General features: G+C 32.9%; 6 protein-coding genes and 2 long non-coding RNA genes across 18 annotated transcripts; 3 read left to right on the forward strand and 5 right to left on the reverse strand.

The window, feature by feature from the left end:
* Positions 1-19931: 19931 nt before the first annotated feature.
* Positions 19932-24539, reverse strand: LOC123692643. The gene is made up of 3 exons (XM_045637411.1): positions 23564-24539; positions 23222-23269; positions 19932-22627 (listed from the first exon to the last, which is right to left on the reverse strand). The coding sequence occupies exons 1-3, from the start codon at positions 23652-23654 to the stop codon at positions 19932-19934; spliced, it is 2835 nt and encodes a 944-aa protein (XP_045493367.1). The 5' UTR covers positions 23655-24539.
* A 1286-nt stretch (positions 24540-25825) lies between these two features.
* LOC123692847 lies at positions 25826-30665 on the reverse strand. The gene is made up of 5 exons (XM_045637644.1): positions 30168-30665; positions 29255-29393; positions 28083-28222; positions 27260-27379; positions 25826-26288 (listed from the first exon to the last, which is right to left on the reverse strand). Exons 1-5 carry the CDS (start codon positions 30304-30306, stop codon positions 25843-25845), a joined length of 984 nt encoding a protein of 327 aa, XP_045493600.1. The 5' UTR covers positions 30307-30665; the 3' UTR covers positions 25826-25842.
* Positions 30666-31393: 728 nt separating this feature from the next.
* LOC123692849 lies at positions 31394-36730 on the forward strand. 2 transcript variants are annotated; one of them, XR_006751607.1, is made up of 2 exons: positions 31394-35760; positions 36366-36730. It is a non-coding gene; the product is annotated as an uncharacterized LOC123692849 (long non-coding RNA). The 2 variants fall into 2 exon arrangements; XR_006751608.1 differs by having other exon boundaries at positions 36369-36730.
* Positions 36731-36752: 22 nt separating this feature from the next.
* LOC123692850 lies at positions 36753-63716 on the forward strand. The gene is made up of 3 exons (XR_006751609.1): positions 36753-37051; positions 37129-37229; positions 62517-63716. It is a non-coding gene; the product is annotated as an uncharacterized LOC123692850 (long non-coding RNA).
* Positions 63717-75600: 11884 nt separating this feature from the next.
* On the reverse strand, positions 75601-216746 carry LOC123692876. Of its 10 annotated transcripts, XM_045637696.1 has the most exons (23): positions 216454-216746; positions 181108-182032; positions 180711-180899; positions 155424-155532; positions 134140-134362; positions 128334-128498; positions 126861-126941; positions 125643-125828; positions 119503-119631; positions 118901-118978; positions 116066-116134; positions 97693-97841; positions 93870-93914; positions 93053-93165; positions 91780-91947; positions 90609-90785; positions 90057-90182; positions 88117-88245; positions 87190-87267; positions 85973-86115; positions 84840-85070; positions 76484-76660; positions 75601-76169 (listed from the first exon to the last, which is right to left on the reverse strand). In XM_045637696.1, exons 2-22 carry the CDS (start codon positions 181742-181744, stop codon positions 76517-76519), a joined length of 3369 nt encoding a protein of 1122 aa, XP_045493652.1. In that variant the 5' UTR covers positions 181745-182032; positions 216454-216746; the 3' UTR covers positions 75601-76169; positions 76484-76516. The 10 variants fall into 10 exon arrangements, with proteins under 10 accessions (XP_045493652.1, XP_045493653.1, XP_045493657.1 ...); XM_045637697.1 differs by lacking the exon at positions 93870-93914; XM_045637701.1 differs by lacking the exons at positions 90057-90182; positions 90609-90785 and adding an exon at positions 88937-89002.
* On the reverse strand, positions 110587-113678 carry LOC123692879. Its single transcript, XM_045637708.1, has 2 exons — positions 113570-113678; positions 110587-113113 (listed from the first exon to the last, which is right to left on the reverse strand). Exon 2 carries the CDS (start codon positions 113094-113096, stop codon positions 112299-112301), a length of 798 nt encoding a protein of 265 aa, XP_045493664.1. The 5' UTR covers positions 113097-113113; positions 113570-113678; the 3' UTR covers positions 110587-112298.
* On the reverse strand, positions 185447-187187 carry LOC123692878. The gene has a single exon (XM_045637707.1). It carries the CDS (start codon positions 187134-187136, stop codon positions 185583-185585), a length of 1554 nt encoding a protein of 517 aa, XP_045493663.1. The 5' UTR covers positions 187137-187187; the 3' UTR covers positions 185447-185582.
* A 6144-nt stretch (positions 216747-222890) lies between the features above and the next one.
* On the forward strand, positions 222891-230359 carry LOC123692528 (ras-related protein Rab-3). Its single transcript, XM_045637287.1, has 6 exons — positions 222891-223439; positions 227266-227372; positions 227650-227767; positions 228160-228278; positions 228795-228966; positions 229405-230359. The coding sequence occupies exons 2-6, from the start codon at positions 227266-227268 to the stop codon at positions 229549-229551; spliced, it is 663 nt and encodes a 220-aa protein (XP_045493243.1). The 5' UTR covers positions 222891-223439; the 3' UTR covers positions 229552-230359.
* Positions 230360-237588: the final 7229 nt, after the last annotated feature.

Consider the following 237588-nt stretch of genomic DNA (forward strand, 5'->3'; position numbering starts at 1 on the left):
TTCGTAATTAGATCAATCTACGCTCTAGCCAATAATATTATCGTAAAATCTTTCCGCTGTGACGTAAAAGCTAACAAACAAACAAACTTTTGAATTTATAACATTTAAGTAAGAATTAATCAATTATCATCCCCTCATATAAAACGTACCTAATTGCATAGAACCAAACATCACATACAATTTAACACAACAAAATGGTATCGAATACATTATTATCACACAAAATTATCCAGGGGATAAATGTATAAAGAGAGAGTTCATATTAATTATATATTATTGGCTTGTTTGTTTTATTAATAACGAAACTCATCCATTAATGAAGTACCTGTTATATTGTAATTGTGTACGTTTATTTTACGTTATTTCGTCGTTGTTGAGCAATTAGTAGATACCTAATTACGTCTTACCCATATTCATACTTTAAGTATACATGATCATTAATTTTCCTATATTTGCTTACACGACGAAATTACTTATTCTGGTATAAATGTTCAATGTATAAAGAACGTATGGATACATTTTCGATACGATTTCTTACACATTGTATTGACAACTGTTTAGTCTTTATCTAGTAAAGTATCTAATCTGGTATTTAGGGACAAGGTCCAAGAAAATAGACTAATACGATACAATTGTTTTTCCGTTTCAAGTATGATGATTAATTTTGTTGTGTTACACATACAACAAAATCAATGTGAAATTAAGAAAAATAAACTCGATTCGACGATTATAATTATAAGCTATTCTTGGAATATAATATATACCCCATAACAGCTCCATTGGCATTTGAAGTAAATTAGTAAGTGTACCATTCAGTAAATGTCGAAGGGTACGGATGTAACAATCGTAAAGGATATTTACCGAGCGAGCCATTGTTACCGCTTTTGTCCCGATCTGTTTGCCCATCGATGTTCTGAGCACGTCATGAGATATTCCGAGTGGAATTTTAGGGCATTTTTGCTTTATCGAGTGAATCTAAGTACCTAATATTGTTGACTATAGCAACCTTTGCAGTAGGACTTTATACAGATCTGTTATCATAAAATATGCCAACATTAGGTTATAAAATGTCATGCGTGTTCGGCTTTGATGTGTAAGGAAACAATCTCTTTGTATAAAAACTTTTGAAAATTGTTAAGTGAGGATGTCGCTGCCGCGGGAAAAAGGGTAAATTTTGAAAGAAACGACGAAAGTTTTTATGGATTTCCACTTCCTCTAAGACAACTTTTCATGACATAAAGTTTACCTGTAACACATTATTGTTATGAAACGGTTTAATATTTAGCGAATTATTTTGTCCTTCGCATATATTTCAATACTTCTTTTCATTTTTTTGTGTAAGTAGGTATTACCTACGTCTTACACCTTCTGCTACTAACGTATGTATTATTATTGTCTAACGTGAGCGCAATTGCGGTAAGATGCTTATGTATAAGGCTTTTCCTAATGCCACTTTAAACGTAAACTTCGATTATTGGTACCACACTTGCTATTTTCAACTAGCCTAGAGAAAACAGACGACGAACATGTAAGTATACATATTGCGAAACCTCCTATTTAATAAAACAACAACGTAAATAGAACAATGAGTTCTCCAGCATCAACGTGTTCCTTATTAAATAGCTATTCCGGTCCTTGGAGAGGTTTTGTCGACCTATTTACGGAGGGATTCAAAGAGAGGAATGTCACTTTTATTAGTTTTCCTCCTGTAGACCATTTGCGAATAAGCTTCTTGTCGTTTTGTTTACGACTGTTTTTCTTAATAGTTAATAGTTTGTGTTCCTTGGAAGTTAAAGACTTGGTAGATAGATACTTACTATCTATAATATATTATGTATGTACATTGAAATCAAAAAGAAACTGTAAATATTATTCGGACACTATTATAGAACTCTATTTCAAGAATAGCAGTTGTGAAACATTTTTGTTGAAAAATGGCACGTGTATTTACATAAGCCGTTGGGAAGTGAATTTTTAAGTCTTTCTCAATGGGAGGGTTCTTGAGTCAAATAGCTTTCTATATTCAAGACGCATTCAAATGGAATGATAAATTTATGAAGAAATTTAATCGTGACCTGATTTAATTGTCGTTTTTTATATGAAAAGGTGACAGCTATTAACAATTTTCCAATTCCTCAGGCTACCCTCAAATTTACAATTGCCCAATCTTGCCAAAAATCAATGTTTAATCTTTTAAGTCTTTAAAATATTTAATTATAGCACACAATATATCGAGTCTGTTAAAATTAAATTGAAGTCTATTGAAAATATTGGAAACAGACTTACTTATTTACAGAGTTTCTCACAAAAAGTATCGGAAATTGGATGAGATGGACATAAAAGAGGCAAATGATATTCCATTTTCGTATAATATGTCGAATTTAAATGTCAATTATACGAATTAATTGGCGAATGAAAAAAGCGTTTTAATTATGTATCACATCAAAGGAATATTTAAAAGGACACAACGGCTCTTTGCTCGCTAATCTCCTTTGACAGTACAATATTAGCTGTATCAACAAGTGATATTAACTTCTATCCGACTACACAGTATCGCGCTTTATATGGATTGTAAAATGAATAGAAACTCAACGCTGTGCAATTTCTATTCAGCTGAAGCTTTGATGTAACAAGATATGTTGGACGAGCATCAGGTGACGTTAGACTGCTTTCAAATGCGTGATAATATTATGATTTTAACTTCATATTCATTAAGAAATTAATTCAATTTGAAATTAAAAAACTTCCGATTCCATTTTCTATTAGTGGCCATCTTAGATTTCAATTTTTTTATGTTGTATGTACCTTGCCCTTTTTTGATATCCCTATTGTAATAGTTGTGAAAAAATGTTTAATTCGCCATTTTTTGGCGACGGCTTCATCTTATCTTTTTAAACAAAAAGAAAAAATAAATAATGCCGCAGACAGAGCCAGATGCCAGAGTCGCTAAGAGTAAAAAAAAACTGCAGTAAATAAACTATTAATTTAATGTTAGATGCTAGTACACTTCGCACCATTTACTGATGTAGAAATATGAAGATTTATCAAGTCATATTTCATGTAGAAATGCATTTACACTGCGAAGTACAACGCGCAAAATTTTAATTACCCTACAGCATTTAGGATTCTCAAGATCTTGCATAATTGGTATGTTTGAAGTACCCTAGGTGTACGCGAGCAGTTACTGTACGTAAGCATTTTCGGGCTTTCAGAACTAAAGTTTACATACCTAGGTAGGTACTCTTGAAATTTAACGCGTTCGCTTACAGTTTTACTAAATCCATGAGGAATATAGTAATACTATAGCTATGATGCTATCTTCTATAATATAAAAATGAATCCCAAAATGTGTTGGTAAGCGCATAACTTGAGAACGGCTTAACCGATTTCGTTAATTCTTTTTTTATAATATTCCTTGAAGTTCGAGGATGGTTCTTATGTAGAGAAAACGTGAATATGTACCACGGGCAAAGCTGGGGCGGACCGCTAGTAGTATTATAATTTTTAGAATTCAAATACATTTTGCCTTAAACATATTGGAAGCAAGAAGACAGTATAAAAAGGGAGTAATAAAAAGGGCAATGCTCGTAGCGGTTTCAACCCGAACTAATGTCACATTATTAATTAGAACCGCCATAAGAGTCAAAATCGCATCTATAATTAAATAGCTACTGCAATGCTCGCATCGTTATAGTTGTATAGCAGCAACAACTGGAAGATCATATTATAATGATCTTTGAGGATTGTTGATCGTCAGAAGTCAGCGGTAAAAAAGACGGCTAAAATCGCAAAATATACGAAATAAGGTGCTGAGATACTAGTCTTACGTAATGTACCGGGAAAGCAATATCGCTCTGTATGCGTCTTGAATAAAATGTTGCTAAAGGAAGTATCCCCTTACAGGTTTTGTGTCTGGTGCGGTAGCTAGTGACAGGATGCATCCAGCTAATTGTTTCAACTCTCTAGCGCGGAACATTTGTCTGCTTTAAATAACAAACCCTGGAGGTCCAGAATCAGTCTCCGTTTAACTCCAAACTGTGTGTTGTCGTGTTCAGTTATTTACTGTGTTGTGCTTTTACCATTAGCATATTTTATCTCGTCAAAGTGCTAAAAAATCGCGTGCTCGGAATAAATTACTGCATATTTTCCGTCCGAGAATATAAAAAGCTTTTCGTGACTAGCCGTTGCTAAAGGCAATTATGACAGTTGAGCTGATTTAAAAACTATACTCCCTGTTAACTTTTAATTGCCAGTTAAGCTTTTACTTGTACTGCAGAATCAAATGAAGCACGCGTATATTTTCCATAGATTTAAATACATGATATAATATAGTATTCTATTAATATAGTTGTAGCATAATGTGCTAATCGGTTGTAAAGTTAGTTTCCGTTGGATTTTAGGTGAACCACTATAAAATGAATATCGGTCTGAAAGCAAAGTTAGAAGGGCACCTATAAATTATAAATTATTTTATAGACTTTTGGTTGGTTTTCAACTAGTGAATAATATCAATTAGGTATCACTGTTTGGTATTACCTATGTAGGAATTACGTTTTAATACCAGTCAATACTTTCATAATGAACTAAAAGTCCTTTTTACCAGTCAAAGCGTCTACTACTAAATGAATAACATAAATGGATTGTGAAATATTGCTTCTGATTTCCAACTAATCCACTTCCTTTGTTAACGTAATTATAGAAGATTTGTTTGTTCAAGATTTCTCTTAAGAACTGCAGTCATGGTGTTTTTAACTAGGTACTTTATTTTGCGCTGTAATGTGAACGGTAAAGTAAATAGAGACGATAGTTATATAACGTATAAATACTGAAATTTTAATTATTCGGTTTATCCGAGTGAATTTATAGTTATAGCACAGGTTATAGTTTCACTCGGTGATATTACATGCAATGCGATGCATTATGCTTGATATTATCTTGTTGATTCATTGGTATACGTTCATAATAAAACGAGCTAATCTAATTACCTGCTATTCGCTTTATTTACATTTATTACTAAACGAAATAGAAATAATACTTAAAAAGAATAAGATGGTAACGATTATAGGAATAAAAACCTTGTTCTGAATTGTTAAACTGTTCGTTGTAATAGGTACTTCTGTCGGTTTATTGTAATTTATTACGAATAAAAACGAGAACAAAAAGCTATCCGCTTTTGATGTCGGATGGTTCTCAGTTGTTATCAGTTATGAAAAGTTTTTTAGAAGCGCCGAGTCTGTAATTTTTAAAGGGATAGCTTGAAGCTCCTGGGAAACGTTTAAGTGGATTTAGGGACTCGGTAAAAGTCTTCATTATCTTAACTATTAAGTATATCTTTTTGGTTGTCTTGAGCGCCGAGTTTCGTTATTATCACTTTCTACAATCTTGTACGTTCTCTTTCTATTTGGGACTCCGTCAGCGAAAAGAAGAAGCCCTTTAAAGGCACGATCACTTTGTTGTTCCTCCATCCGTATATCCGACAAGATCCTTTTGGAATCTCATCTCTTTCATCTACAATCTACATGATCCAAAATATCAAATTACACTAATTTTGGTATTCGTCAAAACGGAGTAACTTTACAAAAGAGCAACATTTAAAAACCTATTTCGTATAACGTTTTTGCAATTGCAATATTCCTGCTCTATCTAGTTCGTATAAAATAATTCAACTGTTCGGTTTTGCTTCAAATTTGAAACCTATTAATTTACCGTACTTTGATTGTGTTGTTAGTTGTTACGTGACTGGAAAACAGTAATGTATTCGTACTAATTTATTGCCGACATATTTAATTTATCTGACCCGTTTCGCGCTCTTCTTTATTGACATTGTATTGACAGTTGACACAATTCGAAGTACATTAATATACTCTTGAAAAAGTACGAAGCAAACGTATTCTCAATATATATGTATAATATAGTATGTATACGGTATAATCACAAATAATATAATACTAAGGTATTAGTTTAACGTCAATACATTACTAATTAGATGTAGTAAATGGGTTTTTTTTTTTTTTTTTTTTCTTTATTTAATACGAGAGTTTGATCATACTTGATCATGTCACTCTCAAAAATAAAATCAAAACAAAACAAAACACATTATTCTAACAGTAAAGCAAAATAAAATTATCTACCGTTTACTTAAACCTAAGGATACAATTTTAATTAATTTTCTCGCTTCATTTGAAGTCGGACGAGCTAAGATACTATTACAGAGGCCTAAATTGAACTGACAATCAAATAATTCCTTCCTCTCTTCTTCATTCCGGACACATTCCATCAAAATGTGATACGTATCTTCAATTATACCACAAAGGCTGCAATTAGGGGAATCCGACAATTTCATGAGATGTGCAAATCTATTTAATGGAATGTGTCCAGATCGTAACCTCAAGGCTAAAACAACTTCTTTCCTTCCCAAATTGGCATTGTCAATCCAAGCACACTTCGCTAATGTGTTCTGTATGGTCTTATACCAAACTCCCTTTGAGAGTGATCTTTCGTCAAAGTATTCTTTCCACAAGTTAACACAATCCTTTTTAACTTCACTAAGCAATTCAGTATAAAATGGTATAAATTGAGTTTGTTCTCCGTATTCAAAAGCCTCTTGGGCAAGTTGATCCGCTTTTTCGTTACCGTCAATACCAATATGGGAAGGAATCCACTGCAAAACTACCCTTCTTTTATCTGTGTTCAATTTACAAACCAAACTAAGTATCATGTAAGCTACTGGAAGGCCCCGGCGACCCGAGGTGCAAAGAGTCACATGCTGGAGCGCACTTCTTGAGTCTGTCAATATAACATATCTTCCATCTCCTAACGAATCGACATACGATAAAGCCTCAGCTATAGCTAATAATTCTGCGTGCATAATGGACATATTTTTATTATTTATAGACAGCCTAATACACTCTTTATTACTCGAATTAAAAAATGCTACTCCAATTCCACTCTCAGTCTTTGATGCATCTGTATATATTTTACCATAGGACCCATACATTTGGTTTATAAACCGAACACTTACAAATTTAAGACTTAAAGGATGATAATAAGTTTTTGGTTTGTCAATTTCCTTTATATGTGGTATAACTAAATTACTTATGTCAAGATTGCTTACCCAAGTTTCAAGTTGGAACTGTTCTAACTTAACACTCTTTATTACAGAAACCGACTGTAATTTTTCATGAATAGATAATAACAACGGCTTTCTTTTGTTTCTCCAATACCGATTACTTCCAACTTCGGCCAATTTATTAATTAACTCAATAGTCTTATTATTTGTAAATGAATTACACTTCAACCAAAACTTACTTCCCAAATATCGACGTCGAATATGCAATGGACTCAGATGGAGTTCGTTTTCCATAACGTGAATTGCCGTACTTTTTATGAAGCCTCCTATAATCCTCAAAAATACATTCTGTACCTTATCCAGTTTAGACAACTGTAACGTACTTCCACTATCATAGAGAAAGCTAGCATAGTCACATCTACTCCTAACTAAAGATAAATACAATCGCCTTAGATGTCTTGGATGGACTCCCCACCCTGCACCCTGAAGAGCTCTAAATATATTAGTAAACTTGAGCATTTTTTCTTTTACATAATCGATATGCTTCGACCATCTCAAAGATCTATCAAAACATACCCCTAAATATTTCACGTTATCAACTACTTCAAGTGCAGTCCCCTCCACAGTTAACTTAACAACATCCCTCCTATAACCAGACTTAAACAGACACACTTTACTTTTAGCTACTGATACTGTTAATCCCAAAAACTGAATAAGAACTGAAAACTTATTTAAAGCTGTCTGTAATTCACAAACTGCCGTACCTATACTACTATTAGTTACAAACAAAACAAAATCATCCGCATATTGAGATATTCCTAAAGTTCTAGATTGTAATTCTTTACACACGTTTATTGTTGCTACATTAAATAATAAAGGCGAAAGCGGGTCCCCCTGTGCGAGCCCTATGTTTGTGTATCTATAAACATCATTGTTAAAATTAATAACACGAAGTCTCCTATTCTGCAAAAAGTTCCATAAGTAATTACATATTTTAGTTCCAGCTTTTACGTTTTCATCAAGAATTCTTAAGAGAGATGTAATATCCACGTTATTGTATGCATTTTCAATATCAATGAAACAGGCAATGGTTACGGAACCCTTCGACAAACCTATCTGAATTTGGGTGGTTAAATTAGAAAGACTATCTAAACAAGATTTCGTCCTCCTAAAACCAACTACACTATCATTAAACATGGAATGGTATTCAAGATACCACTCGAGCCTATTCTTCAAGATACAGTGAAAAAGTTTGCACAGGCAGGATATAAGAGAAATCGGTCTTACTGTAGCTTCGGAGTTGGAGTTCTTTTGGACTTTCGGTATAGGAAAGATATTAATATTATGCCATTGTGACGGAACAAAACCTTCACAAAAAAAGCGATTAAAGAGTTCAAGCAATATAACTTTCCCGTTATCAGGGAGATTTTTGACCATGGAATAGGATATTCCATCGTTACCCGGACAACTATCTTTAGATTTAATCGCATTTTCAAGTTCCTGTATCGTTAAGGGAGTTTCAATATGTGAATTCGATGAGTAAAAATCTGGTTTCAAGTTACTGACATAATCAGGACATAGATTGTTTAATAAGGTATCAGCTGTTTTCCGGTCCACATATGTTGTTGGTCTACGAAAGCCTTTAAGCCATCTCATTCTTTGCCACATTTCAGTTGAACTTATATTACTACTTAAATCAGAACAAAATTTTTGCCACGACTCACATTTTGCTTGGCGTATAAGCTTTTGACTTACTGCAACAGCATTTTTGTATTTATCAAAATTAAGGGGAGTAGGATTTCTACGAAAACATCCCAATGCTAAACGGCGTCCTGCCACTGCCTTAGATAATGTGGTATTCCAGTAAGGTTTGGGTTTAAAATTGCGGCTTGGATCTAAATTAATTTTATAATTTGGAATATGAAGATCAGCTGATATATCAATAAAATTTACAAAATTGTTGTAATCATTTTGTAAGCTATTTGTAAATTTGAACTCACCAAATAAGTCCTTTAGACAATTTTTATACATAGGCCAGTCAGCTTTTTTATAATTTCTGCGATAAATATTATTGAATGCATAATTTACGAAGCCAGAGGAGAGTTTAATTATAAAATGATCACTACCTAAAGATTCATTGAGAACGTTCCATGTGAAATGCATTGCAATATCCGACGTCGACAAGGTCAAATCTGGAGATGATTGCTGCAAATAGCCATCGACCATTCTGAAACGAGTCGGTCTACCATCATTTAACGTTACAAGATTTTTTTCACAACATGCGTCAAAAATGTTATTACCTCTACGATCAGTTTTATAAGACCAAGTACTATGATGTCCATTCATGTCACCCAAAATGAGTGCATTACTTTCTTCCCGTGAAAACAATTCCATCCAATCATGTAAATCGGTATTTACAGATGAAGGACAGTACACCGACACGATATTTTTCAAAAATGAACAGTTAAAAAGACTTACTTGTAAAATTTGAATACCTTCATTAGAAATAGAAGTAGGCCTTACGCTTGCCTTAATCGACTTATGAGTCAGAATGGCTACCCCCCCATAACCATCACTTCGATCACGACGAAATATACTGTAATCTTTAATATGAATCACTTCATCTGGCTCCAACCACGTTTCATTTATTACTGCAATATGTATGTTTTCTTGTGTAAGCAAACTTTCTAATAGAACAATCTTAGGTTTTAAGCTTTGACAATTCCATTGAATAACGTTTAATTTTAAATTACAGTTTTTATCCATTGCTAAACTTAAATACACTATCTACAATGTTCTTAACTAACGGCCAATCTGATACATTCTCTACCATCAAAAGTATAATCCATTCAATGCATGTTTTTATCAATTTACTTACTTTAGCTTGCCAATTAAGTTTACTCAAAAATACTATATCTTTCAGTTTCAATAACAACTCGCTAAAGCTAATTCCATTACTAGATGCCGCCTGATCGTCTGGTTTTTCGTCCTTAATCTCTTGTTCCGATGCCGATGATGAAAAATCCCAATCCAATACCGAATTCTTTTGAAAATTATTTCTGGTTTTTGTTCTTCTCTTTTTAGGTATAACTTTCTCTTGTTTTTGTTCGTGAATTTCAACTTTTGTTTTAACAATATCGGCATAAGAAGGAGTATTGTCGGAGACTTTAATCGGCGTTGAAAATATATTAGAATTTAAATCAGGTGGAGGATCTTCAGATTCTTTTGGGGGTTCAATCACTGTTTCGGGCGCAACGTAAAGCGTGAGAGCTTTTCTGTAGGTGCAACTAAAATCTGCCATTATGTCACGTATCTTATGTTCTTTAATATACATCGGACAAGTTTTAGAAAGCGCCATATGCTTACCACCGCAATTAATGCATTTGAACTCCGTTGTATCGCAATTGGCGTGATACCCACCGCATTTAGGGCACACTAATTTCGAAGACGGGCATCTTTTAATCGTGTGACCTAGTCTCCAACACTTTCGGCACTGTGAAACCGAGTGTACATATTTTTCTACATCTACCCTCAAACCGTCTACATAAACGCAGGGAGGTCTATACGATCCTTTAAAACACAAACGAATGGTCTCGCTGAGTTCCCAATTGTCTCCTTCTCTCCGCTTACATCTCTGAACAGACACTAGCTGGGCTGGATAATCACATTGTACTCGACTCTTTATTTCTTCGTCATTTAGCTTCAATTCAACATTTCGTATCACTCCATATGTATAGCTTACTTCCATGGCCTGTTGTACTTTAAAGCCCTTTTCTTGTAGATACGTTGATGATAATATTTTATCAGCATGGGAATGTTCGGTAAATTCAATGCGAATGCGATACGGATTCAGATATTTGATTCTTGATACATTAGATATATTCAGCTCTTTAAACAACTTAGCCAGTTCGAATTGCTTCGGCATTTTATCAGGGTGGGATACATAGACTTCAATTTTCTCATTATTGGTATTTCTCTGCTTTTTTTCCTTCCCTTTTACAACTTGCCACTCATTCTCATCCTTTTCTCTCTCCCTTTTCCTCTCTCGTCGAACTCCCATAACACCATCATCTTCGATATCATCAGATTTCTTATAAAATTCTATAGCAGTCTCCATACTTTCTTCCGGCAAAATATCACTATCATTACCATCAATAAAGTCTTTCCTCGAAACCGTCTCTTCACTTACACACACACTCTCCGCCTGCGACATGCTGGCGCCGTGCGCTGTGCACCGTCACGCTCGAGCGCGTCCGAGTTTATAAACAAAAGAATATCCCGCAAAGAAAACACGACCACTCGCACGAACGCCGCGACGAGACTGAGTAAATGGGTTATGAGAAATATTAAATGTTACTAATAAGCCCTACATGATTTCATAATTTTTTATTACACGTGATCTATTCTATAGTTAATTTCTACCTTCGACGTTGAGGTTGTAGATTACATTACGCTACAATAAATTTTAATAAAAGTAACCTATTATCTATACTTAATATTATAAAGCAGAAGAGTTTGTTTGAACGCGCTTATCTCAGGAATCACAGGTCCGATTTGAAAAATTATTTCTCAGTTAGATAGTCCATTTATCGAGGAATATAACATCATCACGCTAAGACCAATGAATGGAGCAATGCGGAAAAGCAGTGGGACACAGCTAGTCATACATAAAACATAAAGAGGTGTTGTACAAAAACATGCTAAATCCTATTGATAAGGTACATTGATCTCAAATGTAATAAGTAATAGAAGCACCTTTTCGGTCCGACAGTTATAAATATAAATGAAACTTCACGCGGGAGGGAAAAATATTTCACGTTTTTCGTTGAATACTTTTTGCCGGAAATTGTCTCTTAATATATTTACTTTATAGATAACTATCTCTTATATTAAGTTTTTCATTATTATGTTGCCTAGAACATACATGTCAGTTCTTAGTACCGTTATAAAGTTACTGTAAAAATGTATGATATTTTTATAGTCTTTTTAATAAAAAAATAAAAATAATAGAAAAGCAAACTCATTGAAACATTTCGTAACCCACGCGTTAAAAATGAATTTGCCGTGTATATTAAATTGTGTATAGTGTTGACTATTTATTAACTCGCTCAACTTGTTGACAGAAAATCGATCCCACACTACGTACTTGCGAAGGCTTTATAATTATTCTAAAGAACTTAACGATATATTTTCCCAGTAATTACTTCACCCGCCGTAAAAATAAAACAGGGAGACCGCTTGCTCGTTTAATAACGATGTTGATTTTTGCATTTTTAACGAAACTAAGCAATTTTCTGCTATAAATTAATAAAGAGAATTGCTTCGATTATTTTTAAATGAAGACATTCTGAGCGTGTAACGATTAAAGGTTGGGGCGTATCGCTCCGAATCGTGTGTCGTCAAATATGCAATCTATTTTTGATTACTCTCGAGTTCTTAACGCCGAAGGAATCGGAGCCGAAGTAATAGGTTCCATAATAATTTGGTGTGTATTATTTAGCGAGCGGCGTGGAGGCAGAGGCGTGGGGACGAGCGAGCGATCAATAGCTGGCCAGGTTAGACTGTACGTAAATAATGAAAGCGTTCGTGCTCCCGGATAGACCCGTGACGTAAATCAATTGGAGTCACGTGTCCTCGCGAGCTGAGCCGATCATTTTCAGTCCTCAATAGGTCACTATGACATGTGCCCTTTTCGAATTTGTATGGGATTGTATTCAACGCTGCATCGATTTGTCGTAGGTGGCAGTGGGATGTGGCTTTCACGTGATATAAGTCTATTGTTGCATCTAATCCATATTTTCAATTAACCGTATTACGTAGATAGCTTTAACCTTTTGGTATAAAATTGTCTATCATTAAATAATTTATTATTTTACTCGATGGAATTGAAAATGATGAAGACAATTTAAAATAATAAATTGATTGATAATATTAGATACAACGATGACAGCACCGTTAAGTTATTTCTCTTTTGATGAACTCATACCAAAGTATATCGTATAAAAAATTGTTATTATAATAATCATAGCTAATCAGATTATTTGCCTTGTCCGCCTACGAATAAAAATTAGCATTATCCAATATCCATACCTATCATAACATCTATTAGGTACTAATTATAATTTTTGTCATTGGCATTATAAAGTAAGGTATCTATCCTATCGGTCATATTCTTGTCATATTATACTAATTAATAATTATTGATTGGCGGGTTACAATTTAAAGGTGAGGTTACATTAGTTAATTTGAAATTTCTTACAATTGTCTTTTATTCACCAAAGTACTTTTAAATTATTTTTACGAGCGGTAAATGACAGCATCGTACTTTCATATCATAGCTAATTAATTATTGCCGACCAGAATGGTTTCAAAAGGAACGTTGAACGTATTGATGAAACGTTCCAGAATCGATACAAAGTTTTAATTTCAAATAAAATTTTATCACGCTTAGGCAATACAGCAGAATATTATTATGTCAATATCAGTTACCTCCCAGTAAATTGGCTTTGACGATCAATTGGTATATAAAAGCTTTTAGTAGATAGCTCGGGTATTCAGGATAATACCTATTTAAATTTGTTATCTTATCAGAGTTTTTACATCTACGACACGATTGTTCAATCGAGATTAGACCATATTACTTCATGGTATTAGGTACATACTCTAGAAGCTAGAATAGTTTTGCGCAGTATTGTTATTGTACTTTCCTTTTCTATAATAATGTAATTGAATTTCAGGTTGATCCAATATGCATGAGGCACATTCCGACTTATATTTTACTGATCAAATTATTTGCCGCAACTACCCAATTTGTAATCGGAAGAAAAATTACCTATGTCTTGAATATTATAGACACTAACCTTCTTACATATTAAATTCATATAATATAGAAACAATTTGTTATCACGAATGTACTAGAATTCAATATTTTGACAACGTATTAATAACATAGTTGTGCAGTACCTACAAGGTACTTAATTAACGTGTCTTCAAACAGTTATGTATAATAATGCTCCAGGCTATCCGACTTAAGATTAGGTTCATGTTAATACATATGATATTAGTATCTAGTTATATTAAATATAACCTTTAATCACATTATTTCATACCTGTCCCGTTTAGACAACACAATGCAGGTTAGAATAGAGAATAATGCTTTAGGGATTGGTATTTTGCGCCTACTATGAAGGAATCTATTGTTCGGAATACTTTGTCTATCTAAATTCTAAAGGGACGTATATAGTTCTTATAGCATTGAGAATTACGCATAGTTCTTAGGTTAAGGCTGGAGAAACATTAGTTGTAATGGAAACTTGAGGTCGGACGCAGAGGTTAACGAATGTTACAAGTTTTCAGGTGACCCATTTGTACGTTTGACCTCTGCATGTACCATATAGAATTACTAACTGTTATATGTTTCGTAGTTTGTATTTATTTTACAGTTTAACTTGTTAAATTTACGAACATTTGCGGAGTAATTATGCGAAATTGTTGGCCGGTGTAAATTTTTATTTTCAACATTCTGTACCAAATATAATAAAACCCAAAAACGAATAAGGTTCTCAATTTTAAGCATATTGTTTTAGTATGCTAAGTACGATAATTGGATCACAGTATTAAAACAGCCTACCTAATACACCTACTTTATTTACCTATAATAACATATCTCGTTAATGAAGAAGATTTCCAGTTTTCAGCCGAAGTGGAGTGAAGAGCTATAAAATGAAGATGATCCATAATTTGACAACTGTATTCGAGTGTGTGGATAGAGTGCTTCATTCTCTAGCACCATTCGAATTCAGTGCTCGAATGTGGCTGTCCAGCGATTGGGAACAAGACAAATCTCTATCACGACGAAGACTACGTCAATGGATGCTTAAACGAACCTATTTATAGATGTCAATCAATGGGTTATGTTATGTGATACCTACCATCGGATGTTATGGAAATAATTGATTTTGATTGTTTGTAAATTGGTATGTTCGTGTTCTTTTTTTCAGAATTGGAGGTCACACGATAGATTACACAGGATAGTTTGTAATCTATCGTGGATAAAACTATAAATATTTGATTTTAATTGTAAAAGTTATGTTCGTGGTGTGTTTTGTATTAATTTTTTATAAACGTTTTACAGTTTAAAAGGATAGTTTGTAATAATATAAATAAATCTAAATACATGCTTCTTAATTGCGTTCTTTCTTGTACATCTATAAAAAAAAAATCAGCAAACCTTTGAATAAACTCTTTGTAAAAGCGTTTATGTTTAATAATTATTACGTAATAAATTATTCTTATCACAACCGCAGAGGTGGTTGAAATAATACGGCGAATATCCCCTGCATCTTCCACACGCCCTTATGCTGCAAAATCCAATTAAGCCCCCTTTTGAGCGAGCCGTAATTGCCAAATAAGCACTTTTGGCTATTTCATCTTGCTTTTATGTATTTATATATTCAGGAAACAATAGGAAGCAATGTTATCTTATATATTTGTGTTCGTAGTTTCTGTTGTAGTGTACTGATGTGATTTAGTAATGACCTATTAATGAAAAATTAAACTTAAAAGAAGTTTGTATCGCCTGTATATCTTTGCCCCGTACTAAACCGAAAAAAAAAATACTAGTATAAGTACCTACCCATGAACTATTTTTTATAATAGGTACCTAAGTAAATATTTATAGGTACAGGTAAATTAGCTTGGAGAAATTTTTGCATATGTAGTGGTGTGTATATTACTCAGATCTTAGAGCGCGTTTCCACTATATCGTTCTGGCCTATACAAAAATGTTTCGATATCCTAACATTACTATTTAATTTCATACTTATTCCTAGCAACACTTTTGTTTTCAATAAAAACAACTTTTAATTTGAAAGAAAATGGTTTTGACTTTATAAAAAAAAATATATCATTCAATTTCACGTCCTTGAGCAAACGACAAGGCGACTACCGTGAAACAATAAAATACCGTGTCCATTATAATTTGTTTCATAATTAATATTTGACCATAATAATTACGAAACAAAACAAATAAATAAATCGTCACTTGATAGTGGAAAGTGGAAACACGCACAAAACCAGAATAAACCAGTTTACGCTGTCCGCAGGTGCCAAATGCAGTTGTTTGGTACCGTTAGAACATAAAGCACACATTTCATTCAAAAATTATAATTATTATGTACGTAGTTTAATTGATAAAGGAGGATGACCACGGGTGGTATCGGTAAAATTTGAGTTGTGCCACGTATTCGTGATATTGTTAATTCCTATTTGTATTTATAATGATCATATTTATCACTATTAAGTCGTAATTATATCACATAAATAGAAATAAAAGTAAAAGTTTTTGTTTTGACACATATATATTCTATCTCTCTTGCAAGCGTCCTGCGTCTTATGTCATAGTTTCTATTTGAAATAAATCTTGAATGAATGTGTTCGACGCAATGTTCGACGTAATTTATTTTGAAATAGGTAATGTTTATTACGATTTACTTTTCACATTTGTCTTGTAAATTAAAATATTACCTATGTAATAAATGTAAAACTTAACGTTCATCGTTAGTTTAAACTCGATAAAGTATTTTTTTGAAGTGTTGAATAAAACTATTGTTTTATTTTTATTGTCGCGAACTGCGGCTTATTTATATAAAAACTTTAATCGTTTCTAAAAGTACTAACATCAAGCGTTAAATTGAGCTATATTTCATCTTGACACAATAAGTTTGATTGCGATACCAAGTGCCATAGTCACTTGGGCAATCTCCTTTTGTATTTGTTGATTGTTGTTATTATTTGTTATTATTGTTATAATATTTGTTGAAGAGTTTAATTTGTGTGTAAGTGTTGTAACTTTATATTGTTAATTCAAAATGGCTCCAGTGTTAAAACATGGTCGAGGCAAGCCTTTGACTTCTCAAACTAAAGAGTTAAACTTTAAATGTCGTTTCTTTTTCAGGTTCGTAAATTTTTCATTTAAGTAACATTGTCATTTTGTAAAATCATGTTCATTTTGTAAAAGTTATACGTATGTTAAATGTGCAAATATTAAATTAAAGTCTCATCTTTTTCAGAGGAGAAACACATATAGTTTAATTTAAAATCCCATATATATATAAAATAAAAACTAAAAATAGAATGTTGTTTTATTTTATTTGCTGACCATACACTACTACAAACGCAAAAATTTCTCCAAGCTAATTTACCTGTATGTGTTACACACACATACCTATAAATATATTGTAATATATTATATGTAATTGGATAAAAATTCGTTTTCAAATGTAGATACGTACGCATCCAAAAAAATTCATCTTTATAGTAATATGAGTAGTTAGGTGTATGTATTTATGAACATAAAACCACTTAACCACAGAACATTATATCGAATCTCGTTCAAATCACTTCAATCATACGAGTTGCAATTAGAACGAGCATGATATTACCTACCTACAAGGTTAGGGAAACCCCAAATATTAATATCGAATATAGAAGACGCCCAAAGTGCGCTCAAGTTGATAATATTAGCTATGAGATCATTTACATGCAAAACATGAATCATGATAAAGTATTTGATTTAGTTTGATAGACTAGCTTATTCAACTTCGCTGAATCATTTTCATACTAAAACGAATGTACGAGTACATAATATATCGACAACGATAATCAACGATTTATATTAGAAACTGGAAAATTATATTTTGTTAATTTGAAAGTGATAAAGACAAACGATTTTTTTTATTCTTATATGGCTACAAAGTAATTTATATTTTCAAGAACAGTAACAGAGAATATTATTTTCTGATCTATCCTGGATCAATGTGGGCAAAGAGTAATAAATACGTGGGTGGCAATTGCAAAAAATATTTTTTTTTATTTACATACCTACTAGTTAAGTACTAACTATTGTAATATTATTGAGTAGATAAGGCATTCTTTAACATAATTCCTACAGACGGGGATAATTTACAGCATCTTATTTAATTTCCATTAAGTACTACTACTCATTAACTACAAACTGTAAATTCTGTACATTTTAACAATTTCTAAATGTCAGACCACACGGGTTTTCTGGTAAAAATCTGATACATGCGACAAACATAGTTACATACCTACTCGTATTATTATTTATAATGAATTCGTACTCGTTAATTCTTGAGCATAATAGGTAATTCGGTACTTAGCTTAAGCTTATAATCTCTCCTCTGCTACCTAAGGTTAAGGTGATCCAAATACGATCAGTTCAGCAGTTTCAGAGTGAAGGAATACGACATAAGTATTATTATATAGAAATTACATACTCTCGTCGATTTAATAAAATTAAATCTTGTTTATCAAAAATATTAGCTTCCTTTGAATGTCTCCCTAAAAAACGTCTTCATTTCGTCCTCAGGCTATTGTGAAACATTACTTCTTATGTACTATAGCTTACTTAGGTATCATAGTCGTTTTCGGGTAAACAATGTAATATGTATGAAGAAGTGAGAATAGTTTAGTATCGTAAGTGGATTATCGAGAAGAAAGTGTAATAATATAGCTCACACTTGTATGTTTAAATGTGCGTAAGTAGTTCAGCTCATTATATAAATAAATGGTATTGTTCCATTCCTTTCCATCGTTGTGTTAAGTGAACAATAATGTAATGAATAACTTTATGAAGGCATCTACGCATAATGTTAATGTAAGGGAGTAAATTTTTGTATAAACAAGTCCACAAACTCGTTTTGTAACAAAGCGAAAAATGTAAACCACAACGGTGTTATTTTAGTACTTCGTCGTTGAATGAGTGAATAGGTATTTACAAGGTTTGTTAATTAGGACCGTCATGTTTGGTATTTCAATGAATAGATTGTAAGGTAACAAAGGGACAGTTTGTTGCTAATGTAATTAATTTTTGAAAAGGATGCGTTAGGTGTTTATCATGTGCTTTACAACTCAAATAACATTTATTTCTTTGTTAATGACCTAAAATGGACGTATTTATGCGAAAAGGGACCAACCCACACCGAATCAATTTCGAGAAAATGAGGTTTTTGTGAAAATCGCTTGCAAAAACTATATGTTGTAAAATTTGGGGGAAAAAAGTTGTTAGGCGTGTGTATCATATCGAATCCTTTCTAGGGATACCAGTTGCATGGATTTTTATTAAATTGTTACAAAATAATCGTTAAAAAACCTCTCGGTTCCATCTTGCAAAAATACATATTTGTGGGTTGGTTCTTTATTGCATAATTAATTTTGGTTTTTAATATCGTCATAATAAAGGAAAATCTTAAGGTATCGGACTAACGCAGGATAGATAAAACTGCGACAGGTCACTGGGCCATCTTGCGACACACGAATACCTATGAAGTTAACGAAAAAAATATAAAAGATGGTGATTAGACCTGTTGTTCGTGTAGATCGGTATGCTGGGCTGTACAGAAGATGGAAGAAAAGCTATTTATTGCATTTAGTGGAGATGAGAATGTTGATATGGATGTGTGGGGTGACAAGAATAGACAAAGCAAGGAATGTATACATAAAAGGAAGTTTGAACGTGGCGCTTATTAAAGAAGGATTGAAAGGAAGTCGTCTGTCTTGGTATGGACATAGGATGATAATAGATAACATGGATGAGGATAGATGATGGTGATGGGTAAGAATATTGATGGTTGAAGAGGATGGTAAGAGGTAGGCCAAAGAAAAGATGTGTTTGAGTGTGAAGTTATATGAAAAAACAAGGAGATAATAGGAGATAAGGGCAGAAAGATGATAAAGGTATTGTAATAATTGACTATTTGACTTTTAGCACGCTTTTATTATCAAAAGTTTAAATAATGTAATCTGACACGAAAATATTATAAAGAAATTCACATACATAAAACTAAACATCAGCACCATCATCGTCCACTGCAAAATCAAGAGCCCCGGAAAATCCATCAATATCGTCTTCAAAAATTTCGTCGCTTTTTAATTTTTTATAAAAATCTTGGGCATCGCTCGGTATTAGATGCATTATGCTTTTTATATCTTTTAATTTTGCCTCCGATATTGGTTTCCCTGTGGGCCAAAGTAAATCCATATCTCTTAAAGACAAAGGTTGAGATACACTACGTACGTTTTTTTTTAAATTAACTTCAATATACGGTTCGTCTAGGTTTCGCCTCATAAAAATTGAGTGCAATTGTTCCTTTTTAATAACTATTTCTTTGGTATCTAACCAAGATACCTTGGATCCGTCTTCTGCTTTTTTCCTATTTGTAGTATTTTTCTCTAAATTTTGTGACGACAAAAAGTCTTTTTTGTCAAGTCTTTGTACAATCATCGGTTTATTTTTTTTACATGATTTCATGGTGCGTATGTAGTCTTCCGGGGTATACAGCCTTTGTTGGTGTTTTAGGGCACACTCAATTCTACCAAAATCTGTGTCATTTGGTAAAAAACTGTGACCGGACTCTAAAAATCTATGGCTGATTTGTTTTAGGGTCGGGTGGTCATTTAATAATGCTTTAAGCATCAGCGTCAATTTAATATTTCTATTTTGGCCGCCGCAGGAGTCACTCCAAAGTATTAAATGTTCAACACCATCTCTTAATTTTTCCGTGATGTGTTTTATCAAACAAGAACCGACTTCCTGTGAACCGCGGCCGGCCTCCCCTTCCACCCAAACATTACAATACGCCTGGCCATCACTGCCTGTGTGAATGCCTAGATTGTACACCCAGACTTGTCTTTTATAATAAATAATATTAGTGGATATTCTTGGAAGTGGTAACGTCTTTTGCAAATCAAAAGTGATAGTTTCGATGGTTGGATCTTCTTTTGCCAATTTCATGTTATTCTTTAGTTCTTGCTGCAATAATTGCGCTTTTTTAATATGATTTTGGTGATCTTCTTCGAGTTTATTCTTCTCTTCCTCCGAAGCATGCTTATGTTTGCTTTTATAGAAGTCGCATTTATTACAAGTGTCTTTTTTAAGGGGTTTGGTGCGTAGATTAAATTTTGTTACAAAAATGTGTCTAAATTTAGCGAAAGAAAGTAACGTCTTGCCTGCTGTCTTAGCTTCTTCACTATAAATTTCATAAATTTTGGCGGTAGTCATGTCTGATGTTAGAAACTTTGCGTCGTTACTATCAGCTCGTCTATAATGAGATACGTAAGTTGGTAGTTTATTAATTATTTTTATCAGAAACAATTCACTTTCTTTAGAAACAGAATTATAACCTCCTTTTCGACCACGCCTATCTTTGAGGCAATTATTCCGCATTTTGCTAAGAGCTGTATTTATTCGTTTGGACGATGTTTGAAGAGTTTTCAAGAACATTTGTTTACAAACAAGGATGTCTTTTAAATAGTACTCCCGACTGAATGTTTTGTTGTTTTTCATTCCAATCGTGTTTTGCATAGTCGTAACATATGCGCGTTTCTTTGGTTTTTCTTTAATGCATGATACTAGATACATATTTTGGGCTTGATAAGAGTCAGTCGAATAGAATTTATTGAATTCTTCTAGTTTAGTCTCCGTTGTTATTTTATCCTGACATTTTTTTGCACAATTGCAGATGTAATCCATAAAAACCTTAGGTTCGATAGTTTGCTTCTTATAATTCACATAGCTAAGATTACTATATTTTCTTTTCTTCCTTTCTTCTCTCAGTGTTCCACCAAATATTCTTTTTCTACCCCTGATTGGCCTTCCTTGCGAGGATGCGTTAGGTTCAGTATCTCTTACTTGCAAGATTTGTCTGGCACTGGTGCTTTCAATTTCTATTTCATTCCGTGTTTCAGTTGGTATTTCATGAACTTCTATCAAATTCCTTATTAGTGATACTGAATTCGTTGAGCTTTTGTCACTAGTATCACTACTATTTTTACTAATATGACAATCATAATCTGGATCCTGTACTGAGTCATCGCTATTGATGTATGTTATGTCCGAAGAAACCGGTGAATTTGGTGCAGACTTTTCGGTAGCATGTAGGTCCAAGTTTTCATTATCAAGGGATTCTGCCAGAATATTGAATAATTCAGCTGTCTTTGGTGTCATGGGTGGCAATGGAGAAAAGTCACAGTGCGGGTCAGGAGTGAATGGAGGGTCTAGACTCTTTTCCAAGATGCCTTCACCACTTTTTGAATTTAGAACATTGCATTCAAATCCCGTTACATGTGAAATAGTTGGTCTAGGCGTTAGGGGCGAATATGGGGGAGCTTCCACGCTCTTTTCACCATATTCCGCATCATGCGGGTTGACCTTACGTGAGGGGTCATCGATATTAGATGAAGAAATCGGTTGTCTATGTGATTTGTTGTCAAACGATTGCGCCTTTGGTGTAAGTGGAGTGAATGCAGTTGAATCCAAACTCTTTTCCCCAACATACTTCGTAGTTTGTTCATTTAAAGCTTTGAATTCAAATCCTAATGCTTGTGAAGTAGATTGTCTTGTCGTTAAGAGGGAATATGGGAGAGCTTCGACGCTTTTTCCACCATACTCTTCTTTATTGTTAGTTTGGTTGTTAGTTAAAGCTTGAAATAAGCATGCTTTCTCAGTTAGAAGCGGTTTGTCATCAGCAACGGGCAAAGCTGTAGAAGATACAAAAATTTTATCTTCTGACTTTTTTAAACAAAGCTGTTGTAAGGGGCCATCCAATTACATCACATAAAGTTCAAAACTTTTAAATTGTCCAATCTTGGTTCTTATTTTTATTAATTAATAATATTTAATAAAATCAACATTAAATCAAATAAAAGAGTATAACGAGGTACTAATATATATATATATATATATATATATATATATATATATATATTAAAGGCACCTCCCACCTCACCCCATTAACATGTGACGTAAATATGGATGGACCCTAACGGTATCAACGTAACGAAACAAACACACCAGACATAATATAAAGCAAAATTATTGCACACAAAACATCAAAAAACATTATCCTATGCAATGATAGGAAATTCATGCGTTTATTTACGAATAACATATTTTCGTCATTATTAATAAAAATCAGGAAAAATTTATCATCATTTGAAAAAAGTCCTTATCTTTCTGATATTAGAATTTCCGATCACTGACAATAATAATAATTATTCGGTAACAGTATAATAAGAGTTTGGATCACAACATTCGAAGTGCTTTAGACATAAAATTAATAAGTAAGTAGGTACCTTTTTTCACCTTCGAAGGGCTGCTTACTGGAGTACCTTCTATAACTTCTGCAACATAAAAAAAATAAAATATAAAAGTAATAAATAATTATTACGTGGTAACTACAATAAATAGATCGAGCAAAATCTAAATAAAGTTTTACTCTCCTAAGTGGTCTTTTTTCTATTATTATACGAAACCTCCTTAAAATCGCGGAAAGACTTTAATTAAAAACCACGATCGTCACTTGATTTATCATAAAAATCATAATAAGATTTCATGATAAAACATAAAATAGACAGATTTTAGGTTAAGTATAGTTAACATTAATTTCAGTTGTTTTTTTTTTTCGAATTACTTACCATTACTGTAGTCTTCATTTTCATCTTCTGAAATTTGTATCAAACAGGCACTTAACATAGCCTTGGTTCTAGCACTCACGTTTCTACGCATTTTTTATTATTAATTCAAACGAACGTTCCACTAAGAAAGTCGCAAACGCAATGCAAGTGTTGCCAAGACTACTAGGAATGACAGATGTTATAAAAAAATCCGTTAAGTGCGAATCGGACTCGCGACACTAAGGATTCCGTACAAATAATTTTATTTTCTTCAAATATTATTCCTTATTTTATTATGTATATTAATTAAGACATTAATAAATCTATTATAAAATATTTCTTGTGATATCTGCTCCCTCTCTCGCATTTGTATAGGAACTGACATAAAATTGAATATAAATTACCATTACTTGGATTAATTACCAAAAGATGTCGCTATTCTGAATAACGAACAAAGTCTTGCATAGAATCACGTTTTAATATGGGCAATCATAGAATATAAATGTTAACATTGGTATAGATCTTTTCATTTTTCACTTAATACTATTGAAATTAAAAACTAAATAGAACTATGCCATTTGGTAACTTTCAAATCGTGAAATTTCACTATACAAACAAGAACCAAAGTTAGTTGGTTCCTTATAACTTGAAAAATTATAATACTTTTTGTGATAAATAGAACCACATAACTTTGGTTCTAGTTTGCATTATGGAAATGGTAAGGATTACATAGGGGACTTAAAGGAACCAAGTAGCATGGGTACTTTTAACGTTTAAAAATAGACGAACTAGAAGAACCACTCCACATGGTTCTTTTCTGTTATTTGAAAGTTGACAAAATTGGGTTGGTTCCGTAATTGACAGTTAAAAAAACTAATTTCTAGTTGTCGGACAGCTACCAAATTTTTTGGGACGGTAGAATACCTTTTTAAAACCCTAGCTGTGCACTTAACTCAATTTCACAAAGATTGTGGGTTGGTCCCTTTTCGCATAAATACGTCCAAATTGGCAAGTTACCTAAATGAAAACTAACCTCTTCTAACTAGTTAACTATATCTTTATTAATTTATATTCCAATGGTTTAAATCTATTTGAACAATCATTAAACTCAGTTACGACTTATCAACTACCAGTTAATTAAGTTGTGTGTTGTATTTAAATTTTTCATTTTGAGATGAATGCATATCTATAAATGTTTCTTTTACCCTGAAATAAAGTCTCCACTAGTGTAAGCCAGTAAGTAGTAACTTATGTAATATGTTAAATAAAACTACCAGTTAAGTTGTGTGTTTTATTCTTTGACATCTTAACCATTAAATAAAGTGCATAAATAGGAAAACATTATTTACAAATAAACCTTATTTCGAATATCATACATACAATCAAAAAACTTATTAAGAAAAATAAAATGGTTGCCAGCTTTCTTAGCTACTCTGTAATCAGACCCAGCCTAAATCATACACAATTTTAATAACAAAGACAACATATTATTTAAAATCTTACATTAAATACATTTTGAAAGGAACATTTTACATACAATAAAATTATACAACATTAGAATCGTCTTACTTACTTATACATATTATAGTATTTAATTTTTATTATTATATTATGTACAATACTTAAAACTACAGTTAACTTACGTGAATTGTGCAAAGCGCATATACTGAGGTAATAATTTACAACGTGTAAAATGGTGACTAAAAATTGACTACAACATAGCGACCCCTAACCGACGAGTTTTTATAATTATCAAATCGTTTCAAGCGATCTAAATCGTGTTTTATTACAATGACTTATAATAAACGCCAAAAAATTAAAAGCAAATATAGATTAATCATTGAAGATACTGGCTTGTAGCAAGATTTTCATAAAAATGCATCTAACATGTTTTTAAAGAATACAATTTAAGCATTAAGTTTAATTATCGAAATGAAAGAAGACATTAATGAAACAACATTTTGTATTCATGACTCTACTACTAGCTTAATAGTATCATAGATTATATTCGTCCATGATAGTATCTAGTATATCGAATAGATCATGACTTCTTATTAATTTCCCAAAAATGTAGTACCATCAAATACCGTACATTTAAATTGTAATTTAAATCAGTCAAAACAATTTAATCACAAAATACAAACTAAAAAGAAATAGGTAACAGAAGTGTCATGGATAGATGTCCGCCATTTAAACAAGATGGCGCCACAGTCGAACGCTAATAATTTACCGCGCGTTCTCGTGAAAACCTCGTAAATTTTACAAGGCAATAAAATAAACCACTTGATGATCAATTACATTTATATTACAACACCGCTCCTTGTGATAATTTTCGCCGTTTGATCTTTTGGCTTCTCTTGTTCGAGATCATGTTTTGTTGAAATTTTCTTCCAAGTGTCTCCGAGCGCTTTGGTGAAGTGATCGTCGACGCCTTTGTTAGAGGTTTGTGCTTTGTCGTTGTCTTTTAATCTTGAGGTTTGAATTTTCTTCCAGGTGTCGCCGAGGGCTTTGGCGAAATGGTCGTCTACTGAGAGACTGGGGTCGTCCACTTCCATGGCGATGATTTTCGTTGGTTTTGGAGGTTCTTCCGTTTTGAATAGAATGGGACTGCTGGCTCTGTCTTTTGTGTTCGGTTTGGGGCCCGGTTGGACGGCTTCTGTGTTCTTCTTGAAGAGATTCATGTAGTTGTCGCCGAGGGAACGTCTGAAGTGCTCCTCGATGACTGTGTCGCACATTGATAGGGAATCTGTTGGCAGAGAAACGTGTTAGTTTTGGTTGTTTGAACTGAGATGTTTAAGGCTCTTAAAGTATAAGGGTAAGCATAAATATTACAATAAATTAATAGCAGAATTAATCCTTTACTGAAACTAGCAGAACATAAAATAATTTAGTATCATTGTTATCACAATAAAGTGATGATAATCAAAAACTTTCGTTATGTAAATAAAAAGGATAGATACAATATGATTTGGTTTAATCCATTCCATTGTACATAATAAGTCTCATAGGAAACACGAACAATAAATTAGTTTTCTATTATGCATAAATTATTTCACCCTCTTTAGGTGTCGTTTTCCATTTCCTTCTCATGTCTATAAATTAATAATACATAATGTCTATTTACATATAAAAAAATCTTAATTGATTCAACAGTAGGTTATAATTATAATACAATTACCTATGTATGTATGGTTTTACCGAATGAGATTTAATGTTAAATTACTGAAGACAGACGATTCTACACCCTATAACTTTTACAAAATCTAATCGATTTTCCATAATAAAAACAGCCTAACTCCTACCATCAAATAAAACTTTTAACGAAGTTTTTTTTTAATATCTCTATCGAATTATCTTGACATTTTGAAAAATTAAAAATTTCTTAAATTTTATTATATCTTTTTTAACCGACTTCAAAAAAAGGAGGAGGTTATCAATTCGGCCGGTATGTTTTTTTTTATGTATGATACACCGATTACTCCGAGGTTTCTGAACCGAGGTTTTTGTTCGATGCGGAATGGTGTCGAATTGGTCCCATAAAAATTTGATTCGGATAGGCCCAGTAGTTTTTATTTTATGAGCATTTTTGTCTGTAGGTATTTGTAAATTTTGCAAGTGCAAGTTTGAAGTCGGTTGTTTTTAACGCAGTTGTTATCACTTGTTAGAGAGTAACCTTAATTAATTTTTATTTTATTTAAAAAAAAAGTCCATATTTACCAGGGGGCGGGTCACTAGTCTTAATAACACTAGGGCGTGTGTAGGGCGGCGGCGGCGCGGGCCGAGTTCGGAGCCGCATGTCGATGGGTGCTTCGCCCCGTACTGGGTATTCTGGCGGTGCTGGAATAAAAAGAAAGAAAGGTTTTATAGTATGTTATTAGAAGGCTGTAGAGATATATATATATATTTTTTTTCCCTCTTTGTAGTTTACATTTTAATAAAAGAAGTATTGTAATTTACATAGAGTACAGTTGTGGTTTGTGTTAGTACAAAGTTTAGAAGGAACATAAGGTTGTAGTGCTATTGTAATGTAGTTAGTTTTTTTGCTATATCATTTTTTTTGTGTATTTCGACTTAAATGTCCTTGAAGTTGGCAGCTTATAAGTGGACTTGGAACTGAATATTCATAATCAGAGTAATTTACGTAACAATTATCAAGTGACAAAAACACCATGTTTTGTACATATTTACTTAACCTTGCCTTATCCATTGAGGCATTGAATGGTAGAATAGGTAACTGTTACAAATAGTGATAAACTATAACAAAATCATAAAGACACAATTCCACACTCCTCACATTACTGTTGTTGTTGTACATTATGTCAAGTTACATAATAGTGTAAACAGGCGTAGAGCATTTTTTCGTTGTTCCTAACTAGTGCGCTCAAAAATAATCTACGCAATGTTCTAATACTAAACAACTCTGAATAAGAGTTTTCGTTTAGGTACTCTAAAAATCACAAAATAATGCTCTTGCTCTAGATCTATCTCTTGCGCTATGTTCGTTTGATGTAAATGCACCGTTACACAATTCAAAACCCACCTTTTCCATTAACAGCTACATTAGTATCCTCTGCTTCATCAGAAAACTCTCCATCGCTGTGCGTGTGCGCGCGCGCGATCGCAGGCGCTGTTCGCTTCTCGTTGAAGGATTGCGAGCGTAGCGCCATCTTGCAATTGTCTCTGGAAGTTTATGGAAGTATATGTTTAATTTCTGTTGACAGAAGAAGTCGAACAGCTGTTTACTTAACTTGGTACAAGTAGTTTTCAGTCCAATTGATTGTGTTGTTACTTGAACATGTTTCTATCTTTATTTCTAAAAGAGCCATAATTATATTATAGAGTATTACCAACCTAACTATTAATTATTATATACGATGATGGATGGCAATAAAAGGCATAATTTTTTAATAAAAAATGAATCGAGCAAAATATGTTACAATTACCTAACTGTCGTGTACATGGAAAGAAAAAGACCCAATAAATCATATACTAAAGTTCCATTTTGAATGTATGGGTGACTGTTTAGTATATTAATGCAAATTCACATAACATTTAGCGAGCCTCCTCTTAAGAAGAGTCAAGGAAATAGTATTAAATTGTATGTAAGCATATGAATTTTTAAAATCTTTCTTCTAGGAAATAATAAATGCTATAAGAAGACGCTCCTGTAGCATGACAGTGCGTTACTTCAACCGGCTATTCGAGAGTATAATTAATTATTATCAGCTATTCGATTATGTATTTTATAGATGATGCATCGTATCAAAATTTTAAATCAATATACCTAATGGAAGAATTGTAATTACTAATATAACCGTGATAGATTATAAAAAAGTGACATATTATACTGTAACCTAATTAATCTATTTGGTTTTATTGAAATTAAAAAAGACAAGAGCATTTTCATCGTATGAATTATTAAATTGATTTTACATTTACTTATTTCTCTAAATAGAAGTTATTCAAGTTTCAGGTAACTGGAGTGAAACTACCGACATAACACCAGTAGAACATAACTCGTAATCTAAATATTTTAATAAAATACAATTATACATATTATAATCAACAAGCTGTTCGCACCGGTTGTAATTTTTCAATATACCTAATATTCCCTTTCATGAGTTCATGGCCTGACTCCTGCGCTTCTCAGACGATAAGATCCTATTCCGTATCGTCTGTGCTACACAAATTACAACTCTAACTACAAAGTACCTAGGTCTATATTCCGGCAGGCGCGTACGCCGCTCCCTGCGCCACTTGCCCGTGAGCTCTTTAGCCTGACTCCTGGGCGTCTCTGGCGAAAGGGTCCTGTCCCCTTCCGATTCACCACTAGACGCTGTGCTTGGTGTCTCTGTAACAATATAATTTATTTACTAATCTAGATAGATATCCAACTAAGTAGGAATCGTAAAATACGCTTTGACTAAGTAACTAAGTCCTAATAATTAAAACGAAGATAAAGAAATAAGAGTTTTTATTCAATTTCAATAAATTATTATTAATACCATACTAAAATGTGATTAAATTATATGTAGGTACTGCAACTTTAATTTTATGCATAATTTGTGAATAATAAAAAATAACAAACGTTAAATATTTCGTAGGTAAGTATATGTATAAGGTAGAGCTATTGTTAATTATTATATTCAAATATATAAACACTGTTCACACATATAATATGGCTGATAACCTCAATAGCGTAAATATTTAGCACGAATATAAAACATCAAGTAAACATGCGTGTAAGTAGATTAATAATTATTGTATGTACCTATTCGCAATATGGTATGAAAGAATTCTTGAAAAAACAAAGTGATATTATCAAACATTTGTAAGTAAACAAAACACTTGGTGAACATTAAATTCAATGTTAGGTAAACTGTACGAAATATTAATTATTAAAAAATACAACATAATATTTAAGAAAATAACATAAGTATTAAAAATGAAAATATTAAAACTTTCATTCCGAATAAGAGAATAAGCAAAAACATATATGTATTTAAACGCAAATTATCAATCCTAAAATCAATAATTAAATTTTTTCTGAACCAACTCATACAATATTTTGTCAACAACAAAAAAATCAATTTATTCCATAACGCAAAAACATTATGAAAAGTACCTTTTTGTGAAGGAGCAGTCCAAGGCTGCCATAGAGGAACATTAAATTTCGGGGAGTGAGGAGGTTCCATTGATAGATACGAAAGATCACTTAACGAAGTCCGAGACAGAAGCAACAAATATTGCTGAATTTCCATCATCAACGCACTGAACCACAAGCACTCACATCAAGGCGCGATAAAGAAACCAGAACGATACTTAAAAATTGTAATCGCGCCAATAATCCTATAGAAAACGGAACGTTCCCGCTCTGGCGTCTCCGCACAGGTAACACTGAAGGTCGACTGAATAAAAAACGAGCTGGAAGAGATTACATTGGAATAAATAAATGAGATAAACAAAAAATGAACCGAAAAGGAAAAAGAGCATCACGCTACATCCACGCGGCCGGACGTTGAGGCGCTTCCTTCGAAACATAACTACAGGGCGTTTTGAATTCGAATCTGCCATCCCAAATCATCGGCCCGCACTTCCACTGACACTCCGATAGCCAAGCCGAAGGAAAGTCATGTACGAATTGAATATGCATTGTTAGTTACTCGGAAACAGGCCGATAAGTGACAACGAGGGCACGATCTTAGCGACCTCATCGTATATGCACAAAAGAATTGATGAACCGAGATAATATGAATTTCTATGTCAGCGCAAATATTTTGTTACCGACAACCTCGTTTCAAATGTATGAAATATTTATGTGCACGTCAGTAGTTATGCAGTCGCCCGTTATGTGACTGCAAAAAGAATATTATTATCATAAACAGTACAATGGAACTGTATTGTTTCAATTTATTAATGTTTTGTCGTATTAGGATCACCCCTTATATGGGATACATCAACCTGTTCGCTCCATTCATGAAAGTGCGTGAGCGCAGGGCGCGGCGATTAATGAACCCTCTCTTCACTTCGCCCTTCCTTTGCTAATACAGCCTTAAAGCTTTGTTAAACGCCATTTGAGGTTCTATTGCCGAGGCAAACGCATGACAATCGCTTGGTAAGAATCGGCGTGAAGTATGAACGCAACAATTAGAAACCAACTTTATGAATGTGAGTTTAAAGATGAGAATCATGTGCACTGTTCTTACTAATGATAGAGTTTGAAATTACGGTGGTTGTATCCTTACAAGGTTATGTTTTATTTTGATGCGGTTGTAGAGCGGGCTGCGGGGAGAGGTGCTGTGAGAAGTTGCCGCGTTCTGTAGCATCGTATAAGCATTAGCTTTTTATTATGTGTCTTTCTAAAACACACAGCGTTGGATGAAGAAAGCAGTCTATGAATCCTATATATCTCTATGCAAATTGGGTCACCTTACCAAATATCGATGGATCTTTCACCTCACTAGCAAGAGCGCGTCCCTAGTATGGCATCTGTCATCATCGCCTTTGACGCGCTGTCATCTTCCAAGCTCCATAGCGTTTATGAATTCGTGCGCAATAACATCGCGCAGAATATAATTCTCGAATTCGAATATATATAATTATAATTCTCGAATATTAAGTGTGATAAAACACACACGCGTTAAATTTTAGTGTTTTTCTAGTGAAAAACGGAATTAGTTCCAATACGAAACACAAAAGACCACGTTGTCGGAAGGAAATTCGAAAACCGGTGCTTTGGTATGTATAATAGTGGCGGGAACTCTTTTTCGTCCTCGGAGGACGAGAGAAGTAATGGTTCGTCACTGCCCAAGAGACCGGGAGACGAGAAATTCCGTAAGTACAATCAAACTTGTCAGAACATGTCCGGACTCGTGCATAGATTTTCATCCAGCACGTGGCATACATTTCACAGTATTTGACACAAATACATCAATATTTAGATGTAGGTAATTAATAAAACACAATGCATGCCTATAATGAGATCACTACATTATCATCGGGTTTCTTTATCATACACAGGCACATTGGTTACTGTGTCAAGTATTGCTTTTAACCAGACTTGTGAAATAGCGTTAGGCTACCTAGGTAGAAGGTACTTAGGTATAAGGAATCCACCGTGATCCCCTCTGGCTAACGAGCCCCAGCACTCAGCAGGTAGTGAGGCATCTCAATCACTTAGACCATTCAATTGTAACTACCTCAACAAAAGTGAGTACCTACTACTTAGTGCCCACTGACTACATAAATAATTCAAGACAATTAAGATGTACTTAGATTTTAGATAGTTAGTTACAAAACCTGTCTATCACAATATTCTAAAGAGAAGAAATTGTTAATTAACTATTTTAATATTATTTCAATATTGATACATGTCACATATAGATTTTACATTACTTATTATAGGATATGATATAGAGTGTATAATATGAGCAACAGTCTCACACAATATTCAGTAAGAGCTACTTATTACTGCAAGTTGAGATTACCTAATTTATCTTATGGTAAATAATTCTTAACATAAGGAGCTTATTTTCATAGCCAATTGATACCAGAATAAGCTTTGATTCTATGGGTACTTATTTGAATAGTAGTGAAAAATCATAAGAAATAGACATTGCAGATTATAAGAGGTAGATATGTTTATATACATTATCATCATCAAGGACCCATATTTACTGTATCCCCGAACAGTTGAATGAGATCATTCTTGGTTATAATGTTACTGATGATAATGTTGTTTATCTAGTTCCTTTCTTACTTAAGTGAAAGAGCTTGCCTTAAAATTAACACTCAGGTGTGATAACAATTCTATAATATCAACAGTAAAGTAACCAAAATCTTTGTATTTTTTATTTGTATCTTCTACAAAAATATGTACTGAAAATATGTACAAGGCGTCCTTAGCCATGATTAGCTTAGTATGGTTATGCTGAAAGAACTGTGTCCAGAAAGACCCAGAAAAATATATGCCATACTTACATTCAGATATGCTTCTGGCAATAAGAGCTGATGGCTCCGCCAGGTTGATATTCAACCTGAGACACCTAAACACCTAGGTATTAACCAGGTAATTTTGATACAGATCACAGATTATAACGGTAATTAAACATTTTATCATTTTACAAAGCCAGGATTGTCTTGTAAAATTAGACATCATTGGTAACAGTAATGAGATTCTCACAAGGTCAGGATTGGCTTGTACAATCAGGCATCATTGGCCTATTTTCTGCCTGCATATGGCAGCCATTTCAAATGGTCGCGGAGACCCTACAGGCTGGAGGTGCCCTCCTTCTGTTTTATTTAAGCTATTAAGTTTTGGTCTATTGAGACCGTTGCAAAATTAACTTCACAGGTCTTGTAGACTGTGAGGATTTTGGAAAAGCTTAATTGGCACTACAGCCACATAAAGTGCCTTCTGATTTAGTTGGACAATTATCTTTTGGGTCTACCATGACTAATCCAATTTAACTTCACAGGTCGCGGAGACCATGGAGGTTTTGGTAAAGCCTGATTGGCAGGACTATTCCAATTCAACTTCACAGGTCGCGGAGACCATGGGGGTTTTGGTAAAGCCTGATTGACAAGACTATTCCAATTCAACTTCACAGGTCGCGGAGACCATGGAGATATTGGTAGAGCTTGATTGGCACTCCAATCACAAAAAGGGCCACAGCCCTCTGATTTAGTTAAACTATCAGGATTATTCTAATAATTTAACTTCACAGGTCTCGGAGACCATGGAGATTTTAGTAAAGCCACAGAATGAGCTACAGCCTTCTAGTTAGACAATTATCTTTTCGTCTACAAGGATTGTTCCAATTAACTCTACAGGTCCCGGAGACCATAGAGATTTTGGGAAGGCAGGTTTGGCACATCAATTACAAAGTGTACATTGTAAGCCTGGATACTTGTGCCTCATGTGTAATACTATAGAAATGTCTGTGTTATTGCCAGTCCCAAAAGCCTCAAAGATAGAGCATACTGTGGTAGTCATTAAAAGGACCATGTCTTGCACTAAATAAGAGTTGCAGACAGTTCTAGACATCTAACACTGAGAGGACTGTACAGTTGTCGCCTCCAGGTATTTCTCTAGAGTTTCGCGCACAGCAGACCAAGAGAGAAAGGCTTTCCCTCTACATGCTATACAAAACTTAAGAGTTGTGGAAAAGAAACATAGACAGAAATGTAATAGTCTTTGTAAAAGAACAAGTTTCTCACTTCCTAACTACAGATACCGCGGATGCGGGCTGAGTAGGACATCTGAACAGTACTTACCTGTCAGAGAAATGAAGAGGGAAGCAGGGGACTTGGCATTAGAACTTCTGACTTAGATGTCGTGTACCGGATATGCAATAAAAGTGCTTCTGAGTAAATTGCAAGGGGTGCACATCCTGTAGCCCAAGCTATCAATCAGACTTTGGTCGCCCACATACAAAGGTTGCTGACTCTCTTAGCTCTTACAACTGAGTAACTGTACCTAGCTGAAAAGTTGAGAATAACTCTTGGCACGCTTCCAGGACGCCTAAGTGGCCTTTGATTTAGATTGCCTCTCAAGAAATCAACCTGTACCGGAGTGGCTTCTCCTACCTTGTACAACAGGAAATATAATATTTCGGAAGCTCCTGATATGGACCATTTCGCTACCCAAAGGAATGCTTTAGTGCCAAGGCATATTTGCCAAAGCCTGCTCCGAATTTTGCGACATCTGCAGTCGTTGATGGAGCTGACGCCTAGACTGAATATTCCCTTTCAAGGGTAATCCTCCAAGTGCACTAGCGCACCTCGCACCCCGGGACCGGGGCAGATACATAGCACCCAAGGGTGGCTTATGGTTGATATAATAAATAATAATAATATATGGGCATTTCTCCGCAACTCAATGTCAAGCGCCTAAAGATGGCTTATGGTTATTGACTATTATGGTTATATATGGTTATTGACCCGGAAGTCATGAGCACTCAGACCATTGGTGAATGGCCTTACGGCCTTATGGCCCCCCAACTGCTCAGTCAGAAAAAGGGGGGGGGAGGGGAGAAAACAGCCCATTGTAAAGCAAAGGAGAAAGAGCAGTTAAGTAGTGGTGCCCCTCCACAGTGCCAACATATGACCCTCCAAGCAGGAGGTGACTTTCATAATGCAATGCTAAAAAAAAAAAAAAAAAAAAAAAAGAATGCATGTAATCTAGTACACAGGGATTCTATTTAATTGGCTTAAGTCTATCATAAGCAAGCTCAACCTGTTCATGACATGAACATGACTTCTGAAAACCTCAAAATACAGTTTTTTATCACAGCAAGATAAGATTATAACCTGACCAGAATTTGGATACTAAATGGATACAACAACACATTATCCATCAGGTGGTCGGTTGTGAGGAAACTCAGACACATAGATATGCCCAGTGACCCATGTGGAAAGGTTGGTTCAAGTAACAAAGGACTGATTTTCAATCTTAAAAGTAGATAATTGATTCTTATCTAAATTATATAAAGGGGCGGACCCTTTAACCTTGCAACACAAACCTTTATCTCTGGCTAGTTAAGGTCCCTCCAGATCTTAAAGACAGTAAACATAGCAGCCCTGTCCAGCAGTGGCTTCAAGAATGTGGTAAGGGCACCAACCCGTGGAGGCAGTGGAAGGACCATACAGTCAATTATAAAAGTTTTACTGTCAATCAGTCAATTTAGCCAGTGCCAGTGAGTCTGGTTTACTTTAAGGTAACCTGAAACTGTTTAATTTATTATTTAATTCAGTGTAATTAATTTAAGATCATAGTAATGATCAATGTGTAACAAACATGCTTAATGCTTAAGGTACAGTTGTGTTAACATTGCTTATTATAGTTATTTTATATACAGATGTTATTTACTGTAGTATTTAGCCTTAGAGGCTCCATTGTTTATCCTTGGTGACATTGATCTTCCTTTGAGTTATAATTTTTAAAATTTTATTTTTATGTTATTATTTGAACTTTGATTTGTATCAAAGATATAGAGAAATAATTAAGCAGTTCTTAGGTTCTAAGACTTAGTTCATTAGTATTGGCTTATTGAGAAGATTATCTGAGGAGAATAATTTAAAATTTAGAGGATACCTATATGGTTAGTTCTTACAATATGAAAGAAAAACAATTTTTGTTGTTATTACTAACCCCCTTGTATTGTTTTTAGAATTTAAAATATAACTTTATTTTACAATACAACAGGTTCATTTAACATTCTGTAAGGAATGAAATTTAAGTTGTTAATACAGCACTTAGGTATTACAATATTAACAAGATAATTTATTTTCAACATAGCGTTTGTATGTCTTTCTTCACCAGCAGATATCAAACACATCTTCATCCAACGCTGTGTGTTTTAGAAAGACACATAATATTGATGTTTTGCATTAAAACAAAACATGTATTATGTGTCGAATAAAACACACAGCGTTGCAGTTTACTGCTTGCTGATGAAGATGCTATGGAGCTTGGAAGATGACAGCGCGTCAAAGGCGATGATGACAGATGCCATACTAGGGACGCGCTCTTGCTAGTGAGGTGAAAGATCCATCGATATTTGGTAAGGTGACCCAATTTGCATAGAGATATATAGGATTCATAGACTGCTTTCTTCATCCAACGCTGTGTGTTTTATTCGACACATAATACATGTTTTGTTTTAATGCAAAACATCAATATTATTGTCTAATAGAGCTAGCCCCGAATCGACTTAAACAGGTAAGCCGACTGTTGGCGCCGCATCGAGCTAGTTTAATTAATTCTCGGATGGGATACACCTATTGTTAATAAAAAAGGTTAATCTTTCTGGGAATTTTGTTGTATTGATTGCTAGAGATAGTATTATTTCTGTAAGTAATGAACGACTATTATACGAAGATATTGGAACCATCCCAGGTTTATTGAGTTCGAAACTATAAGTAATAGTGTTCATCGATCTACGTTAGACGAACTATCCTTTTATGTTGGAGAAAATACACCGGAGAGTAATTTAAAGCAGATCGCAAGTAAGTACCGCCCGTCGAGTGCAATTAACGGGCAAGGTGTTTTATTCCTTTTGATCCTTCCCTTTTATTTGTTCCAGCGCTCATTCAAGCGGAGCGCCACGGGCGTCGCTACCTGCTGTCGTAATCGACTATCAAGTGTCAAATAAAATTACTTTGGGCAATTGAACTGGTAAAAAATGTACGTAGCGGCTATCTGTACCATAATATCTTTAAAAAGCAGTTGTATAAATATGACATTGTAATAAAACCAAGATTCAATTAAGGATATCAATATGAAATACTTCTGCAAAAGATTCTATGAAAATCTAAACTGCTCATTCATTTTCAAGAATTCATATTGTTCATAGTTAATTATTCGTTGCCTAGCTTCAAATAAACTACACATAACTAAATGGTAAATATTTCAAGTAGGTATGCATTAAAATTACGTGAAGTATATACCTATGTAAGATACAGAAATCAGAATTGTAATAATATTTGCAAGAACATATTGAAAATATGTACATGACGACTATATCTATTGATAAAATGATAGTCAGAATGCAGACATATTTTATTCTATGATTTATAATTATATTCTTCGTATTACTTCAGATCGTCACAATTCATTAATCCACAATTGTAACGCGTTATGATTTCCATTTATAAAACACTACTGTACAATATTTAAATTTCAAATCAAATCCTTCAAATAAGAAGATCCTTTTATTGGTTTGAAATACAATACGGATGTGTGTAATTCAGTAGGACGGGGCAGTAGGCATGCGCAGTATGGCCAGGAGCACCGCATCCGCTCCCTTGAGGTTGAGTTCGTAACTTAGCCCTGGGCCCTCTTTACTTGCACGCATATCGATTTCTACGTAATTTCAACGGATACCAATTTTATAGAAGCCCGCTTTTTGTTCTTATATAAACTAATATTATAAGGCGTAACATTTGTGTTTTTGTTTGTTTCAAGGAATCTTTTCACAAAAATTCTAAAACGGTTTCACCAAAACAAAGATTAAGTTATAAGTATTATATTGTTTTTATCCCGGGTCTGCCCGGACGGAGCCAGGACGAGCGACTAGTATCTAAGGGCTTCGTAAGGGAATTAGAATAAATATAGATTAATAAATAGACAATCTAACAGGCATCTTTCTGTCACGGTATCGCGATTATAAATGACAATTGAATTTAAACTAACATAAAGAACCTTTAAGGCGGATTTAATGTTAATGAACCAACGCTTTAAAATAAGGTCTATTTAATTTATACTCTGCGTTTTTAATTAACACAGTGGTAAGAATTATTTTCTTACCTTAAAAAGGGAATGCGGTTGTAAAGACCTTATAAGGACCATTTCACTGTTTTTACTCTCTCTAACGAAGCTATACAAAACATATGCATGTATAAAGCATGTATAGTATACATTAGTAGCAGTTAAATAACATTGAAGGATAAATGAGTAGGTATATTTTTGTTGTGCAACAGGCAGTTTGAATACAAATGTATTCAAATACCAGGTTGCGTGAAGCCAGTAGCAGCGTCCGCAGCCGCGGGCGCACGCGCTTCTAAATTATTTCAACCTTCAATATCTTTAAGTTTAGTTGGTGAGAAATGATACATATTTATGAATGAAGGACAAGAGCTGTATAATACAGTGAATATCTATATCTCATAGGACATTTCTTTAGTGTTTTAAATATATTTTGCTTGTCTATGGTTCCATACATCTTATTATCCTTTCAAAGCACTTATAATAAAATAACTCCTATGTACATATTATAATAGTTACAATGCTTTAATATTATGTAGTTTCTAGTTGTTACTTCTTTTCTGACTAAAATTTGCGGACTATACTCTCCAAATCCACGTCAGGAACAGGAACCTTATCGTGTTTCTATAATTAAAAATATTACTCACGCGCGTTAAAAATATTTCGATCGCGCGTTTATAAATAATTTAAACTTAATTTACAACATAATGATCGTTTCACATCAAATAGACACGAAACGAATAGGATACTCTTTATTTTTCCTTTATTCTAATAATTGATAGCGTGGTTATGTCTCATTTTGAAGTTAACGATGCCTTAGTTATGTCTGAAGGTACCTGCATCTAGACATTTCAAAGGTGAAATGAATTATCAGCACGACTAGTTCTTACACATCAAACGGCTTCGCAAAGGATTGAATGTCGTTTGAATCATGCCTCTCTTTGTGAATTTAAAATCTATTAATTTGAGAGATTTTTTTACTAAACAATTTTTATACAAAAATAGAAATTACATGAAACAAATTTACGATGTCATTCGGTGTGGGGTAAATGAATTTCCATTCTACAGAAGATCGCTATAGCATTCGATATCCGATAAGGTTTTTAGCTGGGTTACACTGGTACTAAGTAGTATTACAGTAGAACTACGACAGTAGAAGAACCTGAAACCTATTTATAAGAAAAGTAATCTCCGCTTCCTGAAGGTTCTTTTGATTTCCTAATCATACAATTATGGTATAGTAATTCGTTTGTTGTACATATGCATTTCAAAATCAGTAACTTTTAAGTAAGTTATATTATTTATGCATACTCCATAATATAAATGTAATGTAATGTATAATATAAATATATCTTCAAAATGGGCGAGTAGAGCAATCACGCTAGTGTGTAGAGGGCCTATAAAAATAATGTCGATCGGCCATCATTGTAGATGTTTATTCATAATCGCCGTAATGGCGACAAACATTGTCGATGTTGGGGCCTTACATGTACCAATTATTATCAAACAAGATACCGGGGTGTTTACATAACACGCACTGGTGGCGGAAGGCGGATGCTTCTAGCGAAAGTACGGGAAGCGACTTCATTCACAGCAGACAGCACACATTCCGCATTCTTTGCTTCGATTGATGTATATTTTACAATTAATATTTTCTTGTCACTTTTATGATTAAGGAAAGTCTTATATTGCAAATATCACTTCTTCAAAATTATTTCTTCAAGCAATAAAAATACAACATACATGAGACGTCACGCATGTGGTGGGCTTCATTGACGTCATAAATCAAGGGATCATGTTATAAAAATATTTTAATCTGTTATTAATTATTATGCTAATTAAAAGTAATTTTTTAACACCGTAAAATACATTAAATTAATTTTTAATCGGTTTATTATTTTTTATACTTAATCGAAACTTGAGATTTGTAGTTGTAAATGTATTGAAAAATTAAGCTTACCCTGTTTGTTATACATAGACAATGAAAACAATCCATATTATTTTGATTGAAGTTCTTAACAAAAACAACTGATATTAATTTGTTTATTTCATGTAGGTATTAATACTATTTTTTTATTACTTCGATTGTTATTGGCGGTTATTGATGTATAATAAAACCCGCATAAAACTTTTTACACACCATTAAAATAATTGTTATCCAAATAGATAGTAGAGAGTCCTCTATTGGAAGAACATTGGAATTAGGGACCTCACGACCATGGCGTTAGCTGAAAAACTAGTAATACGTTTGTTCGTCCACAGATGTCGCTTTAAGAAATTGTTTTATAAAATGATAATGAGAAAAGTGTAATTCAAATTACTTTTAAGTAAATATAAGTTATTATTTATAGGAGATAAATGTAGTAATAATGAAATTAAGTTGTATAAATGGACGGTATCAAACACAATTATGCTGTAGTAAGTAAAGCTATCTATGCACACCTATTCCAGATAAAATGCAGGAGCTTATTTATCCATACTAATATAATAAATGCGAAAGTAACTCTGTCTGTCTGTCTGTTACTCAATCACGCCTAAACTACTGAACCAATTTTCATGAAATTTGGTATGGAGATATTTTGATACCCGAGAAAGGATATAGGCTACTTTTTATGCCGGGAAAATGACGCAATCCCGGAAATCCCACGGGAACGGGAACTATGCGGGTTTTTCTTTGACAGCGCGAGCGAAGCCGCGGGCGGAAACCTAGTAATGAATAATCATTACCTTTATTATATTGACAAAATATAGGAGGAGGGCTTTGCCTAGCATTTGGGACACATCAAGCTAATACAACAATACACTATGCGGTCTCTATCTCAAGAATTACTATAGAAAATTGGCAAAAAATTGAATAAGGTAGACTACAAAAGGTACCTTACAAAAAAAAAAATCGTAAATTCTTGTTCCAAAAGTGAAAAAAAATAACTCTTCTGTACGCATTCATTTGTTGCTTTACTCCCTTGTTCCTACGTAGCCTAGAATTAAATTTCCTCAAAAGATATGTGTAATTATTCTTGTCTCCACACCGTGACGGATGCATACCGTTGCACTCTGTTGCGCATGGTTTCCACCCGTGACCTTCATGTTGCTAGCCTAAAACATCTACTTCAAGAGAAATACGAATATTTTACCTATTTCGTTCGAGTCTACGTCACTAACAAAAAGTACTTAGGTTGAATTGTTGTCCAGATACCTATCTATATTTTGTCATAGTCATTCGAAAGAACAACTTAAAAAAGATACTAACTCATATTAAGATCGCATGTGACGGTAAAGAATTGAATGTAAATTTTACACTTTTTCCTGAGAAACTAATCGTTAATATGCATTCTTTTGGATGACATTAATGTCAACATTACATATCAACTATATCAATAAATTTTAATTAACGTCGTGAAATAAACTTACATTTTATAAGAATAATGTATACGGTGACATTGGTATATTTATTGTTATCTGATATAAATTCTGTATCATTAATTAGGATAGATGCAAGAATACGAGAATTTTTTACTTCTTTTAATCTATATCTTTTTGAGGATACATTACTGTAAGATCTTAAAATCACCAAAATAAAAAGTAAATGAAAAAACTTCGTGAAATTTTTGACGATATTATGCATGATTATAAATTAGTATTTTTTGATCAGATCAAAAGATATAGGGTTAAGTATGACTCCTAAAAACATTTGTAACAAATAAACAGTATTACCGTCAAAAATAATTTTAAAAGACTGCGTATACAGAGATCCAACGCAACACGAATTTCGCACTGTATACATATAAAACATTTATTTTTATTGTTCCTAATCATCAATTTTAAATCTTAATATATATAAATCTCGTGTCACAATGTTTGTCCTCAATGGACTCCTAAACCACTTAACCGATTATAATAAAATTCGCACACCATGTGCAGTTCGATCCAACTTGAGAGATAGGATAGTTTAAACATGTAGGTACCACGGGCGAAGCCGGGGCGGACCACTAGTAAAATTATATAACAAGACAAACTTGTAGGTACATATAAACATCATACTTACTGTATTCAAAGTTAAGGCTTTTTTAATCAGAGCATCTAAAATATTTCACGAAGTTTAATAGCGCACTAAGCATCTATCATAATATTTTATGAAGTACCTTACAAAACATACAACCTTCCTAAGGCCATATTAATAATGGGTACATACATAAACTTGATGGCCCCTCTACACAATGGGCAGCGTTGGCCCAACAAATGACCGTCGATCGTTGTTGCCATTGCAGCGATTATAAATAAACATCTACAATGACGGCAGATCATAGACATTTAGGCACAATTGTGGCGCAATTTAGACCGTCACACTATCTGAAAGCCTCTACTCGGCCACCACTGCCCATTATGTAGAAGGCCCATAAAAACGTGTGCTAACAGCTGATGTTTAAATATTTCCAAGGCAGCTATATTATGTACATGTCAGAGAATTTAAATAACTCTCCATAATTAATTATAGTTAGGTAGATATGTGAAATAATATTGAATAATGACTCAGTGCGCACACCTTGCGCGGTCGATGGTAGTACCGAGACTATATCATCGAGCTACTGACTCAAGGAATATAAACCATCGCATGGCCCGTAACTCCATGCATTTCATATCAATTCAATATCGCCATTATGTTGTACACCATAGAGTACTTTATAATAGGAAGGTATAGCCACATAACAACTACTCTGTTATAATTCTCTCACACGGCCATTCTGACAACGAGCGCGTTCTCGCGCGAACATTCGACTAGTAATTTTGCGCAGATTACTTACTGCGTTGCTATTTCATTTGCTGTATTCAAACTCTTTTCCCTTCACGGTTTGTAACTTTTCACACCGACTCACAAATTATTACTCATCATCGTCATCATCGGTGATATCAACAACGGCTACTGTCGCCTAAAGACGAAGCTTTGAATGTATTGTGTGTGTGTGTATTCTATTGTAAGTGTAGAGCTCTGAACAAATACTGGAACTACATGCAGCGCGGAGCCTGACATGTACTGTAGTCACATGAAGCGCAATGCTTCGCACAAAATCTGGAACTACATACAGCGCGGAGCCTGTCATGTACTGTGACTACAAGGAGCTTAAAGCTACCCACAACAACTGGAACTACACGAAGCGCGAAGCTTCCAATGTACTGTGATCACAAGGAGCGCAATGCTACCCACAACATCTGGAACTACATGCAGCGCGGAGCCTGCCATATACTGTGATCACAAGGAGCGCAATGCTACCCATAACATCTGGAACTACATGCAGCGCGGAGCTTGCCATGTACTGGTGTGTGTGTGTGTATTATATATTGTAAATGTAGAGCTCTGAACAAATACTGGAACTAGATGCAGCGCGGAGCTTGCTTTGTACTGGTGTGTGTGTGTTATATTGTAAATGTAGAGCTCTGAACAAATACTTTAACTACATGCAGCGCGGAGCCTGCCATGTACTGTAGTCACATGAAGCGCAATGCTTCGCACAAAATCTGGAACTACATACAGCGCGGAGCCTCATATGTACTGTGACTACAAGGAGCTTAAAAGTTAAAGCTACCCACAACAACTGGAACTACACGAAGCGCAAAGCTTCCAATGTACTGTGATCACAAGGAGCGCAATGCTACCCACAACATCTGGAACTACATGCAGCGCGGAGCCTGCCATGTACTGTGATCACAAGGAGCGCAAGCGCTACCCACTACACGAAGCGCGGAGCTTCCAATGTACAATATGACATACACGCCTTACTATGTCAAACACAGAGCTATTATTGAGCTTTTAAAGTGTGGTGTGCATGTGTGTTATGAAACTTTTGTGTAATACTTAGATTAACTTATACGGAACTATGTAACAACCGAGGAAATAAATAGGTCAAAATAATAAAATAAAACAAAAATAAACTTATACGGAGTATTTATTTTTTCACAATACTTTATTGTACAAAACAATGTAAGAAAATCTAGTACAAACTTATAAAGTAAAAATATTTTACACAATGTGCGGCCTTATTGCTACATACAACTTGCAAATTACTGGAAGTAAGGAGTAACATTTGTGGAATACATTTTTATTCATTGGCTCACTTTCCAACTGCTTAGATGAATTTGGAAGTTCTTCACAGAAATATGTACTGAGCATGGCCTCCAGTTTGAGGCTCGATTCGATACCTCTCGTTATCGCTAAGTTGAGATTATTTTGTATGGACTGGAGAACTTTTCTCCTAACTTAGTAATTTACATCGTATGACACGCCATCAAATCGTCGTCCAGTGACATATCTAGTGTATTTATAGGAATACACAAAACCACCTTGCACTTATACCTTGATGTATACTAGGTATAATAACAACACTTTACGGGGCAGATTAACAGCTAATAATTAATTTGCGAGGACTGAACCAGGTTCTAAAGTCACACCGACTTCCATATCATTTACCACTATCGACGACATCACATTTTCATAGTCTACCTTGAGACAATTCAATAATCATAAATGACCGCCAAAACAAGTAAAATAATATCATATTAATGTTACAATCGGCTTTTCTTTCTTACTAACACAATATAAACATTAAACAGAATGTTTTTTTTTCCAATACGAGCCTTATAGACGTTCAAATGCTCGTCCATCCTGACTTTTGCGTTATTTCTAATTTCAAACAGGTTAACTTTTAAAGTGTTGACACTCGTACTAAATCATAATAACGTAGTGGTCTTGCAGCCAATAGACAATTGCATTGGGCTGTCGCCTGTGTTAAGCTTTTTGATAAAATACAATTCAAAGTAAGTTGAATTTCGCCAATTGTAGAATACCAATATCTACGTTCATGACTACACGGTGGACTTGCAGCCTATAGACAATTGCAATGGGCTGTCGCCTGTGCTGTGCGTTTCTTTCATACAATACAATTCAAAGTAAGTTGAATATCGCCAATAACTGTAGAATACCATTATCTACGTTCATATTTTTCAGCGATAGTGAAACAATGAACTTAAGAACAGACATAAACCTTTTAAAATAACCCGTTAGCGCAACTCATCCCGCTTGTAATTTTATGAAACTCAAAAGAACACTGCCAACTCAAGTCTATGAGTTCGCTACCTGCGAATGACGTAGCTTGATCGGCTACTATTCCTTTCAGCGCACAACAAAAACAAAGCGCTTAACATGCTCTTTTTTTTTTTGAAGACACATTTTTAACCAGTAAATGCGTCAACAATTACCAATACGCATTCTATACTGCTACTCGTAAGTGCCATTCGTATCGATGGTTATGTATGAAGTGGTTCTGATACATTTTCTATCGGATGTCAAGTCAACTGTCTAGCTCTAGAGGGCCTTTAATTAACTTTGCAATCTAAAAATGTTCAATGTACGTTCTAACAAACTATGTACACTAAGTTTTTGCAGGTTTATCCGAACTAAAATATTTCAAATAAGTAATCATGAAATGATTGTATCAATAAATGATTGATAACACTTCGTTTGCACCAAACAAAAGAAAATGTTTATACAGCAAGCATTTTTTTTATCGTATGTGACACCTTAAATTTAAATCAATAATTTCATTCTATCGGCTTCAATTACTTTATTTATATTCGGATCTAAGTTGTTCGGCTTGTAGTCGTCGCGAATCTTTACTATTTTTGCCCAAATTGAACATTATGTGAAGACAACTAGTTTCTACTAATAAAATCTACACGCGGTATTCTTGCACCCTTGCGTAGGTACCGACTTCGAAATCAAAAGCTTGTATGTAAGCCCATCATCTATGAACACGAGGAGAAAATATTTTTCTTATGACATGATGCTTTGAGACTATTTCAGTCTGTTAATATTCTAAAATGTTAACGCTTAATTGATTATGCTTGCGGCCTTCTTAAATCTTTTAACTCTATTTAATAACTATGATATCAACTTTCTGTGTCAGTGATTCTTTGATTATAATATTCGATTTTTAAGTTGATCATTACTTTCTTGTAGGAAAACTGAACCACTATTAATCTATTGAACAGGAATCTGTGTGTACTTCGACAACGAGATTTGTCTGAAAATAAAGGAGCAGAAATCTTTTTTTTTTTTTTATCATTCTAAAATATTTCGTAAACTTTAACGTTCTTTTGACAATAATGCTTCAGCAAGAGCCTTATTTTTTTTTTTATATCTGACAAGTCTACCGTTCGATGTTATGAAACCTTGTGGTGAATACCTATTCAATGTTGCAACAGCAACTTGCATTTATTCCAATTAAATGAAAACTCTGCGCAAGCGAGACTTTCAATACTCTTTTTAAACAAAAGAATGTAACCTCTTATGATTTTGAAAACTCGAGAACATCGTTGAATATAAAAAGTAGCTATGAAGTCACGTAATTTATCTAGTCCTTGGTTTTACAACAAGGGCATTACAAAACCTTATCAATGTTGAAAGAACTGTAGATTGTGCTAGGCTTGTATTCTTAAGTCTTATTCCCATTTCACAAAATTTTTTACTTTCAATAATGGATCTCACACGATGAACACCATTAAAATCATTTAAATCCGTGTCTATAGATTCAAAATTATTGTCCGCAATAACAAATATTGTTTATTTTAAATTCACGAATAATTTGAGTCCCATTGTTATCCATAATCAAACTACGTCCGGCTCTAGTACAAACATCTCGACCTGTTACTCCATCCCAGGAAGTACTTGAGAGTCTACAATAACCAAAGCTCATATTTACATCATTAACAGTTATGGGTAATGTTGTACGGGCGAATGAATAGGTTGATACAGTGCCAGTTTTTGTTACGCGAGTGTATACAAATTCTAGAGGCCCGGTCATGCTATCGGCTATCCTTTTACAAAGGAAAAAAAAAACAATCGGACCTGCTGTCAATAAGGCACTTGAACTTTACGCCGGCAACGTCTGTGACTGTAAGCGGGGTATCGTGCTGTAAACACACATTAATAAGGGTATTGTTTCTTTAAGAGCGTGCCGCCCGTTGCTTAGAAAAACAAACCTCTTCTATGTGACCAAATTTATGACAATAATAATAGTTGTTGTACTATTTCTTAAATATTGAGCGGACTTTTGTTATTCTTATCGATTAAACTAACTGATTTTGTTTCATGGGCGAGATTTACAGTCACGTTTGTAATGACATGTGAATACACAGTTATAGCAAACAATTTGCAACATGCGACGCTTTAAATGATTTATGCCAAAATGTCTATCAAGACCCACAAAATCAATCGGCGTGTATCACAATAAATCAGATCATACCTGGTCATCTGCAATACCTTCTACCACGAATTTACTATATTCGCATAGTTCCAGCCCGTTCTCAGCCGGTCGATTAGCGCCAACTTTGTAGTGGAGCACTCGATGTATGTTGAAACTCGATCACTTTTTTACCATACCATATCTCGAAAAGGTATTTCCTCTCGCTTCTTAGCTTCTTTTCACGTTAAAAATAATGTCCACACAGGTAGATGAAGGCTGGCCTCGTAGTGGGTCTTCCTTACTTATGCGTTAGACCCGGAAACAAAATGTTTCGTTTTAGGAAAGTGTATCTGCCATTTCTTTTAACAGAGATGCGCACGACATGGTGCTTTACAACCCACACACAACCATGATGTTGTTTTTGATGTGTTAACATTCTCACGATTTATTGGTGGAAACTCTGGTTCTTCTCGAACCTCATTAACACTATCTATTTCTTCTTGAACTTCACTAACACTATCACTCGTTTCACTCACTTGCAGATTTGCATCGTTTAACGTAGTCTTATTCTTATTGAAATCGGGGGTAATAAGTGCCGATCCCACCGCTGCTGTCAGAGAATTTAAATAACTCTCCATAATTAATTATAGTTAGGTAGATATGTGAAATAATATTGAATAATGACTCAGTGCGCACACCTTGCGCGGTCGATGGTAGTACCGAGACTATATCATCGAGCTACTGACTCAAGGAATATAAACCATCGCATGGCCCGTAACTCCATGCATTTCATATCAATTCAATATCGCCATTATGTTGTACACCATAGAGTACTTTATAATAGGAAGGTATAGCCACATAACAACTACTCTGTTATAATTCTCTCACATACATATAAAAATATTGTGAAGTTATTTACATAACTATACGCATCTTAAGATGTACTCCAAATAATATTATGATGAATTTGATTATTCTAGTAACTTAGTAAGCAACAATACATAGTATCTACATTCACATAATAAATAAAGTACAACCTACTTTACAATGTCTATAAAACGTTATCGATTTCAGCGTCACTGTAAACTATTTTATTTTAATAATGAAACAGTGCATAGCTTTCCAATACATACGCCTTTCTCAGTCAATTAATGGAGGTAGGGAAAACATTTTCTCAATATCGACACACACCCAGTTATGCTCCGACCTTGTTGCATAACACACTGAGCCATGTACGTTTGTACGTGGTAGCCGTGACATGCTTTGATGTATCGCGATTTAGTATAACAACCCTGTAGAGAAGAGGGACCGCAATACCTTGATCCATAACATATTTTATTGCTAAAGATAATTGATTTTAAATGTCACGAAAATGGTATTGGGAAGGAGAAATTTCATAGTTGTTCTATGATAACGTTCAAGTTGGTAATACACCGATACAAAACTATTTATTATTTATCTAGCTCAATTACGTGTATTTTCCTAATTCCTGGCAGACCGAATTTGAAGCTAAGTAGGTATCTATTTAGTTTAGTTTTATTATTATTAGGTGGCATATAATAGTCAATTACTATGCAAACCATGACATGTTTCTTATATTATTTAAAGTACTAAATGTAGAGCAAGTAGCCTCTACTCGGCCTATACTAAGTATTAAATTAATTTGAATACCATTTCTACTCTAATATGAACTGTGAAACAAATGAATTAAGAAATTAGTCGTCACATAACGTAGTGTATAATAAAGCCAAAGAAAACCGTAAAACCGTAGTAACAATGGGATGACATAATAAACTGTTAATGAAGGTTTTTTTAACAATTGAAAAACCTTCTCAGTAAACGACAGTAACTGCTCTCAATGGTATTTTCTTATTGTTATCTGTCTGCGCAATTAAAGAGACGAATCGCAAAAAAAACAGTACGTAGGTCTAGGTACCTATCTACAAAAATAATATTACATCTCTGCGCAAATTGCTTAGGTAGTTATGATTGGAAACAAACAATATAATAATGTTATTTTTAGTATGTACCGTTATTTAATTTATCAAAGTAGTACCATGCGTCTAGTAGGTACCATGTTGATATCGTATGTGTATTTAATAGTAAAAAATATAATGTTTATCGATAAAATATTTCGCTAGCTGAAATTCTCACTCGATTTGCGATCAATTTTACGATGTAAACATCCGTCAAGTATGGACGTAGGTACTGAACTCCCAACTGATAACATACCATAGATTGTGGCTCTATTTACTTAGGTATGTATGTTTGTTGAGATTTTAAAATGAAGTATTTAAGTATAAAATTATTTTGTGTACTCATTTTTATTTTATTTTTTTTATTTTGCGTGCAGAATGTTACAGTTTTGCATTAAAAAACTGGTTGATGGTTGATGGTATTTCAGTAGCTATATGTTAAAGAATAAATATTAAATACTATCTACTATTGTTATACATACATAAACAGTTATGTAAAAAATAGTAGGTGCATTTATGTGAAGACTAACCATTTACTACCTAGCCTTGAGTCTGTCAATACAATTGAACTACAGCCGATTGACGATCCGGAAGTTCAATTAAGTGGAGTTTAGAATTGTTTCAATCACAACATATGTTCGAATATGCTGCATACATTTAACGCAATTCACATAACGATATATTATGTTAGATCATTGAGACAATACGCGACGTTCCGAATAGCTGGCATAGCTGCTCTCGCTTGGCTGCCAACGAAATAGAATCCGAAAACAATTTCTACTCCAGATGACTTCATTGGATGGCATTCGCGCGTGCGTGCTGCATGTCATTGCTGCACGCACTGTCATTCTGGCCGATCAGCCGATATCGGAATTCATTAATGTACTTTCGATTCGATTAGGTTTTTAAACACCAGTCACCTCTATAAGGTACTGATGAAAGTGCGTCTTTGCAGGATCACTCGTGCGGAATGGACATTTTTAGATTTGCTGTCAGTTTTCGAATATCATTCAAACGCTCACTGTTTCATAAAAACATAGAAAATTGATAGAGCCAAAAGCATCATTACATTATTATGTATTGCTCAAATTGATGGTTTCTAGCTAGTACGTTAGCTAGTTCTAGTAGCTAGGTATAACAATACTCATAAGAAGCTAGATTTGTACGAATTGTAGGTACCTATTAGTAAACATTCACTCAATACGAATTAGGTTTTTATAACAATTTAAAATGTTGTTTTCAATTCAAACAATGGTTACTTCAATTAGTCATTGAACTATTGCGGAAGTGTTTTTGTTGTACAAAACGAAGTCAATGAAAAACTTAATTGTAAATTGCTTAAGCTGTATCTAAATAGTAATGCTCTTAATTGAAATAAAAAGGGAATCTTATAAATATGTTGTGTGTTACAAACAACGTTTAAAATACTTTTAATATATTATAACATAAATATTAATAAACTTATGTATTCATCATTCGTCGTTCGTCATCTACGTCGATCTTATCTAAAATCGACTTCAAAGTAAACAGATTATTCATATTGAAAAAAATGCAGTTTTTACTGTAGTTTCTACGAGCGCTAAAACAGCAATATGCACAGCAGCACAGAGTTAGGTTTCTTAGATCAAACATTAGCATGATATACACATTTTCCTGAACGATATTAATTAATATTATTAATCATTACCGGTTTATTTTCTATCAATATCTGCTTCATCAAGGGTTTACAAAATTATGTCATCTTTATCTTAAAGAACTAACACTATACAAACAAAAGCAGCAAGACATTTTCAAGACACATGCGAAAGACTTTTCAGCTATACATAGGTACGTGAATGTACAAACAGTAAATATATAAATAAATAGTTAAGCAATCAACAAACTGGTAATTGCGGTACCAATTAAACACGCTCGCATCATTTTGGGACACGTTCAAGTTCCGTGCAAAAAACCAAGTCCCGAATGTTGTACTGAAACGAATGCTTGTTATTATAACAATAGTGATCAGTTGCATTCCACAGTATGTTCGTAACTGTAGTCGGCAACCTACATTCTTTTCGAAACCGTAACAAGCCGCCTCAGCGTTCCGGATACCGGCACACACGCAACAATCACCGCTGTAACGTTGTCGATAAAACCTTTTTCATCGTAACGGCATTGCAATGTTAGATTCTGCATTTGTAGAGAGCTGTAAAATGCTTACATACATAGCAGATGATTGGATGAGATTTAGAATGCCAACCTGATTATCTCATACCACTGAAAGCGCTGATCTTCTAACACTACATAAATGTTGCACCGTTCATATGCAATCAAATTGGTTCTATACGAGACCATTTGTTAAAAAATTATAATAGCCTGATGAAAATATGGTATGGCATTGGCTGGTCAAATATTAACATAGATTTTTGATAGAAAATAGTTCTATTTGAACTTATTTTTACTATTTACGTATCACAAAACTAACATTAAAATGTTATCAACACAATTGGCTATAATATTTGTATTCCAGATTTGACACAAAATTCGTGTTAGAATTCACATGAAGTCCGCTACTTTAGGTTCAAACATCATTGACAATATGTACCTTTAACTGAAGAATATTTAAGCACATGAGTGTTTGTGTCAATTTCCTACTTAACAGCTAGAAAACCACACCCGTCACTTGAATGCCTGTGTTAATGAACAAATAAATAACAGATCACGAGCATACTTATTAGAGAAGTGCCAAAAGTGACACTACATTTATTTATATTTTCTATAATAACTTGAATAGTGCCTTTACGTTTTATTTCTACGGTTGCTTTTAGGAATGATTATATACTGTGTCATCGGGATAGATATAACTCTACACAAGGATATGAGTGAACTAAATAAGAATTCTTACTAATCTATCACCCAATTTAAGATTTGATATAATTTATTGCGTTCGCAGTTTAGTCCCAAGCAATAAAAAGCACATAAAGTAGACATACTTACATTTAGTTGTTTTATTTCAAACCAATTCTCATAAGATTGAATCAATTGCAAAGCAGAGTTTACGAATGTAAAACCTATTTTATTTTTCTTGTACAATATTAATAAATAAGCAGTATATCGTGAGCATGTGATAGAAACATTACAAGGTGGGAGGTACCCAGTGGGCTGATTCTACCCATCTATATAGACACCGCTGACGCTCAGCCAAATTCCTCAGCGCTTTCCCTCATGGCTTGCGACCAGCGCGCTCACGCAAACCAACGAAAGTAAGTGTGCATGCGCCGATGTCGCGTTGCATAATTATATGTGATCAACACTGTTTGTAAACAAGGAATTGTCTTTGGTGTTCCGCTGATTGACGTTTTATCAAATGGGACGGTTTATTAAATTACGCGGGGTTGAAGAAATTATTGGATATATTTTCATGTATAATTTTCATGATTATAGTAATTAATTATAAACAGTACTAGATGCTGAAATTAATGATGTTGAAAATAATCTCTTAACATTTGTTGCGAATTAGTTGTCTACCTAGTGTTGACGTTGAGTGAAAATTTAAGCATAAACAAGTGATAACTGCGTTAAAAACAACCGACTTCAAACTTGCACTTGCAAAATTTACAAATACCTACAGACAAAAATGCTCATAAAATAAAAACTACTGGGCCTATCCGAATAAAATTTTTATGGGACCAATTCGACACCATCCCGCATCGAACAAAAAAAGAATCACGTAAATCGGTTCAGAAACCTCGGAGTAATCGGTGTACATACATAAAAAAAAAAAAAAATATACCGGCCGAATTGATAACCTCCTCCTTTTTTTTGAAGTTGGTTAATTACTCTTGTTCAATTATTTTTAATTTTAATTAGTTTTTGAGGACGCGTGCATTGTAATTTGTAATTAGTGAAAATTAAAGTTATTATGAAAACAAAATTCCTGTTCAAGAAAATGAATATAACAACAGATAAAGATGTCCAAAATAATAATTGGCACGTGCTCCCACAAAATTATCGATTCCGTTTGTAAACACAATAATGCTATTTATATTTAGCGGTTCAAATAACTAGTTGTTTCGTAAGTATGCGGAAAATGTCTGCCTATACATTACGAGGATGTGACTAATCCACAAGGATTGCAGTGCAATAATTATAATTATTGATGTGTAGAGCATTGGTGAAATTGTTCAACGTTTCCTTTGAACTTTATACGTTCACATAAAATTCTCGACAAATACTACTAAAATGCATAATTATTTTGCGATTGGTTATTTTACTGTAATACAGCATTACAGCTAAAATTATTAACCATAATTTTACCTACTAATAATGTTGTGTGTTTTATTTCTTTCCAGGCAATAACTTTACTGATTTATAGAAAATTTAGGCAGATAGAACAATAATTTTAACGAAGTAACATTTAGATTACTGTATTAAAATTCAATACATAGAATTTAACAAAATATAGAGAAGTTTCAACATTAATTATAAACTACCTATTTAATTTTCTCCTGTTCATTGAAATACCAAGACGGGTTGAACAAGTTACCTTCATTTGAATTGTATAGGACGCCTCCTTTATACGTTCTAATATAACAAAATAAGAAGAAAAACTTAAATTTTCTTTCTCCTATTCAATATAACTTTCCAATTATTAGCACCTTATAATGCATTTTGCTAACTTTATTCGGAAGCTATTGTAAGCCAAAAAAAGTACGAGAATGTAAATTAGAGTTGTAACAATAAAGAGGAAAATCCGGTAGGTATGGAGATACAATTAAATTTGGGCTTATTATTAAAACACTTAATTCTCATGAGAAACTTTGCAACACTTTATTTTACTAGGTAGTTACTAAACAGTTATATAAATACATACCTACTATATCTACATGTAACAATGTTCAATTATGATATATTTATGAAGATAGGTATATTATTATTCATTATTCATTCAAAAATCGAAACAATTAAAGTAAAATGACCTAGGTATGTACTAAAAAATTTAATGATTAACTACCTGTCTGCTCTAATTATGAAAAAAAAAATGGAATCGAATGTGCGTTTAAAATACATGTTTGTTATTTTGATGATATGATCTGAATAAAACTCCAGTACCGACATTATAAACAAAAGGAGAATGGGCATTTTACTATGGAAGTCGGGCCTGAACACTTGAGTTGGACCAATACACATGAGATTTTGTTTTTATAATAGATCATAACACAATATACATAACGGGGAAAATATATATAAAAAAATAATCAACCGGGTTTTTGTACAGTCACATCAAGTTTTATTTCTTTGTGTATATAATATTTTTTGCAATTAATAACTGTTATAAGAAAATGAGAATATCTTTATGTTACTCCAATTCACTTACAAAGACGTACTTAAGCCTTCTAATAACCGAAATACACTAATATTATGTTTTGTAACAGATACTTATACCGTGTTTATTATAATTCAACATAGTTAGACGTTCTTTATTGTGGTTAAACTCAGTCACTCCAGTGACAATTAGGTTTATATTTACTTCACTGGAATTAAAAACACTGTTTTTGTGCGCAAAATAATAGCCAAATAAATAAAACTTTTTGCCTTGACTGTACAACCCGGTTGATTCATTTTTTTATTTTATTTTTTTCGTTAGGTATGTGTAATGATCTATCACAAAAACAATATTTCGTGTGTATTGGTCTTAACCCAAGTTTCAGGCCCAATTTGACGCGTCCTCCTTTGTTCCGACATTTAAAGTATGTATTCGCACAGTTCGCTCGCAATCATGAAAAAAGTAAATAAAATTATGTTACACTTGGCTGTAGGTACGTTTCCGTCGGCGAACGACTAAACAATGTCAGCGGGAATCAGGAATGTGACCCGCCTACAAGGCCAGATGCCGACAACCATATGGATATGCGCTAGCTAACTATATCTGAATTCCGAGACGTTTCTAAACATTGACTAATTGATGCAAATAAGTAACGAATCTATACTAATATTATAAAGTTGAAGAGTTTTTTTGTTTGAGTGCGCTAATTTCAGGAACTACTGTTCCGATTTTAAAAATTTTTTCGGTGTTAGATAGCCCATTTATCGAGGAACGCTATAAAGTATCTAGGCGCTATCATTACGTAAGACCAACAGGAGCGGAGCAACGCGGGTGAAACCGCGGGGCGCAGCTAGTAATGTATATAATAGGGTCATAAATCAAGGCGCTGTTGCCAAATTCCATGTATCTGTTAGTAGTTTAGTTCATCGCTGAATTATAATATTGAGATTGCTTTTTCATCACTCGAGTTTATACTTTATGATACGGTCTACGTCTTGCAGGGGTTATTAGTTCTTAGAAATTATAAATGTTACGCAATCTTATACTAATATTATAAATGCGAAAGTTTGTGAGGATGTGTACGTGTTACTCTTTCACGCAATTACTACTGAACCGATCAAAATGAAATTTAGCACACATATTATAGAGGGTAACTGGGATTAACACATTTAATAGGTTTTATCCCGGAAATCCCACGGGAATGGGAACTACCGACTACGCGGGTTTTTCTTTGAAAACGCGGGCGAAGGCACGGGCAGAAAGCTAGTTTGTTATAACTGTTCAATGGTTATCATATCAATCATAATAAAAACTGATAGAGCGGGCGTATATGAGTTCAAATTTTAATTATTTTACAACAATGACAAAGATCACTGAAAGCGGGTAAGTTTCCTAAAAGTACATGACGTACGTATAACTTACCTATATTTTATTTAAAATTATATGATGGTTAATCTTTAGACTTAGCAGATTTTTTGCATAAGCCTAATTGATAGTTTATTGAATACATAATGCTGCAGTTATTATCTCGACTGCTAAACGTGCTGTTTAATATAATTTTCATCATTTTTCTTCATCTAAGCAATTTATCAAGCCAATTACCGAATAAGTACAAAATCGCTTTAAAACAAGATGCATTCCAGTCTAAATTTACTAAGCCTAACCTTGAAAGATCCTTCACGAAAACTGCTAAATCGTTAGCATTTTACGTAATACACATATTTTATAAATTTAATTATTATGGTATTAAATTTGTTTAAAGGAAAAAAATGTATCCTTTTATTTATTGAAAAATAGTGCATCAATAATTAAAATATTAATAATTGATAAGGCTGCTTAATAAGCGATGACCATTTCTTTAGTTTAAAATTGTTGTAATGAGGTTTTTACATATATATGTCAGAGAATTTAAATAACTCTCCATAATTAATTATAGTTAGGTAGATATGTGAAATAATATTAAATAATGACTCAGTGCGCACACCTTGCGCGGTCGATGGTAGTACCGAGACTATATCATCGAGCTACTGACTCAAGGAATATAAAGCATAGCATGGCCCGACACCCCATGCATTTCATATCAATTGAATATCAACACTATGTTGTACGCCATAGAGTACAGTATAATAGGAAGGTATAGCCACATAACAACTACTCTGTTATAATTCTCTCACACGGCCATTCTGACAACGAGCGCGTTCTCGCGCGAACATTCAACTAGTAATTTTGCGCAGATTACTTACTGCGTTGCTATTTCATTTGCTGTATTCAAACTCTTTTCCCTTCACGGTTTGTAACTTTTCACACCGACTCACAAATTATTACTCATCATCGTCATCATCTGTGATATCAACAACGGCTACTGTCGCCTAAAGCCGAAGCTTTGAATGTATTGTGTGTGTGTGTGTATTATATTGTAAGTGTAGAGCTCTGAATAAATACTGGAACTACATGCAGCGCGGAGCCTGACATGTACTGTAGTCACATGAAGCGCAATGCTTCGCACAAAATCTGGAACTACATACAGCGCGGAGCCTGTCATGTACTGTGACTACAAGGAGCTTAAAGCTACCCACAACAACAGGAACTACACGAAGCGCGAAGCTTCCAATGTACTGTGATCACAAGGAGCGCAATGCTACCCATAACATCTGGAACTACATGCAGCGCGGAGCCTGCCATGTACTGTGATCACAAGGAGCGCAATGCTACCCACAACATCTGGAACTACATGCAGCGCGGAGCCTGCCATGTACTGTGATCACAAGGAGCGCAATGCTACCCATAACATCTGGAACTACATGCAGCGCGGAGCTTGCCATGTACTGGTGTGTGTGTATTATAATGTAAATGTAGAGCTCTGAACAAATACTGGAACTACATGCAGCGCGGAGCCTGACATGTACTGTAGTCACATGAAGCGCAATGCTTCGCACAAAATCTGGAACTACATACAGCGCGGAGCCTCATATGTACTGTGACTACAAGGAGCTTAAAGCTACCCACAACAACTGGAACTACACGAAGCGCGAAGCTTCCAATGTACTGTGATCACAAGGAGCGCAATGCTACCCACAACATCTGGAACTACATGCAGCGCGGAGCCTGCCATGTACTGTGATCACAAGGAGCGCAATGCTACCCACAACATCTGGAACTACATGCAGCGCGGAGCCTGCCATGTACTGTGATCACAAGGAGCGCAATGCTACCCATAACATCTGGAACTACATGCAGCGCGGAGCCTGCCATGTACTGTGATCACAAGGAGCGCAAGCGCTACCCACAACTACACGAAGCGCGTAGCTTCCAATGTACAATATGACATACACGCCTTGCTATGTCAAACACAGAACTATTATTGAGCTATTAAAGTGTGGTGTGCATGTGTGTTATGAAACTTTTGTGTAATACTTAGATTAACTATACGGAATTATGTAACAACCGAGGAAATAAATAGGTAAAAATAATAAAATAAAACAAAAATAAAAATATACGGAGTATTTATTTTTTTTACAATACTTACTACAAAACAATGTAAGAAAATCTAGTACAAACTTATTTTGCACAATATGCGGCCTTATTGCTACACAGCAATCTCTGCCAGGCAACTTGCAAATTACTGGAAGTAAAGAGTAACATTTGTGGAATACATTTTTATTCATTGGCTCACTTTCCAACTGCTTAGATGAATTTGGAAGTTCTTGACACAATTATGTACTGAGCATGGCCTCCAGTTTGAGGCTCGATTCGATACCTCTCGTTATCGCAAAGTCTATAATCTCATAATTTTGTATGGACTGGAGAACTTTTCTCCTAACTTAGTAATTAACATCGTATGACACGCCATCAATTTGTCGTCCAGTGACATATTTAGTGTATTTACAGGAATACACAAAACCACCTTGCACTTATAACTTGATGTATACTAACAACGTATAATAAATACTTTACGGGGCAGAGTAACAGCTAATAATTAATTTACGAGGACTGAACCCGATTCTAAAGTCGCACCAACTTCCATATCATTTACCACTACCGACAATATCACATTCTCATAGTCTACCTTCAGACAATTCAATAATCATAAAATGACCGTCAAAACAAGTAAAATAGTATTGATGTTACAATCGGCTTTTCTTTCTTACTAACACAAAATCATCAACATTTAACAGACGTGCAATTGCTCGTCCATCCTGACTTTTGCGTTATTTCTAATTTCAAACAGGTTAACTACTAAAGTGTTGACACTCGTACTAAATCATTATAACGCAGTGGTCTTGCAGCCTATAGACAATTGCAATGGGCTGTCGCCTGTGCTGTGCGTTTCTTTTATACAATACAATTCAAAGTAAGTTGAATTTCGCCAATAACTGAAGAATACCATCATCTAGGTTCATGATTTTCAGCGATACTGAAACAATGAACTTAAGAACAGACATAAACCTTTTAAAATAACCCGTTAGCGCAACTCAACTCGCTTGTAATTTTGTAAAACTCAAAAGAACACTGCCAACTCAAGTCTATGAGTTCGCTACCTGCGAATGACGTAGCTTGACCGGCTACTATTCCTTTCAGCGCACAACAAAAACAAAGCGCTTAACATGCTCTTTTTTTTTTGAAGACACATTTTTAACAGGAGCTAGGTGAAAATATTAACCAATAAATGCGTCAACAATTACCAATGCGCATTCTATACTGCTACTCGTAAGTGCCATTCGTATCGATGGTTATGTATGAAGTGATTCTGATACATTTTCTATCGGATGTCAAGTCAACTGTCTAGCTCTAGAGGGCCTTTTATTAACTTTGCAATCTAAAAACGTTCAATGTACGTTCTAACGAACTAAGTACACAAAGTTTGCAGGTTTTTCCAAACTAAAATGTTTCAAATAAGTAATCATGAAATGATTGTATCAATAAATGAACACTTCGTTTGCACCAAACAAAAGAAAATGTCTATACAGCAAGCATTTTTTTAATCGTATGTGACACCTTAAATTTAAATCAATAATATCATTTTATCGGCTTCAATTACTTTACTTATGTTCGGATCTAAGTTGTTCGGCTTGTAGTCGTCGCGAATCTTTACTATTTTTGCCCAAATGGAACATTATGTGAAGACAACTAGTTTCTACTAATAAAATCTACACGCGGTATTCTTGGACCCTTGCGTAGGTACCGACTTCGAAATCAAAAGCTTGTATGTAAGCCCATCATCTATGAACACGAGGAGAAAATATTTTTCTTATGACATGATGCTTTGAGTTTGAGACTATTTCAGTCTGTTAATATTCTAAAATGTTAACGCTTAATAGATTATGCTTGAGGTCTTCTTAAATCTTATAACTCTATTTAATAACTATGATAACAACTTTCTGTGTCAGTGATTCTTTGATAATATTCGATTTTTAAGTTGATCATTACTTTCTTGTAGGAAAACTGAACCACTATTAATCTATTGAACAGGAATCTGTTTGTACTTCAACAACGAGCTTTGTCCGAAAATCGTTAATAAAGAAGCAGAAATCTTTTTTTTATCATTCTAAAATATTTCGCGAACTTAAACGTTCTTTTGACAATAATGCTTCAACAAGAGCCTTATTTTTTTTTATCTGAAAAGTCTACCATTCGATGTTATGAAACCTTGTGGTGAATACCTATTCAATGTTGCAACAGCAACTTGCATTTATTCCAATTAAATGAAAACTCTGCGCAAGCGAGACTTTCAATATTCTTTTTAAACAAAAGAATGTAACCTCTTATGATTTTGAAACTCGAGAACATCGTTGATAATAAAAAAGTAGCTATGAAGTCACGTAATTTATCCTCCTTGGTTAACAACAAGGGCATTACAAAACCTTATCAATGTTGAAAGAACTGTAGATTGTGCTAGGGTTGTATTCACAAGTCTTATTCCCATTTCACAAAATTTGTGCTTTACTTTCAATAATGGATCTCACACGATGAACATCATTAAAATCATTTAAATCCGTGTCTATAGATTCAAAATTATTGTCCGCAATAACAAATATTGTTTATTTTAAATTCACGAATAATTTGAGCCCATTGTTATCCATAATCAAACTACGTCCGGCTCTAGTAAAAACATCTCGACCTGTTACTCCATCCCAGGAAGTACTCGAGAGTCTACAATAACCAAAGCTCATATTTACATCATTAACAGTTATGGGTAATGTTGTACGGGCGAATGAATAGGTTGATACAGTGCCAGTTCTTGTTACACGAGTGTATAAAAATTCTAGAGGCCCGGTCATGCTATCGGCTATCCTTTTACAGAGGAAAAAAAAAACAATCGGACCTGCTGTCAATATGGCACTTGAACTTTACGCCGGCAACGTCTGTGACTGTAAGCGGGGTATCGTGCTGTAAACACACATTAATAAGGGTATTGTTTCTTTAAGAGCGTGCCGCCCGTTGCTTAGAAAAACAAACCTCTTCTATGTGACCAAATTTATGACAATAAAACTATTTCTTAAATATTGAGCGGACCTTTGTTATTCTTATCGATTAAACTAACTGATTTTGTTTCATGGGCGAGATTTACAGTCACGTTTGTAATGACATGTGAACACACAGTTATAGCAAACAATTTGCAACATGCGACGCTTTAAATGATTTATGCCAAAATGTCTATCAAGACCCACAAAATCAATCGGCGTGTATCATAATAAATCAGATCATACCTGGTCATCTGCAATACCTTCTACCACGAATTTACTATATTCGCATAGTTCCAGCCCGTCCTCAGCCGGTCGATTAGCGCCAACTTTGTAGTGGAGCACTCGATGTATGTTGAAACTCGATCACTTTTTTACCATACCATATCTCGAAAAGGTATTTCCTTTCGCTTCTTAGCTTCTTTTCACGTTAAAAATAATGTCCACACAGGTAGATGAAGGCTGGCCTCGTAGTGGGTCTTCCTTACTTATGCGTTAGACCCGGAAACAAAATGTTTCGTTTTAGGAAAATGTATCTGCCATTTCTTTTAACAGAGATGCGCACGACATGGTGCTTTACAACCCACACACAACACATGATGTTGTTGTTGTTGTGTTAACATTCTCACGATTTATTGGTGGAAACTCTGGTTCTTCTCGAACCTCATTAACACTATCTATTTCTTCTTGAAGTTCACTAACACTATCACTCGTTTCACTCACTTGCAGATTTGCATCGTTTAACGTAGTCTTATTCTTATTGAAATCGGGGGTAATAAGTGCCGATCCCACCGCTGCTGTCAGAGAATTTAAATAACTCTCCATAATTAATTATAGTTAGGTAGATATGTGAAATAATATTAAATAATGACTCAGTGCGCACACCTTGCGCGGTCGATGGTAGTACCGAGACTATATCATCGAGCTACTGACTCAAGGAATATAAAGCATAGCATGGCCCGACACCCCATGCATTTCATATCAATTGAATATCAACACTATGTTGTACGCCATAGAGTACAGTATAATAGGAAGGTATAGCCACATAACAACTACTCTGTTATAATTCTCTCACATATATATATAATTATATAAAATATTTGAACATCAAATCCTACATACATTAAACGTTTTTCGTATTTAAATAAATTAAGAGAAAATGTGTCGCTGCCTACTAATAAACATTATAAACCATGTTTCTAACGATTTCTGTCTTCTCTTTGCAGACACTTGTTTACGAGAACCGTCTTCATATCCTCTCAGATCTATCATGTACGTTATTAAATAAAATATTACGGATAACTTACCGAAGCCCTCTGAATCACTGGCAGGGTATGCGGGGCACGGTTGCACCATAGTTGCCGCACGTGATAACACGTCAAGAGCCGATTCCACCTTCTCCATTTTTAACTGAAACGTAAAGAACTTAGTAAGTTTTTACTATACTTTATATTGAACTGTTTGACTTTGTGAATACTTTGTGAATAATTTAATAACTTAACTTTAATACATATTTGAAATTCATTATGAGGATATTGGGTCTAATTGGAATAGTAATAGGTGAAGTACCTACAGAAAGTTGTCGAAAAGGAAATAATGAAGTTGATGCCGCGGGCAACAACTAGTTATGGAATAAAGACTAAATTTACTTTCTATATGAATAAATTAAGGCTTACGATTGTCATGAGCGTTATGTGCAATGTGGAAAGCCTGCATACCATATGAAAGAAACGATTGACGATAACATAAGTGTTGCTAATAGTATCTATTGTAGTTACGCTCAACAAGAATGTTCATATACGCATAAAATTTACTTAAAGTGTCTACCTATACACTTCCCCTCATTACAATGCGACGAGTTTTTGCGCCAATTCCGCAAAGAGCATTCGCGGACAGAGCAAGGAATTCATGTCTGCGCACGTAAAAATATTTGGCGCGCAGAATGAATGTCGCCGTGAAATCATAAGACGATATGCAAATACCAAAGCGGAAATTCTTCGAGCCATGTAAACGGCTAGACATTGGACAGACGTAGTTGTAAAGCGCAAATGATTGTACCAAGATTCCAATAGTTACCATAGGCTTGGGAATCAAGCCAATGTTTGAGTGGTGCTGCTCTGATGAAATGTAACTAACTACGTGACGATGACATAAAATGCTTTATAGAGGGACACATGTTCGATTGCTAAATCATGTTTTATAAATACTAGCTGCGCGACCGAGTTTCTCTCGTGAGATTAGGCCCGAATCTGACGAGATGTCAACAGATTTGTTGAGAACTCTTCAGTGTGTCTTGTAACATGTTTTAAATTTTTAAGGCTAATATAATAGTTGATCAATCAAATCGATAATCTTAATGCGATGCATCATTAACAGAGGAACATCGGAATTTGTATTGGATGCCACGTTCAGTGGCAGAATAAAGACTCTATGTCCTCCTGCGATATTGTCACATATACTTACAATGTACATAGTTATCTGCAAGTAAAAAATTGCCTTTAATTTGAAAAATAGCAAATTAACCAAAATCACCCAATATACCTAATTTTGTGTTATTTATCGACACTGTCGATAAAATTATGACATAGTTTTGAGAATATCGAGCGTAATGAAATTAATTGCCGATTATATCATACAAATCGTATGTTACTCGAAATGGTCATTGGTCATGCGCAGCGTCTCGGTATTGTTAAAATCGCAATATTTCAAAACGCACCAATCGTTTCAGCTTCGAAGCGATCTCAATGCGAATAACCAGGTCAAATATCAATTCCTCACAATGCTTTGTTAAATTCGCATACCGACCAAAATATATCTGTGGCCGTATGTATCGCGGACCGCGGTTAACCAGTTGATAGTTGATTCCATTAATATTAGTCCATTGTATTTAAACAAAATGATATTCTGATAGCTCTTTATTTATTTGCACATTCTTATCAAGCGTCGCTTAATAGGTATAATAATGCGATTAAGGACATTCCACACATAGCTGACATATTTTTATAAATAAATCCAACGTGAATGTTAATGAGCGTAATGGCTTGAATTCATGGAATGTGAGGATACTTTTATGTTGACGTCGAGATGTTTATCCAATAAGAGGTAAAGGGATTACAAAACGTTATGACGAGTAAAGTGCTACGGACACGTTAATGTAAAGGAATTTGGTACAATAACCACAATAGAATTTTTCTCGCCTGACTATTCGAGCGTGAGTTATGTCGGACAATCTAACTTTTATATGTTATTGTGTCCGAACAAATTTGTTGGTAGTGAATAGTAAAAGGTATGCGAGGAATGTTATATCGATAAGAGGTTTAATATCTGGTGAAACGTCATTTAAATAAAACGATTGATATTGTGTGTCCCATTTCACAATATGATTTTAAAATGTATTTTTTATATCCGTATTAAAATCAGCCAAGTAGGTGAAGTCTCGTGCCTTTTTGTGGCACGGAGCAGATGCATTTCACATCTGTTTCATTGATAGATTTTCTTTACGGTAAGTACCTGCGTGATTATGGTGATTAGTTGAATGCTGGCAATTAGCAAGCACCTAGCATATTTAACCTACACAAGACTGAATTAATGTTCCCAGTAAGTTCCAAAAAAGAAAGTCACATGGTGGTCGAACCTTGACATTCCGTATAAAAATAATATTCTATTTTAGTGTGTTTATATTATATGTATCGTTGTCCTAAACGCCGTGTGGTAAGGTTCAAAATCCCTCGTTTATGGTAAAGTATGCCCGCATTTGGGGTTCGGTGTTTCTTTACGATGTAACGATGGCTACCCCTGCTGTGCGCACGTGGCTCAAGGGGACAGGCAGTAGGGAGGATGGCAGATGTTTCGAATTTTATAGGGTTTGCTTACATCTCTTTCACTATTGCAGCTGCTCCTATTTTAAGAAATCAAAGCGAATGTTTGGGATTTTTGTTTGTACTTGTTAGAATATAAGGCGAGATTATAAGTTGTATGAGCATTAAGCTTACACCTCAATGACTTTAACAATGGGCTGTTAGTTCATTACGTTTTAACACATGCTTATACCTAAGTACAAGGTAGGTCGGTATATAACATAAGAAGTTGTTTTACTCAGGAATTACCTAGGTACCTACCTACCTATGTTCTTAAAAATTTATTGAAAATACATTTGATTTTCGTGAGGAACGAGTACCTAGTCAGTAGAGTAATGCTTCATGCGTTTGGCTTATACCTATGAGACGTACTACAACTATAGGAATGAAAAATAAGGCAGAATGGGTTAGATAAAACATAAACAGGAACATGTTCTGAATTCTGATTTTGTTTTGAACTTATACCTACTTAGTTATATATCTGTGTTTTGTTATGAACTTATAGTTATAGCTGATGATAATTATGTGAAAGCACAGCATAACTACCATTAAACGTAAAGAGTAGGCTGTGTCAATGATTGCTAAATTATGGACTGAATAATGTTTTATTACAGAAACATGTTTGTTATTACTTATTACTTAGTAAACTTCTCTTCAGTACATATTTACATAAGTAATCAATAAACTCGCCTAATTATGTAATTCTGAAATATTTTTTGGTTAGAACAAGAGTGGCAATGGTGAGCGAAATTCCTCCTACGTTATCCGTGTACCTACCTAGTTATTGGTCTAGCGAAAGTCTACAAAGGAGTATCAAACCGGGGTCACATTGGGCAATCGGGCGGAGTATTATCGACTTCTTATCAACGGGGCCATGCGCATGTGGATGCCAGCGCTTGTACACCCGTATCGTTCGCATTCCACGTTATTAAGTAACTTATTACGCGAGATTCTTCGCCACACCGAATGGATGCCCTCGCTACGTCCGCGTCGCGGCGAAATTTTTTGCCTGCCGTGATCGTGCTACAAACCGGTAACAACGTACTTACTATGTACTCACTGTAGTTATTTGCTGCTCATGACTTATGTATGTACAGGAGTTCGGTGATCGGTCGAATTAAATGTTTATGTTTATTGGTGCAGTAATTTTTTTTTCCTAACTCGCTTTGGATAAAATATATTTTACATTTCTTGATAACCCTCATGCTATTTAACTTTACATTATTATACAATAATTAAGAAAAAAAATGTTACAAAAACGAACTTACAATTAAACTTTCCCACGATGTACACAGCACACGATCAAAGTTTTGTTTGTTTATCACTAGATACGAAAGTATTTATAAACTTGTTATATTCACAAATTCGGATAGAAATAGTCTTAAAATATTTATTCTCATAATATGTTATCAAGTTAAACTTAATAATACTTCAACAAAACACCGGCAAAGAACGAAAATCAATAAGAAACGATTCGCAAAATAATCCCGTAAGCCTAAGCAATGCAACTACAATACGACTCGCTCTTTGTCATTATTTAATGCGTTTCACTTTGATCTATAGTTTTCAATCCATAATCTTTTAAACACACTGTTGTTATTTGTTTATTATTTTATAAAATCCAACTATCGCGCCACGATTCTGTTGACGAAATAGTCGCGTATGACATTTGAGCCGAGCCCACGACGGTTGGAATTCATGGAATGTCAAATATTTTAAGTGCTGCCATCTATGTGATGGAATGCGAAAATATCGAACGGCGGCACTGGATACTTAAATAAATTATGGTTTTCGAATTTATTCTGATAGTAAATTTTCATTTGAACAAAGAAAAATTTATATATAATTACCATAATTTATATAATGAGAAATAGATTAAGAATTATCTACTTATTAAATAAGAAAGTTTTGCGACACGTTTGCGGACTATTGGAATGCGGCCAGATTAATGCCGCCGTTGAGAGACCACTCGCGCTGCAGCGCAGGCGTGATGGCAGGCCGAGCGCTTACTGTAGGGTTATCGACACTCGCCATGGAGGTGAAAAGTAGGGTCGCTATTCGCGGTGTGCCAAACACCATAATTGTACAATTTTATAATTTACCTATATAATATATATTATTACCAAGGAATTATTTTTGTAAGTTTACGTGAAATGACTCGAATAAATCATTCTACGCCTACCTATGTGTAGTAGGTAATCACAATATATTACAATGAAATTAAATTTGTAATTTTATCATAAGAACATGAAATTGTATGAATAATAAAAATAAGTTTTGAAACCAAGCATTACAAAAGTCAAATTTAAACAAATAATTTAAAAACTTATGGTAAGTCCCGCCATCTAGTAGTATATTCATGGACTATTAAAAATAACAGTGTGCAGTACTTAGTACATACAAAATTGAACAGATGGCGCTGGGTGGGAAATATTTTGAATGTTATTATTGTACTCGTCGGGGAACACTGTGATTACAGATGTGATGCTGATTTACTGATATTTAAGCTTATGCTATATAACAGTTTGATTTATTTACTTGGAATTACTTAATAGTTAATTATAATAATTATTACGTTAATAATTAAATTGTAACAGGTATTTTAAATTATACCTTGTTCTACCATGGGTAATCCATTACTCTTTTATAGTATTTCCGATGGTGCCTATAATACTTATGTGGGAACCTGGTTTGTTTTTTATAAGTAGGTAGGTAGTAGGTACGGTCTATATTCTACAATATTGTAGGTTTGTAGGTATAGATATTATACCTAGGCATTTTTATTTTGCCTACTGCAGCTGTTATATAATAATGTATTTACCTACTCTTATTTGTGCTTCAACTATTTTGTAAGTCTAATCTATATCCAGTGACGGATTAAGACTACTAGATGCCCTAAGCATTAAGCAATCCATGCCTGTGGGCCCCCCTATCCGTATGTCAACTAGAATCGGTCTTTAAACGTTTACCGCCTAAAAACATTAGTTTTAAGGTTTTTTGTAAAATAAGATGATGAGATGTAACGTACTTTAGAAGTGGAGTAGGTGCGACAATAATAAAAACCAAAGCATAATTGATTTATTTATTGAAATGCGCCTTGCGGCTTTTCCGAGCATTGAATTCACGCAAGATAGTATTAACGTTTAACGTTTTTAACATATCGGACTCTATGTACAATATCGATAAATTATCGAGCCTTTCTTTTATCATCTTTGTCCTTTTTCATTTTTTAATATTTTTAATTTTGAAAAAGAACGTTCCGCTGAGCAATTTGTAATCTTAAGCGATAAAAATATACGCATAGCCCGGTCAATTTAAACCAAAAAATGAGGGTGAAGTTACATAACGTCCCAACTAGCTGAATTTCTGTGAAGTTGTTCAAAACATAATTATAAACAATGTCTAAAAGTTCCCCATCATTCCCCTGTAAGGAAAAAAAATTATTCAAGGTCATAAAAATGAGTTTTTCGCGATTTTCAGCAAAACGGTAATGTTGTGAACGGTACCGGTAATAGGTAGTTGTTATCGTCATAATATGTACACGTTTCCACGCCACCTATGAGGTAGTGTACTTAACGCATTTTTTAACGATGTTTTTTTAACAACTTTTATAACTTTTTGAATCGTTATATCTCAGAAACGGTGGCTCGTAAGAAAAAAAGTATTAATACATTTTTATAGATAATTTTATGATCTATAATTTTTGTCTGAGGTACTTTTATGATAAAAGTTACCGTTTTGCTGAAAATCGCGAAAAACTCATTTTTTTGACCTTTGACCTTGAATAATTTTTTTTTCCTTACAGGGGAATTAGAAGTTGGGACATTATACATAATATAACTTCGAATGTTTAAATTGCCCGGACTACGCAGGGCTGTTTCCACATTAGGGAAAGCTGATTCAATCTTATCATCATGTATTATTTTATATACAATGTGCGTGAGTTTGATGTAAACTTTGCGAGCCGAATCACTGGGTCTGAAACTTATTTTACTTATGACATATGAATGAAACTGTTGAATTTCTGTTATTAGTTCGGTGTTAAGGTCTTCTGGATATGTGTTTACTAGATTTGTACTGTGCTGACTGTATTCTGCAGTTTGATTGGGACACATAATTTTATCGGCATCGGGTATTTTATTCAAGAATGAGAAGTTGTCTGCTGTTTCTTTGTATATTTTTACTCAAAAAACACAATTACTCAAAAAACAAAACATTTGATTGAAACAGATTTGCGGAGGCGCCAGGCTTGGGGCCCGCGGGGAGGGAGTGGTTTGTGATTGGCTGATCGCAATTCCGGGGCATTCGAATTGTCGAATGCACTAGCGGGCAGCGAGTGGGCAAGCGGGAGTGGGGTTATGACTCTAGGTCGGACTCTATGTCAACTTAAAATGCGCGAATTTTCAAATTAGTCCTAGCAACTTTTTTTTGGTGTGTTTTTTGGTGACGTGAGAGTGAGACGGGATGCCCTAAGGACGGATTTTTTTTGTGCTTCTTCTGGTGCCCCCTCAGACGTGACGCCCTAAGCAATTGCTTAATTTGATTAAGGGTTAATCCGCCACTGTCTATATCACGAGAGAAATAGTTGGAAAAACTAATAAAACAAAAAGTAATAATTTAATTTTGGATTTTGGCACCTATGCACTAACGTACATTAATGCTTCGCTGTATACATATACGCACAGATTAGGTAATTGTACTAAATAGTTGGTACCCGCGTTAGTGGTTGTTTATGGGTATCATTTAAGCTATCACCAATTTAATTAGTTTTGTGTTTCTTAAATAATAGGATTTGTCCTCAAAATAGTAGATCTGTCACCAAAATGTAGTCACCAAACAATGCAAAATCAGTTCCACAATAAATCACCTAAAATCCTGAGATATAAGGTCTAGTACCAAATAAATGTTTTTGTATGTATTATAATAGGTGTGTCCTAATAAGTATTTAAGCAAAATAATTTAAAGAGATCACCAATAAATCATAATATTATGTTACTAGAAAACATATTTATTCTTAAAAATAATAACCACTGAATAATCAGCTCTGGTTTAATAGCTGGCTTATGGCTAGCATAATTGTAGATAAAACACTTAATTAAAGTTAAAATAATCAAAATTTATTGTTAAAAAACAATAATCACTGAATAATCAGCGCTGGTTTGGATTTCGAAGGGCGCCCCCTTTTTCTTTTCTGGCCGATAAGCACATTTTTTGCTTCTGGTGGGGGGTTGGCCAGCTTTAAGAGTATGGCTAATCCATAGAGATCTAGAGAGATGCCAATCGCTTGCGCTGAGGACGAAACTTGGTGTCTCATAAAAATTTACTACACGGCCGTACTACACGATCGAACGTTTTTGTTAGCTTTAGTATGTTCATTATACATTGCGGTATTCGAACTCCGCGTTCACGTACAGAAGAAGCATTGTAAACTATTTACATAAATTATTGTGACCGTCGTTCTGTCACATAATAAAACCAAGAATCACTCTACGTAATATTGTTTTTGAAATTTTAGTAAGAAAATCGTATAATTTCCAGTACTTACCGATGGTATGTAATCGCATAAATCACCATTTGACTTAAAGTTGCTGGTTTCACTTCGGTTTTTACAATCTTTAACGGAACAACACGGCATTGTCAAAAAATACCCGGCCGGCCGCGGCGGTCGAACGTCAACTGAATGCAACAAACAGCATATGTGTTCTCTTTTTGGGCATATTGCTGCGACACCGGCCCCGCACCCTAACCATATCTCCCTTTAGTTTCTGTGATCTGTGGGCTAATCCGATAATATGTTTGCACATGTCAATTTTTATAGCGAGCCAATTTGTCTCCGCCCCTTCGATCATTTTTTCATTAAAATTATAAAATGATGTATTAAATTGGTAACGAATACTAAGTACCTATTAATTAAATATCTGAACGAAATAAAATGTTACTACTGTATTGGTGACAAAATATCAAATAAAAAGGAGTCGCAGTCAGGGATCGATAATCGATTTATTTGGTGACAGATCTACCATTCTGAGCACAGAGCTATTATTTAAGTAACAATACTGTTATTATAAAAACGAAGTTTATATTCATGTAATGCAATATAATTTTATTGATTATCGATCTCTTATTTTACACATATATTAACATTAATTTGATAATTCATACCTGGGAACAATTTTTGTTTATCTGAGAACGAAAATATTTCGTGGTGATAGATCTATTTATTAGGTGATACAACTTGATGACAAATATAAATTTTGGTGATAGAAAATATAGTTCCCGTTGTTTATGTGTCAATCAAAACTATCAGCTGATTTTTCTTGAAAGACGAAAGCACACAAAAGTAACAAAAAAAACATATTTTCCCACAAACGTTCGTTTTAGTCCAAGATCCCAGAGCCGTAAGACACAACTTATTTTCTAAAGCATATAATATACATAGTTAAGTTCATTTATTAGAGTCTGATAAAAGTTTTGGTGTCGCCGGTAGAGCTCCACAAACATTCAGATACGTACTGTGAACCGAAACTTATATGCTTTTGAAAATAAGTTGTGTCTTACGGCTCTGGGATCTTAGGTACTCTATTTTAGAAAGAAAGAAAAAATAATTATTAGTAGGATATTACGTAACTACCATGAAATATATTTTAAATTATTAAAGTTGCATAATTACTTACTACTTATGTTTTATTGGTTTTGCAACTAAAGATAAAAATTATTAATACCTACCTATAAATTACATATCAATTTCTAATAACAAATTTAAAATTATGTACCTAAGTACAAGGAAAGTTCGCAGAAATGAAAAAACTTTGTCCGACACATTTATTTATTCTAATACATTAGTTATCTATTAACATCAGGAATTAAATAAATACATGAAACACAATATAAAACAGTTACTTACAATAAAAATGTTGATGGCTCACAAAAATTATAAAATTTTTAATAGGTACATAAGTAATTTTGTATGAAAAAAAAATAGCTACATAACCAGCTATTAGGTACGTATTTTATATTTATATTTTATCACCACAGCAAAAGAGCATTTACATAACAAATTGCTTATCATTTATCAATAACAATTTTTATAAGGTATAATTTCGGTAAGTCCTTAAATGAAAAAAAAAGGATTTCATTAAAAGCACTAAAATCGTGAAATATTTCCTGGAAAAAGCTTAAAGTAATATTTTTCTTGCTCTTTTACTATGGTTATCTGAACATTTTCCTATCACGCCAAACAAGCTTGATTCTAGTATAGTACGTAAAACTCACGAAGCGGGTCCCATCTGCTTGCTTTACTCATTGCGCGACAGAAAATTTTGTATACAAATATACACATTATAGGATGATTAATCTATCACATTAGCCTACCGTTTTCGTGAATTCGCAAATCTATACACATACATCACAAGTATATATATTATATACCCATATAACTTACCACTAAACATCTCACTTTCGGGATCGTTAATTGGGACACATCCCTACAATCTAATTCATACATTAAATATATTTTTTTTATTTGGTTCTTTTTAGGTCCTACATTATCTGTAACATCATAATGTTATAATAATTATTGTGGAAATGAGATCAATATAATATTTAAAGAAGGAACATATAATGAGCACAGATAACAATAAACAATTGTTAACTTATCCATAGACTATAGAATAAAAAAAAATTACAACGTGTGCCATTAAAATGGCCTAGAATTTATATTATGCATAGTACATATATTACTGTGAAGAACATCTAATATTATGTGCGTGTAACGCAATACATATTATCACAGTATTACAATATAGGAAATAATATTGTAATAAACTAAAAATAAACTGTGATATTATTATATTAATAGGTTTTAACCATAATTAACATCAATTAGGTAATAGATAATAATTTACGGTGTATATTGTATACGTATCATTTTTATATAATATCTTACCAATAATTAAACTATAACAAATCGCTAAGGTTTAATTAATTAATTCTAATATAATCTACTTCATGTAAATCAAAGAATTTTCAATACTAATTTTGAAGTCATGTTTTGAAAAAAAAAAAAATTCTGCTAAAGGTAGTTGGAAATTAATTATGAATATAATATATTTATTCATGATTCTATGTAGTAAATCTCACAATTAAATAAAAAAATTCCGATTTTTCAGCGAAGGTTAAAGGTTACATTGTGAAAAAAAAGTTAAAAAATGAGTTTTAAGTATGTATTTAGAAAAATATTACAGAAGCCTGACACTGAGCACCTTTTTAAAACATTTTTTCCTTCTATGTTTATATCGAAACGATTTAGTTAACTTTCTCTAGATATGATCTAGATATTGAAGTAGATACCTATACCTAGTTTCTTCTGCTGTTAACTAATAACAAAATATAAAAAAAACACGAGTAACATTGTAGCTATAATAGAAAATAATGGTCAGATCTCACAAAAATCGTATCTATTCTCATGGCTACAATATTAATTTTAATTACATAGGTACTTCTTATATATTATGCATAAACAAAAGTAAAAATTTTCATATTTTTCGATCATAATCACATCATAGCAACAATTTATTACCAGATGTTTTTTTAAACAAATAATAAATAAAATATAAATCAGAAATTGCACATACTATTCCTCTTATTAGTTGTCAGCTAAACCTATATGTATATTATTCCTTACAAGTTACAACTTACGTGGGATCACTGATTAATAACAATTTTGATAATTTATAATAGGTACATAATATTCGCATTATTTAAAACTTTTAGGGGACGGCTCAAACGTGTAAAAGTAACATTATGAAACGATAAAAGAGGTAAAATGTCGAATTCCCTGAGTATTATATAAAACAAAGGTTTTGCAAAGTTACAGTTGCGTCGCGTTTTGCAAACCCAATATATACCATCAAAAAGCACCGCAGTTTCCAAGCATTTATATTATATATTATTTCAACAGAATATTTACAAAATAATGGGTAGAAAAGGTAGAATTATGAAACAATTGAAATATAATTTAAAGTCAAATTCGTCTATATATAAGGCATGGATTTAAATATAATATTTTTAACCACTATTATTTTATCGAATATTTTACTCGTATGATAAGCTATATTGTAGATATATATAAATTGTTATAATAAATTTTAGGATAAACATAATTTTTATTAACAATTTTGGTCAAATAAAACGGTAAAAATATATATGTATTTTAGTCACCAAACCAACTCGTAGTTGTCGCTAATGAATTTCAATAATTTTGTGCTTTTATTTCATAGTTTTATGTGGTTTTATAATGAATATATTTTTATGTAATCTCCGAAAGTGTTATATCTATGTATCTATACCTACAAATTATTATTTTTTTTTATTTTCTTTACGATTTATTCATATAATCTACTTTGATAATTTCACATTTATTTATATTCTATACTGACTTTACCTACAATGATGTTTCGATGATCCTACGGGGTACTACTGTGGTACTACCTAAATATTATTATCTCACAATTCTCTTATTAATCGTTCGATAATATTATATTCCTTACTTTTACACAATGTTTACTGCAGTTTAAGTAAATGCATCGTGCTTGAATCATTTTTAATGGAAACTGAATTCTATGCTTTGGTACTAATAAATAGGTACTTATCTGACTAGTGTAGGCCCGATATACGTATGTACCAAGTGTGGAAAGGAAACACACCTAGCTACGTGTAATTTTCAAGAACCTACTGAGAGTGATTAATATAGCAAAACAATTAGGTACATTTTGCAAAACTATATTTAAGTCTTATCATTATACAATACAAGTACAACAGCTTAAATACAAATAAATAAAACATCCGATCGGTTTTGTATATAAATATACACATACAAGAAAAATTGATATGTTATATATTAATTAGCACATTTTAATTTAATTCATACATCTGTATAAAGACATCGTAATACGTAAATTTATAATTAGATAATAAATTCATTTTGAAATAAATTCTAAGCTTGGAAGGACTGATTTTCAAAATCATAGGCCGTGTAACAAAAAGAGAATCAAAACATCCGCAGAGTAAATCAGGAGCATATCATTCTCAAACACTTGACACAGCCAAATAAGCAAGAACAAAACTCACGCAAATGAAAACAAAAAGGCAAAATTTATTTCAAAATATTTACACAAATAAAACTGGAAGATTACAAGTATAATAATTTATATTTTTTGGTTTTTATGGCATTCAAATGCTTTATAAATATAAATTTATAAAGACTTTATTTATATAGATGGCGCGCGGTGTGTCCCTTAAGACACATAAAACTGAAAGGATAGAATAAATTCGATTGCTCAGGCGGGTCACGAGTGGCTGAGTTGGCTAGGCATCCGCCCCGGAATGGCGCGAAGGATGCGGGTTCGAGTCCCGCCTCGTGATCGAATTTTTTCTATTCTTTATAAATTTATAAGTATAATAATGTCGGATATACAGCGGACGTTCATAGGAAGTGATTCGTCTATCAAAGACATTATCTTACACAAGGGGATCATTTTCAGGGGCCTAACGAGGCTTAATTTACGAAACTGGAAGATTAACTGGGAGATCATTTGTAATTGCCACGATGAAGAAGACGCTCCATATCGTCTGCAAGTGGACAGCTGCGGAAGTTTTCGTATTGACTCAGACATTCAAATAAATAAAACTGGAAAATTAGAGGTACAACTGTCGGATATTCAGCGGGCGTTCGTCCGAAGTGGGTCGTCTGTCATAGCCATCATGCGGTACACAGGGGGTCATTTGTAGCGGACGCGATGAAGAAGACGCTCCACATCGTCTGCAAGTTGATCTGCGGACACCAAGCGGACGTTTCCACCACCAGACCCCTTCTACGGAGGCTTCGTATCTTGCTTTGCTAGAATGTGCTTCTTGGTCTGCGTATGGCCATTGTGGGTCGCTATCAGAAGGGGTCACTGGGGCACTGTGTGATGGCTGCGGGCGTAAGTATGATCGGGGTTCGTTTGAGAGTGAGCTGCGTCGCTGTGGAAGTAATATTAATTATATTGTTATTGTTATATGAATTATGGCAGTGTGTTTTTTTTTTGTTGAATTAATTGTTGAATTAAAGTAAGTAAGTAGGAATACGGCACTGCAACTGCACTTTGTGTAAATTTCAGAAAAAAAAACAGAAGTGTGTCTTGTTTTAATTAAACTTTTCATAGGTATTAGGAACACAGTATTGCACAAGAACTATAATATATTTATATCTCTACAAAATAGTATTTTCTATTTTAGGATCCCCTTATCAAAAACAGTAATTATACCTACTTCTTCTATACTTTCTATATACTTACTCGGAAAGCGCTGAAGTTCGGCAGTTTAAAGCGTCACACTTCCTGTAGAAACTTCACCGGGCAAACTCCCTGGCGGTTATCACCAGAGCGGATCATCACCATGCCGTCCACTTCATCACCGACTTGGATCACGATCTGATCGCGCAGCAGCATCAGGCCATTATCACCGTCAGATACCTAAAATGATACATAGGTATATGATTCACTGGCTGTGCCGCTCGATTTCACCCACGGACGTTAGGCAAAATCAAAAATTTCTATAGCATGAGTTATTAATTATTATAATATATTATAACCTTTATTATTGTTAAGTTTCATCGAAATCCGTTAAGTAGTTTGATGATATTAGTTTGAAACAATATTTGCTCAATTCATCACTCTCTCTCTCCGTGGAAATTCAAGCTTTTCAGTATTAAGTCCTCGCGATGACAATAAATAACATAACATATTGGATAAATATGATTTGCAATAGGAAAACGATATATAACGCATCGCAATACGTGAAAGGAATACTCTTAAACATGTATGAGGTAACGCCCAACTACGTAACAATTGTATAAAATACACAGCATCAAGAGTTACACTATTGTAAATATTTTTCTCACATATTGGCGAGGAAATTAACAAATCTCCTAGATGTTCAGTATTTGATAACACATTTTAAACATGTCATACCTACTTTGATGTGAATGTAAATCCATCCTATTGCTATTCTACTATCTTGTTGTCAAGAGGAAAGTGAATACATTTTGGCGTCAATACCGATGATATTATGATTAACATAAAAAGTTTCGATGTAGAGCTTTTACCAGTGGGATGTTTATTATCATTATAAATACAAATCTTTCCCGTTAGTTTCAGTTCTTGTTTTTTTAGTAACTATAAATTATTATCTTTTACATAACAAAAGTTTAATTAATTTATTTATTTATTTATTTATTTCGAGAACATAATGGCTTACAGTCATGCCAAAGCGCCACTATGCTATACAATACAAAATTATTATTAACACAATTCAAGTCAAAACACAAAAGAAAAATACTTATAAAACGTTATGATAATACAAACATACAGATATAATAGACTACAATACAATAGAAATTAATAGAAATAGAAGACAGACAGATTAGACAGATCAGATTATTATTGAATTAGAAATTGCTATCCAGATAATTAATGGCGTACCGAATAAATACAGTCACACTATCAGTGAAAAAGTCAAGATTTTGGTACTGGGAAAGCAAGTCTCCGAGCAACTTTCGTGCTCGCGCGGTGGGCGCGTTCCTAGCGCGGTGCGTTCGTGTGAGCGGCTGTGCCAAGAGGCGGTGCGGCCGCCGCGCGGTAAGCGTGCCGTCCCCACCACCCCTTGGCAGGCTGAGAATCATTTGCTCCAGAACATCGCGGTTGTCAATTTTGTTATGCATTATCAAGTAATAATGCACCACCAACAGAATCTTTCTCCTGAGTGCCAACGTATTCAATCCCACCATACCCAATACGTACATCGATGGATAGAGATGTGGGTAATATCCGTAGCGACGTTTGTATATACATCGCGCAAACTTACGTTGTATCCTCTCGATCATTAAGGAGTATTTTGATTCATATGGGTCCCAGATCATAGCACCGTACTCCAGTTTGCTACGCACATAGGCATTAAATAGAAGCATGGCAACTCTTGTGTCATTAAATTCTGAGGAAACTCTAATAATGAAGCCAAGGGTTTTGTTAGCTTTCTTGCAAATATCCATCATATGTGAATGAAAGTCAAGTCTACTATCTACAATTAATCCTAGGTCACGTATTACATCAATTTTTTCCAATGGAATGTCAAATAAATTATAGGTCATATAAAGAGGAAAACGGGATCGCGAGAAGGTCATAACTTTACACTTGTCCGTATTGAAGGGCAGGTGATTTGTACTGCTCCACTGAGCTATAGCGTTGATGTCTTCTTGGAGAGCTTTAGCGTCAGAATCATTACGAACCTTCAAAAAGAGCTTTAGATCGTCCGCAAACATAAGGCACCTCGCAGCTCGTACGGCACTAGGCAGATCGTTTATCATAAGCAGAAACAATGTTGGACCCAACGTACTTCCCTGACTTACTCCAGAACGCGTATAGTAATCATCTGATTCATGACCAGAAACACGCACAAACTGGCTACGGTCCCTCAGGTAGCTTGAGAAAAATCTTAAAAGCTTAGGAGTGAAACCTGCCGCAGCCAGCTTCTGGAGTAGAACGTCATTATCAACCAGGTCAAAAGCTTTTTTAAAATCAAAATAGACAGTATCAACCTGGTTACCAATGTCCATTTCAGAAGCAACATAATCAATAAAGTTGATATGGTTAGTATTGGTAGACCGGTTTTTACGAAAACCATGTTGACAGTCAACCAGGAAGTTAGATACCTGTTGATTAATTTGGTTATCCAACATTGATTCAAAGATCTTAGCAAATACAGAAAGCACCGCAATAGGCCTAAAGTTCGAGACTTCGGAACTTTTATCAGTTTTAGGAACAGGCGTAACTCTAGAATTCTTCCAGCGTTGAGGATATATTGCTTTTTCGAGCGATAAATTATATATGTGTAAAAGCGGCTCTTTTAACACTGATACGCAATCTTTGACAAGAAAGGTTGGAATACCGTCAGGTCCTATCGAAGAGCGTAGTTTGAGCCTTTTCATTGCAGCATCTATATCCTTTTCGCGAAGATAATCAATGGTAATCCGCGTTGAGTCTGGTGAGTAGAAACTCGATGCTGCTTCAGGATCCAGCCGCGGATTACTAGGCTGGAAGACTGACTCAAAGTAACGAGCAAATGCAGCGGCGGCCTCTGCCCCTTCAACCTTTACATTATCACACATGAAAGATTCACACTTACGTCTGCTTTTCCTCTTATCTTTTACGTATTCCCAGAACTTAGCAGGTTCGTCTTTAATACTATCTTGGGTTTTTTTAATGTGCTGTGAGTACGCATTGTCAATTAACATTTTAACATGCCCTCTATAGTATTTAAACAGTTCCTTATTAAATATTTTACCCTCAGCCTTGTATTTTGTTAAATGAAAATATTTATGTTTGATATTTCGAATGATCTCTGGAGTAAACCACGATGGATAAACGTATCGGTCACGTAAACGGCACTGCTTTTTAAGAGGCACGTAAGTACTAATGCATTCATACAATACCTGATAGAATGTTTCAACAGCACAGTCAACATCTGTAGTATCCTTTAATTTCGACCAGTTTAATTGGCTTAAGGCTGAGTAGAGTGCACTAAGATCGGCTTTACGAAAGTTCCAATTTGGTGGTGCATTGGGTCGAGATGTCAAAGGAGCTGACTGTACAGGTGGCAATTCACAACGCAAAAAAGATACTTTAACTAATAACGGCGGATGATATGCGTCTGGTTGAACTAGAGGCTCAACATTTCCTGAAACCGAAATGTGATTAGATCCGAGCCCACTCAGTACCAAATCCAAAAATCCGTCATACTTATTACATACATTATTAAATTGAGTCAATTCACAAAATTCACAGAAGAAGTCAAAATTATTTTTTACATTTATACTACATGAGTTAAGATTAAAATCTCCAACTATTATTATTTCAAGGTCAGGATATTGACATATAACATTTTCTATACAATTCAAAACATTTAGATATTGGTGATCATTATAGTTGGGTGGAAGATAAACAACACAGAACAGAAACTTTACATTTTTCCAACTAACAATAGCAAATATTATCTCCATTTCCGACGTAAGCCCATCAACATTTGTAAGTCTGTGCACCGTATAGCAGTCGCGTACAGCTAGTAACACACCACCCCACCCTACATCACCAGCACGGTCAGCGCGCAACACTTCGTAACCAAGGGGAAACAACTCACCGGAAAGTACTGAACTGGTTAGGAATGTTTCCGTGAGAGCTATTATATCACAATCACTCATCAACATATTTTTATTAAATTTTGCCGTTTTTGACCGTAAACCACGCACATTTTGGTAAAAAACCTGTATAATTTTAGTTTGTTTCGGATTTTTGCTTGACACGAAAGTTCTGCCTCCAAGGTTTGATACAAATGTCCTGTGCCCAATTGGATGGGGCCATTACAGACTCAGACAGCTTGGATGGGACATCTAGTTTAAACGACGCATAGTGTCCGCGAGCTTTAAGTGCCTCTACGGTACAAACATCTTCTCCACATATGTTCACGAGATGGGCACGCACCTGCTCCTCAGTAGTACCCTCACGTACATAAAACAAATGAAGGTACCTGCGACGCTCAGCAGCGTGCAACATTGTTGCACCAGGCGCTGCCGTACCTCGAAGCACGTCCTTAGATAGTCGGGCTGGACGTTCGTTATTTTTGTGACCAACTTTGACCCAATCGCTAGTTGTTTCCAGATCCTCTACGGCAGCCGAGCGCTCCAAATAGACAATTGCGTCAGGAGGTGAAACCGTTGGTTTAGACCGGGTAGGTAGCGTGCGTTTAGCGAAATCTCTATCCTGACTAGGTTTGCCCTGCAGAGGTGCGGATGGTGACACCGGAGGTACAGCCTTCGATTTTGGTTTAGAGGCTGGTTTAAGAGGTTGTTGCTCCGTTTGCGCCGCTTCAATGCTGCACTCTTTCTGTTTTGGTGACAAGTTGTAATTTGGTTGGTCAATAGGTTTTTGAATTGTCAATTTTGAGACAATCATTTGCTGAACTATTTCACTGACAAATGAACTAACAAATGGACCGCCAAAAAAACTCTGCAACTCCTCCCTTATAATATTTCTTATGTCATTTTGATCAATACATTTACATTTATTTGTTGTACTCAGTTCCTGTTTTTTTGCTTTTGGTTGGTGGATCTCTGATTCTGGATTATAGTTTTTAACAATATCAGAATTTATTGAATTTATTTGGGCTCTGGCGCGACTACCACGGGTCATATTTATAGTGTCCTTTGGTGTAAAAGTAGTATTAATCCCGGAACCACTAGTCGATCTAACCGGAGTACCACTGTTGTCACCCTTAGGGAGAGGGCACAGTGGACACAACCATCGATCCTTAAAGTGGGTATCATAGCTACTGAAAGTGGTGTGCGTTATATTAAGACACGCCAGGTCATATAATTTCTTGCATTTACAACATTCCATAAATTCAAGTGTAACAATTCGCTTACCGCATCCACTGCACGACGCGGACGCCGACATCGTTGTAATAATAAACGTTTTCTGCGACTGAGTCGAGTCCAAAGTTCACCGCGCAAGCGATAGGCGCACGCGGGGCGGGACGCTCGGGCGGCGAGACTCAGCTTAGCGGAACGTTGTGCTAGCGATGAATCACCTCGGCCGCTTACCGCGTATTGCAGTGATGAATTAGCCGTTACGAGTTTTGAACGATTTTTTATTTTCTTTGTAGTTTAAATATATCGTGACAATTATGTGAAAAATTTGCACTGTTCGTTAGCCAAAAAAGTTTACTTTATAATTATAGTAAATTTAAGGTAAGAAATTAGATTTACACACTTGAACTTGAAAAAAAATTCGACAGCAAGTTAGAAAGCGACTTATCTCCGTGACGGTTCACGGGTGATTTTTAATAAGGACGTAATAAAAAATAAAAGAAAATAATTTGATATTTTTGGTTTTATGACATTCAATTGCTATACATAGGTATGTACATTTATAAAGTTCAGAAAAAGTCGATATCTGAATTCCGCCCCGGATTGGCGTGAAAGATGCAGGTTCGTATCCCGCCACGTGATCGATTTTTTTCTATTCTTTATAAATCTATACTATAAAAATGAATCGCAAAATGTGTTGGTAAGCGCATAACTTGAGAACGGCTTAACCGATTTCGTTATTTTCCTTGAAGTTCGAGGATGGTTTTTACGTAGAGAAAACGTGAATATGTACCACGGGCGAAGCCGGGGCGGACCGCTAGTTTAAAATAAAATAAACATACCTACGCTATGAATCGATAGCCTTCCATTGTTTCATGAACGAGGGTTAAATTTTAATTAAACACACACACACAATATAATGCAATGCTAGAAAAAAAAAGCGAAAACAAATTTCTTATTGCTGTGAAATAATATTATTATTATTATTTTATATTGAATAAGCTCGTTTAGGTCGTCCCACGTAAAAAAATATTATCTTAATACAATGGAAAGCTTTAGATATGAGGGTGGAAAATTCTTCACAAAGTTATAGAAAACAAACGGATATATATGCTGACGCTGATAATTTTTTTTTCCACGGATTTATTTTCGATTATCCATTGAGTATTGAGTCACCATTGCTTGGAATTGCTATAGTTTTTTTATTCATTTCTTTCTAAGAACAGCAACTGTGTTATTGACCTTGAGAACTACCAACTATCGACAACAAACTGAAAAGTTCGGTACAAAATGAATACTCGTGATTGTATCTACTTATATGCATATTAGTAGGTGCTTTTAAAAATATGAAAACAGATACACAAAATTAACCATTTATTTTGTTATGAATGCTTTTAATAAGGTATTGATGATATGTTATAATATATTTTAAACTAACGTTATCATGTTCTTTAGGTGTCTTACTATGTGTATAAAGAAAAGAAAAACACTATCCGTAAACACAATTAAAACGAAGTCTTCACGCCCGCCTTATATCTTATAATATTTATTTGACACTAGCTTCCGCCCGCGACTCCGTCCGCGCGGAAAAATTAAGAAAAATTAAGATTTATTTTTTTCTACGTATTTTTCCGGGATAAAAAGTATCCTATTTTATGCCCAGGATAATAAGGTATAATTATACCAAGTTTCATCGAAATCGAACCGTTAGTTTTCACGTGATGCCTGAACATACAGACAGACAGACAGACAGACAGACAAAAATTTTTTTAATCACATATTTGGGCTTGGTATCGATCCAGTAAAACTCCCTGCTATTTATTTTTTCAATATTTTCAATGTACAGAATTGACCCTAATCTACAGATTTATTATATGTATATAGATTAATATTCTGAAACATTTACGGCGGCATAAAGTGTGTGATAAATAATTATTAGGCCTTGGAATACTTTATAGATATCAAAATATTATTTTACAAAGATAATATTATGAAGTATTTAGATTAAGACCACTATCTTACTCCGGCTTTTTACAAAGAAAATTTCTAGTAGAAAGAACCTATCCATATTATGTCGAAATTTTTAACTCAATTTTAACTGGTATTATTTTCTTCGATTTCTTCATGATTTATAGAATATTTATGACGAGGAAAAAGTATTAATCTTATACATATTTTCATCAAAATTTTAAAAGGCCGGTGGTAAATATATTTACCTATCTACTATTATTATTCTCCGCAGTTTGCCGCAGTCGTCGAGAATCAATTTTTCCGGAATCGAGATCAAGTCTTCTTCATCCTCTAATTGGATTTGGCAAAGTAATAAGATTTTGTATGCATCTCTTAAAAACCGTTGTTTGTTATGAATTATTTAAACTATAAAATGTAAACGAATTGGGATTGCATTGTTTATTTAAATTTACAAATACAATTTTAATTATTAAGTATACAGCTTTCGTTTTAAAATAATCAGAATGAAAATACTTAATAATAATATTAGAGATTAGATTAGAGAGTTAGAACCTACATTTTTTTATGTATCTGCAATAATAGGTATTGAAAGAAATGTTCCCCAGGTATTGAGAGTTTTTTAAAACATTCATCAAGAAAATAATAATATAAATTAATCCTTGGTTACAACGTTAGGTACATGTCGTGTGTAAGTAAGTACATACTTTCAAAATATAATTCTCTTTATTATGAAATAAAGCAATATATTGTCGTTAAAATTATTCAGCGTCTCATGTGATTTCAAATCTCGTATAAAATAAAATTAAATAGTTAATCCCAAATAATCAAAGTGATATCCTGTTCTATCCCTTCGTTAAGCTTTCAGAAAGCTTTCTAGCCGTCCCTTAAGACGCCAAATTAAATTATGAATTTTCTTTATGATTGGCTTTATCTATATATATACTTATTATGGTAGGGATAAAGCCAATCATCATCAAATAAAAACTTTTGTACCTATTCATGAAAACATTTACACGTGTTCATAAAAAAGTGAAGGTCGTTTCTACGGAGAATAATCGACAAATACACGATAGCTAAACCTATAAATTTATACTGTATACCTATTAGCTTCTGCCCGCGGTTTCGCTCGCGTTCCTATTGTTAAATAAAACCATTCTTATATCTTCCTGATGTCACACAAGTAATCTCCAGCCGTTTAGGAGTACCTACAGTGACACGCACTGAAGAAATTCCCTATATTATAATGTGTTAGGATCATGAGTTACCTGTAGGTTATGAGTGACTTGCAATGGCCGTTCCCCAGCTTGCAGTTTAGTGCAGTACTTAGACGGAAAGTATCCCACTTTTCCCAAACACTTTCCCTTCCACCAATCGGGGTCAGAGGTATCAATGACCGTCACTTTGTATCCAGCTTTAAGGTCCAGTTCATCAGCATGACGCGACTTGAAGTTGTAGAGAATCACATATAGATTTGTGGGGAGGAGACGCTGATGTTTCTAAAAAGGAATAGTAATTTAGTAGTATTATAACTGACATTGTTGTTGTTCTAAACGTTTGTCGCGTTTTCCGTAAATGTGAAAAATGATTGGGTACTTCACTTCATTTGTGACGTAAATTTCTTTGATTCATGGTTTAATTTGGTCTTTGCACGCACTACGAGAAGTGAGTTGCTTTCAAGAAATGAATGTAGCGGTGTTTCAATTAATAAGTTGTAACTATTTATTTAAGAACTAATTTATTTATTTAATAAGTAAGTAACCAGGATTTCGTAAGCTTACTATGTTTAGTTTACGAAATGCTTGAGTATGAATCAAATACAATAGTTATAATATCTGACTCTATAAGGTGATCGTTATAATTAATAATTTAGATATATATGTTCCATTGAATGAATGAATGAAGGATCCTAATAAGCTTTCAGTTCAAATTAAAATTTAACATCAGCTAACTAAACCTGTCTGAAAACGTTACTCACATACCTACTTAGTTGCGATCAAGTTTTCCAATTACCACCATAATGAATACAAACCATCAGCTGCTTGACGGGCGAAGGGCACGGGCTCGCACTGTTATCTCAGTAACTAATCATTAAAACTATGTAAAACGTCCTAAATAAACCTGCTGGGAAACCGAACTCACATAGGTGCCATACATTTTTATTATACAATACATTTACAAAGGTGCTTCTAGATAGTAATAACGTGGCCACAATGAATGCAAACCGTGGGCTATTTGACGGGCGAAGGGCATGGGCTCGCGCTGTTATCATCATATTTTGAAAAATTACGTTCAAAACCTTCTACTGGATAACCCTGTCTGGAAATCTCTCACAGACTTACGTATAATTAAAATTTTCACCACAATTACCAGAAGATCGTTTCAAAAGCTGAATACAAACCGTGGGCTGCTTGACTGGCGACGGGCATGGACTTGCACTGTTCGAGGACAGACTCTTGTCTGGCTCGTCTGGCAGTTCCACGCTGCTCATCCGAATGCCACGAGTACTGAGGAGACGTCGGCTATGCACCGGCGATGATGGAGCTATATATAAATTGTATAATTTATAGAAAAAGGAGACATTATTTGATTCGACAAGATTTAAAATTAGGCTGTTTACACGATTAAGGACAGAGTTCATAGCTTCCTGTAATTTTTGTCTTATCAGCCAATTAAAATGACAAATAACGTATAATACAAAAAGGCTATTAGAGACGCTATCAGGAAGGGGTGAACTGGCCAAAAGTTATTTTTGTTGCATGGTGTATTTGTTAGTAATCTGATGTAATTTTTTAATAACACCATAGATAAGGTTTCGAATGCTAGAGTAGAGCATTCTTTTGAAATATGAATGTATTCTATATATTTGTTATTCCAAAAAACCTTAACCATCTATCTCTATGTGAAGGAAAGAGAAATATTGTTAATCTTATATTTCAGTGTAATATCAATTTTCCCTTCATACTAAATTGTTATTCTGTGTACTGCGCAAGTCAAAGGTCTACGTACTTACGCCAATAGTCACAATCTAGACACCAGCAAGGTCATCGATTGAACTGAACAAGTTAAATGTTTTTAAGAACTTTAATTAGTCCACGTCGTTAATTATTACAACCCAATTACTTTAAAGTACATAACCATTAAGGCTGAATTATTAAGCCTCCTTCATTACATATCTGGGAAAATAAAAATATAAAAAGCAGTTTGAATCTTCTTAGATTCCTTGTAATTTAAATTTGAAGGGCCAATATTTGTTTAAGTTTAATAAAGCTTTTAAAGAGCTATCGCTGTTATGATAGCAATAAAACTTGTTACAATTACTTATCTATAGATTGAGCATTCAGCAAACAACGTTTCGTATCAATATATTGATAAAGTCACTAATTAATTTGTAATGAATTGTACGGGAACTATAATAAATTCTGGCCTTTACTTTTATTTTAGAGGTCAATTATTGAAACGAACATTGCATGAAAATATTTGCCGAAATGAAATGCGAATTATTTCATAAATAGTAAATATTTTTGTTGGGAAGGTGGCAATTAATTACTAGGCATTTAAAAGAAGAAATAATATCGCATTTCAAATCGATAAGCCAACTACAAGAATGAAACGTACATGATTGCGAATAATTATATACAGTGTTGTTGCTTATTCTCAAGGAACCATATCTCATGCAATTCTCTTTGTGGTTATCTAAAAAAGAAATAAACATAAATTAAAACATGCAAAAGAAATGAATTTTCAGTTTAACAGGATAAAACTTACAACCGTTGTCGCATTGCAGGATTCCAAACACGCTTTGCGTATTACGTTACCATATGATAAAAGTTAACGAGAACACCAAAAAGGATTTTAGTCATATACCACGTCGAAAGCACACCACATTTAGATTGGCTAGACAGGAAAATAAAACAGTAGATATCCTATGTTACATACACAAGCTAAGCCGGAGGGAAATCTTTTAGGATTGACATCGATTGTGCTAACACGACATCGCATCGGAATAAAGAATACATTGGTGTCCAAAAAACCGACTTGAGTTTTAAATTAATCCATTTCATTCATTAGCGTTTAGACTGTGCGTGATTAAAGTATACTATGTAGAGTTCAATGTTCGTGCAGTTCCTCGAATAATGTTCCACATAAAATAGGTTTAGAGGAGCACTGAAACGATGCCAGCGTCATGTTGCGATAAATACTAGTAAATTATAGTTGCAATTTCGAAAATAATAGGAAGATTTCATTCCTTCAGTGTAAAATTGTATCGAGATGTGCATAGTAAAGTTGAATATTTATTATTAGGTACTGTTTGTCAGCTAAACAATTTCGAAAGTTTGCAAGAATGTGTCGCAAGCAATTAAATGTCTTTTGGATCCAAGACCGTAACTTCTACAAGAATTTTAATCGTGTACATCCAGTTGAAAGTTCTCAACGTGATCGAGAACACGAAGCGGAGACGGTAATGTTTACGGCCGTGGACGCATAAGATATTAAAAAGGTTAGTCAAGTTTTTTGGACCCGTTTTATTGGAAAGGATCGTACATAGAACTCTGCTGCCCTGCGAGGGCTGGTCTCTGGCAGGTCGCCGCCTCAGGTCTCCGCACTCCGGCGAATCCAAAGAAAGACTCTTCATCCTAAGATTCAACTTTTGGCGTCTCGGTGAATGCGGCGCTACAACAGGTACTCAATATGAGCAAAAGCATTAAAGTTTACCGTTCACTATTATGATTTGCAATTTAATTGTAGATATATGAGCTGCTTGTTTATAAATGTCAACGGATAGGCAATGTTAATGAGTAAACATAACAGTCTATTTACTTTGCAAAATATATCAAGTTACTTTGATCAGCCCAATGTAGTAAAATGGAAATGGTTATTGATTGAAATATGTATTGTCATTTAGCAGAACCTTTCGAAAATAATTTTACGTTCGTGATTTAAAATAATGAAAGTAATTATTTACCTTGAATTTTCAAAAAGTTCTCCATTATGTTATTTCCTTAAATTAAATCATTTGCAACATTTAATAATTACAATAATCTGAAAAAGCGAAGCAATGCAACAAAATTATAAGAATAAAATTTTATTTAACAGGTCATACCATACACATAAGTCAAGACAAAAAGTAAGAAGTTGTCCAAGAAAACCTACCTTATCGTTATTTAAAAATCTACGCATATCAGTGGTATCAAATGAATGTTCAGTGACGATTCGAATGTACATAATGTATTTAATGTTCAATAAAATGCAACTCGCCAACAGTAGTGTGTTCTCGGGCGAGAAGAAAATTAATCACTGCTCAAAAATACTTTCAAAACATTTATCTACTAGGGATCGTTTAGATACGGGTTACAGTTTATACCAGGTAAGGGACTGGTGCGGTCTGCTTGCCTTAACATTTGGGCACTCTTGGAGTTCTTCATCGAACCTGTATGGACAAAGTAAACAGGATCGAGTCTATTAATAAATATTAGGCATACGTGTCCACCTATTCACTGTCAACCTGTAAACTGTTACGATGGCACCGAAGAATAGTTAGTAGAGCGAAAGCACAAAATAAAAACACAAACAAACTCAAACTGTAAATTTGTATTTTCAGAAATAAGAAGTGTGTTAGTGGCACAACAGTTCAGTGTGATTCAGATAGATTAAAATCGAAAACAGCAGATTGCATTTAGTGCTTCATAGATTATAGAGCCGACATGTGATATATATATACATGTTGCCGGAAGACGCATGCCAATGTATCACCCGCCAAGCCATGCACCACTTACTTTGCGGCCGAAGGGAAATAAACGCTCGTATTGATATTCGATGTGCAATTAGTGAAGGCTCCAGAAAAAATAAAGCGGCTACATCGTTTTCACTTTTTATTGTAACAATAATAATATACATATCACAGAACGCGGGGCGTTTCGGGTGCTAGTTATAGGACATCGAGAAATGGCTATTACGGAAAGCCCAGGCCGGGTGGGTGCTCGTATGGTTGTTGAAATGACCTCATTATAATGGGATCACTTGTAACACTTCATATTTTCTTGCGAACGCTGGCCGTGGGCTTTAGGATCGAAGGCGGGGGATCGCCGTTTTCATTTGTGATACATAACGGTTGTCCGAAAGGTCGCGTTGTAGTTTCTTCTGATTCTGCAAGGAGAAGTTGCAAACAAAACAAAAAATAAGTAAAAAAATAAAATATAAAAAATAAAATTATAGAACAAATAAGGAATAGGTCACGATAGTCAATCGATTTGGGATTTCACATCGGGAATATGGCAGCAAGCAGCTATGAATATTTTGGGTTACAGTTACTATTCACCTAAGTCTAAACTAAACACAGTCATCGCAAAATGAACTAAAAATAAAACAAAACACATCGAAATGAATAGCATAAATAAACTGAGGCGCCGTGAACCAGAAGACGGGACGGACAAAGCTCAAAGGCGGTGAAACAGCGTTGCGCTACTGCAGCCGTGGGCGCGTACTTTCCGGTAGAGAAATGGACCGATGCTGCGGAGAGCCCCGCCGCGACTTTGATCCCCACATGGACAAACTCTTGACGCCGGCGAAGAGCCGCCGCCGAATGCCGCCGTCGGTCCGCGAGGCCGCGCCTACCGACAAGCAGCACTGAGTACGACCGCACCCCGCCCCCGCCCTGCGCCCGCGACTTACGGAAGGCGTGCAAAAAGTTCGACACTACTGAAAACGAGTGTTAAATGAAGCTGCCGGCCGGCCGTCGCCCGGTGACGCCGGGCGACGGTCGGCGGCCTACGCGATCGAGCGGAGAAGCGAACGAGGAGAGCGTAACGTAAGATCCGGGTGCAAACGTCCGCCGAACGTCGCATTCATAAAGTGACATTGTCTTCCTCACTACTGCACAAGCATTCTCACGATACGAAACAGGCTCTTTCACGACTGCCGTTCATCGCTCAAGTTCTCGTCAACCAAAAGTTCCGTGCATGCATAACGTTCGTCGCAAGTTTGCACCGCGAGGTTACGTTACGCGCTCGAGAACGCGACCGGGTGCGGCGCCAGACCTGAGCTGGAGGAGATTTGCTGAGGCGCCACAGCCAAGCCAGTGGAGGGGCGCGCCGGAGAGCGCGCCGGCGGAGGCTCTTCTGGGGCCGATACGCGGACTACCGGCCCTCCCCCACCCGGCTTCGCTATTTCGTTGGCGCGCTTCAGTACTTGGTACGTCTGATCCACTTCCTCCTCTAAGCATCGAGCGGCATGTTAGTATCAAATCCGATTACAAACTCTAACGATCATCGCGACATGTGCCTTATTATGGTGATTCGCCGGGTGCGAAATATAAAATAATTCTCGATTGTCAATATTGAGTATCTAGTAATTTGTTGTGCTCGTTTCGTATTAATCATTATTAAAGTCTTATCTATGCACTGCTACTATAGATTTTCGAAAAACAAATATTATACAAATATATTGTTAAAATCCGGCCTAGATTCTAAATCGTTGTGAACGACCTTGAATTGTTCATGTCGCACACCCGGCGATTTGTTGGGAATGTTAGTAGTGAAATATTGCTGTGAAATGTTTTACGATCGGCGATCGGCACGCTTCCCTAGAATAGTATTAGTTCAGATGAGCTCGGGCACTAGGGTTCATTCCTGACTAACTCAATGCATACCCTCCTCATAGTAGCTATCATAGTCATTAAACTCGACTGATCGTTTGAAACACATCTTGGCAAGTCGCGGTCCTTTCAGCCACCTGCCTTCCGAGCCTGGACAATGCAAATAGCATCCGAATATTATGTAAATGTTTGTAATGCGTGAGCTCCGCAGTTGTGTAGGTATATATATGCAAGCTTGTGAGTGTGTCGAGTTGTTCGAAGTGTTCGCTATTCATTGTAAAATAAACAAATTAAAAAGTAAAACAGTCTATCCATTCCAATGTCCTGCTCAAATTAAATTCGGATTAAATTCCTGAAAATAAAAGATTCAAAGCATCCATAACGAATATTACAATTTCAATAATGTTTCGATTTCAAATTAAGTTGTAAAGTGAATACAAGTGAAACGTGGGCGTATTACAAATATTTTGTTTTACAAATTCTGTACCATTTAGATGAAAAGTAGGTAGGTATTTACAGAATATTTAAACACAGATAAAGCCATGTTTGAAATTGAAGTGTTGTAATTTTTATTACTTATAGTTTATACAAAAGTGTTACACTGTACGACTTACTTTCTTCATCATATCCAGGATCTTGGACTCGATGGGCTTCGATTTCGGAAGTGCTTTTCTGTCGGCGCAGGAGCCTCGACTTGGTTTGGCATTTGCCGACCTGCGGCATGCAATCTGTGTGCACGTTCATCTTGCACATACGGCATCGGAGGCCTTGTCGAGTGTGACCTGTTTAATTAAAAATAGAAAAATATAAAGAAAATAATAAATAAAATCAATTTCAGGCGGGCTTGATTTTTTTATTTCTTTTACAAATATTAATAAACTGCTTTTAAAACTTCCTATATTTTACTCATTCAATAAAAGATGATATGAAGTCCTATTACTGAGATATTATGTTTTCTTTAGTAATTTAGTTGGTTGAAAATGTAGGTAACAAAATTAAGTTAGGTAATTAGGTATGCGATGCATGCCAATATTTTTTACTGTTATTTTAATATTAATTAAAACAACTGATAAAATTTTGTGACAACCGTTTTCAGTTTAAATCTTAAATATTATCTATTTGCCAGTGAAAAATCAGGTTAACTTAAAAAAAAGCATTATTTAATGGCGTGTAACCTTAAGCGACGGTAAGTGTAATGGATTATCTAATTATAGCTCAAGTATCCACACGGATTTGAGCTTTTAAACTAATTAATTATTTAAAATATAAAGGCGACTGTCGTTATCTAGAACCCAGTTACAAAGTAATTTCTATTGATATTACAAAAACTCGTTACAATGCAAATAGTTTGGAAGTTCTACATTTAGGTGACTGCTAAAATTTGTTCCTTATCCGAAACTGTCGAGTCATTACGATTAACAAAACGTTAGCTTTTAGCTTTCTTAATCCTAACCTACATTCTAAATTATATTATGATTAATTTTATGTACAAACCTAATAGGTAGGTACAAGTATATAATGTCACAAATACATTAACGAAATTAAGTTGAAAAAAAAAGTAATAGCAGACAATATAAAACTGTCATTTATATTTCACAGCAAAAATGTTAACGTTTAGTTTCGTCGTATTATTATTAACCTACAACCACGCAACGGACTAATGATATATATCTACATTCTCTATGTATATTGTATATATCGATTTACATAATTAATGAAGTACTGTTATAAATCTAGCGTGAGTTTTTCACCCCTACTTAGCCGACACGCATTTCTAAGGCATGATAAGTTAGTAGCCAAGAATATAACAAGATACATACATATTCTTTGTATTTAACTTCAGTATTAACTTATATTTATGTGTAGTTACAGTAATAACATACTTACCTCGTAGAACTTGTGAGCAAACGTCGCAAGGAGTTATTTTCTTGTAAGTGTATTCTTGAAAATTATGCGCTTCCGAGTCCCCGCCACGCATGTCGCGAGCGGCTCCATTCCTCCTAAACAGTTAATAGTTTATATTATAATGCAACGGTAACTCGTTCATGAATGTTATAAGAATATTTATATTGTATAGATCAGTTGCACATGCTAACTTTGCAGTATAAACAAAATATAAGTATACAACTCTTTCTTGGAAACTCAATACCGTCGAAAAGAAAACATCATTCAGGAAAAATTGTATAATATTAACAGGATAGTAAAATACATAAAACATTTTTTCAAGGTTTTCGCTTTTCAATTGTGAGAGATGGTAGATACACCATTAACAAAGGTCACGGTTTACGTCATATGTAAACACGTTGTTATCACTGAAATCCAAACATTACCAATCGCATCATTAATCATTCTATTATTTTCAGTGTCACAGACATTGACACGCGTTACATATTGATCGTATCAAGGTCAAGAACCGTTTGATTGTCGTATCGATCTTTTTAATAATCGTCTTCTAATGAGTTGCAATCAGGCATGTAGAACTTATATTTAACATAGCATTATTACGCCTTACGTCTAAGGTGTAGTGAGTACAAAGGGATTGTGCCAATGCATGCGTATTTAAAGCAGTAGTTAGCAGTAGAGATAAGCGCAAGTAGAGGAGTTTACGTGTTCAGTAAGCTGTTATAGATTTACGTTAGTTACGATAATAGGTTAAAGGAGTGGTATCATGTCAGTTACAGGCACACCTACGGGGCACATTTACCTCATCGCCATAACCGTAGACACCGCGTGGTACATTTGATTTTTTCTTTATTGATGCAAGAAGAAAGAAACATCAAAATGAACATGATATGTGAGATTTCTGTCGTATATATAAATCTTTTAACCTGTCCTGTTAGTTATGTTCGTAATTGTGATCATAAAAACTGTTAAAATGTTTTTGGTTATTAATTAATGTGAAATATAACATGACAGGTTAAATTAACAATTGAGTAATAATCACTTATCAGCATAAAATAAATGATTATTTACACTGAAAGCAAGTAATCATAAAAATATCAGCTGTTATGTTTTTCATGACGACAATGTAATAATTTTTCATAAAAATACAACTGAAATAAGGCACGGAAATGAATCGTTAAATCTGAATTGAAACAAGCTGACCCGGCATACGTTGTTTTGTCTTAGGCTTACATCTTGGGGATACGAAAAATAGATGTTGGCTGATTCACAGATCTACCCAATAGGCACACGAAATATCATGAGAATCGGTCCAGCCTTTTGGAGGAGTATGGTAACTAATATTGTGACACGCGAATTTTATAATATATGCAGAGAAAAATTTGTAATTATAAAACGGAACCAAGAATAACAACAAATACTTGTATTATCGTATTTGTTACGATAACTTTCAGAGCAAGCCTGTACGATTGCCAATGATTTCTTCTGATTCTAAAAATGTGTTCTAGTATTTTATTATGACCTATTGAATATTCCTATTGAAAATTATGTGCATATTTATTTGCGAATAAATATTTCCACTACAGTAGCACCTCGTTAACTTATTCTGCAAACTGAATTTACAGCGCGCTTGTCGACGCTCGCGAGCTCTCGGCATTATGTTTTCTTTAAAGATGGCCCTCGTTTCCAACTGATCTTGAATATAGCGCCAACTTTACTGGCTTTGTAATTCTATACATATGCATTCTCGTGTTTGCATTCTAATCAATATATGGAATATCTTTGACGCTATATCAAAATATATTAATCACATGATAGGATATAAATCTATACGCCCAATGTTAGAATGTAGGTACTTTACTGTAGATTGGTGTTATTTAAATTAATAAGACAGTTACATAACAAGTACAATCGTGATTACGAGTATGACATACAATTAGCGACTGAACAACCCATATTAGAGGAGAATTAAGAAGCCGTACAAGCAAAATGTAATGTTAAATCTAATTACAGACTTAGGCGAGCTCTTAAAGTTTTAACATATTTTTTATGTCACGAACAGGAGCTTAATAGGTGACCGACCTGGTTTTCAATCGAATTATAACCCGTAGCGTCATAGCTGGCCTATTGACCTAACGCTAAAATTTTTGTTATATGCACAAGGTGCAAAATATACCTCAGTCAAAAATTTTGACTCGACTCTACATGAGTGCATGTGTGAGTTGTGACCGAGATTCCAATCGAATTAAAGCTTGTACCATAGTAGGTACACAAAACGTCATGTTACGTGAAGTTTTCATGTATCGTTTTGCGGTAAATATGTTTTATAAAACATGATATTGTTTTACTAAATTATCACACATACATTGAGGTCATACTAATATTAATTTAAAGTCAAGATATTACTGATTCTAGGAGAAAATTAACTTACATCTTATAAATTTTACTGTGATATTCCTATGTCACAACTCACAAGTGTTTCAAAACATTTCTCTGAATGTTTTTACATTTTAAATTAAATAACTATTGTACGAAAATGTTGAGCGACTCATTTACTTTTTGGAGTGTTTTTGTAGAAGACTAATGAGTGCACGGAATAAATAATTATATTCAGTGACGGAATGTAATGATGCAATGAAAAAATGTGGATAAATACACAGACAAAACAAGAGTCAGATAAAATAACATAGTCACTTTGAAATGGTATTCATGTACTAAACCTATAATTTCAAATGTACATACATTGAAAGTCAAAACCCACACATTTACAATGTACATTGTATAATATGTAATATCTATATCTCAAAATATAAATTCGCAATCGCAGACAAGTTAACAAAGATATGGGTTTTCCAGAGATATCGAATTGAGCGGAAATGAAACGTGCAAGCTACCGACGACACTATCGCAGTCCGCAACGCTGACCATTAAAACTAAAGAGTCGATATTGCCAATCAAACTGTTTGCTAAAGGCCCGTCAGGATCCAATCAATTGTTGCGTCGCTGTTAAATACTTCGCTCTTCATATACAGAAAGCATCGATTAATACGAGCTTGAAGCTAGCCTGAATTTCCAATATAGGTCATCCAGGGAACTCGATTTCAAATTACAGCGTAATTTTATATGACATCGCTGACGGGGTTAAATTTCAAAGTTGATATTGAGGCAATTGAAATAGGAATGGGTTAGTTCGCAGATTTATGTAACTACGCGTTTTATTGTATGGTAGTATTATAATTTACTTAAATGTAGTAAATATTATAGTACTTAAATGTAGTAAATTAAATAAATCTTGAGTGGTAACAGATTAAGGCTAGGATTCTTTTACCAAAATAAAATGAAGCGTTTTGCCTCAGGCACTTTTAATGATATAGGTACGATACCTAAACAATATCATTTTTATTAAGGATAATAATATCACAATTATTACATTGTCGTCATACTATATATGAGGTGTTACATTAAGGTTATGAAAACATCAACAACCGTAGAATTATCTTTTATACACAGCTAGCGGCGAAACAGATTCGACATCATATATTATTCAGTATTTTTCGGTACGGGCGCCATTTGCTGGATGTTTTTGTAGTAACATATTGTGAACGTACGTTGCAATATCACAGATAATTCTAGAATAAGCTATCATTTTGCAAGCACAGCTAAAACTTTTATTGAATTTTTTAAACATTTGAAATGTTTTTATTCCTAGTAATATAAAATGCATACTAAGTGTAGTTAAACTGGAAGTTCCCGTAGCACCCTTTATATTAAATTTTGATCTGGCTATTTTATAGCTTTTTGCAATAGATAATGGGATCCATCTATTTTGAAAAATGATGGCTACCCAGACGGTGACGTTTATGAGCACTGTAATTTTCCCTGCATAGATTTGTCTCCTAGGTTTAGTGATTATAATATAGGTCTAACCGCTTATTATGGTGTAATTAAATGTTTGTCTTCTGTTTATTGGTAATTTTTTATAAAGACAAGATATTACAAAAGTCAAAATAAACAAATATTAAAAAAAAAGCATTAATACCGCTTTCGGTAAAGTGAAATTAAATTGACAATAGAAGAGAACTAATTTCTCGTTATCATGAAATTTTCGAAACAAAGCCTAATGACGATTCGGTCACTGCACAATTAGAAATCAATATAGTGTTTGTGGTGAAAATGTAGTACTAACATTTGACAAACCCAAAGCTACATTTAAATAAACCACAGCAAGCGGTTATAACGAGAGTCGAGATCGCACTTCAGGCGTAACTCAATCAATGCTGATAATTATGACTAAGCATTTTTCTAAGAGAAATCCGATAATCCAGTTTGATAAATTAGTGCAAATTTTATATAGTTTGACGTTCAGTGATGCTTAAAGCATGATTCAAGCTACACCGTGCCGGGGCAGAGCCGTACCGGAACAGGGAAACAAATGAAACAATATTCATACAAATTTCAACGCCCTCGCCGTGCACCGTTCGAGCCACGTTCAGGCATGAATCACTTGATACAAAAAGTAATGTAATGTCGAGCCCCAGACGGGACACGGTCCGGTCGCGACACGGTTTAGCGTAAGTCAGTATTTAATTTGTAGTGGTTCTAGTAGGTAATGTTGGATTGCTTACTTGTCTTGGCCCGCATGAGGTGGTGGGGCTGTAGGGGGTTTGAGGCTTCTGAAAGCCTTAAGCCACTTGTTCTTCATACTGCCGGTTGATGAGGATGATAACTTGCGGTCTGGTGCACTGCTATCTGCTTTAGCCGCAAATAGCTCCCTCTGTGGATAAAGTTTGTATTAATAATAAAAGTTGGTACAATAAAACTTACATGGTCTGCCCGACTTTGTCTGGTTTGAAAGATTTTATCTGTTACTCCACTTACAACAGCCATGTGATGGTCATACTAATAAAAATTGGACAAAAATTCTAAATCAAGTTTTAAAGGACCTGAGCACTTAACCTTGTACCGTACACAAGTGTGTACAACCGTGTACAAGACATTTATCTTAAAGAATTAATATCATTCACTATGTGTTAAGTATTTATTTTCGATAAATAATAAATTAAAGTGAAACATACAAAACCCAAATATTTCACACATAAGTATTTGTAGTAACCAAAAGGCTGTATACAAAAGGTTTATACTTTAGGTATCAATCCATTTAAAAAATACGGCATACGTAAGTACGTGAGCACGAGATACCTTCAAAGGGAATTACAAAAAATAGGATTTATAAATTGGCAACAAAAACTGGAGTAAAGCCTCCATGACGTGTTTGACACAGTATATAATACAATATAAATTTGATATATGAATTATTATATCAAGAAACAATTTTGTGTACTTAGTGATCGGTATATTCCACAACACATAAGCAATGAATTCACACACTTTTAAATTAGATAAGATTCACATTAGAAATACATCTCAGATGAAAAAGAATTGTAAAAAGCTTCCTATGCTGGCCAAGTGGAGATAGAACTTACGTCAAATTCGTTCGAAGGTTTCTAAGTTCCTATCAATGATCCCTCATAATTCTATTATACTCGTATTTAAGGAATCAAATATCAGAAATATTTCACACGTACTCTCATAGAGAAATTAATGATTATATTCAGATATTTCGGCTTAGTATGTCAATGCCTTGCGGTTTTCATGACCTCAATTGATTGTGGAAAATTATGTTGTTGATGTTCACGCAACTTAACAAATTGTACCTAAGTATAATGCTGTACTTTTATAAACTACTAGCTGCTCCGCGCGGCTTCACTCCCGTGGCTCCACTCCTGTTAGTCGTAGCGTGATGATATATAGCCTATAACCTTCCTCGATAAATGGGCTATCTAACACTGAAAGAATTTTTCAAATCGGACCAGTAGTTCCCGAGATTAGCGCGTTCAAACAAACAAACAAACAAACTCTTCAGCTTTATAATATTAGTATAGATATTGTCAAATATTAAACTTTGGCTCATAGTATCAAAGACCGAAATGGGTTGAATAAGTACACAAGAACTGTTGAATTCATCACAGTTTCGACTCCGTAGGTAAGAATTGCAATTTGGAAAATCGTTTGTTTCTAAAGTGGAAAAAGGAGCCTTGCTGAATAAATGATGCGATTTCTTGACATTGACTGAGACAAAATGTGACGCAACTCCCATTTTCTCGCTGAACTTGTAGATGTCTACTACCTATAGTGATCTTGGGAAGACAAAACTTTAACTAGTTCCACTCGGCTGATTGTTCGCTATAAAAGTTACATCTTTTCCAAGATAATTATTATTATTTCCTAGAACTAGGAGGCCGCTTAAAAGTAAATTAAAAAATATTGAGTTATAACTTTTAATGACGATTGTTATTTGAGCTGTGATACTAACGATTTATGAATATCTATCTACTGTTTGATGAATCATACATTATCTATCGGACGTTCGGATAACATGAATTTTTGTTTACTCATAATAATTGTTATTTACATCATAAAATTTTAAACAATCTCTCGAAAAAAACAAAAAAAAAAAAACAAAAGCATATCCTGTTTTAATTTATAATATTATCTTAAGCTGATAGTCGTGTGTGGATTAGATTCTTAAGATTAGGTATATAAAATCTGAGACGAGACTATTTTACTGATCATAAAACTGTCTCGACCACGTCTCATCTATTAAGAATATTAAGTCCTCATTTTTTTAAATTTTACCGAGATTTGTTGACTTTGCATTGTGAAATACTTTTTATATATTTTGTTATTTTACATACAAATAATGTAGAAGATTTATTATATAGCTTTGACCTAGATATACACAAAAAAGTAAATAAGTACTAAATAAACAGTTACTTGTGATATAGCTATGTTAATAATAATATATTTTCGTTTTAAAATAATATTGGAAAAGTATGAATTTAAATCACTACAACGACGATAGCTACTTAAATCTTTTTTGTCTGGACGTAGTCTGGTCTTAGTCTAGACTATCAAAATAAAATTCTACGCAAATGGGTACCTATGTCATGTTTAGTTAATCCGTAAACTTTACATAATATAATTATTATTTCAAAAAAGCTTAATGGTTTGTACGTTCAATAAAGTTATAAGAAGTTCAACAGCGTGTATTTCATATTATTATTTCACTGAAAGGACAGTTTGTTTGCACAGAAAAGCTTTGTATATACAGGTTGTCCCACTGTTGGTATACTAAGCTCAAAGGAGGTTATAGTTTTGCATACTCTGAGTACGTAAAAAATGCTTATAAAATTCCAGATGCATTTTTTTTTCAAATAGATGAATTCTTAAAACTCTATGTGTACACCCATAACAAGCAACCCGCCCAACTTTGCCACTGGCAGCATGTGAGCTATCATTTAAGATTTTTTTCATAGACAAAATGCTCACATTAGAGAAGCGGTAGGTATATGCCGGTTGCGCGAAGCTAGAGAAGAAAACATGGATTTTCAGGAAAAATTTAGCAAAAAATTTTTGACGTAATTTTTTTGTTTAAGTATTTATTACGTGATTCAGTGCAGGTATGCAAAACTACAAGTCGCTTCGCGCTTAGTATACCAATAGTGGGACACCCTGTATATAATTTTAGTTAGGTTTTCATAAACTACTTATGAAAAAATTAAATAGCATAGCAAACGATGTTAGCAGTTTGTAGCTATTGATTGTTATGTAAAAAGTGAATTGATTTGACAGACTTTATTATTGGATTCTAAAAGCTTAACGGAGATTTAAACGTAACGAGAACGCTGAGGAAGCTTCGATGGATGCTTGTCAAAATTTAATATTAATAATTGATCTATACAAGATAAGTCCTAAAAGTAGGTTAGAGGGAGCTCTTAAAGAATCGAAGTGGTTTAAAATTAAAATGATAAATATTCGTCTACATAAACCTAATAAGTATTTGTGTGTAGGTATTCCTATTGCGCGCTTTACAAGATTAAGTTACTTTACGCAAACTTTTTCAATATATTCCGACATACGTGTAAAGAATTGGCGTGTTGTTCGGTTCTTGTATGTAATATGTTCTGGAAGGATAAAGATCACCCTTTTTTCTACCCACATCTCACAACTGTGCGATGTAAATCAAGTGATTTGCATGCCTTTCACACACTAGAAGTTTTTGGATCAGTTAAAATATCATTTATTTTCCGCCTACGTGTCATCCGTGTTGCAATCTTTTGTTCAATTTGATTTTAACGTTAGAGCAATTAGTCGTGTACTTATACGTCGTGTATAAGACATTTTACCCTATAAACGACGAGTAATAAAAATGCTTTCTCTTGTGAATTGCCGTCTTCTATTGGACACTTAATTTTTTCTAATATTTTAAAGCAAACGGATTCACGGATAAAATTTACGGTGAAAATTTGAATTGAAACTGGAGTTAAGGACTCTAGAATCCTGAATATAGCGAGTGATTCAATATACTGCGCCCGAAGAAAAATAATTATGCCTGTGAATTGTCTTCTCTTCCACGGGAAAAATAAGGCACATTTTTTAATTTACTTTTTCTTTTATATCAATTTCATGGAATCATTTTTACATACGGTATTTTTGTTCGATATTTTTGAAACCATGTTGGAGCATTATCTTTTTAGAATATTATTTTAGGGTTATACGGTTTCTTTTTAAAAAATAGGAGTATTAAAATATATTTGTAAGGTTGGATGACATCATTCTGTGACCACAACTGAATTTCGCAATTTGTTTAATTGAGTATGGTAACAACAGTATAAGGTGGGTAGGTAATTTGTGTATTTAGGTTGACGTATAATTTTGTGTGTAGATAATAGACTGTATTATTTTAAATATTTAACTATCGTTATATTTGAACAACAAATACAACATTTTAACCCATTGAGCCCCAAGAAGCACAGACACAATAGATTTTTTATTGTGTCTGTGGTTCTGGGGCCTCAGTTATTTAAAAAAAGTGTCATTTCATATCATGGAAAGGCTTAAGTACCTACCTTAAGACACGATTTAAAAAACATAACTTAGGTAGATATTTTTAAAGTTTTGATTTTTGAATGTGGATGGTATAGGTATTATATTTTTCAGTTGATTTATGGTACGCTAGTTAATTTGTTTCGTCAATGTTGTTTATTTTTTCGTTATATTATCACATTAATTATTTTAATGTTTCTCTGACTTCAACTAACCTAGAGGTTAATGGAAGTGAGTTTTGTAATTATGTGATCGCCGCCGCCCAATGACACTCGCCACGGGAATAATACTGTAGGCAATTGCCGGTCTAGTAAACAATCTGAATTAATAAAACTGGAAAGGGCAAGTTGATCACCTTAGAGTGCCTCGTGAGACGCTGTATAAGCGGAAACTGAAAACGTCTGGCTGCACCTTAAGGGTTTTGGCCCGCTTGTTACAAGTAATTTAAATGAGTTACAGTTTGTCATAATCCCACGAGGCGGTGCCGTCACCTTGAATCACCAATTCGTCGCAATTTAGTACTATGTGAACCTACCTATTTTAAAATATTTCAATATTTCAGTCTATATTCTCGAGCTAGAGTTGTTTCATAAAACTTGATCACGTAAAAGCTGTTCTTTGTAAAATGAATGTCATGAGTCATTTTAAGAAAAACTCACTCAAAGAAAACATGAGTTAACATCACTCGTACGATGAGTTGCATCGTACTATATTGCATATTATTATGACGCAGCGAGATTTCAAATTACATCTTGCAGTGTGACCAATATTCATTCCCTCGACTCTTGTAGCTCTGAAAATTTATATATTCCTTGCTCTAGATAGCAAAAAGTGAAATACAAATATATTCAGGAACGTAGACCGTAGTTAACTATACATAGCGTTAGCGATATTTATTGTTGAATGGCGGCGAATTTTCAGAAATCATGATCAATGAGGTCACAAAAACTTGAGCTTGGTAGACTCAGTTGGGTGACTCTGCACGCGACCTCGTAGCGGTAAACCGCCGAAACTTTTAACAACGCGAATGCAACCAAGTTGATTAAAATAATAATCTCTTGATACCAGTTCCATGAAAATTCGATTGCTTAAAATCTATTCATTCATCACACCCGTTGGTATTCTAACAAAAGGTGAATCTATTAATTGAATTTCGTTGAACGCAATTCAAATTAAATAGAAAGTGAAAACTACATTGAAATATTTCATATTTCTCTGGAATATTTATGTGCAGTCATTTGTAAATTGCATCACCTTTTTGCCAACAAGGATGTATTTTTAACGATGATTCTAATAATAAACATTTTTATTTGTACTATGGGCGAAAAATAATATCTATTATACTGGGAATTGTGATTGGTAAACTGTTGAACTTTTATCGCATTTGTTCAGATGTATGAATCATTAAATAATTATTATTACAAACCTTTCAAAGCTGATACATTTTTAATAGTTACATAATAGTAAAAATATAATGCACATAACAAAATATTTTTAATTCGGTAGAAGGAAGTAAGTATTACATGTAGATAAGTAAACAGAACATGGATTTAAGAAGTATTAGGTACATAACTTATATACTAAGATGGCGATGGAAATCAAAATGTTTTTATTATTAGATACTTACTTAGGTACGTTTGTTGCATACTGCAAATAATTCCTGCCATTACAAGAATACGTACCTATTTAAATAAAACAAGATTACCCATTGTAAATTTGCCACAAAGTTAATTCGTCACCTAAAAAAGTATGTGTAAATTTGCCACACTTTTATTTTTTTAAAGTTAATTCGTCACGATTTAATATCAAGTATTGTAAATTCGTCACATCGATAATTTAAGTACAGATAGCAAAAAAATTAAACAATAAATTAATTTAAAATGTTTATTTCTTAATCAGTTTACAAATAACCCGTCCCTTACACCCTGAATGTTCTAAAAATATACAACAGTTATAAAAAATACTACTTAACATCTACCGTATGTAAACTAACTAAAGGCAACCCTTTTAATCAGTGTTTATGAAGAGCTCCTCTATCCAGATGGTAACGTATTTTTCTTATAAGTAAACTAATTTTAATTGTTATGAAAATTCACTTGAGATCATTTAGCTTAAAATAAAATTACCATGCTGTATTTTGTGTACTATGAAAAATAAGATTTGTTTTTTTTTATGATTTGTGTACCAAAAAAATAAATAAAACAACTCAAGGTAAACAAAGACTCACTAAAGATTAATGAGAAAATAAGCTGCAAATTTGATGTCTTACCTCTCTGGCTCCCACAGGAACAAATGGCCAGGGCCCGTCCTGCATCGTCTATACTCTGCCAGATTAAAACGATTGCCTTTAGTTAGTTTACTTACACACTGTATATTATTCTACATAGGTAATCGTAAAAATCACAGTTCTCTGTATTAATATTTTTAAAATGCAATGAATTAAGAGCGGCTCTACAATATTTATAACAATCTCATAAAAATAAGGATGAAATATTTTTCTTTTATTTTAACAAGTAAAGACATTGCTCTTTAGTTTAAGTCATATCCTATAATCTGGCAGTTTATGAAATGTTTATGGTGAAAGATCCAGCCATGAACATAAATCCATTGATGGCACCAGTATTTACGAGATTTAAGAAAAAAAACTTTATAATAAAATTCTAATAACACAATAAAAATTCTACTACTTTTAAAAAGCGCAAATCAATATGACTCAATAATGAATTTACCTTATGTTATTGATGAATTTACCTTATGTGAATGATGACTGTAATATTAAAATGTAAATCATTATATTGCTGGTTTCATCGCAGGCTGAAAGGTATAATTCACTTGCCTTGCTTGCTGGCGGTACTTTACTACTTGTGGCAAATTTACAATAACCCGAATATACCTGTGACGAACTTACACATACTTTTTTAGGCATGTGACGAATTTACTTTCAATGTATGGAGTTTTAAAAACGTGACGAATTAACTTTGTGGCAAATTTACAATAACCCATCCGAAGTAAAGCTGTTTTCTAAGCTTTGCTTCAATCACAAAGACAAAAAGTATAAAGCAGCAGTGTGTTAAAAGAACCTGTCCAATTTACAGAAAATGTTGAGCGGAATAAATGACGATGAAAAGAAAGATAGATAAGACATGCTCTTTTAATTAACATAAAAAGGGACACCTTAATTGCTTTAAGATAAAGGTCAAGATGCGTGTCAAGAACAAATAAAAGCAGGTCTATAAAGTGCCTTATCAACGGAGAATAGACGACAGTGGAATGGGTTATGTGCCACGTTTCTTGAGGTTTTTATTAGGAGACATAACTTTTTTAGTGTAATGTCTTAGTCGCTACTTCTGTTTGTATTGTAAACATGTGATTGATAAATGTTAATGCAAATACATAGTTTGAGTGATTATGCGAAAAAAGGGGAAGTTTAAAAAAGCTAGATTTATAACTAAAGCTATTTAACGGAGCTTGCATAAGTCAGTACCTACGCAATATTATAATTGTAACGTTTTGTACTTATTTATATTATGTGATATTTTATTACATATTTATCTATGTTTTTTTTTAAAATTACAATTAGGCATTAAAAACTTACATCATTAAAATAAACTTGCTCTAGTCGTTGGCGCGTTTTATTAGCATCAGGGAAGCTCGACTGGCGTCTCACACGCATTCTTTGTTCACGCTCCATAGTCATAAGATCTGACTTTTGGGACAGCACTAAATAATGTAATCGATGTACTAAATCCATTGTTATCGAGATATCTAGCTTTACTTCAATACAGATTTTATATTGGAATTATAAACAGAAACCGAGAAAGTTACAAACACATGTGATTACACTCCATGAAAATAAAATCCGTTCAAAATTTGAAACACAAAATTGTACACTAAAAATGAAATATTAAATGGATAGCAGGTCCATCTTTGGGTCTGCATATTTGTACAGTTGACTACTAATGATAATAGCGTGGAAAATGTAATTGAATGTAACGTACGAGAGTCGCGATATTGTGGTCGTGAACGCGAGAACGGCTGGCGCTTTGTAGGGCGGGCGGTAACCGACTGGGCGATGAAACTGAAGACTCGCCTGTGTCTCTAAGCAACGAACAATAACAACACTATGTACACTGTACAACGATCACTGTTCACCTCAGATCGAGCTCGCCAGATTGTTGGCGTAATTGAATTATGCATAAACCTACGTGATGTTTTATATAAGGCCCTAAGCACCATCTTATCTAGCTGTTGCGTGTTCTTTTATATTAGTAAACACTTTATTGTATCAGGAATCCTGTAAATGACTAATGATTATGTAATCCTTTTTATAGCGCAAACAAATATTTTTCTTATATAACATTATTATGTTAAAGGTTTGTACTTAACTTGTAAAAATAATAATATATTAAAGTGGAATAAGACATTTTAGAAGTCGTATATTAATAATTTGTAAATGATCATTTTAATAGTGATGATAATTATACCTACATCCTTACAAATAAAAAATTTTTTAAACTTCCAAGAATTAGAAATAACTAAGTATGTTGTAGGTACCTACACGACGTAATATATTACCTAAGTAGGTAATAACTGGGAATGTAACATGAAACATCAATCAATTCAGACTTCTTAGAAAAGTGCTTTTGACTAATATAAAGGTATTAAGTATTATCTAGTATTTAAATCTGTACACATATTGTGTTGAAAAATGAAAATGAAAATGAAAAAAAATTATTTGCAGGAATTGTGGATAACTACAAGGTTTTACAATAATTAATTTTAAAAATTAATTTGTTGGTAATAAACTTATAGAATTATATTGAAATCAATATCTACTTATTACATTAATAATTTTTATGATACCTCCGTATTTTTTTAAGGTACCTACACACAAGAACAAAATACCTAGGCAATAGGTATTGTATGCAATTATCTGCTGACTTTTTTTATTCTTTATTATTTCTCTGAATCTTCACAATAAAATAATTGCTGTAAAGTAAATGCCCTTTTATCAACAATTTCTGTTTACGCTTACTGCTTCAAATGTTGTCTTATTAAAGAGATCTAGAAAAACATTTATAAAATATAAATCAATCCTACCGATGCAGAGAAGAAAAACATCAATTAGTTGAGTTAATTAATTGAATTGACAAGAAATAACATTATCAAATATCCTCTAGATATCTTTTACTAAGATGAAAATTGTAATAACCAAGGTTTACCTCGACCTACAAATAGGATGCTTATAATTTCCATGTCCGTCTACTTTCATATCAAGGCTTTGACTTGGTAAATTATTAGAGACTAGTCATTTTGGAGCCGCTCAATCAGGGGTGAAAATAAGTAGGGCGTTTCATTATATATCTATAGGTAAACACTTGGCTGTGTTTACGAGAAAATTAAGAGAAAAACAATAAATCAATTGAACAAGTAAATTCGTGTGCCGATAAGTTGGCCTTTCAAACAGTTTTAGACTTTTAGTCCATAGACATGGTATTAGGTACAATTATTTACAAGACCCAGATTTTCATTTTAAGAGTACCTAGTAAGATAGTATACCTAATATGGTAGAAATCTGTTTATGTGGTCGCACAAATACATATTCTGTTTTTTCTTTATTTAAAAAATCGAATAGGTACTTTTGATAATTAGGTAGAGGAAAGTCACCAAATATGGAATAGTATCCTAATATGGAATTCCTTCATTTCTCTAAGACTATAAGTATGAATCGCAACATTCGACCATCTTCTGTTTCATTTGGTGTACTAATTATCGCACTAACACCATCGAGTTAGTTGCGCGAACGGTTTACATTTAGCAGGGGTGTTTTGTTTTGTTGCCGTGCAGAAAAATTTTAAGGTAAATAATAAATGAGTATTATCGGCTATTATGTTTGTTTCGATAAGTGTTATACTATTTAGTATATCGGGTATTATGTTTATTTCACTACTTTGTGACCTTTTGTCTTTAAAATATTGTGAAATGAAAAAATATTTAGAAGAGTTTGAACTAGTATAAAAATCCAAATATGGACAGTCGTCGGTATCTAATTATGGAATATTATAAACTTGCTATTATTTCTTTAAAAACTGTATGTAATGTTTGTTTTTAGTAACATACATGCATCAGCAGAGTCAGGAGGTTCTATTCAAGACTTCTTTCCATGGATGAAAGTGGAGAAAGTTGAATTAAATGCTTGATGTATGGGCTCTGAACACATTATGATGTGCTGTTCCAGATGGATCTGGATTTGTGACTTTTGCAAGTAATTACGTAACTCCTTTCATTTATCACAATATGTTATATTCATTTAATTGATCTCAAAGATATTCATTATATTTTTGTCATTGTTATGTTGATTTTTGCTTATATTCCATATATGGGTACCTATTCCATATTTGGTTACTCTTTTGTGATTTTGTTTTTTGTGTAAGATTTTAATTTGATTACTGATATTTTTGGTTAAAAGCTATTAATTACTACTTATAGATGTATGACTGATCAGTAAAAACAATAAACAGATTTAATTTATGTGAAGTTTTATTTTTATATCCCAAAAACAAAATGGTATTCCATATTTGGTTACTTTCCTCTACTTATTCAACCGAGCAAATAATACCTAATATGTGAGAATTCTCTTCTGGTAATTGCCGAATATTTTAATCACGTTTAATTAAAAATAATATCTAGAGTTCAATAAACAAATGCATAAATATTAAACTTATGTAAGTAATACCACAGATATTATTGTGTGATGATAATACTATACGGATAATAATATGGCTAGTAGACCTAATACGTACCTACCCATTATTATCTATAGGTATCTATACTAGATATTACCGGGCGATTGCTCTTATCGCTATCCCCTGAGGCCTAAGCTGATAAAACATAGGTACCTCTAGATCTCTTAATAATTTCAAACTATTCTGCTTCTAATTTTTCTTAATATCAAATAACGTAGGTAAATTGTTACTAAAGTGCATAAAATATATTTAAAAACAAAGCTTAGTTTGTGCACATGAGTAAAAAGACGTTAGTGCACGAAATGCAGAGACTTAGTCAGAAGTAGGTATATCTTGAATGACCAAATCTTTTTTTAAGGAATAGCGTGACAAACCATCGGATATCATTAAAAAAATTATTCAAGGGCATTTCACGCAATACCTGTAATCTAGTCCAAAAGTAAAAATAAAATACTATACTAAAAGCTGTTGCGTAATTTTAAAGATTTAAGTATAGGTACCTACAGATACCCAGAATATTGTAGTAATGTAGTGATAGGTTACGGATAAATTTTTCCCGTCCGACTAGGGCCCTTTCGGCCTCCTCCACTCAAACCACAGCCCAAGCCAAGGTTCGAGATCCCCGTCAAGGGCGGACGCGGGACGCCCTTGCGCATGGCGCCACCAGCGTCCGCGTTAAAATGTAGAAGCCCTTCTGGCTAACATTGAGAGACACCACACAAAAAAAGGCTAAATTTTTGAGACTTAAAAATATATAATTTGCTTTTAAAGAATTTAAATAAGCACCTTTACGAGGTGTTCAATATAATAATTTTCTTGTAATTTTTATGATTTGAATAGGTAATATGCTTTTTGTGTCTATGTAAAAAGTAATAACCGCTTCTGCGCTCGTTTAAATTTAAGGTACTAGGTAATTGCATGTTTTTCGGTAAACATAATATTGTGATCTTTTTCTTCTCTCTTGTCCATCGCAGGACCCTTCCCGATTGCCGAGACAAGTTATGCTCGGTGAGATTGCACATGCGAAGAGAGGCATCGGAAGACCCTTGCTACGTTTTAAAGACAGCGTGAAACGTGACATGTCCACGTTCAAGATCAACCCCCCGGACTGGGAAAAGCTCGCCCAAAACCGTACTTCTTGGCGTAGTCTTATTCATGAGGGTTGTAAGGCATATGATCGCACTTGGTTCGATGCACTTCGTGATCGTCGGACTATATTAAACAATTTATCATCTTCCACATCATCATCATATAAGTGTAAGACTTGTGGGCGTTATTGTCGCTCCAGAATCGGGCTCTTTAGCCACGAGCGACGCTGCCCTAAATCTTGGATTCTAATTAGGAAAATTGCAACACCAATAAATTAAAATTTTTGAAATTTAAATGTAACTGTATATATGATCTACTACAGATATAATAGGCCAACGATTGTGATCTTTTTCTTCTCCATATTATTTTTGAAACAAAAATAAATTCATATAAAAGTTCATCAATTAGAAAGAATAATTTCATCTTAAACTACTAAGCACTTCAAATGTGCAAACATAAAATGGAACATTTTCCTTTGAATTCTTTTTTCAAAGATTAAATTTTATTTCAAAATTAAACAAATAAAAGAAGCCTGATTATTTTGTGTCTGTTCTGATAATCTAAGTAAAAGTATGTACTATATATTATACGTATAACTAATCGTCAGTACGTACTATACGCGCGAATAGTAGTCTGAAATATCATAACGGTAAAATTAACCTGAAATAATATTTTAATTATGGCTTTATGTAGTTTAGGTTATTATGACAATATAAAGATTTAAATTAAAACATATAATATGCTTATTTATGTTAATTATATTTATTAGGAAGGCCTTTGAATCCTTACATATATATATTAAAAAACTCGATATGAAAAAAGAACACATTTTTAACACCTTTGAGCTTATAATATAAATCTATAGTACCTATGTACATGTACACTTAAAAATACTTCATAATAATAAACGTAATTTGGACGTGCTTTTATATATGCAAATACATGATATTTGAACAATGATTTTTCTGTATTATGTGAAAGCCATTTTATTTCATAACATTGTAAGACATGGTTGCAATAAGTTAAGTTTTTTAAAATCCAGTTTCTAGCCAGCTACAAAACCGATATTTGTGTATTATCTGTACATAATATACTTTTGTCTGTATGGTGGAAAAATAATTTCATATATTTATTTGCATGCATGTTTGTTGTGCCCTAATACAAAATCCATTACCACTATCCAAATACTTAAAAATATAATATAGGAAAAATATAATGCATGCAATTTTTTAAATGCATAAAAAGCATACAAACTTCCAAGTTTTACAACAATAAATTAAACTACAAATTACTAGTATAATTTATAAGGCCTTTCTGAACAAGATATGTATTCTTACCACCAATTTCTGTACTTATCTTTCAAAATATATATAACAAAATATTAACTTGTTAACAATAACAAGTATATAGTTACTTGATTTTTACAAAAAAATATTGTTTTATATAATCAGAGCTATACAGTATACATGTCAGACAGAAGACTCTAAACACACAACAGATAATTAAATTTATATGTAACACACAAATATATTATGCCTCCAACATTAATCAATGACATAATAATATGTCAATTATTACAAAGAAAAATTACTTATTAGTATTTTTATGTAAATATAATTTCCTAATTTACTATGATTAATAAATAATTTTTTTCAAGACACCTTTTATCAATTTCTCTTATTATATTGGGAAATAGGTACTAAGAATAAGTATTATCAATTCACAATAATCTATTTTTAATAATTACAACTATCTATTCATATCTATCAAATTTTATAAAGTATTGGTAAGTATATGTATAGTATATATTATATTAGTTAAATATTGCACTTATAATGACAGTGAAGAATTAGTCCCATAAGTGATTTCAATTTAACAAATATAATTGTTGAAAGAAAATACATTAATAAATTAATAAACAAAGCAAAGGAAAAAATAGCATCAATCCAAATCTTTTAAATACTTATTTGATGTCAATGTCATTATAAGTGGATTCTAATTGCTTTAAAAATTCAAAAAATACAATAAGTGATATGGGCTAGTAAGAAAGTGCGCGCACATAGCGACGCAACTTATAGAATTGATGGGAGAGACAAAAGTTGCTCTTGCGCGCTAGCTCTAAGAAAACAAGATATGCAGTATATAAAAATACCCAGTGTCTAGAAATAATTTTTAAATAATTTATCAACTATTCTACATAAAGTATTCATTGAATTGATTGATCTAAATATATTATGTAACTTGAGATCAATATTGTATGTACTTTATCTTTGAAATAGTTATAAATAGTAGTTATTTTATGCAGTAACTTTGTGCAATAACTATTTGATTGAACTATTAAGGAAATAACAGCGGCAGGTATCAAACATGACATGTACTGAACTCTATACAAAATAGAAAAATAATTTAAAGAATAAATGTTAGATTAAACCATAGTCAACAAATAGAATCTATGATGTCTGTGTTATTTTAGATTTACCGTTTAATTGACCCAATTGTCCTAGCATAAGAACTGTGTTTATTAAATTTTCTGAGTAAATACGCTGATTTGTCTCCATTCTTCTTAACTTTTGCACTACATATTTGGAAAAGAATTCTAAATCATTTTCATTGCCTTGATTTCTCTGTTGTACATTGGCTGCGTTTACTTTTGAGCTTCTTGGGCTTGTCTGTGTCATTGAAGTCCGTACTTTCTTTCTGCCTTGTTCTTGCAGTTTGCTTATATCTGTTTTATTATCTATAAAGCCTAGATTTAAATCTTCACTCCGTGTTTTGGCTTCTGCGTTAATCTGAATAGTTAAATCATCCGGTACAGTGACCATGGGCACATGGTTATCGTTAAACATTGGCGATGGCAAAAAGGAGACTCGCTTGCGAACCTTAACTACAGGTGTCTTAGGTTTTTCACTATCAACATTGTCCACTGCGCCCACTGTGTGTCTGCGTTTTGATTTCCCAGAATTCAATGCATCTTTTTGATTCCGAGGCCCAATTGGTTTATTGCTCCAAAAGTTCACTTTAATCTTTTGTTTTTGTTTAGGTTTTTTCTCTGGGCTCTTTGGTTTGGATGACACTGGAGCAAATTTGTATCGAATATTATCATCATTCTCATTTAACTTTTTCAATGCTTTTGAATTCGCTTTGGCAATATTGTTCAAGTACTGTTTACTTAATTTATATCTTACATTGTCATCATCCTCTTTGGAATTACTCTTTCTAGGCAATTGTTTTGCAGTTATGTTTTTCATTGTAACTTTATAAGCACCTAAAAACAAAAAGAAAAAAAGAATAGAGATTATTGTCACGTTCGATCGTCAATGTTACGTTTCCCGCCTAAACATGGAACAACAACATATTAAAGTCTATTATGAATATACTTAATTGGTATATAATTGATCAGAATCGAATTGTTTTAGATGTGATTTTAAAATTTAATCGTTCATAATAGCTATGGAAGTTGAAGACGAAAGTCAAATGCTCATTTAGATAACATAGCATATTTGAGGTTATATTATATTTGGTGAAATATTAAGTCATTTTCTTCAAATATAAAATTATGCAAGTCTATTTTAAATCTACTATACATCAATTTCAATAAATAAAACATTTTATTGAATGTATGTTTAAATTTATACATAAAAAATCGTATTGTAGCATCAAGATATTTACAGTTGTTTAGTTCATTATATTACATAACCAATAATACTTTCATTTAACTTACCTCTTTTGATTTGATTTTAAAAAATGCGCACTCACAATAACGTCATAAATGATAAACAAACAGAAAATGATACAAACACGACACGCACATTCAGGGTAAAACGCAACTTTCATAAAACCTCATTTGACAGATGACATAGGTCTGACAGACATCACGTCACTCAGTTCGAAAAAAGTCCGCGAGGGGCGCAGAAAACGCGGGAAAAATAGAAAACAAGGTTTATTGTTATTCTACAATATTCACAAAATGTGATTCTAAGAATTCAACAAATAGCACGTACCTAGTCAGTTAAAGATTTTAAGTTAATTTTCTCTATTTTTAGTTGTAAAGTATTTAAATTGTAAACATAATCCGAATCGATTCTTAGATAATTTATTGTTTATTTTTTATAAAAATATATTATGTCACTTTTACATGTTTTCTAAAGGTTTTGCCGTGGTTTTGCCTTACCTATGTATTTTTACATCGATTTTTTAAATTTTATAACATAGGTACTTATTAGGTATTCTACGCTTATTTTTCTACACACTAACACATTTTGTTTATTAACATTGTAACTATGTGAATATAATATTATATGAACAATATCATCATGTTGTTGACTACAAGAAGAAAGTGTAGGTACGTATGATGTTATTAACTTGAACATATTTATCTCCTATTAGGTATTTATGTGTTTATCACACATCACTATTTTATTTTAAACTGTTTACAGGTATTGCGAATAGTTCTAAATAATTATAAGTATTTTTAAATAAATTTTTATATACCTACCTAAATTATTATGAATTCATTAGAGTCGTCAAATGTTTTATGTTTTAGAATAGCTTTTAATTCAAATTTCTACTCATATTATACACGTAAGTAATATTATTGAAATTACGTAGATACTTACCATATGATTTTTCATTGAAATCCAACCCATTTTAGCACGGTACTTAATTTTGCGAGAAGTAGCCGTGGTGAAACGGTATATTTCATTCAATTTTATTTAATCACTTAGATGAAACCGACACAATATTGTGCGAGTAATGTTATTCCGCGAGATCACCTCTTAGACTGAGTAAACGGGAGGCTGTGCGCAATGCGACAATGTTCGTCCTTATACATTACCTAACTTCTGATGTTTGCATTTTTATGTTTAAATACACATTAAATTTAATTGATATTATCATTTTAATATTGTTGCAAATAATAAATCACAAAAAATATGTTTCAATAAAACTCATCACTTACCCGCCTTTTTTCTTTCTGGCGAAAAGACTTCAAAACTATAGAATATACAGCACTGTGCACACTCTAGAAATACATATAATATAACACACGATAGTAAATAATACGATGTAGAGTAACTATTTGAGCAATATTCGCGGGAAATATTGAAAATTATTGATTGACGTCTGCAGCTGGACTCCGCATGGTTGGAATACACTTTCATTCTAGGCATGCGCATTTCGCCTAGGTCACGTGATTGTATTTCTTAAATGTTTCTTTGTCTGAATTGTAAGGTTGAAGGTTATCTTATGTCAAAGGTGTTGCATTTTTAATTTGGCGGGGCTAGGTTTTTTGTAATATAACCAGTCTTGTAGGCAGCTCATCTTTTTTATTAAGTTTTGAATTAGGTACCTTCAATATGTTGAGGTTTAAGTACTTACACTTTTTAATTATTAATGATTATATTAAAATTAATACAGAAAATATTATATTTTGTTATGATTTGGACATAAAAATATGTAGGTAACTACGTAGATCTCTATGACGTAGACATGCCGTAGCAAACATTTTTATTCGTAGCACCTATAGAATTTTACTCTTATTCCAGATTTCAAATAAATCAAATGTATTTATGCACTATCTACCTTTTTACTGATTTATTTTTTCCTATACCCCAAGTGGGCTTGGAAGAAATCGCTTTTAAGCGATAAGGCCGCCAAATTGTACATTTATTTTAAGTTACATATCGTTTCTGTAAATTTTGTTTTTGTGTGCATTGTACAATAAAGTGTTTTCTATTCTATTCTGTTCTATTCTATCAAATTAAATTACTTACTTAAAACAAAGAAGCAAAAATTATATAGGTATGTGTTTAACTACTTAATATGACATTTTATTTTACAAAAGTTTTCCATCTTTATTATAAGTAAAAATCTCCATTCATGCTTTTATTAAATAAATTGAAAAATTATTAAACCAATATAAATATTTAACTATTTTTACTGACTTTGTAACAAATTCTTTCACCAGTATAAAAACCCATTATGAATGATATAATTTGACCTTTATTTCCTTTCCACAAAACTATGCTAGGCAAAGCAATGGCTGTAGTAAGCCACATAGGCTCGATAAATAAATTATTATATTTTTATCTAGTGAAAGCACTGGTCTTTTGGTTATTGTTTTCACAAAATTCTTCACGGTAAACTTTTCATGTGTATTAAGGTATAACTATATTTTTTACCGCGAATTAATAATATATTCTACTCTATTCTATTTTACCTGAGCTCTAACAGCGGCTAGATGCAATTGCGTTGCTCTGTAGTCATATTTCTTCACAGATATCTCCTCCTGTGGACAATTATTAATTTATTTTTTAAATATAATTTATAAAAAAATGTTTATTTCTAACATTTAATTGCGCCATCTGTACTGCCTTATTGGAACTTGTTTTTATTCGCAGTGGAGTAAAGAATGGTGGAAGCCTTGTAATTGAGTTTTGTAGATGGCTCTGAACTTTGAAAAAGTTTGTGTTTTTCGTTTTAGATGGCAGGCTAATCGCACTTTGTCAAGAAATTTTTGGCTCTACGTTGCTCTACTGTGAGTTAATTAGATTATAGGGGTGGCGAGGAAATAAGTTTTTAGTTCGATTTTTCTGAATAACTTAAGGTGGACTTGATAACGTCCAACAATATTATGCTTAGATATTGTGTAGGTATTAAAAAATCTCTGTTCATGTGGACTATTGCACGTTTTTGTCTAAAATCTTTTTCTGGTCTTTTCAATACATTAAAACAGACTATTTTATAATAACAGTATGTTTATAATATTATTATACATGTGACTTCAATAGTGTGAGCAAACTTTTAGAATCAGAAATAGGATATTTCGTACGAGGACTGGAATTTAATTGTAATGTTCAAAAACTAAACGTAATGCGGGCTTAGTATTTATTCCAAATTCGCCCTTTAGCTTTGATGTAAGGGTTGAATTTGTATTAAAAGTTTATTACAAAAATACATAAAATGCTTTCATTCGTTTTGATAAAAACCTTAATACAGGTAGAAAGCTAATGAAATCGCTTTTGAACAACTTTCATAAATTGATTGAAAATTATTTCTTTATTACGTCAGCGAATTTAATTCTAATATCGCCCTGAGATTTAAGTACCTACAATAAATTCCACTTAAACTTTATTTATTGGATTCTTGAGAGGAATTTGTACCGAATCAAATTTACTTTTCTCACTTCATTCGTCAATAAAGCGTCAAATTTGTTCACGATTGGATTTCAGTAGTTTGGTGAAGTGTGGACCGTGGACACGAAATACACTTGTGGCAGATTACTATAACTTTAATTCATTTCGTAAGTATTACGTATCATCTTAATATATTATATAAATCTTGTGTCACAATGTTTGTCCTCAATGGACTCCTAAACCACTTAACCTTATAATAAAATTCGCACACCATGTGTAATTCGATCCAACTTGAGAGATAGGATAGGTTTTATCCCGGAAATCCCTCGGGAACGGGAACTATGCGGGTTTTTCTTTGAAAACGCGGGCGAAGCCGCGGGCGGAAAGCTAGTATTATATAGATAAAAAGTTAGCTACCAGCTGAGTATAATATTAACACCTACAATAGATAATAATATATAGATGTGTAAGTTCTATGCAAAATTTATATACTAGTAAAAAAAACCGCGCTAAATGCAGTTTTTTCTGCAGTTACCTTTGTATATACATTTTTTACGTCATTTTGATAATTCATTATTACAAATAAATTGAATGTAAAAATTAAGGATTACACAATTAAAACTTGTTTATCATGACGTATTGTAATATTTTTAATAATAATATTTTTTACAATAAGTGCAATTATTTGCAGGATTACCAGTTTACATTTCTAAAAAAACCCGAGGATAATATTATGTTATGAAAAAAAAGTTTACTCTCTCAAAAAAACAAAGTTAATTTCTCGAACAATGTTTATGAATAAAAACGGCAACCAACCAATGCATCATTAAAATCGTACGCATGATTAACAAAACGCGAAAAAGTTTGCTTTTTTGAAGGAGATGAAATTTCAGTTTTAATTGCGCAAGCTTTTAAACCCTTTTAAAAACAAAACGGATTTTATTGGTTAACAGAAAGGGATCGATACAGTGTTTGAAATAAATGTCTTTGTTTCCAATTTGATTTATATGACAAGCTTTTAAGGATAAAGTGTTTGATACCTTTAAATTATACAGAATGTATACCAGGTCATCATAAATATTTTTTTTAAACGTTAAAATACATAATATTATATCCGGTCAAACGCATACTGTCGAATTTATTGTCAGAGGGATATTATATTGAAGAATAAAATAAATAATTTAAAATTCATATAAGTAGTTGTTAATATTAGTACTAATGCACATATTAATGAGTATATTTAGTGTTGTTTTAAACACATTAAAGTCTTCACTGCACTAAATCTTAGATAGCAGTTGAGAATGACTTGAAGAAGGGAAGTTGAATTAAGATGGGCATTTAAATTTAACATTAGTAAAGTTTTGGATGCAAATGAATTCTGATAATTTGAGAGGTTTCAAGCAACGGCAGGGAAGGAAGTTAAATTAAAAACAAGTCAAGACGTTTGAATTTTATTTTCTTCTTCTTCAGATATCGAAATTCATATAAATAATGTTATGTACTTATAATGAAAAATTTATACGAAACCGCGTATATAACGCATTGTTCGTTACATAAACTTGGCTTTAAATATTTAAATTTTTATATTATACAAAAATACTTTCGTTATAAAGCTATTCTGAAAATGTTATTCAGTCACGTTGCCAGTAAATCCATCTTTTCAATACTTTCTCTTATATTGGCTATCTCTTCGTCTCAACTCAGCTTGAAGATAAATTCTATGAGCCATAAATAAAAATATCTTTCAATTTTAACGGGTGTGGCACATCTTTCTAGCTGAATATGATATTGTATATCACTACTGTAGAATACGTCTATAGTTAAAACTTTCAAGGGTTACGTTTAGTGAATGCCAATTTCAAAATACATAGTACCTATATCTTTTTTTAAAGAAAAAATTGTGTGTTAGTTCTACTTACTTGAATTTCGTTGACTTTTCCATAAATGCTATTCTCGAGACTACGATTTTGTAGACGAACTAGCGAGTCCAAGCTTTCCTGTGAATAAGTTATATTTTAATATGTCTTCATGAATAAAATTCTTCATAGTCTGTGAAACTGTATCACAAAGGTAACATTAATTTGAAAGGAAGTCTGGAAAAAATCATGAATAATTTACATAAATTACCTACAGACAGGTAATTAAGTTAGAAATGAACTGGTGTATAAGACTACAATTTTAATTAACTTTATTTTTTTAAAGTAGTGAGCATTTTAACAGGTTTATTATAAATACAACGTTGTTTCTTTACATTATGTCGGATTAATTACAAAGAATTGAATTTAAATTCATTGCATTATCAATTGTAAATTTACCATTAGTATCAAAACATTTTTCTCGAACATATACAAATTCATTTTCCTTTTCTTTTATTTACACAACAATTAATTATATAATAAAGTCACCATAAATCTGCATATTCTTTAATTATACCCAGTTTCGTGACACGTTCCATCTTAAATCCGCCTTGAAATCGCTTGCAAACAGGGAAACACTCTTACTTATTAATTGCATTATTTACCTGCAGTTGTTTGATTTGCAGCTCTAGGTCTTCAGCGTCTTGTTTTAATTGCTCGTAATTGAGTCTCGCCTGTCCGCCCCTCATCCTGTCCAGCAACATCTCGCCTCTCAGCACTGGAGGCATCGCTTCCTGGAAAACCACATTTGTTTGTAACTTTCATATGAAGCACGAGTTTAATCTAGATGTAAAACATACTATGAATAGGAAAAATCACACGTTCAATCGGCGCTAAAAGCCAAACTGCTGCATCTACAACAAATGTCCTGTCACCCTGTGGCTTCACTTGTTTATTTAAATAAGCATGTATATTGTATGACTTATGTTGCATTTTTTTTTCTATAAAATATTGAAAAGCAAACTATACTAATAGACAATAGGTATACATGAACATACAGAACACCGAATTAGGAGTCAATGAAGTCAAAATAAAGAAAAAAAAAAGATACCAAAATTGTCCCCACGTCAACATCTGTTGCAGATTAAGTCTCTGCAAAGCTTCAGCTTCAGTTATATTAAACCATTTCACATTGACCAAACCACAAATTAAGGAAATAAAACTCACACATTATTACAGCACTGCTCGTAAAGGGAGTGTAATGTTTTTAACGCGAGGTATTTCAACGCGAGGCAAGATTGGAGGTGAGGTGTGCGGGGCCGTTCGCGTGACACGCGCTCCTCGCGCTCCTCGCGTCGTTTGTTTTTCGTAACGTTAGCGCTATGCCACAGTGTAAAATACTTATATCAAAAGTAAATTGTGATCAATTTTTATTATGTAAGCAATGTAAAAGTGTTTGTGTCAGATTGTAAATATAAAAGTAAATAAAGAAATCATTTACAACTTTATAAACTGAGATAAGTAGGTACTAGGAATTTATTAATTAGCACAACATAATTATGGAAGTACCTACTTGGTGTAACTAATAAATATTACTTGCTGCTACCAGTAGAAGCTTAGAGTATTATATTAGAATAGTATAGAGCGCGTGTATTACAATATAACTACAATACTACAACAATCTACAAAAATGGTCTGATATTATTTCTTCGTAAAATTATAAAAAAAAAAGTTTTATTGAAAAATATAAATATCGCTAATTTCTGAACATTTTCACTCATAACATTTTTATTTATAGTTCTATGACAAAAAGTTACTGGACCAAAATTGTAGAAAATTTAATTTGCAACAAATAATGTTGACAATTTTTTTTTATCAGATTAATAGTTTAAGAGATATATCATAAAAACCATATTAAGCGCTATTTTTAACAACGCAAATTTTTTTTAAAAACGCAACCCCAAATGTAACTTTTCAATGAACTATAATAACAATGATTATGAACTAACTATTATCATCTATTATACAGTAAAAGTTCCTTATTCGCGCTTCCTTTATTCGCGTTTTCACTATTCGGGAATTAAAAAAATGCGACCCAATTTCTATATTCGCGACTAAAAATTTTTTTATTCGCGGATTTAATAAGTACATACATAATAATAAAATTATTCCAATAGGTATCTAACACAATATCCTTGTCAAATGGACTAATAAGAAAGTAAAATAGATCTTATTACAAGTTAGCCTAAAGTACATAATATTATGTTGTTAATTAATGATATCGCCGAGGCCTTTGACCCAAGCCGCCTTTGTCGCAAGCCGCCTTTGCCGCGATTGATGTTTTTGAGAATGTAAATAAACAGAATGGAAGCAACCTTATAACTCAATAAATAAAGTATATTTTTAAATGTAGTTCCGTTTATAGTAAAAGCCGCTTTGCGTGTTTTATAGGTTTCGTCTTTCACATTCGTTACAAAAATAATTGTGATCGAGTAACGTCTACTGCACTCTTCCTAGTTTATAAATTTATAATGTCAACTAATAGAACCTATAATCCCATATAATAATTACCATTCCGTATTCACGGTTTCTGTATTCGAGGCATATATTTTATGGAACATATACCCCGCCAATAAGGAACTTTTACTGTAGTGATTAATAATTATTATTAGTCAATAATCATTATTATTTGACTATTATCAATTATTTTTTAACAAATAATCATTATTGTTTTTTTCCTTAAAATAAACAACTGTAATTAATAATTATACCCCAAAATTATGCAAATAATACACCAATTACGTAATAATAATCCATACTAATATTATAAATGCGAACGTAACTCTGTCTGTCTGTCTGTTACTCAATCACGCCTAAACTACTGAACCAATTTGCATGAAATTTGGTATAGAGATATTTTGATACCCGAGAAAAGGCATAGGCTACCTTTTATTGCGAAATATGTACCACGGGCGAAGCCGGGGCGGACCACTAGTATTATATATATAAAACAAATTATTATAAACTAAACTCTTATTTCACAGTAACGCAGCTTTTATCGTTTTGAAATAAAAGCATACGAGGTGAAACTTTATGACCAACTGATATTTTTATTCTGTGGCATCAAGTAACTACGTTTTTATCATATTACTCAATTTACATACTAGTTCTCTTTTCCTGTCCTTTTTTGTGATACTGACACTGCTTTCTTCCGAATTTTGTTTGTTTTGTTACCCATTTTCAATAATTTATCTTTACTCAAAACTTAAAATCGAGCGGAGATAATTTGACACAGGTCCTACGTTAGCAAGCGCCTGATCAGGACTGGCGGGGTAGCGGGCAGCGCGGTTTGTAAAGAAAACGCTGGGCAACGTTAAGTTCTGAGATATAATATGTATTTAATAATTACAGGGCTTCAGTAGAAAACCAAAATTTAGCACGTTTTCTGCAGTACATCAAAATACATATCCTTATATAAAAATTATTTCCAAAATCAGAAATTTCATTAATAAATAATTCGTTTTCGATCTTTATTTTAGCCTATTTTTATGATTTTATATGATCGAACAAAATACACGTGGTTGTGTAACAAATTAGCACACTTTTTAGGAAATATCTTGAAGTGTATTGATTATTTTTTCTAGAAGCGTCATATAATTGCAAATACATGAAAAATTTGATCTTGCAAACCAATTTTACTCCGCTTCGCTGAAAGGACTCCCCTTAAGATTCAGGTGTGCAAGTATGAGAGTTTCTTTATATAGGTAATATGTACTACTATACATTGTAAGTGCCACAGATTTGGATGTATCTAATCTACTTACGGCTTTATACTAAAAAAAAATGTTATTTTTAATAGATTAGCTTGAATGAAGTTAAAAGTGCTGGTTAAGTATCTCGTACCTATAATCGCACTTGGCTAGTTTACTTCTAGCTTCATTTCTCAAACAACATTTGTTGTTATGTTGGTTGCCACCCAGAAAATGATCACATTGATAAAGATTTAACGCTCTACAATTTTGTTTATAGATTTAGGAAAGAAAAATAAATATAAGCTATCGGAGCAAATATAACTTTCTGTCCCTATAATCAATTTGTTCTTTGAATACAGATTCAAACCCAATATTTATTCAAACAGAAACATTATCGAAGCGTGAAAGAGTTAAGCGGCTAGAAGCTTGTTTTGTATTATTCATATCACTTCCGAACGTAGATTTGGATGAACGAATAAAAATGAAAATTATTGAAAAATAATAATATTTGTTGCGATAAAGTGCTCGAAAAAGTATCCATATATCGCCAAGTTTATTCGCTTTAACCCTACAGTAGTCGCGTGGTCTACAAATGTAATCCAGTGATACAAAATTGCAAATTTCTCAAAATCTAATAGCTCCAGTTATTTCATCCTTCGTGTACTCAAACTTGAATAATTGCCGCATGCACTCAATGCAGCGCGGAGAGTCGGGTACGCGTGGAGGTGCAACAGGAGTTCCGCAAAATTCGCGGTCTACGTACACGTATGCCGCGCGACCAACTACGTAAGTTTTTTGTTGTGACTATTTAATTTATTTTTTTACAAATATTATATTGTGCTCTTAAAAATAATGTTACAAACTTATAAATTATATAGTGTATTTATTTATATTTGCAGATAAAAACAGAGTTATTTCGATAATTATGGACAACAGACGAAAGAGACTGATCGAGGGTTGGTTGGCCGAAGACCATTGTCGTGATGATCTTGGTGGCAACTAGTCAAGTTCAGATAGTAAAGAAGACCATGAAGAGAAGCTGCAGCCTGTTGATGCCTATACTAGAGATAAATTGAAACCGGAAATAATATCTCCCTATAATCGCACTAATAATGAAGTAGATCTGGTTGATAAAAGTGTTCACTTTATTGTTTCTCTCTTGTATTGTTCACGTCCAGAAATTTAAGAAGATGTCTTGTAACTGTGCTCTATTATTATCTGATCTACCTCAGTGCCTTCAATACGCTATGCATACATTCAGCAAATAAAAACTTTGAATCTATTCAACGTCGTGATTTCCTCATGGACGGGGCTGGCTTGGATGAACGCATACTATGCAAATGCTATGCAAGTGCTATGCAAGTACCATAAAAGATTTTTTAGTTCTTCCACATCAAGAAATCCGGCCATCGACAGCAGGACCAAACCGAAGAAATTATTTTGGTCGGTACCACGAATGCGTTAGAGCCCGTAATTGAAATTGAAACGTACACAAAAGGTGTGCAGTACGTGCAAAAAGTTTATATTATGTTCTGACAATTTTGAAATTGTATGCTTATTTTGTTTGCAAAATACTGATAAGATTTGGTTTTTTATGAGTATATTTTTTATCTCATATAATGTGAATATGATATTACGACTCAAAAAGAGGTATTTTTTGATGTAGTTGTTTTTTCTAATCCTAAAAGATATGGTTGTATGTTTTGTTGATTATTTGAAATAGAAAATATATACTTAGTAATGAAGATTTATATATAAACGTACTTTTTAAGTTATTTGTGTACTTTTTCTTTTTTAAAAAATGTACCCTTGTAAACCACGCGACCTCACACGTCACTTTTAGATATGCGACTAGTGTAGGGTTAAGGAATATAAAGATTTTATTCAGTTAAATTAAAATTATATTTTGTTTTGGAATATCTGAGTTTAAAACAAACTGCATTCTCTTTCAAAGATAAAAAGTAGAGAGAGGTTGTAAAACTCCCATACAAAAGTTTAATAAATAAAATACACCTAAGTACAATACAAAACACAAACAAGAACAGATAATAAAAAAATAAAAATAAATGACTATCGCATTCGAGTTCCATTTCAAGCTCTAAGGTATATAGGTATAATGGAACCACAGATCACAAGATGGAAAGATCTCGGATTGAACTCGCTCTGGGATCAACAGAGAGAAAAACATGAAGCATTTCAAATACCCGACGTTAATTATCTAAGACCGTAGTAATTCCCTGGCGAGCTAGCTGCCTCGTCGTGGCATCATTTTATTGATTAATGGAGCTAATTTTCATTTTAATCATCATTTATTATTAATATTAATAGAGAAATGAAATACACATTTTAAGGGTTTCTTTAATTAAGCTATTGTATAGCGTAACATCACTTACTTAAAATATTTACGTGGCATAATACCTACGCACGTGTTTGGATAATATATTTTACTTATGTAAATAAAAAGTTATAGAAATAAATATATCTACAGTCTACACATAAAAAATAATATGATGGTTAAACTCAATCACAACATAAAAAATAGGTAATATTATTTCATTGCCATGAAAGACGATTTTATATCCAATCCGAGCTGTCACCCTCAGAATGTTTTTACAAATCCAGTAATGATTCTTTTGGAGTGTAATATTATAAATTGTCACATACATTCAAGGTTATTCGTTTCTACAGACATGTCAATAACAAAAATAAGACCTCTGCATGCCATTAAATACAACGTAAATGTATTTTATACCTAATAACTTAGCCTAATAAGTAATAACCATGTAATAACTATCTATTAGGGAAGACTTGGTTATTAGATATTTTGAAATTGGAACACTAACTTACGAATTATAATGATCTGTTCTAATAAACAGAAAAAGAGCGTGTGTGCCGAGCACGCATGTCAGAAGTGAAACTTCTTTTGGTAAGATTTTTTGGTGACGGTATAGCGCCATGACGCGACCTTGAAATTGTTAGTACTATCAACGCGCCTTAAGAAGTTTCACTTCACAATCACTTCTTTTTTTAGCAAATATAAAAACAAACATTACCGCAGGCACGTCGATGGGCGGATCGTCAGGCTCCGGCGGGTAGGGCGGCATGAAGTTCCTCTTTGGAGTCCTCAGTGGTGGCTGGTTGATGAGCAGCGTACGCGCTAAGTGCGCTAAATCTGCCGTACTCGATACTGCACGGGACTGCGCGCATAGCGACTCGTATCTTCTGAGCTGGTGGGTACACTGCACAAATATGTTTGGTTTTAAGCTATGTAGAGCGTGGTTACCAGCAGGTTCATACGATTTTGTTTACGGCTATCAATCTACACAATATATCATACTAAAATGGACTTAAATATAAAATACTAGCTTTCCACCCGCGGCATCGCCCGCGCAGTCAAAGAAAAACCCGCAAAGTTCCCGATCCCGTGGGATTTTCGGAATAAAACCTATCCTATGTCCCGGGGTAAAAAGTAGCCTATGTCCTTTCTCGGGTATCAAAATATCTATTTACCAAATTACATGCAAATTGGTTCAGTAGTTAAGGCGTGATTGAGTAACAGACAGACAGACAGAGTTACTTTCGCATTTATAATATTATAATAAGCTCAATTTTTTTCTTTAAACAGTCTGATTTTATAGTTCTATAGAAATAATGTTAATCATGAATTCTGACATTTTTATATTACAACTAGCGCAAAATCTTATTATTTAATGAAAAGGTATAATAATACTGCCATTAAATTTATTTAAAAATAAAAAAGGATCAACGCAGCCGTGATTTAATTATACCTACGTAAGTTATTTAAAAAGTGAACAAAAAATTATACCTAATTGGAAAATATTATAAAATTTATGATGAAAAACTTCTTCGTAAAAATTAATAACGCCTTTTTATATTCCAAGACTTATTATTAAGAGATTGAGTATAAAGTAAAGAATTAATCGGCGGGTAAAATCTAAGAGCGGTAAATAAATCTAATCTTATTAAATTTGTTGTACCTAATATTGTGGGCGTACAGATTGTTTTAATTTATCTCCATTTTATCTCTAACAATACTGTTCAGATTAAGGTTTGTACTACTAGGTCCTATACTTTTAAGAGATAATCAACAATATCAGATATCATAACATATTCAACTCGTAGAGAACGCTTTAAGTCTGCAGTCGACATTTTAATTATCTCCATGTAACAGGTTGGAAATCTCCTACAACTTTGTTCCCGTTTTGTATAAGATATATATATTATAGAACTGTATGTTTTTGTAAGAGTACCTTTTCGGAAATAATTTCCCCGTCCTGACAAATAGCATCGCTGACGGCCGACGTTACGTCCGTTAAAATTTCCTCCAATTCCTGTAACAAATTTTATAATATAAATCACTGTGCGAGACGGTAAATAAAAAACTGAAATATAGCTATCTAAATTTGGTAGTAAAAATAGCTTTTTCTCGGAGACTAACGCGTCTTGCGACTCAGTATTCTTTTAAATAAAATATTCTACTCTTTTTCAAAAAGGTCACCCTGAAAACTGAATAAAGTAATAGTTAATTCCACGGCGGTTCGTGACCTCGCATTCTTTCCTTCAAAAATAATTTAATTTACAATATTGTAATTATTTATAAACAGTAAATATGTATTTTATGTAAAGTTTTAGCGTGCTTATAACATTTTATATTTAATTTTCAAATGATTAAAACAGAAAGTAGCAAGGAACACATATTAAAAAGTATGTTTTGTATACAAAATCACCATCTCATCTACGAGAGCAGCATTCAATTAAAGGAACGTCAGTTTTAATTAAAATCTGTTCATCTTATAATCTTCAATCTTCTGTAAATGACAAGCTATATCTACTGGGATTTGCAGTATAAATATAAATTCAAGGAGAATATTAATACTGATTAGAAATAACTCTTGGTCTAAGAATAAGCGGTAATAATGAATAAATTATGGCGCTCGTGTATTTCAGTACAAAAATAACTTTTACAAAGATGTACACATATTGAAAGAAAACAATGGAATAGAAGGCCCAAGAGAGACTCAGATCAACTTTGATTTATGTGATCCTCTAAAAAAACTTCCTGCTATTCTATTATGCATTAGCTATTTCTTATTTGTTATTGAGTATTTTTATACGCGGTGTTATAAAATTACAATATCATGAGTACATTATTAGTGAGTACTTATCATTTACTTTTAGCTACAACTAAAAGTAAATGATAAGTGTAAAAAATACACTTGGGTTATAATAACAATACCTGCTTCTTATTTCTTTTTATTTCATCTCTTTCATCACGGGATTAAAAAAAGAAAATATACGTTGTAAATTTAATTCTAGTCACACACTAGGTATATACACTTCGCGTAGGTTAATTATTATAGTTTACTGAACTTTTCAGCGAAATATAAGAGCTTAAAGCTTTTATTTCGCTGTAAAGTTAAATTGCATATTCTATAGAAACACAATACTCTGAATGCGCTGCAGAATTAATTTTGTTAATAATACAGGGTCAGTTAGTTTTTACACTTTAATACGTAGATACTAACTTTCCACCCACGGCTTTGCCCGCGTTGTCTAAAACTTAACAAATTATATGCTTAAGCCTTACTCGAGAACCACTCTATCCATTGGTGAAAACAAAACGAAAATCGGTGCAGTAGTTCCCGAGTGTATCGCGACGCGACGGATGAATTTATATTGAATGTAGTCACTTCAATATGACTAAGCTGTAAAATGAATCATACCTGTAGGATAGTTGGCAATGTATGCTTATGATATTGTTCAATCATCGCGTTGGTAGCTGTCAACTGTTGCACGTAGTTATTATGCGAATCGTAGTATGTAGCGAGGTTCGCTGGACTCGAATTATCGCAGTAGTTCAGGAAAGCTGCCCTGTAGTCCTGACGACTCTGAAAACGAATATCACATGAATCGAAGCTTTGTTTTAAAACAAATTTTATGACGTACTTTTCATTATAAGTTTGATGTGATATGCGATCCGACGAAATCCATGAATACGTTATAAAGTTTTATATACACGTGTGGTGTGATAACTAAAGTTTTCTTTGCTGTTAACGGCCAGACTTGGTGAATTTAAAACAACTAAGTTCCTCCAACCGTTGGATTTGATTATTTAGGTACCTATATTAAAAAAAAAACAAATATGTAAACGAAGTAACAAAGGAAATCAAATTAACGACACTATTAATTTAAAAGGTGTTAATTTGGAGAAAGGCAACATTAAGAGAATCTTATCTTAAACGACAATCTGACTGAAATATCAAATAATCATTGAAACTAATCTCCATAGGCGAGGATTGCTTGTACCTATTAAGCTTTGTTAAATTCTAACAATACGAGGGGGCAATCAAATTAAGCCCCATTCAGTTGATCCGCTGGGCGATTAGTGTGGCCGTCTGAGTGTATGAATAAAGCGGATCGCTGCCATTAAAAGTGTATAAAGTGTTTTATTGTTGTTTTATTCAGAGCCATTTCGATTTTATACCGCTGTGATTGATACACTGAAACTAGTTTATCTGTTGATTGATAAAGAGATATAAAAAAGAGCGTGCGTGCCGAGCAAACATGTCAGAAGTGAAACTTCTCTGGCAAGATTCGAAGATACAAAATCTTCACCTTACTCCATGACGTGACAGTATTGCTATAACGCGATCAACGCACCAAAGAAGTTTCACTTCAATAATTTTACAAATTAAGAATAAATTAAAACTGTACGGTATGTTTAAAATTTCATACCTACTTCATACGAGTAAATGGAGTACTTCGCATGAGCGCCACCACTCACTATGCAGTGAAATATTAAAGTGGCGTGGCAAAAGTGGTCTGCAATTTTGCATTTGTAGCGTACATACAGACAAAATTAGTATAGCCTTACCGAATCTATCAGCTATGGAGACGTAAATTTATCCCGTATCGATACTACGAACTTGCATAGCATTATGTAGTGAATGGAATGCAATCTAGGCTTATGTCATTAACTGTTGTACTCCTCTATGTAGTGCGGTCGTTGATAACAGTGTTGTAGAATCAACATAATCACGATGCAAGTGCATTAATTTCGCTAAAACGCTCGCTTTTATTCCGTGTTTATTTTTGAACTTTGAGCGTTAAAAGGAGGTCATTTTTTTAATTTTATTTTGTTGTCATAGATATTTTTTGCAAAAAGTGCTAAGGTTGTGAAAAAAATGTGGCTTGAAAGAACAATTGGCTGACCTATATGAAACAAATTAATTTTTTTTTTTTTAATTTATTTATCAATAAAAGAAAAAATACATTATAATTGAACATGCCAAAAACCACGAAGATTTGTCCGGCATGCAAAGCAATCCATCCACGACAAAATTCAATGCACAGCGTGCTCGTGTGCTCGCGACAAGTTAGATACAATAATTATGCCACATTATACAGGTTGTTTACAAAATGCAATTTTAATTTAGATTTAACATTATTATTATTTATGTTTTTTTTAAAGTTCAAATCAAGATTATTTAATAATTGAGGAACTAAATAACGAGTTGTTCTTTTACCGTAAATGTTAGTTATTTTTGGAATGATTAAGCGTTGGTTGGTTTGTTGACGGGTAATGATTACGTTATCAAGTTTTTTCTGCAGGTCAAAGTTAAAGAATTGTTCTTTTAATATAGTGTAATGGAACAAAGATTCTACCGGCAAAACTTTACAATGGTGAAAGAGATTTTCATTACTATTTTTACATAATGTTTTTATCTTAATTAGATTACAACTTCTAAATATAGGATCTATTTTAGTTATACAATCATATTTGTCCCCAATTGTTGACAGTTCGGGACCCTTAGGAATGCCTAATTCCATTAGTAAATTACCTAATATTAAAGCGAACGATCTATACTTTCGTCCAATTGGTTGCATAAATAAAACTATTTCGAGGTATTGGATATCCTATTCAATTATATGAATACGAGTATTGAAGGCACCATTTTAGAATTTATATGCTTAGAATTTATTTTAAACGTAAATTAAAAATACCTAGCTAATACTTTAGGATAGAAATTATTACGTATGAATTTAAGAAGATTTTGTTTGTTACCATGTACTAATGATTAATTGTTACTGAGATATCTTTTGTTTTTATCTTAATTATTTATATCAACATTAACGCCGTTAGTACACGGACGCATTCGCGTGTTTCGCAATGCATCTGTGTACCTAATGGCCATTTCGCAGTTCCTTGCGAAACAATACTGACAAGGACGCAACTATTTCATCTATCTATGTGCTACAGTGAGACATATTATATGCGAAAACCTGCCTTAATACTGACAGATTTTTCGTTGTTTCGCTGCCGCTCGCGAATGCGTCGGTGTACTAACGGCGTAGAAATAGAAAAAAAAATGTCAATAGTCATATTCATATAACTTATTTAGTTTTTCGTTAAACTAGACGACGAATATGCAAATCACAGATGTCGCGTTCCCTGATATTCACAGTACACATATTATTATGCATTTATGCTAATATAGTTTTCAATTACCTACTGATGAAGTACTATTTTAGTAGCATAATATAACATTTAATTAATTCGTTTTTAGGTTTCTGTAGGTGAAACCTGAGGTAATTTGATTTATAAATTCCAAATGTAGGAGGGAATTTGTCGCCTACAGTTATTCGTGGGCTATAAAAGGTCAGAACTAAATATCATTCGAATTAGAGTGTACACGGGTGTAGTTTTAAATAATGAGCTTAAAAATATCGAATTATTATATCTTAAATGTGAGATTATATTTATAAGCATTTTTGTATATGCTTTACGCGATTATATTATGTATACAAACACTCGTCTCTGGAATTAATAGATGCAAATGAAATCTCTAAACAAATTATTACGTTCAAAATCTTTGCTTCCAAAATATATCTCTTATAAGAACTATCACAGATCTAAGTTTTGTCGCTCACATCTCTATAGCACTTACAATTTATTAAACTTATATTTTCCTTATCAGCGAAATAAGAAAATAGGCAAAAAGCTATAATCTCAACATACACTTAACTTACTAAGAAAAAGTATCAGTCTAATACTGTTATACTGATTACTTACTTGGTCGTAAATCAAATTCACTTAATGAAATGGATGCGATACATAATATGCCCACTACACAAAGATCAAAACCCGCACAGTCAATTCTTATGAGTCTTTGAACAAATAGCTCTACTTCACACTCAAACATTTATATTCAATAAGACTTCTTTTAGAAGCATTTTTGTTTTATCATAACAGGTTTAATTTACCACATAATTATATTCAACATATATAAAGCAGTATCTAGGGAGAAGAACCGGCAAGAAACTCCATAGGTAATTGCTCCTCATAGATTAACATACACCGTTACTCGTTCCGTCCTAAATATGAATCATGTGTTCTCTAAATCACATGAGTAGCTTGTGCAGGGGTGACACAATCGGAGCCTTTTCGGAAATTGGGTTACTATCCAATTTTCTTATTTCGGAATACCGTTACAAATGTCATGTAAGAGGGATTCGTATTAGGTCCTTTTTGCAAACATCGCTAATGAATATGAATACAGCAATACGGGGGACTACGTATAGGAAGTGATGAATGTTAGTAGTAGTGGTACTTAGTGTAATTTTCCGCGTTTGTATTTAAGAAAGTACAATTTAAAAAAATATAAATTATAATCTTATACTAATTCGAACATTCAGCCAGCAAATGTAGAAATATTCGATTGTTTACTATAGTCAATTTGTGTTATAATTGCAATTAAAAAAAAAACGCGCAGATAAGAAACATATTTCTAACGACACGCCCAAAAGATTGATGTGACTTGTCTGAAAAAATAAATGAATACGATTTATTTTGCAATACATTGCCCTACGGGTCGTACATAAATGTAGGGTCTAGGCTTGAACAAAATTGTTTTGTTTTAAACTCGCAGTTATAATAATTGATATGATTGAGATATAAATAATCTTATTAAAATTATATCTTTATAAATGATATACATAATTGATAAAAGTTAGTTTTTATAAGTGAAAATTTAAAAACAAACTTCAGCAATTTCACCGATAATAATAATTAATGGAGGCCTAGTTAATGGCAAAAGTAGTTAAGCCACAAACCCCAATAGACCCTCATTCACACAAAATATTTTAAGCAGTTGATACCAAAAGGCGTATGGACTAGTTAAAACTTTCACTTTGAGTACAGTTCCAAACAGCTCTCTTCAATTAACCCTGTATTTTGTAAAACTCATAATTCGAAATTATTGCAGCGTTAAGTCTTTTTATTACAATTGTTCTATTTCAATTTTTTGTGCCTGGATTATCACAACCTATATTTTGTGAATTATATTTTCGTAAAGAACAAGCTGATAAAATAATGTAGAGTCTATTTTGTTGACAAAAATATTATTCATTAAAAAAAGATTTCTTTCAAACAACGTTAGTAGCACACTATTCCATAGTTTTTAAGCAACTGATAAGATACCTAATCTGATAACAAAATTTTCAGTCAATGCTATCGACCATCTGCTGCAATGTTTAAGGTCACTCACCCCTGCCCAACCCGGTTAAATGTTTAAAAAAATAGCAGCGTTTATTTCTTCTCACAATTAAACTAAATGATAAATATTGAGGAACCTAAATACAGAGCAAAGACTTCACGTTACATTTCAGCGAAGTTCAAGACGTATGAATGTAACATTTATTGATTTGAGTTAGGGGTTGACTTCTGGGTTCAACTCAACTAGAGAGTAATCACTTAACGTACTAAAAGTGAGCACTCTGGCTCCGTATCATTACTTTAACGGTGTATAGCTATTATTGTTACATAATGTGAATAGGACTTTGATCGCAGAAGAAATGTTAAATTTCTTGGAAATATATCGGGAACAATAGAACATGTTTCTTTTGTTTGCGGCCAGGGGATGTTGTGAAATATTATGAATATCTACAATCTCTATAAACTTTTCAAAACCGTTACTAATTAAGTATGTAGTCGTTTTCTATAGCCTCAATTAAGATTATCAGATTTTAATTTGTTCAAAATTAGTATTTAATTTACCTTCAATAAGTTACTAGGTTCGTAGAATCACGAAGCCTGGAAAAAAGATTCTTAATAAAATTGTACTTTAAAAGAGTACTTCAAAGTTCAAAGTAGGAGTTATTTAAATAAAATAAGAATTCTATTCATATAGTTAAACGTAGAATCGTAAAGTGTAACGAACTGATTAATATAAATGTTAAATTTTATTTAGTTCTCGGTTCTTTAAACGGTCCCTAAAACTATATTTAAAAAAAATCATTCTATTATTAAAATATAGATTTCGTTATAACTAATCTCACTAATCAACAATACATGTGCATACACCTAATAATAATCGTTTCTATATAATATATACGTATAATTGTCGATTAGAATAGAATAGAATAGAATAGAAAACACTTTATTGCACACAAAAACAAAATTTACAGAAACGATATTATTACTTATATAATAAATGTACAATTTGGCTTTATATATTACATAATATGTACCTTGTTAAGCTGATCGTCCGCTTTTCCAAGGATCACCTCGCAGCCCTCCCGATGCGCAAACAGTTTCCTGGCTTGTACCTTCATATGAAAGGTTTTTTCAACGAGCGGTGTGGCGACGGATCTTTCTAGTGACGTAGACGCGTTGCTGAAGCCCACTACATCAGCCTCCACCTCTTGGAGGAAGGTTTCCCACGTGTGGAATAGTGATGATGGACATGAAGCTCTGAAACAAGGAAAGAAAGGTTCAAAATCAAACATTTATTTAATCAATTAGACGTCTTCTTCTAGAAGCAGTTTTGAATCGTCATAACAATTTTAACATTTACCACCGATTTGGAAGGCAGTATCTATGTAGAAGAACCGCTAAGAAACTCCATAGTTGTTACTTTAATAGGTTGATAATTTTATTATGTTTTATTGTTATGATGCCTGACGACGAATTAGAACATATTATGCATGTTATATTGTTATAGTTAAAACCCGTCTACATGACAACGCGTTCTAATATTAGAAGTAAATAGAGATTTTTTTCACTGTTTGAAATAGAACAAAACATCCTTGCATTAGTTTCTCCTACAAATATAATGCCAGTGCACGTCAACAACCTGTATAAATGAATAATAAAGCTTAGGTAGAATACATAGAATAGTTTTAATATAATCCACATATTCAATGTGCTCGCACGTTGAATATTACGGTTCATTATAGGTCGTAGCGATGTGTAAACGACAAGTAAGAGTCGAGATGCATCCAATTATTGCTGTTTTGCTTCGACTTTCATATGCTATGTTTTGTGTATATCTTGTTTTGCTAAAATTTACATTTCTGATTAATTCTGCTAGGTTTTGCACGTAGAAACAAAATAAATTAGCGATTGTTGCTCTTAGTAGTCTTGTTTGCATATAGCGTGATTTGTGAATTTAGTAATTATTATGGAAACGATGTTTTACTAAAGATCACTTAACGTTGATTGTTGTTGTATCAGAGACATTTTTAATCATATTCTAGACCTTTCCCAAAGCATGTTCCTATTACCTTTATAATATATGTACCTATGTATTCATATTGTAGCTACATAGTAAACATCACTGGATCCATCAGGATTTTTCAGTAAATATAACCTTTTCAAGATTTTCGGGCATTCAATAATATTTCAATCTCTCAACAGTAAATAGAAAATGTTTACTTTCATTTTTATGTAAGGTTGACAATAATAACGGAGATTTATTTGGGGACATGTAAATGTATTATAAATAAGATGTATTATAAAATTGTGCTCATAGCAATGCATTAATATATAATTATATAAACTGGTATTGTAGTAAAATTGCGTCGACTTTTGTACTGAGATTTTGTTTACAAACTCGCTTCTAGTACCTTCTAGCACTTTCTATCATATACCTACTTAATTCACTAGCTTTTTGTCCAAGGCATCGCCGCGGAGATGTGGTCAAATAAATTCCTTTTTTTTATTAAAATATTGTATGTTATCAGCGGGTCAAATATAACACTAATATTACATCAATAATTGCCAAAAATATATTATTGGATAACTAACATGTTTCGTAATCTTCCTAGTTTTCAAATAGCTACCCGAGAGGCCTTTATTTTAAGTTTTGAGATACTATAGGAATATGCAAATATCTAAAAGTGGTTACAATTTAACTGTAACAATGATTTATATTGCACTCCGACGAATTTAAACATGAATGTCTTTGAAAGTACAATATTTTAATCAGTTCAACGGTTCCAATATAATTTCAAGTGCTGTATAAGTTATGAATAGACTATAGTAGTATAGTGTATTCATTACCGATGGAAATGTACTTATAAAGGTATAATTTACAATGAATTGAATCTCATTTAAACTTTCTTCGACGTCGAGCTTTGTGTTAATTCTGATGAATGATTTTAACACTAACTTGAGTTTGTTATTGAACGCTCTGACGATAATTGCCAATTAGTCAAACGAAGGAAATATGCGTTCAGCGATTCGGCTTTGATGGTACTTACATATTTTAGAAATCTACTTTTGAGAGGTATTTAAAATTCTGGTCGCTGAATTCGCTTAGATTGAGCTGGGATAAACATAATGCGTGTTAGAAATAATGCATTTTTTTTGTCTGGCGGCCCTGTGATTACAGACGTCGCGTCGCACTGGTAAAGGCGCGGGTTCGAATCCCGCCTCATGATCGATTGTTCTCTATTCTTTAAAAAATATATTTACAAAGCAATGTGGTTTATTCTGAATATATTTAGGTACAAACAAAAAAAAGTATAATATACAAAGTTCATCACTCTTCGTACCGCATATTTCGTGTGATAGAGTGTGAGTGATAGGATAGAGTGCACTTGTGTTTGCATATAGACCAATGCAATTTAACCTATGGACTAGCTGGTAAATTTAGTTTGTTGAAATATTTCAAACATTATTTTTGTTATAATATTTTGAGGTGGTGTAGTGTATTCATTCATCATACTATAGTCATTTTCTAATGGTAAGTAATTAGATAAAATCAACGCAATATCACGTCTACGCCTTGTGTTTTTACTGACATAAAACGCCAGTAAAGTCGATTAAAATTTTCTGCAAGCTGCAAACTTTAATAAAAGTATTTTATTTTATTTTTACACAAGTATCCGCTGTAAGTCGCCTTTTCAAAAGGTTTAATCAGTTTTATTGCTTGTTAAACGCTCACACTTTTATAAATTAAAGCCATTGAAAGATAAAAAGCACGACTGAGCCCGGTGCTGAATGATACTGGAGAAATTTCCAGTTACTGTTATTTTATTAATTTATAATATTGTCACCATAATAATTACATAGGTAACATAATATCATTACTTCTAAGGTTTCTCTTATAAGCGAGCCTGCATTTTAGAAATAGACTAACACAAAAATTCATAATTTTGTGAATACGGGTTTATTAATATTACATGGAATCAAGAAAGATACTACCAAAATTTTGGAAAGGACTCTATAATTAATGTAGTGATGGACATGAATGATTAATTTTAAACACTACTTAATACGCAATATTTTCCCTCAACAGAATACATAAAAAGAAAAACTAAATAAGAAGAAAACACAGTGATCAGAAACGCGATCCACATTATTTACTATTCTCTTAACCTAATGTATGTTTTCGAAACTGTTGTCATAACAAATAGTCGTAATCTCCAAACATGCTTTACAAATGGGTCGTGGTATGTGCACGTGGCCTAAATAAATATGCTTCTATACACATTCATCAAGTTGGCGTAATCCTATCTCGACTTCCTTTTGGGTCAAAGCTCTAATCCGTTCTTACCCGATTAAAATTATCGTAGAAAAATAGATCTTTGTTTTGAAGTTCACGAGACTTAAGATTGGTTTGTTGTTTCAGTGAAAAAGGTTCGTAAACTTTTCTTTGTGATGAAAAATGTATTCTGTCGAGGTATAATTAGATCAAATACGGCATACGGAAGCTCTAAAAGATCATTATTATTACCGTTTCGTCCTCAATTCGAATCTGGGAGGTAATTATTACTAGTCGTGATAATCCCAAAGTGATAATCTGGAGGCAATTTCCTAAGTAGGCAATTTGGTTTCATGAATAGTTCTCAGTCGCCCCTGGCGTTGGGGTCGGTGATTACTGATTAGTTTCGGAGCCTACGGTCACATCGCTCTACATTACGTGCTAACTACCGACCTGTCATGAAGATGGATGGTTTACAAAACGGATGGTGGCCTAACACATCGTGCGAACACTATTCATATGGTGTCATTGACTCCTTAGTTAATAATGTTTCGTATTTGCTAGACAGGAATGGCTGCACTATAGTGCATTGGGTGAAAAATTACAGTAATTTGGACAATGCCTTTAATTTGAAAATACTAGTCGATGATAAGAATTGTGTACCTTGTTATATAGTAGATACCTATAAATAAATAAGTAAATTTTTAATTGCTTACTAAAACTTTACTAGCTACTAATATCCATCAAAATATCCATTTTTATAAAAAAAAAAAAAAAATATTAAATATTAATAATGTTGTTTGATGTAAGTACCTAATAGAATTAATTCAAACGTATATAACCACAACGAAAAATAAACCCCAGTTATGAATACGCTACAAAAACTTATCGAAAAAATCCGAAATCGGTCTCTTTGAAACGGAATTGAAATCCAATTTAGGATCTTTCCTGTAACTGACGTTAAAGTTCAACCTTAATCAAGAGATCGTTAAATGATCAAAAGTATGTGGTAACCGACCACTTCGGCACGTACAACGCTGTATGAAGGGTTTTCATACCCACTTTATCAAATTACTTGAGTGAATACGTAATATACGTAGATTTAGAATTTCAGTCCAATTATTGAGTATTTAGTTATGTATGCTTGTACGAGTATAGCCTAGGTTATAGATTCCATGGTGGTCGCCTTCTGCGAGGAGGTGATGGCACGAAAGGAGGAGGCGGAGCGGGCTCGTGAGAGGAACCCTCTCGCGGACCCGAGGCGGCGCCTGCGACCTTCAAGGCGACGACGCCGTGTCGCGATCGCTAGCGATCGTGACCTGCCTCCCTAACGATGGGCTCTGGACGATGGGGCGGGGAGTGCTCCATCGTCCGGGGCGATGAGGCGGCAAGAGACGTGTTCCGCTCATGCCACCTCGCAGAGGAATGAGGAGGCGCGTACGCGCGCAGTCGTAGAGTAGAGTACTAACGGAGGTGGGCCCGCTACCGGGCGTCCGCTGCCGTGGTCGTGGACGATTTCAAAGGAGTACCCGCGGCCCCGGTTAACTGCGCGGCTTGACGGAACACAGTGGGGTTTTAGTCGGTAAGAATCCGACATAACCCACGGCTCCTTCCCCGGGGGCCGTGGGTATCTTTCGAAGATTTCCCCACTTTAAAAAAAAAAAAAAAAAAAAAAAAAAAAAAAAAAAAAAAAAAAAAAAAAAAAAAAAAAAAAAAAAAAAAAAAAAAAAGGTTATAGATTCCATATTCCCTAAATATAACAAATAATTGCTTGGACAAACTACACAAAATTAAGAACGTTTTAAACATACAGTCGTACACGGTAGCACAAATTGTAAACAGCTTTGTGTGGGTGAATAAATATAAATGGTTTGGCAACTAGCTTATCTGCAAAAGTATAAAGATGTTTAAATGAGCCCCTCTTGTCGGGAACAGTTAACCCTTATAATTTTATAACTTGCGGGCTTGTAACATTTTCAGAAAAATTGCTTTAATTTGGGAAAATAAAATGACGGTAACGAGAGTTGGGCCAAATCATTATAAATAAGCTTATAATAATTAATTAATTAACTTTAATCTAAATGATAAATACTCCTATAAAAGTAACTGTCATCGGTGCTATAAGAGGAAAATCGTTTGTTAAAATTTATGGTTAATGGAATTACTCCACGTGAAGGCAATTTGTTAGATTTTCTTTACCAATGGATTAAAGATTACGAATGTGAATAAGAAAAAGAAATTGAGAGAAAAAAGCATAGGAAATCACGTTTTTCCTCGTACTCTTTGCAAATTTATATTCTTGGTACTAATGACTTCATAAATTGATTGAACCATTATTAATGTATCGTTAGACCGTTTCATTTACTTCTGCCTTAATTCAGTTTTATTACGGCCTAATGATGGAACATTTCGCTTATTTTTGGCGTAAATAATAAAGTTAAAATCGAAATTTCATTTCGATGAAACGTAGACGTTTTATTCCTTTGTTTTCACTAGAACTGGTTCAGTGTTAACCGAGAACGAGTTTGTTAACGTTATAGTTTTGCAAAATGAAATACAAATCGTATTTCAGGTGCAGATGCTTCACAATGATTGAAAAACAACGATGCCATATTGTGCACGCAAAAATAATAAAATTATATGTATATTATTTGAATAGCGCAGTAAAGCGATGGATGTGGAATCCATCAAATGGAAAGCTTTTAACATTATTGACGATATTCAATTTTATAAATGTACGTTAACCAATATTGAGAAAGATAGGTACTTAATTTACTTTAATAGTACGCATAACTTTACGGCTTTTATAAAATAACGTAAGTAGTACTAACATAGTAAGTAATAACTAAGCCTTTATCATAAAGAACACAATGTGGTATATTGTAATATTTGAGTTTATAAAGCTAATAGGATTACGACATCCTATTGTATAAGAATAGAACGGAATTAGTAGCCTCTCGGATATATAAGATGGATTAGCTTTAATGATTTTGAAGGTACAAAGATAATAATGTAAAAATACTCCATGAAGATTTGTATTATTGTAATTAGAGTAGAGTTAAATGATCTTCAATATATAAGTATCTGACATTAACCATATGTAATTTGATCAAAGATTTTACAAATGGTTTCATCGAATATTGCAAACCATCACATATATGTATCAGGCATTCAAACAGCAATGCACGCAACCATTTCCAACAATTTGTGTATTGAAGCTTATGTAATGCCCATTGCAATGCGGCATTTAAAATATTTTTAAGAGCGCAACATTAAATAATTCACAGCTTCTACTTTGAGAATGGAAAAGTCCCCATTGTTTACTAAAGCTCTGATTGTCGTTTTTAATAAATTTCCTTATACTAAGAGACCAAACTAACAAAATATTACCAGCATTTAAAATGCCCTCTCTCGACTCTCCCTTATTTTCATTCAACTCATACATTCTTCAAAAGGGTCAGCATATTGCGATTTATTTGAACTATTCCTCTACGAGTTAACCCTCGTTTGAAATACGTATGAGATATTCTAATAAGATAGACAGTTCAACCACAAAATAGTAATGAACCGCGCTATTCTGTGGCCGCACGCTTCAATTCACATTTAACGCAATAAGCACTGTCAGAACATGGCTTAATGGACGATGCATACAAGGAACATGTCCCAGTAATATATTGAATTAGATCAGTTATATGCAACGGCTTAAATAAATATAAAGAGTCGAATTCTAATCCATATACCTTCCTCATCAATCACGCCTTTGTTTTTGTTTCCTTAAAAATATTCATGATTCCATTTTCAAGATAAAATATCTAATTTTATACACTCCAGATATGAGTAGCAATGGTTACAAAAGATTTTAAAAAGTATGATTCGCAGACTTAATTTAATAAATTAATTTCCCATTATTTAATTTCCTTTCATTCAAATAAACAAACATAGTTACCCCTAATTTACTGTGTTAGTTCTAAGAAACCTCATAATCAATAGAACCTAAATATGCCATCGGACGTTGAACTCTACAAACGAAATACGAATAGTTTGTCGACTTCACAAATGGCAGTGTGTTTTAAATATTCACGCGGGCACGGAAAGTACTCCGCTTGTATCGATCTATAAAATTGTATGTGACTGTTCGAGGTTCCAATATTTTCATTCAATTAAGCGACCGTGGTCTGTTTTATGTGTATTTTGGTACTTGACTAGCTGAATATTTTAATCACTCATGAATTTACTGATGGAATGAGTTCCCTAAAGGGTAGGCACGTGGTTTTTACATTAAATACCGGAGTTATTTATGTATTTCTATACGGATTATATGTTGAGATATCATATTTCATAGGTTAACATAAAGGTATCTGTAGATTTAGGGGTTCATAATTTATGGAGAATATTTTTTGAAAGTAATGTATCTACTAGTGGAGGACATACGAACATTAAGGAAACGGTTAAGGAAGAACAGAAAAGAATGGAGAGAATATGTAGAGGGCTATACCCTGGGTTTACCGGGTCACGTAAGATTTCTTACCAAGGGTCATATATATTAGATAACATTTTTATAAGAAAACTTTCTTCTCTAGAAAGTCATAATTTATAGGATACCTCAGAAGTTTTCGTTCATAGACGAACTTACTATAGGGAACAGCGCTATTTCCTCTTTAAAATATTTGCATGTAATTTTATTATTAAGTCTGGACACATAAAGGTGCACGGGAAATAGTAAACCGTATTGTTGATTGTGAAAAAAAAAAAAAAAAACAGCAAACTAAAATACGTTCAATGTAATATCTATATATCAGCTTTTCATAATAGTTAGGTACCTAAGTTTATATGAGTTTGGATTGTGCAGTTTATATGTTTTTCTACTAGGTTTATGTATATGTATAATGTTTTTTTATGTTCGTAATAATTGTATACAAACACACCATCAAAATAATGCATTGCGAAAGAAGGTAAGTGTACAATATTCGTCATATTCATATAGATAGGTTAAATTGAAGCATAAAAATATACGTAAATAGAAAAGCGTTTAAGGTACTAATTGCTACCACATTTTATCTGGTATTTAATCACTTAAACGTTCGGAACGAGTAATCAGACGTTAACACTGATAGCCTTTTAAAATATAAATATTTAACCTTAACAACTTCCGATGTCGATCAGAAATTCTCTTTTTCAGTAAAAAATATTGACACGCGCTTTTACAATTAACATGTTGTGTTTTTATTTAAATTTATCGTGTATTTGATACTTTATAAATATATTCTTTGTGCATTGTATTTAATCTCTTTGAAGTCAGTTGCAGCACATAATGTTTATACGAATCAACGTTTATGAATTCGAATAAATAGTTATTTTTACACAGTATTATATTTCAAAGGATGAGAAATTAAACTTCAATTGTCAAATACCTATCTGGGGGCACGGCAGTGCCCCCGCCAAGACGAGCCAAGCGAACAAGCGAAGCGCACGGGCACTACCTACCTTTTCTCGAAGCGCTTCGACGTTTTTTTGAACCCTCATAACTTGGGTTTGGATTATGCTAGATCAACAAAATTTTCGGGATTTATTGTCAATAGCGGACTTATTGAACATATTAAGTTTTAATTACATTAGCTTTTATACTTCAGATTTTATTTATATCTAAAAAACGCTTATTTCGTCACTGACTCACTGATGATCATCAAAATTCTTAAGGTATTTCCTAATGTCCTAGAAAGCTGAAATTTTGTATGTAAGCTAGTATTAGCACACAAACAACAAAAAAATTATAAAACTTGTAACTTTCATCCCCCAACCCCCTAAACTAGGGGATGGGAGTTTGTATGAGACCTGTAATTTTAAATTAAATTTTGATGACGCTAGAGGTCTAATCTAATAATCTTAAACTTAGTTCCCCTAGATATATATATATATATAGGTACTCCTTGTTAAAAAAAAATAAAACTTTAATCGATATATAAAATATTGTTACAAACAACTTACAAAAAGAAATGAAATCCCACCAAAAACATTTTCATGTAAAATGTTGCCAGACTCGCACTGTCAAAAAGTTATCAGATCTCATGTAGAGCCAAGCTTCTAACACTACACGCCCTAACTCTACAAGGCCTAACTTCCCAAACTCTACACCTTAGTCAAAGTATGTGGCTTGGCCGTTCGTTACTACAAGAACTATTGTATAACACAAAAATAATGAACCATGAATTAATTTTTCACCTTACGCCGATGTGAATGTAACGAAATGGCCGAGCCACATATTTTGACTAAGGTGTAGAGTTTGTGAAGTTAGGCCTTGTAGAGTTAGGGCGTGTAGTGTTAGAAGCTTGGCTCTACATGAGATCTGATAACTTTTTGACAGTGCGAGTCTGGCAACATTTTACATGAAAATGTTTTTGGTGGGATGTCTATTACAGAAGATATCAACAGTTTTGTAGCTTTATCCCATTGAGCCCCGAGCGGCCCAATCGGACCACGACACAATAGGTTTTCTATTGTGTCTGTGATTCCGGGGGCTGAGTTAATGACGAAAAACTAACAAAAGCACTTGCGTCACAGAATACTTAATAGTACTAACTTGCGTTTATAATATAATACGCCGGTATATTTAACAATATATTTGGAATTGCGTATAGTGAGTAATATATGAAGTTGTTATGAAAATCAGCGTTCTGTGCAAGCCCCAGGGTATTAGTGGCAATTCAGGTGAAACGAAATTAGGTCGTCTCGGGTTTGTGAATATGGAATGGAGCGGTAACCAACACTGAAGGAAGGATAGTAAATCTGTAGTGATGCTGGTCGCAATAGTGTTTGAGTTAAGATCGAAACAAACGAATGGTTTAAATCGAGCCAAACTATCACTGCATCGTATGCTGTTTTTTTTACATTAGCAGACATGTATACAGATAAATTTTCCTAGTACAACTATTCGCCCGCGTTTTGAAAGAAAAACCCGCATAGTTCCCGTTCCCGTGGGATTTCGGGATGAAACCTATCCTTTGTGTTAATCCAAGTTACCCTCTATACGTGTCGTAAATTTCATTGTAATCGGTTCAGTAGTATTTGCGTGAAAGAGTAACAAACACACACATACACACACATACACACACATCCTCACAAACTTTCGCATTTATAATATTAGTAGGATAAGTATATATCAATACATCTGGGATATAGTTCCGAAAATATATTCACTAGTCAAATGTAACATGATGTTTGATGGCCCAAAGGTATACTTTATTTTGATAAAAGGTAAGTTAAGGGATAAATACGATACGTAAGCTAAGGAAAACTACGTAAAAGAGAACTAATCTCGTAATAAAAGCTTAATATTTTACTTCAAAGGTATTTTATTACCTTTTGAAATTGGTGAAAACACTACTACCATTTTGGTCGATCAAAGGTATGTTATAACTAATAACAGTGTATACATTATTTAAAGGTAATTCGGGTCACCGTTTATTGTGTTTATGCAGATTTGTGCATATATTATGGTTGCACGAAAAAATAACTCCCCAGTGGTATACATTGCAGTAATTAACAAACTAATTAATCATAAATTTATGTTAGTTGGTTGTGGAAATAAGTTATAATTATTGCTTTTCATGTGTAGAAATTCCACTTTATTTTGTAAGTGAAGTCAGCTCTATGAAATGAAAAGAGCTTTGCACGAACATTTTTTGTCACAACATTGATATGATTTTATAAAATGTTCTAAATATTTTAAAGTACCTATTTTAAATTTTTGAATAAAAATAAACTAAATTCAATTTAAAAAATAGTTATATTTTTATTAATTTAATTCACTTAGCATTTAACTTTAATAAAACATTACAAAATATTAAAACGACGAAACAGAGAGTACTGTAATTAGCTTCAACTAAAGTCAGTAGCTAAAGTAACTATTTATGTAATGTTTGTAATAAAAGTGAAAAACTTTGCAAGCACGGAAAATTTAGGATTTACAATAATTGGGATTTTGTATTGACATTTCCAAACTACAAGCATAACCAATAGTTCAGAAAGGTAAATAGTAACTAGTAGGTCATCTCCTTATCTCAAGGATATTTTATAAAATTACAATATTTTATATTGCAATTTTCTTAACATATTTTATATTGTAATTTTCTCCTCTTTAACACAATTCATAGCAAATAATATATTTGATCACGCATATTCGCCGAGAATTGTTGTAAAATTGATTTCACTAACAATTTCTCAAACAATAGAAGATGATTTAAAAAAGTCATATTCGTGTTTATTTAGGTACCTGTGTGTAAATAAATACAACATTTTCATATCTATTCAAGTTGGAGGCACCTTATCCTTAATTCAGAGTATAATTTTGAGAACGAAAATGTTTAAATGTTATTATTTTACTTGAAGCTGTGACAAGATTAAGCTTTTAGGATCTACAAGGTTATGTGATGATTTATCACGGTTTTCTGTACGAAAAGGAGATTATTTTTACCTTTTAAACATATATTTATATTTATACCTTACTTCTCATCATCAGACTAAAATTAAAGGGAGTTATATATTTTTGCTTTTATGAATAACTAGGTTTCCGCCCGCGGCTTCGCCCGCGCAGTCAAAGAAAAACCCGCATAGTTCCCGTTCCCGTGGGATTTCCGGGATTGCGTCATTTTCCCGGAATAAAAAGGAGTCTATGTCCTTTCTCGGGTATCAAAATATCTCTATACCAAATTTCATGTAAATTGGTTCAGTGGTTTAGGCGTGATTGAGTAACAGACAGACAGACAGAGTTACTTTCGCATTTATAATATTAGTATGGATTATAGTATTGAAAAGCTAAATAATCCATAGTCCATACTAATATTATAAATGTGAAAGTAACTCTGTCTGTCTGTCTGTTATCATAGGCTACTTTTTATCCCGGGAAAATGACGCAATCCCGGAAATCCCACGGGAACGGGAACTATGCGGGTTTTTCTCTGACAACGCGGGCGAAGCCGCGGGCGGAAAGCTAGTATACAATATAGGTAATACTTTACGGTTTTTACCTAACTTTATTGATATTTATCGCGTAACAATGATTTTTAATTTAATTGAACAAAAAGGATCTTACATATTTTTTAAACATATCCAGTCAATTCCAGCCAAAAGAAAAACGTGTGTATTTTATCAGCTGAGTTTGCTTTTAATTTTCTCTTATGTAATTAACAGGAGATAGCTCCCGTGAGTGAGAGCTGGGATACTTCATTATATTTGGATCGTGGGAAATTATTTTTTAAGCAAATACACGATGCCGTAATATACAATTTTAGGACAGGATGTATGCGTACTTGCAGAATAGACTTTACAATAATCGTATTAAACTATATTTTGCAAGTACAAAAATTTCATAAACATAGAGTGTGTATTGAATTGAATCTAGAAATGGTTAAAAGCATGCGTTATTATTTTATATACTTTGTTAAAGCTTACCGTCGGGTCGGAAATACACATTTTATATTCCAACCAATAAGATTACGAACGTTTTAAGCTTTCTGCTTACGGGTTAACACCTCTTTCGTGTGTTGTTCTTATACAAAACACCGATGTCTTTTATTTTTCTTATATTGTGTGAGTCTCAAAATAATGCTATTTATAGCTGTTTTGCTTTCCTAAAAAAGACATCATTCATTTTGTTGTTATTGTATAAAATAATGCTATTCTTATTTATTATTTAAATATAAATATTTCTACACATACCTATACATTATAATGTTATCAACTACTTGCTTAAATAAAATATTGATAGAGGTATATAGTTTACAGAAGCATGTCGAAAAAAACATCGATGATTCCACGCCAATATGTTTGTTATTTTTGACGATGGATTTAGTGAAATCTGGGGCAGCAATCGATTGACTAATCTAGTCATTACATATTGCGGTTAATAGAGCAAATTGTTTAGTCTATTAATCTGGAGACAGTTGATTACAGTACGGGAATCAATTACTAGCGGAATCGGATTAATTCAAACGTCTTCATCTATGATCATTAACGACATTTAATAATCAACAATAAGCAGTTAGTAAGCTCCTATAAGTTTTGAATACGGCAGTGTACACAAACATTTCCATTAATTTTTAAATTTTGAAAGAATTAATACAATAATTAGATAACAAGGCCGGATTCGAACTCGCCTCCCTTGGCGTACCGGGTCGACACCTGACCACTTGGCTGCCCGTGATCCCGCCAGAGTGTTTATTCTAATCTTTTATATTTAAAAACATTTGAATGCTCTAAGACAATAATATCAAATTCATTGCTATAAATTTTAAAAGTCCTTTTAACTGGTAGCCTAATCTTTTTAAATACATAACTTATTAATTACTTATTAGTATCGTTCGAATTAGACTGAATTATTACAGCTAAATCAGAAACGCTTAGCGATGTGGAGTCTGGAAGTCCAAATATATTGCTTAACTCTCCATACCCTCCGATTCCAGCATAATTCATTAAAGACCAGCAATTTATCCACGAATGATTGTTATGTTTGCTTTTAGACTGTTTAATCTCAGCTATCCGCGAATATTTGTTATGGTTATAGGTTTCTCATGTTTATTTCTCAATTTTATGGAGAAAATAAGTAATCCTAAAGGTATGTCGAAAAATATCATCTATGGCCTATTACAAGATATATTATTCTACATGATAATTTATACATACTATAATAAAAATAACCAGGGACGTCAGAAAAGTTGTGACGCAGACAATTGTTCATGCTACGATTCTCAATTTGGTTCAGCTTTATAGCTTATTAGTGGTAGAACTTAAAATAGATTTGCTATGAACTCTTTTCGAAATCCCAAAAAAACATTTCAATTAACACATGTCTATTTCTATCTGCATCAAAATGCGTCCGTCAGTCATTTAAGTAGTTCGATCCTGGATTGATGCCAATGTCCCAGAGACATGGTCAAACATCTAATAATCGTGTCGATGTCTTCTTGTTATATCGTAAAATATGTTTACTATCTTTTAACTGATAGTTTACGTTTTCTCATTATTTTATAAAAGGTTTTCCTTGCATGGAAACAGTGTTACAAAATACATTTCGTATTCAGATTCAATGGAGTTTCGTAAAATTCCGTTCGTCGCTTATGAAATTCATTTTTAATGTAACGTTAAGTACACGTCTACATTCCGATATGAGTTAAGTGGGTTTCAGCGAAAGAGCTATTTTTGTCGGGTACTCGGATGTAAAGGAGCAAGAGCAAGATCAAGATCAAATCACGTCGACAGCTGTTTGGGAGATTCGTCGTCGCATTTCGCTCTCGACTGACACGCATCTGATTTATTACCACACTTGAAACGATCTTCTGATACATATCATTAACTGGGACCCACACCCCGGACACTCCATACAAAATTATCGTTTTGGCAGTCACACTGTAGAGACTGCAAATGTGTGTGTTAGCGCTTTATAAAAAATAAAAATTCGCGTTTTTCTGATGAAATACATCCGTAAACAGCACAATATCTAACCATTTTCTACGAAAAACGATAATCACAAATCCAAAATAATAAAATTACTTTAAGTCAATTTGATTAATGTTGTCAATCTTCGTTGCGTATCGTCCCTGTAGAAAAATATGGACCATTTTATGTCTGATCGTGCGGGGTGAGGTAAGTGTTTAATTTTGGCGGGAGGCGGAGAGTGTCCGTTCTGTAGCGTTTAGCTACTATTATGTATTCTGTGATGACACTATTAATATAGAAAGCTAATACGTACGCTACTTCCTCTGTTTGTTTGCCAACTGGATGAAAAATAGTTGAAACATTTTTAAATTTTGCAGGTGTGCTCTATTTTTTATAGATATAGATAGTGCTTTGTAGAGTTGTCACATGATTAAACTCAAACTTGAACATCAATTTGATTGCGGATGGTAGGGAAAATTTTGTAAGTAATACTGGCTAAGATTAATTTTGTGATAATTATTTTTTTCTATGAAATATATCCCAAGGACATGCAATTATATGATACTTCTTCTTGCGAAGAAAATGTCTACAAGTTGTTTGGAGTGTCGTTTGACGCTGTTATGGTGCAATTAACTTGTTCATATTTTTATGTATTCTCTTCGCAGTATACTTAACTTTTTAAAAGCATTTTGTTGTTATATTCGTTAATAAAAGGCGAAAATTGCATTGCGAAATATAGGGCAACTATCGTATTGTACGAAAAATAAAATAAAAACAGATTTTCTATTTATTTACTTATCTTCCTCAAAAAGTATTTTGAAATTTATTCATGAGTTTGAAATCGTTTCATTTCATCGCATAATTTTTTAACGGGACGATAATTTTAATCGGGGTTAAAATGCAAAATATGAATTTCAGAAAGAATATATGAACTGAATTACGAATAACAATGGATAGTTTGTGTCGTAGATAGAAGCGTAGACACGAAGGTCATGCACATAGATTAGAATATATTAGATCTCTGATATAAATAGACCATTTGACGTACAATAATATAATAGCAAAACAATTGCAACCGTAAACATCATTTAGAAGAAAACAAGATAGTTAAGAGCTGTTATATCCCACACATAGCGGACGAAATTGTAATAAATAAAGTATTTGCTGTTGATCTTCTACGGGAAATTGGCACTTGATGAGAGAACCTTAATGGATCGTTTGATAAACACGAGAAATAGATTTACTATTCTTTATATCTGTAATTTGGGTTCACAAATATATTGCCTTTGTAATCGTGTTCTAATTAACATGTAAGATATTTGACGTGCTATTGTAGTTATACAAATTGTATCATCAAAGGCCACAACCACAAACTAATTAACGATGTCTCTCATTTCTAAATTTCAATGCTTTGTGTAGTCGGATCACTTCCAATTTTAACATTAGCAAATTAAATTCGACGCTCACTTCGATGTTATTTCAATAACAATTTTCATAATAAGAAATTTGGTATTAGTTTGTGGCTTGAATTTCTTTTATCATAATAGGATTTCATTGTATTATAAGATAATTTAGATTGAAGTATCTTTTATCTGAAGTTTATTCCTATAAATATTAATTAAGGTAAACTGTTGTTATTCAAAGTTCTCGTCTTTGTTATAAAGAATTACCCATAAAATTGAAATAGCAGCTTCTTTTAAAGTATTTATTGTCCAGACGGAATTAAGGTTTTATTGTATTATTTATTAAACAATTACTTGGGAAAGTAGCGTATGAAAATATAGAAAAGAACATTGATTGTAGGCAGAGTTTAAAAATTTATCTTTTTGGTTCTTAGTACTAGTGTACTAGGATATACCAGGTGAAAGGTAAGACATTAGACGAATTTAGACAGGAGCTTCTACTCATGAAACTGAACAACTTTTGTTCTATATTTTGCTGAATTCGTAGAAAAAAATTTGGACTTTGTATGGAAATCGGACAGCTCATTAGCGAAGTTTCCTTACAAAGTCCAATTTTTTTTAACGAATCACTCTTAGTCTTACCAGTCACCCTGTATAATTATGTAGATCTTGTTCAGCACTACATATTATCACCTCTATAATATTAATTCACTAGATAGTCCGTCCAGTTTTCGTCCGGGTAATGTGAAGAAAAAGTTTCCTTCCCAACCCTCCATCGATATATGCAAAAAATAGTTTAGATTCTTCGTTACAAAATATTATAACACGTAACTGATTCGTTCAGTTTTCGCCCGGGTAATGTAGAGCAAAAGTTTTCCACACCTCCCAACCCTCTATCGATATGTGCAAAAAATAGTTTAAGGCGAAGACCAATATAATATATAATACTAGCTTTCCACGCGCGGCTTCGCCCGCGCCGTCAAAGAAAAACCCGCGTAGTTCCCGTTCCCGTCCTTTCTCGGGTGTCAAAATATCTCTATACCAAATTTCATGCAAATTGGTTCAGTAGTTAAGGCGTGATTGAGTAACAGACAGACAGAGTTACTTTCGCATTTATATTATTAGTACGGATAGAATGACGCGTAAAACAAAGATTCTAAAATTAAGTCAATTGCATCCATATTATAAAATGAAACTTATTCATTCAGAGGTTCATTATTTTTGGAGTAGAGGAAATATTAAAATGGTGTATTCCTTCGTTAAAAATACTCTCGAATCTCAATAGGAATTGGAAATTTATACATAAAGAAACTTTCTGATAAAAATTTGCATAGGTAAGTATATTTTATTATGTGCGATAAAATATTAATATTCCACGTTGCTACCGTGTTTTGCTTAACGAATTTCATTCATTAGTTTGTATATGAGCTCTCTAAAAAGAAAGATCTTTAAAATTGTTCTACCTACATACAAATTGAACGTCACCTTAACCTTGTTCCTCATTTAATAGTTCCTTAAGGTTTCCCTTTATGGAAACAAGCTGAACTCTCTTCATGAATTTAGACAACAAATTCATCTATAATGCAAGTCGGTATATCCTACCTATACCTAATAATGTAAAGGTCTACGTTTCACTGTTTCAAAATACCGAACAAAGCCTGAAGTTTCCCGCTTAAAAATGGATGACACAAAGCCTAACTTTTTATTTGTCAGCCTCAAGGTGACCGTTAATAATATATTAAAGCTATTTTTACAGAAATAAGCCGACAAAGCTCTTTGTAGGCATAATACATTTAATAATTTTTCTCTCGGCTCAGGTGGTCGTAAGCTGATTTATTTTTGGGATCTTAGACAAATCCATCGCTTAATATTAAGTTTTTATTGTCAATTCGTTAATACAGACATAATAAAAACTTAAGCCAAAACATAATTTGCGATATTAATATAATTCTCGGCACGTTTATTAAACGACAAAAACTTTATTTGAATATGACTGCGATCATTATATCTTCTACCTGCATAGTTTTGTACCTACAACATAGGAACGATATTTTTCGGCGCTGTAACAAAAACATCATTTGGACTCAAAAATAAATCGATATAAAATGTTTCCAAAACCTAAAAACTGGAAACGTAATTGGATTGTAAGAAATTGGATCAGTCAAGATGAGGCTGGGAAATTGCATTGAGCTACGTAATATATACCTACTCGCTTCTAATGTTCCCTTATATGAGTAGTTTCGATGAACAAAAGTGGTTTTACTTATACCCACTTTGACAGCGCAAATTAAATTTAACATTTTTAAAATCTTCGATGAAGCTCAGGGAATTCTACATAATAATTAATTATTATGGTCTAAGATCCGAATATAAGTCGAAATGCAATGGTGTGATAATAGAATGAGACCAATTTTGTAATAAATTTAGTGTATTAAAAATGTATTAAAAATGGGTTGACTGGGAAAATCCTGGACAGGATACCTATTATATTCATTTTTGTAATGTATTCATTTTTGAGTATGTTGTACGCATAGGTTTTTTTTTTACTTCCAGAAGCAAGGTGATAGATATTACTTTTGTGAACGAATATTAAACAGATTTGTTAAATTAAAGGCGAATGTATATGGAATGAATAAGTTCAAGTATATAATGACTTCTATTTATTCTCAAAGACAAATATGTGAGTGCGTGACTGAGATCCGTCTTATATTGTCTAGCTTTCAGTGCCAAGGAGACATACGAGACATATCAGTTCCCTGAGCTGTCTTGAACAGCTTTGATAAATCTTATCGACGTTTTTTGTTTGTTCTCTAGTTTTCTTCAATAATGCTGAAGAAAGTTGGACGAATTCCCAGATTTTTCACAGAGATTGTTCGAAATTTGTGATGTTTTGTATTTTCGGTACTTATAAAGCGAGTCGTATGTGTGAAGATATTTTGAGTGTTATATAACAAGATCAATTCTCCCAATAACTAGGATGATTATTGTTGTATGATTATAATATTGTGCACTCCAAATATTGACATCTTTTTCAATAGAATAGGTCCGTCCGATAAAGTCGTTATTCTTTCGACTGAAGATTAAATAAAAATGTATATCTTAGAAGGCTGATCATCGCCTTGCCCTACAGAAAATGTATGAGAAAAACAGATGTGAAATGCAATGTCCCAATACCCCACAAAGGGACTTGATCATTTCAACGAAACGGGAGTAATTTTATATTGTAACATCAATCAAACATTTTGTTGTGTAAACTCAATGAATATGCATGTTCATTGAATTTTCACAACAAAAAGTATTTGTTCACTATAAATAACTTCGATGAAAAATATTTTGATATAAGGGCAAAAACAACCTTGTCGTTATAAAATAAACAATGAACAAAACAATTAAAATAGTATTTTATTATAAACTAGCTTCCGCCCGCGACTCCGCCCGCTTGGAAAAATTAAGATTTTTTTTCTACGTATTTTTCCGGGATAAAAAGTATCCTATTTCATGCCCAGGATAATAAGGTATAATTATACCAAGTTTCATCGAAAATCGAAATCGAACCGTTAGTTTTTACGTGATGCCGTCACATACAGACAGACAGACGGACAAAAATTTATTTAATCACATATTTGGGTTTGGTATCGATCCAGTAACACCCCCTGCTATTTATTTTTTCAGTATTTTCAATGTACAGAATTGACCCTTCTACAGATTTATTATATGTATAGATGTATAATTGTATAGATTCGAAAACAGTAGGTACCATAAAACTTGCTTTTATTAGAATTTTAACTAGAATTTGCTCCACTATGAATGAAGTATTACTTGAGAATAATCTTGTACAAAACTTGTAGATGAGGGCAAGTGCAGTACTTCAATGTTTGAACCGAATACTAATGTATAAGACTCTTCACTTTTAAATAAATTTAAATAATATTAAATATTTTAAAATAATGCGTCATTAACGTGAAATATTATGCAAAAGAGATAGCCTTCATTTCAAGAATAGACGAGCGTGAAAATTTTAAAATTGGGTGTTATAAATTTTGTAATAAATACATATAAATTCGGGTTTTGAATTTTCACAGTGTAAGTAAACATTAACAAAATATTATCAGATACCTGTATCAGTTCTGATTACCATGTGTTTTCGGAACAAACGTTGTATAAAATTACTCGCAAGCTTATATTTAATATTTGTTTATCATAATATTTCATGTAAAATTAACTCGGCGTGGCGTGTTTTATTGTTCAGTATACCAACACCACGTTACATATTATAACTAACAAAATGTTGTATTTAACAATCGTATGAAGTTCAGTTATAATAATAATACACGTATTATGCTCTAAAGCTGAGGTAAAAATATTAAATTAAATGTGATTTACTATACGAGGAACAGGTGTTCGCGATAGGTTTTCTAAGACACATTCTTTTATTTTAAAGAAAGTTATAACGAATAACGATTCACGGGGATGCACAATGTTTCAATGTCATTAGCCGTACCTGTATTTATACTAGCGGTCCGCCCCGGCTTCGCCCGTGGTACATGCTTACGTTTTCTCTACATAAGATCCAACTTCAAGGAATATAATAAAAAAAGAATTATCGAAATCGGTTCAGCCGTTCTCGAGTTATGCGCTTACCAACATATTTTGGGATTCATTCATTCATTCATTCATTCATTCATTCATTCATTTTTATATTATAGATTAAACTGATTTTGGACTATTTTTTAAGTCGCGTTATAAAGGTATATTTGTAAAAATGCGTTTGCCTTGTTTGGTTATTAGGTATGTGATTTGTGTCATTAGTTGTAACTATATTCACGTTAACAAAAAATAGCTTACATTGAAGTTTATAATATAACTCTTTCAATATGAAAATTTCCCAATCGATTATTATTAGTTCGTAAAACAGGTAAGGTTTGTTGGTAGGATAAATTTTACACAATTTATTTACTACCTCTATACTCCATATTATTTTTTTACTATTTATGATTATGATTATACTATTATACATGATAAGTATATCGTCACAAAATGTCGAGCTTTATTAATTAACTGAGTGATAAAAGCAAGGAAGTGCCAAAAAAGGCGGTGAAAATTAAACTTTCTAAACGGAACATGATTGATAATAAGCGATCTTTTTCAATGAACTCCCGTCACGAACTCGCGAGACAATTTCATTAATAAAAAGAGGAAATTATAATGTTACCTTTCTTTTCGGAGTTCACTGTTTCGCTTGCGAAAATTCGCGACGAGTACTTGTAGTTCCGTCGAGTGTCTCTCGTACACCTGCGACAACTGCGTCGTAAAGTCGGCAACTGGAACAAAAGATTTGACGTTAAATTCACGTTATTAATGCGCATTTTCCACCAAAGATACTCTAAAGAATAATTTTCTAAGGACTAGAGGTATGAGAATAAGTTTATATCAACTGATAGAAGAACAAAACATTTGATATTAAATTCACGTCATTAATGCGTTTTTTCCACCGTGGTATACTCGTAAGATAATTTTCCAAGGACTAAAGGTATGAGAATAAGTATATCAACTCGGGTTTTCTTAAGTAAGGAAAATGATGCTTACTGTTGCAATATTAAGTGTTGAACACTTTATTATGTCAGCTCACTTATATCCTCAGTAATAAAGTAGTGGTATATTTCATCATGTTATAATTGAATAGCCAGTAATATAATTGTCTCGTTCCTTTACTTTACTTTTTAAAATCGATCTCTTAATTATTGTGTTGACAACACACTAGATCCTACTTCATTATGATATTAGAATAGATAATCATGTAAGGAAGGCAAAAGCTCTGGATATATAACGCAGAAATCTTTTAAGGTAGCTCTAGATAATCTGTCTTACGTTCAAACCAATAAGAACTTGTAAAGACCTTGAAAGTGTAATTGCACATTGTAGGTAAATGTCATCGACAAAAGGTCACGTGGAAAAGACATTCTGTATAGCTCTTGAACCACAAGTATTCATGGGTCAACTGAATTTTATATAACATGAGCACACTCAGAAGTATTTCAAGATTTTTTCTAGTCACATGCTATTGTATTATATGGCTAACCTTTGCTATAGATTTAAAAACAAGTGTAATGTTTTTGCTGTTTTTTCAACGTCGTTGTTTTAAATAGAGCACACTTGGTAATCAAAACATAGTATGAAATAAAGCTAGCGATTACTATTCTGCCCAAAATATTTTTCGTAATATAATAAAAAGATTCAATTTTGTCATTAAGCCCGATACAGTGCGAACAGCCTTATGAAGGAAGCATTTTCCGCGCGAGGCTCCTCTATGCGGACGTTGCGCGGCCGAGGAAAGCGGCGAGATTATAAATTAAAAAATTTACATATTATCATGTATTTATTATTATATTTTTTGTCTAACTTCTATTTGTGGAGTGAAAGATTGATATTTGCGACAAACAAAATTAAATAAACAAAAGACAAAAGTGCATTTAAATATAGGCGGCAGAGTCAAGATTCGACATAAATGAACTGTTTCTCAGAGGAATTCACAAAGCAGAATCAAAGAATAGGTACTAACTTTCACTAAAAGCGTCTATTTATAAAACGAATGCACAAAGTTTCTATTTCGGTCTTGATAATAACAATTCCAAAAGGTTTTAATAGTTCCAAAGATCAACGAACAAATGGAAAACCTTAAGAAATTTACTGGCTTTTGAGCTTTAGAATAGTTATTATGGTAGTAAAAGTAACAATGGTATTATATTCTGTTTTTTCACGAAAAAATAAAATAATGATTTTTATAGGTTTGAAATGTTGAATACATTTTGATCCGCCGACAGAGGCCGACAGTGACGTTTTGCCAATTTCACTCGCAGTCACTGATTCGTGAATAGTTTAATTCGATGTTGTGAATAAAAAAAAATGTGACTTCCACGCTTTTGTCAAATTCTAGAAAATTCTAAAGCCATATTTTACAAAATTGTTTAATTGGCTAGGATCCAGTTTCACTATTCGCATAAACTGTAAGATGATGTACAGAAGTTTCGAAACTGCCCATAAGCATTGCATTGCATAAATCATATGCAAACAAAATATGAAAACAGTAATGAAGCTAGTAGTTCAGGATACATCGCCCATTTTTGAAAGTGACTACTATCAAGCTAATTTTCCGTTTGTAGCTTTATTTTGATGAGACGCCCAATAATTTCGTGTACGAAAGTCTCGATTGTGGTAGCTAACAGAGATAATAAGGATAAAAAATTTTGATTTGATGGTTCTCAAATATTTATTACTAACTGAATTTTTTTTTGTTCAATCTCAAGATAATTACCTAAATTATTCGAAAAAATATTTGTCCTACAAAATCTATAGTTGGTTCAAAGAGTCCCCCTTTCCAAAGTGTATCGATAACGAGGTCATCATAAATGATTACTAACAAGCTGATTTTGTTGTTTTCACTTAATTAATGTTTATATAATTCAACAGACATATTGTCCTACAAATTGCGTAATAAATACCTTGTTATCTCTGTTAGCTACCACAATCGAGAGTTTCGTACACGAAATTATTCGGTGTCTCATCAAAATAAAGCTACAAACGGAAAATCAGCTTGATAGTAGTCACTTGCAAAAATGGGCGATGTATCCTGAACTATAGTTTAAGCACAGAATACATAATAGTAGCTAAACGCTACAGAACGGACACTCTCCGCCTCCCGCCAAAATTAAACACTTACCTCACCCCGCACGATCAGACATGTTATGGTACCCATTTCCCCGCAAGGACGATACCAACGACGTCTTTAGACGAAACGCAACGAAGATTGACAACATTAATCAAATTGACTTAAAGCAATTTTATTATTTTGGATTTGTGATTATCGTTTTTCGTAGAAAATGGTTAGATATTGTGCTGTTTACGGATGTATTTCATCAGAAAAACGCGAATTTTTTTTTACGCTAGTCACAAATGTGCCAACCATAAAGAGTTTACACACACATTTGCAGTCTCTACAGTGTGACTGTCAAAACTATAATTTTGTATGGAGTGTCCGGGGTGTGGTTTAAGTTTGTAAATAATATCATTGAATGTAGCTGTTATTTCAGATTGAGGATAAAGAACGTGTTAACGGGTAAACTTTCTGAGTTCTATGTTGTTTCTGTGTTGGTGTAGTGATCTTATTAAATAAGTTGTTTCATTCGTAAATAGCGCTAACTTTTTGGATAAACATGCTCTTTAGAGTCGTAAGTAGCTACGTAGTGTTAACTTTGCTAAAACATCCATACAGTTGTAGCAGTGATTTACTTATATAATAAAATAGTTAAAGTCTATCAAAATGTAAGGAAAAATCTTCAATTGTATACAAATAAAAACTGATATACAATGAATGTAGACTATTTGTTAAACTAAAATATAAATACGTTAATATAGTCACATAAAGAAGAAGTTATCAGAAATCTGTAGATATAATTCTAATTATTATAATAGCAACTGAAATTAGAAGCTGCGAAATTGATCTTCAGTTAATTATTTAATTAATTAATAGCGTCTCTTTTTAGTCTCTTACAAATGTTAGTGTTAAGATATTATAGATATAGCTGTTCTATATATAAACTTCGCGGACGCCTTTGTAACACATATAAGTAATAACACTAAATAGATTTAAATTGCATTTGTAAATGATGTTTTAGATTGAAGAATTGAGAATATTCGATTCTTTAAATTAAGTTTCATAAAGAAATTTGATAATTATATTTTGTTGGCTTGTTGGTTAAATAAAATGAATTTATTGCCGACCAAACTTACCTAATTTAACTTTTTACAAACATAAATACGTGCGTAAAAGGGGTTTTACGCAGAACTAACAGCACTGCCTACCGATAATCACTTCTTATGTAAATGCATATTTGTAGATACATGTTATAAAACTTACTCTATTCCCTGTAAAAGTAGTATAAGAATTGCTCGATCTAACATGGCACCATAATATATTTGCTCATGTAGAACATCGATCAGTGGAACAGATGTGCAATATTACTGTATTATGCCGCCATTATGAGAGAATTGAAACAGACAAAAGTGAAAAGATGGTATTCGTCCTACTCATATTACTATGTGAAAGTTTGTGAGGATGGATGTTTGTTTGTTACTCTGTTCATAAACATAAAAATAACATGTGTTATATAATTATGTACTTAATTTTGACCGCGGGTTCGTCCGCAGGTGAAGCCTCGCGGCATAGATAGTAGTAGTGTCCATATGATTATCATTAATATACATATGCACTGGATTTAGGAGTGTTTACGACACTCGGTGCACTCTCTGGCAATCATATATCATATTCTGTTTAACATGTAGTCAGTAATATTTCATTTAACAGAAATTTGTATGTATGTGTATGTACTTTATACTATAATATTGCATTCGTAGCAGTTTGATAAGCCAGCTACGTTTGAGAATACATAAACTATCATGGGCCAATTTATTGCTCCATCTATCTAATATATAAAAATCAATGCCACTTTTCGTTGTAATTCCATAACTCGAGAACGGCTGAACCGATTTCGATAATTCTTTTTTTATTATATTCCTTGAAGTACGAGGATGGTTCTTATGTAGAGAAAACGTTAATATGTACCACGGGCGAAGCCGGGGCGGACCGCTAGTATAATATAAAAATGAATCCCAAAATGTGTTGGTAAGCGCATAACTTTAGAACAGCTGAACCGATTTCTTTAATTCTTTTTTTATTATATTCCTTGAAGTACGAGGATGGTTCTTATGTAGAGAAAACGTGAATATGTACCACGGGCGAAGCCGGGACGGACCGCTAGTTTATAATATAATGATAGAGACACTTGCTCACGCAATTTTTTACATTACTTTTGATGCATGTATGTACAAAAATAATAGTAACAATACGTACCTATCGATTCCGACAAGTTAGATAACTTTATTTATATTCCCTAAAACTTATGAAACATTTTGAAACTTTATTTTGTTTACTATGTTGTCGTTTAACGTATGTACAACAATATCTATAACCGATCAATCTCTAATAAAGCGTGCATAAAGCCTATTACAGATCAGACAAGGCAATTAGGTAGCATCAGATAGAACTGATATATCTTCCGATTTAGGTATATCAAATGCTATAAATGGATTGAGATTTGAGATGCCTATATAATATATTATGTATTAAGGGAAGGGACTGGCTTTCTTAACACAGGCTATGCCTAGCAAGAGAGCCAGAGCCTCATCTAATATTGTGTAATTAAAAGGTGAAATGAAGATTTTTTTATTTATTATTTATAATAAAAATATATCGCCAAATTTGTTACTAATTTTTAATGAAAGGAATGGTTCTTATGAAGAGAAAACACGAAAAAAGGGCAACGGGGCAGAACAACGTCTGTTTGTCTAGCTCATGTCTAGCTAGTTACAAAATATATACTCCATCATATTTAGTACAAGGTAGGAAATTTCGATTTTCTTTGTATGTATTTATAATGAATAAACTCAAAGTTTTGACAATTCCCTTATCAGTAGTAAACTACATTATATTTATTCTTGCCTGATATGTATCTACTTGTTTTATATTAATTATACTAGTAAAAACAGCTCATCATCTGATTTTATGATATCCACGTGGAAAGAAATATCGAATGGATAGTCGACTAATACCCGATCCATCATTTGTCTGGGTTGTATTTCGCAGTAATTTAATGAGACTAAAAGAAGAGACGTTGCTATGATGACGGAGAATATGTTTAGAGCAAAACAATAATTAAATGCAACTAAGTCTTTTGAGCTAGTTCCTTTCAATTCTTTCATACTAAACTTAATATATTTTTAACGTTTGAATTAGGGGTACTCTTTGTAAAACCGACTGTACTCATCTTTATGTATTGAATGGTAAGGTAAACGTATTAATATTCAAATTATTGATAAACTACAGAAATAGAGTATCTGGTAAGTATTAAAAAAAAAATTGTCATAATTAAAGAGAGTCAAAGAATTGCTTTATAGCTTGAATGTTTATGTAATATTATAAGTATAAAACATAGATTCTAATTATGGATTTATATATCTGTGATATTAAACGTAATCTATATAATGATGTTGACTATCCAATTTTTATACTTACATACTTATATCCTCAACCTAATTAAAAATTTGTAAGAACGATATAAAATTTCAATTAAACAATGCAAGTTGTATGAGCGGTATCCTCGAGAGCGTAGTAAGTGAGTATATATTGCACGTTTTCTACAGCTCCTTAGAGAATTCAAAGGACGTTGCTACCGGTTACCAAACGGCTTAAATAAAAAATGTACCTCACTGTGTATAAATCAAGCGTTGTTACCTTTGTAAAGTACCAACCCCAGAAGAATACCGATTACGTCGAGTTATATTACAAACTTGGAACAATGTTTTGTTTTTCTTAATGCAGTGCTTGTTATGAACTTTATCCCTCTACTGTATTATAACTTCTGATAGTGAGAGTCTAGCCCGCTTTGGAATTCATTAAAAAGGGTTAGATACAAATATTTCAAATAGTATGCGCCATATGAGCAGTTTATATAACTATTAACATCGTTATATATTAAAATTATCGTAATATTAAAGCACCAAATTAAAATTCTAAGATTGAATGCAGTTAAAAACTATTTTGGGTTAAATTTAATACTAAACTAAAGTAGCAATTAGTTGAAACATTATTGACAAGAGATTTTAAAAGCATTTGGAATACCACTTATTAATTCACATTCACATTCTTTGTATTTAAAAGCTAATTTTTAAATAGAATTCGTATAAATTTCACGAAATTAATGTTGTCTCTTCATCTTAACAACCTTTTAAAGGCTATAAAAATAAGAAAATCAATAGCATCGTTAATGTGTCGATAATAGCTATACGCCGAAGTCGTAGGTTTGAACAACGTGGGCTTGCATAAAAAGAGTTTAAAGACCTATTACATTCTCATTACGCCCTAGTATCTCAGAAAATACTTTCTCGCTGCGGATTAAGTATCTTATTTTTTTTATTTCTATTTGTGATGATAGAATATGTACCCTGCTGGGTACATTATAAAAATAACTACGTTCATTACGTTACTTTTCCGTTTTTGAAGTCGGTTATGTTTAACGTAGTTATTTTTATTGTTTTACAAATTCATAAATCTGTGCCATTTATCTCTATTTACTGCGGCTGATTGATTCCTGTTGGAGTTTCATATTTTTTCTTCTTTGTAACTAAAACGAAGTTTTCATTCGCCAAGGGGCATGGTATGCTATGTAGTTATTGTGTATATTGTTATATATTATTATATAGGCATTATATATTGTAATATTAAAATATAAAAATAATGAAAAATAAAACAATAATCATTTATTTTTTACGAAAACTTGCCAAACTATCAATCACATAGAATTAAAAGTATTTTTATAGATTATACATATCCAATTTTGTGGTTATTTATTCAAAATTTGCGTAAATTGTAACATGCATATAAAGTAGTTAATGCTTAGAGAAAGGAATCCTAAGGGAAAGGCCATATTCATCGGAATAATGTTCCACACACTGAAATGTGTTGGATTTGCTTCATAATATTGTAACAGCGTCTTTATATCTGCTTTATATCTTTCATCTGCAAATCAATACGTCAATAAGTGTTTTACCAGAACCAAAAAAGTAAATAACATAACCCTTATTAAAACACGTTTGTATGGAACCCTCGGTGCACGAGTCCGACTCGCACTTGGTCGGTTTTTATTTTTGCAATAGTTTTCTAAAACCATGGACGATTTGCATCATATGGGGTATTGTTTTTAATGTATAACATATAAAGTCAGGTATATACGGAACCCTCGGTACACGAGTCAGACTCGCACTTGGCCGGTTTATTTCAAGAGGGGTTTTGTACATAAGAAAGGTATTATTTTATATTTATAGCTTACATGCATCCGATGTAATTTTATTCGCCAAACATAATCGTAGGCGATTCATATCCTCTGAAATCATTTCGAATATGCCTCCACAGTAGAATATAATCAATGTATAGTTTATTATACGAAATATTGACTCGGTAATAATCGCAATACCAATTTCTTTACCTGTGAATAATTTAAAATTTTATAAATTTTACTACTTATATGTAGAGGTGTACAATAAGAAACAAGTTATCAGGGGCCGTATTATGACCTCTTACTCCCAGTCAGTTAGGCCGTGAATTGAACTGACTTGATTGAATTAGAGGTCATAATATTGCCCCAGACATTTTAAAATTTTAGTTGTAACTAACGACTAAGATTCTACTGCAAATATCGTTCAAAGTAAAGCATTATTCCTTGAGAAATATCAATTCTATATAATATGTATTATTTTGTGTATTACATGATTTTCATGATAATTGTGCTAAAATGTATGAATTTTACTATAAAACTAAAAAAATTAAGACGTTATGCGGAATTGAACTTTGCACGTAACACATACCTTCATATATATAACTCATTATAATACGATATTGTAGACATAAAATATTGATTAAACAAAATACAGACATAGCGAGCATCTGCAAAAAAAGAAAAAAACATACATCTTCTTCACTTATTCTTCAATTATGTGAATATAGACAGTTTTTTTTTGTAACGAAAAAAATTACAACTAAATAATCACTTTTTACAAAATCGCTATTTACCATAAGTTTCAACGGTTTTCCCACATCTTCAAAGCGTTGCTGAATCCTCTCATACGACTCGATAACTGCCTTTACATTGAAACTTTCTGGATTTTGTAATTCACTTTTCACTTTTTGGGTATAAATTCGAACCCGACAAAAATAAAGAGCTATCACAAGCAAAGGTGTTAAAAGGCCACAGTCACCAATCATTCTGAGTGTAGCTCGACTCAAATGGCGTATGTAATCAATTTCGGTTATTAAAAAGGAAATAATAATAAACGAACTACAATACATACAAATCTTGAAAAGAAAAATAAAAAGAAAGTAACTTAGTATTTTTGAATAAGTTTTCCTATGTTTCATGCAATCGACTTTTGGATCGAAAACATAATAGTTTAAAACGTATTTGTCCTCAGTGTAAAGTGAAATTAAATAATACGTTAAAAATTCGGAAACCCGAGTAATAACGTTAACCAAAGCATTATCATCGAGTTGAAAATATACATTAAAGGATACATAAACAAATAAGTATACAGTAAAAAGGTACTTGATGAAGCGAAATCTTTTAAAAATTGGCAATGCGCAATAATAACCACAGAATAATCTTAAATACATTAATAAATGTATTTTACAAACAAATTTCTCTTTCATTTTGCTAGACGAGCGTTCTAGTAATCGTAATTCAGTTTACTGTTGGGGTTTTTCAATTAATCTATATGAGGTATGGTTTCTTTATAAACATCTTTATTTACATTTTCTACACAATGTTTTCATTATTTTGAGTGTGTCATATTTCAAATTTTGTGACGATAACAAAAACAAGGTAGTTATCAAGAATATAATATAATGTGTAGGTATTTTATGTACTTTAATATTGACAATAAAAATAACTACGTTAAAAAAACCGACTTCAAAAACAGAACAGTAAAAAACAAAAAAAGATTTGATATTATTAATTACTAGGTACATATTATTTAGATGTGCTATTTCTTAAATAGGTTTGAAGTCGGTGACAAGCACTAAACACTTAGTATTAAGGCCGTGTAAGCCGGTAAGTTTTACATCGGTTTTTTTAACGTGGTTATTTTTATTTAATACTTTTAGTGTATTTTTCAACACGAATCAAACAAGCCCAAACTCGATAAAGTTGAGTCAGTTAATTACTGAGTTCCTATGGCAACCTTCCGATTCCATCATCAAATCAGCTCATCGTAATTTTTCATCGCTATCTAATTTTCATACGTATACAAAATTTCAGCTCAATCGGTAACCGGGAAATGAATCAAAGTTACATGTTAGATTTTCAATTAAGTCATCGGGATCAGACAAAATTACTCATAAAATAAAAACTACTGGGCCTACCCGAATGAATGAATTTTTATGGGACCAACTTGAATCCATTCCGCATCAAACAAAAAAAGAATCACGTAAATTCGATTCAGAAACCTCGGTGTAATCGGTGTACCTACATAAAAAAACTCCTTTTTTAAGTCGGTTAAAAAGCGGATAACATAAGTCATCAATGAAAATATAACACAATTCATTTTATGTTTCGTTCATAAGTATAAGCGTGTTGTAGGCTTGTCGTAGGATTGAGTAGAGTGGGTTTGCAATTTGCATAAAAAGAGTTTAGAGACCACTTGCATTCTCATTACGCCCTAGTATCGCAAAAAATAATTTTTTGCTCAGAATAATCTTATTTTTATTCTGTTATTATTTGTGATTATGTACACTGCTGCACATTTAAAATGAATAGCATAAGTTCATTGACAGTGAAGAAGTAACACTTGACATAATTAATAACACTCAATAGTACTCGAGTCATTGTTTTATAATAAACTAGCAGTCCACCCCGGCTTCGCCCGTGGTACATATTTACGTTTTCTCTACATAAGAACCATCCTCGTACTTCAAGGAATATAATAAAAAAAGAATTAACGAAATCGGTTCAGCCGTTCTCAAGTTATGCGCTTACCAACACATTTTGAGATTCATTTTTATATTATAGATATGTACCTACCTAGAAAATATTGGTATCTAAAAAAATACGAGATTAATTTCATTATTAAATTATATTTAGTCAGTGTACCTACTACCAAAACATGTAACAAGAAGCTTCGTGTTTATTTCACTTATTAACATTTTAAGTACCGTGTAAGCATTTTAATTACGTTGCGAGTTGTTCCTAAAATGCAATCAATCTATACTATTATTATAAAGCTGAAGAGTTTGTTTGTTTGTTTGAACGCGCTAATCTCAGGACTGGTCCAATTTGAAAAATTATTTCGGTTTTAGATAGCCCATTTATCGAGGAAGGCTATATATCATCACGCTAAGACCAACAAAAGCGGAGCACTGCGGGTAAAAACACGGGGCACAGCATAGTAAGTGAATAAAAATATAATTTCAGTATGCAAATGAAGACGATATAAGTTATAACTTATTTTAGACCAATATCATGTCGAAATTGATATATAATAAATGAATGATGACGTATAATTCGATTACCTTACACATGATAGGGCTTAGCCTGAAATTAACGGATTAATAGGTATTAGATCCTCAGACAATTAGTTGGTGACAATAATTGATTACGTCCCTACTAGATATTAACCGGTATGTTAAAATATTCCTATATCAATCACTTAATAATCAAACTAAATTTTATACTAATTTAATTTAATTCTAATCAATTTACTTCAGCTTCCACACTTTTTTACTAAAAAAACCTCATAACAGAAAGCGGCTTTCCAAATTCTTGGAACAATTATTGTAATAAAAAATTACACGAATTCAACAAAATAGATTTAGCTGTAAATGTACTTTAGCTCTTAAAATGTTCGAAGAAAAGGATAATACCCTTTGGGAATGATAAAGTTCAGAGTTAGGAATAGTTAGTGAGCTTTATTGCATTAAGTTTGGCTCCAACTCGCTGAGTGAGAAGACGTGTCCGAGTCAAGGGTAAAATCAATTGTAAAGGGTTTATCTCCGTTAGGACGTAATGTAGTTCGTAGCTGTAGAGATCTATGTATATTTCCACTTTAATATAAACCAGTTTAAACATATTTTCAAACTATGGCAGAAGTATCTATACTCGATTTTCGGGATCATTTTTAGCACGATCTATCGATACGATAAAATCAGTTACGGATAATAATAGAGTTTCAATAATAATAAAAGTAGCTATTGATTTTAAAATTAAATGAAAATGGAAATTAAACATAAATTAATGAGTAAGAAGTATTACAAAAATTCTTACCTCGAATATATTATAATATTAACAGATATCAATTAATGAAGATAAGTACATAAGTACTTTAAAACAAAACTTTCCTCATATCCAAGTTAGCGGATATATTTAGCGTGCATCCCAAAACATAATATTAAAATTGTAGCAGAATCAAGCAACAAAATTCACGGGCTATTAAATCCGTCATGAAGTTTAAACAATATTTTGTTAACTGGATGAAAAATCCCACACCGGCGGGATGAAGACTTTAAATATAATTTCATTTGTTTCGTTTCCAGTTACGAGGTTCGCCGCTTGGAACAGAGTTTTAACAAGTTTAATTGAGGCAAGGTTTTTCTACTCTTTGAAATCGTGTCTTTTGAATCGGAATTCAATTATAGGTGGCTTTTTATCTAGTTATTTTACCGCAACTGTTCTCCGTCATCGGGATATTTGAAAATTGATTTTACAATCTGTTGATCAGTTCAATTTCCATAGCTCGTACAACCTAATATCAGAAAGCGGCTTATTATCTTTATGAAAATATATTGTATAATTGGTTGTTTTTTATTAATTACAGATAAATTTTCGCCATAATAGCTTATGAATGTGAGTTTATACTAGATATTAAATAACGAGAGCAACAAGCAATTGCGCGTAGGTGTTGACTACATATTACATTTATTTGCGGAGGTTAAATTTCTATTAATATAACCATGATAAAATATCACATTTTAATGAAATGCCTGTTAAGTTAATTAAATGTTTGGACGGGCTTTTTTACATTCTTAACATAAATAATAACAACTAAATTATGTTAATTCAAGCTTTTAAAAACACAGTAAAATTGCATTGTTATAAACGGAAATTGCTAGAATATGCGTTCAAGAAACAGTATACCCGATCGAATTGGAGATTATCTATATCGGGGAAATTCGCATCCTAAAACCTTCTGAAGTAGTTAACGTTACTAAAGACCTATACACTCAACTATATTGGATAGTAGTCTTAGGTGTTGCGGCTAAAGTTACCCACAGATTCTGAGAATTCTACATGATATCGTAGAACCTATGTTGATAGCATCCTTTCGGCCATCACACATGGTATTAACTATTAAGCAATAGTGTTCTTAGTACAAACTTTGTTGATTATAAACTAATTCGCAGAAAACCACTAAACACCCGTTAGCTGCGAACTTTCTGAGGATTTAGTAAGTAAAGGCTTTATAGAATATTTCAAACGGGATTTATTATTGAATATAGAACATAAACCTTTTCATATTTTAAACCACGTGTAAGTCTAGGTTAGACTGAAATGTAAACATAAAACAAGAAATATAAAGGAGAACAACCTTTATATTCTATGCAAATGGTATATTAGTGTGCAGTAAAATTACTTTATTTTAATCAATATATGTATATCAATAATTATGAATTTAAATTAGTATATTTCCACTGCTTAAAGCAAATGAAATACATGAATTCAACAATTGATAGGATGGAGCCTCCGAAGCACAGCCCAAAACAATTTCCAATGGCAACCACCAAATCTAACGTAGTACGAGCTACTTGCCTAGTCACTCTTTCAAAAGGTCGGTTACCTAAAATAAAAGAAATCGAACCTTCTGCACTCCCCTCTGCTGGACGAACTTTTTTAGCAATGATATTATAATCCGGTTCAGTGCAAGAAGACAAACAGTCACACTCCAATCCAGTATCGTTAACACCAGGAACTTTCAATTTTTTTATCCTATAGTAATGTTTTGTCAAACACTGTAATCCCTCGAAATCACAATATTGATCTTCATATACAGCTGGTGATAAATGCGAAGTACAATCGCAAAGTCTCAACTGTTCTTCGATACGACATTGTATAATACACACAGAATAGCTGTAGTATCCGAAGCCACGGAAATTGCTAGGCACTTCGTCCGGAAATCTGCATTGCCTTACGCTCGGCACGGACAAACTAACTTCAGGCTCATTTTCTATATCTGCGATTGAAAATAGGACAGTTGCTTCCATACCATACTCTACCGAAATTCTTCTATCTTGTTCCATATTCCAGAACGGCACGTCTTCATGTGAATGCAGGAATGCTTCATAATCCTGCGAAAGCGCGACGGTGAGACTCCCTAAGTCTCGTCGATCCGATGACGCGACGTAATATGAAAATTGCTGCTCGCGAAATTGTATATTATTCATCGAGAAACAGACGCCGTATTCTGTTTCGATGGCCTTAAAATGTTGGCAACAATTCATCGGTTTATTATCCCATGTGCAGCTAATAAAAAGATCTTTGCACTCAGAACGATAAACAGAAGTTAAGCGTGCGAAGTCAATAGAGCATTCAGTTTTATTTTCGCACGTGGAAATACAGCTCGGGCAATCGCCGCGAAAGAAAACAATATCTTTGACGAGATGCATATTCTTTGCGTTTTCTTTATCCTCGTTTGTCGCTTTCGTTAATAATTTGTCGATAGTTCCAATTTCGCATATTGTAATCGAAGGGAATGTCGTGTTCCAATCTAGATAATCCGTGCGTGTCGTAAACCGTATGGTATCTTCTTGGTACGTCGAAATGTACTTGTATATAGAAGCAACCGCCGCAATCCAAACATGAACATACATTATGAAGTATATGAATCTATACGTGAAATGAACGTCCTTACGAGTAAGATAACTTGGGCCGTGCACTGAGAGATTTCGGCACGTATATTTTAATCGAGGGAAAAGAACTTTAATTTTAGACTTTATCCTCTTCATGACGTCTATTTGATTTGACGTTGAAAGGGAAAATGTGAAAATCACAATGACGGGTTGTAATTATATCTCAGCAATTTAGGGTTATCATTATTCAAATAATGAAGTCCATTAGGACAAATTAAATAATTGCAGATTGACAAAGCATTACATACAGATATAAAGGTTTGATAAGGATACTTTTTACTTTGATTACTACAATATATAAATTGCGATAAAAGAAAAATTCTTTTAGAAACAGTAGTATTTCTTAGATGACTAGTTGAACTTATCATAATATAGCCAATAGACACATTTCGAAGCTTTGTAAATAAAATTAAAAATTTAAACGTAGGTTCCACTGGATTTGTAGAGGGTGTTTTTGTGGTTTGTACATACACATTGTGTTGGAATTTGCGTGCGACTTGGGTTGTGGATTGAAAACCAGCACCTTTGTTCTGTAAATGTTAGTTAAACTTGTAAGCTATATTTCACTTTAATATTCATAGAAATTGGCCTATCAACATGACAAAAACAACAGATTATGTGCCAAAAATGTTGAGTATCTTTATATAAAAACAAGAATTGTAAACGTAATCTAAGTAAACAAGCTTTTGTTTCTCTGTCATAACAAGCTTAACTTTACATAATATTTGTGTTTTAATCCCTAACGTAGACGTTTTATAAATAAACAATAAGGATTTATTACTTAAAATTCAAATAGCTATTGGAAATGCTAATATAAATTACACTAACGAACATTGTTGGAGAACAGTTATGAATTTTAAGTGCACATTTTACGATATTTATTTATTATTTATAGTAATTGTTAAGAAACGTCAAAATTCCTGAGTGCATATTATTTTGTATTATGTAGTCGTAGCATAGATGTGTGGGTTATTTTACTAGAATTTTATAGCATCCTGTTACTCATCAAAGAAAAATAAAATAATGATTTAAATTTAATATAATAACTTCAAATATATTCCCAGTTATTTCCTATCGCCTTATCGGTAATGGATGTTGAATTGATTAATAGAAATCGGTCCGCTTACAATTTTAAATGAATAATTTAAACAGGCGCTAAACCAAAACTTTATGATTAGTTCGGGTTGTTAGAGATTTGAATAATTAAATGACCCAATTTGGTTGCGTTTCCCTTCGGTGTACATGGATAGCCCTCTAGGTATACATCTACGACATTTATTGAAAATGATATCTGGTATTATATTTTGAAATTTAAGTTTTGATCCCTTCCGTTACTTTGAAATTAGATATAGACAACCTCTCGAATACGAAGCGTTGTTATGTATTTAAATTATCAACGAAAACAAGTCCTTATTATAATATAAAACATCGTTCAGGAATTTACAAAAATGATTACACTGTTACAACATTATCTGAATATAAACATGATAACATTTGATTTTCGTAATTTCCGTTTTAAGCATATGTAAAGCGAACAAAATTTAATTATATAAAAAGGGGAGACATCAAACGAGTTATGTGGAATATATTGTATAGTAACTTCTTAACATCCAAGTAATTTGGTCAATTGCACAGCTTCGCCTGAACAACGTTACGTAGGAAGTTTTGAATCAGTGGCTTGTAAATAATTAGTACCTCTGTTAAATGTTGATTCGTTCGGATATAAAGAATATGCTTCGATGGATTATGTCTAAATCGAATAACACCTTTATGCTATTTGGATATATTGAATAGGAACGTATCCGAATTCTCTCTGAATTATTTGTAAAAACGCGTTTTTTATCGTGATTCTTAAATCATAAAGATTATTTGTAAAAAAAGTATCATGGGGTAAGGAATGTTGTGAATTACGCTAAATTAAAGACTTCTTTATGAGAATGAAGGTGAACATTTATGTCCCTGACAGAACTTTTTAATATTTTCAATGGAGAAATAACCCTAGATCTCGCTTATTATCACGCACATCGTTACCACTATACCATATAAAATCCATATAACAAATCCCATATTTGTATCATTATGTGTATTATCTCAGTCCTATAGTTATGTTTAAGACCCGTATAATAGGGGGCGATCCTAATACAATAATCCGGATATAACTCTAAACGTACCAAAGAATTCCACATGAAAACTTCCAATAATATATCATCTACTAGCTGCTTCACCCGGTTCCACTCGCCGCGGAAAAAATGTAATGTATAAAAATATGTTATTCGTTAAAATGCTTTCAATTGGTAATACTTTTTTAAAATTTGATCGCGGTTTTGAGTTCAATCATAAACAGCCTTAGATAAACAGCTAACAGACAAACAATTAAATGTATTCTTTTTATACTAAGTATAAACGTGCATGACCAAGGGACCTAACAAGAGAATCGGTGATGTGTTTTTGATCATTCGTTTATTTTTATCTTTAAAAACTTCGGTTAAAATAGATATTCGGCTTTCTAAAAGTAAGATAACAAAAGTACTCCCTAGCCTGCAGTAATGTAGCAATGTCAATATCAATTTATAAGTTTGCTTGTGTTTTGGGAATAACTCGAATGGAGACCGAACTCGCTCTACAAAATACTAAGAAAGTATATGCTGCAACAAATTTTAAAAAAATTATGTAAGACGTAGATATATGTAATATATCTACGTCTTACATAATAGCACTTACTCTCATTTTGTAATATATTATGAGATAATAATATTATTATATGAATAGGTAAATACCAACCCTTTCAAAAATGCTATTCACTTCGTTATTTGATATCGAATATTAAGTCTTGATTATCACGACATAGATCACAAGACTAAGCATTTATAAAAAAAGTGTGACTAAATTATCGTGACTTTAAAAAAATGGAGACGCTAAAACTTCGTAACGTAATATTCAGTTATTCTTGTACGCGAATAAACCGAAAGCGGATTCGGCTGATTGTTAATAAGGATGACAAACAATATTACTTTTGCAAAGGTAGCATGAGGGAAGTAAACGTTTGTTTTATGGCCTTTGAAGGGAAGCACGTTCTGAGTCATATTTTATGTGCCTTTATCATGAATTTTGTTTCATACATTTCACAATTTTTACTCTCGCTTTGGAAGGGAATGTTTCTTTTTCATTTAATGGTAAATGTAACAAAAATATTGCGGAGAAAATTAAATTTATTAATGTTACTTACATTCTGACCGCAAAAGCAGGATATTAATACTTTCTTGAAATGTACGATGCGAATGATTACCCTCCTTCTTGAATTTATATTTTTTGGTTTTTATGGCATTCAAATGCTTTATAAATATAAATTTATAAAGAATAGAAAAAATTCGATCACGAGGCGGGACTTGAACCCGCATCCTTCGCGCCATTCCGGGGCGGATGCCTAACCAACTCAGCCACTCGTGACCCGCCTGAGCAATCGAATTTATTCTATCCTTTCAGTTTTATGTGTCTTAAGGGACACACCGCGCGCCATCTATTGAGATGATTTAACAACCATTTCAACCAATATGAAGCACTTTTCAGTGAATACAATATTGTAACGATGGAACACGACCTTTCTTGAATTTATATTTTTTGGTTTTTATGGCATTCAAATGCTTTATAAATATAAATTTATAAAGAATAGAAAAAATTCGATCACGAGGCGGGACTTGAACCCGCATCCTTCGCGCCATTCCGGGGCGGATGCCTAACCAACTCAGCCACTCGTGACCCGCCTGAGCAATCGAATTTATTCTATCCTTTCAGTTTTATGTGTCTTAAGGGACACACCGCGCGCCATCTATTGAGATGATTTAACAACCATTTCAACCAATATGAAGCACTTTTCAGTGAATACAATATTGTAACGATGGAACACGACCTTTCTTGAATTTATATTTTTTGGTTTTTATGGCATTCAAATGCTTTATAAATATAAATTTATAAAGAATAGAAAAAATTCGATCACGAGGCGGGACTTGAACCCGCATCCTTCGCGCCATTCCGGGGCGGATGCCTAACCAACTCAGCCACTCGTGACCCGCCTGAGCAATCGAATTTATTCTATCCTTTCAGTTTTATGTGTCTTAAGGGACACACCGCGCGCCATCTATTGAGATGATTTAACAACCATTTCAACCAATATGAAGCACTTTTCAGTGAATACAATATTGTAACGATGGAACACGACCTTTCTTGAATTTATATTTTTTGGTTTTTATGGCATTCAAATGCTTTATAAATATAAATTTATAAAGAATAGAAAAAATTCGATCACGAGGCGGGACTTGAACCCGCATCCTTCGCGCCATTCCGGGGCGGATGCCTAACCAACTCAGCCACTCGTGACCCGCCTGAGCAATCGAATTTATTCTATCCTTTCAGTTTTATGTGTCTTAAGGGACACACCGCGCGCCATCTATTGAGATGATTTAACAACCATTTCAACCAATATGAAGCACTTTTCAGTGAATACAATATTGTAACGATGGAACACGACCTTTCTTGAATTTATATTTTTTGGTTTTTATGGCATTCAAATGCTTTATAAATATAAATTTATAAAGAATAGAAAAAATTCGATCACGAGGCGGGACTTGAACCCGCATCCTTCGCGCCATTCCGGGGCGGATGCCTAACCAACTCAGCCACTCGTGACCCGCCTGAGCAATCGAATTTATTCTATCCTTTCAGTTTTATGTGTCTTAAGGGACACACCGCGCGCCATCTATTGAGATGATTTAACAACCATTTCAACCAATATGAAGCACTTTTCAGTGAATACAATATTGTAACGATGGAACACGACCTTTCTTGAATTTATATTTTTTGGTTTTTATGGCATTCAAATGCTTTATAAATATAAATTTATAAAGAATAGAAAAAATTCGATCACGAGGCGGGACTTGAACCCGCATCCTTCGCGCCATTCCGGGGCGGATGCCTAACCAACTCAGCCACTCGTGACCCGCCTGAGCAATCGAATTTATTCTATCCTTTCAGTTTTATGTGTCTTAAGGGACACACCGCGCGCCATCTATTGAGATGATTTAACAACCATTTCAACCAATATGAAGCACTTTTCAGTGAATACAATATTGTAACGATGGAACACGACCTTTCTTGAATTTATATTTTTTGGTTTTTATGGCATTCAAATGCTTTATAAATATAAATTTATAAAGAATAGAAAAAATTCGATCACGAGGCGGGACTTGAACCCGCATCCTTCGCGCCATTCCGGGGCGGATGCCTAACCAACTCAGCCACTCGTGACCCGCCTGAGCAATCGAATTTATTCTATCCTTTCAGTTTTATGTGTCTTAAGGGACACACCGCGCGCCATCTATTGAGATGATTTAACAACCATTTCAACCAATATGAAGCACTTTTCAGTGAATACAATATTGTAACGATGGAACACGACCTTTCTTGAATTTATATTTTTTGGTTTTTATGGCATTCAAATGCTTTATAAATATAAATTTATAAAGAATAGAAAAAATTCGATCACGAGGCGGGACTTGAACCCGCATCCTTCGCGCCATTCCGGGGCGGATGCCTAACCAACTCAGCCACTCGTGACCCGCCTGAGCAATCGAATTTATTCTATCCTTTCAGTTTTATGTGTCTTAAGGGACACACCGCGCGCCATCTATTGAGATGATTTAACAACCATTTCAACCAATATGAAGCACTTTTCAGTGAATACAATATTGTAACGATGGAACACGACCTTTCTTGAATTTATATTTTTTGGTTTTTATGGCATTCAAATGCTTTATAAATATAAATTTATAAAGAATAGAAAAAATTCGATCACGAGGCGGGACTTGAACCCGCATCCTTCGCGCCATTCCGGGGCGGATGCCTAACCAACTCAGCCACTCGTGACCCGCCTGAGCAATCGAATTTATTCTATCCTTTCAGTTTTATGTGTCTTAAGGGACACACCGCGCGCCATCTATTGAGATGATTTAACAACCATTTCAACCAATATGAAGCACTTTTCAGTGAATACAATATTGTAACGATGGAACACGACCTTTCTTGAATTTATATTTTTTGGTTTTTATGGCATTCAAATGCTTTATAAATATAAATTTATAAAGAATAGAAAAAATTCGATCACGAGGCGGGACTTGAACCCGCATCCTTCGCGCCATTCCGGGGCGGATGCCTAACCAACTCAGCCACTCGTGACCCGCCTGAGCAATCGAATTTATTCTATCCTTTCAGTTTTATGTGTCTTAAGGGACACACCGCGCGCCATCTATTGAGATGATTTAACAACCATTTCAACCAATATGAAGCACTTTTCAGTGAATACAATATTGTAACGATGGAACACGACCTTTCTTGAATTTATATTTTTTGGTTTTTATGGCATTCAAATGCTTTATAAATATAAATTTATAAAGAATAGAAAAAATTCGATCACGAGGCGGGACTTGAACCCGCATCCTTCGCGCCATTCCGGGGCGGATGCCTAACCAACTCAGCCACTCGTGACCCGCCTGAGCAATCGAATTTATTCTATCCTTTCAGTTTTATGTGTCTTAAGGGACACACCGCGCGCCATCTATTGAGATGATTTAACAACCATTTCAACCAATATGAAGCACTTTTCAGTGAATACAATATTGTAACGATGGAACACGACCTTTCTTGAATTTATATTTTTTGGTTTTTATGGCATTCAAATGCTTTATAAATATAAATTTATAAAGAATAGAAAAAATTCGATCACGAGGCGGGACTTGAACCCGCATCCTTCGCGCCATTCCGGGGCGGATGCCTAACCAACTCAGCCACTCGTGACCCGCCTGAGCAATCGAATTTATTCTATCCTTTCAGTTTTATGTGTCTTAAGGGACACACCGCGCGCCATCTATTGAGATGATTTAACAAGTCTGAGTTGGTTTCTGAGTCTGTTATCTGAGTTGGTTAGGCATCCGCCCCGGAATGGCGCGAAGGATGCGGGTTCAAGTCCCGCCTCGTGATCGAATTTTTTCTATTCTTTATAAATTTATATTTATAAAGCATTTGAATGCCATAAAAACCAAAAAATATAAATTCAAGAAAGGTCGTGTTCCATCGTTACAATATTGTATTCACTGAAAAGTGCTTCATATTGGTTGAAATGGTTGTTAAATCATCTCAATAGATGGCGCGCGGTGTGTCCCTTAAGACACATAAAACTGAAAGGATAGAATAAATTCGATTGCTCAGGCGGGTCACGAGTGGCTGAGTTGGTTAGGCATCCGCCCCGGAATGGCGCGAAGGATGCGGGTTCAAGTCCCGCCTCGTGATCGAATTTTTTCTATTCTTTATAAATTTATATTTATAAAGCATTTGAATGCCATAAAAACCAAAAAATATAAATTCAAGAAAGGTCGTGTTCCATCGTTACAATATTGTATTCACTGAAAAGTGCTTCATATTGGTTGAAATGGTTGTTAAATCATCTCAATAGATGGCGCGCGGTGTGTCCCTTAAGACACATAAAACTGAAAGGATAGAATAAATTCGATTGCTCAGGCGGGTCACGAGTGGCTGAGTTGGTTAGGCATCCGCCCCGGAATGGCGCGAAGGATGCGGGTTCAAGTCCCGCCTCGTGATCGAATTTTTTCTATTCTTTATAAATTTATATTTATAAAGCATTTGAATGCCATAAAAACCAAAAAATATAAATTCAAGAAAGGTCGTGTTCCATCGTTACAATATTGTATTCACTGAAAAGTGCTTCATATTGGTTGAAATGGTTGTTAAATCATCTCAATAGATGGCGCGCGGTGTGTCCCTTAAGACACATAAAACTGAAAGGATAGAATAAATTCGATTGCTCAGGCGGGTCACGAGTGGCTGAGTTGGTTAGGCATCCGCCCCGGAATGGCGCGAAGGATGCGGGTTCAAGTCCCGCCTCGTGATCGAATTTTTTCTATTCTTTATAAATTTATATTTATAAAGCATTTGAATGCCATAAAAACCAAAAAATATAAATTCAAGAAAGGTCGTGTTCCATCGTTACAATATTGTATTCACTGAAAAGTGCTTCATATTGGTTGAAATGGTTGTTAAATCATCTCAATAGATGGCGCGCGGTGTGTCCCTTAAGACACATAAAACTGAAAGGATAGAATAAATTCGATTGCTCAGGCGGGTCACGAGTGGCTGAGTTGGTTAGGCATCCGCCCCGGAATGGCGCGAAGGATGCGGGTTCAAGTCCCGCCTCGTGATCGAATTTTTTCTATTCTTTATAAATTTATATTTATAAAGCATTTGAATGCCATAAAAACCAAAAAATATAAATTCAAGAAAGGTCGTGTTCCATCGTTACAATATTGTATTCACTGAAAAGTGCTTCATATTGGTTGAAATGGTTGTTAAATCATCTCAATAGATGGCGCGCGGTGTGTCCCTTAAGACACATAAAACTGAAAGGATAGAATAAATTCGATTGCTCAGGCGGGTCACGAGTGGCTGAGTTGGTTAGGCATCCGCCCCGGAATGGCGCGAAGGATGCGGGTTCAAGTCCCGCCTCGTGATCGAATTTTTTCTATTCTTTATAAATTTATATTTATAAAGCATTTGAATGCCATAAAAACCAAAAAATATAAATTCAAGATAGGTCGTGTTCCATCGTTACAATATTGTATTCACTGAAAAGTGCTTCATATTGGTTGAAATGGTTGTTAAATCATCTCAATAGATGGCGCGCGGTGTGTCCCTTAAGACACATAAAACTGAAAGGATAGAATAAATTCGATTGCTCAGGCGGGTCACGAGTGGCTGAGTTGGTTAGACATCCGCCCCGGAATGGCGCGAAGGATGCGGGTTCAAGTCCCGCCTCGTGATCGAATTTTTTCTATTCTTTATAAATTTATATTTATAAAGCATTTGAATGCCATAAAAACCAAAAAATATAAATTCAAGAAAGGTCGTGTTCCATCGTTACAATATTGTATTCACTGAAAAGTGCTTCATATTGGTTGAAATGGTTGTTAAATCATCTCAATAGATGGCGCGCGGTGTGTCCCTTAAGACACATAAAACTGAAAGGATAGAATAAATTCGATTGCTCAGGCGGGTCACGAGTGGCTGAGTTGGTTAGGCATCCGCCCCGGAATGGCGCGAAGGATGCGGGTTCAAGTCCCGCCTCGTGATCGAATTTTTTCTATTCTTTATAAATTTATATTTATAAAGCATTTGAATGCCATAAAAACCAAAAAATATAAATTCAAGAAAGGTCGTGTTCCATCGTTACAATATTGTATTCACTGAAAAGTGCTTCATATTGGTTGAAATGGTTGTTAAATCATCTCAATAGATGGCGCGCGGTGTGTCCCTTAAGACACATAAAACTGAAAGGATAGAATAAATTCGATTGCTCAGGCGGGTCACGAGTGGCTGAGTTGGTTAGGCATCCGCCCCGGAATGGCGCGAAGGATGCGGGTTCAAGTCCCGCCTCGTGATCGAATTTTTTCTATTCTTTATAAATTTATATTTATAAAGCATTTGAATGCCATAAAAACCAAAAAATATAAATTCAAGAAAGGTCGTGTTCCATCGTTACAATATTGTATTCACTGAAAAGTGCTTCATATTGGTTGAAATGGTTGTTAAATCATCTCAATAGATGGCGCGCGGTGTGTCCCTTAAGACACATAAAACTGAAAGGATAGAATAAATTCGATTGCTCAGGCGGGTCACGAGTGGCTGAGTTGGTTAGGCATCCGCCCCGGAATGGCGCGAAGGATGCGGGTTCAAGTCCCGCCTCGTGATCGAATTTTTTCTATTCTTTATAAATTTATACCCTCCTTCTGTCGCAGTCGGGTAAAAAGGTACAGTCAATTTACATGCTATATAAATAGACATGAAAACCTGTATACGCGGCATTCTCTTGCGGTAACGTAATCCCGTGCAAACCTCGATTGCGGTGGATTCTAAATTGCATTGCTGAAACGAGATTTCGCCAACAAATGGACCAGAATCACAACACGTCATGTTTAATTTTTAAAACATGATATCTAATACGACATCTACATTTTTAACACGCTTTTATTAGCTTCACCTGTATGCTTGTAGGTAACTAACTCCTTTAGACTCAATTATGACCCACTTTAAACGGATATATTTAATTCAAACTTTGTACATTTATCAAGACATTTATCAAAGATTCGTGACACGGATCAGTTGATCTGTGATCGGTTCGGTAAATATTTTTTGACGTGACAACGTCTTATAATTCGATAGAGCCGGCTTCACGCACGAAAAAACATGACTCATGCGGCGTTACCTCGCTTTGAGGCGTTCCATGTAAAGGCTTGAGGTGCAAGCGAGAGCGCGGAACGAGCGACAAAGAAGCACAATCGTTGTCACGTTCAACTATCGTCAGTAAACCGACTTTGCAGACAACCAATTTTTTTAACCAAGGAAATTGTTTGCTTAATATTACTTACCAGCATCGTTTTAACTAGCTATAATTATTTTGTATTGTTTGTGATTTGGCGTGATGGTACCGAACAAATAAATCACTGTCTTTATAATTGCCGAGTTTCTTGCAAAAGACAATTTGAATATTAATGTTTAGCTATTATCAAAAAATTGAGGTTTTATTGGTAGGCTCAATGATTCGGTGTTAGAAATATGTTTTTTTTAAATATTTATAATACATATAATAACTGGGATAGTTCCAATACTTAAACCGCGTATTTTAACCAAGCGCACACGACTGGCATTTTCAAAAAAACCTATAAAAAACTGAATTTGATAATTCTATCCTCATTATTAGAAGAAATATATTTATTACACACAGGATGGTGATTGTTGCCCTGTATTTGAATCGCATTAGATTGCAATCGAAGGAATATGTTTTTAAAATCGTATAAAAAAATTATTTTGAAACTTTACCTGTTTTGACTAATTTAAAAGTGACTTGTTGTTGATTTTTCAATTGCTCGTTGTGTGATGGATGAGTCAGCTCTCGAAGAGCCATTTCTAACGACGGTTGCTGCATCTTGACTGGCTGTGGCGAAGGCGATTCTCTTGACCGGCTGAATTTGCGAAAAAAGCTGACTTTTTTCGGCTTTGCGTTAGTGCCTGTAAGTAAAGGACTATTTTACTATAATTTAATAGGTTAATTAAAACGGTAAGTAAATTTATATATCACGCATATTACAAGAAACACACCCAAAACATATTAAGCTTCTTGTTATAGTTTGCAAAGGACCATGCACGATGAATTCAAACACTCGTGATCGATTAGTCGATGAAGGTTGCAATCAAACCCAAACTCTTGTTCATAAACCTTCGAATGACGATCGTTGAGTTGGTGGCGTCGATTGTGGGCTGTGCGCTGGTGAGCAGTTAGCCGTTGGTTCTGATTGTGGTCGAGGAGGGAGCAAACTAAGTGAGGAGGTGGAGGGAGAAGGAAAGTGGGGAGCCGATACATCAGACCGCCGGTCGGGCTCTGGAGTCGTAACTCGTATATTGGCACAAAACTCTGGGGTACTCGCGACTTCGAACAATGCATCAAAGTCTCGATCGAAAATGTTCTTTCGGGAGAATGCTGGAGTCGGTAGCGGAGCGGGTAGTTCGAATTCGTCAGGTGCAGGCGTCCTAACAATTTTTCCGAATTCGGTGTCCTCATGGCGGCCCAGTTTCTTGAAGAGTTTCGCCTTGGTGCGCTCGCGCGGCTTTGCCGGCCGCTCGATGGACGGCGTCGGCGAGGCCGGCGCGCGTTGTGCTGGCTCCGGGGGCGCCGTTTTGGGGACGGACACTGCACGGGGTGGGGCGGGGGACGGGGCTGGGGTCTGCGCTCTACTCGGCACGAGCGGCGGCGGTCCAAAAATTAAGTCTAAAGTTGGCCGCTGCCTAGGCCGGGGCAGCGAATGCGAGCTGTAAGTCAGGGAAACTACTTCGTCTGCAGGATATATTACGTACATCCCTGGCGAGACCGCATCGCGCCGGCCCCTCGCGCCCTCCGAAGAGGTTCACGCGCGCTTCAATCTTTCACTACTATTTAGTGTGTTTATACTTGTCTTTACTCGAAACAATAACAACTTACTTTAATCCGAGGTTAGTAATATTTGGAATGTTTCTTTGTGTAAGTTTGACTTTTTCGAGACGTGGAGGGATTAAGGAATGTTTTATAAGGGAAACTTTGAGCCATGTGCAGGAGGTAGGATAGATTTCTTCAAACATCCGCTTCCAATCTTTAACACATCTTGAACCTGTTTAGAACCAAGGAAATAAAATAAAATAATATTTGAAATAAAAATAAAATAAATTAAAAATATAACTTATATCAACAAAAACATTAGGTACAAAAATAACGGTCAATTGAAACACAACTCTGACTCGATATTCAGTAAATAAAAGAGAATTGACATTGTAGACATCAAAGAAGACACGCAAAGGTCTCTTAATATTAAAATGTAACAAAGAGAGCCGTATTACCCATGTTCCGAACAAATAACACATTTGTACCGCTGACATTTAAAATTACCTGTGCAAAACATTTTTGTGTGGACCCTTTTAGCAGAAATTGGAAACTTGTATTATACTCAAAACAATGAGCATTCGAAATACGTGCTGAAATGATTGCATTGAATACAATTTAATACGTTATTCGATTTTTATAATTAAATATTATTTTGTTGTAAGTAGCTAGAATTTTTAGTTGTTGAAATTTATTTTTTGGTTTAATTCCGAATTAAACCAAAAAATTCTCCGGAATTAATAATTCGCATTTTATAAACAAACTTAGTAGTTTACCTGCGATTTATAAGATTATGAAAAAATAACTAGTGTATTGTGGTCCTAACATAATTCCTTTTGATCCAGAATAACGCAAGAGTTAAAGCTAAAAACTCCCATAAGGGCAAATTCTAAAAGGAAATCTTTTTCTTCCAAACTAATACTAATGTTTTATTACTACATAGATACTCACTAAAGACAATACAGACCATTGAATATTGGAAATTGGACGAAATGAAATATTATAATTTTATTAAGACAATTTAAGTGTTAATTGGTATTGAGATAGGTACGTGATTGAATAATATTCACTCATCAAATGCGTTATTTTGATAAGCTCATTGAAAATGTATAAATAACACTATAATTTTATGAAATAGCTTATTACCGAGGTAATTAAACATAGAGGGAGCGAAATGAAAGTCATTCATTCAGTAATTAATGTTTCATAGTTGTTGATAGAGCTGTATTGTAATGTGGTCGTCGGTTGTGACGTCTTTGACCTGTATAATATTATGTTTTAGTGAGGCAACCTGGGAGAGACATAAGCAGGTCAAGTGACACCACAATGCCGGTGGATCCTTGAGATTTTAAAGTATCACTCAAAATTTACGACGTCGATGCCGTGATACTCTAGAAGATTTATTTGTCTCTCACTTGAATTACCTTTTAATTAATACCGCTTTGATATCCACAGCTCTTCATCGAGCCTTTTGTCAGCGATGTTAAAAAGATACGATGTTGTGCAAATTGTATTAAACATGGCAGTTTGCTTAGGTTGTAATTAAAATTAACGAACGTTCCATGTCGAACTTGTTTACAGAGAAACATCATAACATTGGAACGGAAAATCTGTGCAAATGTTTAAAAGAAATAAGATGTACGTATTAACATAAAGAGGCTCGTATCGGAGAAATGAAATATTTCGCAGACTGAGGCGCTGTGAAGTGCGTCTTAATTGACTCCTCGGCTTTAAGGCGCGGCGAAGAAAATATATCTCTTCGTAATGTTACTGTAAATACTTTTGAGGACACCTTAAGATGCGGCCATATTATTCGGAGACATTTATAAAAGAGTATATGTCATTAAAACTCTTTTATAAAATACTAGCTTACCGCCCGCGGCTTCGCCCGCTTTCTCTAAAACGACTTGAAATTTAAACTATCCTATCTCTCAAGTTGGATCGAACTGCGCATGGTGTGCGAATTTTATTATAATCGGTTAAGTGGTTTAGGAGTCCATTGAAGACAAACATTGTGACACGAGATTTATATATATTAAGAAGATATTTCGCTTAGAAAGATAAACGCCTGAGTAAAAGAGCTTTTCTTTATAAATGAATGGAAAACCTTTATTTTTATGTACAGTCACGTCGAATATATTTATACTGAGACAGAATCGCAAATATAGACTCAATCTAGCCTAGTTATTAATATAACGTCAATCAAAATCAAGGATTAAACGTTTTAAGCTGATCGCGTTGGAACGTTAAGCCGTAGAGCGAGTAAAAAGTGTTATCTATCAGCTTACGCAACGTTTGTTTTTTATAAATATAATTTATATTAAATAATAATAATAATTAAGAGGAAAACATAACATTATTATTTAGAAAACAAAACATTATTAACAAGACGAGACATTATTTACAAAACAAATACGTTGCACATTGAATAAGTTTTTAATTGCCATAGGCTTGTTCAATTAAGCTTGTTTATTTAGTCTCTAACTGGGTATTGTTTATTTTATGGTGGGCGTTATATTTGCTCATTAAATGGTATAAATAAACCATTTTGATTTCACTAGCATTCATACTAACTAGTTACCTGTGAAAATATTCTCATACATCATTCTAAATTAATCTATACTAATAATATTATAAAGCTGAAGAGTTTGTTTGTTTTTTTGAACGCGCTAATCTCAGGAACTACTGGTCTGATTTGAAAAATTCTTTCGGTGTTGGATAGCCCATTTATCGAGGAAGGCTATAATAGGCTATATATTATCACGCTAACCGCGGAGCGCAGATAGTATGATATGTAACAAAAAAAAAATCCGTAAATATTAATGCTCACTTTTTTTTCAGTTATTGCAAAGGTTATTGCCTAAATTACGGTTGTTTTTAACCGACTTCAAAAAAAAGGAGGAGGTTATCAATTCGGCCGGTATATTTTTTTTTTTTTTTTATGTATGTACACCGATTACTCCGAGGTTTCTGAACCGATTTACGTGATTCTTTTTTTGTTCGATGCGGGATGGTGTCGAATTGGTCCCATAAAAATTTTATTCGGCTAGGCCTAGTAGTTTTTATTTTATGAGCATTTTTGTCTGTACTCGATGACTTAATTTCAATGTAGCAAGTAACTTTGATTCACTTCCCGATAACCGATTGAGCTGAAATTTTGTATACGAATGTAAATTGGATAGCGATGAAACATTATCATGACATGGAGCTGATCTGATGATGGAATCGGAAGGTGGCCATAGGAACTCAGTAATATATTGACTCAACTTTATCGAGTTTGGGCTCGTTTGATTCGTGTTGAAAAATACACTAAAAAGTATTAAATAAAAATAACTGCGTTAAAAACAACCGACTTCAAAAACGGAAAAGTAAGAAATAAAAAAGATTTGATATTATTAATTACTACATATTATTTTTATGTGCTATTTATTAAATAGGTTTGAAGTCGGTGCCAAACACTAAGCACTTAGTATTAAGCCCATGCACCGACATCAAACCTTTTTAGTAAATAGCACATAAAAATAATATGTAGTAATTAATAATATCAAATCTTTTTTATTTCTTACTTTTCCGTTTTTGAAGTCGGTTGTTTTTAACGCAGTTATTTTTATAATACACAACTGTCGAATGTTTAGAAATTAAAGACTTTTTAACGGATTTTAAACGCGATTTAATCATTATATTATTTTCCCGACGTTTCGAACACTTTACAGCGAGCGTGGTCACGGGGAGACTGAGATGTTGTACGTCTTGACGGTCATTCACAAATTGTTATTTGTAAACTACCTCCACCTATTCCTCCGTAGTTGGTATGTGGAGTATTTTTCCGGATGTTGGCAGTATTGGCTGATCGTGTCTTCTAGTCTTTTGGTATGTTTGACATGGGATTTTAAATTCTTAATAACAGGATCCCAGGTGTTAGAGAGTTTCAAACCATCTTCTCTATTGAAATTTGGATGTTTTTTAATTTCAATAGCCTCGCGCACAAGTCTTGGAAAAAATTTATTTTCTCTGGCAAGGATTTGTGGTTGGTCAAATCTTATGAAGTGGTTGTTGTCCAGTGTGTGTTCACATACCGCAGACTTCTTGTGACGCCGATGCTTGATATCCGCAATGTGCTCCTTCAGTCGGTTAGCAATGCTTCTTTTTGTTTGGCCGATGTATGAGAGACCACAATCACAGTCTAACTTGTACACGCCTGCTTCTTGTAGAGGAATATTACTTTTAATTGGTCTCAAGAATTGGTTTATCTTCTTGTGCGGCTTATATATAGTTTTAATTGAAGCTCGTCTTAGGATTCTTCCAATTCTGTCAGTAACTCCCTTCACATATGGTAGGTAGGCCGGTTGTCTTTCAACTGTGTGTGGCTTCGTTCGACTCCTGTGATGCTGTGGAGGCGCCTGCAGCTTGTTGTTACGTAGTACCCGCTTGACATGCTGCAGTTCCCCGCTGAGGTGGGCAGCATCACAGAGGTGGCGGGCTCTCTGAAACAAAGATTTACCGACAGAAGCTAGTTGGCAAGGGTGGTGGTGAGATTCACCATTGAGGTACCTATCAGTATGAGTGGCTTTCCTATACACTGTATGGTTGAGCATGCCATCCCGTCCCCTCATTATTAAAATGTCAAGAAAGGCTAGACGGTTGTTAGTTTCTAACTCCATAGTAAATTGGATGTTTTTATGTATGGAGTTAAGATGTTCTAAGAATGCAGGTATATGTTCAGTAGGGAGTATTGTGAAGGTGTCATCTACATAGCGTTTATACAGTCTCGGTTTGACTGGTGCTGTGGCCAAGGCTCTCTCCTCGAAGTCTTCCATAAAAATATCAGCGACAACGGGTGATACTGGAGAGCCCATGGCCACCCCATCAACCTGCATGTAAAATTCACCATTCCACAATAAATAGCCAGATGTTAGGCAATGTTCTAAGATCTCTGCATATTCTAATGGCATATTGTGTTCATCTAACCTTCTCTTAACAATATTGATGCAATCAGTCACCGGGAGATTAGTAAAAAGAGACTGCACATCAAAGCTAACCATGGTTTCATTGTTTTCGATATTTAGGTCTTTTAATATCTCAACAAAATGGTATGAGTCCTTAACATAAGCACTGGTGTTACCTCTGAGGGGAGCGAGCACCCTAGACATGTGTTGTGATAGTTTTTGAGTGGGTGTATCAATTTGACTCACAATAGGTCTTAATGGAGTATTAGTTTTGTGTATTTTAGGTAAGCCATACATCTTAGGGGGTTTCACGCAAGATGGAATAAGATACTTAGTGTCAAGATTTAATGTCGTTTTGTGTTTATTTATAAGGTCAGTTGTTTGTTTCATTACCTTGTTTGTTGGGTCCTTGTCGACTTTTTTGTAGGTGTTTTCGTCCGACAGTATATCCGTTAAAAAGTCTTTAATTTCTAAATGTATAATACTCGCGTAAAATCAAACCCTAGAAAATACTATGTCGAATGTTTATTACTTGTAAACTGAGCTGCATCTAATTAGCCATGCCATTTCAGTGCAATAACCGCCCAACCTCATTAAAATGGTTTGCATTCGTTGTAATTGTGTATAATTGATATCAATTTAATTCCACTCTCAGTTTCCTCGTTATTTTCATACAAATTTATTCATACACTTGCTTCATATAACTTCCGAGTGTATCAGTATTTTATGAAATAAAATATCGGTAAAATGCGTGCCATATCACACAAAGTAAAGTGAGAGTTGAGATTCATGACGTTGATAAAAATCGGTACTTCACAGAACCTATAGGTACGTTTTACTTCCATGGTAAAAATATTGGAGGACAATTTTAAGAATAATTTTCATTATTATCTTGAAAATTTTCTTAATAACTCGTGCATAATTTTATACGTCACAACACAGTTTAAATCCAATTTCATAACTACAAAGTTATGTAAACTTAAGGCAATGTGCGTATGAAGTTATAATTTTAGATGAGTTTTGCTCATATTCTTGCATCTCCTGAGTTTTAAATTATGTTATCAGCTTATATAAGATTTTAACGTTCAAAGTTATAAAAATTATGCAAATAAATTAATTAATAAAATCTTTTTTTGATGTTCTAATTTATATGGACATCGTATCGCAAAATAATAGTTTAACAGCAACATTTATGTTTCCTCCCGTCACAACAGAAGAGTTTAAGAATATTTATCATTATTTTGTCTAAGAGCCAAGTGCCTGAAAATTCGGCCTACATTGAACTGACTATAAAAATTATGAAAGTAGATATGAAATTTTATAAATGGCTCTAATATTAATATATGTTAAAAACTAAGAAAACACGCCATGAAATTATTGTATTTTCACCGATCCTTCAGAAGTGTACGAAATTAAATCTGTCCGTTTGAAGTGGGTCAAAATCGATCCTCAAAGAGTCGGTTTCATATAAAATACAAACAGGTGAAGCTAATAATAATAAAAAAATGTTAAAAATAAAAAAAGTTACTCGTCATCATTTCTAACTCTCAACGCCGGAACCATTGCATGACACTGAACGAAAACACAGTTTATCGATTTAGGTCAAACGACATGAAATTCGCGTGTTAGTCACATAGGAGCAGGAAAATATTATTAACATACGATTCCATATTGTTGTACTAGCTGCGCCCCGCGGTTTCACCCGCGTGGATCCACTCCTGTTGGTCTTAGCGTGATGATGTTATAGTCTATAGCCCTCCTCGATGAATGGGCTATCTAACACCGAAATAATTTTTCAAATTGGACCAGTAGTTCCTGAGAATAGCGCGTTCAAACAAACAAACTCTTTAGCTTTATAATATTAGTATATATCACGTTCAATGCAAGCGACAGTGCATTAGACAAAGGAATGCAGACATCTCCGTCCAGGAAATGCTTTGCGGGCATACGGACTGAACTATTACAATTTCTCTTAGTATATAATATAATATAACCTCCAGTGATATGACAAATATTTGTAGGAATTCGGCTTATGCATAGTTTGTAAAAATATGCGATACGCGAAATTTCTTTGAAAACATAGCATCCATCATGGAGAAACTGGGTATAACTAAAGAACTGGGTAGAACTTTAGACAACAAAATAATTTATAAATAAATTTATAGAATGTATTGAAGAATTTAGGTAAGTATTTTTTTATGCAGAGAAAGACAAGAATTATTAAAAAAAGAGTGTGTGCCACGCACACGTGTCAGAAGTGAACCTTCTTTGGCAGGATTAAAAGACCAAAATCGTCGCCTTACTCCATAACGTAACGTTATTGCGATAACCAACCTTGAAATTACTTAGGTACTTTTTTAAACAAACCAAAAGCCATATTTTTATGCACCTAGGTTTCCGATTTGGTATATAAGTAGTACGTTTATTTCGTTTTATAATTTCTGATGTTTCCATTAATTCAAATTGTAAAATTTCATTTTTTAGTCTTTGTATTTTAGCTGCTACTATTTTCAGTTGAATATTCAATTACACATTCGCAGATTTGCTTTATCTGTTTTGCTTTTTTGATATACTTTGTCTAAATTCAACGCTGATTTTTATAATGTATGAAATGATAAATATTACGGTGTCGTAGATTATGCTAAAGATAGTGTGAAGATCTTGAGATCATAGATAAGAACAGATTATTCTACTTGTGATTTTAAAATGTTTGAAAAATCTGTAAATTTATTAATTTGAATTAAGCAGGGGAATTATGAAGAGCAAATCTAAATCAAATACTGCTTGCAAATCTAAAACAAATTTGTTTAATGTGTAATGTAAAAATAATGTAAAAATGACACAAAATATTTACACTACACGTAAAGCAGTTACTTTCTTTTGTATTCTAAAATCTGTCAAAATTTAGAATGCTTTTAACAGAATGCAATAACGATGCGTATTCAAACTATATATTGAACTTGTTCAATAGATAGATAGACATGCTGGCAGCCTGTCAAAAATAACCACCTCGGTATTGGAAATCAGAAATATCGTTATCGGTTGTAGCTTTATGCAATTAATTCTCGTGTGCTTCTCCTACCATAAATAGTTTATTTAAAAAAAGTTTGATTGCTCGGGTATGAAATCAAATTCAAATTATCTTTATTTGCGGAATGCAGTTATGAAGATGTAACGTACAAGTTAAACGGATTCTTAGACATTCTGTTCGTAGTTAAGCGTGCAAATATAATATTTTGAATTTTAAAGTCTCTCTTTAATATTAATTTAAAGCATTTAAATATTTATATACCTTTTTGTCAGCTTACATCATAAACATGTATTCTGGTAAGTCAGGCTAAAATATTCCATACTATCTTCAAATAATATTTTTCGCTTACTTCACTTGTTTGCCCTGCCACGTTTCTAATGTTTTGTTCGCAAATATACTTCAGTAATAAGATTACTGCGAACAATAGCAAGTCGAGTGTGAGCTCGCTCGCATACAACGTTCCCTCATTATGTTAAAATTTTAGATCGTAATATCAAATCTACGTGGTAATTGCAACTTGTTACCTCCATTCTGCCTGCTAATTTCACTGGGAATTCCACGTATTACATTTTCATGCATTAAATTTAGAAATACCACTGTAATTAGACAAAATCAACGTTGTGCATTCACAATATTCGTTTCTCGGTACATAAACGTAAATGAAAACAATATCATAAAGCTGAAGAGTTTGTTTGTTTGTTTGAACACGCTATTCTCGGTCAAATACTGGTCCGATTTGAAAAAATCTTTCAGTGTGAAGTTTATAGGCTATATATTATCTACGCTACGCTACGACCTACAGGGGTGGAGCTACGGGGGTGGAACTAGTTAAGGATATAACGTTAATATGTACTTCGTGAATCTTTGTTTCCTTGCATTAACACGTCGTTTAGGTTAAGTAATTAAGTATGTAATATACGTATACATATTTTGTATCAAGTATTCGTATCAGGCATTTGTATCAAGTAATTACATCCACAAGCAAACTTGATACGCGTCGATGCTACGCGACGGAGATCTGGTACGCGAAAATTATGTGGACCTACCTTAACATTCATGTGTACACTTTCGGTATGTTATTGAAATTGTTCATAAGTCTATACTTAGTGTACTTTTATTTGCTAACAAAATCTTAAACACGTGAAACGGTTAAAACTATACTTGAAAATTTTAACTAGCGCTAAAATTTCTAACGAACGAATGCACAACGCCATTAAATTTGATTTTAAACCTACTCTTAAAAATTAAAAAGTTAAATTTCTAACATCCAATTTCAGGTGCTTCAAAGTGAAACTTATAAATTGCAACTCCTGTTGAAAACTAAACTCCTATTTAGTTACCAGGTTATCTTATATTTTCTTAAAACAATACTAATTATAAATTTCCATTATCAAACGAAAATATTTTCATGATTTTTGATAGATAAATTTGCGATAAATATAAATTCATATCGGAAAAACTCATTGGATTTGAATTTAAAGTTCATCAACCAATTGAAGTTAGTCTATGCATATCAATGTGGGCTCGATGTTTACTTTCAGTATACATTTTTGGATCAAAAGCGTTTATAACCGACTTCAAAAAAGATGTTCTCAATTTGGTATATATTCTCGTTTCACAGTTGCTTTAGAACAGTTAAAAAGAGACAAAATGTTAGGCGAAACAGTGGCCATGTTCATTCCAGGAAAAAATAGCTTCGACTACAAAAATAATGTTCTTTACATTTCGTTCCTGGTGATGTGTGGATATCACGCAACATATGGCAGATATTTTACCAACCAATTTGTATGAAAATGTTATTCAATGAGGTGATATGTAATAATATAACATTTTTGTAACAAAAGTATTGATTTTGAAATGATTAATAATTTTAAGTATATAATCCATTTAGGAAGATATTTCGAATTGAACTTAATAATATTGGTCATAAAATAACATAAAAAAGTGTTCATAGTTAACTAACTAACTAGTAACTTCGACGATTTAATTAATTATTATTTCATAGCATTGGTTTGTATTATATTTCTCTAAATAATTATTTTTACACCTATTATATTTTACCGTTGATGGAATTTGCATAAGCAAATATACCCAAATATCAAAATAGTTAAAAAATTTAAAGTTCTACCAGTGAAATAACTGATAGTGTAATTACTGGTATAAAAGATATTTATTGATTTCCTGGTTGATTTTCTTTTAATAAAACATACAACAACCCTATTAAATTGGTTCAGCACGCAGTTGCATCGTTAAGACAAACAAGACAATAAACTTTAACTCCTTATATTAACCAGGTCTACTTGACTGTATAAAATTAGGAGCTTGCACAATATGAAACGAGAGAAAAGCAATTACATGAGAAAAGCTCTCAGATGTCTGCAATGGATTACGTTGGAATGTGCTTCACTATTTATTAATACTGTACTAGGCAATATTGTAGGGAGTTGATCCTTGCTTTGATATACAGTAGGTATATACAGGGAACCTCTGCTTGGATATCTTGTTTCTTAACTTCCTTTGAAAATGGTTGTTCAAAATGTGTGTTAATCTCGAGAGAGAATAGAGCAAATCGAAGTGAGCGAATATCTTAATTCGGAATACACTATACTAATTAGAAGTCTACTAACAAGTCTACTAACAAGTATACTAATACACTATTTAGAAGTCGGATTAAAAGCTGAGTATGTTTATCCAAATAACAAATAGCGTGATTATCAAAACAGTCATCGTGTTAACTTTCTTAATAGAAAATGTATGCATTACTGAAATTGTCGACACACGACAGAAAGTTTATTACGAAAATCACAAAAAAGGTGTTGAAGCTGTTGCCTTGAAAGTCTTTTAACTGTAAAGGGAAGAAAAAAAAAACCATCGTGTGGATATCACCTCATGTTGTAACCAACAATTACTCTCTTGTAAAGCTTCAAACGATTTTTCATTCGGCGCAGAAAGTCTTCGGGTAACCACTTAAGATCTTAATTTTACTCCGCTGTGAGAAACGTATTAGTTCGTATATTTTTAGACTTCAATATTTTTGTCAGAGCATAATATTGGAAATTATATTTATTAAGATATGATTTGCGAGACTAGTTAAGTATTTGTAACGTCGAATGTAATTTATGTGAATTCTATAACTTTAATTATTCAGACTACTTATCACAATATTATTCAAACTTTTCTTTCTTTAATTTATTAAACATCTACCATACGATATTTCAATAATATTTACTCGGTCCTGTTTTTTTTTCTCATAACATGTTCTCATGTTACGCATGGGCTATAAACGTCCTTTACAATAAAACATGACCCTTGAAAAATAATGTCAGTCGTTAAAATAAATAATAGTTTAGCACCGCGACCGCTCTTACTAATAAATAGGTACAAAAAATGTCTCGATTTCCTGTATAATTTTGTTATTTTCCGCACGATTGAGCTATCGAGAGTGGCTACTTTATGTGCTTAAAATAACATTACTCGTGAAATGGGTTTTTGAAACGTTATCGATAGCTTTTTAACCGACTTCAAAAAAAAGGAGGAGGTTATCAATTCGGCCGGTATATTTTTTTTTTATGTATGTACACCGATTACTCCGAGGTTTCTGAACCGATTTACGTGATTCTTTTTTTGTTCGATGCGGGATGGTGTCGAATTGGTCCCATAAAAATTTTATTCGGATAGGCCCAGTAGTTTTTATTTTATGAGCATTTTTGTCTGTAGGTATTTGTAAATTTTGCAAGTGCAAGTTTGAAGTCGGTTGTTTTTAACGCAGTTATCACTTGTGTTTCATGTGTTTTCCTGTTATTGAATAAATTTTAGATTTACGGATGATACAAAAGAGAGGATAAATAATAAAGCAAAGTAGGAAGTAGTATATATTTTAGTGATCTGAATTTTTTTATTCAGTCAACAGTTAGGCTTTTATAAAATCATAAGTGCAATATACAAATACACAATTGTAAAAAAGACAATTTATTATCTTTATATACATATTTGCAATTCCATTGTAGGAAGCTTAATTTCAATACACAAAGCAATCATAAAGAACATGCGAATCTTTTAAAATATTTCTGTTCTATCATATTATGTACATACCAATTTACACAAAACTTTTTAAATCTATTAATAACCGATACTTATAGATTATTTTTGAAAGGCTCGTACCAAGCGAATTGAAACATTTTAATTATATTGTATTGAAACTTTTTCCATTTCACCATAATTCGTTTCTTACGAAAAACCAATGTCCCCAAGAAAATAACTTTTAATTGTATTCGATATTCCGCAATGTCACGAATTTTGAAGGCTTCGCAGACTCCATTCACAACCCGAAACTTTTGAGTTTCCTAATAGCTAACGACTGGTTACAAAATGTATTTCGTGAAATCTATTTAAGTATAAAATACTAGCTTTCCGCCTGCGGCTTCGCCCGCGTTTTCAAAGAAAAACCCGCATAGTTCCCGTTCCCGTAGGATTTCCTACATAAAACCTAGGCTATATTGCTCAGTGAATATGCAGCTTTCTAATGGTGAAATAATTTTTTGAAATCGGTCCAGTAGTTTATGCGTGAAAACCTCCTTCCTCTTTATAATTATTAGTATAGATTTATGTTATTTTTATGTTAATATTGTAAGCTATTAGGAATAGATATTTATTTCCTTATACTTTTATTATGAATAAAGGTATCTAATATCTATGTATCTTAGTTCATCTAATCAAGTCTTGTGGAGTAGAAATGAAATTAAAAAAAAAAATAAAACACCGATAAAGAAATAAAAAAATATATTGTAAATAATTAATATTGTAAATAATAATTAATATTGTAAATAATTTTAACGCTAAATTGCTTACAACTTTGTTTTATCTTGAGACAACAATAATGTGATAATTGATAATGCGATTAAAGTTTCAGACGGCTTATTAAAATAATATCAAAGAACATTAACTGAACCAATATAATATTTCGTACAAATTGTTAGACTATTAAAATCTTTGATAAAGTTTGACAAAGTTTTGATTTCTTATCGACATCAAATAACAAGTAACATTTAATGAAACTTTTATATATATTTTTTTTGTCATATTTTTGACGAAACTCTATTAAAATAACAGTTACATTAAAATCAGTCATTTTTATACACCATTCTAAATACAAGAAAACACACGATTTAAATTTATAAGATTCCCGGTCTCTGTTGCATGGCAACAGAATTTATTATAATGAAAGGAAGAAAAGTACTGCAAATAAGGGCAGACTGACAACGACATATTTCTTACTTAATAGGGACGTTATTCAAGTGGCGAATGGATTTAAAACGTATCTTGGATGCAAATAGGAATTCATATCATAATAACCATACATATTACATAATACATCAAAAGAAACTACATAATATGATATAGGTTAACTTGTAGGTAATTCCGATTTATTATATTTTAATAATTTATGAAAACATAAAAGTAATTGGAAAAAAAACTGTAATATATTACTTCATTTGATGAGTAAAATACCTTATTTTTAATTATGTTTATGTATAACTTGATAAATGTTTTGGTTACGTTAAGTATGTAATCACAACAAGGTTTATGTCTATTTAAAAAAGAAGCCCACTAGATTGTAGTTTACCAAGCCTGGCTCATTTATAACACAGTGTAAAATACTTAGCTCTTATAGAATACGCTGTCATCAAGAGAAAATTATGTTTACGGTCAAGAAAATTTAAAGGCCGCTTAAGATGTTAAGCAAAGTATTAAAGTTCATCCACTTAAATTGTTCCCTACATAATGGAAAATGCAGCGTCGGCGTCAAGGCTTTTTCGTATAAAATTAACCTAGATACAGTCTGGACGCAGTCTGAGTATCTATTGTCATTAACTAGTCGGTGCAAGTATAATACGTTTCAGAGGATATTGTTAAGAGATCAACTTCACTTTGTATTGTTAGGAAATCTCGTAAAGAAAGCTTTTACGCTAATAACGATGCCTTATTTGTATATTGAGGTTTTACATCAAAGAAAAGCTACCTACCGCATATGCTGCACCGACGTAACTGACTTGTTATTTGCTTTTTAAATTATAATGTATAACTAATATTGTCTTTCCCCTTCTACGTTACTTCATGTTATTAACTATATTATCGAACAATGAATAATTATTCCAGTTGAATATAAATTTTTGCTGTGCTTATAGTTTCTGCAATCAATTTGCATAAATTATCATAATTAATTATCAAACTACTCGACGTTGATTGAATTGGCATCGGGCGCGTTTAAAATTTTTATCAATAAATTACGAGTAATGGATTTCTGTAATAGGCAATGTAAATATTAATTATGAGCATTGTACATTTGGATGATCTAAAGTGCACAATTTATTCCGAACAAATTTTATAAAATTTTATTCGTCTGTATTTCGTTTTTAGTTACTAAAATGGTAATGGTATTATGCACTACAATCTATGTTTACATCGGTTGATGTTTGATTTACGTTCCTGATACGTTAGTATTACATGTCGTCAAAGAACCACACTTTAATCATAATATATAAATGAGTATGATAGCCGATATTTCAATGAAGACCTATTATTTGGAACAATATTCAAGTCTGTGAACTGTATTTCTACGTCAATTTTGTGCCATTTTAATTGTACTTGTATTAAAAATGTAACTCATGTTCTTTATCAAATGACTGATTGAATTTTAAATAATATTGTTTGGGATACTAATATTTTAATATTAATATACTAATATTATAAAGAGGAAAGATTTGTATGTATGTATGGTTTTAACCCATTAACTACTGGATCGATTTAGATGAAATTTGGCATAGACAATCTTTAGAACCTGAGAAAGAACAAGGCTACCTTTTATTGTGAAATATGTACCACGGGCGAAGCCGGGGCGGACCGCTAGTTGCTTATAATATGATTGCTCTACTTCTTTAGTTTAAAATGTAGAGCAATTAAATTTTTATCCTAACCTATTTTAGTACATGTTGTATAATAATTGTCTACAAGTTGTACATAGAAGCAATAATGAACTACCAAATTTCGACATTCTGACCGCATGCCATTTATCAAAGCCTGAATAACACCTGATATGAACTATAATAATACCATTAAATTACGTTACGTTCACAATATAAATCAGGGGCTTTCTTTTTTGACACATTCTTAAACCTTAGTACCATCAGAAGATAAGAGGTTTCGACAACTCAATTATGTTAGACCACGTTTTCTGAGTGACGACAAGAAATTGGAAGTTTAAAATTTTAAGCGAACTTTAAAACGCCTTTTATTGGCTGTTCAGTGACGAAAAGTAACATATTTGTGCGATGAACTTTGTTGTGATTTGATGTAAAAGCTTTTTTTGAATATTGTGTAGACGAGTACTTAGTAATCTTTAATTCAAACGTACGTCATTATTACATAATTAAAGATGGTATAAAGTTAAATTATTGTAATAATAATGTATAAACAAGTAAATTATTAAAAAAACAAAATACCCGACTGCACACTAAAAAAAGAGTGATTGAAATGAATCTAATGATACCGCATACATATTTTTTTAAAGGGAAATTTAGAAAAAATATTATTATGTCTTTATCCCGTGGGACTTTTAGGATAAAATGTATCCTATGACACTCCCGTAATCAAGACAAATCTAACGATACCTCATACATCAAAATCCATCAAGCCGTTTAGGCTACAGGTGGTCACAAAGGAAAAGACATACATACATACTTACATACACTCGAAAAACATTACCCTCCTTCTTTGGCAGTCGGGTAAAAAATATATAGCTTTCCAGTTAACTTAATTTAAACATTCAATAGCCTGAATAATTTATTTATTTTTCAATAGAAGTGAAATATTTAAATGAACTATTGATAAAAAATAGTAATATTTAAATTATGCAAACACCATTATGACTTCCAGAAAGCCATTGATAATTTTCAAATTAATGAGTTCACACAAGAAAGTAAATCGTTCCTTAATTGCTTTGTTTCCTTATCCCTCATTAAAATTGCTACAGTGCGGTAACAAAATATCCCAAATTACTATAAAATGTATAGGTATAGGTTCCCATTGTTGTGGCTACCTTCATTTGGATTCCTCCGGGAATAAGTCTCTATGAAGCGTAAAGTATGGTCACGTAACTCGTGTTTATTACATGGAATTCCTCAGGGCCCGCGTGAAAATTTATATGACGGTCAGTAATGAGTAAAATTAACAGACTATGCTATTTTTATAAACTTCTCATTTTTTCGGAATCTTATAGAGCGGAGCGTGTTTTAGCATTATCTACAATCTAGATACATTTACAATTTTTAAACTATCGATGAAAGTAGTATCCGCTTTTGTAACAATTAATGAGCTTGATATAATTTTAATTGCAACCTTATTAAAATGTCTGTGGCAAATGAAAATTGTTATGAATATGAAATAAACTAAAACAAAAAGCTCGTTTGAATGAACATGGTTAAACTAAATGAGACTAGTTTCAAATTTATAAATTGAGGCACGTTACTATTTATCTTTCAGCTTTATGTTCAGATCGGTTTTAATTAAAAAGATTCAAGATTTTAACGAGCATTGCAAACTTGACCGATTTCCCGTACCGCACTTGGCCGGGTAACAAAATGTGTCAAATTGTACATCGACGTCTATTTTAGCGTCTCATTATCTTTACGTGCCAGAATTCTTCAAAAACACTTTTTAGTTGGCATGCATCTGATTTTTTTAAGAAATTGCAAATAGAGGTAGCTTATACTTGGTCTGTGGTCTGTACTCTGTACTTGTAACATGTAGATAAAGCATCCTTTTGCGTTGCGGTTTTCAAAGCCTGAATGGACAAAATCTGTTTCTGAAATTAATTAAATTGAGTGATACTTCAGATCTAAAGAATTATTTTATATTAGTTTTATTAAGTGCTAGGTAAGTTTAGCCTTCTTTTAAAAGACGATATCGATTTAATTAAAATACAGACACTTTTTCATAAAGCAATGATGGTAGACGCATAAAAAAAGCGAACGTAGGTATCTAAGTATTTTAATTCTACAGCAATTAATTTCGGATTTATTGTTAATCTCAATAGGATTAGACATTTGAATAGGATTGTGGTACGGAATGGGTAAAGGGATAAGCATTTTGCTTCTCGTTCAGTGTAACAGAATAAAACAATGTAAATAATATGATATTGCCATAACTCAATTCTGTCAGTGAGCTTATTTGAATTTGATTCGTGAAAGGATCTGAAATGAAAAATATATTTCGTATTATTGTTTTATTCCATACACATACAAGCTTGTATATTGATGCTATATTTGTATAATTTTACGTATCAATCAGTAAGCTTAAACCTTCAATCAATATAAAATAATTCCATGTTGCTCAAAGTTAATATTAATTGTTATTAAAAAAACGTATTTATTATACAATAAACAATATTTTATAACACCGAAAAAGAAAGTTATTATCTATTATTTTGTGCTTAGAAATTTCAATACTAAACCGCAAACACTGACTATTCTACAATAAGGACTTGAAAATTTAGCGTTGGTACAGCGTTTTGCGTCAAACTCAGATAAGCTGTGTTTAAACTCAACAGCTCTTAAACGGGTCAACGTTATCATAGGCGATATTTAGCATAACTATCCTATTATTTTAATTAACTCACACACGTAAACTTCCCTAACACGCAATGTAGGCAAATTAATATGAACGCTATTATGAACCTTTTAGAAAGGTCAAAAATCTATTTTGTTAAATACCATCTATATAAGGCAATAATGTAATAATAAAACCGAAAAATTATTAACTATGACTAAGACGTATAATAATACTTTTTTTCTCAGTGAATAAGTCGAAAAAACACAACTGCTACAACTGTTTAGATATCAAGCAATAAATGAAATTTTAAAATGGTGAAATTATTTCGTAAATATGTTCGTAAGTATGTAAAAGTAAAGTAAATAATGCAATCAGGCATTATTTACTCTAGTCATAAACGTGTACAAATTCGATCTATATAGATAAAATAAAATTAATGTTTTTTTCATGTTACTTTAAACCAAACTTTAAGAAGCACTGAAAGCAAAATACACTACATATTATTTTAGAAATACCTTAATAATACCATTTCTAGTCTAGTAAGTGCATTCTCTTCTACGATGATTTAATTTCGTTAAAAGCTTTTAAAGTTCGGTCGTATATCTTCATAAACCCTTCGTTAAACAACTCTAATGATTTTCATGACATGCAAGTCTGATTTTAAACCTTTCTAGAAATTTAAATATATTTTTGTTAGTTTATTAACACAAATGCACACAAATCACAGCATAGTATAAGTATTTGATTTATAATAAAGTGCAAATTAATAATAAAATATTATGTAATGAATGTTCGACGTGCGGGTAAGTATAATTTTGCTAACTTTAGGATAAATGGTTTCTTTTTTTCCTGCTCTTTGTTTAAAATGAGCATGTGTTCTTTATATGTAGTGATTTATCTTTAGTATCATCATATAATTATAACTTAACCGTTTTCTAATACATTTTCAATTTTTAACATAAAATACACCATAACGTTTCTCCTGAAATATTAGTTCCGTAAAATTCGTCATTTACCCCCATTTATTCTTGCATCATTTACTTTTACCGGATCTCACCTGATTATGAGAAATGGGGTGTGAAATTAATAAAACAATTTCTCATTCGGCATCCGATGTTGATGTTTTAATTGCGTCGTAGGTAAATTGATGAGTGTGGTCATTACCGTCCGATTCGACCGGCGATAATACGAACGAATGGCGTTTTAATGTTTTGTTGTACTTGGACACGAAAATGGGGCAAGTTATACATTGTTGCTGCTATATTTCTCTGTAATTGTTGCATAATATATTATATTAAATTCTCGTGTCGCGGTGTTTAAACTCTGACTGACGTCATGAGAGAGACTTCGTGACTGATTCTCATGAAATTTCGTGTGCATATCGGGAAGGTCTGAGAATCGAACAACATCTATTTTGCATACCCCTAAGTGATAAGAGTAAAGCAGAACATAGTTTGCTTTATATAACACCTTGCATTATATAAAATTCTAGTGCTTGTAAAAAAAAAAACTCCTTCGAAGCGGCTAGGAACATTTTTTTAGTATATTAGTTAGGTCTGAGAGGTCGTTAACTATTTTATACTAAGTGCCAGTTCAGCTGGTTTCGTTATATTAAAATTACTCCTTAAATTAGAATACAGAGGTTTCTTTATGATTAAACATAAAGCAACGTTTTGAACATAAAACCGCGATCGCGGTTTCAGCCAGACATCATATTCCTTTGTGATTAAAATCTGTTTCAGTATTTATTTTGGTAATTCTGTGTTTATCTTCTAAGAGATTCAAGTTATCGTATTTCAAAGAAATAGATGTAAAATACATTATAATAAATAGCAATAGCAAATTTTAACCTAATACTTGATGAATTATACTCGAAAATATAAAGGTATCATTGTTTTTGTTGAGTTTCAAAATCATCGCATTTTGTACTTTTGTTTTAATAAAAGAAAAATGTCTAAACAAAATTAAATGAAATAAGGGCGAATGTTTTTGTCTCCTCCATTTGCACGTCTAGACCACCGAAATTATTATAATGAAATTTAATATGAACTGAAATCCTGGGGCTATGAACCCTTAGACTACTTAGAAGGATAAGTAAAATTCAAAAGCAACAAGGGTTAAAATGTTTCATAATGTTTATCATTTGTATAAGATTTTACTAAAAATATAAATCTAATTTTGTAAAAAAACAGGAGTATTTTTTCATTGATGAAATAAAATCAAGTTCCTAGGTGTAAATTTCCTGTAACAAATACATATAATTGAGCCGGAATATCTCACATAGGAGTTATTAGAACCCTTACATCTCCGCATTAGAAGTTCTATATTTAATAAAGGATATGTTCATAATATTTTGTCCTCTATTTAATGTACTTATGGGATGCAATTCCTTTATGAAAATTCCGTAATAGACGATGAAGCGGTAAATAATAATTGACCTAATAGCGCGGTCAAGAATTGGAGCGGCATAGCTGCAATACTTGACTGGAATTCTATATGTTGACGGAATATTTGTGAATTCTATTTTTATCATAATTATAACATGAATCATCATCATCATCATCATCATCAGCCCATATACGTTCCCACTGCTGGGACACGGGCCTCCAACATGAACATGAATATAACATGAACATAACATGAATATTATAATTAAATTCAATAATGTTTCGTGTTCAAAAAATATGTTTATAACGTACAAATCTGTATCTATATACTATTAGAAAGCTGAAGAGTTTGTTTGGATACATCTCGCATATATCTCAAGAACTGAGCTTACGATTTTGGGAAAACTTTTCAGTGTTAGATAGGTCATTTATCCAGGAGGGCTATAGAATTTAAATTATTAGTCTAAGACCAATAAGAGCCCAACAATTCAGGAAAATCGCGGGGCACAAGCTAGTCTGATATAAAAGTAACAAGCGGAAAATAGATATGTACCTACCACATGTTTAAACTATCAAAATACACAGTTCAATCAACACAAGATCTAGGTCTAAGTCAAGATCAAAGCTGATCCTTTTGTGTTCAAGTGTAATATTATTGTAATAATCTCCTATTAGAAATACGACACCATTCCCATAGTAAAAGTCCTAAATAAACAATGCACACTAGGGTTACTTCGTCTACGATATACCATGAATAATTCCCTGTGACACACATTCGTATATAAATAAATTAGACACGTTTCACCTGCTGTGCCACGCCCTTAAATACTTAATTTCGCTACCTAATAAAACCTTATACTATTTTATGAATGAAATATTTCCGCCCTGGATTAACGCCTTTGTTGCTTTTGTCGAGGTTAAGAAAGTTTTATGAATCTACTTAAAAGTATGTTTATATATTTTTATATTTAATCGGCACACGCGATCATGGTTTGTGCGTTTTAATTAAGTAATAGTTAATAGAAAATGGAAATGTGTTATTTAATGTGGCCAATATGAGAAAATAAACTCTTTTTTTAAATGGAAATGTGTACTAATTTAATGTAACCAATGTTTTTTTTTTTTTTATAGAAGTTCACGAAAGTTTTGTGTATAAAGCTGTACTTACTAATGATATAGAGCTGGAGAATTTGTTTGTTTATTTAACGCGCTAATCTCATAAACTACTGGACCGATTTCCAAAATTCGTTCAACGGAATATGTACGTCATCCCTGAATACTATATACTAGATTATGTTCTTACAATATACCACAAGAGAAGCCAATAGTTTTTAATGTATTCACATCGGATTGGCTATTATATTTGTTAGCAGAGTGTAGTAAATGTTTATTGCAAACAAACCTATCCGAGTATCTCAAATAATAATTGATTATTGTTCGGTCTACGGATACCGGATATTTTGTTACAGCTTTGTTTGTTGAATTAATAAATTAAATATGTATTATACCTGTGTCCATTTAATAGTGGTCTTATAAAATCAAACACAAAAGGAAATACGTATATAAACGAATATTAAATGAGTCAGGTTAGTCCACGTTTCAAATGAATATAGTATGTAGTACCTATTTATATAGTTTGAAATGCTTAGCCTTAAGATTAAATCTTCAATATTAATTTACTAGTTCTGCTGGTTTCGTTTGCTTAAAGATATTGACACTGCATAAACTTTGAATTTTCAGTTGTATTATCAGAAATTTAATGATGAATTCGTATCAATTAGTAATCGATCCGACCGATGCCATTATCTGGTGCATTATTGATATTAACATTCTAATTTTTATACTCTGACGTGAGTATTAAAATTAGAATGTTAATGTATTGTTTTGTTTTAAAAAACAACCGATTTACCAGTAAACAAAACTAAGTAGAAGTATTTGTAAGTAATATCTACTAATAATACTAAAGAATAATCGTACCCCAAGGTTTTACCCGCGTTGCTCCGCTCCTATTGGTCTTAGCGTGAATATATAATATAGTTTTATAGCCATCCTCGATAAATTGACTATCGAACAGTGAAATATTTTTTAAAATGTCATGGCTCCTGAACTAAGCGCCTTCAAGCAGACAAACAAACAAACTCTTCAGCTTTATAATATTAGTACAGTTATACGTTGTTAAAGATGATGTAAAGACTGAGACAAAATCAGTCAGTAATCGAGTGAATTGCCAATCTAAATACCTTAACACAATGTACTATAAACAAACACACATGACACAAGATTGATGGCAAATTTTCTCCAAGAATAATAGAGTCACTATATTTGTTTATATATGTTAGACTTCACTGTTTTTGAGATTTTAATAGTGAAAAATATATTTATGGAATTGTAGTTAATTAATAAATGAATACCTAACAACTTTAATTAGTTAAAATAAAATACTTAGTGTAACGATAGATTACATTACGTAAACTGTTACACATTAAAGTAATATCACATACCTATAATAAAATACTATACAAGTAGAAATATTTATCCAGGAGCACTACAGGTAGGTAACATAAATGTTAACTTTTACCAAAATTATCTTCCGATCTTCATTTCAGGGACGAAATTAAACTTTACGCTGAACTTTATCGAAATAAAGAGGGAAAGGATAATATTTTGTAATTTCACTCAATTTATTGAAATTTTATTAATATCGAACTTCAGTGAAGTAAAAAAAGTAAAGTATGCTTTAAAAAAGGCTATTCGGAATTGGGGTATGGTTGAGTTTCAAAGCCTTTGTAGCAAGGGTTTACAGCTGTGATTTGAAGTGTTCTAGCTCTAAAGGTTTCCTTTCGTGTCATCAACTGATATTCAAACACTACAAAGAACTACTTTAGGTGGCCAGAATGTTATGCCACGTTGTAGGCATAACATTCTGACGGCCATTTTTACTGCTGCTACAACACTACAAAGAACTACTTTAGATGGCCAGAATGTTATGCCACGCTGTAGGCATAACATTCTGACGGCCATTTTTACTGCTGCTACAACACTACAAAGAACTACTTTAGGTGGCCAGAATGTTATGCCACGTTGTAGGCATAACATTCTGACGGCCATTTTTACTGCTGCTACAACACTACAAAGAACTACTTTAGATGGCCAGAATGTTATGCCACGCTGTAGGCATAACATTCTGACGGCCATTTTTACTGCTGCTACATCCTTTTAAGTTAAAAGAATAGAAAAAAAATAGGTAGGTATGTAAACAATGTTTGTCTAAAGAGCAAATGCACAAATAATTCTTCCTTAATTATATACTACTTCCAATATCACATCATTTTCTAAATTTAAATTTTTTTAAAAGATTTTTCTCGTTCACACCCCGGATCCATTATCAGATAATTCCCTGGGTAATATTTTTTGCATTATTACCGAAGTTACACAGATAATATGCTTTTAGGCCCCGATGCTATAAAGCGATTTAAAAAGGAGTTATAAATTTAAAAAAGCAGCAGTGGAAGAATTAAATTACTTGTAAAATACGATTTATGATTCTATAAGCTTTACAATTTCATAACCATCTCGGGATTTTAATTCAAATGATTGTTAAGACCAGAATCTGGGGGCACGGTAGTGCCCCCGCCAAGACGAGCCAAGCGAACAAGCGAAGCGCACGGGCACTACCTACCTTTTCTCGAAGCGCTTCGACGTTTTTTTGAACCCTCATAACTTGGGTTTGGATTATGCTAGATCAACAAAATTTTCAGGATATATTGTCAATAGCGGACTTATTGAATATATTAAGTTTTAATTACATTAGCTTTTATACTTCAGATTTTATTTATATATAAAAAACGCTAATTTCGTCACTGACTCACTGATGATCATCAAAATTCTTAAGGTATTTCCTAATGTCCTAGAAAGCTGAAATTTTGTATGTAAGCTAGTATTAGCACACAAACAACAAAAAAATTATAAAACTTTTAACTTTCATCCCCCAACCCCTTAAACTAGGGGATGGGAGTTTGTATGAGACCTGTAATTTTAAATTAAATTTTGATGACGCTAGAGGTCTAATCTAATAATCTAAAACTTGGTTCCCCTAGATATATAATATATCTATAGGTACTCCTTGTTAAAAAAAAAATTTAATCGACTTATAAAATTTTGTTACAAACAACTTACAAAAAGAAATGAAATCCCACCAAAAACATTTTCATGTAAAATGTTACCAAGACGAGCCCATATGACTCGCACGGTGAAAAAGTTATCAGATCTCATGTAGAGCCAAGCTTCTAACACTACACGCCCTAACTCTATAAGGCCTAACTTCACAAACTCTACACCTTAGTCAAAATATGTGGCTTGGCCGTTCGTTACTACAAGAACTATTGTATAACACAAAAGTAATGAACAGTGAATTAATTTTTCACCTTACGCCGATGTGAATGTAGCGAAATGGCCAAGCCACATAATTTGACTAAGGTGTAGAGTTTGTGAAGTTAGGCCTTGTAGAGTTAGGGCGTGTAGTGTTAGAAGCTTGGCTCTACATGAGATCTGATAACTTTTTCACCGTGCGAGTCATATGGGCTCGTCTTGGTAACATTTTACATGAAAATGTTTTTGGTGGGATACAGTTTATTTAAATCTAATTCGAATCACTGTGATGAAAATTATCTTTTATATATTATTTAAAACAGATTATCTAAAATACATTTTCACAACAAACGGTAGAATTTCAGACATGTTTGATTGAAATCAAAGCCTGTGCTGAAGGCAATATTCACATCCATAACGGTTTCCTATATCCCATTTCACATGTATTACTCAGTTGCACACATGGCTTGTCAGGATTTGCTCTTATCATCATCGTAAACGATAATTTCTAGCAGAACTGTAGAATGCTACCTTTGTTTTTTTTTACTTTTTTTAGTGTACTGTGCCCTCCAGTTTATTTGTATACACTTGCCTACATGTGAAAAATAATTTGTAACTATAGAATATTATATTAAACAAGAAAATATGTTTAATATTGTAAAACCTAAGTTATTGAAAAATGTTAATAATATTGAAAGTCGTGTCCCACAACACAGTAAAGTTCTCTAAAGGGCAGAGGCCCTTGTTGGATCCGTGTCCCCACGTAAGTCTTCCAAAGGACCGGGTACCTTCCTTATGATGGTACCCGAGTATTATGGAAGGATGAAAGTTAGTTTAAAAACGAATAACTTCAAATCACACCAGTATCTCGATTTCACATGTTATGATTATTACACAAAGAACGATAAAGGAATAAAAACATGCATTACAATAGATTTGTATCAGTCAAAAACAACTCGAAGAAACCATAAAGTTCTTCAAGTTACGGGCCGCAAAAGGGACAAACATGTTCCCTATAAGTTCTTTATAGCGCCATAAATCTGATAACCGTCATACTATGACACTAAACTTTAGAGTTACGAGGGTTCCCATGTTACATCAGTTTATTTACTGCTTAATAGTTCATTCATGGCTTATGTGCTAACCACATGTATCGATGAATATAGGATCATTCGATTAGGACTTGACAATACTGTGGCATTCTATTACAACATACCGCAATGTCCATGTAACAAAAATTCCGTTGTCGAATATTTTCGACAAATTTCTATTTCAATATAAAAAGCAATCCGGAAATCGATTTCTCTTGACAATAGACCTATGTGTTCGCGTATAATGTGGATACAGGGTGTAATAGTATAATATCGCCCAAAATATAGCCAGATTTAATAAAAGGTCTTTGATCGTATATCGTTATCGTTTTAATTATAATAATCCTTAATATTCGTAAATAATCTTACGAACATAATATAGACAGGCAATTGTAAACATAAATATCCTTATTATGCCGAAAAACAATTTTATTACAAAGTTATAATTTGATTAGGCCTTTTGTGTTCGCTGGAAGTTTTTTACTAACTTCTCCTTCATGGAATTGGCTTATTAAATGTTAATGACAAGCATTTAAAAGTAAATAAGGTTATTTAATATTTTAAATAGGGTAAAATAACTTCTTCCTTAATAAGGCAATTGTCATTCAACTGGAGTCAAGGTATGCTCCTAGAGAGAATTCCCGCAGAATCTAAAGACTTGGTAATTTTCGGTAACCATTTCAGGGAATTCCAAACCCGATTTGTGCATTTAAATTGTAATAACGTAATTTGAACTGACTGAAACTGAATAAAATGTGAACCTTTAGAATACTTTGCCTTGTTGATAAAAAAAAAGAAATACTATGTCATTTCGTCTTATGAAGTATCAGATAAAAATAACCTATTAAATTTCATAATATATAATTTTCATAAAGCGCTTGATTGAACTCACTTTAATATCCTTTCAGAATCAATGTCTTCCACTTACCTACATTACCTTTAATATGTAATTCGAAAATAGAAACGCGAGTCTAATTTGATCAAAATTTTACATAAATATAGAAGCACCGAGGGCATATTTTATTGATATTGCTGTTAGTAAAAAAAAAAAAAAACGCTACAACATTTGAAGTAAATAAAAATAAAACTACCTCAATCGAGCTAATTTAGTGCCACCAGACAAATTTAAAGCAAAATACGCAAATGTTTTAAGACTTCGTCAATCCTGACCTGGGCGGAATGTTTATCGTAACACTGAACTTATGTAATTGTATACGTAGTCGCGGTAAAGATGGGCCAACAAATTATCGGGCCTTGGCGAGTAGTAGTGACAATGAACGCACCGAGTCACAATCTAAATTTATATCCAGCGTGCCACCTGCGGCCGGGTTTCAAGCTCAGCTGTTTATTTCGTACTCTTAAGACACTTCCTCAAGCCGCGACCTTTCGTTTTTATTCTTCAACTGCCTCGCAAAAGTGACACGGATCCGCGATTTATGAGATGGGGAAAATATTGTTTGCTGTCAATTGTGTGGTGTGTAGAGATTTCCGCATTCTTCCGCTTGCGGGTTGCAAATAATAGACGACCAAAATTCACTATAGCTCAGTTTATCCTCATACATCGAATAATGTTCTTTTTTTTTTTCATAAGATGTCTTTTTAGTTATACGTACTTTTTAAATGTAGTTCTCTACACATTTTATATTGTTCTGTTTCACTTGAAATGTAAGTCCTCCTTTTTTATCTCAAAAAGTTAAATTATGAATTTCTACTGTGATAATCATTTAGATATTTATTAATATTATCTTCAGGAAGTTACATTTTTATAGATATTTTTATTAAAATCAATTAAAAACTTTTTATACTTTTCAAAATAAGAATAAGAATTTCATCTGTTGAAATAAGTTGCAGAGTAAATAATTTTGCCCTCTGGCACTCATAAAATGCTAAAGAAATAAGGATGAAATTTTGAGCATAAATCACTAATCCAATCATGACCTCATAAATTCGTAACGTACAAAAACATCAAATTGTTAATTTTGTGGTTTCAGAATTCATTTTCTGTGAGTCATAATTAGATTGCACCCGGGAGCGTTTTATCACTATGAACGTTTTGGAATACATTGAGAAAAAACGTGTTGTAATTTTTTTTAGATAAATTTACAAACAACCATTTATGAAATTAGTTTGATTGATATTGTTAACTTGTTTATAATAAAGTGTGAATAATGCTAAATATCGAGAGAAAATATCGAGGAACAATAATTTAATTCAATAATATGTCATTTTCAGGTTCATATTACACTAATTTAGTTAGAAACCCCAACAGAAGTTGTAATTAGTGACGTCTGACTGCTCGAATGTAACAAGATTAACTCCAATTATACTATATGCATGTATTATAATAGGCTTTGCCTCACGCCTTCACGCGCTCATATTATGTTTTGGTAAAATGGGTGCTGATGGCTGGTTGTTCCGCCTTTCCCGAATATGCTACATTTTGAGACTTATTATTATTATATAAAAAATATTTTTGGAATGTGGCTTTAAGGAGTTTCTTTTTTTATAATATATTTAAACATAGCTCTGCAGCGTTAGACAATAGGGTTGGCTAAATAAAAATATAATTGAATATTGTATATATATTCCTTTGTTTATTGTATCTATATAGGTACCTTCGGGCAATTTTATTCAGTTCATATGTGTTTGACATCGCAAAATGTTAATTAATTAGAATGAAGTTTTTAAAAGCACTTTCAATTACTATTTCTACACGTAGCAGATCAAAAAGAACATTATTTTATTGCAATATCGTTATAACGTGTGTTGCAGAGAAAATAATTTTGAATTTGAATTTTTAAAAGCAAAGCTTTATTAGTATAGCGCTACATAGGCAATAGGCTCTTTCAATGTAATCTTTCCCTTTTACTTTTCAGCAGGTACAAATTCCATTTCCCAATTTTGTCGAATTAACAAAAAGTGTATTCAGGTTTATTTTGAAGCCGTTGTAAATTATTTTTGCTTGTTTCACTTGTTTGTATGAAGAGTCATAAGAGTAGTATGAGTGTAGCAAATGCCAGAACCAATAATATTTATCTTTTTATGATTTCTAATAAGCTTTTGACAGTTTTGACAGTTACATGTTCGTAATAGTCGCGGTAATGTAGATTCGCTTTAAAAGTTATTGAAGATTAATAGTAATCTATCATATTGAAGAAAAACATAAATGCAAATTTCCGGAACAGAATAACGTATTCTGTGTGATAAATTGGAAGGAAATGTCTGTTTTATTTATTTCTATCTGAATACATTCATTTAGTCATCATCATCAAATAATTGTACAAGACTTCTAAATATTATCTATGATATTATAATAGACTCAAGAAACAAAATTTTTAGTCAATTAATGTGTAGTATGACGTAAGTGATATTTGGCTGTTAATTTTTTATTCCAGTGTTGTAAATATTTAATTTCTATATACGCTAAACCAACGTAGTATTTCACATACCAACAAAATCATCTAGAAATTTAAAAACCAGTAGGTAGCTTCATTTGCTTGAAATGTATATGATTAACAATTTACTGGAGTATTTGAAGAGTTAAATTACATCTTTTTTAATTATTTAAAATGAAATAGAGTCATCATTCGTAGTCAGTCGTAGACTGTTGATGTTTACCTACTGAATAATCACAAATATACAGCTATAAAATGGCTCCAAGTTGATATTTAACTTAGCCAGGTTGTCTGAAAGAGATCGCTGTCTGAGCGATAAGATCGCCTGTTGTGCTCTTTTATTAACTAATGTATTGTGTCTTTACTTGTACTTTTCTCTGTGGTGCACAATAAAGTATTTTTGTTTGTTTGTTTGTTTGTTTAGCCGTAAACAATTTCAATACTAAATACTAATTAAATTGATCTATCCTATATCAAACCAGTGATCACGAGAAACCAGTAACTTTTTTATTAAGTCCATCTAACAAGCTCAACCGAGCACAGGCACTGTATATATACCTAACATGTACATCCTATACCATGGTAATATGCAGATTTTTAGTTTGTTAGCTCAACAATAGCCATCCAAGTTTGGCATCCAATTACATCCGCAATATCGATCGAAGCCGTTCCAGATTAGATACGCCTACTCTCACTGAAATTACAATACAGGGATTATTTTACAAGTCCATCAATATACGTTATGTACACCGATGCATCATACTAGTACTCAATATATTCGTGTATTTGTATCATAGAAGGGAAAGGCTAGTTCTCTAAGCTAGTTCTCTTGTGAGTTGGATCCGGGTAACATTTAATATTTATGACCCGGAAATCTACATATGCCATTTTTTTGGTAAGTAGGTATCGCGCAATCGACGCTTTTTTACAATATTATTTTTGTAACAGCTTTCACAAATTATATTTGAATAAAATACGGTGAAACATGAATATCTCATACATTTTAACATATAATTTATCGATAAGTTAAAATAAAGGAAAACTGCTTTATCTTTATGAAATTGGGTTTGAAAATTGAATCGGAAACAATCCATTGTGCAGTTTCTCTTTAATTATTAATACAGATATTGGAGATGCCGGCATTCAAACTGTCCAAAATAAATAAAGTATGCTGCTGCTTTATTGTAACATTTATGTTTTAATTTTTTGTCTTTTTAGGTAAGTAGTATAAAAATAAATTCGTTTAAAATATTAGAGACAATAATACGAAAAGTGCTAAAAAGTAGAGCAATGTAACGATATAAGTAAATATACCTAAATGTAACGATTATTAATTAGTATACATAAATAACTTTTTATACTTTTATTTTAGTTATAATTTGCAGTATGTAAAATTTACCTACCTTAGATCTAATTTTATCGATAATTTTGCAATTGTGTATTTTATAAAAATATTCATAATTTAAAGTTATCCGTAGCCAGGAAGCCAATGAAATCATATGTCACCTAAACCATTACAAAATAATTCATGAGATACACGTCCAGGCGTCTACGCGTCTGGAGTTAAGCAAATTATCTCTTCATTTAATGACCGGATGACGTTCGCACATTTGACTGTTTCAATTTATTACGTATTAACCTTGTATTAACACATCAGTTACGGAATGTTTTTATTTCACTACGATTTACATGTCAATAGCATTCAACTGTTTATTTGTTCAAGCGCCGCTCCGATATAATGCCCACGTTTAAATACACTCATTGAATATCAAGAGAATACGTTTTTCATTTTAAAAGAGCATACCTTTATCAATATTATTTATTCATATAAATCCGTTCGCGTATATTCAAACTTTTTACTGGATCTTTATTGAAATATAGATATTACGCAAATGCAAATGCCTAGCAGAATTTTAATCTAACGGTACACATTTATTTTCTAATGGTTTATTTCCGCAATAGGTGAATACGTTTCCATTTCAATCATCGGCTTTACGTGGTTGATGTCCAGTACAGAGTAGGTACCTAATCGAGTGACTATCAAATGTCAACTGGACTCTCAGTCACCGTCACAGATTATCTCTTCTTGGTACGACCAATTGGAGAATGTCATTGGTTATTAATGATTTGAGACTTGAGTCTAGCTGCCTTTTCACTGGTATTCTAGAAAATAGTGTATTACTAGCTTTTCGCCCGCGTTTTCAAAGAAAAACCCATATAGTTCCCGTTCCCGTGGGATTTCCGGTATAAAACCTATGCGTTAATCCAAGTTACCCTCTATATGTTTTAAATTTCACTGCAATCTGTTCCATAGTATTTGCGTGAAAGAGTAACAAACACACACATACACATCCTCACAAACTTTCGCATTTATATTATTAGTAGGAAGTAGGATAGTCGCTTATTTCGATCATATTATAATAATTAGAGATCCGGTAGTGCGGTCTGCGATCTAGATATGAAATGACAAATGAAAAAGAAAGCGTAATGATAGTTATGATGCCTTATATTTTATCTACTTCCTTTATTTACTTCGTATAAGTAATATTATGACTGATACACATCAGAAATAATATTTGAGATATAGTGCGCTATTTGGCATTGTAGAATAGTTTTAAAAATATCCACGATGTCATTGGACTTGGCACAGACCGAATATAATGTGATCTTTCTGCTATAGCGCCCGTGACAGCGACAGCCACTTGGTGACAATATAATAATAGCTCTGTTTTCATTCAAAATATTGCGAATAATGTGCATTTGGCCCCACCTACCTTGTGATCTGTTCTCATGCTTGTATACCTATGTATAAACATCTGCCGTGTGACCAGAACACTCATGCGTTTATACATCACATGCAATCATTTTAAGATTTAAGGAAGTATTATAGTAGGTTTAACGTTATTTAACTTTTAACTAATATAATTAATACTATGAAGAATGTTTTGTGTTAAAATGCAGATTTTCATAGTTTAATTTACAAATAAGTGTTGAGCTTTTGTAAGCAAATATCATTTGATAACAATTGCTTTGTTAATTTCAGATAATTGAATCAGTACGGAATATATACATTTAAATATTTTTCTACTTTCTCTGTTTTTAGGGTTCCGTACCTCAAAAGGAAAAACGGAACCCTTATAGGATCACTTTGTTGTCCGTCTGTCCGTCCATCCGTCCGTCTGTCAAGACCCTTTTTCTCAGGAACGCGTGGAGGTATAAAGCTAAGATTTATATCAATAACTCAAGTCTACTGTCCCTTGAAGCTGTGAAAAAATCAAACTTCTAAGCCAACGCAATCAAAAGATACAGCCGTTTATGCCGCAAATTTTCGACACTTGCAAGGGAATCAAAACCTACAGGGTGCTTCCCGTGAACTCAGAATCTTGAAATTTGGTACGAAGCAACGTCTTATAGCATAGATATAGGAAAAATTACGAAAACCATGAATTTTTAGTTACATCACATAATATATATTTTTTTAATAATTTTAAACTTACTACCCATTTCCTCATAAACGCGTAGAGGTATTAAATTGAAATTCATACCAAATTATGGTATTAAATACGTAAGTAGTAAATAGGTATTAAATACGGAACCCTCGGTGCGCGAGTCCGACTCGCACTTGGCCGGTTTTTTTTGTACTGAACATGCTCTCTGGGAAGGAACTGTCTTCCTTAACACAGGATTTTCCTAGCTAGGAATACAGATTCACACTGTTTATTGTACTGTATTAATTTTTGTACTCAATAAAGATTTTTTTTAATACACGTGAAGTTTAAAACAAAAATAATAGAGCTGAGAAAGAATGCGTTATTAGGTAGTAGGAACGAGTATAATTGGATCGCATTGTACTATGCTTAAAGAGACTTTTGTTCCTATTTAACCTTTCTTCACTTCTAGTTAGCAACTTTATAACAGAAAATGAAAAATAATCCATACTAATATTATAAATGCGAAAGTAACTCTGTTTGTCTGTTACTCAATCATGCCTAAACTACTGAACCAATTTTCATGAAATTTGGCATGGAGATATTTTGATACCTGAGAAAGCGTCGAGACAATCAATTGGATACCTATTCGTTCTAATCTAAAAAAAATAAAAATGTTAGTTAATATAATATTGTTTTTGGGATGCTTGTATGTATAAATTAGACTAGGTAATTCCAATTTCCATCTCATAATGTGTACGTATTACAATATCATGTTAAACGTGAAAGGGAAGCGCAGGAATCGTGTTATACCTATTATAATATAAAGTAAATATTATGTTTAATTTTCTGAAACATCTTTTCTGATCTAAACTTTGTTTTAAAGCTGATCATGTTTTGGCTCATAATAACCTCAGAATCTTTTGATTTATAAAATCTTTTGTTGAGTTAACAAAGCTCCTAACTCTTTCTCTAACGTTTTCCTTGAAAACTGAAATCATTTATAAATAATTATGGATAGTAATTATAATATCGTAAATCTCTTGCAAAATAAATCTCTAGGCACCAATGTTTGGTGGGTATCTTTGGAAGATTTCCCCACTATAAAAAAAAGGCACCAATGTTTGAAAACATGTCCCCATAACGTTATGAATTGGCAATATAACCACAACATACTTTGGTTTTCTTTGCGTTAGTTATTATATAATTATTTTCTAGTTTAAATGTTATAAAGAGCTCTTAATAGCTAAAACACTGTTCTCTCTTGAAATACAACTCTCTCTATACAAAGTTTATGAATTCGTTGAGACTGAGAGGCGCTCCTATAGCGTTTACTTGTGAATACTTATAATATTTATATTCATTTATTATTATCCTTATTTGTTTATAAAAAGTAAATCTGTTTATCTGTAACAATTTTATTTTAACCCAAGTTTACAAAAAAACTATTTTTCAATAGATAATATTTAAAAATGGCATTCGGTTATTATTCTTAGCAAATAACTTGCTCAATTTTACACTCAATGTTTAACTATCTTAGCGCCCATGGCTTCGTGTGAAAGCATTTTTTGTGAGTTTGCACTAGGAAAAGATTGTTGTAACTGTGGTTGTAACAATTCAATACTATAATTAAACCCCTTCGAAATTTGTGTTTATTTTAAAACTAACGGTCCGCCCCGGCTTCGCCCGTGGTACATTTTTTACGTTTTCTCTCCATATGAACCATCCTCGTACTTCAAGAAATGTAATAAAAAAAGAATTAACGAAATCGGTTCAGTTGTTCTCGAGTTATGCGCTTACCAACACATTTTGCGATTCATTTTTATATTATAGATAAGCTTAACCTCGTTCTCCAAGGTTCTACTAGGCAAATACTTTTTAACTAATGAATTTTACATATCTTTAGTGAAATCCATGAAAACAATGTACAATAGCAAGTATAACCTTGTATAACGTTTTCTATTATAACAACAGAACAAATAATACCCAAAATTTATTAGAAGTTATATAATATAATGTAAAGGCTAACGTAAATAGTATACATAATGGTCACGACAAAGGGAATAATACCTCATAGTTATAGTTTGCTCGTTGCCACCCAACAATTAATAATAAATTAACTATAAAGTTTTCAGTAAACGAACACGCTTGATAACTAATAAATTAATACGTTCTTATGTAAATTTTCAATATTATACCGAGATTTAATTACCTATCTAATTAACTGTGTATGTTTAACGTAATTATAATATTATGAGGATATTATTTTACCTTTCCTCTTTGATGTCTAAAATGCTTATAAGACTTTTTACAATACTAATGTAAAATAAAATAATATAATTTTATAAATTTATGCTATAAATATTATGAGATTATATTGAATTTATAAATAAGTTCTTACCAATATATTGAAGATTTATTGAGTCACTAAGTACCGTTTACTCTAAAACACTACACAGTACACACTCACTAAGTCTATAATAAATAATGTTTAAACTACGGGCCACACTTGTTTGTAACGAAACAACGTACTATGATTAATACACTTTACACTAGAAACTACGTTCGTATTCAAATAACTTGGTCGCACTTACACTGTGTCGAAAGTTTTATTAAAAGGGTTAAAGAAAAATCCAAAAGTCAGGTGTAAAAGTATAAACTCTTATAACAAACGCTTGTAAACTTTTAAACTGAGTGAGTTTCAGTCGTTTCTTGTGTATAAGAAGGTTTTGGTACAATTTAGCTCTAAGAATCATAGTGAAAAAGGGGGTAAATTCGTGGGGACTCCACTAAACATCGAAAGTCATTTTAAGAAATGGGGTAAATTTGAGGCTGATTGTCATTTTTGGGAACAAAGCTCGCACGTTTCGTTCGCTAATTTATGGATATTTAAGGTCGATGGAGAGGTTAAAAAGCTTTTTGTTCGTTTGGTCGATCGTAGTCCGTGGGGTGCGCGACTTCGGAAGGCGCACGGCGAGCGCGCTAGGCGACGTACGACGTGGGACTGATTCCCGCCATTGCCAACCCTCGTTTCAATCCACACCTCGGTTTGCTTGCAAACTTACGTGCCGTACAACTTCAGTACCTGCGCTTTGTACGGACCAATAGCTCATTATCGCTGAATATTACGAGCCTAATTAGACGAGAGAAGTACGCAATAAAAACAATTCTAAAGAATTTCCACCGATTTAAATCTGCGATTGTTGTTGGCATTGTCCCACTTTTAAGCTTTTTGCCAATAGTTTTCGCATATATTTAACTAGTAAGATGATCGTTTTTTTTGCTATAAAATAATTTATAATCGTTAACAATTGGTTTTATTGGACACAGGTTGATATTTTGAATTAGTTCGTGGGCGTTTGATCAATAATTGAAGCTATTTGTTAAATTCAAGAATATAATAAAATAATCAATTTTTAATGTAAAACATGATTATCATAACAATGTTGTTCAACTAAACAAGATTCTGTTTTACATTTCAAATTGAACGTTTTACGATGTTACTAATTAAGATAGCCGTAAAAATTAATGATCATGTGTCCTCGGTTTTACAAGTTTCCTGAATTTTATGAATGTGATTTTGTGTATATTGTGCTATCACATACAGTGAATGAAAATTTCAAAATTTGTAACTACACTTCTTCATAGGAAACGAAAACATTGATCAAATTAAAGAAAAAATTACAAGCTCTATATCCTCAAATAATTTTACTGAAGACATTCGTAAAATTTATATCTATTTGAAAAAGTTATAAATTTAAGAGAAATAAAATTTTTTAATGTTGATTTATACATTTTTTTTTAAATTTCGATTGTGATATAAACCTCGTAGCGCACACGTGTTTTACTCGTAGCAAAAACTTTCCACGAGCTACGTAAATCAACTAAGGAACATTTTTAAGAAAGACAAACGATAATTTGTATTTAAATTATAGTTCTTCGTGTTCTCTAGACCTAGTTTTATAACCTATAATAATAAATCAACGTGCAGCGCACGCGTTACATACTATGATGGTCATGAAATTAATCCTGGGTAATCTATCTCGGATTCTGGAAGCGTCATAGTGGCAGATCTTGACAGATGGCGCACCTAACGTTCTGGTCTCGCAGTTAAAGGGTGCTTTTCCACCAATAATGTGCAAGCATGTGTAGCGAGGAATGTGTTTGTAACCAATCATATTGCTTCATTTAATTTGAAGTTTGAATCGTTTAGCATTTGATTGCGCGTTTCTAATGACGGCTCTACATTCGTGCCCTGAAACTTTTACACATACTACCCCTACATCCATTTCACGGCGGGTGTCATGAACAATTGTGAGTAGATTTACTGTGAATGTGAAGAACACGACTGATGCGACTAATTTGCGCCGTGCGAATTAGTGAGTGAATTCACGGCACTAATGTGGAGCCGCCATAACATTCTGGTCTCGCAGTCTAAGATCGTCTCCGCATCACATGACGCGATGTGACGTTTCTGTCGACAATATCTATTCCTGGCTTTGCGACATTTTCACGCGTTCACGACCACTGCTGAAAACATGACATGCAAAGGTCGATATAGCTATTTAATATGCGCGGATATCCTATTTACGAATTGTGAACGTTTTATCTGAATGTTTTGCAATGGATACGTAATGTACAATGGAAACTTTCCATACGATTTTCTTTCCTGTACATTATTTTTATACGTGGACGTTCGTGGTGAATGTGAAATGTTTTAAGGTTGTAATATAATGTAAGAAGGTATTATTTTCAGTAGAAATAAGACACGATAATTTAACGATAACCTACGACATCTGTAAAAATACGAAAATCATAAGTAGGAGTGTGATTTAAAATAATATTCCAATCTTCAATATTAGTGTATTGTTTGGGTTAATATTGGACTAGCGTTAACCCCGGCTTCGCATGGGTTAAACTGGCATAAAATTTAATATAATATGATATGGCTATGATACTTCTGAACAATGTCACCTTTGATTGTGAAATAACTTTTAGGATTGGATAAGAATTTGATCGAAAATTAAATATTTTTAAAAGCTTTACGTCTCTATTAGCTTCTTGAAATACTATGTAAGTGTGAAATAAGTGTTTTGTGTATTTATCACAATTTTCATGAAATTTATTGTATATTTTCAGGTGAATTCGAAAATGTTTGAGATTTAAGATTAGAACACGAGTGATACCGTAGGCAATAGCAAGTATAGATTACGGGTTACCAAAATTAAATGATCCGAAAATTAATATTAATCTTATACTTATTCGAACTTATTCGACAGTCTCTTTGTAAAACGTTCTGTGGTATATTCATTGCCATAATACCAGCAAAGCGTTGATCTAGCTTAGTAGAATCATGTTTTTTTTAACAGATCTAAGAAAACTTTAAAGTCCGGTATAAAAGCTAAGCTCTTTCTCCAATAAAATTGTATATCCTTTGAAGACAGAAATAATTTCCGCAGGAACTCATCGTTCTATAATGTTGAACCTTTTGTTTGCATTTGAATACTAGTGCCTTACAGTATTTATACACGAAGTATATAGAGTTTTGACTACTAAGTACCACTATTAAACATTATTTGTCTATATTTTGGCTTTAAATTCAATATATAAAATATTATAATATTGTAAAGTAAATAAGAATTGGTGAATTTACGGCATAAAGAAACAAACTATCTTTTGTGATATTTTGATTGCTGCTAACTTTTTTTACGAAGAATATTGTCACTTTTGTAAAGAAGATTTTTGGGTTAAGATTTAGATAAGATAAAAATATTGGAGGAATTTATATTTCATACAGAAAAACAGAGAAAGAGAAATATAAAGAGTGGTTTTTCAAATATTCCACTAAAGAAAATTACAAATATAGCTTACTAGCTTTCCGCTCGCGGCTTCCTTCGCCTTTTCGAAGAAAAACCCACATAGTTCCCGTTTCCGGGGGATTTCCGAGATAAAACCTATCCTATGTGTTAGTCCAAGTTACCTTAACGTGTGCTAAATTTAATTTTAACCGGTTCAGTAGTATTTGCGTGAAAGAGTAACAAACATGATGGATGTATGTATACATACATATACATTCATTCTCACAAACTTTCGCATTTGTAAGTAGGATTATTTTATTTTCTATTAACTTATTCATAGTCAAATCATTTAAATACCTATATTTGATTTCTCCTTAGTTTTTGTATACAGTCGGTTTGTGTTTTACTTTGAACCTCTTAAGCGTAAATTGAATGCGGAATATTTAAAATCCTGATTAAAAGTGTATCCGAGTCTTAAAGTATTAAGACGTCGTAGCTACAGCCAAATTATTGTTTGAATAAGTAATAATACCTACCAAATATCTACAGAAAACACGAAACATTTCAACTAATAATAACTTTGACTGTTCATTTCAAAATAAACATATGAAATGCTGTAAAAACATTTCAACAAGTCGAATCTTATAATAAGTTTGGGCTTATAAATGTTCACGTCATCATAACTTTGTTAATATCTTGCGCCACTTCAGACGTAAAGGCGTCTTCTAACTTCGCATTTACGTCAGTAGATACCCTATGCATGTTGTGACAAATTATTTGCGTACTTCTGAAAGTTTTTGTCTGTAAAAACATTTCAACAAGTCGAATCTTATAATAAGTTTGGGCTTATAAATGTTCACGTCATCATAACTTTGTTAATATCTTGCGCCACTTCAGACGTAAAGGCGTCTTCTAACTTCGCATTTACGTCAGTAGATACCCTATGCGTGTTGTGACAAATTATTTGCGTACTTCTGAAAGTTTTTACGTAAGCTAATTCTAATTTTTCAGCTGCATTTTTCATTGAGAAAACGTTGTGAACGTCAAGCGGTTGATGGTATGATTTATTTCTATAACATTTTTCCTAACATATTTATATTTTTAGTTATAAAATTGATGCAATAAAAATGCACTTATGCATGACCTTACCTGTGATAGCATTTCTGGAGCACATGTGTCTCCGTAGCAATATTGACTGGCGTTATCAAGATGTTTCTATTAAGACGTATTGCTCCACCATTGCTAAAACACCTTTAAAATTTTGAGGGTAAAATAAATTCATATTTTTATATAAATGTATAAATATAACCAAAAATATTCGATATTATATGTTGTCTATGCTATAATGATGAACCTTTTAATCACGTTTTTATTTTATTTGTGAATGTTAATATTGAAATAATCTCGTTCTCATTAAAAATTACCTTCTTTATTCGACTCTTTGTCTCCGTAGACTGAGCCATTTAATATTTAATCTTGCATAGAGAAACTCGATCTTAGCGTTTATTTGATTTATCTCCCGTTTCGTATCTATTGTTATACGAGGATTTATTTATTTTATTCAAACATAATATTATAGTGTGAATATTTTATTAAATCTTATTTCGGAGAGATTCTATTTAAAATTTGAAGTTTTACTTTTAATATTATTTGTTTCATATAAATGTATACTTAAAATAATTGCCAAGACCAGCTGAGACCTTCAGGAATACAAGTAATTCTTGACTTTCACAATGATAATATTTTGGATGCTGAAAAAAATCCCACGGGCTTATTGTGACAATTATGTACAGTGTACAGGATTTTTCTTCATGAAACTCCATTATAAGTTTGTCGCGTAAAATAGCACATTCTCTATTCTACGTAGTTTATATTAGCGCCATCTATAATCAATTACTAGCAAATACAACGTGCAAGCTTAGTCCCTATGCTAATAAATGCTACGTATAAACAAAGATGGCTCTGACGAAATTAATTAAATATTAATAAAGATACAAATTGGAAGTTTAAAAAAATAACTTTCATTTGAACCTGCTTCACTTATTCATAGTTAGTTAAGGTAAAAATAGGCTACAAATAAATCCTAAATGGTAGGTAGAGTCCCAAGTCAACCCATCAAAAAAATGTTGTGTGGTTTTATGAAACCACGGTAAAAGTGAAACTTTTTTTCACACTATAGACATTTAACCAAAAAATTATCGTATTTGTACGATAATTATCGTACGTATCGTGCGTCACGCGACATGCTACACAGACCAAAAAGTTTGAGACGATGTAATAAAAGTTTCACTTTAAAAATTATGAATTAAAGGTCGTTTTAGGTAAGGAGGATAAAATAATATGTGGTAGTGGATATGTTCATGTTGAGTATCCTGTCTTCTGGAAGCCTTCTATACGTCACTCGATAAAACGAATTAAAAAGGTGAATATTCTCTACCTATTTTATTTTTTGCTTTGAACTAGCTAGATTTAATTAAATATAATACTTTATACAGAGTTATGATAAACTTATTTCCTACTATTTACTCTATTAGAAAATAATTCTCTACATTTTGGTACTAAAATGGTATGTATGGTTTGGTGTAAAAATTATGAAATTGAAAGAAAAATGTAACTCAAACCGCGCTCATTTGTAAAGCGAGATTTTTACAAGTATATAAAATACGTGTAATTGGAAGAGATCCGTTAAAAAATAGGTCAAGATGAGGTCAAAGCCGAGGTATGTCTCCTTCACAATATAGCCCTTATGTGTAGATTTGTATTTCAACATTACAATTTTATTTTTCTACATTTGAAACGCACAAAATCATTCGAAATTTACAGAATTCTAACCCTATGATGAAAAATTTCGTGTCGTATGATTTCTTAATAAAATGCTCTCTATTTTATTAAGAAATCATACGACAACTAATTACACGAATTGGCTCTTAGTTATCCTATCAAAACAATGTGTGTTTAACAAAAGAAAAGCTACTTTAAAAAATGTCTCATTTGACTATAAGCAAACAATAGAGACACCAAAAAGAATAGAGTATTCATTTCTATTGGATTACAAAGTAAAATCCAGTGGCTAGTGGTAAAAATGCTTGTATGAAAATTGGACGATAAGAAAAGCCTGCGCGCGCATTTCCGCCATGTTGAAATTCTATCCCACTCCCATGGCACAGTAAGAAGTAAGCAGGACGTAGGTAACAGCTGTTTTGTGCAACTAATTTTGTGAAGGGTTCACCAAAATTAAACAATCAACTAGGTAAAGAATTTGTTCGATTCTGAATCCTGAACGTTTAATACAGCGTGAGCACGTACGTGTCCTCAAGTGAGTTACGAAATAAAATTCGAAAATTATCGATTTTACACACTCAAGTTTGCTTAGTGGTACTGTTTGATATTGTGTTTGTTTTATCCTTAAAGCGACTACTTTGTACATATTTATGAGCTTCTGTTAAAAAAAAAGAATCGATAACAGTTGGTATTTGCTTTCATTACGTGAATGTAAGGATAGAGACGACTAAATACGACTACTGTGACATCACTGTAAGGCTCATACATAGCTGCTTTACTTCGTTTCTCCAGTGGGAATATTTGAAAGGTAAGTAGATTACTTGTAAATTTTAAAATATTTGTCTATCTTATTATATACAACAATGAGACCGTTTTGAAAATATGTATGTACATAATGCTAAAATAATAGTTATTGCCAGCGGCATAAATATTATTTACGATGTTATATCCGTACAAGGCGTGAATAGGTTGATAACTCGACTTGTATGAATTTTTTTTTAATTGAAAATTGGCATCTGGATGACTTGCTTTATATGGTGAATAAATGACTAAGTCGACAGGTCCGCTTTTAAAGCACACACCCTACTTGTGAATTTTTGAACAACTCTCTACTAATGAGTAATAATATGACATCTGAAGATATCAAAAATTTATTTGATGAATAATTGAATAACTGAATATGTAAAGTTAAGCCTGCCATTTATTTAATGAAACTAACAAAATAACTCGAGATATTTAATTAATCACGCTACCCATATTTGCGTGTTCAGTAGTACAAATCGAGTTGTCAACTTATTACCGCATCAGTAGAGCGATATATTATCTGACAAGTAAACCTATTAGTGCAGTCATTTTAGGAAGTTCACCTCAGAATTCGAGATACCCAGCTGTACGTCTATATATACTTGTATATTAACACCCTAAAAGTTGTCTCAAAACCTACATATGGTAGGGTGTAAGTGTGTATTAAATTTCAAGGTCACAAAAATCGTTTTTTTGGAAATATCTCATTTCCTATGGGTTTTTTGCTATTTGTATTTATTTTCAATATTGTAGAATAGAAAATTCTCTACAAATTTTGTTCGAAAATTTTTTTTATACGATGAACCGTTTTCGAGTTAGAGGGCGGAGAGCGCGCGGTCACAGCATCATTTCAGATCAACCGGAACTATCAATGATTATAAATATTTGTCAATTTTTCTTAACTATTATATTATATTTTATCATGTTTTTCCTAACTTATCCACTTTTTATTCAGTATTAATTTATTTAACACTTACCTGCCCTTGTACCTAATTGCAGAATTGTTAATGAAAATATAGGAATTTATACAGGGTTACCGGGAAAGTCGTACAGAATATTGAAGGAGGTCATTTCTGATCGAATTGGTCCCATAATATGGTATATGAAACCTAACCGTTATGGAGATATTGAATTTTAAAGATATATCATAAAAATCTTTTTCTTTTGGCTTTTCTATCACTTTTTTTGGATTGGAGCTACTAGGGCCCGGTTTATTTATGTTTTCAATTAGAAGACATGCCAATTAATAAAAATGACCAACAAAAACTGAACCTTTTACTAACAGCTTCATAAAACTGCTCGACAACAGTTGAAATTAAAGGATTTCCACTAATTGTTTATAATTTTGAAGTCCTTTTATAAAAAAAAATGTATGGCACTTATCCTGCAAGTAATTTTATAAACTTTTACGTTTTTTTAGCTATTAAAAAAGGTATAACACTTGCTATTAAATAGGCCAAACATTGACAAAATAACAGTTAAGTAAGCCAAGACGAGTCAAAATTTGGATGGGATTAAAATGGGACCAATTCGATCAGAAATGATCTGAATAATAACGTCCTTCAATATTCTGTACGACTTTCCCGGTAACCCTGTATTTGAATTTTAACCTAATTAATATTAATAACTTCTTACATGATGAAAAAAAAACAAATTACGAATTAATCTTTTTATTAAGAAATATCGTTTATTTTTATTGAAAGTAAAAAATGGAATAAAGGGTACAAAAACTACAATTTATAATTTTAATTATCTTCTTCCTCTTCATCGTCATCTTCTGGCTGCTGGTAAATTTCAAACTGGTCTTCATTATCGTCTTCAACGACATTTGCCTCAAGTTCTTCCATGATTTTATTCCATGATATTATCTTCTTCTTCTTCATCGTCATCTTCTGGCTGCTGGTAAATTTCAAACTGGTCTTCATTATCGTCTTCAACGACATTTGCCTCAAGTTCTTCCATGATTTCGGAGTCAAAGGTTCCATCTTGGTTAATGTCGCTCTGATATGGTAGAGCATTGAGACAACCTTGCCCATTACATTGGCCACAAGCTAAAGAGCATTGCAAGCCTGCATCCGCATCGCGAACCACAACCACTCTTGCAGTTGCAGAAAATTGCATTTTCGACCGGAGGCACCGGTTGACCTGAAATGATGCTGTGACCGCGCGCTCTCCGCCCTCTATCTCAAAAACGGTTCACCGTATAAAAAAATTTTTCAAACAAAATTTGTAGAGAATTTTCTATTCTACAATATTGATAATAAATACGAATAGCAAAAAACCCATAGGAAATGAGATATTTCCGAAGAAAGCGCGATACAACCGATTTTTGCGACGGTGAATACATTGACAAGTCGTCGGTGAACGACTTGATATGTCTGTTTTTGTTATGATAAAAATCAAAATAATTAAATTCTATGTAATAATCTGAAACGTCGATTCTTATAAAATATAATGCAATGAAAAAAAACAAAAATACAAAAAAAATGGATTTACCAATAAAAAAGTAAACTTCAAAAGGCTGCCCTGTAAAGTATGCATTTTCGACTTGTCAACCTATTCACGCCATGTACGGATATAATACGTGGAACGTAATTCCACAGGAATTCAGGAAGCTTAAAATCTACCCGCCTACGCTTAACCTTCATCTTATTGCTTAGTTTGATTGCACAGGCGCACTTAAGTTTTAGATAAACATCTGTTACAAAATTATAAGAAGCACGGATTAATTAAACTTTCGCTAACATTCTAAAAGGGTATTTGAGAATCAACGACACACTGATAAAAGGGGTTGGGTATCAGATAAAAGTAGGTCAAATCATGATAACATTTGCGCAACGAATAAAATATTTAGCAGATAGAAGCTGGCGCATTCAAAATTGTGGAGATGATTCGCCGACGTGGCGCCTTTCAATTCTGTTTCATATTAACATTCACATAACATGAATAACATGAAATCAGCAGCAATCTGTATTTAATATAGTTGTACACCCACATTCACCACATCCTTACGATGTTTTGATGTTTATTTTTTTCGTATGAATCCAGACAACAAATGGGTCACGCTCACACTGGGGTATTTACCACACCCTCTAAGAAGATTGAAGTAAAGTAATGACTACATTTTTCTTTTAATGAATAAGGATTTTATTATTCTACGATAACTTCACCCATTAGAACATCAGTTTAAAAAACATCTATTTTATCTTAAATACGGTGTCCTTCTATGGTAGAAGGATAAAAAATGAATCCTACTAAAAACTACCTACCTATTCTTCTTATTTTTTTCTATTCTTTATAAATTGATAACTACCTACCTTTTTCAAATTAGAATCCAAAATTTACAATTCTTAATAAGTCATCATAGAAGGAAAAAGCAAATTGGACTACTTTCCATAAATATTAGATAACTGCTAAAGAACAATCGAAGGAATTCTTGTAATATTTGCAGAATTCGTCTGACTTCATAAATGTTATGAACGATAATGATATTGAGGGATATGACAAAACATTTTGTTATCGACGAATATTTAGATGTAGCTATTAAAATACAAAATTTGTACAAAGCAAAATGTTCTTTATCTCATGTACGCATATCTATTTGTTGAAGAGCATAAAACACTCAATATGTGGTCTGTATAACAACTACGTAAGGTTGTAAATGTTCATGTCATTTCCATTCATTTTGAACACAGCGGTTGTCGTGCCTGTTGATAATGAGTTTCCAGTAATACACGACTGAAGTGACTGTTAATTAACGTTTGGAAATGAACAAGTTTCTGTAATGAAGCGACGAGTGACGTTTTTCTAATAGAGTATTAATCTCGTAGATGGCTGGCGGAGGCGACCCCAAATGGCCGAAGGAGGCGGCGGACCAAAACTTCGATTACATGTTCAAGTTGCTCATCATTGGAAACAGTTCTGTTGGAAAGACTAGGTATTTTATACAAATTATACATTCTATTACTATTCTTCATTTGGACACACTACGTAAATATTTTAAATTTGAACATATTTAATTTTCTGACTGATGAAATTATGAAAAACTTAAAGAACACAAGTCCTGTACATTTTCATCTAAATGTTCGATAAAAATAAGGAATTTTTATACAAGTATATGAAGTCAATTTCCATACAATGGTCATAAATATAAAAAAAGAAACTCACGATGATGCTTTATAATTTATATGCTATTAAAATTTATTTATTTTCAGTTTTCTGTTTCGCTATGCGGATGACTCTTTCACTTCAGCATTCGTGTCTACTGTAGGCATTGACTTCAAGGTCAAAACTGTCTTCCGCCACGACAAACGTGTAAAACTCCAGATATGGGTGCGTTAACCTAGTTTTTGTTATGTTTAAGTACTACTAGTAACTAACTTAACCTATTAACCGTTTTAATTGCTTGAAAACTCTACACATTCTTAGAATACCGAGACAAAAGCTTAGCTACTCAATTTAGACTATCGTCTAATCGTATTGACGTACGCTTTAAATTTTTATGTCTGTATAGTTTAGTATACGAGTTCATAATTTATAGTTTTTTTATGAACAGAAGGCCCTCCTCTTTTTTATTTAAATCGTCATAATCAATGAAACAAAAAGATTTAATAAACTTAATTTATTAATTTACTGATTTGTTGAAAACATTTCACGCTATATCTAAAATACATTAAATACAAACTTCCATCACTATTGATATATTTATTGACCTTATATTACAGGACACGGCGGGCCAGGAACGTTACCGCACAATCACGACGGCATACTACCGTGGAGCGATGGGCTTCATCCTCATGTATGATATCACCAACGAAGAGAGTTTCAACAGTGTTCAAGACTGGTATGAACCTATATTTTTTGTTGCAGTTTTCGACAAAAAAAATTGTTTTGGACTTTCACAAATTTAAGAATATGATTTTCACATAGTACGTTAAAGCCGTTCATCTGAGAATTATGAATCTATAAACTAAGTATTTAAATTATTATCTATTTATTACTATTAACTAATATACTTACTAAAAAATCATAATGGTTTGTTTTCCCAATGCGCATTATAATTCTAAATGGTATGGTAGTAAAAACTTTAAATCCTTATCTTATCTCTTCCTTTCTGCTTCTGTCTTACAATACAGTTAACCATGCGGAAAGGCCTACATACTTTAGATTTTCCATTATGTTAATTTATTAATAGGATCTCTATTTTATTGTATACGAAGCATCATGATATTTAATCTCCTGCTTAAATAAATAGATGCGTGTGTTTTTTTTTCAGTTTGATCTCAATTGTCCAATTTTTAATCAGAAAATTTAACCAGTATAATGTATTAAGTAGAAGCTAAATTCATAACATTTTCAGGGTCACGCAGATCGAAACCTATTCGTGGGATAACGCTCAAGTGATTCTGGTGGGAAACAAGTGTGACATGGAAGAGGAACGCGTGATCAGCCAGGAGCGCGGTCGGCAGCTCGCTGAACAACTGGGTGTTCAGTTCTTCGAGACCAGTGCTAAGGAGAACATTAATGTTAAGGTAAGGGTTCTAATAAATATGTATCTAATAAAATAAAATAAAGTGAAACTACTTTGGAAAGATTCGAAAATACCAAAATCGTTGCCTACTACCATGTACAACGTATTGCCATGACGTGACTTTGAAATTTTACCCTCAACGTGTTTAAAGTTTCACTTTAAAAAAAATCTTTATTGACATTATTTTTATATCTTATAGTAATTATGTCTGAATTCTAAACTAAATATAGAGCTTTCCGAAATGACAATGATGTGAAATCAGGATTGTATTATCAAAATTGTTTAAAAAAGGCGAATAGCCCAGGATATAAGCTTATTGGTGTTGATATTTTACCATAAGACCTAAGCATTCATTTGCCATTTTAAGATTCACATATTGCCCTGACAATATACACAAGCATTGCATGCATTCAAATTTTATCAAAATGATTGTTTTCAGGCTGTATTCGAGAAACTAGTGGACATCATTTGCGACAAGATGTCAGAAAGTCTCGATTCGGAGCCAGCCATGGTCGCCGGTGGAGCTCGCGGGCAGAAGCTCACAGAGCAGCCGCAAGGAAACAGCAACCCTAACTGCAACTGTTAATGACATAAAAAAAATTATTCCTGCCTTGAAAATACTGGAATTGACTCAGAGTATCATTTCTATTTCTCTTTAAATTCAATAATTGAAACAATCCGCTGTAACGTCACAGAAATGTAGAGATTTTATTCATTTTTTTATCCAGTATCTTCAAGGTTTATTTTTATAAAACTATTTCTTTTTTATCCGTAGTTCCTAGTAATGAGTAATTCTACGTGATGAACTATTCTTTGATAATAAATTAATTTAAATCTTGCGTACTTTACGTGATTCGCGTTTAAAATGAATGTGTCGAGGAGAAAGCATAGTTTGTTAAAGGTTGAGTAACAATAATGGAAAAATATGTATTAGCTTAGGTGTTAAGTAGCCTCTATATATTTCGAGCTGGAGTAGGGATCTGACTCTTCTGTAGTTGTTAATATATTATCTTTTATGATAACTGTATTCGAAGTTTTCAATGTAACGAAAGTTTGCGCAAGCTGTTAAATATATTAACCGCAATTATTGCTTTTGGTGTTTGCGTTTAGTTAAAATTGGTTAATGAATGAGGTTTACAACGAGATAAATGTAAGCTAATGACGAATACTGTATTGATTTTGCGCAAAGAGAGAATCATATGTGCATGTGCAATAGGCGAGGAAGACTTGTGGAAATCGGACCAAAGTCAAATTCATTTGCTTTTTCACTATGTAATAGGCTTTTTAAAGGCGCAAAATATTTTTAGAAATAATTTATAATCTATGTGTGCATTTAAATGGACTAAAGCTATGCATTCCATTATTTTATTTGCTTTATAAATAAATTAATTTCTTTATAAATTCATCGACATATTGCCTAAAAACGTTTTGCATTTTGAAAGAAAAAAGGCAAGTCATCATTCCCAAGTCCCTAGTTCATGTTTCATATAATAACTATGTGGTGTAAATATGTTCTCAGTGTATAAAAATGTAATTGTATAGTATTATATCTACGTACTAAATATGTTTGTATTCTTGTTACCTGTGCTATGTAAAGCTCTGTGAAGTAATATACCTAGGCTTTATTGGAACGCAGTCGTATTATCATATAATGTGACGTAAGTATGACTTCTAAACCGCTAATTACTTACATCTCACAATTTCGGGTGTATTTTAATGTGTTTTAAGCACACTTATTATTACTATTATTAGACTTATCTGTAGAAGACATAGACAATACAATATATATCAAATTCTGTTAAATCTCTGCACATAAATTTTAGTGTAACGTTTAAGTGTAATATTAGTTCAACATCGTATTTCATACGTATTTAATTTTAGGATACTTTTGTGTTTAGATCAATGCTTTTAGAATGTAATATAACATAGATGTTTGTACCTTTCCACACCTGTTGTTCATGTCAAAACTTTATTTCTAAAAAAATATTACTATTATCGGCTCTACGACTTTATTTATTTATATTTATATTTACAAGTACAGATTATAAGTGACAGACTACTGAAGTGTAAAGTATGTCAATTTTTATGTATTCAATTTATTTGTAACGAATGGAACATTTTTACTGTAGCATGAAAATGATTGGAAGCTTTTCTGATCTTATAACCAACTAAAGAGACAAACAAGACAAAAACATACAGGACAAAGTTAATGATCAAAAAGTACAAGGTAACATTTCAAAATAATGACATAGAAGTCCGAAAGGCCCGAAGTCCGAAAGATATATTATATTAACGTTACCTACTGAAAGTTTATAAGCATAAAAAATTGCCCAGAAAATATTATATTTTAACAGTTAAACCTGAAATGTTCCAAAATATAGAACAAAATATAATAAGTATTTATATGACAATTGAAGCTGTATTTGAATTTGTTCGTAGAAGATAGTTTGAATTATACTTATATTAAATATTATTTTAACCTTAATTAGTGGACAATTACTAGGATTGGAATTTGGAAAGTTGTTAATTGGAAAGTGTTGTATGGATTCGTAGTGTGTGATTCTATGAGGGGTATATTGGCATATCGTAGTGGAGAATTTAGGAAAGGTCCTTGAAAACTTATGTTATTTACGTAGAGAGGTTATACTTTATTGGTTATTTCTTTTAGGTATTTACTATTTGTATGCAACTAAATTGTCTAATCGAGTACCTATAAAACTTGTCATTGGATTCAAAGTGTATGCTATAATAGATTGTTTTTAATTCTTCACGAATACTGTCTTACAAAATGTTTGGTAATACATTTAAAACTAATCTGTCTCATCTACAAGCAGAGATTGCTACTCGTACTTAATTATTATAAATGTTACATAATATTAATAGTCATATTCTTTGTTTAAGTGTATAATTTTAAAAAGCTTTGGAATGGGAAGCATCAAAAAAATTAATCAATTAGATGTATAAAATAAATAAATGTTATTATATTTGTTGTGCGTTAATAAAGGAATTATTTAAAAGATACCTACACATGTGTAAAAGGTTTATGAATAATAAACGTATACAAACTGCGTTTTATTTTCCTTTTATTCTCATATATGATTTAGTTTCGTTTTAATCACTGAATGAAAAAACTCAATTAAATTTTATAAACACCTTATGCACAAAAGATTGTTTCAGGAAAAGAAAGTATTATTTTTATAGAAGTTTACCTACCAATTACATTTTAAAAATATTCCAATGATATTGCATAGAATAAAATATTTAAATGAAATATCTAGATACTTATTATTATTATCAACAGTATTAAGAACCACCGCCTAGCCAACCCATACGCACTTTATTGATCGTTAATTTTATATCAAAAACAACTAACATGTTTTAAAGGACAAATTTTACTCATAAATTAGTGATCTTGATGTGAATATCATTTATTTTGATAAATATTCATGCTTCGTTCAAAGGACATGTCAACAGCTTTAGATAAAAAAAAATATTTTTTTCATATCTAATAAATAATTAGAGAACAAACAGCACAACATACTTTTATGTTGATACTAGCTTTCTGCCCGCGGCTGCGCCCGCGTTTTCAAAGGAAAACCCGCGGTTCTCGTTCTCTTGGGATTTCCCGGATAAAACCTATCCTATCATCCTATGTGTTAATCCAAGTTAGCCTCTATATGTGTGCTAAATTTCATTGTAATCGGTTCTGTAGTATTTGCGTGAAAGAACACATACATATCTACACATATGCATCTTTCCTCACAAACTTTCGCATTTATAATATTAGAAGGATAGGATTATTGTTTTTAATATTAAATCTACTATGAAGTCATAAAATTCTTCGAACCCGTCGACACCCTTCACAAAAAAACATATATGTACACGAAACATAATATACACAAAGTCAGAAACTTTAAATATTTATAATATCTTTGTTTTTTGATTGGCTCTATTGCTTGCAGTAATATTAATTCAAAGTAATAACCTAAATAGGTACTGAATATAATTTAGAAATCGTATTATTTAGATTTCAGCTCTATCTATCGGTATTGGCATGAAACAAGCAAATTCATAGTTTAATTCCTGCTGATGCTTATAGGAAAAGCGAATAAAATTACCCTCATGAGCAATGATTTTAAGTTCTTATTTTTTACATAGATGACGCTCTAATATATTCAAGAATGTATTTATTTTTCTTCGGTTGTAATAATTCGTCAACGGTTAGTGAAAAGGTATGAAAAAAGCTTATAAATTTTGTTAGTGCATTTAGCATTAAATTGTGAATCATTATTAAATTTTTATAACAACATTACTATATTATTAAAATTTTAAAACAGATTTAGATGGCAATGGTATTTACCATTAATTAATTATTATTTATTGAAATGTGAGAGATACAGTTGTTTTATAAATGAAAGTAAGATATTGTGTTTAAGTATACCTACCTACGTTCGCGTTGTGACAAAAGCTTTACCCACCTTTTATGTTAGATATTTTATTTAACTAGCTTACCGCCTGCGGCTTCGCCCGCTTTGTCTAAAACCTAATAAATTATATACTAAAACCTTCCTCTTGAATCACTCTATCTATTTAAAAAAACCGCATCAAAATCCGTTGCGAAGTTTTAAAGATTTAAGCATACAAAGGGACATAGGGACATAGGGCTGTCCCTTGAAAGCGACTTTCTCTGTAGAAAGCGACTTTGTTTTATACTATGTAGTGATTATTTATACAGGATATATATACCTACCTATTAATAGATTGAATACAGAGAGAATTCAAAATTTAAGTTTCTTAAATAAATTGATATTAAAATTTTAGATTTACCACAAACACTAATAAATGACTTAAATGTTTTATTCTTCAGAATACGGAGAAATCTCGTGCATAAATTAATAATGTCGTCAAAATCTACCAATATATAAAATATTTTGATGTGAATCCATAAAATACTTGAATTTTTTAGAACTGTGTAGGTTTTGTACTGCGTAGGTATGAGCCGACATCTTTTTCTTATTATTTTTGTTCAATCACTATTTTATTACACCCACGACCCACATCGAACGTTAAGAAAATATTTTCTGTTTTTATTTAAAATAATTTTTATTTACTCAATGGTTTTTTATTATTTTGCTCTGTTAATAGAGTCTAACCTGTGATTTATGTTAAAAGGTAAATTATAACAGTTAAGTTAAATATGTAGATAATATAAAACATAAGTTTCATTTCTATAGAATAATTTTCTTTAGTGTGTTCAGACTTTATTATGAATTTAAACTTTATACTCTACGTGCTGAGTTACTAAATTCTCGAAAAAGTTAAACAGCATGCATGAAATTATATTTTGTCTTCATATAATATTATATTTCCTATTCTATGAAACTGTATAAAAAAGGTTAAATGAACGAACTGAAATGTACACATTCCTAAAACATTTCTGGGCTCTCACGTAGATAGGTAATTGACATAATTGCTACAAATAATAATTCTTTGTTAATGCTCTTCGCTTTCCAGAAATGAGTTGCCTTATTTTCTCAGGGCATAAGACATAAATGAAAATTACTTAACTTACTTTACCAAACAAACATTTTTTAATAATTAGTATCTTATTAAAATACGATAGTTAAATTTTTTGTTTTATAGCATTTATTGATATGTTTTGAAAGAATTAACAAATAAATCATGTATTAGTAACACCATTATTTGTTACATACATTAATAACCCTGGCTCCTAACATAGTAAAGTAGAAATCTCAAAAACTTTTTGTTTACATTTAAGACGTAACAATTTAAGCTCACCCTTAGAGATTTGTAACATCCTTAGAACATCGTTTATCTTTTGTTACGTTTACATGTTACGTAACGCGATGCACGTTCAGACAACATTAAAGTGTTTTCTTTTGATATTTGCTGTGATAAACTTGAGGAAAGTCCTGTTTTAGTTAGGAGATTCAAGCAAACGCGGCTAACGTAATTTAGAACACTTTTGCTCGTGTAAGCGGAAAATATATTCCGACTGACCTGTATTTACTGCATTATAGTGATTTTATTACTATTCAGGTGATATTAAATTTTCAATATTCTTCTCTATTTATTTGAATTAAATATTTATGAGCGTAAAATATTATTGATAGAGTATTTCTATGAAAGTAGCCAATTTTTGGTATAATATATGACGTCTAAAATCACTTAAATCCTACAGATTCTAAGCACAGTTTGTAAGTTTTCTTCTTATTTCCTTTTCTAACATGATACATTTTAAAACTCTTTGCAATAGTCAGGTTTAAACCAAACATATCTCGTATAATCAATTCTGAAACTGTTAAAGGATTTAATCCATCTATCTATAATAACATTGTCCAGTGTTTGTTTGTATAAGCTTGTAAGTCAGAACTCGGCTAAAAGCCATGATAGCACTTTGAACTATGTCCAACCATTTGTTTGTGAAGTTTGAAACAAAGAAGTGACGTGGTCATGAACTGTTCACTAATTGACTATTTCTCTTTTATACTGGCTTAGTGGTTTTATGTAAAGTTGGACGCTTTTGAATAAAGTTGTTGAGGAATAATGATTGTTACTTTGTAATTATTCATTTATTTTATTTCCAATATTTTTACCTAATACAATAATAGATAAAAAATATAATACAAAATTGAATATTCAGCTGTATTTGAGGTAGGCTACTTGAAGTACCTACGGATCACCAGATCTAAACCATCCACATAACAATATAATAAAATCATTAGACTTAGCGTAATGTATTTCATAGGTACACAAAATATTGTTTGATTAGGTACTACTCAATTTCTATATTTGGTAAATATGCATTTCCATCTTTTAGCTAGAGACTCTGGGAAAACTAAAATATAATGTTTTATATATTATTTAGATAGGTAATAATTCCATTTATGGTTTTAAAATGATATCTCATACAACATAGAAATCAATTTTGTAATAGCACTTTAATATACTTGGAATGAAGCCAAAACCGATTTTATGATTCTAACAAGAGTCGGATATGTTTTTAAACTGGTGAATCTTGCTTAAAGTAGATACGTGGAAGCCTCTTAGGAATGATAGGTACTGGTTAAATAACTTATTAAGAGTCTAAATAGGTTTTAAGATTATTTATATTACATTTATAATGAAAGTACTTCTATAATAGGTACCAACCTATGTCGGTTAAATAATATAAAACGAGGACGTTTTTATAAATTCTTTTCTAAACCACTCTAAACCAAATGAATGTGTTATATGAATGGTCCGTTCAAAGCGGTTATACCCGGGCAGAGCATCTGCAAAATTTTATTAGCTAACAGGAATTAAAAGGAAAAACGTAAGCGTTCGCGGAACGATACGTCTCCCCAACGTGACATGTTCTGGGAAGTATAACAAGGAAGACAAAGAAAATAGCACATTGTGTACCGTCAGCACGAATCTTCAATAGGCTTCTTTATGCACTGTGACATTAGGTGGCATTGACTGGAATACTCCCGAGAGATCAAACCAGAGGTGGCGATTCAATTGCCGACGTACACAAACATAGACAAACATCCGTATGGATGAAAATGTGTGTTTTTTTAATTCTAATGCTGTTTTAACTGCTTTTACATAAACTTTTCCAGCTAGTGCGTGATCTTAAGTAGCCAGATTGGCTACTATCCACTTTCCATTTATGCAGTTTCATACTTTTTAATTCTTTTCAAATTGGCGATCAAACGAGTCATCGAAACAAATATACGTGTATCTGACAGCTGATGCTTTCACGGTAATGCCGATAATCCGATTTGAATGGAATTTGGCATGTAGATAGAGATCAAACGGGCTTTATTTTAATTCGCCTCTATGGTGGCAAATCCCCGTAAGAATAACTTATATATATTATAATAATAATAATATTTTTATTGGAACTTTTTTCCACATTTTTTTGTAAGCATGTGTACCTTAATATTACATTTGATATGCATCAACTCTTCCTCGGTCAACATGATGGATTATTAGGAGAGCTGTGCTGTTAATCAGTTTTTATCAAGTCTCTACAAAAAAAACATAGTTGTCACACACATTGATTTCAAAGTCGAAAATAACAAACAAAAAAAAAGAGACAACAATTTATGTTTAATCGTTTTGTTTGGAATATTATAGAAATTATCCTAAATGATGTAAAATATAATGACGTGTTCGTAATCCGTTAAAAAGTCTAAAATTCTAAATGTACAACGGATTTAAATTTATTTAAGTATATGAATAACTAATCAAATCAAAGGATACCTTCTGATTATTTATTTGATTTTATTAATCAATAACAATAAATCATGAATCGTATAATTTATTAGTCGTTCAAAATTCGTGTTTTATAGATTGTCATATTGTCGTAGCGACTCGCGAACATAAATGGGTATTACTTGATATTTTGACTTAATGTCGAGGGCTTCGGACGAGGGTCTTTGAATTCACCTTTACTATTGTTTAACATTTGGGTATTATTTAAGATTAATTGCCAGTAGCGTCGTTAATAACTGAACTTCTTCACGACACTTCTATGGAGCTGTTTGCTTTCGAGTTAAAGCAAAATATCATTGACAAAGATGCCTATAATGTACATTATATCAATGTCAATAAC

This window comes from Colias croceus, chromosome 6 (genome assembly GCF_905220415.1).
Source record: "Colias croceus chromosome 6, ilColCroc2.1".
Taxonomy (NCBI): domain Eukaryota; kingdom Metazoa; phylum Arthropoda; class Insecta; order Lepidoptera; family Pieridae; genus Colias; species Colias croceus.

Coding starts and splice junctions, on each gene's coding strand:
- LOC123692643 (XM_045637411.1), bottom strand. CDS start 23,654: ATGCGTAGAAACGTGAGTGCTAGAACCAAGGCTATGTTAAGTGCCTGT. Junction 23,270..23,563: donor AAATGAAGACTACAGTAATG/GTAAGTAATTCG, acceptor TTTATGTTGCAG/AAGTTATAGAAGGTACTCCA. Junction 22,628..23,221: donor CCCTTCGAAGGTGAAAAAAG/GTACCTACTTAC, acceptor TATCTTCTACAG/CTTTGCCCGTTGCTGATGAC.
- LOC123692847 (XM_045637644.1), bottom strand. CDS start 30,306: ATGATGGAAATTCAGCAATATTTGTTGCTTCTGTCTCGGACTTCGTTA. Junction 27,380..28,082: donor TGTAGCTGTTAATGGAAAAG/GTGGGTTTTGAA, acceptor TTTTTATTCCAG/CACCGCCAGAATACCCAGTA. Junction 26,289..27,259: donor GACTAGTGACCCGCCCCCTG/GTAAATATGGAC, acceptor CTCTGCCAACAG/ATTCCCTATCAATGTGCGAC.
- LOC123692879 (XM_045637708.1), bottom strand. CDS start 113,096: ATGAAAAACATAACTGCAAAACAATTGCCTAGAAAGAGTAATTCCAAA.
- LOC123692876 (XM_045637696.1), bottom strand. CDS start 181,744: ATGTACGTAATATATCCTGCAGACGAAGTAGTTTCCCTGACTTACAGC. Junction 128,499..134,139: donor CGGACGATCAGCTTAACAAG/GTACATATTATG, acceptor ATTCGTTTTCAG/AGTCGTCAGGACTACAGGGC. Junction 93,915..97,692: donor CCTCATGCGGGCCAAGACAA/GTAAGCAATCCA, acceptor GCATCAATAAAG/AAAAAATCAAATGTACCACG.
- LOC123692878 (XM_045637707.1), bottom strand. CDS start 187,136: ATGAAACAAACAACTGACCTTATAAATAAACACAAAACGACATTAAAT.
- LOC123692528 (XM_045637287.1), top strand. CDS start 227,266: ATGGCTGGCGGAGGCGACCCCAAATGGCCGAAGGAGGCGGCGGACCAA. Junction 227,768..228,159: donor GTGTAAAACTCCAGATATGG/GTGCGTTAACCT, acceptor CTTATATTACAG/GACACGGCGGGCCAGGAACG. Junction 228,967..229,404: donor AGGAGAACATTAATGTTAAG/GTAAGGGTTCTA, acceptor GATTGTTTTCAG/GCTGTATTCGAGAAACTAGT.